Raw genomic sequence first — 288358 nt, 5'->3', positions numbered from 1 at the left:
GTATCAATATTACTCAAGCACTCCAGCACTCCCTGTGGGAGTGACTTCAACATTCTTACTGTTTTCCAGGTGACAACCATTCTTCTGAATTCCTTATTGGATTTCTTGGGGACTATCTTGCTTTCATACAGTCACAGCATGGAAACAGACCCTTCACTCCAACTCATCCGTGCCAACCAGATATCCCGACCCAATCTAGTCCCATTTGCCAGCACTTGGCCCATGTCCCTCCAAACCCTTCCTGTGCATATGCCCATCCAGATGCCTTTTAAATGTTGTAATTGTACCAGCCTCCACCACTTCCTCTGGCAGCTTGTTCCATACACGCACCACCCTCTGCATGAAAAAGTTGCCCCTTAGGTCCCTTTTATATCTTTCCCCTCTCACCCTAAACCTATGCACTCTAGTTCTGGACTCGCCCACCCCAGTGTAAATACTTTGTCTATTCACCCTATCCATGCCCCTCATCATTTTACAAACCTCTATAACGTCACCCCTCAGCCTCCAATGCTCCAGGGAAAACAGCCCCAGCCTATTCAATCTCTCCCTATAGCTCAAACCCTCCAAACATGGCAACACCCTCGTGAATCTTTTCTGAACCCTTTCAAGTTTCACAACATCTTTCCTGTAGATTGGCACACAATATTTCAAAAGTGCCTAACCAATGTTCTGTACAGCTGCAACATGACCTCCCAACTCCTATACTCAATGCTCTGGCCAATAAAGGAAAGTATACCAAACGCCTTATTCACTATCCTATCTACCTGAGACACCCTTTCAAAGAACCTGTACTCCAAGGTCTCTTTGTTAAGCAACACACCCCAGGACCTTACCATTAAGTATGTCAGTCCTGCCCTGATACTCCTTTCCAAAATGCAGGACCTCCATCTGCTACTCCTCGGCCCATTGGCCCATCTGATCATGATGAGGTGGACGTCCTCTAGTTTAGCTCTCCCCTACAATCTCTTTGTCCACTCCATCGAAACCTCTCAACATTTTAAAGAACGCAGTTAGATCACTTCTCATATTTTCTTTAAAAGGGAACAATCCATTTCTGGTGTGCAAACATACACCAACCCTGTCAACCTTCTCTGTACCCTCTCCAGTAACTCAATATCCATTTCATAATTTGGTCAGCAGAGCCACAGGGCATGTATGGTTCTTTCCTATAGCTTTGCTAAGCTGTGATTGCTGAAGTTATTCTTAAGTGATTGACGTATTTTTCCTCTGAGAAGCCTTTACTCCTCCCATGTTCTTTCCTGAAGAAGGGCCTGTGCCCGAAACGTCGAATCTCCTGTTCCCTGGATGCTGCCTGACCTGCTGTGCTGTTCCAGCAATAAAGTTTCAACTTTGATCTCCAGCATCTGCAGACCTCACTTTCTCCTCCCATGTTCAGCCACACCTTCCAAGTCATTAATGCTCTCTCTGTTATTCCTCTCAGGCACTGCAGTACAGTCTTTGTGCAGAATATAGTCGGCAGGTTGGTATGTGTTTAAAGCTGATAGCCTTTGGGCTTTTGATTATCATCTGTTTTACATCATTATTTATTTCCATTTACCCCTTATCAGATATCGCTGGGATAGTGCATTGGAAATCAAGCCCACGATTCCCAGAGTCATCACAAATGTGTGAAGATTTGGTCAAACTATCCAAAGACTGCAATTGACCTGACTGATAATCACCAGGCGTCTGCACTTAGCAAGAAAATGGTGTTTATTACAAACAAACTATCTTTAATCAATGGCAAAGTGGAAATATGAATTGCTAATGTACAACTCTACAACTTAAACTCTATCACTTCTTAAATGCCCCCCTTCACATGCAGACAGATAAGACAGAGATACTAACGGTGGAAAAACAAGAAAGATCAGAGAAGAAGAACATAGGATTGGATGTAGGCCATTCAGCCCCTCAAGCCTGTTCCACATTCACTGAGATCATGATTCCACTGTGTACTAACTTTGGCCCATTTCCATTAATACCTTTACTTAACAAAACTTCATCTATCTCAGATGTTAACTTAACAACTGATCCAGCATCCACTGCTGTTTGTGGAAGAGAATTCCAATCATCTACCACCCTTGTGTAGAGAGGTGCCTTTCAACACTTGTCCTGAACGGTCTGGCCTTGATTGTCAAACTCTGCCCCCTGAATCTAGAATCCCCAACTAGTGGAAATCATTTCTTGACCTACCCTGTCTTATTCTGTTAATATCTTGAAGGTATCTTATATCAGATCACCCCTTAACTGTCTAAATTCTAGAGTAAAAGGGCCTAATTTGTCTAATCCCTTCTCGTAATTAACACCTGAAGTATCATTCTAGTCAACCTAATTTGAACTCCCTATGAGGCCACTGTATCCATCCTAAGGAGTGGTGCCCAGATCTGCACACAGTAGTCCAAATGTGGTCTAACCTGGGCTTTAGAGATTGCAACATTACTTTTATACGCTCCCACTCCAGAGCTTTGGATAGAAAGGCCAAGATTCCATTAGCTTTTTGATCATTTTTTTGCACTTGTTTGTGATATTTTAAAGATCTGTGCACCTGAACCTCAAAGTCTCTTTGGACACCCACTGTATTTAACTTCATACCATCGAGACAGTACCCTGACCTGTCCTTTCTCAGTCCAAAGTTGACTTGCTCACATTGAACTCCATCTGCCACAATTTTGCCTCCTCACTTAACCTATCAATATCCCAGTAAAATATTCACTAGTGTGGTCCGCAGGATTTAATGAACTGTACTTGGTCCCTTCAGCTTTTTGCTGTTTGCATAAAGTTGTTTGCACACCGAAGCCATCTTTCACTCATTGGTGAAGAACTGATCCTTTCACTGAATTTACAGCATTTAGTTCTTGCTTCAAGGGATTTGCAGAGAAAGGTCAGTGGAAAATAGCTACCTATTACTCTCCAGTCTATCCACATGAGACAGAGAGCGCGAGACTCTTCTGATGCTTTCTCTTTGCAGGCTGGATGCTACACTGACTCACATGAAACCATGGTCACCACATCAGGAGCCAATCAGAACATTGCTAGAACAAAGAATAAAGAACAGGCCCTCCAAGCCAGCACTGATCCAGATCCTCTATCTATACTGGTCGCCTATTTTATAAGGGTCTGTATCCCTCTGCTCCCTGCCCATTCATGTACCTATCTAGATACATCTTAAATGATGCTATTGTTCCGGCCTCTACCACCTCCTCTAGCAACGCATTCCAGGCACCCACCACGCTCTGTGTGAAGAATTTTCCATGTATACCTCCCCTAAACTTTTCCCCTCTCACCTTGAACTCGTGACCCAAGTAATTGAGTCCCCCACTCTGGGAAAAAGCTTCTTGCTATCCACCCTGTCTATACCTCTCATGATTTTGTAGACCTCAATCAGGTCCCCCTCAACCTCCGTCTTTCTAATGAAAATAATCCTAATCTACTCAACCTCTCCTCATAGCTAGTGCCCTCCATACCAGGCAACATCCTGGTGAACCTCCTCTGCACTCTCTCCAAATCCTTTTGGTAATGTGGTGACCAGAACTGTACACAGTATTCCAAATGTGGCCAAACCAAAATCCTATACAACTGTAACATGATCTGCCAACTCTTGTACTCAATACCCCGTCTGATGAAGGAAAGCATGCCATATGCCATACTTGACCACCCTGCATTGCCACCTTCAGGGAATAATGGACCCAGATCCCTCTGTACATCAATTTTCCCTTTCCATTTACCGTGTAGTTTGCTCTTGAATTGGATCTTCCAAAATGCATCACCTCACATTTGCCTGGATTGAACTCCATCTGCCATTTCTTTGCCCAGTCTATCTATATTCTGCTGTATTCTCTAATAGTCCCCTTCACTATCTGCTACTCCACCTATCGTAGTCTTATCGGCAAACTTGTTAATCAGACCACCTATACCTTTCTACAAATCATTTATGAAAATCTCAAACTACAGTTGGTCCCAAATGGATCCCTGTGGAACATCACTGGTCACAGGTCTCCATTTTGAGAAACTCCCTTCCACTACTACTCTCTGTCTCCTGTTGCCCAGCCAGTTCTCTATCAATCTAGCTAGAACACCCTGGACCCCATGTGACTTCACTTTCTCCATCAGCCTACCATGGGGAACCTTATCAAATGCCTTAATGAAGTCCATGTATATGACATCTACAGCCTTTCCCTCATCAATCAACTTTGCCACTTCCTCAAAGAATTCTATTAAGTTGGTAAGACATGACCTTCCCTGGACAAAGTCATGTTGCCTATCACTGATAAGCCCATTTTATTCCAAATGTAAATAGATCCTATCCATCAGTATCTTCTCCAGCAGCTTCCTATCACTGACGACAGGCGCACCGGTCTATAATTACCAGGATTTTCCCTGCTCCCTTTTTTTAAAAAGGTGACAACATTAGCAATTCTCCAGTCATCTGGAACCTCCCCCCCTGTTCAAGGATGCTGCAAAGATATCTGTTAAAGCGCCAGCTATTTCCTCTCTTGTTTCCCTCAGTACTTAAAAATGTGTTGCTGGAAAAGCACAGCAGGTCACGCAGCATCAAAGGAGCAGGAAAATCGACGTTTCGGGCATAAGCCCTTCTTCAGGAATTCTTGAAGAAGGGCTTATGCCCGAAACGTCGATTCTTCTGCTCCTTTGATGCTGCCTGACCTGCTGCGCTTTTCCAGCAGCACATTTTTAAGCTCTGATCTCCAGCATCTGCAGTCCTTACTTTCTCCCTGTTTCCCTCAGTAACCTGGGATAGATCCCATCCAGACCTGGGGACTTGTCCAACTTAATGCCTTTTAGAAAACCCAACACTTCTTCCCTCTTTATGTCGACTTGATCAAGAATAATCAATCATCTATCCCTAACCGCAACATCCGCCATGTCCTTCTCCTCGGGATTGAACATCTTCTGCCATTTCTCTGCCCAACTCTCCAATCTATCTATATTCTGCTGTATTCCCTGACAGTCCCCTTCACTATCTGCTACTCCACCAATCTTAGTGTCATCAGCACTACTGATGCAAAATACTCACTCATTTTCTCTGACTCCACACATAACTTTCCTTCTTTGTCCTTGAGTGGGCCAACCCTTTCTCCAGTTACCCTCTTGCTCCTTATATATGAATAAAAGGCTTTGGGATTTTCCTTGACCCTGTTTACTAAAGATATCTCATGATCCCTTTTAGCCCTCTTAATTCCTCATTTCTGATTGGTCCTACATTCCCAATATTCTTCCATAGCTTCAAAAATCTTCAGTTACCTAGACGTTATGTATGCTTCCTTTTTCCTCTTAGATAGTCTCACAATTTCACCTGTCATCCATGGTTCCCTAATCTTTCCATTTCAATCCCTCATTTTCACAGGGACATGTCTGTCCTGTACTCTAATCAACCTCTCTTTAAAAACCTCCCACATATCAAATGTGGATTTCCCTTCAAACAGCTGCTCCCAATCGACATTCCCCAGCATCTGCCGAATTTTGCTACAATTGGCCTTCCCCCAGTTTAGCTCTTCCTTAAGGACCACTCTTGTCTTTGTCAATGAGTATTTTAAAACTTATGGAATTGTGATCACTATTCCCAAAGTAATCCCCTCCTGAAACTTCACCCACCTGGCCGGGCTCATTCCCCAACACCAGGTCCAGTATGGTCCCTTCCCGAGTTGGACTATTTAGATACAGCTCTGTAAAACCTCCTGGATGCTCCTTACAAATTCTGCTCCATCTAGACCTCTAACATTAAGTGATCCCAGGCAATGTTGGGAAAATTAAAATCTCCCATCAGCACCATCCTGTTGCTCCTTCATCTTTCCATAATCTGTTTACGTATTTGTACCTCTACCTCACGCTCACTGTTGGGAGGCCTGTAGTACAGCCCCAACATTGTTACCACACCCTTCCTGCTTGCGTCCTCCGTAGTGCCCTCCTTCAGCACAGCTGTGATATCCTCTCTGACCAGTGATGTAACTCCTCCACCCCTTTTACCTCTCCCTCTAACCCGCCTGAAGCATCGATAGCCTGGAATATTTAGTTGCCACTCATGCCCTTCCCTCAACCAAGTCTCAATAATAGCAATAACATCATACTCCCAGGTTCCAATCCAAACCCTAAGTACCCACGACACTTCTCACATTAAAACAAATGCACCTCAGACCACCTGTCCCTTTGCGTTCATCATCTGCGTCCTGCCTGCTCTTCCCCTTAGTCACGCTGACTTCATTATCTAGTTCCTTACTGGCTGCCACATTAGTTTAAACCCACCCCAACAGCGTTAGCAAAAGCCCCTGCTAGAACATTGGTTCCAGTCTGACCCAGGTGTAGACCATTCAATTTGTAATAATCCCACCTCCACCAGAACCGGTCCCAATGTCCCAAATATCTGAATCCCTCCCTCCTGCACCAGTTCTCAAGCCACTCATTGATCCTGCCTATTCTTTCATTTCTACTCTGACTAGCGCGTGGCACTGGTAGCAACCCTGAGATCACTACCTCTGAGGTGCTACTTTTTAACTTGGCTCCTAACTCCCTAAATTCTGCTTGTAGGACCTCATCCTGTTTGTTACCCACATCATTGGTGCCTGTATGCACCACGACAGCTGACTGTTCACTCTCCCCCTTCAGAATGTCCTGCAGCCAATCTGAGACATCCCTGACTCATGCACCTGGGAGACAACATACCATTCAGGAGTCTTGTTTTCGACCACAGAACAGCCTACCTACTTCCCTTACAATTGAACCCCTTATGACTATAGCCCTTCCACTCTTTTTCCCGCCCTTCTGTACAGCCATGAACTTGGCTACAGCTGCCTTCCCCTGGTGAGCCACCGTCCCCCAACAGTATCCAAAACGGTATACCTGTTTTGGAGGGAGATGACTGCAGGGGACACCTGCAATGCCTTCCTGCTCTTCCTCTGCCTTTCGGTCACCCAGTCCCTTTCTCCCTCAGCAATCCTAATCTGTGGTGTGACCAGTTCACTAAACGTGCTATCCACGACCTCCTCAGCATCGCGAATGCTCCAAAGTGTGTCCAGCCGCAGCTCCAGATCCATCATGCGGTCTAACAAGAGCTGCAGCTGGACACACTTCCTGCAGGTGAGGGAGTCAGGGACATCAGCCCAGTCCCTGAGCTCCCACATTGAGCAAGAGGAGATATCACAGGTCTGAGATCTCCTGCCAGTTTTACTCTTGAGCTTTACTTAGTCTTAACATGGAAGAAAGGTTTTGACCAATCACACGATTAAAAAAATAGAAAAACCTGACCTTGTCAACCCTTTATGTTTTTGTGCTTTGTTTTGGTTAGAGGAGGGCTCATGGGAGACATCACACGGTTTAGCTACAGCCCAAATATATCAGTTCATTCACCTCGCAGAGCACGATCCGAACGCTCCCACTCAGCCCCTCACTCTCCCACTCAGCCCCTCACTCTCCCACTCAGCCCCTCACTCTCCCCCCTCCCACTCAGCCCCTCACTCTCCCCGCTCCCACTCAGCCCCTCACTCTCCCAGCTCCCACTCAGCCCCTCACTCTCCCCTCTCCCACTCAGCCCCTCACTCTCCCAGCTCCCACTCAGCCCCTCACTCTCCCTGCTCCCACTCAGCCCCTCACTCTCCCACTCAGCCCCTCACTCTCCCTGCTCCCACTCAGCCCCTCACTCTCCCACTCAGCCCCTCACTCTCCCCGCTCCCACTCAGCCCCTCACTCTCCCAGCTCCCACTCAGCCCCTCACTCTCCCCTCTCCCACTCAGCCCCTCACTCTCCCTGCTCCCACTCAGCCCCTCACTCTCCCACTCAGCCCCTCACTCTCCCTGCTCCCACTCAGCCCCTCACTCTCCCACTCAGCCCCTCACTCTCCCCGCTCTCACTCAGCCCCTCACTCTCCCAGCTCCCACTCAGCTCCTCACTCTTCCCTCTCCCACTCAGCCCCTCACTCTCCCCTCTCCCACTCAGCCCCTCACTCTCACAGCTTCCGCTCAGCCCCTCACGCTCCCACTCAGCCCCTCACTCTCCCCTCTCCCACTCAGCCCCTCACTCTCCCTGCTCCCACTCAGCCCCTCACTCTCCCACTCAGCCCCTCACTCTCCCTGCTCCCACTCAGCCCCTCACTCTCCCACTCAGCCCCTCACTCTCCCCGCTCTCACTCAGCCCCTCACTCTCCCAGCTCCCACTCAGCCCCTCACTCTCCCCTCTCCCACTCAGCCCCTCACTCTCCCACTCAGCCCCTCACTCTCCCCGCTCCCACTCAGCCCCTCACGCTCCCACTCAGCCCCTCACTCTCGCCGCTCCCACTCAGCCCCTCACTCTCCCCGCTCTCACTCAGCCCCTCACTCTCCCAGCTCTCACTCAGCCCCTCACTCTCCCCTCTCCCACTCAGCCCCTCACTCTCCCCTCTCCCACTCAGCCCCTCACTCTCACAGCTTCCACTCAGCCCCTCACGCTCCCACTCAGCCCCTCACTCTCCCCTCTCCCACTCAGCCCCTCACTCTCGCCGCTCCCACTCAGCCCCTCACTCTCCCAGCTCCCACTCAGCCCCTCACGCTCCCACTCAGCCCCTCACTCTCCCCTCTCCCACTCAGGTCCTCACTCTCCCACTAAGCCCCTCACGCTCCCACTCAGCCCCTCATTCTCCCCACTCCCACTCAGCCCCTCACTCTCCCCGCTCCCACTCAACCCCTCACTCTCCCCGCTCCCACTCAGGTCCTCACTCTCCCCGCTCCCACTCAGCCCCTCACTCTCCCCTCTTCCACTCAGCTCCTCACTCTCCCACTAAGCCCCTCACGCTCCCACTAAGCCCCTCACTCTCCCCGCTCCCACTCAACCCCTCACTCTCGCCGCTCCCACTCAGCCCCTCACTCTCCCTGCTCCCACTCAGGTCCTCACTCTCCCCGATCCCACTCAGCTCCTCACTCTCCCAGCTCCCACTCAACACCTCACTCTCCCAGCTCCCACTCAACCCCTCATTCTCCCCTCTCCCACTCAGCCCCTCACTCTCCCCTCTCCCACTCAGCCCCTCACTCTCCCCTCTCCCACTCAGCTCCTCACTCTCCCACTAAGCCCCTCACTCTCCCCGCTCCCACTCAACCCCTCACTCTCCCCGCTCCCACTCAGCCCCTCACTCTCTCCGCTGCCACTCAGGTCCTCACTCTCCCCGCTCCCACTCAGCCCCTCACTCTCCCCTCTCCCACTCAGCCCCTCACTCTGCCCGATCCCACTCAGCTCCTCACTCTCCCCGCTCCCACTCAACTCCATACTCACCCCGCTCCCACTCAGCTCCACAGTCTCCCCACTCCTATTTAACTCCTCACTCTCCGCCCTCCCACTCAGCCCCTGACTCTCCAAGATCCCACTCGGCTCCTCATACTCCCCGCTCCCACTCAACCCCTCACTCTCCCCGCTCCCACTCAGCTCCTCACTCTCCCAGCTCCCACTCAGCTCCTCACTCTCCCCGCTCCCACTCAGCTCCTCACTCTCCCCACTCCCACTCAGCTCCTCACTCTTCCCGCTCCCACTCAGCTCCTCACTCTCCTCGCTCCCACTCAGCCCCTCACTCTCCCCTCTCCCACTCAGCTCCTCACTCTCCCACTCAGCTCCTCACTCTCCCACTAAGCCCCTCACTCTCCCACTCAGCTCCTCGCACTCCCTGCTCCCACTCTGCTCCTCACTCTCCCCTCTCCCACTCAGCTCCTCACTCTCCCAGCTCCGACTCAAAACCTCACTCACCCAGCTCCCACTCAACCCATCACTCTCCCCACTCCCACTCAGCCCCTCACTCTCCCACTCAGCCCCTCACTCTCCCACTCAGCCCCTCACTCTCCCACTCAGCTCCTCACTCTCCCACTCAGCTCCTCACCCTCCCTGCTCCCACTCAGCTCCTCATTCTCCCTGCTCCCACTCAGCTCCTCACTCTTCCCACTCAGCCCCTCACTCTCCCCGCTCCCACTCAGCTCCTCACTCTCCCACTCAGCTCCTCACTCTCCCCGCTCCCACTCAGCCCCTCACTCTCCCCGCTCCCACTCAGCTCCTCTCTCTCCCCGCTCCCACTCAGCCCCTCACTCTCCCCGCTCCCACTCAGCCCCTCACTCTCCCCGATCCCACTCAGCCCCTCACTCTCCCCTCTCCCACTCAGCCCCTCACTCTCCCCGCTCCCACTCAACTCCATACTCACCCCGCTCCCACTCAGTTCCACAGTCTCCCCGCTCCCACTCAACCCCTCACTCTCCCCGCTCCCACTCAGCCCCTCACTCTCCCCTCTCCCACTCAGCCCCTCACTCTCCCTGATCCCACTCAGCTCCTCACTCTCCCCGCTCCCACTCAACTCCATACTCACCCCGCTCCCACTCAGCTCCTCACTCTCCCCGCTCCCACTCAACCCCTCACTCTCCCCGCTCCCACTCAACCCCTCACTCTCCCCGCTCCCACTCAGCTCCTCACTCTCCCAGCTCCCACTCAGCTCCTCACTCTCCCAGCTCCCACTCAGCTCCTCACTCTCCCCGCTCCCATCAGCCCCTCACTCTCCCCTCTCCCACTCAGCTCCTCACTCTGCCACTCAGCTCCTCACTCTCCCACTAAGCCCCTCACTCTCCCACTCAGCTCCTCGCACTCCCTGCTCCCACTCAGCTCCTCACTCTCCCCTCTCCCACTCAGCTCCTCACTCTCCCAGCTCCGACTCAAAACCTCACTCACCCAGCTCCCACTCAACCCCTCACTCTCCCTGCTCCCACTCAGCTCCTCATTCTCCCTGCTCCCACTCAGCTCCTCACTCTCCCACTTAGCTCCTCACTCTTCCCACTCCCACTCAGCTCCTCACTCTCCCTGCTCCCACTCAGCTCCTCACTCTCCCACTCAGCTCCTCACTCTCCCCGCTCCCACTCAACCCCTCAATCTCCCACTCAGCTCCTCACTCTCCCACTCAGCTCCTCACTCTCCCTGCTCCCACTCAGCTCCTCACTCTCCCACTCAGCTCCTCACTCTCCCTGCTCACACTCAGCTCCTCACTCTCCCTGCTCCCACTCAGCTTCTCTCTCTACACACTCCCACTCAGCTCCTCACTCTCCCACTCAGCTCCTCACTCTCCCTGCTCCCACTCAGCTCCTCACTCTCCCATTCAGCTCCTCACTCTCCCCGCTCCCACTCAGCCCCTCACTCTCCCCGATCCCACTCAGCCCCTCACTCTCCCCTCTCCCACTCAGCCCCTCACTCTCCCCGCTCCCACTCAACTCCATACTCACCCCGCTCCCACTCAGCTCCACAGTCTCCCCGCTCCCACTCAACCCCTCACTCTCCCCGCTCCCACTCAGCCCCTCACTCTCCCCTCTCCCACTCAGCCCCTCACTCTCCCTGATCCCAGTCAGCTCCTCACTCTCCCCGCTCCCACTCAACTCCATACTCACCCCGCTCCCACTCAGCTCCTCACTCTCCCCGCTCCCACTCAACCCCTCACTCTCCCCGCTCCCACTCAACCCCTCACTCTCCCCGCTCCCACTCAGCTCCTCACTCTCCCAGCTCCCACTCAGCTCCTCACTCTCCCAGCTCCCACTCAGCTCCTCACTCTCCCCGCTCCCATCAGCCCCTCACTCTCCCCTCTCCCACTCAGCTCCTCACTCTGCCACTCAGCTCCTCACTCTCCCACTAAGCCCCTCACTCTCCCACTCAGCTCCTCGCACTCCCTGCTCCCACTCTGCTCCTCACTCTCCCCTCTCCCACTCAGCTCCTCACTCTCCCAGCTCCGACTCAAAACCTCACTCACCCAGCTCCCACTCAACCCCTCACTCTCCCTGCTCCCACTCAGCTCCTCATTCTCCCTGCTCCCACTCAGCTCCTCACTCTCCCACTTAGCTCCTCACTCTTCCCACTCCCACTCAGCTCCTCACTCTCCCTGCTCCCACTCAGCTCCTCACTCTCCCACTCAGCTCCTCACTCTCCCCGCTCCCACTCAACCCCTCAATCTCCCACTCAGCTCCTCACTCTCCCACTCAGCTCCTCACTCTCCCTGCTCCCACTCAGCTCCTCACTCTCCCACTCAGCTCCTCACTCTCCCTGCTCACACTCAGCTCCTCACTCTCCCTGCTCCCACTCAGCTTCTCTCTCTACACACTCCCACTCAGCTCCTCACTCTCCCCGCTCCCATCAACCCCTCACTCTCCCCGCTCCCACTCAGCTCCTCACTCTCCCAGCTCCCACTCAGCTCCTCACTCTCCCAGCTCCCACTCAGCTCCTCACTCTCCCCGCTCCCATCAGCCCCTCACTCTCCCCTCTCCCACTCAGCTCCTCACTCTGCCACTCAGCTCCTCACTCTCCCACTAAGCCCCTCACTCTCCCACTCAGCTCCTCGCACTCCCTGCTCCCACTCAGCTCCTCACTCTCCCCTCTCCCACTCAGCTCCTCACTCTCCCAGCTCCGACTCAAAACCTCACTCACCCAGCTCCCACTCAACCCCTCACTCTCCCTGCTCCCACTCAGCTCCTCATTCTCCCTGCTCCCACTCAGCTCCTCACTCTCCCACTTAGCTCCTCACTCTTCCCACTCCCACTCAGCTCCTCACTCTCCCTGCTCCCACTCAGCTCCTCACTCTCCCACTCAGCTCCTCACTCTCCCCGCTCCCACTCAACCCCTCAATCTCCCACTCAGCTCCTCACTCTCCCACTCAGCTCCTCACTCTCCCTGCTCCCACTCAGCTCCTCACTCTCCCACTCAGCTCCTCACTCTCCCTGCTCACACTCAGCTCCTCACTCTCCCTGCTCCCACTCAGCTTCTCTCTCTACACACTCCCACTCAGCTCCTCACTCTCCCACTCAGCTCCTCACTCTCCCTGCTCCCACTCAGCTCCTCACTCTCCCATTCAGCTCCTCACTCTCCCCGCTCCCACTCAGCCCCTCACTCTCCCCGATCCCACTCAGCCCCTCACTCTCCCCTCTCCCACTCAGCCCCTCACTCTCCCCGCTCCCACTCAACTCCATACTCACCCCGCTCCCACTCAGCTCCACAGTCTCCCCGCTCCCACTCAACCCCTCACTCTCCCCGCTCCCACTCAGCCCCTCACTCTCCCCTCTCCCACTCAGCCCCTCACTCTCCCTGATCCCACTCAGCTCCTCACTCTCCCCGCTCCCACTCAACTCCATACTCACCCCGCTCCCACTCAGCTCCTCACTCTCCCCGCTCCCACTCAACCCCTCACTCTCCCCGCTCCCACTCAACCCCTCACTCTCCCCGCTCCCACTCAGCTCCTCACTCTCCCAGCTCCCACTCAGCTCCTCACTCTCCCAGCTCCCACTCAGCTCCTCACTCTCCCCGCTCCCATCAGCCCCTCACTCTCCCCTCTCCCACTCAGCTCCTCACTCTGCCACTCAGCTCCTCACTCTCCCACTAAGCCCCTCACTCTCCCACTCAGCTCCTCGCACTCCCTGCTCCCACTCAGCTCCTCACTCTCCCCTCTCCCACTCAGCTCCTCACTCTCCCAGCTCCAACTCAAAACCTCACTCACCCAGCTCCCACTCAACCCCTCACTCTCCCTGCTCCCACTCAGCTCCTCATTCTCCCTGCTCCCACTCAGCTCCTCACTCTCCCACTTAGCTCCTCACTCTTCCCACTCCCACTCAGCTCCTCACTCTCCCTGCTCCCACTCAGCTCCTCACTCTCCCACTCAGCTCCTCACTCTCCCCGCTCCCACTCAACCCCTCAATCTCCCACTCAGCTCCTCACTCTCCCACTCAGCTCCTCACTCTCCCTGCTCCCACTCAGCTCCTCACTCTCCCACTCAGCTCCTCACTCTCCCTGCTCACACTCAGCTCCTCACTCTCCCTGCTCCCACTCAGCTTCTCTCTCTACACACTCCCACTCAGCTCCTCACTCTCCCACTCAGCTCCTCACTCTCCCTGCTCCCACTCAGCTCCTCACTCTCCCATGCAGCTCCTCACTCTCCCAGCTCCCACTCATCTCCTCACTCTCCCCACCTCCGCTTCTGCTGTAAATGATCCTAAACTAATCTCATCCTATTTGCCAGCACTTGACCCATAAACCTCTAAACCCTTCCTATTCCCAGAGCCGTCCAAATGCCTTTTAAATTCGTGGATGGTACTGTCACATCCAGAACACCAGGTGGCACCAGACTTACAGTGAGATTATGGAAGCACTGTTTTGTGGTTGGCATCCTCAGAGAGAGTGACCAGACTGGTGGCTGGGAGGGTGACCACATCGTTGACCAGCAGAGTGTCTGGGAGAGTGACCATGTCCGTGACATGGAGAGTGACCACATCAGTGACCAGGACAGTGACGGTGGGAGAGTGACCACGTCAGTGATTAGGACAGTGACTGGGAGAGTGACCTTGTCAGTGGCCAGGACAGTGACTGGGGGAGTGACCACGTCAGTGACCAGGACAGAGACTGAGGGAGTGACCACGTCAGTGACCAGGACAGAGACTGAGGGAGTGACAATGTCAGTGACTGGGGGAGTGACTGGGGGAGTGACCAAGTCAGTGACCAGGACAGTTACTGGGGGTGTAACCATGTCAGTGACCAGGATAGTGACTGGGTGAGTGACCACATCAGTGACCAGGATAGTCACTGTGGGAGAGTGACCACGTCAGTGACCAGGATAGTTACTGGGTGAGTGACCACATCAGTGACCAGGATAGTCACTGTGGGAGAGTGACCACGTCAGTGACCAGGATAGTCACTGTGGGAGAGTGACCACGTCAGTGACCAGGACAGTGACTGAGGGAGTGACAATGTCAGTGACCAGGACAGTGACGGGGCGAGTAACCCAGTCAGTGACCAGGGGAGTGACCATATCAGTGACTAGGACTGTGATTGGGGTGTGACCACGTCAGTGATCAGGATAGTGACTGGGAAAGTGACCACTTCAGTGACCACGTCAGGGACCGGGGAGTGACCATGTCAGTGACCAGGACAGTGACTGGGAGAGTGACCACGTCATTGACCAGGACAGTGACTGTGGGAGAGTGACCACGTCAGTGACCAGGACAGTGACAGGGGGTGTGACCATGTCAGTGACCAGGACAGTGACTGGGAGAGTGACCATGTCAGTGACCAGGACAGTGACTGTGGGAGAGTGACCACGTCAGTGACCAGGACAGTGACAGGGGGTGTGACCATGTCAGTGACCAGGACATTGACTGGGAGAGTGACCACACCCGTGACCAGGACAGTGACTGGGGGAGTGTCCATGTCAGTGACCAGGACAGTGACTGGGAGAGTGACCATGTCAGTGACCAGGATAGTGACTGAGGGAGTGTCCATGTCAGTGACCAGGACAGTGACAGGGGGTGTGACCATGTCAGTGACCAGGACAGTGACTGGGGGAGTGACCATGTCAGTGACCAGGACAGTGACTGAGGGAGAGTGACCACGTCAGTGACCAATTCAGTGACTGGGGGAGTGACCATGTCAGTGACCAGGACAGTGACTGGGAGAGTGACCACGTCAGTGACCAGGACAATGACTGGGAGAGTGACCACATCAGTGACCAGGACAGTGACTGGGAGAGTGACCACGTCAGTGACCAGGACAATGACTGGGAGAGTGACCACGTCAGTGACCAGGACAGTGACTTGGAGAGTGACCACGTCAGTGACCAGTACAGTGACTGGGAGAGTGACCATGTCAGTGACCAGGACAGTGACTGTGGGAGTGTCCATGTCAGTGACCAGGACAGTGACTGGGAGAGTGACCATGTCAGTGACCAGGACAGTGACTGGGGGAGTGACCATGTCAGTGACCAGGACAGTGACTGGGAGAGTGACCATGTCAGTGACCAGGACAGTAACTGGGAGAGTGACCACGTCAGTGACCAGGACAGTGACTTGGAGAGTGACCACATCAGTGACCAGGACAGTGACTGGGAGAGTGACCATGTCAGTGACCAGGACAGTGACTGGGAGAGTGACCACGTCAGTGACCAGGACAGTGACTGTGGGAGTGTCCATGTCAGTGACCAGGACAGTGACTGGGAGAGTGACCATGTCAGTGACCAGGACAGTGACTGGGAGAGTGACCATGTCAGTGACCAGGACAGTGACTGGGGGAGTGACCACATCAGTGACCAGGACAGTGACTGGGAGAGTGACCATGTCAGTGACCAGGACAGTGACTGGGGGAGTGACCATGTCAGTGACCAGGACAGTGTGACCACATCAGTGACCAGTACAGTGACTGGGAGAGTGACCATGTCAGTGACCAGGACAGTGACTGGGAGAGTGACCATGTCAGTGACCAGGACTGTGGCTGGGAGAGTGACCACGTCAGTGACCAGGACAGTGACTGGGAGAGTGACCATGTCAGTGACCAGGACAGTGACTGGGGGAGTGACCATGTCAGTGACCAGGACAGTGACTGGGGGAGTGACCATGTCAGTGACCAGGACTGTGGCTGGGAGAGTGACCACGTCAGTGACCAGGACAGTGACTTGCGGAGTGACCACGACAGTGACCAGGACAGTGACTGGGAGAGTGACCACGTCAGTGACCAGGACTGTGACTGGGAGAGTGACCACGTCAGTGACCAGGACAGTGACTGGGGGAGTGACCACGACAGTGACCAGGACAGTGACTGGGAGAGTGACCACGACAGTGACCAGGACAGTGACTGGGAGAGTGACCACGTCAGTGACCAGGACAGTGACTTGCGGAGTGACCACGACAGTGACCAGGACTGTGACTGGGAGAGTGACCCTGTCAGTGACCAGGACTGTGACAGGGAGAGTGACCACGTCAGTGACCAGGACTGTGGCTGGGAGAGTGACCACGTCAGTGACCAGGACAGTGACTGGGAGAGTTACTTTTCTCCACAACATTACCCTTTTCTCTGTATTACTGTATCAGTGGCAATACCACAAGGTGTTGGAAGATTGGTCGTCATGGCTAATTTCCTTCCAAATTTTGCAAGTAACGACAGGCAGGCAGATTATATGTCAGTACACCATCAATTACATATATTTGCCCATGTGCAAGGGGGCATCATGCTGGGCTGGGCACTCAGTATCTTGATCAGAGCTCAGCAACCGCTATCCCTGATCTTGGCTCAGTGACCCCACCCCTGACCTGGGCAACTGTAACCCCCATCCCCTGACCCAGGCACAGTGACCCTGCCCCCTGATCCAGGAAGAGCGACCCTGCCCCCTGACCCAGGCACAATGACCCTGCCCCCTGACCCAGGCATAGTGACCCTGGCCCCTGACCCCGGCACAGTGACCCTGCCCCTGACCTAGTCACAGCGACCTCACCCCTTGATCTCGGCACAGTGACCTAATCCCTTGACCTAGGTACAGTGACCCCACCAAACAGTGTCGTGCTGGAAAAGCACAGCAGGTCAGACAGCGTCCGAGGAGCAGGAAAGTCGAAGTTTCGGGCAAAAGTCAGTCATCAGGAATGAGGTTTGTCGGCCAAGGGGGCTGAGAGATAAATGGAAGGGGGGTGGTGCTGGGGGGGGGGATGGTAGCTAGGAATGTGATAGGTAGATGGAGGTGGGAGTGAAGGTGATAGGTCAGAGCGGAGGGTGGAGCAGATAGATGGGAAAGAAGATGGACACGTAGGGCAGTTCAAGAGGGCGGTGCCGAGTTGGAAGGTTAGATCTGGGATAAGGTGGGGGGGGGTAGGGACATGGGGAAACTGGTGAAATCCACATTAATCCCGTGTAGTTGGAGGGTCCCAATGCGGAAGGTGAGACGTTCTTCCTCCAGGCGTCAAGTAGTTAGGGTTTGGGGGTGGAGGAGGCCCAGGACCTGCTTGTCCTTGGCGGAGTGGGAGGGGGAGTTGAAGTGTTCAGCCACAGGGCGATGGAGTTGATGGGTGCGGGTGTCCCAGAGATGTTCTCGGAAACGATCCTCAAGTTGACATCCAGTTGCCCCAGTGTAGAGGAGACCACATCGAGAGCAACAGATACAATAGATGAGGTGTGTGGAGGTGGAGGAAAATCTCTGTCTAATGTGGAAGGCTCCATCGGGGCCTTGGATGGAGGTGAGGGGGGAGGTGTGGGTACAAGTTTTGCACTTCCTGCAGTGGTAGGGGAAAATGCTGGGAGTGGGGTGAGGGCTGGTGGGGTGGTGCGGATCTGACAAGGGAGTCATGGAGGGAATGGTCTGTCTCTGAGGGAATGCAGGTAGGGGTGGGGGTGGAAATATATCTCTGGTGATGGTGTCTATTTGTAGGTGGCAGAGGATGATAAGGTATATCTGTAGGTTGATGGGGTGGAAGGTGAGGACTGAGGGTTCTGTCCTTGTTGTGATTGGAGGGGCGGAAGTGCAGGAATGTGGAGCAGATTCACTGCAGGGCATTGTCAAATACATGAGAGGGGTAATTGCAGTCTTTGAAGAAGGAGGCCATCTGGGACAATCAATGGTGGAACTGGTCCTCCTGGGAGCAGATACGGTGGAGACGGAGGAATTGGGAATACGGGATGCAATTGGGAATATGGGATGGCATTTTTACAGGAGGCAGAGTGGGTCGAGATGTGGTCCAGGTGGCTGTGGGGGTTGGCGGGCCTGTAGTAGATGTCTGTGTTGAGTTGGTCGCCAGAGACGGTGATAGAGAGGACCAGGAAGGGGGGGGTGGGGGGGAGGTGTCTGAGGTGGTCCAGGTGAACCTGAGGTCAGGGTGGGAGGTGTTGGTGAAGTTTTGAACTGTTCAACCTCCTCGTGGGAGCACAAGGTGATGCCGTTACAGTCATCAATGTTGTGGAGGGAAAGGTGGGGAAAAGGACTGTATCGACCCTTCACCCCACCCCCTGACCCAGGCACAGTGACCCTGCCCCCTGACCCAGGCATAGTGACCCTGTCCCCTGACCCAGGCACAGTGACCCCACTCCCTGACACAGGCACAGTGACCCTGCCCCCCGACCCAGGCACAGTGACCCTGACCCAGGCACAGTGACCCTGCCCCCTGACCCAGGCACAGTGATCCCGTCCCCTGACCCAGGCACAGTGACCCTGCCCCCCGACCCAGGTACAGTGACCCTGCCCCTGACACAGGCACAGTGACCCTGCCCCCTGACCCAGGCACAGTGACCCCGCCCCCCGACCCAGGCACAGTGACCCTGACCCAGGCACAGTGACCCTGCCCCCTGACCCAGGCACAGTGACCCCGTCCCCTGACCCAGGCACAGTGACCCTGCCCCCCGACCCAGGCACAGTGACCCCGTCCCCTGACACAGGCACAGTGACCCTGCCCCCTGACCCAGGCACAGTGACCCCGCCCCCTGACCCAGGGACAGTGACCCTGCCCCTGACACAGGCACAGTGACCCCGCCCCCTGACCCAGGGACAGTGACCCTGCCCCTGACACAGGCACAGTGACCCCACCCCCTGACACAGACACAGTGACCCTGCCCCGTCACCCAGGCACAGTGACCCTGTCCCCTGACCCAGGCACAGTGACCCCACCCCCTGACCCAGGCACAGTGACCCTGCCCCCCGACCCAGGTACAGTGACCCTGCCCCTGACACAGGCACAGTGACCCTGCCCCCTGACCCAGGCACAGTGACCCTGCCCCCTGACCCAGGCACAGTGACCCCGTCCCCTGACCCAGGCACAGTGACCCTGCCCCCCGACCCAGGCACAGTGACCCCGTCCCCTGACACAGGCACAGTGACCCTGCCCCCTGACCCAGGCACAGTGACCCTGCCCCCCGGCCCAGGTACAGTGACCCTGCCCCCTGACCCAGGCACAGTGACCCTGCCCCCTGACCCAGGGACAGTGACCCTGCCCCTGACACAGGCACAGTGACCCCACCCCCTGACACAGACACAGTGACCCTGCCCCGTCACCCAGGCACAGTGACCCTGTCCCCTGACCCAGGCACAGTGACCCCACCCCCTGACCCAGGCACAGTGACACCGCCCCCTGACCCAGGCACAGTGACCCTGCCCCGTCACCCAGGCACAGTGACCCCGCCCCCTGACCCAGGCACAGTGACCCCGCCCCCTGACCCAGGCACAGTGACACTGCCCCCTGACCCAGGCACAGTGACCCCACCCCCTGACCCAGGCATTGTGATACTGCCCCCTGACCCAGGCACATAGACACCGCCACCCGACTCAGGCACAGTGACCCTGCCCCTGACCCAGGAACAGTGACCCTGCCTCTGATGCGAGCACAGTTACCCCGACCCCTGACCCATATATAGTTATGCCAATCCTGACCTGTCACGGTGACCCCTTCCCCTGACCCAGGTGCTGTGACCCCGCCTCCTGGCCCAGGCACAGTGATCCCACCCCATGACCCAAGCACATTGACCCCACCTCCTGACCCGGGCACTGTGACCCTGCCCCGTGAACTAGGCACAGTGACCCCACCCCCTGCCCTGGGGACATGAACTCATCCCCTGACCAGGGGACAGTTACCCTACCCCCTGATCCAGGCTCAGTGATCCATCCCCAACCTGGGCACAGTGACCCTGCCCCCTGACCTGGGCACAGTGATCTCATCCCCCGACCCAGCCACAGTGACCCATCCCCAACCTGGGCACAGTGACCCCACCCCCGCTAATCTGGGCACATTGGCTCTGCCCCCTGACCTGGGCACAGTGACCCTGCCCACTGACCTGGACACAGTATCATATGAACAACAGCATGTGTGGACTAACTGTCGAGCGGTTCCTCAGTGGTTGGAAAGGCAGCTGAAAATTGAGTCGGTTGTCACTCATTCTCGATTTCCTTGCGGTCTGGAACAAGCAGATCTGCTTTCCTGGAATCCACAAAGAAAGCCAAGATATTCCCTACTTGGAATTCTCTCCATTTAAAGGTCTTGTGACAGCCTTGTTTCTGTAATTACAGAAAGTGAGAAGTGTGTTACACATCAGATTTCAGAATTTAGTTAATCTGTGTAAATCCGTGCGTGTGAATGTGTGTGCGGGTGCATTTGTGTGTGTTAGTGTAAATGTGTGAATGTGAGTGTGTGTGCATTTGTGTATATGTGTGGAAGTGTGTGTGAGTGAGACTGGAGAGCAAAATAACTGCTGATCTTCAACCGAGCTAAATATAAATTCCAAGACATTCCAACTGACCGATCACCAGGTTGGGATTTTTATGGTCAGCACCTGTTGAGATATGTATAGAGTGCTCTGCAGAAACATAACAATTTAGCAACGTAGCAGGGCCAAAATGAATGAGTATTATGATGAGTGAGTGAGACCCGATACATCTGCAAACAAACCTAACTCTGATTGCAAGTCTCTTCTCCCCACATCAATCAATTGCAGAGTAAATCACAAGGCATTTTTAAAATGCTGTCATTTCAAAAGATATAATTTATTCTTTTACATCCAGAACTGTTTCCTTTGGTGTGGTATTTTAATACAAGAGGATGTCAAATTGAAATTACAGATTCTGATGTTGAAACAGGAAATAATTCTCCTTGCAAAGTTCAGGGGAAATGTGCCACTGGCTGCTGCCAGACATGCAGTGGGCATCAATTTACACGAAGGGATTGCCAGCAAAGGTCTCAGGAGTCCGTATCTCAGGCACAATTTTAAAATTTAAAGTGCTGCAGAAACTCAGCAGGTCTGTCTGCTCTAAGGAAAAGTCATTCTGGACTTGAATCATGAACACTGTTTCAATAGATCATTGTAAGCAGTATTTACGCATGTATAGCCTCTCACATTAATTATTCAAGTCTCTCTGAAATGTCCAGTTGATCCACTAACTCGCCTTAATTTGGTAACAACGAGACTTTGGTCTGGTCTGATTGTCAGCTCCTTTCTCTTGCCCCTTGACTGCAATTATCTTGTCTTTGGGTGCTGTGTGTGTCTGATTTCCCTTAATTTCACTCTTAGAATTTGGCTGTTGATGATGCGACAGGAGCATCAGGTCTGATCATTGTTGGAAATGCTCTCAGCAGGGATTTCTTCCTGCTCAGCATTGCTGCATTCAGCTTGGCTATTTCAAAAGACTGAATTTGTTAAACGTCTGCAAGGATTGAATCACCAAACTCCCTACAGAGCAGAAAGAGGCCATTCAGCCCATCTAATCTGCACTAACCCCCTTCCCCCAAAAGTAACTCATCCACATCCAACACCACATGGGGTTTTTAACCAGAGCCATTCCACCCTAACCTGCACATCTTTGGATTGTGGGAGGAAACCAGAGCATCCAGAGGAAAGCCACGCAGACATGGGGAAAATGTGCAAACTCCACACAGGTAGTCACCCGAGGCTAGAGTCGAACACTGGTCCCTGGTACTGTGAGGCAGCAATGCTGACCACTGAGTCACCAAGCTGCAGGTGGATCACCTGGAACTTCTGCCCTACTTACAGAGCAGGAAACTCCACACCTACAGTTAGTCTTGTGGGATTTCCACTTCCTCTTGTCTAGTTACTCATGTTTCTTTGACTAATGACCATTCCAATCATATGAAGACTTAGAGTCATAGAGATGTGCAGCACGGAAACAGACCCCTCGGTCAAACTCATCCATGCTGACTAGATATCCCAACCCAATCTAGTCCGACTTGCCAGCACCCAGCCCATATCCCTCCAAACCCTTCCTATTCATATACCCATCCAGATGCCTCTTAAATGTTGCAATTGTACCAGCCTCCACCACTTCCTCTGGCAGTTCATTCCATACACGTACCACCCTCTGCGTGAAAAAATTGCCCCTTAGGTCTCTTTTATATCTTTCCCCTCTCACCCTAAATTTATGCCCTCTAATTCTGGACTCCCCCAGCCCAGAGAAAAAACTTTGTCTATTTATCCTATCCATGCTCCTCATAATTTTGTAAACAGCTACAAGGTCACCCCTCAGCCTCCAACGCTCCAGGGAAAACAGCCTGTTCAGCCTCTCCCTATAGCTCAAATCCTCCAACCCTGGCAACATCCTTGTAAGTTTTTTCTGAACCCTTTCAAGTTTCACAACATCTTTCCGATAGGAAGGAGACCAGAATTGCACGCAGTATTCCAACAGTGGCCCAACCAATGTCCTATACAGCCACAACATGGCCTCCCAACTCCTGTACTCAATACTCTGACTATCTACCTGTGACTCCACTTTCAAGGAGCTATGAACCTGCACTCCAAGGTCTCTTTGTTCAGCAACATTCCCTCAGACCTTACCGTTAAGTGTATATGTCCTGCTAAGATTTGCTTTCCCAAAATGCAGCACCTCACATTTATCTGAATTAAACTCCATCTGCCACTTCTCAGCCCATTGGCCCATCAGGTCAAGATCCTGTTGTAATCTGAGGTAACCCTCTTCGCTGTCCACTACACCTCCAATTTTGGTGTCATCTGCAAACTTACTAACTGTACCTCTTATGCTCTCATCCAAATCATTTATATAAATGACAAAATGTAGAGGACCCAGCACCAATTATTGTGGCACTCCACTGGTCACAGGCCTCCAGTCTGAAAAACAACCCTCCACCAACACCCTTTGTCTTCTACCTTTGAGCCAGTTCTGTATCCAAATGGCTAGTTCCCCCTGTATTTCGTGAGATCTAACCTTGCTAATCAGTCTCCCATGGGGAACCTTGGCGAACGCCTTACTGAAGTCCATATAGATCACATCCAGCACTCTGCCCTCCTCATTCCTCTTTGCTACTTCTTCAAAAAACTCAATCAAGTTTGTGAGACATGATTTCCCATGCACAAAGCCATGTTGACTATCCCTAATCACTCTTTGCCTTTCCAAATACATGTACATCCTGTCCCTCAGGGTTCCCTCCAACAACTTGTCCACCACTGCCGTCAGGCTCACTGGTCTATAGTTCCCTGGCTAGTCCTTATCACCCTTCTTAAACAGTGGCACCAACCTCCAGTCTTCTGGCACCTCACCTGTGACTATCGATTGTACAAATATCTCAGCAAGAGGCCCAGCAATCACTTCCCTAGCTTCCCACAGAGTTCTAGGGTATGCCTGATCAGGTCCTGGGGATTTATCCACTTTTATGCATTTCAAGGCATCCAGCACTATGGACGTTTTTCAAGATGTCACTATCTATTTCTCTACATTCTACATCTTCCTTTGCCTGAATTTAACCCGTGCTGGGCTGCTGATCCCGTACCTAGTGATATTGCTCATGGGTGCGACATTGTTGATGCTGCTAACTTAACTGGTTTCTTTGCTGCTGGGAATCAGCAAACCACACTCTCCGTTCTGTGGCCACAAACTGTGCCAGTGCCCCGTCCAGACAGAGTGAGTGGCTGCAACAAGGAAGCACCTTGACCAAAAGCAGCAGTTGGGATAAAAGGGGGAATTAGCAGCCAGGGCTCATGCACACCCACTGAGTTGCCATAATGGAAGCAGAGCTCTGGGACTGGGAGTGATCCACTCCATGTGCTGGCCGCATGATTTCCATATCAAGAACTCTCAGTATCCAGTTTACTCCTATCCAATGGTGAGACAGAAAGCTGCTGTTAGTGAGGTGATTGGGCATTCAAGAGAGCTTTGGATGATTATTTGGATAAAAATAATGTACCCGGTTGTCGGTTGATGGTCTGAATGACCTCCTTCTGTGCCATAATACTTCAGTGGTTGACGCCAATAATTCCCTTCATGAGGCAACTTGCCATGACCTAGTGAGAATCTCACCTTGACACCTGCCCCCAGTGTCAAGATAGGCCTCGATGGACTACTCGCCCAACTCGGCCACCTTTCTTACCATGGACCGTGTCCCTCCAGCCATGACCAGATCTTGCCCTCTGTTTTTTGGTATCGGCTTCTTTTCCTTATTCCTAGTTTAAACAGTGACAGATTTGTGTTGGTATTTGTGCCAAAAAAAAGTGACACCAGGCATACGTTGTTTAAATTGTTGAGTCGGTTCTCAAAAGTAAGATGGCAGAATTGACTAGTATCTAGACATGGATTAGGCTTCATTAATATAGACAATTATTTTTTAACATAGAAAATTATATTTAAATATAGAAAATTATATTTTCAGTGTCCTTCCTATATTTTCCTCATAGATTGAAGCTATCTTTCATTAATTGCAAAACGACATTGCTGTTATCAGTGTTTAGTACCAACTAGCTGACAGTATCTAGCTAACACTATCTCACTGTCACCACTAGCTTCAAAGCCTCTTGCTGGGTCTACTACTAACTAGTTGCCACAATGAAATGTGCTCTTGCTTCAAAAGCACGATGGAATTGGCCATGATGACGTAATAGTTAGCCATCTCCTGAAAAATGCTGTGCCATGATGTGCTCTCACCTCCACAACACAACTCGGCAAAAAAATCAAACCCTTGGAGTCTGAGATTGATCCCTTTGTCTTTTTTTGTTGAGTTACACTGTTGAGGAAGATTACAGCAAAGATAAATAATGGAATTGAGATGTGGGAGTACCATGACCTGATTGAATGTCAGAAAAAACCCGAGGGGGTGGAGTGGTTTGTTCCTGATCCTACGATTGGATAAATTCTCTTGCTGCGCTTTCAGCTCATCCACAAGGGAATGTGATGATTTTATGGGGCCCTCAGTCTAACAGTCAGAATGAACAATCTGACAGGGAAAGTCTGCCCCTTCAACCTGCTTGGGAATGTGGTTATAAGAAACCACGAGAGAGAGGAAGCGGGAGGGATGGAGTGAGTGAGGTATCTGTGTGTGTACGTGTGGATGTAATTGTAGTATGTGTGTATCACTCTGGTGTTTTTTATTCATTGTGGGTGTCACTGATTAGGTCAGCATTTGTGCAACCATGATTATTCAAAGCTAACCACATTGCTGTGGTTCTGGAGTCACATGTAGGTCAGACTAGTTAAGGATGGCAGATTTACTTCCATAACAGGAATTAGTGAACGTGGTAGGTTTTTACAACAATCAGAAGTGTTTAAATATTTTCAAGAGGCCAACTATATATTCCAGAATATTTTTTTTATTGATTTTGCATTTCAACAGGTTCCTGTGTTGTTAGACTGAGAGCTCCATAAATTAATAACATTTCTCTGTGGATATGAACTTATAACCGTAGATCATTAGCCTGGGGTTCTGGGATATTAGTCCAGTGACCTTATCACTATGCCACTGCCTCACCATGGGGTGGAGTGTGTGTGGGTGGGTGAGTGTGCATTTGTGTGCACGTGTGTGATTGCGTGTGTGTGTAATTGTGTGTATGAGAGAGTGTTGCTATCTGTGTCTGTGAATGTGCGTGCGTGTAAATCTGTGCTTGTATGTGTGAGTATGGATGCTTTTGTGTATTAGTGAGTCTTTTGTGTCTGTGTATCTATGTGTGTGATTATGTGTGTGTTTTTCTTTGTCCATTGTCTGGGTGTATTTAGTCCAGCTTCATTCAAACATTGCAACCATAAGTTTTATCTACTGAGTTCCATAGGAACATGACTTGAGTTGGATTCTGTTTTAGCTGATTATCAGAAACAAAGAAGAAAGGACTTGCATTTATAAAGTGTATTACGTGACATCCTGACTCCGCAAAGCTCTAAATTTAGCCATGAAGTTGAAAACGCAGCAGCCAATGGAGCACAGTGGAACTGCTGTTCTGATTGAGATCAGTGAAGCCTCCACACAAAAACATCTGCTTCCTCGTAGCCCTCACCATCTGAAGTTAAACATTACTCAGGGAGGCCTTATGCTAAAAGTACGGGTAATGTCTGAGGAGAAAGCCCTCCTAAAGAGAAGCCAAACACTAGCAGGTGGGTAGGAGCTACAAGCAAAACAAAAATGGGACAAAAATACTGAAAAATCTAAATAAAGGGAAAAAACTCAGAGAAGGATGAGTGAGGTTGGAGAGTGAGGGAGAGTGATATTCTGAGGGAGATCAGAACTACAGAGTTACAGAAATGCTGTAACCTGGACTGGAGGTGTGGTTGGTGGAATATAGCAGAATGAGAGGTGACTTCACTGAAACATACAAGATAGGGTCCACTGCTGTTTGTCATTTATATAAATGATTTGGATATGATTGTAGGAGATATGATTAGTAAGTTTGATGACAGATGACAGCAAAATAAATGTTGTATTGGACAGTGAAGGCAGTTTTCTCAGAGTTCAAGAGGACCTTCATAAGATGGGCAAATGGGCTGAGGAGTGGCAGAAGGAGTTTAACTTAGATAAAGTGTTGCATTTTGGAAAAGAAAACCAGGGCAGGGCTTACACAGTTGACCCATTGTACTCTTTGCTATCTTCCCCCACCCTCCTCTCTGACCTATCACCTCCATCCCCACCCCCATTCACCCACTGTACTCTTTGCTATCTTCCCCCACCCTCCTCTCTGACCTATCACCTCCATCCCCACCCCCATTCACCCACTGTACTCTTTGCTACCTTTCCCCACCCTCCTCTCTGACCTATTACCTCCATCCCCAACCCCATTCACCTATTGTACTCTATGCTAATTTCTCCCCACCCCCACCCCCATCTCATTTATCTCTCCACTCTGCAGGCACCCTGCCTCTATTCCTGATGAAGGGCTTTTGCCCGAAACGTCGATTTTCCTGCTCCTCTGATGCTGCCTGACCTGCTGTGCTTTTCCAGCACCACTCTAACCCCGACAGTTAAAATAGGGCCTTGGAGAGTGTTGCCAAACAAAAAAACCATGAGATGTCGGTGCATAATTGCGTGAAAGAGGAGTCGCAGGTAGACAGGATGGCGAAGAAGGTGGTTGGCATGCTTGCCTTCATTCGTCATAATATTGACTATAGGAGTTGGGGGGGTCATGTTACAGTTGTACAGAACATTGGCGAGGCCACTTTGGGAAACTACATACAATTCTGGCCACCCTTCTATAGGAAGGATGTTGTTAAACTTGGGAGGCTGCAGAAAAGATTTACAAGGATTTTGACAGGGTTGGAGGATTTGAGCTATAGGGAGAGGCTGAATAGGCTGGGGATGTTTTCCCTGGAGCGTTGGAGGCTGAGGGGTGACCTTACAGATGTTCATAAAATCATGAGGGGCATGGATAGGGTAAATAGATGAGATCTTTTCTCTGGGGTGGGGCAGTCCAGAACTAGAGGGCATAGGTTCAGGGTGAGATGGGAAAGATATATAAAGAACCTCAGGGGCAACTTTTTTCATGCAGAGGGTGATGCGTGTATGGAGTGAGCTACCAGAGGAAATGGTGGAGGCTGGTACAGTTACAGCATTTAATAGGCATCTGGATGGGTATATGAGTAAGAAGGGTTTAGAGGGATATGGGCCAGGTGCTGGCACATAGGAGTAGGTCAGATCAGGATGTCTGATTGTCATGCATGAGATGGAGCGAAGGGTCTGTTACCATGCTATATGACTAGATGACTCAACAGGATAAATACAGAAAGGTCATTTTCCTTTCTGGGAGAATCTATGACCAAAGGAATAATCTCAGAATTATGGGTTGCACATCTAAGATAGGGATGAGGAGGAATTTCCTCTCTGATGAGAGTGAATGTGTGGAATAAAAATAATATGCAAGGGTATGGGGGAAAAGCAGGAGATTGGCCCGAGGTAATGGTCCAATGGGCCTGAGGTTATGGGCGGCACGGTGGCACAGTGGTTAGCACTGCTGCCTCACAGCGCCAGAGACCTGGGTTCAATTCCCGCCTCAGGCGACTCTCTGTTTGGAGTTTGCACATTCTCCCTGTGACTGTCCCTCCGGATGCTCCGGTTTCCTCCCACAGTCCAAAAATGTGTAGGTTAGGTGGATTGGCCACGCTAAATTGCCCGTAGTGTTAGGTGTAGGGGAATGGGTCTGGGTGGGTTGCGTGTCGGTGTGGACTTGTTGGGCCGAACGGCCTGTTTCCACACTGTAAGTAATCTAAAGCCACACATTTGAAGACCTGGTGGAGCATGAATGGGCCAAATGGTCTCCTTCTGCACTGTAAGACGATAGACATTGTAGGTAAAGAAGGCCATTCAGCCCATTGTGTCTACTCTGCCATCCAATGAGATCATAGCTGATCTGATCATTCTCTTTCTATTTTCACCCCAGAATCCTTAATTCACTTACCGATTAAAACATTGTTTATCTCAGCCTGGAAAAGATTTAATGATCCAACCTCAAAGCCCTCTGTGGTGAAGCATTCCACAGATACACTACCCTCGAGGGAAGAAATTCCTCCTCCTCTCTCACTTAGCTGGGCAATTCATTATTCTGAGATTATTCCAAGACTCTACCACAAGTGGAAACTACTTTTCTGCGTCTCCTGAGTCAAGTCCCCTCAGAATCATGTACGCTTCAATAATATTGCCTGTCATTTTTCTAAACTCCAATGAGTACAGGCATAACCTACTCAACTTCGCCTCATAAGACACTCTCCATACCCAAGAAATGGCAGAGAAACTGAGTAGTACTTTGCATCAGTTTTCACAGTGGATGGCACCAGTGGCATAACAGAATTTCAAGAGAGTTAGGTGCAGATGTAGGTTCATTGGCCATCACTAAGGAGAAGGTGCAGGGGAAGCTGAAAGGTCTGAAAGTGGATAAATCACCAGACGAGGTGGACTAGACTCCAGGGTTCTGAAGGAGAGAGCTGAGGAGATTGTAGAGGCATTGGTGGCGGTCTTTCAGAAATCAGAGAAGTCAAGAAGGGTCACAGACAATTGGAAAGTGGCTAATGTAACACCTCTGTTTAAGAAAGGAGGGAGGTAGAGGACTGGAAGTTCTACTTAGCCTGACCTCAGTCATTGGTAAGATTCTAATGTCAATTATTAAGGATGAGATTATGGAGTACTTGAAACTGTATGGGAAAATAGAGCTGAGTCAGCACGGCTTCAGCAAGGGGACGTCATACCTCACAAATCGGTTAGACATTTTTGAGGAGGAACTGAGAAAGTTAAACCAAAGAGAGCCAATGGACATGATGTCTTTGGATTTTCAGAAAATCTTTAACAAGGTGCTGCACAGGAGGCTGCTAAATGAGATAAGAGCCCACAGTGTTAGGGGGAAGGTATGGATAGGGGCATGGATAGAGGATTGGCTGACTGGCATGAGGCAGACAATGGGGATAAAGGGGTCTTTTTCAGGATGGCAGCCAGTGACAAGTGGAGATCTACAGGGGTCAGTGTTGAGACCACAAGTGTTCATTTTATATTTCTGGATGAAGGAACTGAGAGCATTGTTGCTAAGTTTGCAGGTGATACAAAGGCAGGTGGAGGGACAGGTCGTGTTGAGGAGGTGGGGAGGCTGCAGAAGGAGTTGGACATGCTGGGCAAGTGGGCAAGAAGATGCAGATGGAATACAATGTAGCAAAGTGTAAGGTCGAAATAATAGAGACATAGACTATTTCCTAAATGGAGAAAGGCTCTGGAAATAGGAGTCCAAATTCAGGATTCAGCTGGCAGTTAGGAAGGCAAATGCAATGTTCGCAGTCGTTTCAAGAGCGTTAGAATACAAGAGCAGAGATGTACTGCTGAGGTTATATAAGGCTGTGGTCAGACTGTATTTGGAACAATGTGAGCAGTTTGGGTCCCTGTAGCTAAATAAGAATGTGCTGGCATCAGAGGGACCCCAGAGGAAGTTTACAACAATGATCCCGGGATGAAAGGCTTGTCATATGAGGAACAGCTGAGGACCCTGGGTCTGTACTCAATAGTGTTTCAAAGGATGAGGGGGGGAATCTGATTCAAGCTTACAGAATACTGAGAGATCTGGATAGAGTGGATGTGGAGACGATGTTTCCATTAGTAGGACAGACTAGGACCCAAGGGCACAGCCTCAGAGTGAAAGGTCAATCCTTTAGAACTGAGATGAGGAGGAAATTCTTCAGCCAGAAAGTGGTGAATCTGGGGAACCCATTGCTGCAGAAGGCTGTTAGAGACCAAGTTATTAAGATCAGGGAGAAAGTGAGGACTGCCAATGCTGGAGATCAGAGTCAAAGAATGTGCTGCTGGAAAAGCACAGCCAGTCAGGCATTGAGTTTATTTAAGACAGGAATAGATAGGTTCTTGATTAATTACAGGGACAAGGCAGGGGAAAATGGGGTTGAAAAATGTATCAACTATGATCAGTGGGCTAAATGGCTTAATTCTGATCCTATATTTTATGGTTTTATGGTCTCTGCACTGCCTCCAATGCCAATATATCTTTCCAGAGCTCAGGGGCCCAGAACCTTTCACAGTATTCCAGGTGTGGATCGTGCCTGGTATGCTTTTAGTAAGACTTCTCTATTTTCAGACTTCATGCTGTTTGAAATAAAGATCAACATTTTCCTTCCCTATCACCTGCTGAACTTGGATGCTAGATTTTTGTGATTAATGCATGAGGCTATAGGAAGGATGTTGTGAAACTTGAAAGGGTTCAGAAAAGATTTACAAGGATGTTGCCAGGGTTGGAGGATTTGAGCTATAAGGAGAGGCTGAACAGGCTGGGGCTGTTTTCCCTGGGACATCAGAGGCTGAGGGTGACCTTATAGAGGTTTATAAAATCATGACGGGTATGGATAGGGTAAATAGACAAGGTCTTTTCCCTGGGGTGGGGAGTCCAGAACTAGAGGGCATAGCTTTAGGGTGAGGGGTAAAGATAGAATAGGGACCTCAGGGGCAACTTTTTCACACAGAGGAATGAGCTGCCAGAGGAAATAGTGGAGGCTAGTACATTTGCAACATTTAAAAGGAATAGGAACAGTTTAGAGGGATATGAGCCAAGTGCTGGCAAAGCGACAAGGTTAACTTAGGATATGTAGTCGGCATGGACGAGTTGGACTAAAGGGTCTGTTTCCATGCCATACAGATTTAAGACTCCGTGACTCACAAATCCTTCTCTGCTGTAGCTTTCTGCAATCTTACTTCATTTAAATAATATTCAGCTCTTCTATACTTTCTGCTAATGTCCAGAACCGCACATTTTCCCACATTATTGTCCACCTGGAAAGTTTTTGTCCACTTGTTTAACATGTCTATATCCCTCTGTAGACTTTTTGTGTTATTGCAATCACTTGACTTTCCACCCAGATTTGTGTCAGCCTCAGACATGGTGGTAGCACATTCACTTTTCCCATCCAACTCATTAATAGCAATTGTGGCCCTAGCACTGATTTCTGTGGCATCCTGAAAGTGTCCCTTTATCTCCTTTCTCTGTCTCCTATTGGTTAGCTAATTCTCTATCCACGCTAATGCGCTACCCCGACCATGGGTTGGCCAATTCGCAATATCCATTTGCAGAGTGACACATTGAGGGAGAGTGTGGTACACTGTTAGAAGGTATGATATGATCAGGAAGAAAGTGAGGCACTTGGGAGAGAGTGACTTACATTGAGAAGTATGGGACATGTTGAGGAAGAGTGTGGCATACTGAGGGAGAGAAAAAGAGAAAGTAAAGGAGATAGTGACATGGCAAGGACAAAGTTAAAAATCACACAACACCAGGTTACAGAATTTACAGTAAAAGATCAAAGTGTCGTACAACTGATGTGATGTATTGAACAACCCAGATTGCTGTTAAGTCTTTAATCATTTAGAACGGGGATGCAGGTTTCAATTAATATGTAAATCCCAGAACTCCTTTCAAGTCACAGTCTGAGCTGAAATGACATTTTTTTTAATATACTGATAAACCTTAAGTTATCTTGTGACTGAGACTGTTGGGACTATAACTTGGTGTTGTGTGATTTTTAACTTTGTCCACCCCAGTCCAACAGCAGCACCTCCACATCGTGGTGAGGATAAGTATTACACGCAGTGAGACTGAATAACACACTGAGGGAGAGAGTGACACACTGAGCAAGAGGGTGACAAACTGATGGTAAGACTGACAGTTTGAGGCAGAGCCCAGCACACAGAAGGAGAGAATGAAATGCTAAGGAGGAACGTGATGTGCTGAGGAGAGCATTTTACTCTGAGGGGGAGAGTTACACACTGAGAGAGGGAGTGACACACTGAGGGAGAGAGTGTTACACTGAGGGGGAGAGTTACACACTGAGGGAGGGAGTGACACACTGAGGGACAGAGTGTTACACTGAGGGGGAGAGTTACACACTGAGGGAGAGAGTGACACACTGAGGGAGAGAGTGTTACACTGAGGAGAGAGTGACACAGTAAAGGAGAGCATGTTACACTGAGGGAGAGAGTTACACGCTGAGGGAGAGAATGGCACAGTGAGGGAGAGAATGTTACACTGAGGGAAACAGTGACATGCTGTAGGAGAGAGTGACACAGTGAGGAGAGTAACTGACATGGGATCAAAGAGGGGGAAAGACAAACACTATTACACATGAGGTTGACAGGGAGAGAACATGTTATTTACAGTACTATCTGGTCTCTGAGTGACCTGCCAGGATAAAGGTCCTACTTTGCTGTGGGAAACCTGCTGGGTGAGGCTTCACACTCCCTCAGGACCACTGACCTCTAGTAGCCCTGGCCAAATTACTCTTGAAACACATTGAAACAGTTTCCTGTCATGTATACCTCCATGGTATCACACCATTGACAGTCACCCTTTCCCAAGATCCAGATCCAAAGTGAAGATGTTAGGCTTCTAGGCTGGTGTTTTCTGAAGCAATTCTAACTCCTTCAATACCTCCCTAATTGCACTGATGTGGCACAGTGACAGTGGCATAAAGTGGTGTAAGATTATGTGACAGTGTAGAGACAGAGAGGCCTACAGCACGGAGACATGCCCTTTGGCCCAAACTAGTCCATGCTGACCAAAATGTCCATCCACACTGACCCCATTTCCCTGCACTTGGCCCATATCCTTCTAATCCTTTCCTAGCCATGTATTTCTCCAAATGCCTTTTAAATCTTGTTAATGTACCCACCTCAACCACTTCCACTGGCAGCTCATTCCAACTCTCTGTGTAAAAACGTTGGCCCTCAGGTTCCCTTTTATTCTTTACCCTCTAACCTTAAACTGATGTCCTCTAGTCTTCGATTCCCCAACCCTGGGAAAAAGAATGACCCTATCTATGCCTCTCATGATCTTATACACCTCTCTAAGATCCCTCCTCAGTCTCCTACACTCTGAAGAAAAAAAATCCTAGCTTGTCCAACCTCTCCGTTTAACTCAGACCATTGAGTTCTGAGAACATCCTTGTAAATTTCTTCTGCATTCGTGTAGCAAGGAACATCCTTCCTATAGCAAGGTGACCAAAACTGAACACAATACTCCAAGGGTGGCCTCACCAACGTCCTGTACAACTGCAACATAACTTCCCAATTTTTATACTCAATGCCCTGACTGACAAAGGCCAATGTGCCAAAGGCCTTCTTCACTGCCCTGTCTGTGATCCATGTAAAGTGAGTGTTGTTTCCCCATTGAAACCGGTGGAAATTAAACAGGGGAGAGGTCAGCTTGCTTACTCATTCCACACACTCACATAAGGTTCAGATCTAACCCAGGAAGTGAAATGTGCAGAGACTGATCAGCTGCCATTGGATTTCAGTGAGTCTGTCAGCAATGGTTATGACTGTGTTACTATAATTACAGCACCTTCTCTGTAATCTACTCACAAACAAACCTTAAATGCAGCAGAATCTAAACTTAAACCGACTGTCATGCCGCTAAACCTCAACATGTTATATTTGCTGGCCTTATATTTAATAAAGTTCAGACAGAAAGAACTAATTAAAGAATTGTATGTGTTTAATTAAGAATATTGATTTCCTCTGTGAACATGTGTCATGGTTCTCTTCAATGAAATTTTATCAAACTTTATTCAGAAATGTGAAAGACATTTGAAAAATGGACTAATAGTATTAAAGGAGCAGGCTGCAGAGCATCAAGTCACTCTCCAGGAAATATTAGATCAGGACAGTTATCAGTGACAGAGTGAGTTAATGACAGTAATAATCCACCTATTCCCACAGTTCAACATTTTCATTCACCTTCCCACCAAAACCTCACCCTTCAATGATGCCAAGAAAAGATTATGTGAACCTGAGGCCAGCGTAATTTGGAGGGGAATTAGATGCTCTCATGATGTTCATGTCATTGTCTTTGTCAGGGATAGAGCTCACTGGGGCTGGGAGCTGCCTCTGTTACTAGTTTGTGATGTACCACAGTCGCAATGTCTCAGTGTTGCTGGGGATGGATGCTAAGTTTAGTGTCAAAAAGGTGTGGCACTGGAAAAGTACAGCCAGTCAGGCAGCATCCGAGGAGCAGGAGAATCGACATTTTAAGCATAAGCTCTTCGTCAGGAATGCTGATCAGGAATCAGCTTATGCTTGAACCATTGACTCCCCTGCTCCTTGGATGCTGCCTGACCGGCTGTGCTCTTCCAGCACCACTAATCCAAAATCTGGTTTCCAGCATCTGCAGTCATTGTTTTTACCTCTTTTTTTTTATTATTTTTTTTACCTCTTTATAAATCAGCCAGGGCTCCCTAATTGGACCAGATTAACAGTCCCAATCAGGGAAATGGCTGAACTCATTACAGAGAGACAAACTTGTGTTTAGCTAGAAGGAGCAGTTTGGAGAAACCTGGATGATTTCAGCTCGAGTGTCCAACATTGACGGGTGACCTAATAGAAGTCTATAAAGGCATGAATAGAGTGGACAGGCTTTTTCCCAGGGTGGAAATGTCACTAGGGACTGTGAGAGGAGAAAAGTTTAAAGAAGATGTACAAGGAAAGTTTCTTACACAGAGGTACCTGGAATGTGCTGAAAAGGGAGGTGCTAGAAGCAGAGACGATAACAATGTTTAAGAAACATTTCGATAGATATGTGAACAGGCAGGAAGTAGAGGGACATGGCCATGTGCAGGCTGATGGGATTAGTTTAGAATGGCATCATGGTTAGCACAGACACGGTGGGCTGAAGGGCCTGCTCCCCTGTTGCACTGTTCTATGTTCTATTATAGACTTTAAATTTAAAAGGTAAGTACAAACAGCAGTGGCTGTAAACCAGGGCTATGGTTGTGTTGCTTCCTCTGGGGCCAGATGGTGTGTGTTCACGTTCCACCTGGCCTGGCGATGTGACATAAAATGTCTGAGCAGACTGATTAAAACAAAATCCATAACTACAAACCAGTCTATTGATGCATCATTTGATGCGTCCGCTCTGATTGCTGTCACAGTGCTGGGCTGGATCAGGTGAAGAACTGCTCAAGGCCATAATACCCAACATGCACATCTTCTAACTTAGCCTGCCTGACTCCCTCCAAAATCTTGTCCTGAGTCTCTCTGCTTCCTGGAATGTGTATTTTAACTTGTCTGCAAACAGTAAAATAGTCATTACTAAATCACTGATTAAAGGAGAGGGAACTTCAGGCACCATTAATCATTTCGAATTTGCAGGACGTTTGAATGTAATGATTAATATAGCATTATGGGCTTCAAGGGATGCCACATTAACCTCTGACCCCCAAACATCAGGCTCCCTTCCCAAGCCAATCAGAATGTTACCAGTCAGCAAGACACCGACAAAAAAAAACACAACCCACACCAAAGACAGATGTTTAGATTCTCTCTCCTTTGATATGCATTTTTCCAAATGAACTGATCCTGTTCGCAAACTCCAATTACTCCCCGAAGTACATTGAGTTGGTGGGAAAGCTTAGTCCTTAGAGTGATGTTAGAGGGAGTCAATTCATAGTCAGACGGCGAAAATAGTACCCATATTTATTTGAGAAAGGATTAAGCTCCATGGCAGGAGTTAATGGTCAGGGATGAATTCCTGCAAGAGCAGGTTCCCAAGTGTCCCTGGGATTGGGTTTGAATCACGGAGAGCGAGAGGATTCCACAAGATAGCTGCAGCTCAGGATTATGGAGGATAGGCAGGGGGGTTGGGATTGTGTTTGTGGAAGGGTAGGAATTGTGTTTGTGAGGGTGTTAGGGATTGTATTTGTGAGGGGGTTAGGGATTGTGTTTGTGAGGGGATTAGGGATTGTGTTTGTGAGGGGTAGGGATTGTGTTTGTGAGGAGGTTAGAGATTGTGTTTGTGAGGGGGTTAGGGATTGTGATTGTGGAGGGTTAGGAATTGTGTTTGTGAGGGGGTTAGGGATTGTGTTGGTGAGGGTTAGGGATTGTGTTAGTGTAGGGTTAGGGATTGTGTTTGTGAGGGGTAGGGATTGTGTTTGTGGAGGGTTAGGGATTGTATTTGTGAGGGGGTTAGGCATTGAGTTTGTGAGGGTTAGGGATTGTGTTTGTGGAGGGTTAGGGACTGTGTTTGTGAGGGGTAGGGATTGTGTTTGTGAGGGGGTTAGGGATTGTGTTTGTGGAGGGTTAGGGATTGTTTGTGAGGGGGTTAGGGATTGTGTTTGTGAGGGGGTTAGGGATTATGTTTGTGGAGGGTTAGGGAATGTGTTTGTGGAGGGGGTAGGGATTGTGTTTGTGAGGGGGTTAGGGATTGTGTTTGTGAGGGGGTAGGGATTGTGTTTGTGGAGGTTTAGGGATTGTGTTTGTGAGGGTTAGGGATTGTGTTTGTGAGGGGGTTAGGGATTGTGTTTGTGGAGGGTTAGGGATTGTTTGTGAGGGGGTTAGGGATTGTGTTTGTGAGGGGGTTAGGGATTCTGTTTGTGGAGGGTTAGGGAATGTGTTTGTGGAGGGGGTAGGGATTGTGTTTGTGAGGGGGTTAGGGATTGTGTTTGTGAGGGGGTAGGGATTGTGTTTGTGGAGGTTTAGGGATTGTGTTTGTGAGGGTTAGGGATTGTGTTTGTGAGGGGGTAGGGATTGTGTTTGTGGAGGGTTAGGGATTGTGTTTCTGGAATGGTAGGGATTGTGTTTGTGGAGGGGTAGGGATTGTGTTTGTGAGGGGGTTAGGGATTGTGTTTGTGAGGGTGGGGGATTGTGTTTGTGGAGGGTTCGGGATTGTGTTTATGGAGGGGTAGGGATTGTGTTTGTGAGGGGGTTAGGGATTGTGTTTGTGAGGGGGTTAGGGATTTTGTTTGTGGAGGGTTAGGGATTGTGTTTGTGAGGGGGGTAGGGATTGTGATTGTGGAGGGTTAGGGATTGTGATTGTGGAGGGGGGTAGGGATTGCGTTTGTGAGGGTTAGGGATTGTGTTTGTGAGGGGGTTAGGGATTGTGTTTGTGGAGGGTTAGGGATTGTGTTTGTGAGGGGGTTAGGGATTGTGTTTGTGGAGGGTTAGGGATTGTGTTTGTGGAGGTTTAGGGATTGTGTTTGTGAGAGTTAGGGATTGTGTTTGTGAGGGGGTTAGAGATTGTGTTTGTGAGGGTTAGGGATTGTGTTTGTGGAGGGTTAGGGATTGTGTTTGTGAGGGGGTTACGGATTGAGTTTGTGAGCGGGTTAGAGATTGTGTTTGTGAGGGGGTTATGGATTGTGTTTGTGGATGGTTAGGGATTGTGTTTGTGACGGGATAGGGATTGTGTTTGTGGAGGGTTAGGGATTGTGTTTCTGGAAGGGTAGGGATTGTGTTTGTGGAGGGGTAGGGATTGTGTTTGTGAGGGGGTTAGGGATTGCATTTGTGGAGGGTTAGGGATTGTGTTTGTGAGGGGTTCAGGGATTGTGTTTGTGAGGGCTTAGGGATTGTGTTTATGGAGGGGTCGGGATTGTGTTTGTGAGGAGGTTAGGGATTGTGTTTGTGAGGGGGTTAGGGATTGTGTTTGTGAGGGGGTTAGGGATTGTGTTTGTGAGGGTTTGGGATTGTGTTTGGGAGGGGGTAGGGATTGTAATTGTGGAGGGTTAGGGATTGTGTTTGTGAGGGGGTTAGGGATTGTGTTTGTGAGGGGGTTAGGGATTGTGATTATGAGGGGTTTGGGGATTGTGTTTATGAGGGTTAGGGATTGTGTTTGTGGAGGGTTAGGGATTGTGTTTGTGAGGGGGTTATGGATTGTGTTTGTGAGGGGGTTAGGGATTGTGTTTGTGGAGGGTTAGGGATTGTGTTTGTGAGGGTTAGGGATTGTGTTTGTGGAGGGTTAGGGATTGTGTTTATGAGGGGGTTAGGGATTGTGTTTGTGAGGGTTAGGGATTGTGTTTGTGTAGGGTTAGGGATTGTGTTTGTGAGGGGGATAGGGATTGTGTTTGTGAGGGTTAGGGATTGTGTTTGTGAGGGGGTTAGGGATTGTGTTTGTGGAGGGTTAGGGATTGTGTTTGTGAGGGGTAGGGATTGTGTTTGTGGAGTGGTAGAGATTGTGTTTGTGAGGGGTAGGGATTGTGTTTGTGGAGTGGTAGAGATTGTGTTTGTGAGGGGGTAGGGATTGTGTTTGTGAGGGGTAGTGATTGTGTTTGTGGAGGGGGTAGGGATTGTGTTTGTGAGGGGGTTAGGGATTGTGTTTGTGGAGGGTTAGGGATTGTGTTTGTGAGGGTTAGGGATTTTGCTTGTGAGGGGGTTAGGAATTGTGTTTGTGGAGGGTTAGGGATTGTGTTTGTGAGGGGATTAGGGATTGTGTTTGTGATGGTTAGGGATTGTGTTTGTGAGGGGGATAGGCATTGTGTTTATGAGGGGGTTAGGGATTGTGTTTGTAGAAGGGTAGGGATTGCGTTTGTGGAAGCGTAGAGATTGTGTTTATGGAGGGTTAGGGATTGTGTTTGTGAGGGGGTGAGTGATTGTGTTTGGGAGGGGGTTCGGGATTGTGTTTGTGAGGGTTTGGGATTGTGTTTGGGAGGGGGTAGGGATTGTGATTGTGGAGGGTTAGGGATTGTGTTTGTGAGGGGGTTAGGGATTGTGATTATGAGGGGTTTGGGGATTGTGTTTATGAGGGTTAGGGATTGTGTTTGTGGAGGGTTAGGGATTGTGTTTGTGAGGGGGTTAGGGATTGTGTTTGTGAGGGGGTTAGGGATTGTGTTTGTGGAGGGTTAGGGATTGTGTTTGTGAGGGTTAGGGATTGTGTTTGTGGAGGGTTAGGGATTGTGTTTATGAGGGGGTTAGGGATTGTGTTTGTGAGGGTTAGGGATTGTGTTTGTGTAGGGTTAGGGATTGTGTTAGTGAGGGGGATAGGGATTGTGTTTGTGAGGGTTAGGGATTGTGTTTGTGAGGGGGTTAGGGATTGTGTTTGTGGAGGGTTAGGGATTGTGTTTGTGAGGGGTAGGGATTGTGTTTGTGGAGTGGTAGAGATTGTGTTTGTGAGGGGGTAGGGATTGTGTTTGTGAGGGGTAGTGATTGTGTTTGTGGAGGGGGTAGGGATTGTGTTTGTGAGGGGGTTAGGGATTGTGTTTGTGGAGGGTTAGGGATTGTGTTTGTGAGGGTTAGGGATTTTGCTTGTGAGGGGGTTAGGAATTGTGTTTGTGGAGGGTTAGGGATTGTGTTTGTGAGGGGATTAGGGATTGTGTTTGTGAGGGTTAGGGATTGTGTTTGTGAGGGGGATAGGGATTGTGTTTATGAGGGGGTTAGGGATTGTATTTGTGGAAGGGTAGGGATTGCGTTTGTGGAAGTGTAGAGATTGTGTTTATGGAGGGTTAGGGATTGTGCTTGTGAGGGGGTGAGGGATTGTGTTTGGGAGGGGGTTCGGGATTGTGTTTGCGAGGGGTAGGGATTGTGTTTGTGGAAGGGTAGGGATTGCGTTGGGATAGATTGATGAATGAAGGATGTGGTAAAGGATGGTTGAGAGACTTGAGGTTGATCATACTGAGGCAGACTGGGAAGAGCCATAAGGTTGGAGAAGATGTCAGAGTTCATGATAGAGAAAGACAGAGTAATGGATGGGCGGGGTTAGCTGGTTTATGTATTTCTGGGTAGAGTCCAGAGAAAGGATTGTGGAGTGGGAGGGGTTACAGTGATCATGGGAGGTCAATGATTGGGGAGTGCAGACTTGAGAACAAAAAAAAGAAAAACTTGTTTTAAACAGAAATTTATCAATCTCGTTATTGCTGATTAGTCACCCAATTTGTGACCAATTTCCATTACAACTAAAATGGAAGGGTGAAATAAGTAGCTTTGTTGTTGTAAATGTTAATTCTCCATTTCCGAGAGTCTCATAGCTTCAGGGAACTTAAAATATTCTGTCTCACGGTCCATACAACAATGTACTTGTAAGAGAAATGCTCATGTTATTATCCTTAATATGATAGCGTGTGACCTGACAGTTTCAAGGTCTCATACTCCATCTTACTTCAGGCCACTTAAAGCATGTCCTCTTCCTGGAAGAATGCCAGACCATTCAGAGGAGATGCTAGGAAGAGCTTCTACAACTTCCACAAACAGCAGTTAATGCTAAATCAGTTAAAAGTCTAATTTTAAATCTGAGATAAATACGTTTTCATTAAGTGAAGGTATTAAGGAATTTGGATCAAAGGCAGGTATATGGAGTTAGGCCACAGGCCAGCCTTGATCTCATGGAAAGGCTGAATGGCCTACTCCTGTTCCCATGTTCCTTTGCACTGCTCTGTTGTAACTAATATATTCACATTAGCCCAGACACTTCGCTGCTTACGGAATGTAAAATTTGTTCATAATAATTAAATGTTATAGCTGGGGGCAGGGAAATTATGATGCGGTAAGGCACGACTTAGGATGTGTGGCTTGGAAAAGTAGGCTTTAAGGCAAGGGCACAATTGATATGTGGAGCTTGTTCAAGGAGCAACTATTGAGTGTCCTTGATAAGTATGTACCCGTCAGGCAGGGAGGAAAGGGTCGTGTGAGGGAGCCGTGGTTTAATAAGGAATTGGAATCCCTTGTTAAAGGGAAGAGGGCGGCCTATGTAAAGATGAGACGTGAAAGTTCAATTGGGGCGATTGAGACTTATAAGGTAGCCAGGAAGGATCTGAAGAGAGAGCTAAGAGCAGCAAGGTGGGGACATGAAAGGTCCTTAGTTGGTAGGATTAGCGAAAACCCAAAGGCTTTCTATAGGTATGTCAGGAATAAAAGAATGACTAGGGTAGGAATAGGTCCAGTCAAGGATAGTAGTGGAAAGTTGCGTGTGGAGGCTGAAGAGATTGGGGAGACACTGAATGAATACTTTTCGTCAGTATTCACTCAGGAGCAGGACATTGTTGCCGATATGAATACTGAGTCACAATTAGTTAGAATGGACGGCTTTGAGGTATGTAGGGAAGAGGTGTTGGAAATTCTGGAAAGGGTGAAAATACACAAGTCCCTTGGGCCTGATGGCATTTATCCTAGGATTCTCTGGGAAGCAAGGGAGGAGATTGCAGAGCCATTGGCCTTGATTTTTATGTCTTCGTTGTCTACAGGAATAGTGCCAGAAGACTGGAGGATAGCAAATATGGTTCAAGAAGGGGAGTAGGGATAACCCTAGTAACTATAGGCCGGTGAGTCTCACTTCTGTTGTGGGCAAAGTCTTAGAGAGAATTGTAAGGGGTAGGATTTATGAACAACTGGATAGGAATAATGTGATCAAGGATAGTCAGCATGGTTTTGTGAATGGCAGGTCGTGTCTCACAAACCTTATTGAATTCTTTAAGGAGGTGACTAAGGAGGTGGACGAGGGTAAAGCGGTAGATGTGTTGTATATGGATTTTACTAAGGCGTTTGATAAGGTTCCCCATGGTAGGCTACAGCAAAAAATACGGAGGTATGGCATTGAGGGTGAGTTGGAGGTTTGGATTAGGAATTGGCTGGCTGGAAGAAGACAGAGGGTAGTAGTTTATGGTAAAGGTTCATCTTGGAGTGCCGTTACTAGCGGTGTTCCGCAAGGATCTGTTTTGGGACCATTGCTGTTTGTCATTTTTATAAATGACCTGGAGGAGGGGCTAGAAGGTTGGGTGAGCAAGTTTGCGGATGATACGAAAGTCGGTGGAGTTGTTGACAGTGAGGAAGGATGTGTCAGGTTACAGCGGGATATAGGTAAGCTGCAGAGCTGTGCAGAAAGGTGGCAAATGGAGTTCAATGTAGGTAAGTGAGGTGATTCACTTTGGTAAGAGTAATAAAAAGATGGGGTACTGGGCTAATGGTCGGATACTTGGTAGTGTGGATGAGCAGAGGGATCTTGGTGTCCATGTACACAGATCTCTGAAAGTTGCCACCCAGGTAAATAGTGCGGTGAAGAAGGCATATGGCGTACTGGCTTTTATTGGTAGAGGAATTGAGTTCCAGAGTACTGAGGTCATGTTGCAGTTGTATAAGACTCTGGTGCGGCCGATCTGGAGTATTGTGTGCAGTTTTGCTCGCCATACTATAGGAAGGATGTGGAGGCACTGGAACGGGTGCAGAGGAGGTTTACTAGAATGTTGCCTGGTATGGTAGGAAGATCGTATGAGGAAAGGCTGAGGCACTTGGGGCTGTTTTCATTGGAGAAAAGAAGGTTTAGGGGTGACTTGATAGAGGTGTACAAGATGATTAGGGGTTTAAATAGGGTTGACCATGAGAACCTTTTTCCACGTATGGAGTCAGCTATTATGAGGGGGAATAGCTTTAAATTAAGGGGTGGTAGGTATAGGACTGATGTTAAGGGTAGATTCTTTACTCGGCAAGTCGTGAGTTCATGGAATGCCCTGCCAGTAGCAGTGGTGGACTCTCCCTCTTTATGGGCATTTAAACGGGCATTGGATAGGCATATGGAGGATAGTGGGCTAGTGTAGGTTAGGTGGGCTTGGATCGGCGCAACATCGAGGGCCAAAGGGCCTGTACTGCGCTGTATTTTTCTATGTTCTATGTTCTATGTAATAAATGTTTGTTGAATTTATCTTACAAGGGATAAAAAACGCTCGCCACATCAGGGAAAATACCTTGGAGACAAACTCATACCAAGTGAGGCCTTAACTTGATTCTGAATAGCAAAAAGGATCATGACTGGTGCCTGGAAAATACAATCCTATCCCTGAGCATCACATCAGAAATGACTTTGCCAAGTCAGACTAACCCTTCACTGCCATGCAGTGACCCTACAACCTCCAAAGTGGAAAGAATTTATGTCTCCCTTAACAGAGTCACAATGTTGTGAAGACTTATCCTCCTACAGACTCAAGTAACAGCTTAGCTTGACAGTGTAGCACTCCCTCAGTATGGCCTCGACTGTTAAAAGGTACCCTCCCTCAGATAGCAATCCAATCCGAGGCTCCATCCATCCAGAGTGAATCCAAAAGATCCCAGGTCACTAGTTATAGGACATGGAGTGTCTTCGGATGTCTTTGGACAACATTTCACCTTCTACCAAAATGATCAAACTGATAATTCATTTATCCGTAATAGGACATATGCCCCTTGCTTGGGGACAGGTAGGAAATCTCACCTGGGAGAAGTTGTTGCGATATGTCTTGCAGCAGTTATGTGATACACCTTTAATGGATATGGTCAGGATTTGATCAAAATATTATGCCTGTGACATGATGATTTCAAGGTCTCAATCTGCACCTTCCTCAGCTCTGTCTCTATGCAGCACAGTGTGCCAAGCAATGAGTGCTTTGGTAAAATCTGAAATGCTTATCCTGAACCCAGCCACACAAGTTCCTGTTATTGTGGACCAGGCCAGACCCCCTCAAAAGGTAGCCCAGAGCCTAATCTTTCTAGTTGTTTCAGGCAGGTGTAAGGTGGATATCCCAGGAGTGATGCAGCTGGTCAAATACTTAGCTTCAAATAAAACAGAATGTGTTTACACACCACCAAAGGAAACACCAACAAAAGAAAACAGAACTTAGAATAACAACAATCTGAAAACCCGACTGACACGATATCCCCCGCAGCTTAACTAAGAGCGATTCCGATTTCCTGCAAAATCCCATAAACACACCCCTTGGCAAAAAGGCAAATTGAACCCCAGGTTCTTACAGGAGAGAGAAAGATGGCAAAGAGGATCAGGCAGGGATCACTGCCAGGGACACATGGAACCCCGTCTCACTCCAGCAGCTTCCCCAACTAAAACAAAACCAAACTAGAAAAATCCCTGGAGAAAGTGAGGACTGCAGATGCTAGAGATCAGAGTCGAGAGTGTGGTGCTGGAAAAACACATCAGGTCAGTCAGCATCCAAGGAGCAGGAGAATCAACATTTCGGGCCCAAAATGTCGACTCTCCTGTTCCTTGGATGCTGCCTGACCTGCTGTGCTTTTCCAGCACCACACTCTTAACTAGAAAATTCCCTGAACTAGGAAAACTAGCTATTCCCCTTTTGTTGTATAAGTGCTATTAAAAAAAACCCAAAAGCCCTTTTTCCAAATTGTTGCCTTAGGCAGTATCTGTTTACCATAATCAAAGTGGAGAAAGTGAGGACTGCAGATGCTGGAGATCAGAGCTGAAAATGTGTTGCTGGAAAAGCGCAGCAGGTCAGGCAGCATCCAGGGAACAGGAGAATTGACGTTTCGGGCATGTCCTGAAGAAGGGCTCATGCCCGAAATATCGATTCTCCTGCTCCTTGGATGCTGCCTGACCTGCTGCGCTTTTCCAGCAACACATTTTCAGCTCATAATCAAAGTGGCCTGACACCAGACAAATGGGAACCTCTACCTTTCACAACCCCTTTCGAAAGGACAATCTGTTAAAGGCGCAGCATCATCACACTGTGATTCTCCTGCACTTATTTAAATACCAGGAGCAAATGTTAAAATTCTTCAGTACTATCTGACCCATTTGTATGTTCTGGGAGCTAACACAATTCTTGCGTCATAATGTAAGAGCAAATTACTGCAGATGCTGGAATCTGAAAAACATGGATGCTGCCTGACCAGCTGTGATCCCCAGCATTTGTTGTTTTCAGTCTTGCATTACAGTAGCTGAAGACCAATCCACGGAGGTGCGAGTTAGGTGGACAGACCATGCTAAATTCCCCATAGTGTTCAGGGATGCACAGGTTAGGTGCATTAGCCATGGGAAATGAGAGGGTTACAGGGAAAGGGTAGGGCTCTGGGTGAGATGGTCTTTGGAGGGTTGATGTGGACTTGTTGGGCTGAATGGCCTGTCTCCACACTGTAAGAATTCTATAAATCAGTTGTCATGTTCTTCCAGCTCAGAGAAGTGAATAGCTAACCTGCTCGATGACACAGCTCTCTGGGTCCCAGCTGCATCGTTGATAGGTGTGGTCAGGCCGGGGACAACTGGAGGTGTGTGAAAACTGGTCAAGCAGTCAGGGAGTGGTAAGGGTCTTGATGGAGAAGCTTGAAGTGAAGAGAGGAGATGAAGCTTGTTACTGGGGTTGGTGCATAACAGAAAGGACTCGGTGTTGAAATGAGTCCATGGAGGTAGACAGTTCCTCAGCCCAGCCTGAGGCCTAAGCTGGGCATGCCCACTCCCCTGAACTCCTCATGCCTCTTTCAAATATCAGACTGACATGAAACAGCCCAAAGTAATCATTAACGTCCCACTGAGGGGTCTCAGTGCGGACACGGGCAGGGGGAGCACCCTTAGCCTTGTAAAAGGGGGACATGAGAGTAGTGGGAAGACTGTTTGGGGAATTTTGAAAGGCCCCTCTCCTGAAAGCCCACCAGCCGAGGGTGCTATTAGTACCAGTGATTCTAGTTCATGCTGGATGATGGTTCAATATTGTAACTACAGACAGATGACAGTGAAACACCAGAGTAATTGTTGGCAGCTCGTTCACCATGAGATTCACCACAAGCTGCCCTGTTAGTGGGGAAGGGGTTTGCCCTGCCTCTTACTGCTGTCATAGACAAAGGCAGAGTGTGGGTGAATTTGCTACTGTGGAGTATTCATGCAACTGTTACGATGCAAAAGGAAGTGATTCACTCCTTTCCCTTTTGACTCCCGTCTCTTACTGAGGTGGATCAAGGGGTGTTCTCCAAAACCCTGCTTTTAGAATTCTGAAATAAACCTGCATCAGGACATTCCGGGATGTACACCCACTCCCTGCATCAGGACATTCCGAGATGTACACCTGCTCCTGCAGCAGGACATTCCGAGATGTACAGGCACCCCTGCATCAGGACATTCCGAGATGTGCACCCACTCCCTGCATCAGGACATTCCGAGATGTACACCCACTCCCTGCATCAGGACATTCCGAGATGTACACCCACTCATGCATCAGGACATTCCGAGATGTACACCAACTCCTGCAGCAGGACATTCTGAGATGTGCAGCCACTCCTGCAGCAGGACATTCTGAGATGTACACCCACTCCTGCAGCAGGACATTCCGAGATGTACAAGCACTCCTGCAGCAGGACATTCTGAGATGTACACCCACTCCTGCAGCAGGACATTCTGAGATGTGCAGCCACTCCTGCAGCAGGACATTCCGAGATGTACACCCACTCCTGCAGCAGGACATTCTGAGATGTGCAGCCACTCCTGCAGCAGGACATTCTGAGATGTGCAGCCACTCCTGCAGCAGGACATTCTGAGATGTGCAGCCACTCCACCTCACACTTTTGCCTGTGATCCATAAAGCTGCAGCAATTCAAGTTCAAGGATGGAGACCCTGCAGGTGGGCAGGATACTGTGTGTCCCTTGCTCGAGAATGTTGGAAAAGCCATAAGAAATTAAGATATAGGAGCAAGATTAGGCCATTTGGTCCATCTAGTCTGCTCCACCATTTGATATATTTCTGACCCCTGTTCTCCTGACTTCTCCCCATAACCATTGATTCCCCTTACTAATCAATCTATTTCTGTTTTAAAATCACTCAATGACTTGATCTCCACAGCCATCTATGGCAAGCATTCCACAGATCCACCACCCTCTGGCTAAAATTATTCCTCCTCAGCTCAAGTCCTAAAGGGTTGTCCTTTCAATCTGAGGCTGTGCCCTCCTATCCTCGTCTCTCCAGCTAACAGAAACGTCTTCTCCACATCCACATTAGGCAGATACAGGTGAGTACTATTGTACATTCGAGCTGTGGCAGCTCCTGGGAGATCTCAAGCAGACCCTCCAGAATCTAGCATTGATGGTCACTGAATCCTGAAATCCTTCCCTACCTCACAACCATCACAGATTGGTGATAGGGTGCTCGTAAAGCAACAATGGTGCAGCTGGGGGAAGCGTGGAATGGGGAGGAATCTCCATGCTGAGATGATGACTGTCATTGTCAATGGGGCAAGAAGACGCAGGAACAATCACAGAGAATGCTGGAGAAACTCAGTAGGTGTTGCAGCATCTGTGGAAACAGAAAAAGAGTTAACGTTTCAAGTTCAGTTTGACTCGTCTTCAGAATTGAGACATGTTAAAAAATAGATTCCCTTTTATACTCTTGAGAGAGGAATGTAAAGAACATAAGATTTATTAACGGTGAAGGAAGAAAAATGTAAATTGGGTGTAGATTAAGGTGTGAAAAATGTGTTGCTGGAAAAGCGCAGCAGGTCAGGCAGCATCAAAGGAGCAGGAGAATCGACATTTCGGGCATGAGCCCTTCTTCAGGGTTTATGCCCGAAACGTCGATTCTCCTGTTCCTTGGATGCTGCCTGACCTGCTGCGCTTTTCCAGCAACACATTTTTCAGCTCTGATCCCCAGCATCTGCAGACCTCACTTTCTCCTTTTAGATTAAGGTGCGTAAGGGAGACAATCAGTTCTCTCTAGAAGCATCTGGGTACTGGAGAAATTACTTCAGTAACAACTCAATTGCAGTTAGAACCAAAGATTAGGAAGTGCCACACGGCTCCACAGTTGTTTGCTGAAATGGCATAAAATCTCAGGACCCTGGATGGCTACGGGATGGGCACTGTTTGTACAAATCCCTCTACTGCATAATCTGAAATGCTTAACATTCATCTTCACCTTAAATATTTACTGACCCACACATCCACTGCATTCTTCAGCAGATATTTCCAAAGTCACACAACACTCAGAGAGAACAAAATATTCTCCTCATCTCTGTCAGAAAAAAGTGACCATTAATTTTAAGACAATGCCCCCTCGTTCTAGACTGACTCAAGAGGAAACATCCTTTCCTCATCGACCCGTCAAGACCATTCAAGATCTTGTATATTTCAATCAGGTCACCCTTCACTGTTGCGTGGCTCGCTGCTGCCTCACAGCACCAGGGATCTGGGTTCGATTCCAGCCTCAGATGACTGCCTGTGTGGAGTTTGCACCTTCTCCCTGTGGCTGTGTGGGTTTCCTCTAGATGCTCTGGTTTCCTCCCCTAGTCCAAAGACATGCAGGTTAGGTGGATTAGTCAAGTTAATTTATCCAGGGGTGTGTAGGCTAGTTAGATTGACCATGGGAAATGCAGGGTTATGGGGATGCAGTGGGTCTGGATGGGATGGTCTTTGGAGGATAAGTGCAGACTCGATGGGCCAAATGGCCTGTTTCCACACTGTAGTGATTTTATGATTCTAAACTCCAGTAGAACCTATCCTCATTAGACAATCCACCGATTTCAGGAATCAGTCTAGGAAACCTCTTCAGATTCATTTGAAATGCATTCACATCCTTTTTTTAAAATAAGGAGACCAAAACTGCACACTGTATTTAAGTTATGGTGTCACTAATGCCCTGTATAACAAAGCAGAACATCCATACCAGATAGAGTCATAGAGATTTACCGCACAGAAACAGACCCTGTGGTCCAACCCGTCCATGCCGACCAGACATCCTAACTTAATCTAGTCCCATTTGCCAGCACATGGCCCATATTCCTCAAAACCCTTCCTACTCCTATAGCCATCCACATGCCTTTTAAATGCTGTAATTGTCCCAGCCTCCACCACTTCCTCTGGCAGCTTATTCCATACACGTACCACCCTCTGTGTGAAAAGGTTGTCCCTGAGGTCCATTTTATATCCTTCCCCTCTCACCCTACACCTATGCCCTATAGTTCTGGACTCATCCACACCAGGGAAAAGACCTTGTCTTTATACCCTATTTGTGCCCCTCATGATTTTATAAACCTCTATAAAGTCATCCCTCAGCCTCCAACGCTCCAGGGAGAATAGCCCCAGCCTATTCAGCCTGTCCCTATAGCTCAAACCCTCCAACCCTGGCAACATCCTTGTAAATCTTTTCCGAACATATTCAAGTTTCACAACATCTTCCCGATAAGAAGGAGACCAGAACTGCACACAATATTCCAAAAGTGGCCTAACCAATGTCCTGTACAGCCACAACATGACCTCCCAACCCCTGTACTCAATACTCTGACCATTAAAGGAAAGCATACCAAATGCCTTCTTCACTATCCTATCTACCTGCGACTCTACTTTCAAGGAACTAAGAGCCTGCTCTCCAAGGTCTCCTGTCCAGCAATACTCCCTAGGACCTTACCATTAAGTGTATAAGTCCTGCTAAGATTTGCTTTTCCAAAATGCAGCACCTCACATTTATCTGAATTAAACTCCATCTGCCACTCTTCAGCCCATTGGCCCATTTGATCAAGTTGTTCAATTCCTCTCGTAATAAAGAATAGCATCTCATTAGCCTTCTTGATAACTTGTTGTTCCTACAATGAATATTTTTTGACTCATGCAAATCTCTCTAAATCCCTCCTTACCTTGGAATTCTGTAGTCATTCACCATTAAGTAATATTTGACATTTTCATTCATCCTGCCAAAGTAGAGGGATAGGGCCTTCTTCACTGCCCTGTCTACCTGGGACTCCACTTTCAGAGAATCATGTACCTGAACGCCAAGGTCCCTCTGTTCTACTACACTCCTTAAGGCCCGACCATTCACCATGAAACTCATATCTCAATTAAGGATTGTATTTGGGGAAGGGTAGGGATTGTGTTTGTGAAGGATAGAGATTGGGTTTGTGAAGGGGGACAGGGATTGTGTTTGAGAGGGGGATAGGGATTGTGAACAATTTTACATTCTCCCACATTACACATCATCTGTTAGACTTTTGTTGACTCACCCAACCCTTCTACAATAAAACAAACACCTGTGGATGTTTGAAATTTGAAACAACAACAGAAATTGCTGGAGAAACTCAGCAGGTCTAGCAGAGTTTGTGGAGAGAAAGCAGAGTTAATGCTTCAGTTTTGGAACTGTTCTGGAGAAGGGTCACAACTCAAAATGTTAAACTCTGCTCTATCTCCACAGATCCAGCCAGAACTGTTGAGTTTCTCCAGCAATTGGTGTTTTTGTTACAAACTCCATGTTTTGGTCACAACATATTTTCCTATGTATAGAGTCATAGAGTCACAAAGTCCTCCAGCGTGAAGACAGGCCCTTTAGCCCAAGTTGGTCCACACCAACCAAAAGGTGCATCTACCCTAACCCCATTTCCCTGCACTTGGCCCATATCCTTCTAAATCTTTCCTATCCATGTATTTGTCCAAATGCCTTTTAAATGTTGTTAATGTACCCACCTCAACCACTTCCACTGGCAGCTCATTCCAAATGTGTACCACCTTCTGTGTAAAAAAATTGCTTCCCACGTTCCCTTTTATTCTTTCCCCTCTAACCTTAAATGGATGCCCTCTAGTCCTCGATTCCCTAACCCTGGGAAAAAGAATGAGTGCATTCACCCTGTCCGTGCGTCTCATGATCATATACACTTCTATAAGATCTCCCCTTGGTCTCCTACACTCTAAAGAAAAAAACGTCCTATCTTGTCGAACCTCTCCCTGTAACTCAGACCATTGAGTCCTGTCAACATCCTTGTAAATTTCTTCTGCACTCCTTCCAGTTTAACAACATCCTTCCCATAACAAGGTGACCAAAACTGAACACAATTCTCCAAGGATGGCCTCACCAACGTCCTGTACAACTGCAACATAACTTCCCAACTTCTATACTCAATGCCCTGACTGATGAAGGCCAGTGTGCCAAAGCCTTCTTCACTGCCCTGTCTACATGGGACTCCACTTTCAGAGAACCATGTACCTGAACGCCAAGGTCCCTCTGTTCTACTACACTCCTTAAGGCCCTACCATTCACCATGAAACTCATATCTCGATTAGACTTTCCAAAATGCAAGACCTCACACTTATCTATATTAAACTCCATTTGCCATTTCTCAGTAATCTTAGTGACATTTATCTAGATGCTATACCTTCATTCTCCTCTAAGTCATTGATAGAAGCCAGAAATGTTGAGGCCCAGCAGAGACCCCGGTCAGTCAAAAGCTTAGAATTCACTCCTATGCAGCATTTTTGGTCTACATTCAGCACCTGGAATTGTGCAAGAAGGCAGGTCACTGTCACTTTCCCGAGGGCAAATAGGGACAAACAATAAATACTAGCCCAGCCAGCGACAATCATGTCCTACAAATATATCTTTGGAAAAGATTCCATCCTGTCAATTAGATACATTTATGTATTCTTTCTGCTTCCTGCCAGCTAGCCAATCTTCCACCCATGCTAATACACCATCCTACTCCATGAGCTTTTCGTTCCCACAATAACCTTTGATGTTGCGCCTTGACAAATGCCATCTAGAAATTCAATTGCAGTCCAACGATGCAATCCCCTTTATTTACTGTGCATGTTACTCTTTCAAAGAACTTCAATAAAATGGTTAAACAACATTTGCATCATTTGCACATTCTCCCTGTGTCTGCGTGGGTTTCCTCCAGGTGCTCTGGTTTCCTCCCACAGTCCAAAATTGTGCAGGTTGGGTGAACTGGCCATGCTAAATTGCCCATAATGTTAGGTGAAGGGGTAAATGTAGGGGAATGGGTCTGGGTCTGGATAGGTTGTGCTTCGGCGGGTCGGTGTGGACTTGTTGGGCCGAAAGGCCTGTTTCCACACTGTAAGTAATCTAATCTAATCATTACTCTTTAACACAACCATGCAAGATTGGCTTGAGCTTTTCTAAGCATACAGCGATAATCTCTTTAATGACCAATTTAAAAACTCTCCCAAGACCAACGTGAATCTAACCTATTGCTCCCTGTTTTCTGGCTTATATTTCCTCCTTTCCACTTTGGTGGAACCATTCCTGAATAAAGCGAATTTTCAAACATTAACACCAACCCTTCAACTTCCTCATTTGCCACCTCTGTAAAGGTGCTACCATGAAGTCTATCTGGACCCAGGCATTTGTTAGCCACAGATCCATTTGTTTGCTTAGTACCCCTTCCCTCGTTATTGTAATTTCACAAATTCCTCTCTTCTTTCCACCTCCTGATTTCTAGCTATTGCTGGAAAGTATTTTGTATCCTCCGTTGGGAAGACAGAAACAAAATATTTGTTAATTTCATTCACCATTTCATTATTATGTACTTTTAACTCTCCATTCTCACCCACGAGAGGACCAACACTCACTTCACCTACTTATTTTTTTTACTCATCTGTAGAATTTTTTGCAACTCACTTACATTTCTAGCTAGCTTCCTCTCATCCTCTTCCTGATTCACCTCTTAGTCATTCCCTGTCGTTCTTAATATTCCTGAGACCCTGATGAGCTGTTAGCTCATCCTGTTATTGTTGAACCCCTTTACCTCACCATTAATGTCTGCTCTTTGCCTCCAGAGGCAATGGTCTTGGAAATTCCTTTGGGCTTGTTGACCCTATAGCCTCCCCCATAGAAGCAAGAGTTACTGTGACCTCTTTGAAAACCACTATGAGGTCCCACCCCACAAACTGCAATTGCCTCCTATTACAGTGACCATTCCATCCCCAGACTTGAGTTATCTACTCCCTGAGCATCATTGAACAACTACCCATAATTAATGTAAGAGATCACTTCTTTTTGCTTTTTTTGGACTGTGGAATGAAAATGAGAAAAAAAGGACATTGCTTTAAAAAGGAGAGACCGCACAAGTCATTGTTTGCAATTTTGGGAGAACAAGTGATGCTAATTGGTCAAACAAGACAATATAACGCCAGGAGACACAATGTCCAGACTACTCGGCAGCACCTTGGTGTGATTCAGGCCAGTTTTCCCCAGAGACATTCTTTGAAATAATTTTTAAAATGGCACCAGCTGTGTGTTCAGGAGAGCTCTGATCTGTCAGGTGTAGTTTTAACAAACTCTGAAAGGGACGACAGACAGGTAAGTGAGAAGACTTCAGGAAGCTAGTTGTATCAATCGCTCTTCCTCCTTTTTCTCTGTGAAGCTGCTCTCTCCAAATTTCTGTGAAAGGGCAGGATAAAGTACATTCGGAAATACTTGAAAGAAATAGATCTAAAACCCAAAAGACGACCAGGAAAGCTCCAATCAAACAGAATTACAGACCATCATCACTGTACCGTTAATGTTAACACATCATTGAAGAAATGAGTAAGATTGTGGAATCAATATGTTTGATTTTGTGATTTTGGGCTAAAGTTATGGAACTGTCATAGAAGTCACAGAGATCTACAGGAGAAAGTGAGGACTGCAGATGCTGGAGAGTCAGAGTCAAGAGTGTGGTGCTGGAAAAGCACTGCTGGTCAGACAGCATCCGTGGAGCAGGACAATCGACGTTTCAGTCATAAGCCTTTCATCAGGAATGAAGGGCTTTGCATCTCATCAGGTCTGTGCCAGTCAAAACCAAGCATCTTGGTCAAAACCCAAAACCAATTGTAATCCCATTTTCCAGCACTTGGCCCCTTGCCTCCTGTGCTTCGGCATTGCAAGTGCACATTTAAATTTATTATGAGGTTTCTGCCTTTACCATCCTTACAGGCAGTGACTTCCAGAGTGCCACCTGGATGAAAAATCTTTTCCTCAAGTCTTCTTTAAACCTTCTGTCCTTTACCTTAACTCCATCTCCCTGTTGCTGATCCCTCCATCGATGGGAAAAGTTCCTTCCTGTCTACCCAGTCTATGCCCACCTTAATGTTATCCATCTAAATTGTAATCCCCCTCAGTTTCCTCTGCTTGAAGGAAAACAATCCCAATCTCCAATGATCACTGAAATTAATTGCAGCCCAGGCAACATGCTGGTAAATTTCCTCTGCACTCTCTCCAGCGCAATCACATCCCTTCTATAATGAGGATTCCAGAACTGCTCTCAATACTCCAAGCTCTGGCCAAACCAATGTTTTATACAGTTCCAGCATCACCTCCCTTCCCTTAAAGTATGAGTCTGAGCTAACATAGACGAGTATCCCACATGCCATCTTAACCATTGTATCCACCTTCATATTACCTGAAGGGACTGATGAATATCAAAGTCCTTCTGACCCTTGGTGCTTCCCAAGATCTTACTGTTCATCATGTATTCCCTTGCTTGGTCTGTCCTGCCCAAGTGTATCATATCATACTTCTCCAGATTGAATTCCATTTGCCACTGATCAGCCCATCTGACCAGCTTGTGTATATCCTAGACATAGGACCAGCAGCAGGCCATTCAGCTATGTGAGCCCATTCCACCATTCAGTGAGATCATGGCTGCTCTGTGGCCTAACTCCACATACCTATCTTTAGCCCAATTCCCTTAATACTTTTACAAACAGAAATTTATATATGTCAGATTTAAAGTTAACATCCACTGCCACTTGTGGAAGAGAATTCTGATCATCTACTACCCTTGTCTACAGAAATGTTCCCTTATATCTCTCCTGAACGGTCTGGCCCTAATTCTCAAACTATCTCTTAAATTTAGAATCTCCAACCATTGGAAACAGTTTAACTTTATATCTTTTCCAGCTAATATCTCGAAGACTTGTGCATTCTTCTGTAATCTATGGGTATCTCCCTCTCTACCTACAACCCTAACAATTTTGTATCATCTGTGACAAAGAACAATGAATGTTACAGCACAGGAACAGGCCCTTCGGCCCTCCAAGCCTGCGCCGATCCAGATCCTCCATCTAAACCTGTCGCCTATTTTCTAAGAATCTGTATCCCTCTGCTTCCTGCTCATTCATGTATCTGTCTAGATACGTCTTAAATGACGCTTTTGTTCCCACCCCTACCACTTCCGCTGGCAACGCGTTCCAGGCCCCCACCACCCCCTGTGTGAAGAACTTTCCATACATATCTCCCCTAAACTTTTCCCCTCTCACATTGAACTGGTGACCCCTAGTAATTGAGTCCCTAACTCCGTGGAAAAGTTTCTTGCTATCCACCCTGTCTATCCCTCTCATGATTTTGTAGATATTAATCAGATCCCCCTCAATCTCCTTCTTTATAATGAAAATAATTCTCATCTACTCAACGTCTCCTCATAACTAGCGCCCTCTGTACCAGACAACATCCTGGTGAGCTTCGTCTGCACTGTCTCTAAAGGATCCACATCATTTCGGTAATGTGGCGACTAGAACTGTATGCAGTATTCCAAATGTGGCTGAACCAAAGTCCTATACAACTGTAACATAACCTGCCAACTCTTGTACTCAATACCCTGTCTGATGAAGGAAAGCATGCCATATGCCTATTTGACCACTCTACTGACCTGCATTGCCACCTTCAGGGAACAATGGACTTGAACACCCTTGTCTCTCTGTAACTTTACTGATCAACCCTCTTACGTTTAAGTCTAACTTGTTGATATATCCAGTATACCACAAACAGCATGGGCCCCAACGTTGATCCCTGCAGACAATAAAAAATAGCAACAGGACGAGACTGTTCACCCCTTGAGTCTGCACCGCCATTCAATAGGTTTGTGGCTGATCCATACACTGTTCAGTGTCCCCACCATTACAAGATGCCTCTCCCTCTGTGCGAGGAAGCAGTTTACCTTGCACGGGCTAGTAGTCTGTAACTCAGCACTTAAGAAGGCTTTAAGGAAGCAAATATACAGCCATAATATGCAGATTTGCATATCAGCGCAAACACATCCTGAGTAAGTGGCGCGGCTATTGCACAACTTTCTTATAACGCAAGATCACACGAGGACAGAACTATCACGTTATATAAGAACTGACCAGACACGAGATTTCTTATGGATAAAATGCTTTAACAAAAGGACAAATACCAACCTAAAATGCCCATTCTGATTACCTGACAAGAGATTTGCCCCTGTGATATTCCCATTTTCTCCAGTCATTGAAATCAGGCAGCATCAAGAAATTCACATCACCTGTTTTAATTTACATTTGTGTGGCCATTTCACATTAACAGACAAAAGGCATATTTGCCAGTTAGCCAGCTTCAAAAGGCAACAAAACCAGACTTGGGAATATTCAATGAACTATATTTCAGTGGCAGTTTAATACGAAATTACCAAAAATACTAATTTGTAACAAGACCTGAAATCCACTCTCTCTCCTACTCACTTTCTGGCTTTGAACATTTCAAACAGTTTATATATTAAAAACACTTTATCCAAAGGTTCAGAAAAGATGTACAAGGATATAGCCAGAGTTGGAGAGATTGAGCTATTTTCCCTGGAGCGTCAGAAGCTGAGGGGTGACCTTATAGAAGTTTATAAAATCATGATGGGCGTGGATAAGGTGAATAGCCAAGGGTGGGGAGTTGAAAATTAAATGACGTAGGTTTAAAGTGTGAGGACCTGAGGGGCAACCTTTTTCACGCAGAGGGTGGGGAATGAGCTGCCAGAGGAAGTGGTGGAGGCTGGTACAATTACAACATTTAAAAGACATCCAGATGGGTATATGAATAGGAAAGGTTTAGAAGGATATGGGCCAAGTGCTGGCAAATGGGACGAGATTAATTTAGGATATCTGGTCAGCATGGACGAGTTGGACTGAAGGGTCTGTTTCCATGCTGTACATCTCTGTGACTCTTAATGCTCTTGTCGTGGAGGCAGACAAAGGGACACAAAATAAGTTTGAAGTTCAACTCAATTTTATTAACAAACTATCTCTTATTAAAAATGCTATGTCAGCATTTCCCAGCTTCTCACAATATTTACTATATAGCTTTATCACTTTGAGAAAGGATATTCCCCGCAACAATCCTTATGTTTGAGATGGGCCGTTGGAATCTATCTCTCTGATGTGGGCCTTACTCTCTTCCATGAAAGTGGGTCTCACTGGTCAGGGCAGATCCGATCCTGATTTGGAGATGCCGGTGTTGGACTGGGGTGTACAAAGTTAAAAATCACACAACATCAGGTTATATTCCAACAAGGTTAACTGGAAGCACTAGCTTTTGGAGTCCTATCCTGGGTCTTCTTGGGCTGTCTGGTCTTCTGACACGGGTCTTCGCTGATGGTGTTTTTATCTCTTCTCACCCTGGACCTTCCTGAATGTTTAGTGGCCTTTGCCCATTGGGGTCATGAGCAGGTTTCTGAGCATCCAATGGGGTCACACCAATATCTTTAACTGTTGTCATTGTCGGGGGATATAAAGTGCATGGCCTCAGGCACTGACTAGAAGTTAAGGTGCCACAAAGTCTGATTGGTACTTCTCCAAGACACAACCCTCAGCTGGTTAGAAGAGGTTCCCTCTGAACTTTTGTGACCTCTTTGTTCTTGATTTCCCCTGCTCTCTGTAGCTGCTAGCTGCTGGCTGCTGTTTAATTTAGTTCAGCCAATTGCCAGTCAGACCTGATTTCTCTGGCTGTGGATCAATTCAGAATGTCAATTCAGATTTGGAGCCATGGTAGCTTGACCACCCACTTCCTCTCAGCTTCCCAACAACTACACCTGGTGAAAAAGCAAAATCAGGAAACAGCCATTCACTGAGAACTCAAAGATATCCTCGCTACTGCTGAGGATACAAGTCCACAATTAAATAACATTAGTCTCAGGTTAAAAATAAGGACTTTTAAACTGCACAATCTCTATTCTTCCTCTCTGCACCAAATAGTCTTCTTAAAACTTATTACCTGTGCTAGTGTGTACATTTGAGATTGTATTTTATTATTTTTTGGGACAGAATATATTTCACTCAAGAAAACCTTGTAATTCATGCTGATCTAGTTAACTGTTTGTTTAAAACATTTAATGGTTTGATAGTTGCCTGCTAAACAGAATCTAAACGATTCATATTTTTATAAATATTTATATAGTGTGAATTTATATTAAAGTGTAAGTGCTGAACAGAAATTGACTCAATTCTATAGTTATGGCCTTATCAAGGCATTAGAAAGGTTTGTTGCAACTTTCCTGCTTTTGTATGTAGTCTCTGCATTCGTGAAGCTCAGCATCGTACACACTTTACTAATTGTTCTCTCAATATATTCTGCCACCTTCAAAGATTTATGCAAACAAACTCCCAAGTCACTTTCTTCCTGTATACTCTTGAGAATTGTGTCATTAAATCTATGCCTCATTCCTTTTGTGAGAGTGCATCAACTCACATTGCTCTCTATTAAATTTCACGTGCTGGGGGGATTCAAGATGGCGGCGACCCAGCAAGGCTGAGTCTGTAGTGCTCTGCTTAAGATTCAGGCAAAGTGCGGCACCCGTCTTCACCACACCCTTTAAATCATTTTAGATAGCTTTTTCCCAGTGTAGTCAGTCATTTTACAGCAAACTTGGACAGTTGGTATTGTTTCTAAAATGATTAAGGGCAAAGATTCCCGCAGTTCGCAACAGGCAGGGAGCCCTCCCCCACCCCCCTCCCGCGGCCGCCTCAGGGGGACTTACCTGCAGAGGCGAGCCTGATCTCCGGAATCAACAAACTTCAGGAGAAGATCGACGCCTTTATTGAAGAGTCCAGGGCCAGGTGGGAGTCGATCTCAGTCATGCTGCAGAAGCACGACCGAAAAATCGAAAAACTTGAGCCGCGCGTCGGGGACGCGGAGCAACGGCCCATGGCCTCAGAAATGGCTGCTGAGTCGTCTGTGGGTCAGGTCTGGGCTCTAGAGCAACAAGTCCGGACCCTGGAGGAGCGTATCAATGACCTCGATAATCGGGGGTGTCAAAAAAAAATTTGGTTGCTGGGCCTTCCCGAACGGGAAGAGGAAGGTCAGCTCACAGACTTTTTGGAGTGATGGCTCTCACAATTATTGAAGTTGGATTGGGACCAGGCCAGGGTGTGGGTGGATTGGGCCCACCGGGTTGCTGTACACAGGCCCGGGTCGGACCAGCGCCCCACCCGGTTATAATCCAACTCCAATGCTATAAAGAAAAACAAATGCTCCTGGGGAAGGATCCTCAGGCCATGATGCAGAAGGATAATGTTATTTCAGGATTTCTCTCCAGCTGTGGTCCACAAGAGGAGGGCGTTCGATGAGGCGAAGAAGCGTCTAAGAGACCTAAATATTCCATACTCCATGCGTTACCTGGCAACACTGCGCTTCAGCCACGTAGGATCCGTATATAACTTTGGATCACCGGAAAAAGCTAAAGAATTCTTTGACTCTCTTAAATAGACTGCTGGACTTAAACCGTATGGATAGCGGCTTTATTTTGTCTCCCCCTGTCTACCCTTCTTTCCTTCTTTATCTCTTTTCCTTTTTTTGCTTCCAGGGGGAGGGCTTGTTTCGTTTTATTTGTCTTTAGCGCGGGGTTTTCTTCTTTTGTTATTTCACTCAGTCACCTAACACTTGTGGGGATTGTAACTTTGTAGTTTTATATAGTTATATTTTGCATTACGCTTGTTAATTGCACCTAGATGTTGGTGGGGGGGGGAGGTAAATGGGTCACTCACTTTTAACTTTGGTTTTATAGAACACTTGAATTTGTCTGCTCCATTCTATAGCACCTGGGCCGAGGGCAGGGCCCTAGTTAGGAGAGGTTATGGTGAGGTTATTGACAGGTAGTCACGCCCCCCTGGGAACAAGGGGGAATGTCTCCCTTCAAATATGTTTTGTGTTGTTATTTTTACTTAGGAATAGCTTTTAATTGTGTTGGTGTAAATGTTTTAAAGAATTATTTCATTTGTGAATTTCCTACGGTTTTTATTCAAGGTATCTTGAGTGGGGTTCTTCCTCCTGGGGGGGTCTCGGGCCTGTCTGGACAATCATGGCTAGCCATTCGCTTAGGTGGTGCACCTGGAATGTCAAGGGGAGTAATTCACCAATCAAAAGGAAAAAGATATTATCAAGTCTCAAAAAAGAAAGGGTCCATGTAGCTCTCTTACAGGAGACACATCTACCTGACAAAGAACACTTAAAGCTACAACAGGATGGATTTGATCAGGCTTTTTTCTCATCTTTCAGTTCAAAAAGTAGGGGAGTAGTTATTCTCATTTGGAAGAATCTTCCTTTCCAAATGTTAAGCCAGATAAAAGATGAGTCTGGACGGTATATACTGATCAAAGCCCTAATATGTGGAGAAGAATATGGAATTTTGAATCTTTATTGCCCCCCAGCGTACCCCTTTAAATTTGTCACAGAAGCGTTTTCTAAGTTGATGGCTTTTGGGGCCTGCCATACAATTATAGGAAGAGATTTTAACTGTATTATGGACCCAGAGACAGATAAGGATACCTAAGAGCACTATGGTATATCTCTGAGATCTAGACAGCTGGTGGATCTGAATAAGGAGCTAGGGCTAGTAGATGTGTGGAGGTGTCTTCACCCCCAGGGTAGAGACTTTACTTTCTACTCTAAACCACACAAGTGGCATACCAGAATTGATATGTTTTTTGCCCCCTCGACCCTTTTGAATTCCATAGTGTCCTGTAAAATAGGTAATATAACTATTTCCGATCATGCCGCAGTTTACGTGGAAGTCAAGACTAGGAACATTGGGGTAGGCCCCTGACATTGACGTATAGATCCCTTCTTATTGAAGGATAGCAAATCTATAAAGTATTTTTCACAGGAGTTCAAAACCATCTGGGAAATTAATTCAGGTGCAGCCAGTAACCTGTCGATCCTGTGGGAGACCTTAAAGCTTACGTGCGAAATTTGATCATCTCATATTCTGCGACCCAGAAAAGACAAAAGGAAGAGCATCAGTGCCTGCTCGAGGCTCACTTGAAGGCAGCTGAGACAGCGAATGTTGATAGGCCCTCTATTACTAAGCTATAAAGGATCACAACCCTTAGGGCAGCCTTGAATACCTCACTTACCCAAACAGCAAAGAGGGAAATATTATTCGCAAAGCAGAGACTATATGAATATGGCCATATGCCTGGTAGATACCTAGCATACCTTGCTAGAAAAAAAAAGGCTCCTCAAGCTACTATGTCCATTAGAGAAAGTGCTGGTACCCTGACTTGTGTTCATAAAAAGATCAATACAACCTTTAGAAAATTCTAGTTTGAACTGTATAAATCACAGGACTGTGAGGATAGAACTGAGAAGATGGAGTCCTTCTTTAAAAACTTGGCCTTTCCAGGTCTAACCTTGGAGCAGGTATCGATCTTAAATGCCCCCCTGACTACCCAGGAAGTTCTTGACACAACTAGATGGCTCCAGAGTGGCAAAGTGCCTGGACCAGACGGACTCCAGGTTGAGTTTTATAAAGAATTTATAGGGGCCACTTATAAATATGTACAATTACTCACATAGTCAGGGCCGCCTCCCGCCTTCGCTGAGAAAAGCAAATATATCTCTTATTCTTAAAAAAGGAAAGGCCCCAGAAGATTGCTCATCATATAGACCAATATCTTTGCTAAATGTGGATTTCAAAATTCTCTCGAAAATGTTAGCATTAAGATTGGAGAGGGTCGTACCACACATCATAAAAGAGGACCAGACGGGGTTTATAAAGGGCTGCAGATCAACTAATAATATTAGAATGGTCTTAAATATGATACCAGCCTGCCAACGGAAGAATACCGGGTCTAGCTGTCTCCTTGGACGCGGAGAAGGCATTTGATCGGGTATAATGGTCATATCGTTTTTATACACTGGAGAGGTTTGGTGTCAGAGAGGTATTTTCTAAATGGGTCTCAGTATTATACACTGACCCCAAAGCTGCTGTGATCACCAATGGTCGATGTTTGGATAGCTTCAATGTTGGTAGGGGCTGCCGTCAGGGATGTCCTCTCTCACCATTATTATTCACGCTAGTAATTAAACCACTAGTGGAAGCTATACAAACTGACCCTAACATAACGGCCCCGAGGGTTGGTTCGGGTAAACAAAAAAAATTCTCTATGCAGATGATGTCCTCCTTTAATTAAGTGATCCTTTGATATCCGTGCCCCGCCTAATCCAAGTGGTCAGTCTATTTAGTATGTTCTCAGGCTACAAAATTAATTTTATGAAATCAGAGGCCGTGTTGTTGGGTGGTCTCGCGAGTATATCCACCTTACCGGACAGATCTTGCTTTCCCTTTCGGTGGTCACTGGAGGGTTTTCTATACTTAGTTATTTTTATTACCCCAGTATTTGGTCAGCTGTATAAAGCCAATTTTGTGCACCTATTAGAGAAAATAAGGCAAGACCTTCAACACTGGGGAGATCTTCCAATATCCTGGTTAGGCAGAGAAGCCTTAGTTAAAATGAATATTCTAACTCATCTTCTATATCCCATGAGAATGCTCCCTCTGATATTGCCGAGACTGGCATTCCGTAAGCTCCACGGCTGGCTTGGTTCCTTTATCTGGAATCATAGACGGCCCCTTATCAAATTAGAAAAGCTGCAGCTTCCACAAGCAAGGGGAGGACTGGACTTTCCTGACTTCAGGAGGTATCCGTTGAGCTCTTTATTATCTTATGTGGCTGATTGAGTCTCTTCTGACCAACAATCAATTTGGTTAGATACGGAGACCTCCCAAGCAAAGTGTCCCCGCATCAATCTTTTATTTATGGATAAGGTGAGAGCTATCATGGACTATTGTAAAAATCTTATTGTACTTAACACAATTAAAGCCTGGAGAATAATGCGACAAGATGAGGGTAACCTGCAAAAAACCTCCCCTTACACCCCCATAGTGGGAGCATCGGGATTCCAGCCAGGGCTGACAGATGCTACATTTAAAACTTGGAGGTCCAGAGGTATCTCCTGCTTGGGGGACCTGTTTGAAGGGAAGGTTATGATGTCTTTTGAGCAGTTGCACCAAAAGTTTGGACTGCCTAAAGTTTGGACCTTTTTCTGTATTTCCAGATATGAGATTACATACAGAAGAACACTACACTGATAGTCAATCCTTACAAATCCATCAGGGAAAGGAGAGTGCTATGGCCGATGGGGCCATCCTCGATCAGTACTCTTTATCACTCATTATATAATGGGGTATCGAAAGGCATGGAACGACTATTCAAAACAAGGAACCAAGAATTGGGGTTAGAAATCTCTTCAGAAATGTGGGAGCACATCTGGGAAAATGCCAGAAAGATCTCTGTTTGTAATAGAGCTCAAGCTACTCAATTAAAGATACTCCACAGGGTACATATAGCACCTGAACGACTCACAAAATTTAAGGTAGGAGCATCCCCAATGTGTCCTAAATACAAAATAGATTTTGGCACTCTCATGCATTGTCTATGGACATGCCATAAGATCTGTAGGTATTGGGATAGAGTAGTGAATACCTTGACAGAGATCTTGGGTACGGAGATTAGACTGGATCCAGTGTCTCTACTTTTGGGCTTTTCAGACTTGCCCTCCCTGAACGTGCATGGTAGGAAATTATTTGCCATTCTCTCCTTTAGTGCAAGGAAGAATATTCTAGTGAATTGGGCAGCTGAAGGCCCTCCAGGACTTTCGAACTGGCACAGGTTAATCATGGAATATATCCCCCTTGACTTCCTCACAAATATGGTGCATCAAAAAACTGAATTATTCTATAAAACATGGCAGCCCTATTTGAACTATATCGACACAGATATTTTGGCCATATTGTCCAGGGCTTTTGTGTAGCTGTGATAATGGTTCTGGCTGGTTCAGGGACTCCCTGGGAGAAGGAATCCCGTATAAATACGGGTTTTATTATGACTTGATGTAAATCTATTTTGAGCATGTACTTAGTTATTTAATTATTCTGTTGTTTATCGCTATCCTATTTTATGTTTTGATTGTTTGTAGGATAGATTAGTAGTTAGTTGGGTTTTTCACTTTTTTTGTTTGTCGTCTCGGTTATTATTTAATTTTTAATCTCAGATTGGTGTTTATACTTGCTTGTATTACTTTTGTATTTTGTAAAAAAAAACTTTTTAAAACTTTTCTTTTTTCAATAAAAATATCTATGAAAAAAAACTTCACATGCCACATGTCTGCCCATTATTACAGTTTATTTATTTCCTATTGTGGTCATTTGATGTCATCCTCACTGTCACTATCTCCAAGTTTGGTATCATTGGTAATTTTTTGAAATGTAGCTTTGTGTTGCAAGACTTGAGTCATTTACAAACATACATATCATGCTTTGGATCACCAGACATAACTGTTAGTGGCACCAGTCTCAAGCTGGTTGGAAAATTTTCATCACTTGGCTATGTGTTCTCTAGGTGTGCCACTATTAATGGAAATATTTGTGTTTCCATTAGAAAGCACAATGTGTCCACGGCTGAGTCCCTGCAGCATGGCAATACACTGAATATTAACTCTGCCAACTCATCAGCCTTACCACCCTGTCTTTTGTCACAGAATCTTGAGTCTGGCTCTACAGGAACACTTTGTAATGTTATCATCTTTGCAGAGTAATTTTTGTCCACAATAAATAACTTATTTATTTAAGGAATTTGGCTGACTTGATTTTAACACAGAGATACACACACAAAAACAGGAATTGCTGGGAAAATTCAGCAGGTCTGCCAGTATTTGTGGAGAGAAGACAGAGTTAACATTCTGCCTTCTCTCCACAGATGCTGCCAGACCTGCAGAGTTTTCCCAGCAATTCATAGTCCGAAACAGACCCTTTGGTTCAACGCATCCATGCCGACCACATTTCCTAAATAAATCTAGTCCCATTTGCCAGCATTTGGACCATATCCCTCTAAACGCATCCTATTCATATACCCATCCAGATGCCTTTTAACTGTTGCAGTTGTACTCGCCTCCACCACTTCCTCTGGGAGCTCATTCCATACACTCACCACCTTAGGTCCCTTTTATATCTTTCCCCTCTCACCCTAAACCTATGCCCTCGAGATCTGGACTCACCCACCCCAGGGAAAAAACCTTGTCTGTTTACCCTATCCATGGCCCTCATGATTTTATAAACCTTTATGAGGTAACTCCTCTATCTCCGACGCTCCAGGGAAAACAGCCCCAATCTACTCAGCCTCAAACCCTCCAACCCTGGCAACATCCTTGTAAATCTTTTCTGAACCCTTTCAAGTTTCACAACATCTTTCTGATAGGAAGATCAGAATTGCACGCAATATTCCAACAGTGGCCTATCCAATGTCCTGTACAGCCGCAACATGACCTCCCAACTCCTATACTCAATACTTTGACCAATAAAGGAAAGCATACCAAACACCTTCTTCACTATCCTGTCTACCTGCAACTCCACTTTCAAGGAGCTATAAACCTATACTTCAAGGTCTCTTTGTTCAGCAACACTCCCAGGGACCTTACCATTAAGTGTATACTATTAATTCCTGTTTTTATTTCTGATTTCCTGCGTGCGCAGTTATTTATTTGCTTTGCTTGCTGAGTTACACACAGTCTGAAATTGTCAGGATGACCTTCCACGTTAAAATTTAACTTTGTTGTAACCAGTGGGGTAAGAAAGCACGGGCCACGGAGAGAAATCCGTCACTGCTTGACTAAAACTACTTCCTCACACCCATCAGCCTTACCACCCTGTCCACAGAATCCTGGGGCTGGCTCTACAGGAACACTTTGCAATGTTAGAATCTTTGCAGAGTAATTTTTGTCCACAATAAACAGCTTCTTTATTTAAAGAATTTGGCTGACTTGATCCCAACACACACTAAAAACAGGAATTCCCTCACACATTGAAGGAAAGCTGCAGTGGTAGAAGATAGCGACAGAACTGTGTTATTACAAATATTTGGTTGCTTGTACTGGTCTGTGTAATGGGAAATCTCTTGTGCAGAGGCAGTGTTTTGGGTCCTAAGGACAGAAGTCGATGACATGAGTGGGCTGATCTTGCATTCGGTTTCTATAAAGCAACAGTCCCAGCCCTGACAGTGCAGCCTGGCCAGCGGGGAAGCGAATGAACTTTCCCCTTCCAATTTTACCTCGCGTGGCGACGACCCCTTTTTCCTTATATAGAGGCAGAAAGTCACATGAGTTGAATTCCTGGATTATAAGTGAAGGGTCGGAGAGGAGAAGCTTCTGGTTAGCAGGATCCAGCCTCCAGCCTGAGGGAAGAAGGTGAAGGGGGAGGGCAGGGGAACTGAGAGCAGCTGGGGATTGAGCAGAGAGCAACACCTCAAGCTGCAGGGAGTGAGGAGAGAGGCACAGGCAGAGACAGAGAGAGAGAGAGAGAGCAGCCCGGCACAGGCCGGCTCTGTGTCCCAGGCTCGGAGCTCAGGAAGCCCCCACCACCCCCGGGAGCGAGCAGACAGCGCGGCCGGGACAAAGCAACACCATGATCGGTACCAGATCCAGGGGCTCGCAGCTGCCGGAGTCGGATGCCAACAAACTCGCTCTGAAAGCCTTCAGGAAAGTCGGTAAGGATGGGATGGGATGGGATGGGATGTGCATTGCTGAGGGAAGGTCTGGGAGGAATGTGTCCCGGCCAGGAATAACCGGGACACGGAGTAAACATGGATCGCGGAGAGCTGCGGGGCTGCAGTCCACCCTCTGACTAAATAAGGAGCATTCCTGAAAAGTTTCTCCTTTTGGGAAAAAAAAATCTGGAGTTTCCAGCGGCTCTCCCTCGCTGCTGGAGAAGGGAGGCACCTCCCTTTGCACAGTGTGGAATATTTCTGGGATTTGTTTTACTGGAGGCTGCAGATTTGGGATGAATTCTGTGTGTGTGTCTCTGATCAGAGGGGGGGGGGGGGGGGGGAGATTCAGCACATTTCACAAAACAGCGGATTGAAGGGGCGTCGTGTCTTAAACAGGCAGCTGTCGTGTTTTCTCCACACTGGCGATATTCCTCACCCAAAGCCAAAGGCAATTAAAGCCCCAGTTTGGATGTTTGTGCCGAGTTCTGGTAGCCCCACACCCAGAAAGATGACACGCTGGGTTCACAGAATATTTCCAGGGATTTTTACTCCAGTTAAATTTGAAAGGCTGGTGTGCTTGAAGGTTTGACAGAACCGGGAAAATATATTGATAGCATTAGCTGATTGTACAAGGACAACACTGATTTTCAAATCTTAGCAAGAGAGACAGTGGGGAGTATGAGGAAGCTCACACCAGAGTGAGTGCTAATTGTTGTAGAAACAGTTTGTACCTTAAAGCATTAAGTACATCATAAGAGTCGTGGAGATGTACAGCATAGAAAGAAACCCATTGGTCCAACTTGTCCATGCCAACCAGATATCCTAACCTAATCTTGGCCTATTTTCCAGCACTTGGCCCATATCCCTCTAAACCCTTCCATTCCTGATGAAGGGCTTTTGCCCAAAATGTCAATTTCGAAGCTCCTTAGATGCTGCCTGAACTGCTGTGCTCTTCCAGCACCACTAATCCAGAATCTGGTTTCCAGCATCTGCAGTCATTGTTTTTACCTTCTTATTCATATACCTATCCAGATGTCTTTTAAATGTTGTAACTGTACCAGCCTCCACCACTTCCTCTGGCAGCTCATTCTATACACACACCATCGTTTGTGTGAAAATGTTGCCCCTTAGGTCCCTTTTAAATCTTTCCCCTCTCACCCTAAACCTATGCCCTCTAGGTCTGGACTCCCCCACCCCAGGGAAAATACCTTTTCTATTTATCCTATCCATGCCCCTCATGATTTTATAAACCTCTATAATGGAAGCCTTCAAAAATGATATAACGAGAGAGAGAGACAATATAGTCCTATAAGGGTGAAAGTCATGTATAGTAGGTGTAGGGAATGCTGGATGGCTGGAGAAATTGAGGTTTTGGTTAAGAAAAAGAAGAAAGTGTATGTTAGGTACAGACAGCAAGGATTGAGTGAATCCTGACAAGGTTATAAAGGTAGGAGGAGTATACTTAAGAGGGATAGCAGGAGGGCAAAACGGGGACATGAGATAGCTTTGGCAAATAGAGTTAAGGAGAATCCAAAGAGTTTTTACAAATACATTAAGGACAAAAGGGTAACTAGGGAGAGAATAAGGCTCCTCAAAGATCAGCAAGGCGGCCTTTGTGTGGAATCACAAGAGATAGGGGAGATACTAAAGGAGTATTTTGTATCAGTATTTACTGTGAAGAAGGACATGGAAGATATTGACTGTAGGGAAATAGATGGTGTCATCTTGAACAACGTCCATATTACAGAGGAGGAAGTGCTGGATGTCTTAAAATGCATAACGGTGGATAAATCCCCAGGACCTGACCAGGTGTACCCGAGAACTCTATGGGAAGCTAGAGAAGTGATTGCTGGGCCTCTTTCTGAGATATGTGTATCATCGATAGTCACAGGTGAGGTGCCAGAAGACTAGAGGTTGGCTAATGTGGTGCCACTGTTTAAGAAGGGTGGTAAGGACAAGCCAGGGAACTATAGATCGGTGAGCCTGACATTAGTGATGGGCAAGTTGTTGTAGAGAATCCTGAGGGACAAGATTTACAAGTATTTGGAAAGGCAAAGACTGATTAGGGATAGTCAACATGACTTTGTACGTGGGAAATCATGTCTCACAAACTTGATTGAGTTTTTGAAGAAGTAACAAAGAGGAATGATGAGGGCAGAGCTGTGGATGTGATCTATATGGACTTCAGTAAGGTGTTCAACAAGGTTCCCCATGGGAGTCTGGTTAACAAGGTTAGATCTCACGGAATACAGGGAGAACTAGCCATTTGGATACAGAACTGACTCAAAGGTAGAAGACAGAGGGTGGTGGTGGAGGGTTGTTTTTCAGACTGGAGGCCTGTGACCAGTGGAGTGCCACAAGGATTGGTGCTGGGTCCACTGCTTTTTGTCATTTATTTAAATAATTTCGATGTGAACATAAGAGGTACAGTTGGTAAGTTTGCAGATGACACCAATATTGGAGGTGTAAAGGACAACAAGGAAGGTTGTACTCCAGAGTACAACAGAATCGTGATCAAATGGGCCAATGGGCTGAGGGAGGGTCATTGGAGTTCAGATAAATTTGAAGTGCTGCATTTTGGAAAGGCTAATCAGGGCAAGACTTATAACCTTAATAGGAAGTGTTGCTGAACAAAGAGACCTTGGAGTGCAGGTTCATAGCTCCTTGAAAGTGGATTCTCAGGTAGATAGGATAGTGAAGAAGGCGTTTGGTATGTTTTCCTTTATTGGTCAGCGCATTGAGTATAGGAGTTGGGAGGTGATGTTATAACTGTACAGGACGTTGGTTAGGCCACTTTTGGAATATTGAGTGCAATTCTGGTTTCCCTACTATAGGAGGGACGTTATGAAGCTTGAAAGGGTTCAGAGAAGATTTACAAAGATGTTGCCAAGATTGGAGGTTTTGAGCTTTAGGGAGAGGCTGGAGAGGCTGGATAGGCCAGGGCTGTTTTCCCTGGAAATCAGAGGCTGAAGGATCACCCTTAAAGAAGCTTATGAAATCATGAGGGGCATGGATTGGTAAGTTCTTAGAATTAGAATCCCTACAGTTTGGAAAGAAGCCCTTTGGCCCAACAAGTCCACACCGACCCTCAGAAGAATAACCCACCACCCATTCCCCGACATTTACCCCTGATTAATGCACCTAAGCTGCAGATCCCTGGACACTATGGGCAATTTAGCATGACCAATCCACCTGACCTGCACATCTTTGGACTGTGGGAGAAAACCAGAGCACCCGGAGGAAACCCACACAAATAGAGGGAGAATGTGCACACTCCAAACAGACACTCCCCCGAGGCTGGAATTGAACCCAGGTCACTGGTGCTGTGAGGCAGCAGTGCTAACCACTGAGCTATTGTGCCACCCTCAATGGCTCACGGGTGACAAGGTCTTTTCCCTGAAGTCGGGGAGTCCAGAACTAGAGGGCATAGGTTTAGGGTGAGAGAAGAAAAAAACTACAAGGGACAACTTTTTCATGTAGCGGGTGTTGCGTGTAGGGAATGAGCTGCCAGAGGAGTTGGTGGAGGCTGGTACAATGACAACATTTAAGAGACATCTGGATGGGCATATGAACAGGGAGGGTTTAGAGGGATATGGGTCAAGTGCTGGCAACTGGGACTAGACTAGGTTAGGATATCTGGTGTGCATGGACGAGTTGGACTGAAAGGTCTGTTTCTGTGCAGTACATCTCAATGACTCTATAAGGTCACCCCTCAGCCTCCGATGCTCCAGGGAAAACACCCCCAGCTGACTCAGCCTCTCCCGATAGCTCATAGCTCCAGCCATCAGAATATTTTAAAAAACTGTTCCTGAGAGGAGCTAATGAAATTTTGGGTACCTGTTTGGGTACACACCGACAGTACGTACTGACAGTAATGTGAACTTATTCTAAAACAAATGCAGAGAGTACTGAAGAAACTCAGCAGGTCTGGCAGCATCTCTGGAGAAAAGAACAGAGTTAACATTTTGGGTCCGGTCTGAGGTTCTAAAGAAGAGAGTCATAGCAGACTCAAAACATTAACTCTGTTTCTCTCTGTACTGATGCTGCCTGACCTGCTGAGTTTCTTTAGATTTAACTCTGTTAACTTTGTTTTTCTCTCCAGACATTCCCTGTTTGTGCCCTGCATGTTCTGTACATACAGCTCATCGAATCCATTTTGTAACCTTGATTCCTGGAAAGTGGAGCCCCAGTCTCCCCAGCCTCGTCAAAACCGTGCAATTCCAGTACCAGCCTTGTAAATCTAAAGAAACTCAGCAGGTCTGGCAGCATCAGTACAGAGAGAAACAGAGTTAATGTTTCGAGTCTGCTATGACTCTCTCCTCTTCAGAACTTCAAACCGGACCCAAAATGTTAACTCTGTTTTTTCTCTCCAGACATTTCCTGTTTGTGCCCTGCATGTTCTTAGAGAGTTGCACTGACATCTGACCTCTGCTTCTTGTTGGCTGAATGATGACCAGCAGGTCAGCAAGGGACTATGGAAGCTGAATGTGAAACCTTTGACTCCAAAAACCATTGAAGAGCTCAAAAAGCAATACCACGGTTGAACTGTGAAACCCCTCTCTGAGCCTCTAGTGGATGGTGGGAAACAGTCAAGGGAAACATCAAGAGGGTATGTATCCTCAAAGGTGTTCAGAGAAAACTGTCCAGAAACTTACCCAAACCTGCTCCTGCGACCAAGTGGGGTCAGTGTCAAGGAGGTTCTCCAGGATGAGGAAGGGCCAGCAAGCCTCGCTCCGAAGCCTCCAAGATGATCCTGTGGTCCAGGGTCCACATCGTGGAATGGGCTGAGATGTGCTGGCATTCCTTCTTTCAGAAGGTACAGAAGGAGAGCTCCGGGCTCAGCAACCTGAAGCAAGAAGATGGCTCGGTAACACCATCTCAGTCTGACATCCTGAGGATCAGCAAACTCTCTTCTGTTGGACTGTATGTCACACAGCACAGCCTCCTGGTCATTCCTGTCCTCTGTCATAGACCACAGCACGTGATAACAGCTGTCATCTCTGGATGAGTGAACCTAGGCTCCCGAGTCCTTGGGAAGAACAAAACTCCCGAAAGTGACAGCTTACCGGCTGAATTGTACTGAGCTCTGTGTGATGTGATAGGCCAGGAGCAGCTGGAGGAGTATACTTCTGGCAGGTGGCATGTGAGAATCCATGGGTAAAAGTACCATCACCCTCATCAACATGCGGAAGGGGCAGAGGGAGAAAGTCAGAAATTGCCGACCAAACGTAGGACTGAGTGCAGTTTATAAAAAATTAGAATGGTGCTGGAAAAGCACAGCAGGTCAGGCATCATCCAAGGATCAGGAAAATCGAAAATCATTCCTGACGATTTTCCTGCTCTTCGGATGCTGCCTGACCTGCTGTGCTTTTCCAGCACCACAGTCTTGACTCTAATCTCCAGGATCTGTCGTCCTCACTTTCGCTTGCAGGTTATAAAATTCTATCTAAGGTCATCACTAACCAGGTCAGATCTGCTGTGGGATCGGTGATCCACCCTGACCAAATCTGTGCTGCACCGGGCAGGATGATCTCAGAGAGCCTCGTGTTCTTCAGGGGTGTCACCACCTATGTACAGGATAGTGGGGGTGGATGCCTGCCTCATCAGCCTGGACCAGGAGAAGGCCTTTGACAGGATATCACATTCCTACATGTGGGACCTGCTCTCCAACATGGCCTTTGGGGGGGTGGAATCTGCAATTGGATCTGACTGCTCTACACAAATCTCATTAGCGCAGTCTGAGTCAACGGGTGGGAATCTGAAAGCTTTCTGATCAGATCTGGAGTCAGGCAGGGCTTCCCTCTCTCTTTCTCCTGCCTTGTTTGTGTCTGGTACAGAGCCTTTTGCTGAGTCCATCAGGACAGGTGGGAGCCTGAGAGGGGTAACTGTTCCATGCAGCGGGGACCAGCAGGTCAAAGCCTCCCTGTACATGGATGGCACTGCTGTTTCTGTTCAGATCAACTGTCAGTGCAGAGACTCACAAGCAGCTGCGACCAGTTCAAATTGGCCTTGGGAGCCAAGGGAAATCGAGGAAAGAGTGAGGCCATGTTCTTTGGGAACTGGGCTGATGATCCTTTCTCCCCTTCACTATCATGGTAAGATTATCTGAAAGTGCTGGGTATGTAGGTCGGAGGGGCTAGGGGGTGTGCCTGAACTTGGAAGCAGAGTATCATCAAGGGGAGGCAGAAACTGAGCAGATAGGAGCATTACTTCCCCCTCCTTTGCAGGTAAAAACCTAGTCATCAGGCATGAGGTACTCTTGGTGTTGCTTCATCGGCACAGATCTGGCCCATTCCCCAAATCTGTGCCATTGCAGTCACCAGAACCATCTCCCAGTTCAGCTGGAGGTCAAAGATGGACAATGTCTGCAGAGACACCATGTACAAAACTCTGGACAAGGAGGGGTGAAGAACATACCCAATGCCGTCCTCATCCTAATGGCCACCTTTGTGTGTGGCTGCATCAGGTTGTGCGGAGACCCTCGGTACGTAAACACCCAAATTTAACTACTTGCTGAGGTTCTACCTGTCCCTGGTGTTGTGAAGGTTGGGGTTGACCTTTTACCGTGGAATGCTCCAACTAGTTGGTCTGTTCTGTATCACCTGGCCCTCCTGCAAAAGCTTGCCAAGATTTGAATACCAGTCCCATCAGGAAGTGGTCAGCATTTACTGTTCTGGAGACCCTGCAGGAAAAGGAGAGTGTGGATCTTGTCAAAGTTCCCTGAAGAGAAATGTCAAAGTCCTTTTGGCAGAATGTCTCATCATCAGAACTGTCCAACAAGCACCAAGATGTAGCTTGGGTGGTGGTGAGAAGGGCACTGCCCATCAGATCCTTCTCACATACCCAGTCTCGTCTGTGCCACCGCATGCTGCTCTCAACACGGCTGTGCTGATATTTGCAAAGGTGCATTCTTGTGTCTGTGAGACAAAGTCTTGAGAGAAACGCAACAGTTTTAATTGAGGTTCGTCCTGAGCAACTCCGTGACGCAGGACTGCATGCGCTACAGGCTGTTCCCCAGGATGCACACCAAGACAAACATTGAGTGCACCTGGAGGACCATTAACCTGGTGAAAGATGCTCTTGATCTGCCTGAAACTTGTTGGTCTTCCAGTATATAGAGTTGACCCTGACCCAAGTGTTGCAGACTGGCACATTCCAAAAGTCCAGGACTACATGCTGAGGGTGGCACTAAGCTTGGGGCAACTGCTGCCAAGGTGCAGTGGGTAAAGACCACTGTGTAAGGTCCTTCTGCCAACATATAACGAGCGTTGTTCAGTTGTCAGACTGTCTTGCTGCTTCACAATGAATGGAAGTAGAAAATGCCTTTGCTTTTGCAACTATAGAAGCAAGGACTGAGACAGAAAGAGACACAAAGTAATGCCCTGAAGCTGCATCTGACAGTGCAGTTCAATTGATTTTAGTTTTAAAAATATACTTTATTTATAAAAAAGTCAAAAGTACATAGAAATGTCAAAATTCCAATGTTTTGTTTGTTTGTTTTCTCTGCAAAGACTAAGGAATTTAGAACATTTCTATGTACTTTTGATTTTTTTAGGAATAAAGTATATTTTTAAAATTAAAACGATTGGACATCACTGTCAGATACAGCCTCGGCATTATTTTGTGTGTCTCTTTCTGTCACAGCCCTTGCTTCTCTTCAGTGTAGGGAAGGCTCCAGAATTCAGGGAGTGGAGGTCAAGATTGATAGGTCAAGCCACATCCGACTTTCAGAATGGGTTAACCTGACTGAAAGTTGCCACGGTCATGGCAAATGGCATTAGTTGATGTGAGATGGAACAAGCATGATAGCAAAAAGTGACCTTGGATTGAAAGATGTAGAATCCACGTGGGTGAAGATAAGAAGACGACACGAGTGCAATAGTGTGTAAGCAGCCCCTAACCGTAGCTGTTGTGTAGGACAAAGACTAAGTCAGGAGGTCATGAGGGCATGAGAAAAGGGCTGTCCATTGACTATGGGCAAATTTTAAAACCAACAAAAGATTATCAAAAAGATAGAAGAGGGAGAAAATAAACTCCTGAGAGTAAACAAGCAAGTCATATTAAAAAAATGCCTTATTTAAAAATTTTTTATAAAGGAAGGCCAATGTGCCCCTGAGAAAATGAGGCTGGGGAGACAATAATGGAAAACCAGGAAAAGGCTGAAGGATTGAATAAATACTTTGCATTTGTCTTTATGATCTAGGTCACTGATAGCATTCCAAAAGGATCAAAAAGTCAAGAGGCAAAAACGGTTGGAAGGAAATAAATACAATAACTATCGCCAGAGAATACATGCTAAGGAAACTAAGGGGGCTAAAAGCTGATAAGTTCCCTGGATCTGATGGGAAGCAACCGAGGATATTAGAGGAAGTACAGTCGCTTCTGTTAAACAAGCACTTCTTCAATGCAAATTGGCTTTCATGTGATTGAAGTATAAAGACCGTTATTTGTAGAAAGCGAACTTTCCTTATCTTTATTGGCTATAACGTGCTTTCAGTCCCATTAGTTTAGGTGGCGTGGCTATTGCGTGATTTTCTTGTAACGTGAGATCGCCCGAGAACTGACCTATTGCGTTACATCAGAACCGACTGTAGCTGCAAAGATAGTGGGTACACTGGTGGTAATCTTCGAAGAATCCTTCCAGGATTCTGGAAGAGTCTCGGAGGATTGGAAAACTGCAACTGCAACAGCTTTGTTGAAAAAGGGAGGGAGACAAAAGGCCAGGGTACGTTATAAAAACAGAAAGAACTGCAGATGGTGGGAAGCGGAAACAAAAACAGAAATTGCTGGAAGGCTGAGCAAGTCTGGCAGCATCTGTGAGGAGAAGTCAGAGTTAATGACCCTTCCTCAGAACTGATGGTTGTTTGGAAAAAGTTGTTTATGCAGAAAATAGAGTAGGGGGAAGGGGTAAGGAGGAAAGAATAGATGGAGATCTATCTCAAGAATTAAGAACAGTTGGACAGACAAAGAAGTGAAAAACAATTAGTGTAAGAGAATGAATAGCTACTAATGAGCTGTATTAGCGCATGACAATGGGTTGTGTATAGTAGCAGACCCTGTGATAACAAGGCGAAAGTGAGGACTGCAGATGCTGGAGATTAGAGTCAAGATCAGAGTGGTGCTGGAAAAGCACAGCAGGTCAGGCAGTATCTGAGGAGCAGGAAAATCGATGTTTCGGGAAAAAGCCTTTCATCAGGAATGATTTTCGATTTTCCTGAGCCTCGGATGCTGCCTGACCTGCTGTGCTTTTCCAGCACCACTCTAACTTGTGATAACAAGGCCTGGTGTATGGCTGCCATAATTCCTAAAATCGTTGAACTCAGTATTGAATCCAAAAGGCTGTAGAGTTGCCAAGTGGAAAGTGAGATGCTGTTCTTCCAACTTAGATTCACAGAGTCATAGAGATGTACAGCACGGAAACAGACCCTTCGGTCCAACCCGTCCATGCTGACCAGATATCCCAACCCAACCTAGTCCCACCTGCCAGCACCGGCCCATATCCCTCTAAACCCTTTTATATTCATATACCCATCCAGATGACTTTTAAATGTTGCAATTATTCCAGCCTCCATCACTTCCTCTGGCAGCTCATTCCAAACACGTACCACCCTCTGTGTGAAAATATTGCCCCTAAGGTCCCTTTTATATCTTTTCCCTCTCACTCTAAGCCCATGCCCTCTCGTTCTGGACTCCCCGACTCCCCGATAAATAGACAGTCTATTTATCCTATCCATGCCCCTCATAATTTTGTAAACCTCTATAACGTCACCCCTCAGCCTCTGACACTCCAGGGAAAACATCCCCAGCCTGTCCAGCCTCTCCCCATAGCTCAAGTCCTCCAACCCTGGCAACATCTTTGTAAATCTTTTCTGAACCATGTCAAGTTTCACAACACCTTTCTGATAGGAAGGAGACCAGAATTACACACAATATTCCAACAGTGGCCTAACCAATGTCCTGTACAGCTGCAACATGACCTTCCAACTCCTGTACTCAATACTCTGACCAATAAAAGAAAGCATACCAAATGCCTTCTTCACTATCCTACCCCCCTATGACTCCACTTTCAAGGAGCTATGAACCTGCACTCCAAGGTCTCTTTATTCAGCGACACTCCCTAAGACCTTACCATTAAGTGTATAAGTCCTGCTAAGATTTGCTTTCCCAAAATGCAACACCTCACATTTATCTGAATTAAACTCCATCTGCCACTTCTCAGCTCATTGGCCCATCTGGTCAAGATAGAAAACATAGAAAAAAATACAGCGCAGTACAGGCCCTTTGGCCCTCGATGTTGCGCCGATCCAAGCCCACCTAACCTACACTAGCCCACTATCCTCCATATGCCTATCCAATGCCCGTTTAAATGCCCATAAAGAGGGAGAGTCCACCACTGCTACAGGCAGGGCATTCCATGAACTCACGACTCGCTGAGTAAAGAACCTACCCCTAACATCAGTCCTATACCTACCACCCCTTAATTTAAAGCTATGCCCCCTCGTAATAGCTGACTCCATACGTGGAAAAAGGTTCTCATGGTCAACCCTATCTAAACCCCTAATCATCTTGTACACCTCTATCAAGTCACCCCTAAACCTTCTTTTCTCCAATGAAAACAGCCCCAAGTGCCTCAGCCTTTCCTCATACGATCTTCCTACCATACCAGGCAACATCCTGGTAAACCTCCTCTGCACCCGTTCCAGTGCCTCCACATCCTTCCTATAATATGGCGACCAAAACTGCACACAATACTCCAGATGCAGCCGCACCAGAGACTTATACAACTGCAACATGACCTCAGGACTCCGGAACTCAATTCCTCTCCCAATAAAAGCCAGTACGCCATATGCTTTCTTCACAGCACTATTTACCTGGGTGGCAACTTTCAGAGATCTGTGTACATGGAAACCAAGATCCCTCTGCTCATCCACACGACCAAGTATCCAACCATTAGCCCAGTACCCCATCTTTTTGTTACTCTTACCAAAGTGAATCAACTCACACTTACCTACCTTGACCTCCATTTGCCACCTTTCTGCCCAGCTCTGCAGCTTATCTATATCCCGCTGTAACCTGACACATCCTTCCTCACTGTCAACAACTCCACCGACTTTCATATCATCCGCAAACTTGCTCACCCAACCTTCTAGCCCGTCCTCCAGGTCATTTATAAAAATGACAAACAGCAATGGTCCCAAAACAGATCCTTGCGGAACACCGCTAGTAACTGCACTCCAAGATGAACCTTTACCATCAACTACTACCCTCTGTCTTCTTCCAGCCAGCCAGTTCCTAATCCAAACCTCCAACTCACCCTCAATGCCATACCTCCGTATTTTTTGCAGTAGCCTAACATGGGGAACCTTATCAAACGCCTTACTAAAATCCATATACACCACACCTACCGCTTTCCCCTCGTCCACCTCCTTAGTCACCTTCTCAAAGAATTCAATAAGGTTTGTGAGGCACGACCTGCCCTTCACAAAACCATGCTGACTATCCTTGATCACATTATTCCTATCCAGATGATCATAAATCCTATCCCTTACAATTCTCTCTAAGACTTTGCCCACAACAGAAGTGAGACTCACCGGCCTATAGTTACTAGGGTTATCCCTACTCCCCTTCTTGAACAAGGGAACCACATTTGCTAGCCTCCAATCTTCTGGCACTATTCCTGTAGACAACGAGGACATAAAAATCAAGGCCAATGGGTCTGCAATCTCCTCCCTTGCTTCCCAGAGAATCCTAGGATAAATGCCATCAGGCCCAGGGGACTTATCTATTTTCACCCTTTCCAGAATTTCCAACACCTCTTCCCTACATACCTGAAAGCCGTCCATTCTAATTAATTGTGACTCAGTATTCACATCGGCAACAATGTCCTGTTCCAGAGTGAATACTGACGAAAAGTATTCATTCAGTGTCTCCCCAATCTCTTCAGCCTCCACACGCAACTTCCCACTACTATCCTTGACTGGACCTATTCCTACCTTAGTCATTCTTTTATTCCTGACATACCTATAGAAAGCCTTTGCGTTTTCCCTAATCCTACCAACTAAGGACTTTTCATGTCCCCTCCTTGCTGCTCTTAGCTCTCTCTTCAGATCCTTCCTGGCTACCTTATAAGTCTCAATCGCCCCAATTGAACCTTCACGCCTCATCTTTACATAGGCCGCCCTCTTCCCTTTAACAAGGGATTACAATTCCTTATTAAACCACGGCTCCCTCACACGACCCTTTTCTCCCTGCCTGACGGGTACATACTTATCAAGGACACTCAATAGATGCTCCTTGAACAAGCTCCACATATCAATTGTGCCCTTCCCACTGCAACTCCCAGGTCCAGATTTGTCCTACCTGCCTATCTCCTTTTCCACCTATCCACTCCACCCTCTCCTCCCTGACCTATCACCTTCATCTTCCCCCCCCCCCACTCACCCATTGTACTCTATGCTACTTTCTCCCCACCCCCACCCTCCTCTAGCTTATCTCTCCACGCTCCAGGCTCACTGCCTTTATTCCTGATGAAGGGCTTTTGCCCGAAACGTCGATTTCGAAGCTCCTTGGATGCTGCCTGAACTGCTGTGCTCTTCCAGCATCACTAATCCAGAATCCCTTCTCTTGAAGCCTACTTTTCCAAGCCACGCATCCTAAGTTGTGCCTCACCGCATCATAATTTCCCTGCCCCCAGCTATAACTCTTCCCCTGCAGTGCACACTTATCCCTCTACATCACTAGAGTAAAAGTCACCGAATTGTGGTCACTGTCCCCAAGGTGCTAACCTACCTCCAATTCTAACACCTGGCCTGGTTCGTTACCCAGAACCAAATCCAGTATGGCCTCACCTCTTGTTGGCCTATCTACATATTGTGTCAGGAAACCCTCCTGCACACATTGGACAAACACCGACCCATCTAACGAACTCGAGCTATAGCTTTCCCAGTCAATATCTGGAAAGTTAAAGTCCCCCATAACAACCATCCTATTACTTTCACTCTTCTCCTGAATCAACCTCGCAATCCTTTCTTCTACGTCTCTAGGACTATTAGGAGGCCTGTAGAAAACTCCGAACAGGGTGACCTCACCTTTTTTCCTATTCCTAACCTCAGCCCAAACTACCTCAGATGGCGCGTCTTCATCCATCGTCCTTTCCACCACCGAAATACTATCTTTGACAAGCAATGCCACACCTCCCCCTCTTTTACCCCCACCTCTGACCCTACTAAAACATTTAAACCCTGGAACCTGCAACAGCCAATCCTGTCCCTGTTCTACCCATGTCTCCGTAATAGCCACAACATCGAAATCCCAGGTACCAACCTGCTGTAATCCTGTTGTAATCTGAGGTAACCCTCTTTGCTGTCCACTACACCTCCAATTTTGGTGTCATCTGCAAACTTACTAACTGTACCTCTTTTGCTCGCATTCAACTCATTTATGTAAATGACAAAAAGTAGAGGATCCAGCACTGATCCTTGTGGCACTCCACTGGTCACAGGCCTCCATTCTGAAAAACAACTGTCCTCCACCACCTCTGTCTTCCACCTTTTGAGCCAGTTCTGTATCCAAATGGCTAGTTCTCCCTGTATTCCGAGATCTAACCTTGCTAATCAGTCTCCCATGGGGAACCTTTTCGAATGCCTTACTGAAGTCCATATAGATCACATCTACTGCTCTGCCCTCATCAATCCTCTTTGTTACTTCTTCAAAAAACTCAATCAAGTTTATGAGACATGATTTCCCACAAGCTGACGCACAAATCCATGTTGATTATTCCTAATTAGTCCTGGCCTTTCCAAATACATGCACATACTGTCCCTCAGGAATCCCTCCAAACCTGTGCTAAGCTTCACTGGAGCTGTGCAGCAAACCTGAGACAGATGTTGACCAAGGAACAGGATGCTAGAACACAGGCACTCGTCAGAACACAGATGGAATACTGTGAATGGTTTTGGTCCCCTTATCTAAAGTAAAATAAACTGGCATTGGACACAATTAGGAGAAGGTTTTAATAAGGTGTGGAGGAACTGTCTTATAAGGGGAGGTTGAATAATTTGGCTCTGTACTCTGAGTTCAGAAGAATGAGAGAAGACCTTATTGAAACATATCAGACTGTTTGTTTGGGGGGTTGACCGGGTAGGTGTAGAAAGGCTCCCTTGTCGGAGAGCCTTGGACTGGGGGCATAAATGCAGAGCGAAGGAGTCACCCTTTTAAGACAGAGATGAAGAGGAATTTCTTTTGAGGGTATCGAATCTGTGAATTTTTTTACCCTGGAGGCTGGGATGTTATAGATTTAAAGCTGAGTGGGATTTTTAATCAGTAAGGGATTCAAGGGCTAGGGGATAAACAAAACGTAAATTTTGAGGATTATCAGATCAACCAAGATCTCCTTGAATAGTGGGACAGAGCTGATGAAGGAAATGGTCCACTTCAGCACCTACATCTAAAAGATTCGATTAAAGTTATCCCCAATATTTATGTTTAAAAATGTGTTTATATATTTAACCCTCAATCAGCATCACAAATAGCAGATGATCTGGTTATTGTCATGTTGCTGTTTGTGGGAATTTGTCGTGTGCGTAAGTTAGCTGCTGGGTTTCCTGCAGTACACATTTCAAAAGTATTTTAATATCTGTGAAGTGGTTTGACATGCCTGGTGGTTGTGATAAGTGCTATGTAAATGTAATTATCATTTATTGTTCATTTCATGAACTCAGGCTGTTGCCAAAGCTGATTAAAAAAATACAGTGAGACAAAAATAGAAACTGCTGGAAAAGCTCAGCAGGTCTGGCAGTATCTATGCAGCGAAATCAGAGTTACTGTTTCTGAGGAAGGGTCACCCAACCTGAAACATTAACTCTGATTTCTCTCCACAGATGCTGCGAGACCAGCAATTTCCATGTTCGTCTCTGATTTACTGCATCTGCAGTTCTTTCAGTTTTTATTAAATAAGAACATTGAGACACTTTGTGAAGAGCAGTCCCTGCTGCATTCTCAGAGACACAGCATTTGTTTATACACATCTGTTTTTAGCTCTTGGATAGTGAGATCTTTTGCCCAAAGGAAGGGTTGATAAGGTCTCAATTTACTTTCTTTCTGATAGATGGTGCCTTTGACAATGCACCATTCTGTTGATACCACACTGGAAGATTAACTGGGGTTATGTGCTCAATTCTCTGGGTGGGACTTGAAGCTTTGAACTATTTGATGGGTGGGAGAAATGCCTCTGAACAGAGACTCATTCTGACACATCGGAATTCAACTTTAATTTGGCTATTATTCTTAACAGATAAGTCCAACAGCTTAGACTGTAGGTTGTGTTGAAGTGCCAAGTGAAATGTGAGACCACCAGTACATTACAGATCACTGCTGGGTCCTTCAATTCAGACCAAACCTCAGCTTTTTTTATTGAGTCTGTGGAATGAGGTTGGGCCAACGTTTAATGGTTTATTTTGCATCATCCTGAAGAAGATGATAGTGAGCTTGAACCACTGCAGTCCTTGGGAGTGTAGTTATATCCATAATGTTATTAGGAAGGAGGTTTCAGGATTTTGACCTCGCGACGGTGAGGGAATGGTGAGTCTGTAATAGGGTGCCAGAATTGGAAATACTACACAGGTCTACAGCATCAGAGAGGAGAACTGTGGGCATTGGTTCTGTGAAGGATCGCAGCTGCTCTGTTCTTTTCCTGCCTATCCATTATTCCAAAGTTATTCCATTTCACTCCCTCACCTTCCCACCCCCTCAACCCTACTATTACACGGAGGGATGGAGTCCTGGTTGGGATGTACTTTATGGTAATGGCTTTCTGAAGCATCCTCCTCCCACAGTGAGTAACCCGGAGTATGATAACTGGCAGTGCCAGGCAGTTTCTGTTAATGAGCTGCAGTTTGAATGTTCAGTGTCAGAATTTTATCTGGATTATTAGCCTTGAGCACGCCTCTGGACCCCCCCCCCCCCCCCCCAGCCAATATCCCACCCCACCCTACTTCTCTAGGTTGGCTGGGCAGGAAAAGCAAATTTAAAGAAAAATGGCACCAACTTGCTGTGGCTACCCAGGATCTGAGAGTGAAGGCAGGCTGTTGGCAGGAAAGTAAATGTTTTTCACCAACTTCTTAGCTTCCTTCTTGACCGGTTAAATGGTGGGTGATTGGTATATCTCTGATCTCACTAAATTCATCACTTTCTCTCCAAATGTGCATGGATTAAAATCGCCTAATGTGTGGCCATTATTATCTCAACAAAGTTCATTAAAACATACAGGTGGTAGTGATAGGGATCTAGTAAACTGACGGCCCAAGTTACCAAAGACTGAAAGAACTGTGGATCCTGTAAATCAGAAACAAAATGGAAGTTGCTGGAAAAGCTTAGCAGGTCTGGCAGCATCTGTGAAGAGAAATCAGAGTTTAGATTAGATTCCCTACAGTGTGGAAACAGGCCCTTTGGCCCAACGAGTCCACACCGACCCTCCGGAGAGTAACCCACCCAGACCCATTTCCCATTGACCAATGCACCTAACACTCTGGGCAATTTAGAATGGCCAATTCACCTGGCCTGCACATCTTTGGACTGTGGGAGGAAACCGGAGCACCCGGAGGAAACCCACAGCTTCCTCAGAACTGATGGTAGCTAGGAAAAAGTTGTTTTTTAATGCAGTGGGTAAAGAATAAACAATAGGAGGAAATCTATCTCGAGGACAGAGAAAACCAGTTGAACAAAGAAGTGGATAACAATTTGCCAAAGAGAATGATTAGCTATAACTGGCCCAGCGAGATGGCTATCCACTCCTTTGTCTGCCCAATTGTTACTCTCTGTCTTTGGGCTCTATCTCCACCTATCATTTACTCCTTACACCCCTCCCACCACCCTGTCTTCTCCATACAAACCAACATTTTCCTAGCTACCATTGGTTCTGTGGAAAGGTCACCAGACCTGAAACATTAACTCTGATTTCTCTTTACAGATGCTGAGCTTTACCTTCTGAGCTTTTCCAGCAACTTCTGTTTTGTGGCCCAAATTAGTAAATTGGGTTAAAATCCCAGCATGTTAATAATTCTTTTTTATTTACTTGTGAGACACGGGTGTCTCTGGCTGGCCAGTATTTATTGCCCATCCCAAGTTGCCCTTAAGAAGGTGGTGGTGAACTGCTTCTTGAATTACTGCCGTCTGTATACGGTGGGTACACCTATAATACCATCAGGGACTCCCTCGTCAGGTCCACACCCCCCACCAACCCAACCTCCACTCCCGGCACTTTCCCCTGCAACCGCAAGAAATGCAAAACTTGTGCCCACACCTCCCCACTTATTTCCCTCCAAGGCCCCAAGGGATCCTTCCATGTCCGCTACAAATTCACCTGCACCTCCACACACATCATTTACTGCATCCGCTGCACCCAATGTGGCCTCCTCTATATTGGGGAGACAGGCCGCTTACTTGCGGAACGTTTCAGAGAACACCTCTGGGACACCCGGACCAACCAACCCAACCACCCCGTGGCTCAACACTTCAACTCCCCCTCCCACTCCACCAAGGACATACAGGTCCTTGGACTCCTCCATCGCCAGACCATAGCAACACGACGGCTGGAGGAAGAGCGCCTCATCTTCCGCCTAGGAACCCTCCAACCACAAGGGATGAACTCAGACTTCTCCAGTTTCCTCATTTCCCCTCCCCCCACCTTGTCTCAATCCCAACCCTCGAACTCAGCACCGCCCTCCTAACCTGCATTCTTCTTCCTGACCTCTCCGCCCCCACCCCCACTCCGGCCTATCACCCTCACCTTGACATCCTTCCACCTATCGCATTTCCAACGCCCCTCCCCCAAGTCCCTCCTCCCTACCTTTTATCTTAGCCTGCTTGGCACACTTTCCTCATTCCTGAAGAAGGGCACATGCCCGAAACGTCGATTCTCCTGCTCCTTGGATGCTGCCTGACCTGCTGCGCTTTTCCAGCAATACATTTTCAGTTCTGATCTCCAGCATCTGCAGTCCTCACTTTCTCCTCGTAAATTGCCCAAGGTGTTTAGGGATGTGTTGATTAGGTGCATTAGTCAGGGGTAAATGTAGAGTAATAGGGTAGGGAAGTGGGTCTCGGGTGGTTTACTCTTGGGAAGGTTGGTGTGGACCTGTTGGGCCAAATGGCCTGTTTCCACATTGTAGGGATATTATGAAAACTACTTCTGAGATGTCGCTATGTATAGATTGGCTGCTGCATTTCTCTGCAATACAAGAGAGGATAATGGATAAGAGACAAGGGTTTTTGTATTAATTGCAAAAGTATATTTCATCCACAAAAATATCTTTTATATCCATACAAAGTCACTAAAGCAGGGGCAAAGGTAGGTAAATAGAATTGGGTCATAGCCATGATTAAACAGTGAATGGTTGAACAGGTTCAAGGGGCAAAGCAATCTCCTATTCCTAATGGTGACTGCATTGCTAAAGCATGCACAATGTGGCGAGGAAAATTAGTTAAATCGGTAACACTTGGAAATTAACGTACAGGGTGTAGTAGACCTCCACTTTGAAGTGTACGGGGAGAGTCACACCAGTATGTCTCCTTTGCGAGTTTTACCCTGTGGGTTTCATTGGGTGTAAAGTGGTTTGCAATGTCTGGAGGTGATTACTGCTATAAAAATATCGTCTTCCTCAAGATTGGATGTTTTAATCTCTGGATTTGCCACTGCTCAGCAACTGAGGAGACATTGATACTCAAAGACTTTAGATTTAGATTACTTAGTGTGGAAACAGGCCCTTCGGCCCAACAAGTCCACACCGACCCGCCAAAGCGCACCTACCCAGACCCATTCCCCTACATTTACCCATGCACTTAACACTACGGGCAATTTAGCATGGCCAATTCACCTGACCTGCACATTTTTGGATTGTAGGAGGAAACCGGAGCACCCGGAGGAAACCCACGCAGACATGGGGGGGAATGTGCAAACTCCACACAGCGAGTCGCCTGAGGCGAGAGTTGAACCCGGGTCTCTGGCGCTGTGAGGCAGCAGTGCTAACCACTGTGCCACCGTGCCACCCACTGCCACCGTGCCGCCCACTGCCACCGTGCCACTCACTTTAAGTTACACTTGGCACTTCTCCAGCTCAATCAGAATGACAGACTAACTCTCTGATTAGAGTGCACAAAGGAGGTAGTACTTCACTTGTGGCTGAGGGTCTGGCTACTCAGAGCTGGCAAGTTATGAAAATCCGTGAATACCTTTTGAGTGCTATGTGCTGTCAGCTGGTGCTGTTAGAGTGCATGCCAGCAGACTCCTGACACACCTTGCACATGGTGTGACTGTGCAGCTGCTTTCTCAAAGGTCCTGGAGGCCCTAGGCCGTGTTCTGGAACATTGCTAATCTGGAACTATCACAGTTATTGATAAGGATATAAGAACTAGGAGCAGGAGTAGGCCATCTGGCCTTTCAAGCCAGCTCCACCATTCACTAAGGTCATGGCTGATCTTTACATGGACTCAGCTCCACTCACCCGCCTTCTCACTGTAACCCTTAATTCCTTTTATTTTCAAAAGGTTATCAATCCCCGCTTTAAAAACATTTACTGAGGAAACCTCACCTACTACGCTGAGCAGGGAATTCCACAGATTCACAACCCTCTGGGTGAAGATGTTCCTTCTCAATTCTGTCCTAAATTTGCTCCTCCTAATCTTGAGGCCATACCCTCTTGTCCTAGCTTCACCTACCAGTGGAAACATCCTCTCTACTTCTATCTTACCTATTCCCTACATAATTTTACATGTTTCTATAAAATCCCCCCTCATTCTTCTAAATTCCAATGAATATATTCCCAATCTGCTCAGTCTCTCCTTATAAGCCATTCCCCTCAACTCTAGAATCAACCTAGTGAACCTCCTCTGCACCTCCTCCAGTGCCAGTACATCTTTTCACAAGTAAGGAGACCAAACCTGCACACAATGCTCCAGGTGTGGCCTCACCAGCACCCTGTACAGCTGCAACATAACCTCCCTGCTTTTAAACTCAACCCCTTTAGCAATGAAGGACGGGTGGCACGGTGGCACAGTGGTTAGCACTGCTGCCTCACAGTGCCAGAGACCCGGGTTCAATTCCCACCTTGGGTGACTCTCTGTGTGGAGTTTGCACATTCTCCCCGTGTCTGCGTGGGTTTCCTCCGGGTGCTCCGGTTTCCTCCCATAGTCCAAAAGATGTGCAGGTCAGGTGAATTGGCCGTGCTAAATTGCCCCTAGTGTTAGGTGTAGGGGAGTGGGTCTGGGTGGGTTGCTCTTCGGAGGGTCGGTGTGGACTTGTTGGGCTGAAGGGCCTGTTTCCACACTGTAAGTAATCTAATCTAAAAATAAATCTAATCTGAAAAACTCCATTTACCTTTTTAATTACCTGGTGCACCTGCAGACCAACCTTCTGTGTCTAAGCCGTGCTTCCTACTCTAAGTAATGCGGGAAGTAATGCACAAGAAATGGGAAATTTCTGCTCTCCAACTCTTACCCTTAGCTACTCCTCGGAAACTGCCCACTGATTCATGGCACTTTGCACACTCTCCTGTTAGCAGTCCAGTTACTGGAATTACAGTTGTTTTCCCCTGTACTCAGTATTCTGTGAGGAAATGCATGCAACTGGCTATACAGAATTGCTTTTGGCATGAACACACCATTAAGGGGAGAAGGAGCCGATATTGAAGTCAGCTGCTTGTTTACTAGAATTTGGAACTGAGACTAAATTGAATTTTGTGATTGTTGGAAACGGTTGAACTGGGGCAGCTCAGTATCATCTTTGGCCTGCTTGTATGGTGTTAGTGCAATGATAGACTGACACAAGACGGTTCTGAGAATTCCAGACGAGTCTTGGCATCAGCAGACATTTATCCAGCAGAGTGGGAGTGGTCAGTGAGCAACAGAGGCCAATTCTTCACAGTCAGCTGCTGAAGTCTGGAGACCGAGAAGAAATTACAGTATCTAAATTCAGGATGCGCCTCTCACTCTGCCGAATCACAATCGTCAAATGTTTGGCAGAGATCTAGAATACGACACAAGCTAAAATGTAGCCCAGGCACTGCTATATGGGTAGGAGACTGATACATATCAATGTCCCATGGGGTGTAGTAGTGACAGGTACAAGACAGTATTCTCCAGGGAGATAGGGGCAGTTAGAAATCAGTGATCCCAGGAAGTTAGGACTGGTACACAAGAATGTACTGTACAGAGGTAGGGATCAGTACACAGGAGGTACTGCACAGGTAGGATTGGTACAGTGGGGAGGATATGTATACAGTAGTGTATCCGGGGATATAGGGATTGGTATTGTGCCGTGTACCCGTGGATATAGGAATAGGTATTGCGCTGTGTACCCAGGGATATAGGGTTAGGTATTGTACTGTGTACCCAGGGATAATAGGTATAGGTATTGCGCCATGTACCCAGGGATAATGGGGATAGGTATTGTGCCGTATACCCGGGGATATAGGGATACGTATTGCGCCGTGTACCCAGGGATAATAGGGATAGGTATTGTGCTGTGTACCCGAGAATATAGGGTTAGGTATTGTACTGTGTACCCGGGGATTTAGGGATAGGTATTGTGCTATGTACCCGAGAATATAGGGTTAGGTATTGTGCTAAGTACCCGAGAATATAGGGTGAGTGAGTGTACCCGGGGATATAGGGTTAGGTATTGTGCTGTGTACCCGGGGATATAGGATTAGGTATTGTGCAGTGTACCCGGGGATATAGGATTAGGTATTGTGCAGTGTACCAGGGGATATAGGATTAGGTATTGTGCAGTGTACCCGGGGATATAGGGAAGGCATCCGGGGATAGTGGAATTAGTATTGTGCCGTGTACCCGGGGATATAGGGGTAGGTATTGTGCCGTGTATCCGAGGATATAGGGATTGGTATTGTGCCGTGTATCTGGGGATATAGGGATTGGTATTGTGCTGTGTACCCGGGGATATAGGGATTGGTATTGCGCTGTGTATCTGGGGATATAGGGATTGGTATTGTGCTGTGTACCCGGGGATATAGGGATTGGTATTGCGCTGTGTATCTGGGGATATAGGGATTGGTATTGTGCTGTGTACCCGGGGATATAGGGATTGGTATTGCGCTGTGTATCTGGGGATATAGGGATTGGTATTGTGCCATGTATCCGGGGATATAGGGATTGGTATTGTGCCGTGTATCTGGGGATATAGGGATTGGTATTGTGCTGTGTACCCGGGGATATAGGGATTGGTATTGCGCTGTGTACCCGGGGATATAGGGATTGGTATTGCGCTGTGTACCCGGGGATATAGGGATTGGTATTGTGCTGTGTACCCGGGGATATAGGGATTGGTATTGCGCTGTGTACCCGGGGATATAGGGATTGGTATTGCGCTGTGTTCCCGGGGATATAGGGATTGGTATTGTGCCATGTATCCGGGGATATAGGGATTGGTATTGTGCCGTATATCCGGGGTTATAGGGATTGGTATTGTGCCATGTACCCGGGGATATAGGGATTGGTATTGTGCCGTATATCCGGGGTTATAGGGATTGGTATTGTGCCATGTATCTGGGGATATAGGGATTGGTATTGTGCCATGTATCCGGGGATATAGGGATTGGTATTGTGCCGTGTACCCGGGGATATAGGGATTGGTATTGTGCCGTGTACCCGGGGATATAGGGATTGGTATTGTGCCGTGTATCCGGGGATATAGGGATTGGTATTGTGTTGTGTATCTGGGGATATAGGGATTGGTATTGTGCCGTGTATCCGGGGATATAGGGATTGGTATTGTGTTGTGTACCCGGGGATATAGGGATTGGTATTGTGCCGTGTACCCGGGGATATAGGGATTGGTATTGTGCCGTGTGTCTGGGGATATAGGGATTGGTATTGTGCCGTGTATCCGGGGATATAGGGATTGGTATTGTGCCGTGTACCCGGGGATATAGGGATTGGTATTGTGTTGTGTACCCGGGGATATAGGGATTGGTATTGTGTTGTGTACCCGGGGATATAGGGATTGGTATTGCGCTGTGTACCCGGGGATATAGGGATTGGTATTGTGTTGTGTATCTGGGGATATAGGGATTGGTATTGTGCTGTGTACCCGGGGATATAGGGATTGGTATTGTGCCGTGTATCTGGGGATATAGGGATTGGTATTGTGCCGTGTATCTGGGGATATAGGGATTGGTATTGTGTTGTGTACCCGGGGATATAGGGATTGGTATTGCGCTGTGTACCCGGGGATATAGGGATTGGTATTGTGTTGTGTACCCGGGGATATAGGGATTGGTATTGTGTTGTGTACCCGGGGATATAGGGATTGGTATTGTGCCGTGTATCCGGGGATATAGGGATTGGTATTGTGTTGTGTACCCGGGGGTATAGGGATTGGTATTGTGCCGTGTATCTGGGGATATAGGGATTGGTATTGTGTTGTGTACCCGGGGATATAGGGATTGGTATTGTGTTGTGTACCCGGGGATATAGGGATTGGTATTGCGCTGTGTACCCGGGGATATAGGGATTGGTATTGCGCTGTGTACCCGGGGATATAGGGCTTGGTATTGCGCTGTGTACCCGGGGATATAGGGATTGGTATTGTGCCGTGTATCTGGGGATATAGGGATTGGTATTGCGCTGTGCTCCCCAGACAGGAGAGGCTGCAAGCCCTTCGGCTTGAATTAGGATGGTCAGCTGACAGAGCAGTCTCTTTCATTGGGTCTCCATTGTCGATGCTTCTATAATAAGACAGTTACTGAAGATTGTGTAATTAAATCGTCTGGCTACTGACTATAAAGACTTTGTTTCGTACTGAGACAGTTTGATGCTGTCTTGAACTGATTCAGGAGTGGAAATGCACATGTGAAGCTATGTGAAGAATTAAGGATTAGAAACTGAGGCTGGAAGTATTTCTAGCAAACAGCTAGATGTAGACTCTGTATACAGTGGTGGCAGGTCGACCTGTGTGTGGATAGTTTGCTCTGTTAGACGTCAGAGACTGTGTGACCTTCAGTCTCCAACAGTGAGTAAGGCTGTTTGACAGGAACTCGAGATTGTGAAATTTCCCCCATGTGTGTTCTAACAACAACCATAACATTCATTCATATAGCACCTTAGTGAGCAATTAAAATTAGCCATTGAGCCACAAAAGGAGATACCAGGACAGTTGACCATAAACTTGCTTTAAATAATTGAGTTTTGACAATTGTCATGAGGAAGGACAGAGATTTTTGAGAGGTTGAAGGAGGGAATTTCAAGCTTTGGATCGTTGGCAGCGGAAAGAGTGTTTGATTACCAATGGTTGTAGGATTAAAAGTGGGTTGTGAAAGTGTTTTATAATTGGAGGAGCACAGTATCGTGAAGAGTTCCTCACTCATTCGGACCAGGTCTATAGTTGCAGTTGGGTCTGTACTTCATTAAGCTGCTATTAACCATAGGCCCATGAATTTGCTGCTGTTATTGAACGTGGTACCCTTGAGTGGGACTCATTCATGATTGTTCACTGCCTGGGGATTACTGATGGAGCAAAGGCCAGATCAGACATAGCTGCGCATGTTTAAGTAAACAGTTGGACCTTCCTCCACTGACATATGAGGAGTTGGCACTTGGTTAGGATGAGTGATTGGCTGCTTTCCTGTCTTAACATCACCTCAGGACTCTTCCTGTCATCAGGAAAAGGGGATTGGGTGTGTTAAGAGACTGAAATGATCCATACGCAAATACCTCGGAGATCCAGCTTCCATGTCGCACTCCAGTAACACCAGCAGGAGTGCCCAAGGCTCAGGGCTGATTACTTTCAGCAAGTGGGTGTATCTGGTCAGCCAATGTTCCCTTCGCTCTAATTCACTAATAAATGAAATCCTGATTTCACACGGATGTCAGTCACATGCCAACATCTCTGCACATCCCTATGAAGATATATCATTGCAACATGTGTTTGTGTGTCTTGCCACTGAGAAAACGGATTCTTCATTAGGCCTACTTCACAGAACCACAAGCCGGTTAACAGCAAGAATCAGAGACCATTCATCCCATCCTGTCTGAGGCAGCTCTCTGCGTGAGCCATTCGTCACCTCTCTCCCTGTAACCTTGCACGGGTATTTACTCACAGTAGTAGGAGCGTGGAACGCACTGCCTGCAACAGTAGTAGACCCGCTAACCTTCAGGGCATTTAATTGTCATTGGATAGACATATGAATGAAAATAGAATAGGTTGGATGGATGGGCTTCAGATTGGTTCCACAGCTTAGTGCAATGTCGAGGGCCGAAGGGCCTGTACTGCACTGTAATGTTCTATTCCTGAAATGCCGATTTCTCCACCTCCTGATGCTGCCTGGCTTGCTGTGTTCTTCCAGCCTCCTGCTGGTCCACTTTGGATTCCAGCATCTGCAGTTTTGTTGTCTCTTAACTTAGATAACTTGCAGCTGTTGAGCAGACCCCTGGTGTTCAAGGGCGTGGTGCCTGCTGTGTGTGAGGGTGCTCCTCCGAGCTGTCCACACTCCCTCCTGCTCCCTCACTCAATACAAAGACAGGTCACTGGCTGTACTGCCCAGCAACCAGTGCCAAATTATCACCTGTTGCCCCAAACTCCAAGCAATTGGCCCCAACCCCCCGACCCCTGCCCATTGACCCTGCCCCCGACCCCTGCCCATTGACCCTGCCCCAGTCTCCTGGCCACAGACCCTGCCCTCGATTCCTGGCTATTGACCCTGCCCCTGACACCTGCCCACTGACCCTGCCCCAGCCTCCTCCCCATTGACCCTGCCACTGTATCTGCCAATTGGCTCCACATGCCTGTTGACCCCGCTGCAGACTTCTGACCATTGACCCCACTCCTGACATCTGGCCATTGACCCCACCCTAGATTCCTGCCCATGGATCCTGACCCTGATACCTGCTCATTGGCCCTGATCCAGATACCTGGCCCTTGACCCAAACCCAAGATACCTGCCCATTGATGCCCCCCCACACCCAGAGACTCCATTTTCAATTACCATCTCTGATGACCCCGATTTCACCCACTGCTTTCTCCAGCAGCACCATCCAGATCATCACCGTGGGCGGCACGGTGGCACAGTGGTTAGGACTGCTGCCTCACAGCGCCTGAGACCCGGGTTCAATTCCCGCCTCAGGCGACTGACTGTGTGGAGTTTGCACGTTCTCCCCGTGTCTGCGTGGGTTTCCTCCGGGTGCTCCGGTTTCCTCCCACAGTCGCAAAGATGTGCAGGGCCAGGTGAATTGACCATACTAAATTGCCCGTAGTGTTAGGTAAGGGGTCAATGTAGGGGTATGGGTGGGTTGCGCTTCGGCGGGTCGGTGTGGACTTGTTGGGCCGAAGGGCCTGTTTCCACACTGTAATCTAATCTAATCTCTGTTAAACACACCATGATGGTCCAAACACTTCCCCACTGGACAATGGACAGAGCGTGCGCAGGTTAGACAATAGACAATAGGTGCAGGAGTAGGCCATTCTGCCCCACCATTCAATATAGTTAGGTGGATTTACCGTGCTAAATTGCCCCTGGTGTGCAGGGTAGGTGGGTTAGGCATAGTAAGTGCAAGATTACAGGGTTAGGGTAAAGGAGTGGGTCTGGGAGGGATGCTTTTCAGAGGTTCGGTGTGGACTCGGTTGGCATGCCTCCAAACGAGGGATTGTCTGATGGTATGACACAGATGCCTTCCTCACCCCTCAAACAGACCAGCTATGTCCCATCACACCCACACATGATTTGATCACATCAAGTCTGGTCTCTTGCTGAGCCACATTGAGCTGTTTTCACGATTCTTCCCCAAGCCAATGTCAGTCATTCTTGGGCTGTGAGAACTGCCACTGCCCCCTCCCCACTGAGTGGGACATCATGGGTTCATTGACATTTCCAGCTGGAGGCCCATGTAGGCCATTGTACCTGTGCTTGGCAACAAAGATCTGATGACACTAGCCCTATCTTGCAGCTTTTAGCCCATAGCCCTGCATGCTGTGGGAATGCAGCTGAATATGTAAGACCTATGACATGTTACATTTCAGGCAGTAAGGCCCAGACTGTTTTTCTGGGTGAGAAAAATTCTCCTTACCTGTCCTCTCAGCTTTCTGACTCGCTGGCTCAGCATGCTTGTCATTGACCCCCTCAACTAATATGTATCCTATCCACTGTACCTATGCCCCTCAATCTAATACATTCTATCAGGGGCCCCCTCAACCTTCGCTGCTCCAAGAAAATCAACTCCCAATATATCAAAGCATTTCTTATAGCACAGACCCTCCTTCCAACCCAGGCAGCAGCTTAGTAAGTGCAAGGTTTGTGAAGGTTTGTAGCTCAGGTTGAGGTTTGGGTGTAGGTTTGCTCACTGAGCTGTAGGTTTGATATCCAGACGTTTCATTATCTGGACAACGGAAAACTACAAACCTGCGTATACAGAAAACCGACAAGCACTGACCAAATACTTAACTACACCAGCAACCATCCCAACACACACAAACCAAGCTGTATCAGAACACTATTCCAATGAGCCACCACACACTGCAGCACAGATGAACTTCAGGAAAAAAACAACGTATTCGAGAAGAACAGATACTCAAAAAAAATACAGTTCGCAGATTCCTCAAGAACAAACCACCACAATCAGACCAAACACAGCCAGAAACCCTCACCACCTTACCATACATCAAAGAAGTTTCAGAAATAACAGCCAGACTACTAAGACCCCTCAGAATCGTAGTAGCACACAAACCCACCAACACTGTCAAACAAAAACTAACAAACTTAAAAGACCCAGTACAACCCATGGACAAAACCAACATCGTCTACAAAATTCCATGCAAGGACTGCCACAAACACTACGTAGGACAAACAGGAAGAAAGTTAGCCACCAGGATACACGAACACCAGCTAGCCACAAAAAGACACGACCCTCTCTCTCTCGTAGCCCTACACACGGAGGGAGAAAAGAACACCATTTCGACTGGGACAACACATCTATCCTGGGACAGGCTAAGCAAAGACATGCCAGAGAATTCCTAGAGGCCTGGCACTCCAACCACAACGCCATAAACAAACACATAGATCTAGATACCATCTATCAACCCCTCAGAAAACGAACAGGAAATGACATCACCACAAACCCCAGGAACCCCATCCAGGACAAACATATAAATAGAAAGCAGGAGACAACAGCTTCGCTTCACTTGGAGGTCGCCACTGATGATGTTACCTCGCCAGGTAATGAAACGTTTGGATATCAAACCTACAGCTCAGCGAGCAAACCTACACCCTAAAGCTTAGTAAGTCTCCTTTGTTATCAAACCTGCCAAGAAAGCTGGTGCCGTTATAGTCTGGTACACTGATGCCAATCTCAGACACTTCATCCTACCGAACCCCGGACCATGACCCCATATCTGAATGTCAAGCCATTGTTGCCAAGACTGTCACTTGTTTATTTTTTGATATTTGTTCATGGAATGTTGGTGTCACTGGCTAAGGCAACATATTTTGCCCATTCCTGATTGCCCAGAGGGTCGTTAAGTGTCAGTCACATTGCTGTGGGCCTAGAGTCACATGTAATTCAACTAAGGGCAACAGATAGAGTCAAACAGCATGGAAATAGACCCTTCAGTCCAATACTCTATGCTGACCATGTTCCCAAACTAGACCAGTCCCACCTGCCTGTGTTTGGCCCATATCTCTCCAAGCCTTTCCTATTCATGAATTTATCCAAATGTTTTTTAAATGTTGTAACTGTACCTGTATCTACCACTTCCTCTGGAAGCTCATTCCACACACGAACCATCTCTGGGTAAAAAGATTGCCCTCATGTCCTTTTACAATCTTTCTCCTTTCACCTTAAAACATGACCCTTGCTTTGAACTTACCCACCTTAAGGAAAAGACCTTTGCTATTCACCTTATCTATGCCCTTCATGATTTTTATAAACCTCCATAAGATCAGCCCTGAACCAGCTGTACTTCAGAGAAAATGTCCCAGACTATCAGCCTCTCCTTATTACTCAAACCCTCCATTCCTGGTAACATCCTGATAAATCTTTTCTGAATCCTCTCCTGTTTAATAATATCCTTCCTATAACAGGGCGACTAGAACTGCACAGTACTCCAGAAGAGACCTTACCAATGTCCTGTACATCCGCACCATGACGTCCCAACTCTTACACTGAAAGGTCTGAGCAATGAAGACAAGTGTGCTAAGCACCTTTTTCCCCACCCTGTCTACCTATGATACAAATTTCAAAGAACCATGTACCTGAGCCAGTAGGTCTCTGTTCTACAACACTACCCAAGGCCCATCCATTAATTGTAGAAGTCTTCCCTTTGTTTGTTTTACCAAAATGTAATACCTCACACTTATCCAAATTAATCTCCATCTACCATTCCTTAACTCATTGATCCAGTTGATTAAGATCTCTTTGCAATCTTAGAGAACATAGAACATTACAGCGCAGTACAGGCCCTTCGGCCCTCGATGTTGTGCCAACCTGTGAAACCAATTTGAAGCCCATCTAACCTACACTATTCCATTATCATCCATATGTTTATCCATTTAAATGCTTTTAAAGTTGGCAAATCTACTACTGTTGCAAACAGAGCATTCCACGCCCATACCACTCTCTGAGTAAAGAACCTACCTCAGACCTCTGTCCTATATCCATTCTTCCCCAATAAAAAAAACTATGTCCCCTCATGCTTGCCATCACCATCCTCAGAAAAAGGATCTCACTGTCCACTCTATCTAATCCTCTGATCATCTTGTTGGTCTCTAAGTCACCTCTCAACCTTCTCTCCAACAAAAACAGCATCAAGTCCCTCAGCCTTTCCTCATAAGACTTTCCCTCCAGACAGAACGAGGACATGCCGCAATCCAAAGGACTAGCCACACTACCATACATCAAGAGCATTTCCGAACTGACAGCCAGACCACTACGACCACTAGGACTCATAACAGCACACAAACCAACAGCCACTCTCAGACAACTCACCAGAACGAAGGACCCGATACCCAGCATGAGCAAAACCAATGTAGTGTACAAAATCCCATGCAAGGACTGCACAAAACATTACATAGGACAAACAGGAAGACAGCTAACAATCCGCATCCATGAACACCAACTAGCCACAAAACAACAGGACCAGCTATCCTTAGTAGCTACACACGCAGATGACAAGCAACATGAGTTCGACTGGGACAACACTACTATTATAGGACAAGCTAAACAGAGAACAGCCAGGGAATTCCTAGAGGCATGGCACTCATCCACAGATTCAATCAATAAGCACATCAACCTGGACCCAATATACTGACCACTGCAACTGACAGCTGGAACTGGCAACCGGAAGCGGCAGAGACAAACCACTATAAATGCCGGAGGAAACATCACAGAAGCGCTTCACAGGAGGCTCCAGGCACTGAGTATGTCACCTAGACAGGGGACGAAACATCTGCAACACCAATTCCCAGCTCGGCGAACACAATCACAACATCCTTCGGCACTTTCCACAACTCCAACTTTAGTGTCATCCGCAAATTTACTAACCCATCCTTCTAAGCCTTCATCCAGGTCGTTTATAAAAATGACAAACAGCAGTGGTCCCAAAACAAATCCTTGCGGTACATCACTAGTAACTGAACTCCAGGATGAACATTTCCCATCAACCATCATCCTCTGTCTTCTTTCAGCTAGCCAATTTCTGATCCAAACTGCTAAATCACCCTCAATCCCATGTCTCTGTATTTTATGCAATAGCCTACTGTGGGGATCCTTATCAAAAGTTTTACTGAAATCCATATACACCTCACCAACTGCTTTACACTCATCCACCTGTTTGGTCACCTTCTCAAAGAACTCAATAAGGTTTGTCAGGCATGTCCTATCCTTCACAAAACTGTTGACTATCCCTAAATCAACTTATTCCTTTCTGGATGATTATAAATCCTCTCTCTTATAATCCTTTCCAATACTTTACCAATAACCAAAGTAAGGTTCACTAGTCCATATAATTACCAGGACTGTCTCTACTCCCCTTCTTGAACAAAGACATAACATTTGCTATCCTCCTCTCTTCTGGCACTATTCCTGTAGACAATGACGACATAAAGATCAAGGCCAAAGGCTCGGCAATCTCCTCCCTGGCTTCCCAGAGAATTCTAGGATAAATCCCCTCTGGCCCAGGAGACTTATCTATTTTCACACTTTCCAGAATTACTAACACCTCCTCCTTATAAACCTTAATCCTGTCTTGTCTAATAGCCTGGATCTCAGTATTTTCCTCGACAAGATTTTCATTAATATTCACACAGGAGAAAGACAAGTATTCATTTAGCACCTCTCCTATCTCTTCAGACTCCGTGCACAACTTCCCACTACTGTCCTTGATTGGCCCTAATCTTACTCTAGTCATTCTTTTATTCCTGTCGTACCTACCGAAAGATTTAGAGTTTTCCTTGATCCTACCTGAATAAGGCTTTTCATGTCTCCTCCCGGCTCTTCTTCACACTCTCTTTAGGTCCTTCCTGGCTAATTTGTAACTCTCAAGCTCCTAGCTGAGCCTTCATGCCTCAGCTTCATATGAGCCTCTTGACAAGAGATTCAACCTCATTAGTAAACTACGGTTCCCTCCCTTGACCACTTCCTCCCTGCTTTACAGGTACATACTTAGCAGGGACACGCAGTAGCTGTTCCTTGAACATGCTCCACATTTCAGTTGTGCCCGTCCCCTGCAGTTTCCTTTCCCATCCTATGCATCCTAAACCTTGCCTAATCGCATCATCATTGCCTTTTCCCCCAGCAACTTTTGCCGTCTGGTATATACCTATCGCTTTCCATTGCGAAAGTGAACGTAACCGAATTGTGGTCACTATCACCAAAGTGCTCACCTACCTCCAAATCTAACACCTGGCCAGGTTCATTACCCAGTACCAAATCCAATATGGCCTTGCTTCTTGTTGGTCTGTCTACATTCTGTATCAGGAAACCTTCTTGCACGCAATGCACAAAAACTGACCCATCTAAAGTACTCAAACTATAGTGTTTCCAGTCAATATTTGCCAAGTTAAAGGCCCCCATAACAACTACCCTGTCACTCTCATTCCTATCAGAATCATCTTTGCAATCCTTTTCTCTACATCTCTGGAACTTTTCAGAGGCCTATAGAAAACTCTCAAAAGGATAACCTCTCCTTTCCTGTTTCGAGGCTCAGCCCATTCTACCTCAGTAGACCAGTCCTCATCAAATGTCCTTTCTGCCACGGTAATACTGTCCTTGACTCATAATGCAACACCTCCCCTCTTTTCCTTCCCTGATTGTACTGAAACATTTAAATTCTGGAACCTGCAACAACCATTCCCGTCCCTGCTCTAACCAGGTCTCCAAAATGGCCACAACAAAGTCCCAAGTTCCAACCCATGCTACAAGTTCACCCACCGTATTCTGGAGGCTCTTGCCGTTGAAGTAGACACTCTACAAACCATCTTCCTGTCTCTGGTACACTCTTGCGACCTTGAAACCTTCTTCATGACCTCACTACTCTCCACCTCCTGTACATTGGAGCTACAATTCAGACTCCCATCGCCCTGCTACAAGAGAGACGGTTTGCACCTTAATAGGTTAGGGACCAGCATTCTGGCAGGCAGGTTTTCTACTGCAACACCGCTACATTTAAACTAAGTAGCGGGGGGGAGGGGACAAACTGGATGTTTAAAAAGGAAATTGAAGGGAAAATTAGAACAAGAGAAGTCAAGAAAGACAACTGTATCAATGAGGCAGAAAACTCGGAAAGGGATCATGCTGTAAGGCTGAGTGAAATAGGGGTTGATGGGAAGGGTGAGAGCAGTAACAAATTAAAAATACTATACATGAATGCACGAAGCATTAGACATAAGATGGATGAGCTTGAGGCTCTTTTGGAAATTGGCAGATACGATATTGTTGGGATAACTGAGACGTGGCTTCAAGTGGACAGGGCCTGGGAAATGAATATTCAAGGCTACACGTGCTACCGTAAGGACAGACTGGCGGGCAGAGGGGGTGGGGTGGCCATGTTGGTAAGGGAGGTTATTCAGTCCCTTGCGCGGGGGGACCTAGAGTCAGGGGATGTAGAGTCAGTGTGGATAGAGCTGCAAAATACTAAGGGTAAAAAGACCCTCTTGGGAGTCATCTACAGGCCCCCAAACAGTAGTCTGGATGTCGGATGTAAGTTGAATCAGGAGCTGAAATTGGCCTGTCGTAAAAATGTTACTACAGTTGTTATGGGGGATTTTAACGTGCAGGTAGACTGGGAGAATCAGGATGGTATTGGACCTCAAGAAAGAGACTTTGTGGAGTGCCTCAGAGATGGATTCTTAGAGCAGCTGGTGCTGGAGCCGACCAGGGAGAAGGCAATTCTGGATCTGGTATTGTGTAACGAACCAGAATTGGTCAGAGACCTCGAAGTGAAGGAGCCATTGGGAAGTAGTGACCATAATACAATAAGCTTCAATCTGCAATTTGAGAGGGAGAGGGTACAGTCAGAAGTGACAATATTTCTGTTGAATAAAGGGAACTATGGAGCTATGAGGGAGGAGCTGGCCTAAGTTCAATGGTGCAATACCTTAGCAGGAATGACCGTGGAGGAACAATGGCGGATATTTCTGTGTATAATGCAGAAGTTGCAGGATCAGTTCATTCCTAAAAGGAAGAAAGATCCCAGGAGGAGGCATGGGCGGCCATGGCTGACGAGGGAAGTTAAGAAACATATAAAGTTAAAAGAGAAAAAGTATAACATAGCTAAGATAATCGGGAAAACTGAGGACTGGGAAGCTTTTAAAGAGCAACAGAGGATTACTAAGAAGGAAATACGCAGAGAAAAAATGAGGTACGAAGGTAAATTGGCCAATAATATAAAGGAGGATAGTAAAAGCTTTTTTAGGTATGTGCAAGGCAAAAAAATGGTTAGGACTAAAATTGGGCCCTTGAAGACAGAAACAGGGGAATATATTATTGGGGACAAAGAAATGGCAGAGGAATTAAATGGGTACTTCAGATCTGTGTTCACTGGGGAAGACACAAGCAATCTCCCTGAGGTAACATTGGCTGAAGGACCTGAACTTAAGGGAATTTATATTTGCCAGGATTTGGTGTTGGAGAGACTGTTCGGTCTGAAAGTTGATAAGTCTCCGGGGCCTGATGGTCTGCATCCCAGGGTACTGAAGGAGGTGGCTCGGGAAATCGTGGATGTGTTGGTGATTATTTTCCAGAGTTCGATAGATTTGGGGTCGGTTCCTGAGGATTGGAGGGTGGCTAATGTTATACCACTTTTTAAGAAAGGTGGGAGAGAGAAAGCAGGAAATTATAGACCAGTTAGTCTGACTTCAGTGGTGGGAAAGATGCTGGAGTCTATTATAAAGGATGACATTACGGCACATCTGGATAGTAGTAACAGGATAGGACAGAGTCAGCATGGATTTATGAAGGAGAAATCATGCTTGACTAATCTTCTTGAATTTTTTGAGGATGTAACTCTGAAGATGGACGAGGGAGATCCAGTAGATGTAGTGTACCTGGACTTTCAGAAAGCTTTTGATAAAGTCCCACACAGGAGGTTAGTGAGTAAAATTAGGGTGCATGATATTAGGGGCAAAGTACTAGATTGGATTGAAAATTGGTTGGCTGATAGGAAACAAAGGGTAGTGATAAACGACTCTATTTCGGAATGGCAGGCAGTGACCAGTGGGGTACCGCAGGGATCCGTGCTGGGACCGCAGCTTTTTACAATATATGTTAATGATATAGAAGATGGTATCAGCAATAACGTTAGCAAATTTGTTGATGATACAAAGATGGGTGGCAGGGTGAAATGTGATGAGGATGTTAGGAGATTACAGGGTGACCTGGACAAGTTAGGTGAGTGGGCAGATGCATGGCAGATGCAGTTTAATGTGGATAAATATATGGTTATCCACTTTGGTGGCAAGAATAGGAAGGCAGATTACTACCTCAATGGAATCAATTTAAGTAAAGGGACAGTACAGAGAGATCTGGGTGTTCTTGTACACCAGTCAATGAAGGCAAGCATGCAGGTACAGCAGGTAGTGAAGAAAGCTAATAGCATGCTGGCCTTCATAACAAGAGGAATTGAGTATAGAAGCAAAGAGGTTCTTCTGCAGCTGTACAGGGCCCTGGTGAGACCACACCTGGAGTACTGTGTGCAGTTCTGGTCTCCAAATTTGAGGAAAGACATTCTGGCTATTGAGGGAGTGCAACGTAGGTTCACGAGGTCAATTCCTGGAATGGCGGGATTACCTTACACTGAAAGACTGAAGTGACTGGGCTTGTATACCCTTGAGAAGACTGAGAGGGGATCTGATTGAGACGTATAAGATTATGAAAGGATTGGACACTCTGGCAGCAGGAAACATGTTTCCACTGATGGGTGAGTGCCGAACCAGAGGACACAGCTTTAAAATACGGGGTAGACCATTTAGGACAGAGATGAGGAGAAACTTCTTCACCCAGAGAGTGGTGGCTGTGTGGAATGCTCTGCCCCAGAGGGCAGTGGAGGCCCAGTCTCTGGATTCATTTAAGAAAGAGTTGGATAGAGCTCTCAAGGATAGTGGAATCAAGGGTTATGGAGATAAGGCAGGAACGGGATACTGATTAGGAATGATCAGGCATGATCATATTGAATGGTGGTGCAGGCTCGAAGGGCTGAATGGCCTACTCCTGCACCTATTGTCTATTGTCTGTTGCTGAATTAGTTTAAACCACACCCCCACCTCCCCCCACCCTGAAAATCATTAGCAAACATCCCCTCCCCTAGGATACTGGTATCCTTCTGGTTCAGGTATGGACCATCCTGTTTATAGAGAATGAGCCCCAGTTATCCAGATATCTGAATCCCTCACTTCTGCACCATCCCTGGAGCCATGTGTTCAACTGCTCTCTCTCCCTATTCCTCACCTCACTAGCACGTGGCACGGGTGGCAAACTAGAGGTAATGACTCTGTTTGTTGCAGCTCTAACCTTCAACCCCAGCTCCTTGAATTTCTGCCTTCTATCCCCATCCCTTTGGATAGGTACCTTTGTTGTTGATGCCTATGTGGACCATGACTTGAGGCTGCTCCCCCTTTCTTTTAGAAAAAACGATCTGAGAAATCATCGACCCTGACACCTGGGAAGCAACACACCCACGGCGAGTATCTTTCGATCCCATAGAATCTCCTATCTTTCTCCCTAACTGTGGAGTCCCCAGTGACTAATGCTCTCCTCCTCTCCTCTCTTCTCTTCTGAGCACCACCAGGGAGAGACTCTGTGCCAGAGTCTACCCCATGCTTACCCTTGGTCAGTCATCCTGCCCAGCAGTATCCAAAACAATATACTTGTTATTGAGGGGAACGGCCATAGGTGATCTCTGCCCTGTCTGCCGGTTCCCTTTCCGTCCCTGACTGTAACCCATTGGCCTTTTTCATGTACCTGAGGTGTGACTACCTCTCTGTAACTCCTCTTAATTACCCCCTCAGCCTTCTGAATGATCCAAAGTTCATCCAGCTCCAGCTCCCTAATGTTGTTTCTGAGGAGCCTGAGCTGGGTGCGCTTCCCACAGATGAACTAGGCGAAAGTGAGGACTTTCCATTATACTGCCAATTTTGGTGTCATCTGCAAATTTAATAACCATGCCTCCTATATTGTCATCCAAATCATTTTTTAAAGACAAACAAAAGTGGACTCAGGACTGAACCCTGTTGAACGCCACTAGTCACAGGCTTCCAGTCTGAGAAAACAATCCTCCACCACCCTCTGTCTCTGACTGTAAAGCCAATTGAAGTAGTCTACCATGCGGAACCTCACCAAAGGCCTTACTAAGGTCCAAATAAACAATATCTACGACTCGGCCCTCTATCTTTTTAATCAAGATTAGATTTTAGATTACATTACAGTGTGGAAACAGGCCCTTCGGCCCAACAAGTCCACACCGACCCGCCGAAGCGCAACCCACCCATACCCCTACATTTACCCCTTACCTAACACTACGGGCAATTTAGCATGGCCAATTCACCTGACCTGCACATCTTTGGATTGTGGGAGGAAACCGGAGCACCCGGAGGAAACCCATGCAGACACGGGGAGAATATGCAAACTCCACACAGTCAGTCGCCTGAGGCGGGAATTGAACCCGGGTCTCTGGCGCTGTGAGGCAGCAATGCTAGCCACCGTGCCGCCCACAATCAACTGGGAGAAAGCTTCCTCAAAAAACTCAATCAAGTTTGTGAGGCATGATTCCCCCTAATCAGTCCTTGCCTCTCCAAATGCATGTAAATCCTATCTTTCAGAATCACCTCCAACAACCTACCCTCCTCCAATGTCAGACTCAGGAGTTTGTAGATCCCAGGTTTGTCTTTAAGTGAAGGTACAACATTATCCACCCTCCAGTCATCTGGCACCTCGCCGGTCATTAAAGGTGATACAAATACCTCTGCTAGGGGCTCCACAATTTCCCCGCTAACTTCCCACAATGTTCTGGGGTAGACTTGATCAGGCCCTGGAGATTTATCCACCTTTATATTCTGTATGACGCCCAGCACTTCCTCTTCTCCAATGTGAATTGTTTTGAAAACTTCAATACTTATTTCACTGAGACCATATTCTCCATTTCTTTCTCCATGTAAAAACTGTCACAAATCATTCATTTAATATCTCTCCCATCTCCTGAGGTTCAAACAAACACAACCTCACTAATCTTTAAGGGGTAATACTCTCTCTCTAGTTGCTATTTTGCTCTTAATGTACTGGTGGAACATCTTTGGATTATCCTCAATCTGACCTGCCAAGGCTATCTAGTATCCCCTCTCTACCTTTTACTGATTTCCCTCTTAAGAATGCCCCAACACACTTTATTCTCTTTAAAAGATTCATTCTATCCCAGTTGTCTATATCTAATATGAATCTTTTTTCATTTTTGACTAGAACCTCAATATCTTTATTCATCCATTGTTCCTTAATCTTACCAGCTTTACCCTTCAGTCTAACAGAAACATAATGTCTCTGAACTCTTGTTATCACACTTTTGAAAGCATTGTACTTGTTAGTCATTCCTTTCCCTGTGACCAGTCTACTCCATTGTATGTAAGAATGATACTGGCTTCATGAGCTATGTGTTATCTTACTATTAAATAGCCACACTCTGCAGTGGTAGTTCAAAAGCAAATGGCACTATCATCACTGGTAGTCTCTCACAGATGAGGGATGAGTCAGGATGAGTCTGTAGGTGGCTCTACAGGCCGATATGGTTACCGCAGGCTCTGTTACGTGTGGGCCAGGGGGTGGTCATGGGAAGGGATGGGTGGGCCATTGGTGTGGCAGTGCATTCCTTTTACCCAGCTTCCATTTTTATCCCAACAGCAGGTCTCGAGGTGCTCGATGTCCTCCCAGATACTCCTCCTCCCCTTTGGACGGTCTGGGGCCATTGATTCCCAGGTGTCCGTGGGAATGCTACACTTCAGCCAGTGAGGCCTTCAGGGTATCCCTGAAGCATTTCATCTGAGGCATACTGGGGCTCGCCTGCCGTTTCAGAGCTGGGAATAGAGTATCTGCTTGGGGAGTCTTATCTCATACGGACAATGTACCCAGCCCATTGTTGCCAATATAAAGGTGAGGCGGTGGTAGTGCCTCAATGCTGGGGATGTTGGCCTGGTCGAGGATGTGGATGTTAGTGTGTCTGACTGCCCAGCTGATTGGCAGGATCTTGCAAAGGCAGCGTTGGTGGAACTGTAGACTGTCACAGAAAACACATTAGGTCAGGCATGCACCTTCAGGGCTGTCTGTGTATGATCAGCTGGGTATTTAATGGAGTCCCTTTCAGCTGCAGTAAGATTCAGAGTAAGTCAGTCCCCGTGTTTGGAGGTGGGGGTGGATAAAGGGTATGAAAGGGTTAATACTGAGGCATACCTTAAACACTGCCTACTATGATAATTTGTGAGCAGAACAGTTTAAGATTTCAAAGGGCGAGACCCAGCGCTCCTCAAAGGCTTTGCAACACTGTCTGTCCTGTCAACATGACCTGTAACTGATTGTTAACCGACAACAACACAAGGACCTTCTCTCTTGTGAGACAGGGAAGTGGTTTCCCTTTTCCAAGCTAGCCATGTAGGTTCCCAGTCTGAGAGCATGGTGGCAGTAATCATATTACATGCTGAGGTTTAGACTTGCTTTGAGCGCCTGTGTAATGCCAGGGATTTAGCGAGGTTTTACAAATCAACTGAGGTGTTAATATCAATGGAATGTGTTCAGAAATTGAGGAAAAATAGAGTCCTGGGAGTGAACAGAGGAATGAGATTAGACCAAACTCTTCTGGCTGAAGAGCAGTGTTTGCGATGTGCAGATTGTAAGAGCTGGGCTGATAGGTTGCAAAGAAAAGGCCATTCATCTGGTCAAATGACCACGACCTGAAGTTAAGCATTAAACATGAGCCAAAAGGGTTAACTAACAACTTTTCTTTAACATGTTCATTTTGGTGCTCACCTTTGAAAGAGAGATTCCCTACAAGCGAATAAAACAGGATCTTTCTGGATGTTGTGTTCATTGAGTCGCTATCTTCTCTGACCATTTGCCTTCCTGCCTCTTGCAGCACTTCGTGAGGATGAAGATGTGAAATTTATGATGGTAGGCAGCAACTTACAAAAAATCAAATCGAGATTCTGGAAGAAAAATCGACGGATGAAACTGCAGGAGGACGGCTTGTCTGTCTGGTGTGAGTCCAAATCCGGGAAAAAGCCATCCATTTGTGAGTATCTGCCTGTGAGCACAACATGCACATCACTGCTTCCCTCGGCACAGGTCTGCCTTGAGCATTGGTCATAGAAACATTATTTCTGAAATATTCTTTTACTGCTAAAGGTGCTATAAAAGTGGGTAGCACAGTGGTTAGCACTGCTGCCTCACAGCGCCAGAGACCCAGGTTCAATTCCAGCCTCAGGACTGTCTGTGTGGAGTTTGCACATTCTCCCAGTGTCTGCGTGGGTTTCCTCCGGATGCTCCAGTTTCCTCCCACAGTCCAAAGATGTGCAGGTTAGGTGAATTGGCCATGCTAAATTGCCCGTCGTGTTAGGTAAGGGGTAAATGTAGGGGAATGGGTCGGGGTGGGTTGCGCTTCGGCGGGTTGGGCCGAAGGGCCTGTTTCCACTGTAAGTAATCTAAAAAGTGCAGACCTTTCCCCCAATCTACTGCAGAACAACAGTTAACACATAACTGTTCAGACTTGCTGAAGCAGGAATCCTAGACCAGACATCTGAATAAAGAGTGAGACTATCAAATCTCCTTTGCTTTAAAGGCTGATAAAGAGAAGGCTCTTTGTCAGAGATTTAAATGACCTGCTATTTGACTGTGATAGAGGTAAACTATCCCCCCTTGTCTATCTGTTGCCTCTATGGTTAACCACACCGTCCTGTCCCAGTGCCTCTCCTGCATCACTTAGCTGATGCACCATCATCCATTCTTATCCATTAAATCCTTGCCAGTGAGTCTCTTGCAGTGATTTCTTTTCCTGTTCCTGCACCATAATCTCTGGCTCATCTCCCCTCCCCATGCAGAATTTAATTAAACCGCCTCCTTTTTCCTCAGTTGAAATATTGCAGCTCCATGACATTATATCATAGAATCCCTACAGTGCAGAGAGAGAACATTTGATCCATTGAGTCTTCACTGGTCTGTTGAAGAGCATCCCACCCAAATCCACTCCCTATCCCCGTAACCCCACATTTCCCATGGCTAATCCACTTAGCCTACACATCACTGAACTCTATGGGCAATTTGGCATAGCCTGTTCACCTAACCTGCACATCTTTGGACTGTGGGAGGAAACTGAAGGACCCGGAGGAAACCCACGCAGACACAGGGAGAAGGTGCAAACTCCACACAGACAGTTGCTCGAGGGTGGATTCGAACTTGGGTCCCTGACGCTGTGAGGCAGCACTGCTAACCACCAAACTACAGTGGCGTCCCTTAGTCTAAACCTATCCCTGCCTCTCATCCACCATCTCTTGACTTCTGCACTCTTGTTAAATGAGGTAAAAACAATGACTGCAGATGCTGGAAACCAGATTCTGGATTAGTGGTGCTGGAAGAGCACAGCAGTTCAGGCAGCATCCAATGAGCTGATTGATTACTCATCCAATATCCAGAATTTTATGTGCAGAACTTTTCTCCAATTCAGTATTGGGAAGATTAAAATCAATGTCTTTAGTCCCCAGTTCAAACTGGGAACTGCCAAATGCAGCCCTCTTTCATAGCAACAGTCTGTAATTAAACCAGATGGTTGATAGCCTCTAATACTGTATTTGAGCCAAGCTGTGTTTTGAACCACATATCCCCTCTCACAAAGGTTTCTTACTGCCACCTTTGGCTCCATCTCTGCTTCATCCCCTCTGAAACTTTGCTTGTTCCTTGTACCGTTATTCATCTGGGATGTGGCCATCGATGGCTGGGCCAGCATTTAGTGCCCATTTCCCCTTACCCTTGGGAAGGTGATGATAAGCTGGTGACTTGAACTGCTGCAGTCCATTTGCCTAGGCAAACTCAGTGCTGTCAAGGAGGGAATTTCAGGATTTTGATCCAGCAACATTGAAGGAACAACAATATGTTTCCAAGTCAGAAGGATGAGTGATTGGAAGGGAACTTGTAGGTGGTGGTGTTCCATATATCTGCTGCCCTTGTCTTTCTAGACAGGAGTGGTCATGTGTTTGGAAGGTGCTGTTGCAGGAGTCTTGATGAATTTAACAAGCGCATCTTTGAGATAATACACACTGCCCTGATGTTGGTGGAGGGAGTGGTCATTTGTGGATATGGTGCCAGTCAAGCAAGCCTCTTTTGTCCTGAATGGTGTCAATCTTCTTGAGTGTTGTTGGAGCTGCACTCATTCAGGCAAGTGGTGTGTATTCCATCACTCTCCCAACTTGTGGTTTGTCGATGGTGGACAGTCAATGGGAGTCAGTTACTCAGTGCAGGATTCCTAGCATCTGACCTGCTGTTATAGTTGCAGTCTTTACATGGCTAGAGCACTTCCGTTTCTGGTCAATGATAAGCCCAGGATACTGATAGAGGGGGTTCAGTGATGGTAATGCTATTGAACACCAAGGTGCGGTGGTTAGATTCTCTCTGGTTGGAGGTTGGCATTGCCTGGCATATGTGTGCTGTGAATGTTACTTGCCACTTGTCAGCCTAAAATGGGAATATTGCCCAGATCTTGTTGCATTTGGACATGGACTGCTTCAGTATCTGAAATGTCACAGATGGTGCTGAACACTGTGCAATCATCAGTGAACATCCCCACTTCTAACCTTATGATGGAGAGAAGGCCATTGATGAAGCAGTAGAGTATGGTTGGGCCTAGGACACGACTCTGAGGAACTCCTGGAGATGATGGATCTCCAACCACAACCATCTTCCGACATGCTAAGTAGTCTGCAGCCTCTAGTCATGAGTATTCTAATGTACCCCGAGCTGGTTTCCCACACATTACCCGCTTTGAACTGAGGTTATCTGAAACTCTGCTGCCCATATCCTTATTCGCATCAAGTTCTTTCTTCTTTCTCCCCCACAATGGCTCAGTTTTAAAATTATCGTTCATGTTTTTAAATCCCACATAGCCTCACTTTTCCCTATCCCTGTTACCTCTTCTAATCTCACAACGTTTGCGATCTCTAAGCTCCTGCAGTTCCTATAAGTCCCAGATGGTCATGGCCCAGCAGGAGGCGACTATACCAGCACTGGCTCTTCAACCAGGTCTCATGACCTACTGCCATTCTCCTGCTTAACACCCACCCCCATCCTTACACAAATTATTTCTGTTTAAATAATGCCCTTTTGAATGGCTCAGCTATCTCTCCCTCCTTTCCAGGCAGTGAATTCCATACCCTAACTACCCTAACTACTCATTATGTGAAGAATTTGTTCTGACACCACCCTTGCTTCTTTTGCACACCAGTTTAAATCTGTGCTTAAAAATGTGTTGCTGGAAAAGCGCAGCAGGTCAGGCAGCATCAAAGGAGAAGGAGAATCGACATTTCGGGCATAAGCCCTTCTTTAGGAATCCTTCCTGAAGAAGGGCTTATGCCCGAAACGTCGATTCTCCTTCTCCTTTGATGCTGCCTGACCAGCTGCGCTTTTCCAGCAACACATTTTTAAGCTCTGATCTCCAGCATCTGCAGTCCTCACTTTCTCCTAGTTTAAATCTGTGTCCTGTTGTTGTTCCTTCCTGGACAGGGAGAGCTTCTCCCCATCTGCTGTAATCATCCCACTGATAATTTTGAAAATCTCTATTAAACCTCCTCGTCACCTTCACTGGGATATCATAGCTATTCCAGATACATGGCTGAGGGGAGGGACAGGACTCAGTGTTCCATGGTATAGATGCTCTAGGAAGGATAGAAGGGGAGGCAAGAGAGGAGAGGGAGTGGTGTTTTTGATTGGGGATAACATCACGGCAATACTTAGGATGTTCCCGGGGGATCATCCAGTGATGTTAGATGGGTACAACTGAGAAATAAGAGGGGAATGATCACTTTGATGGGATTGTACTACAGGCCCCACAATAGTGAGTGGGAAATTGAGGGACAAATTTGCAGGGAGATCACAGATAGATAGCTGTAAGAATAATAAGGTTGTAATGGCAGGGGATTAAAACTTTCCAAACATAGACTGAGACTGCCATAGTGTTAAGGGCTTCAATGGGAGGAATTTAAGTGTGCTCAAGAAAACTTGCTCAATCAGTACGTAGATGGCTGTATTAGAGAAGAGGCAAAACTCCACTTCCTCAAATAACCATCTCCAATCTCCATTCCCCAGTTGTTGCCTAACAACGTGGTAGTTACCTTTCCCCCTAACTTTCACCTGAAGACCACACTTATCCTTATCCATAAGTATCTTAAAACTTACAAAATTATGATCATTGTTCCTGAAATGCTCCCCCACTGAAACTAAAATCACCTGGCTGGGCTCATTTCCCAATTCCAGGTCGAGCATGACCCCTTCCCAATTTGGACTATTTGCATACTGTTTCAAAAACCATCCCTAACAATATCCCTCATTCAATTCCCTGCGACTAAGTAAGTCTTAATCAATATAAAACCACCCACTGTAATGATCCTGTCACCCACTGCCCATTGAGAGGCCTGTAGTACGATCTCCTCAAAGTGATTGCATCCTTCCTATTCCTGAGCTCTACAAAATTTTGTGCTTTATTAACCGCCCTCTCCTCCTGACCTTCCACCTTTAAGGACTTACCCTGAGGTCCCTTGATGCCTGTACCTCTGTTTGAATCTGTACCCCCTATTTTGTATTGTCTTCCAATGGTTTTCTGAGCAAAGTGTATCACCTCACTCCCCTCTACATTGAACTTCATCTGCTAACTATCTGCCCTTCCATCAACTCGACAATTACCTTTTGAAGGGCCACAATGCCCTCCTTACAATTAATAATTCCTCCAAGTTCCGCATCATTAGTAAGCTTTGAAATTATGTTTTGCATGCAAAGAACTAGATCATTAATGTATAACAGGAAAAGTAAGGGTCCCATTGTGGACCCCTGCGGAGCTCCTTCCAAACCCCAAAACATCCATTGAGCTCTATTCTTTCCCAGCACTCCGCCAATTTTGCATCCATGTTGCTGCTGTCCCTTTTATACCATGACCTACAACTTTCCTGACAAATCCACTGTGCTGTATAAAGTTCATTCTGGAAATTCCACCTGCACAGCATCAACAGTTTTATCCTCTTCGAGCCTTTCTGTTCCCTCTTCAAAATAAAATTGTGGCAAGTTAGTTCAACACTTTGAAAATCCATACTGACTCTTCCTAATCAACCCACTTTCATCCATTTAATTCCAAATCTTTAATTCTGAATAATTGTTTCTCGACATTTCTCCACCACTGAAGTTAAATTGTCATCGCTGGGATTATGTTCACAACCTTTCTTGACTGAGGTGTGCAAGCCCAATCTTCTGACACCTTTGCCCAGTTCAGGGAAAACCGAGAGATTATGGCCAGTGCTCCCACAATTTCTACTCTCACTTCCTTCAAAATCCTGAACATTTGCAATTTTAATTGCTGCAACATTGGTGTCTGTTCCTTCAGCTGCCTGGCGCCCTGATTTACAATTCCCCCCCAACAAACCCTATCTCTCTTTCCTCCTCATTTAAAACTGGTCTGTTTGACCAAGGTTTTGGTCATCTGACCTTGAGCTTTGATGTCAAATCCTGTTTAACACCTTGTTGCTGCTGTTGAACACCTTGGGATGCTTTGTTGTGTTAAAGGTTCTGTGTAAATACAGATTGTTGTTAATAATTAGGGTAATAAAGAAGTGTGAGAGTTGTGTACTGGAAAGTTTCTGCAGTATTTGAGGTCTCGAGACTGAAGCACTGTAACAGATACAGCTATCCGAATATCCATTACAGTAATCTCTCCTAGAATGCAAAATATCCATGTGGCTGCCATGTTTAAATTGTACCTGCCAATGGATGAATGTCATGAGAATATTATGTGTGTCGAGATTGGAGGCTTTGGTTTGTATCTTGAACTCTGATTTCCCCCCAGAGTCTGGGTGTTCACTTCAACCACACGCAGTGAGCTTTTCGTAATCAGCTTCAAGTCAATAGAAATCCAACTGCTGTAGGGAAGGCAGTGAGCAGGCGTGGATTTGATCATGTGTGTTTGAGCGTGGCTGTAATATGTTCACTTTTGTATTTGACTGAGTGAGAACCAGTGTGTGTCAGAGGGCAGTGGTGACTGGGGAGATCCAGAGCAGATCACATCAGGTTGATGCTGCATTCAGGCCCTGTCATTGGGTCGAGTTCAGTTTAGCTGGCACAGAGAATTCCCATTGGACTCAGTGGGAAATATGTATAGGGAATGATACTGAAATTAATGGCACACGTTTCAGGTCTTTTACAATCTATTGCTCACACTCTGTGTGGGTCTTATTTGTCTGCCACCTCCTCTCTGACTGAAGGAATATGATAAATCATCCTCTCAAGCAGCTAAGATTTTCTTTATCCCCAAAAAACTTTATTTGAAAGTATATTCCAAACTTTTATTTTTACAGAAAGTTCAGTAAAATTCGACATTTTACCACACAGCATGTCACACCTGGAGGTATATAGCTCAATATAATGTCAGCATCCTTTCTGGGTGGCTGAGATGTTTTGAATAGGGAATAGTAGATAAGAGCAGGGACCTGCTCCACCATTCAATATAGTCATGGCTGATCATTGAGCCCAATATCCCAATCCTGCCCTCCACCCATATCTCTTGATCCTTTGAGCCTCAAAAACTACATCTACCTCCTTGAAAACACAATCTTTTGACCTCGGCCACCTGCAGCAGTAGTGAACCCCACAAAGAATACAAAGAACAAAGAAAACTTACAGCCCAGGAACAGGCCTTTTGGCCCTCCAAGCCTGAGCCGATCCAAATCCACTGTCTAAACCTGCCTGTCAATTCCTAAGCATCTGTATCCCTCTGCTCCCCACCTACTCATGCACCTGTCCAGATGCATCTTAAATGAATCTACCGTGCCTGCCTCTACCACCTCTTTTGGCAACACGTTCCAGACGCCCACCACCCTCTGTGTGAAGTACTTGCCACGTGTATCCCCCTTACACTTTCCACCTCTCACCTTGAAAGTGTGACCTCTCGTTATTGAATCCTTCACCCTGGGAAAAAGCTTGTCTCTATTCACCCTGACTATGCCCTTCATGATTTTGTAAATCTCAATCAGGTCCCCACTCAATCTCCTTTTCTCAAATGAAAATAAATGTAACCTACTCAACCTCTCTTCACAGCTAGCACCTTCTATACCAGTCTACATCCTCCTAAACCGTCTCTGCCCCCTCTCCAAAGCATCCACATCCTTTTGGTAATGTGGCGACCAGAACTGTACACAGTATTCTAAATGCGGCCGAACCAATGTCTTGTACAATCTTAACATGATTTGCCAGCTCTTAAACTCAATACCCTGTCCAATGAAGGCAAGCAGACTATATGTCTTCTTGACCACTCTATCCAGCTGTGCAGCAACCTTCAGGGTACAATGGATCTTCACCCCCAGATCTCTCTACCCATCAACTTTTCCCAAGGCTCTTCTGTTCATTGTATAATTTGCTCTAGAATTAGACTTGCCTAAATGCATCACCTCACATTTGTGTGGATTGAAAACCATCTGCCACATTTCTGCCCAACTCTCCAGTCTATCTATACTCTCCTGTATTCCCTGACAGTTCCTTATGGTTTCTGCTACTCCACCAGTCTTTGTCATCTGCAAACTTGCTGATCATACCAACAGTGCCCTCTTCCAGATCATTTATGTATATTACAAACAACAGTGGCCCCAGCACTGACCCCTGTGGAACATCGCTGGTCACCTTTCTCCATTTCGAGAAACTCCCTGCAACTACTACTCTCTGTCTCCTGTTGCTCAACCAGTTCTTTATCCACCTAGCAAGAACACCCTGCACACCATGTGACTTCACTTTCTCCATTAGTCTACTATGGGGAAACTTATCAAATGCCTTACTAAAGTCCATGTATATGACATCAACAGCCATTCCTTCATCTAACAACTTGGTCACTTCCTCGAAGAACTCTATTAAGTTGGTAAGGCACGATCGCCCCCGCACAAAACCATGTTGCCTATCACTGATAAGCCCATTCTTTTCTAAATATAAATAGATCTTATCCCTCAGTACCTTCTCCAGCAACTTTCCCACCACCGACGTCAGGCTCACTGGTCTGTAGTTACCTGGAATATCCCTACTTCCCTTCTTATACAAGGGGACAACATGAACAACCCTCCAGTCCTCCGGCACCTCACCTGTATTTAAGGATGCGACAAAGATATCTGTCATGGCCCCAGCTATTTCCTCTCTCGCCTCCCTTAGCAACCTGGGATAGATCCCATCCGGTCCTGGGGATTTGTCCACCTTAATAACCTCTAGCCTACCCAACACATCTGCCCTACTTATGTCAACGTGATCCAGATTAATCAAGCGTCTATCCCTAATCTCAACATTCATCATGTTCTTCTCCTCAGTGAACACTGATGCAAAGTAATCATTCAGAATCTCACCCATTCTCTCAGGTTCAACACACAGCCTTCCTTCATTATCCTTTAGTGGACCAATCCTTTCTCTAGTTACCCGCTTGCTTCTTATGTAAGAATAAAATGCTTTGAGATTCTCCTTAATTCTGCTCGCTAAAGCTATTTCATTAGTCTTTTAGTCTGCTTGATTCCTTGTTTAAGACTTGTCCTACTCTTCCGATTATCTTCCAGGGCCTGTTCTGTTCTTATCTGCCTAGACCTTATGTACACTTCCCTTTTCCTCTTGGCTAGTCGTACAATTTCTCCTGTCATCCACGGTTCACGAATCTTGCCCTTTCTATCCTTTGCCTTCAATGGGACATGCCTATCCTGCACTGCCGGTAACCTATCTTTGAAAGCCTCCCACATTTCAAATATGGACTTCCCTTCAAATAGCTGTGTCCAATCCACATTTCCCAGCTCCTGCCTAATTTTGATATAATTGGCCTTGGCCCAGTTTAGTACTCTTCCCTTAGGACCACTCTCATCTTTATCTGCAAGTATTCTAAAACTTATAGAATTGTGGTCACTGTTCCCAAAGAAATCCCCCATCACAACTTCTACCACCTGTCCTGGCTCATTCCCCAGTACCAGGTCCAAAATGGCCCCTTCCCTCATTGGACTAGTGACATACTTTCTCTAGAAAACTCTCCTGGACGCTTCTTACAAATTCTACCCCATCCAGAGCTCTGAAGCAAAGTGTATCCCAGTTAATATGTGTGTGTGTGCACATGTGTGTGTGTGTGTGCGTGTGTGTGTGCGTGTGTGTGTGCGTGTGTGTGTGCACGTGTGTGTGTGTGCACGTGTGTGTGTGTGCACGTGTGTGTGTGTGCACGTGTGTGTGTGTGGGCACGTGTGTGTGTGGGCACGTGTGTGTGGGCACGTGTGTGTGGGCGCACGTGTGTGGGCGCACGTGTGAGTGTGCGCACGTGTGTGTGGGTGCACGTGTGTGGGTGCACGTGTGTGTGTGCACGTGTGTGTGTGCACGTGTGTGTGTGCATGTGTGTGTGTGCACGTGTGTGCACGTATGTGTGTGCATGTGTGTGTGTGTGCACGTGTGTGTGTGCACATGTGTGTGCACGTGTGTGTGTGCACGCACATGTGTGTGTGGGCACGTGTGTGTGCGCACGTGTGTGTGTGTGTGTGCATGTGTGTGTGTGTGCACATGTGTGTGTGCACGTGTGTGCGTGCCCGTGTGTGCATATTTGTGTGTGTCCAGACGTGTGTGTGTGTGCATGTTGTGTACGTGTGTGTGTGCACGTATGTGTGTGCACGTGTGTGTGTGCACATGTGTGTGCACATGTGTGCGCGCACGTGAATGCACGTGTGTGCGCACGCATCTGAATGCACGTGTGAGTGCGTGCATGTGAATGCACGTGTGTGCGCGCAAGTGTATGCACGTGTGTGTGTGCGTGCACGTGTGCGCACGTGTGCGCGCGCACGTGTATGCACATGGGTGTGCGCGCACGTGTGTGTGCGTGCACGTGAATACACATGTGTGCGCGCGCATGTGAATGCACGTTTATGTGCGCGCACGTGAATGCACGTGTGTGTGTGCGCGCGCACGTGAATGCACGTGTGTGTGTGCGCGCGCACGTGAATGCACGTGTGTGTGTGTGCGCGCACGTGTATGCACACGTGTGTGTGCGTACACGTGTATGCATACGTGTGTGTGCGTACGTGTGTGTGCACGTGTGTGTGCGCCTGTGTGCGCATGTGTGTGTGCACTTGTGTGTGTGTGCGCACTTGTGTGCGCGCACGTGTGTGTGTGTGCATGTGTGTGTGTGCATGTGTGTGTGCACGTGTGTGTGCGCATGTGTACTTGTGTGTGCACGTGTGTGTGTGTGCACGTGTGTGTGTGCACGTTTGTGTGCACGTGTGTGTGTGCGTGTACGTATGTGTGTGTGCACGTGTGTGTGTGCGTGTACGTATGTGTGTGTGCACGTATGTGTGTGTGAGTGTGCACGTGTGTGTGCACGTGTGTGTGTGTGTGTGTGTGTGTACACGTGTGTGCATGCCTGTGTGTGCGTATCTGTGTGTGTGCATGTGTGCATGCGTGGCTGTCTGTGTGTAGTGTTGATAGTCATTCCACTGTTTGTGCTGGTGGCCTTGTTTCATTCTCGATTTTGGTGAGGGTGTGATATGGAGGTTCTCCGAGTGATGGAAGGGAGTGATCTCATGATGTGTGAGCTGCTGAGTTCTATTGGTCCCTTTCTGATATGGGTACCTTGGCAGATGACAGAAGCAGTATGTTGGTGTCGCTCTTGATGGACATCAATACAATGCAGTGAGGGACTGATAAGGCATTTGATAGAGATGGCCATCATCCAAGACGGTGTGTGATGGCCCTGTTATGGGGACAGCAGTTCAAGGATCATGAAGGATTTGGTAGACAATGATACTTAGCCCTGCCAGACTGCGCAAGATCATTCAACTGTTAGAACATAGAACAGTATTGCACAGTACAGGCCCTTTGGCCCATGATGTTGTGCCAACCTATTATCCTCATCTAAGATCAGACTAAGCTACATACCCTTCATTTTACTATCATCCATGTGTCTATCCAAGAGCTGCTTAAATGTTTTAAATGTCTCTGACTCTACTACCATTGCTGGCAGTGCACTCCAAGCATCCACCACTCTCTGTGTAAAGAACCAACCTCTGAAATCTCCCTTTAACCTTCCTCCAATCACCTTACAAGTATGCCTTCTCATGATAGCCATTTCTGCCATTTCATGCCATAGTCTCTGGCTATCCACTCTATCTATGCCTCTCATCATCTTGTACACCTCTATCAAGTCACCTCTCATCCTTCTTTGCTCCAATGAGAAAAAACCCTAGCTCCCTCAACCTTTCTTCATAAGGCATGCCTTCCAGTCCAGGCTTTTGCATCCTTCCAATAATGTGGCAACCAGAACTGAATACAATATTTTAAGTGCTCTGACCAGGGCTTTACAGAAATGCAGCAATACCTTGCAGCCCTTAAACTCAATCCCCCTGTTAATGAAAACCAACACACCATATGTCTATCAACCCTATCAACTTGGGTAGCAACTTTAAGGGATCTATGGGGGTATAAGACTGGGGGAAATTGAACAGTTGAGAGGAGAACTGCCAAGCAGTAAACAAACTGCTTGAAAAATAGTTGTCTTGAAAGCACCTTTTCGATCAGTAACCTATGTCGAAGAAATTCATAATTAAAGAAGGCACAGGAAGATCCAAATAGAAGAATGAAAGGTGCCTAGTTTTGAGATAAAAGTCTTGTTTTGTAAATCTTAATTGGGAGTTTTATTGGAATAGTATTCTCAGTTATACTTTAAGAAATAAAATTGTTAGTTTTTACTTTAAATATTCCTTGGCTACTCAATTTTTTAATAGATTACTGCATGGGCTAAATCTTTGCTGGTTTTACATTAAGCAGGAGTTTTACCCCGTGTCGTAACAGATGTCACTACTTCTTTAGGTTTCACCTGCATGCAACCTTCCTGAACTTTACAGTTAAAAGAATATAATAACAACAGCACGTTGTCATTAATCCTGTTGAAATCCTCTAAAGCTGTTCATTAAAATTATAGCTCATAGTGACTCAGCTGTGTTTATCCACCACTGTCTCAATATCCCTGAATATCTTTGGTTTGATAAGAACAATCAAACTCCTTATTAACATTTAACAATTAGTCCCTTCTGAATTGTTGTTTCTAGAGGATAGTTCCAAACTCTCTCTATCCTTCGTGTAGAGAACTGATTCCTGATTACAATCCTGAAAGGTCTGCTTTGAATTCTTATAGTAAAGGGATGAATTTTACTAGCACCTGGAAATTGGGCTAGGAGGCACAGAAGGCCAGTCAGATGATTGGGTACCAGGTTGGTTCTGTTGCCTCATGTTATCCTACCGTTGGGCAGTGAATATGGTCTTGGTAAGGTCAGTGTTACGGCCTTGGTAAGGTCATTTTATGCTGCCATTAGCATCTGGCTGTCCCACCCACCAAGTGGGGAGGTCGCCAACTAAATGCAGAGGTGGTTGGAGTTTGGGGCTGTATTGCCAAAGAGAGACTCCTGGGCATGGAAGACAACATCTGAGGCCCCAACTGGTTCTGTGGAATGGTTTGACCTCCGACCTTCCGCCCTGATCATTTTCTACCCTATTTTTCTTCCTTATTGAGCACACGGCTGAGTTCTCCTGTGATCCACATTAGTGGGCACTTCTTCTCGTGGCACTGCTGAGGTTTCAGTACAGGTGGGTCGTCTATAACTCAATGACTGCATTCTTGTGCAATCCCACATTATAGAAGAATGGCACTTTAGAAACAGTGCCGAACGTGTTGGTGATATAGTCACATTGCAAGGCAACACATAGTTTAAAAGTTTGCGCTTCAGAAACAATGTCCCCAATTGTGCCTGGTTGGCACAACATTGTAGTCTGAAGGATCTGTTCTGTGCTGTACTGTTCTATGTTCTATGTTCTAATTCAGCAAGCACGTCACAGCCAATTTGAGCTAATGAAATGCATTTTATAGCAGAATAACCTGTATTCCCAACCCTGTGATTGGGATAACACCTGCGATAACCCATTCACCATTAGTCATTGGACAGTGGTTTCAGAGAGAGCCAGTTAGGTGGCTTTCTGAGGTAAAGTTGTTGACAGATCCCTTACCATGGCAAGAGACCCCATCTCTCAGGTCTTAAAGCAAAGGGACCTGTTATGAGCTCTCAAGGCCATAGTTGGATCTGCATTGTGACTAAAACTGGCTGCAAGATGGATGCTGGCAGTCAGTTCCTCACGGTCAAGATCACATAACTATGGCAAGTGGAGAGGCACATTGGTACAATATTGTACTTTATCCAAGAAGGAGCTAGCAAGTGTTTAACAACAGATTGAAGACAGACTCACAGAACTGAGTTGTTTGTAAAATGGACCAACAATTTCATATCTTCCTCTCAATATTCAGCAGAATCACTAAGAACATCCATCAACAACCTGACTAATGTGCTGTGATCCAGGATTGAAAGGGGCTATGTTGCCAGGACAAATTCTGTGACAGGCCATGATTGATAATCCCATCATTGTGGGATCGCAAAACTTGTTTCTTACAATATATACAGAACTCTTGCAAAACAGACTAGGCTGAAACTCCCTTGCTTTGCTTTATAAGCACCAAGGAAATTCCCTCCCCATGTTCTCTGGAAGTAATACACAGTATAGATTGTCCATTAGGTTGAAAGGGCCTGCATTAGAGACTTGTTTCACTTCAGTGGTTCAGAGCAAAATGCACATGTAAGAAACCTGTTCTCATGCTGAATTAATTCCTCCTTGCATGTATCCTTGTTGTACTTGTCTTCCATTGCAAGTTTGTTTTCTAGTTCCTTATCTTGTCCCAAATCTGTAGCAAATACAGTGATAGGGCAGCAAAAAAATGACTGGAACAGCTTTATGAATTGGCTGTTGGATACTCATCAGGAGTGATGTTTGGCAGTTTGGAGGTTAATATGTAAACTTGAACCTCAAGCTTTTAAGTCATAACACACAACAAATTAATCTAATTTAAATATAGGTGCCTTGTGCTTCCTTATCTCTCTGAGTCATGATTAGGTTACTTAGTGTGGAAACAGGCCCTTCGGCCCAACAGGCCCACACTGACCCTCCGAAGAGCAACCCACCCAGACCCTCTCCCCTACATTTACCCCTTCACCTAACACTACAGGCAATTTAGCATGGCCAATTCACCTAACCTGCACATCTTTGTGACTGTGGGAGGAAACCGGAGCACCCGGAGGAAACCCACACAGACACGGGGAGAATGTGCAAACTCCACACAGTCAGTCGCCTGAGGCGGGGATCGAACCTGGGACCCTGGTGCTGTGAGGCAGCAGTGCCACCGTGACTTTGACAACAAAGAATTATGTCAGCAGAAGGAAAGCAGTGTGCTGTAGCGAAGTTGTTTGATGCCCAGTTCTGAGAAAGTGCTCACACTTACTTTTGGCCAACTTCCAGCTTTGTTTTAGAGGCATTGCTTGTTCTGTGATAGTATGTTATGCAGATGGTTCTGGAGTGTTTTGTATAAACCATGTTTTCAAAAAAACATTTTCTTCCTTAAATTGAAAACATTTGTGAACCACTGGTTACACTGTGCCAAATGTTACAAGTTACAGCTTAAAAGGCTATGGTGCTCTGGGAAAAAGGTATGGTGTGGGTGGAAGTGACCCTGGTTATCATTTTGGAGGGGTTTGTTCAGTAGGTGCAAGATAGCTTTTGGAACTTTGTAATAAAATGGCAAGAGTGTCAGTATCAAACTAAACAAAGAGGTTAAAACGGAATTTTGTCTTCTAACCAAATGAGATGTTTTAAGAGTTTGTTCATGGGCTGTGGGCATTATTAGTTCGATAAGCATTTATTACTCATTCCTCATTGCCCAGAGGCCAGTGAACATTCAACTGCATTGCTCGGTGGGTCTGGAGTCACATGCAGGCCAAACCAGGCAGGGACAGCAGCTTCCTTCTCCTAAGGACATTAGTGAACCTGATGGGTCTTTGTGATTATTGACCATAAACATGCAACTAGTATAGACAAGGCAGAACAGTGGATGTGGTGTATTTGGATTTACAGAAAGCTTCTGACAAGGTTCCTCATAAGAGGGTTGTGGGCAAAGTTAAAGCACATGGGATAGGGGCAATATATTGCCATGGATTGAGAGTTGGTCGTCAGACAGGAACAGAATGGAAATGAATGGCTCTTTTTCTTGTGGGGTAGGCAGTGACTAATGCAAGGCCCACTGCTTGGGCCCCACTTATTCATGATATGTATAAATGACCGTGAATGAGGAAACCAAGTGCAACATTTGGAAGTTTGCTGAGGATATGAAACTGGATAAGATTGTGAGTTGTGAGGGAAGGAGGCATCAAGATAATTTAGACAAGTTGAATGAATGGGCAGTTTTAGTATGATACCAATAAATATGAAGTTATACACTTTAGTGTGAAAGCAGTATAATTGAAATGGTATTACATTGAGAGTGCTTAGTATAAAGGGTTCTGCTGGGTGTCCTTGTGCACCAGTCAATGAAAGCAGTCAGACAGATGCAGTTAGGAAAGCAAATGGTATGTTGGCTATCATTGCAAGAACATTTGAGTTCAAAAGTAAGGGATATTTTACTGCACTTAACGCAGAGCCTTGGTGAGATCACATCATTGCTTGCTGTTTTATTCTTCCAAACTAAGAAAGAATTTACCTGCAATAACAGGTGTGCAATGGAGGTTTACTAACTGACACTGGGGATGGCAGGATAGTCCATGGGGAGAGGCCTGAATTCACTGGGCTTTAACAGGCTAAGACAAGATCTGATTAAAATGTTTAAAATTCCAACAGAACTGACAGACAAGATGCAGTGCAGGTATATTCCCTGGTTGGTGACACTAGAACTAGGGCACACAGTCTCAAGGTATGAGATAGACAACTTATGACCGAGATGAGAAAATATTTCTTCACTCAAACGGTGGTGAGCCTGTGGAATTCTCTTCCATTGAGGGCTGTGGAAATCAAGTCACTGATTTTTTTTCAAGAAAGAAAATGATCCATTTCTAGTTTTAAAAGGCATTAAGATAGAGGATTGGACATGACTATGTTGAATGGTGGGGCAGGCTCAAAGGGCCGAATGGCCTACTCCTGCTTGTAGTCTCTGTTACTTGATCACTATTCAGTCAGCTGACTATCCAGATTTTCAGTGAATGTGAATTTCATCATCTGCCAGGGTGGGATTTGGACCCATGCTCCCAGAACTTTGTCCAAGGTTTGTGGATTACTAGTCTAGTGGCATGACCACTACCCCACCAAACTGGAATGTAAAGAAGAGAATATTAGGTTTAGACCCCTATCCAGACAAAGCTGTGACACTGCATTCAGCCAGGGAAGAATTATTCCTCAACTTTGAGGGTTAAATGATATTGCAGAAACCAGCCTTGTACTCCCTCAAGCTCAAAAAATTGAAGCTGCTCTGATCAGGAACTTTAAGTGAAGAAAGGATTTGTTGGGTAAATGCTGAGAAAACTCTGTTGGGACATTCAAGTTCAAAGAGGCATTTTGTTAAAATTTGGATAAAATTTGATATTTCTCATAAAAGGCTACAGCAGCAGTGTGACTGCATCAGAATGGGATCAATATGTTTCTCTTGGATACAACTGTTGAAAGCTATGAGGGGAAATGGTATGGATTGAACATTGAATCAAATGATAGACAATAATAAATCATCTACCTCTTTAACTAAACTGAGTCACATGACCTATGATGTATAGCACAGAGAGACCATGTGCCTAATGTGTCATTTTAACATTAAATTCACGAACCCTGAGTGTCACTGACAAAGTCAGTATTCATCACCCATCTCTCATTTCCCTGGAGAAGATGATGATGGGCTGCTGACTTGAACTGCTACAGTTTTTGGGATATAATAGTTTACAATGTCATTAAGGATGGATTTCCAGGATTTGATCCAGCCACCCTGAAGGAACAGCGATCTATTTCCAAGTCAGGATGGTGAATGGCTTGGAGGGGAACCTGCAGCTGATTGTCCATGTTCCCATGCATCTTCTGTAATTATTCTCCTTTCCGCATCAGTGAGTCTTCCATCACACATTTTACCATTATCTCACCTTACACCTGGGTTTCTTTTTTTTAACTCAAATTTATACTTAACTTTGACATGCGAATTACAGGGGAATAAATTGTTAATTCATTCAAAAGCTTGTTTTGCTTCTTAAAGGGTCTGTTTATTTGTAACATAACTTAAAACGGCATAAACTTAAAATGGTTATAGAAAATGATCAGAAATGTAATAAATTTGACAAAGAAAATAATATTTTTTCTAAAAAATACAGCAGCAGTGCTTCATTCCTTAACTCCCAGTATGCAATCTATACCGAGCTCTATAGAATCTATAAAATGCTCAACTATATCACCATCTAGTTGCACAATCCTCTGCAGTGACCTGATCCTGTTGACTGCAGACTCTATTTCCTGATTTTCTAGATGGGTTGCTGCTTCTATCTATCACAGCTGTGGCTTCTTGTGCCTGCAGCAGAGATCCGGAGTCTGGTATATGTCTGTTCAGGGTTTGAGGCTGGGTTGCTGAATGTTTACGCTGCTACATCCTATGAAGCTTCTCTCAAAAGTTAAAAATCACACAACACCAGGTTATCGTCCAACAGGTTTAATTGGAAGCACACTAGCTTTCGGAGCGACGCTCCTTCATCAGGTGATTTCATCGCTCCGAAAGCTAGTGTGCTTCCAGTTAAACCTGTTGGACAATAACCTGGTGTTGTGTGATTTTTAACTTTGTACACCCCAGTCCAACACCGGCATCTCCAAATCATCTCTCAAAAGTGTAATTCCCAAGGTGCCCCCCCCCATCTCCTCACCCAGAAAGATGCCCATCTCCCTTTTGCTCTCTCCAATACTTTTCCGCTATGTAGAACCTATTGCAGTCAACTCAGTCCTCCAGGAAGATGCATTGTCTTTTCAAGGCCAATCTTCATGAATTCCAAATATCAGTATATCTAATTTGCCTACACTATCCCTGTGTTGTTTCTCATTATCAAGTTAAAAATCACATAACACCAGCTTATAGTATAATAGGTTTCTTTGGAATTACAAGCTGCTCCTTTGTCAGGTAGCTAGTGGGGCAGCATCATAGGACAAGGAATTTATAGCAACAGACCATAGTGTTATACAACTCTCTCTGAGGTGCACACACACACCCCACACTCAAACCCATGTGCGCACCCTCTCCTGGGCATATACTCCATCACACTCAGCGCACACACTATCAAGCACGCACACATATTCATATTCTCTCCCTCTCTCTCTTTTGCTCACACACACATTCTCCTCTCTCTCTCCCTCACATATATATACATACACAACACGCACACACAAAGTCTATAAGGTGCATTTGCAGAATTGTATTTGCACATACATTCTATTTGTTCAAAAAGCGCATGTTCTATAGGCAGTCAATCCATATAACATTTTATAAATTCCTACTTGGGAAATAGAATCAGTCTGACTCAAAATTGGGATACAGACAGACTCTAACCTCACACGTTTAATGCATTGTCTGAACTTAGATGTCACCTTTTATTTATAAAACCTTATGTTATCTGGGAATGTGACTTGAAAGAATTTCTGGGATTTACATATTAATGAATCGAAACCTGCACCTTATTCCATCACACGCATGCACTCTATCAAGCACGCACACATATTCATACTCTCTCCCTCTCTCTCACACACACACACACCGCCACACTCAGACCCACACTCGAAACCTGCACCTTATTCTAAAAGATGAAAGATTTAACAACAATCAAGGTTTGCTCAGTACATCGCATCAGTTGTAGGACACTTTGATCTTTTGCTATAAATTCTGTGTCTTATGGTCCTGCTCCACAGGTGAATTGGCCATGCTAAATTGCCCGTAGTGTTAGGTGAAGGGGTAAATGTAGGAGTATGGGTCTGGGTGGTATACGCTTTGGCGGGTCGGTGTGGACTTGTTGGGCCGAAGGGCCTGTTTCCACACTGTAAGTAATCTAATCTAATCCACAGCTACCTGATGAAGGAGCAGTGCTCTGAAAGCTCGTACTTCCAAATAAACCTGTTGGACTATAACCTGGTGATTTTTAACTTGGTCCACCCTGTCCATTACCGGCACCTCCACATCATGTTTCTCATAATGGCACTTGCTTTAGTCTCAAATCTCAGCAAGTTTAACAGATTAATTATAGTAAGGTTCTATTTTCAGCCCTGATCAGGTAATTCAAGGCAGGGCAAAGAATGTTTTTTTGCCATTGATTCTTTTCAGATTTTATTTTCCCTATGTTCCTGCCGAAAGTATGTACTGTGAGGTGATTTCTATTTCTGTTTGGCTTTTCCCATCTCAATGCTGTTATAGAATATAGAACATAGGTCATAGAAAAGTACAGCACAGAACAGACCCTTAGACCCATGATGCTGTGCCAAAATTTAATCCAAATGTCAAATAAAGTAACTTAATCTACGCACCCCTCAACTCACTGCTATCCATGTGCATGTCCAGCAGTCACTTAAATGTCCCCAAGGACTCTGCTTCCACCACCACAGCTGGCAACGCATTCCATGCATTCACAACTCTCTGCGTAAAGAACCTATCTCTGATGTCTCCTTCATACCTTCCTCCTGATATCTTCAGACTATGACTTCTCGTACCAGTCAATCCTGCCCTGGGGAAAAGTCTCTGGCTATTGACTCTCTATTCCTCTCATTATTTTGTACACCTCGATCAAGTCTCCAGAGAGAAAAGTCCGAGCTTATTCAACTTTTCTTCATAAAAGGCAAGCCCTCCAGTCCAGGCAGCATCCTGGTAAACCTTCTTTGCACCCTCTCTCACGACTGTAGAAATGTTTAATGTAGATTGAATTGAGACCCTTAGAGCAGTTCAAAATATTCTAGAATTCCAGATGAAATACTATGCTGAAAAGTAACAATGTCTTTCAAAGGCATTTCTGATCAGATTAGATTCCCTACAATGTGGGAACAGGCCCTTCGGCCCAACAAGTCCACACCGACCCTTCGAAGACTAACCCACCCTTCGAAGACTAACCCACCCAGACCCAATTCCCTCTGATAATGCACCTAACACTATGGGCAATTTAGAATGGCCAGTTCACCTGACTGGCACATCTTTGGAGTGTGGGAGGAAACTAGAACATTGGGAGGAAACACACACAGACACTGGGAGAAGGTGCAAACTCCACACAGTTGCCTGAGGCCAGAATCAAACCTGGGTTCCAGGTGTTGTGCGGCAGCAGTACTAACCATTGAGCCACACTGCTGCCGATTGAAGCACTTATCCTAATAGGCAGCTGATAAGTATATTTGATTTCTCATACTTGTCCCTTACTAAGGTATCTATTTACTAAGGTAGTTATGGGCGGCACGGTGGCACAGTGGTTAGCACTGCTGCCTCGCAGCGCTAGAGACCCGGGTTCAATTCCCGCCTCAGGCGAATGACTGTGTGGAGTTTGCACGTTCTCCCCGTGTCTGCGTGGGTTTCCTCCGGGTGCTCCGGTTTCCTCCCACAGTCCAAAGATGTGCAGGTTAGGTGAATTGACCATGCTAAATTGCCCGTAGTGTTAGGTAAGGGGTAAATGTAGGGCTATGGGTGGGTTGCGCTTCGGCGGGGTGATGTGGACTTGTTGGGCCGAAGGGCCTGTTGCCACACTGTAAGTAATCTAATCTATTGTTTACAGGCCTATAGCTTGACACTCATCACCTATAAATTGGTTCTCCCAATGATGTATCAGAAATGCTACAGACATTCTATTATATATTATTGTATATTAATATTAAATATTGTTTTGATTGATGTCAAATCCTAAGCCAGCATTTACTGCCCATCCCTAAATGCCCAGAGGCAAGGCATGAATCACATGTAGGCCAGACCAGGTAATGATGACAGATACCCTTCTCTGAAAGACATTGGTAAACCAGATACATTTCTCCCTGATAATCAGAATTATGTTCTAAGGGTTGCCATCAGACTAGCTTCGTTTTTAACATTAGCCTGGGACTCTGGATTATTAGTTAGTGACATTACCATGGCAGAGTTGAAGAGTATGGTGCTGAAAAAGCACAGCAGGTGAGGCAGCATCCAAGGAGCAGGAGAGTCAACATTTTGGGCGTGAGGCCTTCACACCACTGCCTGCATCCTTCCCTGGTATAAGTATTTACAGTAGATTATCATAAAACAGAAAATGGAATACACAGTACAGGAACGTAGTTTACCACATCTTCAGTGCATAGAACATTACAGCACAGTACAGGCCCTTCAGCCTTCGATGTTGCACCATGCTGTGAAAGGAAACTGAAGCCCATCTAACCTACACTATCCCATTCTCACCTGTATGCCTGTGCAGTGACCACTTAACTGCCCTGTAAAGTTGGTGAGTCTACAACTGTTGCAGGCAGTGCATTCCACTACTCTGAGTAAAGAACACCTCTGACATGTACCACCCATCAGTTTGAAGCAATGCCCCCTCATGCTAGCCATCACCATCCGGGGAAAAAGGCTCTCCCTGTCCACCCGATCTAACCCTCTGATTATGCTGTATGTCTCAATTAAGTCACCTCTCAAATTACTTTTCAACGAAAGTAATTCTTGAACTTTTCGAATTACAGAGCAAATTGAAACATTGTGATATGTCGAAGATAATTTTGAATAATTTTCCCCCTCTTTATTTATCCTTCAACATCTTTGTAGATAGTTCTTTTTTATTAATTATTACATTTCCTGATTTATCTTGCTTTTGACGGTAATTTTACCCCTTCTGACCATTACCTCAATGTTTAATTCTGTCCTGATGGATCTTAGTCAGTTCTTCTATGGAGTAACAGTCAGTGCTTCAATGATTTCAACTGTTGCCACACTCTGTTGGTCACATTGATCATTTTGTGTTCTTCTGTAGCCAAGTAACTAAGCATATGGGTTCAAAGTTTGTGAGAAGATTTGTAGCTCGGGTGCTCGTTGCTGTGGTTCTGTTCGCCGAGCTGGAAGTTTTTGTTGCAAATGTTTCGTCCCCTGTCTAGGTGACATCCTCAGTGCTTGGGAGCCTCCTGTGAAGCACTTCTGTGGTGTTTCCTCCAGCATTTATAGTGGCCTGTCCCTGCCGCTTCCGGTTGTCAGTTTCAGCTGTCCGCTGTAGTGGCCGGTATATTGGGTCCAGGTCTATGTGTTTGTTGATGGAGTTTGTGGATGAGTGCCATGCCTCTAGGAATTCCCTGGCTGTTCTTTGTTTCGCTTGCCCTATAATGGTAGTGTTGTCCCAGTCAAATTCATGTTGCTTGTCGTCTGCGTGTGTGGCTACTAGGGATAGCTGGTCGTGTTGTTTCGTGGCGAGTTGATGTTCGTGGATGCGGATCGTTAGCTGTCTTCCTGTTTGTCCTATATAGTGTTTTGTGCAGTCCTTGCATGGGATTTTGTACACTACATTGGTTTTGCTCATGCTGGGTATCGGGTCCTTCGTTTTGGTGAGTTGTTGTCTGAGAGTGGCTGTTGGTTTGTGTGCTGTTATAAGTCCTAGTGGTCGCAGTAGGTGGGAATCTGGAACTCGCTGCCTGTGTGGATGGTAAAGGCAGAAACTGTCATGACATTTAAGAAGTATGTAGATGTGCATTTGTGATACTGAGCCTTTATCCAAAATCCTGAAATCTGCAAAGCTCCAAAATCCGAAGGTTTTTTTTGTGAAGCTTTTTTCTCATTAACAAGGTTGTTTGGCATGCAAACAGTTAACCCAACTCCATACCCACTCGATGCATGTCACTCAGATGCGACATGGGTGGGTGTGGCCCAGCCCTGGGCAGGCCTCTGTTCTGTCTCAGGGCCCGGAGTAGTCACTGTGAGTCTGCTGTTAGATAAGATTTTAAAAAATTTCACCATCAAACTGTCACTTATTCTGAAATTCGAAAATTTCTGAATTCCGAAAATGAGCTGGTCCCAAGCATTTCAGATAAAGGATTGTGCACCTGTATTGTGCTGCTTTCCTTTATTAACAATCGTGTCAGCCAGATTTAAAATGGCAGGAAGTGCATTGTGACACATATCAGAAGACAATATCATTCCAATTGAAGCCGCCAGGAATTGATTTAGCTTTGTGTGTTAAGTGAACTGTGTGCACCATAGGGTTGATTTTATCCACAGATCAATGTGCTTCCCTGTCCAGGCTCTCAAACACACACACACACCCTGATATACATTTGTACCTGTACCCCAACCTGCCAACTCTGGCATATTGGGACAACCTGTGCTTGGTCCCAGGTTGTTTTTTTTCCCAATTCCTGTTAAATGGTGTGATTTTCCTGTCTCTACATTCTATCTTAGGTGGACCTTACATAATTAACATTCTACACAGTACTGGAAGAAATTTACCGTCCAGTACAATTTTCTCATAAAACCCTTAAAACAAGGCTCAGGCATTTCCCAATAAGCCACATTTGTTAACACATTTGATAAGGTGACACATCAATGGAATGTATTATGGGAAATAAAAGCTCATGGTATGGAGGGTAGACATAGAAATTAATAAAACGTCTCTGCTTCCTGTTCGCCAACCAATAGGAACAGGTGATAGATAGTTTTGAGAAGATTTGTAACTCAGGTTGAGGTTCTGGATGTAGGTTTGCTCGCTGAGCTGGAAGGTTCATTTCCAGATGTTTCGTCACCCTACTAGGTAACATCTTCAGTGGGCCACTGCTGAAAACTCGTGCTTTCTATTTATATGTTTGGATTTCTTTGGAGTGGTGATGTCATTTCCTGTAGTGAAGTTACTTCCTGTTCCTTTTCTCAGGGGGTGGTAGATGAGGTCTAACTCAATGTGTTGTTGATGGAGTTCTGGTTGGAATGCCATGCTTCTAGGAATTCTTGTGCATGTCTTTGTTTGGCTTGTCCTAGGATGGATGTGTTGTCCCAGTTGAAGTGATGTCCTTCCTCATCCGTATGTGAGGATACTAGTGAGAGAGGGTCATGTTCTTTTGTGGCTAGTTGGTATTCATGTATCCTGGCGGCTAGTTTTCTGCCTGTTTGTCCAATGTAGTGTTTGTTAAAGTTATTGCACAGTATTTTGTAAATGACATTAGTTTTGTTTGTTGTCTGTATAGGGTCTTTTAAGTTCATTAGCTGCTGTTTTAGTGTGTTGGTGGGCTACCATGATGCCAAGGGGTCCTAGGAGCATGGAATTCCAACCGGAACTCTATCAATAAACACATCGAGTTAGACCCCATCTACCACCCCCTGAGAAAAGAAACAGGAAGTGATTTCACCACAGGAAATGACATCACCAACCCAAAGAAACCCAAACATATAAATAGAAAGCAGGAGTTATCAACAGTGCTTCACCTGAAGGCTCACTGAAGATGTTACCTAGTAGGGTGACGAAGCATCTGGAAATGAACCTTCAAGCTCAGTGAGCAAACCTACACCCAGGAACAGATGAGTCTATTTGAGACTGGCAATACGTCATGAGTGGTCAGTGCTGAGGTCCCAACTCTTTACAATTTATATCAATGATTTGGATAACGGGACTAAAGCTATGGTATGGTGACACAAAAGTAATTATAAATGTAAGTTATGAAGTGGACATAAGGAGCTGCAAAAGGATATAATTAGGTTACATGAGTGGATCAAAATCTAGCAAATGGAATACAATGTGGAAAACTGAAATTGTCCATTTTGGCAAGAAGCGTGAATAAGAGGTATATAATCTAAACTAAAGGGAATACATGACAAACGGGTGGGACCCTAATCAGCACAGGATCAGAGGGACCTGGGTGTGCATGTACACCAGTCCCTAAATGTACCAGGACAGGTTAATAAAGAGAGTTGCAGAGCTAAGATACAGAGAGATCTGTTTGGCCTCTTTCAGGAATTGCAGATGATTCGTATGCAGGAACAGCAAGTAATCAGGAAAGCTGATAAAATGTTATGGCATATTGCAATGGAAATTGAATGCAAGCTTTTCATAATTTATACAAATGAAATGAATGTAAACATTGGTTAGTAAGTTTGCAGATGACACCAAAATTGGAGATTAGTGGATAGTGAAGAAGACTACTTCAGAGTACAAAGGGATCTTAATACGATGGGCCAATGAGATGAGGAGTGGCAGATGGAGTTTAATTTAGATAAGTGTGAGGTGCTGCATTTTGGAAAGGCAAATCAGGACAGGGCTTATACACCTAATAGTAAGGTCCTGGGGAGTGTTGCTGAACAGAGACCTTGGAGTGCAGGTTCCTAGTTCCTTGAAATTGGAGTCGCAGGTAGATAGGATAGTGAAGAAGGCGTTTGGAATGCTCACATTTATTGGTCAGTGCATTGAGTACAGGAGTTGGGAGGTCATGTTGCGGCTGTACAGGACATTGGTTAGACCACTTTCGGTTTATTGCATGCAATTCTGGTCTCCCTGCTATAGGAAGTATGTTGTGAAACTTGAAAGGTTTCAGAAAGATTTACAAGAATGTAAAAAATCACACAACACTAGGTTATAGTCCAACAGGTTTAATTGGAAGCACACTAGCTTTCGGAGCATCACTTCTTCATCAGGTGGTAGTGGAGAGCTCAATCCTAACACAGAATTTATAGCAAACGTTTACAGTGTGATGTAACTGGAATTATACATTGAAGAATTGATTGTCTGTTAAGCTGTTCATCTGTTAGAATACAGTCATAGTTTCACTTCTTGCAGTGTAAATCACAAAATCTTTTTTTAAAAAGTTGCATTCTCGGGTTAGCTGTTAACAATGGGTGATAGCTAGCTAACCCCAGAATGGAACTTTTTAAAAAAAGGTTTTGTGATTTACACATGAAAGAAGTGAAACTATGACTGTATTCTAACAGATGAACGGCTTAACAGACAATCAATTTTTCAATGTATAATTCCAGTTACATCACACTGTAAATTTTTGCTATAAATTCTGTGTGTTAGGATTGAGCCCTCCACTACCACCTGATGAAGGAGCGATGCTCCGAAAGCTAGTGTGCTTCCAATTAAACCTGTTGGACTATAACCTGGTGTTGCGTGATTTTTAACTTTGTACACCCCAGTCCAACACCAACATCTCCAAAAAATACAAGAATGTTGCCAGGGTTAGAGGATTTGAGCTATAGGGAGAGGTTGAATAGGCTGGGGCTGTTTTCCCTGGAGTGTTAGAAGCTGAGGGATGACTTTATAGAGGTTTATAAAATCACAAGGGGCATGGATAGGGTAAATGGACAAGTTCTTTTCCCTGAGGTGGGGGGGGTCCAGAACTAGAGGGCATAGGTTTAGGCTGAGAGGGGAAAGATTTAAAAGAGAACTAAGGGGCAGCGTTTTCATGCAGAGGGTGGTGTGTGTATGGAATGAGCTGCCAGAGGAGGTGGTGGAGGGTGGTACAATTACAACATTTAAAAGGCATTTGGATGGGTCTCTTAAGAGGAAGGGTTTAGGGGTATATGGGCCAAGTGCTGATAAATGGGACTAGATTAGGTTAGGATATTTGGTCAGCACAGATGAGTTGGACTGAAGGGTCTTTTTCCGTGCTTTACGTCTCTATGACTCTACTGATTGTAAACCCAGGCTGTGAATTCGTTAATCTCATCTTGTATTTAGTCAAAATCTTGCTCAATGCAGCACAACAACAGGTACAGACTAGTACAAATGGAGGTGATGGGGTGGAGAAAGAAGGGAGCTGGAAAAAGCAGGTCAAGCAGCATCAGAGGAGAACAGGAGTCGACATCCTGATGAGAGGTTGTGACCTGAAGCTTTGACTCTCCTGCTCCTCTGATGCTGCTTGACCTGTTGTGCTTTTCCAGCACCACTGTCCTCACTATCTCCAAGAAATGGAGGTGGTGCATGTGTGCATTGTAATGTGAGCTCAGCACCAGCTTTGCAAATATGTCAACAATTCTGTTGACTGCATGAAGGAGACAGTGAAGTCCTACTGCGATTATGTCATCGTCATGAGTCTCTGAAAGCTTCATGATTGTGGTACGCAACAGATCATACAAACGTGTTGATACAGAGCATGGAAACGGAGTTCATTGTTCAGGCAACAGTTCTTGGCAATGCTATCTTTATTCTCTGTATGATTTGTTCAAGCACAGGAAGTACCACCACTCACTACGTAATTTAAAACAATTGCAACAAATGCTTTTTCCCTTTGTCTTTTGCTTGCATTTCTGTGGGAATGTGCTGACGGAGTTCATGATTTTGGAAGGGATTGGCAAGTATATTAAGGAGTCCTTGGCTTGCACCTGGCACAAAACACAAAGTTGAACATTTCCTGCCCACGCTTGTTTTCAGAGTAACTGTGCTACATAAAACAGAGATAAGTTTGAATCAGGAACAGGCTATATGGTCATGATCCACATTCCCTGCCCTACCCCCCACAACCTTTCAGAACCTTGCTCTGCAAGACCTCTGTCTTACATTCAGATTCTGAATATTATATAAAACATTCAGACTTTGCTTCCATGACTTTGTGAGCAAGAATTCCAGGACTCACCATGTTCTGAGGGAAAATAATTCTCAGCTGCAGTCAGTGTCATAGACTCAAGGTTTGAAAGAATTTGCAACAACCTGTTGGATTGATATTTTTGAATCAATTTGTTCAGAGATGTTATTGCATGGCTCTGACGCATGTAGGACTTGATTCAGAGGTAGGAGCACTTGCCACTATGCCACAAGATTCCCCTTGAGCAATCTCAGGATGTTCCGTAGCACTTTGCAACCAGTTAAATACTGTGCGGATGCACATCTTTTTAATTGGTGAGAGGGCAGAAACTCCCAAGATGGGATATGTGCATCCTGATCCTCTACAAGCTTCTGGCGTATAGGTGGAAGGCATGAGGAGATGAGGCTGTGGATTAATTCTGAGATCTCCTTGTTAACCCCATGTAGGTTGGGAACATTAATGCCTGGAAGGTCACAGTGGTGTGGAGGTTGCAAGCAGTGATATGGAAGTTGTGTGTAGTAGTCACCTCCAATTGTATTGTCATTTGTCAATACTGCTTGGTTCCAAGAGATGACCCAGAATATTGATTGTCTCTCTTGACCTACTGAAGCTCATTGAAGTCCAAGTGTCTTGGCAGATGAGAGCTATTGGGGAGGATTGTGGAAGCCATTATTCAAGGGGCGCAGACATTTCAGTGGATTATGGGACTCATGGATTTGGATTTGGGGCTGGGAGGCTTGGGGTATGGTGAAATTTATAAGACTGGGAATCAAAATCAAAAAGTGTTCTACTATTGCTGATCCATGATGATCTCTACCTGTCAGTTCCGTCCTTGAACTTTTTCTGCAATTATTACTCCAATCAAAACAATGACGGTTTTCTTTCTGCCTTGAAGTTAATTCTCAGCAAATTTATGGCATTTTTCTATGAATTATATATTGAACAGGATGTCGCTATAAAGGATTAGGTGATGTAAGAACGAGATGTCAATATTGTTATAAAATCATGAACAGTCTTGACAGGGTGACTGTTGACAGGAAATGTTCGAATGTATGCTGAGTCCAAAACTAGGGGACAATACTTGAACATTAAGGATCATCTTTTTAGGGCAGAGATGAGAAGACATTTTACTTTTCTGAGGGTTGTGTGCTTTGAAACTCTGCCGCATAAGGTGGTGAAGGCAGAGTGATTGAATATTTTTAAGGTAGAGCAAAATAGAATCTTGTTTTTTAAATTGGGACAAAATTCAGAAGTCTAAAGTGCAAAGAGACTCAGGAGTTCTGGTCCAGTTCCCTGAAGGTAAACTTGCAGATTGAGTCAGTAGTTAGGAAGGCAAATTAAATGTTGCCATGTATTTGGAGAAGACTTGAATATAAAGGCGGGGATGTACTTCTGAAGCTCAATAAGGCTCTAAGTGGACCACATTTGGAGTGTTGTGCACAGTTTTGGGCCCCATATCTCAGGAAGGATGTACTGACCCTGAAGCGTGTTCAGAGGATGTTCATGAGAATGGTCCCAGGAATGAAAAGCAGAATGTATGAGGAACGTTTGAGGACTGTGGGTTTATACTCTGTGGAGTTTAGAAGGATGTGGGGGGATATAATTGAAAATTACAGAATATGGAACAGAAAATGTTTCCATTGGTAAGAGAGATAGGTCCGGAGGGCACAGCCTTTGAGTAAAGGGAAGACCTTTTTTAGAACGGAGATAAGGAGAAACATATTCAGTCAGAGAGTGGTGAATCTATGGAACTCATTGTCACAGAAGGCTGTGGAGGCCAGGTCATTGAATAGATTTAAGATGGAGATAGATAGGTTCTTGATTGTAAAGGGCAACAAGGATCATGGGGAGAAAGCTGGAGAATGGGGTTGAGAAAATTATCAGCCTTGATTGAATGGTGGAGCAGACTCAATGGGCTGAATGGCCTAACTTCTTGCTCCCGAGTCTTATGGTCATAGTAGAAGCTCATCAGGAAGGTTATATGAGAAGGTGGAATTCAAAAGAAACAAGTCAACCACAATCTTACAAAAGGCAAAGCAGTCTCAAGGGATAAAATGGCCAAGGACAGGGATGTAGGAGAGATACGGAGGAAGGATGCTTTCAGAATTTTTGGCTGTGCATTGGGGGCACACCCAAAGTTGTATTTGTGCCATTCTGCCCCAAGTAGATCAGATCTCCTCCCACAAAGGCCATGAGCTTTACTGGGATCTGAACTGAAAACAGTCATCTGTAAGAAAATCAGTGTCAGAGCACTGGGAGGCATGCAAAGTGAAGGTACAGGAGATTTGAAAGGTTATGTTCCCAGAAAGAAAACAGTTGGGAAACCCAAGTTTATAACAGAAGTTAATAATTTATTATTAATATTGTAACTTTAGAATAGCATGGTTAAACAACAATTAAGGTCTATGATTCAAACTCACGCCTCCTTGACCAGAACCCACCATTTCTTACAGAGTGTGTTTTATTTTATATCAGAACAATCAGACTGACAAGTGCGGTGAAGACCAAAGCAGAAAGAGAGCCAAGCACAGCAGCATTGCCCAGCAGTGCTCTGCTTCAGAACCGCACTCAGAACTGGTTCCATCTGTCCCCCTCTCTTTTACTATCCTTCTCTGTGATTGGCAGATCAGTATCGACCTGCCCTTGATTGACCAATTCCACATCCAAGCAATTGCCAGTCCTGATCCGAGAACATCTTCAGTACTAAAACATCCACTGTGTTCTTCAGGTGATGACTAACCTACATGCTGGCTCACTTAAACATCACTTTGATTGCTGTCTCTTCACTTCACAGTACCAAACCAAAAATGAGAAAAACTAAAAATAGAGGTCTCAACAGAAGTGATCTTACTGAAAGGTACAATTTGCGAAAGACTTTCATTTTACACAGTTTTATACAGGCATCAATATTGATTGTGCAGAGTGTTAGAGAGTTTTCCATGGCTTTGGAAATAGTCCAGCCTTCTGGCAATTCCATGAGGATGCAACTTGTCCTGGATGATTTTTCAGATGTTTGTCCGGTGCTAATCTCTCTTGTCCATTTTTTCAGTCTCGGTGATGGATATCTGGGACATCCAAGAGGGCCATCGCTCAGAGGTGATGAAGAAACATGGCAGCAGCTTCTCAGAGAAACGGTGCTTCACCATCACGTTCACTGGCAATCGTACTGACCTGGACCTGGTGGCTGACTCGGAGGAAGAAGGAAGGAGATGGGTTCAAGGCTTTAAGAAGCTGAGAAAAAAAGCAGAAACCATGAGCCAACGAGAGAAAATTCACCAATATCCTTTCTAAACTGTGCTCTGTGGTCAGGTAAGCAATGGGTCCTTTAACAAGCCCACATTGCTGAAAGACCATGAGCAATGATCATCTGAATTCCCTAAATACAGTATATTGCCAGAAATGGAAATTGGAAGATCTTTTCAGAAGAAAGTCATGTTTAGACAGGATAGCATAGTCTTTTGTGGCACTGTGTGTGTCTGTGAGAAAGTGTGTGTGTTTGTTTGTTTGTGTGTGTCTGTGTGTATATGTATACATGTGTGTGACTCTCTGCGTTTCTGTATGCGTCTGTGTGTGTGAAAGAGAGAGTTCGTGTGTGTGTGTGTTTTTGCAAAAGAGACCACTCCCAGAATTGTCAGGGAACCAGTGCGAGGGCGGAATTGAAGGAAATCAGTATTAGTAAGATAATGGCATTGAGGAAATTAACAGATAAAAGCTGACAAATCTCCAAGATCTGTAATCTATATCCCAGACTATTAAAGGGAGTGTCCATGGGAATATTTAGTGGTCATCTTACAGAATTCTATAGAATCTGGAGCAAATCTTACAGGTTGGAGGGTAGCAAATGTAATTCTACTTTTTTTTAAGAAAAGAGTGAGACAAAGCAAAATTACAGACCAGTTAGCCCCACATCATTAGTGGGAAACTGCTGGTGTCTATTAAAGTAGATGTGATTGCAGGACATGTAGAAAGCATTAATCGGATTGGACTAAGAGATCGGTTTTCTGAAAGATAAACCATGCCTAACAAATATGAAGAAGACAAGACCTCGGGATCGAGTAGGCAATTCAGCCTCTTGGATCTGCTGCAGCATTTGATGTGAACATGGCTGATCGCCTCAACTCCACTTTCCTGCCCACTCCTCCCAGCCCTGAAAGCTGTTACTAATTAAAAATCTATCTCTATCCTCCTTAAATTTACTCGCTGTCACAGAGTCCACCGCACTCTGGGGTATGCATTCCAGATTTATGACCCTTAGAGGGAAGTAATTTCTTTGTGTCTGGTTTAAATTCTGCCACCACTTATCCAAAAGCTATGACCTCTCATTCTAGATTGTTCCACATGAGTAAACACTCTTTCTGTGTCTGCTTTCACATGACACCAGGTTATAGTCCAACAGTCTTATTTGAAATCACAAGCCTTTGGGACACTGCGCTTTCATCAGGTGAATTACATCTTCCTCACTTCACCTGAAGAAGGGGCAGCATTCCAAAAGCCTGTGATAAACCTGTTGGACTGTAACCTGGTGTCATGAGACTTATGACTTTCTCCACCCCAGTCCAACACCAGCATCTCCACATTATGTCTTCTATGTCAATCCACTATAGCAGCTTGTGTACAGGTCATTCTGCGATAACGCACGTTTCATCAACACAAATTGAATATAATGCAATTGACAAATTGTGGACGTTATTTGGATAATATGAACTTTCTACTGAACAGGTGTAGTGATTTTCTATTATTGATCTTCTACAGCGTGATTTTCTATAGCAGAAGATTGCAAAGGAACACTACTATTGTGTTATAACAGAACACCCTGTACCTCAATTAGATCTCCTCTCATTAGACTCTTGCAACATGGAAACAGATCCTTCAGTCTTATTCATCCACACGGACCACGTTTCCAAACTAAACTAGACCCACTTGCCTGCATTTAGGCCCTTTCCCTCCAAACCTTTCTTATTCATGTACTGCCCTAAGATCTTTTAAATGTCATCACTGTACCTGCACCTATCACTTAATCTGGGAGTTCATTCCACATACAAACCACCCTGTGTGTGAAATACGTGCTCTTTGGGTCCCTTTTTAAATCTTTATCCTTTAAAACCAGTACGCCTAACATTATAGACAAGTAAGCCTAACATCTGTGGTGGGTATGTTACTTCAGAAGATTCTGAGAGATAAGATATATATGTATTTGGAAAGACAGGGTTTGATTAGGCGTAGTCAGCATGGCTTTGAGTATGGGAGATAATGCCCCACAAAATTTGTTGAAGTGACCAGGAAGATTGACGAGGGCAGGATTTCAGTCAGGCCTTTGATGGGAGGCTACTCTGGAAGGTTAGATCGCATGGAATCCAGTGAGAGCTGGCAAATTGGATACACAATTGGCTTTATGGTAGGAAGTAGAGGGTAATAGTGGAAGGAGTGGAGGTCTGGAGGTCTGTGACTAGTGGAGTGCCTCAGGGGTCAGTGTTGGGCCCGTTGCTGTTTGTTAACTATATCAATGATTTGGATGAGAATGTACAAGGCATGATTAGTAAGTTTGCAGATGACACTGAAATAGGCAGTATCATGGACAGTGAGGAAAATTATCAGAAATTGCAGGAGGACCTTGATCAGCTGGGGAAGTGGGCCGTGAAATAGCAAATAGAGTTCAATAAGTGTGAGGTCTTGCAACTTGGAAAATCAAGTCAAATTAGGAGTTTCATGGTGAATGGTCGGGCCTTAAGGAGTGTAGTAGAACAGAGGGATCTTGGAGTTCAGGTACTTGGTTCTCTGAAAGTGGAGTCCCAGGTAGACAGGGCAGTGAAGAAGGCTTTTGGCACACTGGCCTTCGTCAGTCAGGGCAGTGAGCATAGAAGTTGGGAAGTTATGTTGTAGTTCTGCAGGACATTAGTGAGGCCACACTTGGAGTATTGTGTTCAGTTTTGATCACCTTGCTGTAGGAAGGATGTTATTAAACTGGAAAGAGTGCAGAAGAAATTTACAAGAATGCTACCAGGTCTCAAGGGTCTGAGTTATAAACAGAGTTTGGACAAGCTGGGACTATTTTCTTTAGAGTGTAGCAGACCGAGGGGGGATCTTATAGAAGTGTATAAGATCATGAGAGGCATGGATGGGGTGAATGCACTCAGTCTTTTCTCAGGGTGAGGCAATTACGGACTACAGGGCATCACTTTAAGGTTAGAGGGGAAAGAATAGAAGAGAACCTGAGGGGCAACTTCTTTTACACAGCGTGGTATGATATGGAATGAGCTGCCAGTGGAAGTGGCTGAGGTGGGTACATTAACAACATTTAAAAAACATTTGGACAAATACATGGATAGGAAAGGTTGAGAAGGATATGGGCCAAGTGCAGGGAAATGGGGTCAGCGTGGATGGACGTTTTGGTCGGCATGGACCAGTTTGAGCCAAAGGGCCTGTCTCCATGCTGTAGGCCTCTATGACTCAATAACTTTCCCCCGCCCCCCCCCCAAGTTTTGAATTCCCCCACCCTGGAGAAAAGTCCCATGCTATTCATCTTATTTATGCTTCTCATGATTTTATAAACCTCTTCCCCATTTACATGCTTTATTTCTTTAGTGATAAATAACAAAATTCCATTCACGAGGCCTATGAGGAATCACTAATTAATCTCCCTGTGGAGCTCTATGAGGATGGGTTTGCTGGGTAACAGGCAATGACCCTTCATAAAGCAGACCCTGAAGCTAGGTGATGGCCCCGTGGTCTTGTCAGTGGTTTATTAATCCAGTGACCCAGATAAGATTCTGAAAACCCAGGCTCGAATCCTGCGAAAGCAGGTGGTGGAATTTGAATCCAATAAAAGTTTGGAGTTGAGTCTAATTATGACCATGAAAGGATTGTTGGAAAAACCGAATCTAATTCACTAGTGCCCTTGTCCCTTCCCGTTCTCGCGACTTCTCCCTCACTTTCGATGGTTTGCATTGCCTTTAACAGGCTTTGCATATAAATATCCAGTTGGCTCCTCAGGTGATTTACTGGGGGTGGGTCATAGAATCTTTGGACCCAACAGCATGAAAGCAGACCACTCAGCCAATCAAATAGTTAAAAGCAAAAAAGAAAATGTCGTGGTGGTTTGGTGATGAGGAAGAACGCTTCTGGGAATAACAAAAAAAAACAGACCCTTGAATGGGTGTGTGGAACTGTCTGTCCTGGGCTGGGACTAGGTTATTACACAATGTGTTGTGGCTTTGTTTTGGTGTTCAATAATAAATGATACTTTCCACAGGACATAGAACAGTACAGCACAGAAACGGGCCCTTCAGCCCACGATGTTGTGCCGAACAATATGCCAAATGAAACAAATCCCTTCCGCCTGCCCTTGGTCCATATCCCTCCACCCCTTTCATATTGGTGAGCTTATCTAAAAGCCCCTTAAATGCCCCATCGTATCTGCCTCCACCACCATCCCTGGCAGTGTGTTTTCGATTCCTACCACTCTCTGTATAAAACACCTTCCCCTCACATCTCCTTTGAACTTTCCCCTCTCACCTTAAATGCATGCCCCCTAGTATTAACTCTGGGAAAAAGATTCTGACCATCAACCCTATCTATGCATCACATAACTTAATAGATTTCTATCAAGTCTCCTCTCAGCCTCCGCCACTTAAGAGAAAACAACCCAAAGTTTTCCATCCTCTCCGTATAGCTCATACCCTCTAATCCAGGCAGCATCCTGGTTAACCTCTTCTGCAAAGCCTCCACATCCTTCCTGTAATGTGGCCTAACCAAAGTCTTATAAAGCTGCAACATGACATCCTGACTCTTGTACTCAACTCCCTGACCAATAAAGGCAAGCATGCCATACACTTTCTTTACCACCCTGTCTATATTCGTGGCCACTTTCAGGGAGCTACGGACTTAGAATCATAGAATATTACAGCGTGGAAACAGGCCCTTCAGCTCAAACTGGTCCTTGCTGATCATGGTGCTCACTCAGTTAGTTCCAATTGCGCACGTTTGGTCCATATCTAAACCCTTCCCATCCATGTCCCTATCCAAATTTTTTTTTAAATGTTGCTGTTGTACCCTGCCTCAACCACTTTCTCTGGCAGCCCATTCCATATATGCACCACTCTCTGGGTGAAGAGGTTGCCCCTCAGGTCCTTCTTAAATCTTTCCCTTCTCACCTTAAACCCATGCCCTCTAGTTTTCAATTCTCCATCCGTGGGAAAAAGACTACATGCATTCATCCTGTCTATACCCCTCATGATTTTATGCACATCAATAAGGTCACCCCTCACTCTCCTATGTTCTGAGGAATAAAGTCCTATCCTGGCCAATCTTTCCCTATAACTCAGGCCTACTCGTGCTGGCAACGTCGTCCTAAATCTTCTTTGCATTCTTTCCAGTTTAACTGTGTCTTTCCTATAACAGAGTGACCAAAACTGTACACAATACTCCAAGTGCGGCCTACCCAATGACTTAAACAGCTGTAACATAATGTTCCAACTCCTACACTCAATGCCTCAGCTGATGAAGGCCAGCATGCTCAATGCCTTCTTCACCACCCTGTCAACCTGTGACGCTTTCAACGAACTATGTATTGTGCTCCTAAGTCCTTCTGTTCCACAACACTCCTCAGGACCTTACCATGTACTGTAGAAGTCCTGCCTTGGTTTGACTTTCCAAAGTGTAACACCTCACACTTATCTGTATTGAATTACATTTGCTCATCCTCAGCCCACCTGATCAAGATCCCTCAGTAATTTTGGATAACCTTCCTCACTATCAATGATACCTCCTAATTTTATATAATCTGCAAATTTACTAATTATGCCTTGTACGTTCACATCCAGATCATTTCTGTAAATAACAAATATAAAAGGTCCCAGCACTGACCCCTGTGTCATGCCACAGGCCGAGAAACAACCTTCAACCATCACCATCAACCATCTGCTTCCTACCATCGAGCCAAGATCTTGAAGCCCAAGATCCCTCTGTACATCAGTGCTGTTCAGGGCATGCCATTAACTGTAAACATTTCTCTAACATTTGATCTCCCAAAGTGCAGCACCTCACACTTACCTGGATTAAACTCCATTTGCCATTTCTCCATCTATATCTGCAACTGATCTATATCCCACCGTATCCTTTGACAACTACACTATCCATCCAATCTTTGCATTGTCTGCAAACTTACTAACCCAGCCATCTACATTTTCATCCAAGTCATTTATGTATATTACAAATAGCAGAGGTCCCAATACGGATCCCTGCGGAACACCACTAGTCATGGACCTCCAGCCTGAAAAACCAGCCTTCCACCACTACCTTCTATGAGCAAGCCAATTCTGAACCCGCACGGCTAAGTCACCGTGGATCCCATACATCTTAATCTTTTGATGGGGGCCTACCATGAGACACCTTGTTGAAAGCCTTACTAACATCTATGTAAACATTCACTGCTCCACCCTCATCAATCACCTATGTCACCTCCTCGAAAAATTCAATCAAGTTATGATACGGAGGTGCCGGTGTTGGACTGGGATGGTCAAAGTTAAAGATCACACAACACCAGGTTTTAGTCCAACAGATTTATTTGGAGGCACTAGCATTCAGAGCGCTGCTCCTTTGTTAGATAGCTACCTGAGCAGCACTCTGAAAACTTGTATTTCCAAATAAACCTGTTAAGTTATAACCTGGTGTGTGTTTTTTTAACTCAATCAAGTTAATAAGACATGCTGACATGCTGACTGTCCCTAATTTGGCCATGCTTTTCCAAATGTGTATAAATTCAATTCCTAAGTATTCTGTCCAATAGCTTCCCAACCACTGATGTGAGACTCACTGGTCTATGGTTTCCTGCATTATCCCTATTTCCCTTCCTGAACAGAGGAACACCATTAACTACTCGCCAGTCCTCTGGGACTTCTCCAGTATCTGGCGAGGATACTAAAGATCTTGGTCAAGGGCTCAGTCTTACCTCTTGCAATAACTTGGGGTAGATACCATTGGGCCCTTGGGACTTACCACCTTAATACTATTCAAGAGACCCAACACCACTTTCTTCTTGATCTGAAAATGCCCTAGCATATTAGCATACTCCACACAAATCTCACTATCCTCCATATACTTCTCCTGGGTGAATACTGATGCAAAGTATTCATTCAGGATCTCACCCACATCCTCTGCCTCCCTCCTTCATCCTTGAGTGGCTCTAACTTCTCCATGGTCATCCTCTTGTTTTTAATGTATTGATAGATTGCCTTGGGAATCTCTTCACTGACTTTTCAGTCAGGCTTTCTGAGATCTTCCTTAAAACTTGCTGTACCTACTAGAGCTTTTTGAAGCTGTAACTAGTAGAGTAGATGAGGGAGAACCAATGGATGTGGTAAATGTGGATATTCAGAAGTCTTCAGATGATGCCCCTCAGAAGAGTTTATTGGACAAAATTAAAGCATGTAGGATTAGATTAGACTAGATTAGACTACCTACAGTGTGGAAACAGGCCCTTCGGCCCAACAAGTCCACACCGACCCGCCGAAGCGCAACCCACCCATACCCCTACCTTTACCCCTTTAACCTAACACTACGGGCAATTTAGCATGGCCAATTCACCTGACCCGCACATCTTTGGACTGTGGGAGGAAACCGGAGCACCCGGAGGAAACCCACGCAGACACGGGGAGAATGTGCAAACTCCACACAGTCAGTCGCCTGAGTCGGGAATTGAACCCGGGTCTACAGGCGCTGTGAGGCAGCAGTGCTAACCACTGGGCCACCGTGCCGCCCACTATATATTGGCATGGATCAAAATTGGTAGAGACACAGGATAGAGTGGGAAGAAATTGATCTTTTTCCGAGTGGCAGACAGTGATTTGTGGTATCCTGCAAGGACCAATGCTTGGGACCCATATATAATCCCATACATTAAATGGCCTGGGTGACGGAACCAAATCCAACTATTTACAAAAGAGGGTATGCAGCAGAGATTCACTGGGCTGATACTGTTCCGGGAGGAGAGATTGGATTGACTGGGCCTGTATTTAGAAGGGTGAGAGGGGATCTAATTGAAACATATAAAATTCGAATACCATTGAACAGACTGGATGTAGGGAGGATATCTTCTCTGGTATGGGAGTCTACATCCAGGGGCCAGAGTCTCAAGAAATGGGGTAGACCATTTCGGACTGAGATGAGAAAAGATTTCTTCATCTGAAGAGTAGTGAACCTGTTGAATTTTCGACTTCAGAAGGCTGTGCGGGCCAAGCCACTGAACATAGATATGTTTTCAGATTTTAAAGGCATTAAGGAAAATGCTGAGAATGTAGGAATATAGCATTGAGGTGGTCATGGTGATATGGAATGGTAGAGCAAGTCTGATTGGCTGAATAGCCTGGTCCCGCTCCTTGTTTCTGTGTTTTGTGTTTGTGTGTGCAAGTGCAGCGTGTGTCCATGTCTCGGTCTCTCTCTTTCTCTCTCTCTCTCTCTCTTCCCCCACCATGTATCACTATCTATTTGTGTCTCTGTCTGTGCCTCTCTTGCACTATCTCTCTCGCTTTCTTTCTCTCTCCCCCAACCCCCTTGCTTTCTGTCTCTCCTGCTTTCTCTCGTCCCTGTCTGTTCTCACCCTCTTGCTGATCTCTATGTGTGCATGTCTCTCCTTCCTGTCCCCCACCATCCTCACACCCTCCCAGCCACAACCCCACAATTGCCATCTCTGTCTGCCTCTCTCATGCTGTCCATCTCTCCCTCTCATTTTTGAGTGATCTCCTTGACATGAATCTATCTGGATCCATGAATACCTCCGGAAGGCTGACAAAAACAAGGACAACAAAATGAGTTTCAAAGAGATTAAGAACCTGCTGAAGATGATCAACATTGAAGCTGATGATGAATATGCTTACCAGCTCTTCAAGGTAGGGAGCTGTGTGACTGCGTGGAGAGACTGACTGATTGTGCAAGTCACTTCTATCATGTCTGCAGGGTTTGCTCTGCAATTTGCTCATTGAAGCTGATTGTTTTCACAGACTGAGCCAAGTAAAAATTACCATGCAGGTTGCAGCTAGTGATTGGGACACAGATGGTTTCCTTGGTCTTTATCGTGAGCTGTATTAAAGGTTTTCATCTTGCACTCATCAGGACAATTCACAAAAGTCCCAAATTACGGAAAAAAAACCCAACACTCACACTGTATGAGAGGAGAATGTTGACTGGTTGGCAAGTGGACCTTCACAGAGGTTGTCCCAAAGAACAAAGAAGAACAAAGAAACTTTACAGCCCAGCAACAGGCCCTTTGGCCCTCCAAGCCTGAGCCGATCCAAATCCTCTGTCTAAACCTGTCGACCAATTCCTAAGCATTTGTATCCCTCTTCTCACCACCTACTCATGCATCTGTCCAGATGCATCTTAAATGAATCTACCGTGCCTGCCTCTACTACCTCTGCTGGCAACGCGTTCCAGGCACCTACCAACCTCTGTGTAAAGTACTTGCCACGTGTATCCCTCTCACCTTGAAAGCGTGACCTCTCGTTATTGATTCCTTCACCCTGGGAAAAAGCTTGTCTCTATCCACCCTGTCTATACCCTTCATGATTTTGTAGACCTCAATTAGGTCCTCCCTCAATCTCCTTCTTTCTAATGAAAACAAACCTAATCTATTCAACCTCTCTTCATAGCTAGTATCTTCCATACCAGGCAGCATCTTCGTAAACCTTCTCTGCACCCTCTCCAAAGCGTCCACATCCTTTTGATAATGTGGCAACCAGACTGTACACAATATTCTAAATGCGGCTGAACCAATGTTGTATAGACCTGCCAGCACTTATACTCAATACCCTGTCCGATGAAGGCATGCCTTCCTGACCACTGTATCCACCTGTGCAGCATCCTTCAGGGTACAATGGACTTGAACTCCCAGATCGCTCTGCTCATCAACATTTCCCATTTACCATATAATTCACTCTAGAATTAAACTTCCCAAAATGCATCACCTCACATTTGCCTGGATTGAACTCCATCAACCACTTCTCCGCCCAACTCTCCAGTCTATCTATATCCTCCTGTATTCTTTGACAGTCCCTTATGCTTTCTGCTACTCCACCAGTCTTCGTGTCATCTGCAAACTTGCTGATCATACCAACAGTGCCCTCTTCTAGATCATTTATGTACATCACAAACAACAGTGGTCCCAGCAGTGACCCCTGTGGAACATACTGGTCACCTTTCTCCATTTCGAGAAACTCCCTTCAACTACTACTCTCTGTCTCCTGTTGCTCAACCAATTCTTTATCCACCGAGCTAGAACACCCTGCACACCATGTAACTTCACTTTCTCTATTAGGGGAACCTTATCAAATGCCTTACTAAAGTCCATGTTTATGACATCAACAGCCCTTCCTTCATCCATCAACTTGATCACTTCCTCGAAGAAATCTATTAAGTTGGTAAGGCACCATCTCCCCCGCACAAAACCATGTTGCTTATCGCTGATAAGCCCATTCTTTTCCAAATATAAATACATTTTATCCCTCAGTACCTTCTTTATCAACTTCCTCACCACTGATGTCAGGCTTACTGGTCTGTAGTTATCCGTAATATCCCTACTACCCTTCTTGTACAGGGGGACAACATGAGCAACTCTCCAGTCCTCCGGCACCTCACCTGTATTTAAGGATGCTACAAAGATATCTGTCAGGGCCCCAGCTATTTCCTCTCTCACCTCCCTCAGCAACCTGGGATAGATCCCATCCGGTCCTGGGGATTTGTCCACCTTAATATCCTCCAGCCTACCCAACACATCTTCTATGGAGAATCGCCCAACTCGATGATGGCTGACAATTCACTGCAAAGTTTGGTTTAAATTTTAAAACAAGCAAATTTAAAGTCAACTTAAAACAAACAGAGTGCATACGTATTTTATCTATCTGCAAAGAACACAGTAATACAAAGTATTAATATATGGAGCTTCAAGTCATTTTGAGACCCAGTTCACAATACTAAATTGGTTTTTAAGCATGAATCTAATCCTGGTTCTAAAGTTTCTCTGGAAGGACAACATCTCATCCTCTGCTTGGGAATCTTCATGGACTTTAGAATTCAGGATCAGAATTCATGGATGCCTTCTTCTGTGTTTTTTACTCGCCTCCGTATCCCCGTCCTGTCATAACATGGGTTGCTTTCAGCAGAGCTAACCAACTCTCACCCACTCAGAATCCCACCCACCTCTCCCTTGACAGTGGCTTGACAGCAGCATCCCGTTGGTGTTGACCACCACTCACGTTGCTACTGCATGGGTAGCAGCATTCAACAGCGAGCTTCACTGGAGCTCAAGTCTTTCTGGACGCTTTTTAAGAGTGAAAGGTGGTGGGCATATGCAATGCATAGCAGGAACCTATTCCATCAGGGTTTAAAATCTCCAGTTTTAAAGAGGTGAGAGAACATTGAGATGTTGAAATAACTCATCTAACAGAGGCATAGAACATAGAACATAGAACAATACAGCACAGAACAGGCCCTTCGGCCCACGATGTTGTGCTGAACATTTATCCTAGCTTAAGCACCCATCCATGTACCTATCCAATTGCCGCTTAAAGGTCACCAATGATTCTGACTCTGCCACTCCCACAGGCAGCGCATTCCATGCCCCCACCACTCTCTGGGTAAAGAACCCACCCCTGACATCTCCCCTATACCTTCCACCCTTCACCTTAAATTTATGTCCCCTTGTAACACTCTGTTGTACCCGGTGAAAAAGTCTCTGACTGTCTACTCTATCTATTCCTCTGATCATCTTATAAACTTTTATCAAGTCACCCCTCATCCTTCGCCATTCCAATGAGAAAAGGCCTAGCACTCTCAACCTATCCTGGTACGACCTATTCTCCATTCCAGGCAACATCCTGGTAAATCTTCTCTGCACCCTCTCCAAAGCTTCCACATCTTTCCTAAAGTGAGGCGACCAGAACTGCACACAGTACTCCAAATGTGGCCTAACCAAAGTCCCTCTGCTAATGAACGCTAATACACCATAGGCCTTCTTACAAGCTCTATCCACCTGAGTGGCAACTTTTAAAGATCTATGAACATAGACCCCAAGATCCCTCTGCTCCTCCACCTTACTAAGAACCCTACCACTAACCCTGTATTCAGCATTTTTATTTGTCCTTCCAAAATGGACAACCTCACACTTGACAGGGTTGACCTCCATCTGCCACTTCTCAGCCCAGCTCTGCATCATATCTAAGTCTCTTTGCAGCCGACAACAGCCCTCCTCACTATCCACAACTCCACCAATCTTCGTATCATCTGCAAATTTACTGACCCACCCTTCGACTCCCTCATCCAAGTCATTAATAAAAATTACAAACAGCAGAGGACCCAGAACTGATCCCTGCGGAACTCCACTTGTAACTGGGCGCCAGGCTGAATATTTGCCATCTACCACCACTCTCTGACTTCGACCAGTTAGCCAGTTTTCTATCCAATTGGCCAAATTTCCCTCTATCCCATGCCACCTGACTTTCCGCATAAGCCTACCATGGGGAACCTTATTAAATGCCTTACTAAAATCCATGTATACTACATCCACTGCTCTACCCTCATCCACATGCTTGGTCACCTCCTCAAAGAATTCAATAAGACTTGTAAGGCAAGACCTACCCTCACTCAGTTTGCACCTTCACTGCTTATTCTGCAGAGGCTACCCCCATCACCTTGATTTAATAGCACCCACAGAGGCAGCTGTCAAGGGAATTTTCCATGTTTCTTGAATATATCTCATTGGCGTCTCTCTTATCTCCTTAGCAATGTGACAAGTCCAATACTAACAAATTGGAAGAGCATGAGATCGAGGAGTTCTGCAAGTTTCTGATGCAGCGACCAGAATTGGAAGAGATCTTTAACTACTACTCAGGAGAGGACCAGATCTTGACCATCACTGAGATCAAGAACTTCTTAAAAGAGCAGAAAGAAATTGCCACAGACGAAAATGCAAACGCAATTATACACAAATATGAGCTGAACGAAACAGGTAGAGAATATGCCCACCTTTCTGTTGCCTATGCCACATATACAGCTGTTAATAACAGTGTTGCAATTTAACAGTGAATATTTTTCAAGTCAGTGACTGTTCCCAAGTTGAAATATATAATGGTCATTTTGCAACACAAACATCCCACCAACAGCTTGGGGAGGGATGTCCTTCTTTAAGTGCCCACTTTAAGGGTGACTGTTGACTATGTGGACTTCTGCTCATCTTCACTGTAATCTGAACCACCACAACAATGTTGTTTGACATTGCAGTGCTCCCTCAGTATTACCCCATCCTGTCATTGTGCACCACATCACCAAATGCTATTATAGAACCTCCTACTCAGACCCTTCTTACTTGGTGCCAAGGAGGTTGCAGACTGAAGCCAGTCGATGTGCTGGCCAGCAAGTCATGGTCCAAATAAAAAGGTAGCTGAAGTGTAAAGGTGCCCCCACTCCCCACCCCAGTTTCTGCTGCTTTTGGGTTGTCTACAGTTCAGAAGCAGGGCTATTGTCAGGTGACCATCCCACAGGACATTGCTGATGCTGTCATTGTATGGTTATTGCTGTCAGTATTTTTCTTCTGCTAGCTTCATCCCCTGATGTCACCAATAATCTAGGACCTAGCATCTAATGACTCAAACGGAGAATACATTAAATCCATCAGAACTGTGATGTGGAGAGCATTGCATCATGCAGTCTAAGCTGGCAAGGCCTATGTGGAAGGAATAATGATACCTCTAGGCACAGCAGTGTCCATTTGAAAGTCAGTACTAGCTCCAAGCAGTTATTCCTGGCATTTTACCACATCAGTGGAGGCCATTTAGTCCATCTTGTTTTGTACTGGCGTTCTGATCTAATCCCTGGCCTTATCCCATTACCTTTGCCATTTCTATAAATGACATGTTTAGCTGCATCTCTCTTGCAAGAACCTTTTTTGAATTTTGCTTTCTTCACTACTGCAGTCTGGTGGTTAAAGTATCACATTTCTGTCATGTTTCTCTGGTACTGTGCAAGTCCTGACTTTCTCCAAATCCATTCCATGTCGGGTGGGGTTGTTAGGATTGCCTCAGCTCCTTTGAATACCTTCCATCTCTCTACCCAGACATGACCTCACCCCTAGCTCAATGTATTTTAGTAAATAATAACTGCATTAATATAGCACAGTATCACATTTAAACAATTAAAACTGCCTGGCACACAGTGTAAAACAATAAAACTGCCTGGCATTCTGAGTGTTAAAAGTGTAGCAATTTGCTATGCCAACAAATGATATGAGAATAATTTTAATTTGTTCATCAGTAAATTGACTGGATTGGATGCAATATCACAGTATCTCCAATGAAGTCAATAAACCATACTATTTAGATACGGTAAAACTAGCATCCCACACCACATTTCATTTATTAAGAGTACAGCATTTATAAGATTGTCACATTTTCAAATTGTCTGTTTAATTGGCTCATTACTCACACCCTGCCCTGCACCAGGCAAGATGATCAAAAATTAGCTGATTAGCCTGACATCTTCTGTTGGAAAAATATTGGAATCGATTATTAAAGAATAAAAACAGAAGATTTGGGAAATCATAATCTAATCTAATCTGACTAATTTATTAGAGTTTCTCCAGGAAGTCTCACCCAGAGTGGATAGAGGGGAACCAGTAGATGTGTTGTATTTGGACTATGATAAGGTGTTCAATAAGGTACCTCACAAAAGGTTAGTCATAGTCAAGAGCCCACAGTGTTGGAGGTAGTATATTGGCATGGATAGAGAATTGGCTCATTGCTCAGGAAACAGCAAGTGGGGATTAGCCGGTTGTTTTTCAAGTTATCAATCGGTAATGACAGGGAATAGTGCGGGGACCACAACTGTTTCCAATATATATTAATGACTTGGAGAAAGGAAACAAATATACTGCAGCCAAGTTTGCAGATGACCCAAAAGTAGGTGGGAAGGTAGATTATGAGAGGGATACAAACAGTTTACAGAGATATTGCTAGGATAATTAAGTGGGAACTTAAAGTTGGCAAGTGGAGTATAATGTGGGAAAATATGAAGTTGTTCATTCTGGAAGGGAGAACAAAAGAACAGAATATTATTTAATGGAAAAATACTGCAGAAAGCTGCAACACAAAGGGATTTGGGAGGAACGTGTATACGAAACACAGAAAGCTAGAGTACAGGGGCAGCAGGGAATCAGGAAGGCTGATGGGATGATGGGGGTTGGAGTATTAGAGTAGGGAAGACTTACTGCATCTGTACAAGGCGATGGGGAGACCACATCTAGAGTAATGTGAGCAGTTTTGGTCCCCTTATTTAAAGAAATATATTATTTCATTGGAAGCAGTTCAGAAAAGCGGTACTAGGATGAAACCCAGTATGGGGAAGGGGGTGTAGGGGGAGAGCTGTCTTTTGAGCAAAGGTTAAATAAGTTGGGACTCTAAACATTAGAAATAAGAAGAATAAGAAATAGTTTCATTGAGATACACAGGGTTCTTAAAAGACAAAAATAGAAATTGCTGGAAAAGCTCAGCAAGTCTGGCAGCATCTGTGGAGAGAAATCACAGTTAAGATTTCAAGCTGTGGGGGCAGAGTCCTTGTGTACATTTAAGACTGAAGTAGATAGGTTCTTGAAGAGTTGGGGAATCAAGGCCTGTGGTGAAGGACAAGAAAGAGGGTGTGAGGTGTGTTGGATCAGCCATAATCCTATTGCATGGTGAAACAGGCTCAAGAGGCCAAATGGCCTACTCCTGTTCCTACTTCTTATGGTCTCAGTGTCTAAATGTGAATGGGGGTGGGAATGGCAGGATCAGACTCCATCTGCCATATAGCCCCTTCCACAACCACCGCACTATTGAATCCTCTCAACTTGTTCAGACTCCACAAAAATATCCGGGCTACTGACAAATTCACTTCAGAGTTAGAAGATTCACAATCGTAACCTGAACATATAATCCAGACTGATACTCATTGGTGTGAAGTCAGAGGTGTGTGTATCTGAGACCTTGCTTGCTCCCTCAGGTGGACTTGAAGGACTCTATGCTGTTTGTCAAATTAGAGGACAGGAGAGGAGTCCTCCATAATGTCCAGGCCAATAATTAGCACTTGGCCAACATCGTCAATCTTCCTGTGGGATCTTCCTGTCAGAATGGTTGCTGAACTTCCTAAATTACAATAATGACTACAAAAGTGTTGCCCCTGAGATATCCGGTCCCTTTTAGGAGTAAAGGTCAAGATTAAATATTCCACATTTGTCACAGGTGAAAACACATGGTGTGGGGAGTGAATGGATGAGATTTTTAGATTACTTACAGTGTGGAAACAGGCCCTTCGGCCCAAACCGACTCTCCAAAGAGCAACCCACCCAGACCCATTCCCCTACACTTAACACTACGGGCAATTTAGCATGGCCAATTCACCTAGCCTGCACATTTTTGGACTGTGGGAGGAAACTGGAGCACCCGGAGGAAACCCACGCAGAGAATGTGCAAACTCCACACAGACAGATGCCTGAGGTGAGAATTGAACCCAGGTCTCTGGAGCTGTGAGGCAGCCGTGCTAACCACTGTGCCACCGTTCCAAGATGTTAAGCAACTGGTACCCCCATGGAGATGGGGTCCTGGGTGATTCCTCAGTAGAGCTGGGACATGAGATTGAGAAAGGGTAATAACTGAGGTACAGTCCAGTTTCCAGCATGGTTTGCTGTTTGCTATTAGTATTGGCTCACATTACATTTCTGCTTCATGTAGACTGTCAGAGTTTCATGTGAGTAGTAATATTGTTGATTTTACTAAGATAGTTGTGTATGGGTATGTTTTACTGGGACAGCATTCTGATGTATGACGGGTATTGATTCATTTCTTAGAGGTTCTATAATATTGAATTCAAAGAGCCTATGCTTAACAAATCAAGGAGGTGTAAAAGTACCAGACTACAAGTAAAATCTAAAAGGAGTTTAGCTAATCTGGCAGCAACTGTGGAGAGAGAAACATACATTTGTGAGTCAGATATGACTCCTTCATATACCACTAGGTAATGGTTTGGTAAGGAGATTTGCATAAATCCCAGTTTTGAGATATAATGGAACTATTGATGCTAACACAGTCATGTCTGTGGTCACTCACTAACCCTGGAACTGGAAGCCCTGTATTCTACCTGAATCCAATCCTGTGTAAACTGCCTGTATTTCAACGTTATCTCAGAGTCGCTCTCTGTAATTCCATTCCATTTCTCAAAATTGTTATGAAAAGACCAGAGATGGGTCTGAAATCAAAGTTCTCAATTGGGGAAAGGCTGATTTTCATAACTGAAAATGTATTGCTGGAAAAGCGCAGCAGGTCAGGCAGCATCCGAGGAGCAGGAGAATAGACGTTTCGGGCATGAGCCCTTCTTCAGGAATGAGGAAAGTGTGCCAAGCAGGTTAAGATAAAAGGTAGGGAGGAGGGACTTGGGGGAGGGGTGTTGGAAATGCGATAGGTGGAAAGGTGATAAGGTGAGGGTGATAGGCCGGAGTGGGGGTGGGGGCGGAGAGGTCAGGAAGAAGATTGCAGGTTAGGAAGGTGGTGCTGAGTTCGAGGGTTGGGACTGAGACAAGGTGGGGGGAGGGGAAATGAGGAAACTGGAGAAATCTGAGTTCATCCCTTGTGGTTGGAGGGTTCCTAGGCGGAAGATGAGGCGCTCTTCCTCCAGCCGTCGTGTTGCTACGGTCTGGCGATGGAGGAGTCCAAGGACCTGCATGTTCTTGGTGGAGTGGAAGGGGGAGTTGAAGTGTTGAGCCACGGGGTGGTTGGGTTGGTTGGTCCGGGTTTCCCAGAGGTGTTCTCTGAAACATTCTGCGAGTAGGCGGCCTGTCTCCCCAATATAGAGGAGGCCACATCGGGTGCAGCGGATGCAATAGATGATGTGTGTGGAAGTGCAGGTGAATTTGTGGCGGATATGGAAGTATCCCTTGGGGCCTTGGAGGGAAGTAAGGGGGGAGGTGTGGGCGCAAGTTTTGCATTTCTTGCAGTTGCAGGGGAAGGTGCCGGGAGTGGAGGTTGGGTTGGTGGGGGGTGTGGACCTGACGAGGGAGTCACGGAGGGAGTGGTCTTTTCGGAACGCTGATAGGGGAGGGGAGGGAAATATATCCCTGGTGGTGGGGTCCGTTTGGAGGTGGCGGAAATGACGGCGGATGATACGCTGTATATGGAGGTTGGTGGGGTGGTAGGTGAGGACCAGTGGGGTTCTGTCCTGGTGGCGGTTGGAGGGGCGGGGCTCAAGGGCGGAGGAGCGGGAAGTGGAGGAGATGCGGTGGAGGGCATCGTCAACCATGTCTGAGGGGAAATTGTGGTCTTTGAAGAAGGAGGCCATCTGAGTTGTTCGGATTGGAACTGGTCCTCCTGGGAGCAGATGCGGCGGAGACGAAGGAATTGGGAATATGGGATGGCGTTTTTACAGGGGGCAGGGTGGGAGGAGGTGTAATCTCGGTAGCTCTGGGAGTCGGTCGGTTTATAGTAAATGTCCGTGTTGATTCCGTCGCCCGAGATAGAAATGGAGAGGTCTAGGAAGGGGAGGGAGGAGTCTGAGACGGTCCAGGTGAATTTGAGGTCGGGGTGGAAGGTGTTGGTAAAGTGGATGAACTGTTCAACCTCCTCGTGGGAGCACGAGGCAGCGCCGATACAGTCATCGATGTAGCGGAGGAAAAGGTGGGGGGGTGGTGCCAGTGTAGCTGCGGAAGATGGACTGTTCCACATATCCTACGAAGAGGCAGGCATAGCTGGGGCCCATGCGGGTGCCCATGGCTACTCCTTTGGTTTGGAGGAAGTGGGAGGATTGGAAAGAGAAGTTGTTCAGAGTGAGGACCAGTTCAGTCAGTCGAAGGAGGGTGTCAGTGGAAGGGTACTGTTGGTACGGCGGGAAAGAAAGAAGCGGAGGGCTTTGAGTCCTTCATGATGGGGGATGGAGGTGTACAGGGACTGGATGTCCATGGTGAAGATAAGGCGTTGGGGACCGGGGAAGCGAAAATCATGAAGGGGCTGGAGGGTGTGGGTGGTGTCCCAAACGTAGGTGGGGAGTTCTTGGACTAAGGGGGACAGGACCGTGTCGAGGTATGCAGAGATGAGTTCGGTGGGGCAGGAGCAGGCGGAGACAATGGGTCGGCCGGGGCAGTCAGGTTTGTGGATTTTGGGGAGGAGGTAGAAGCGGGCGGTGCGGGGTTGTGGGACTATGAGGTTGGAGGCGGTGGATGAGAGATCCCCTGAGGTGATGAGGTTATGGATGGTCTGGGAGATGATGGTTTGGTGGTGAGAGGTGGGGTCATGGTCAAGGGGGCAGTAGGAGGAGGTGTCCGCGAGCTGGCGTTTAGCCTCAGCGGTGTAAAGGTCGGTGCGCCAAACTACCACCCCGTCTCCCTTGTCTGCTGGTTTGATAGTGAGGTTGGGGTTAGAACAGAGGGAGTGGAGGGCTGCACGTTCCGAGGGTGAGAGGTTGGAGTGGGTGAGAGGGGTGGAGAGGTTGAGACAGTTAATGTCGCGGCGGCAGTTGGCTATGAAGAGATTGAGGGCGGGTAAGAGGCCAGCACGGGGTGTCCAGGTGGATGGGGTGTGGTGGAGGCGGGAGAAGGGGTCGTCAGAGGGTGGGCGAGAGTCCTGGTTGAAGAAGTAGGCGCGGAGGCGAAGGCGGCGGAAGAATTGGTCGATGTCTCGCCGCGTGTTGAACTCGTTAATCCGAGAGCGTAGGAAAATGTGCGCTTTTCCAGCAACACATTTTCAGCTCTGATCTCCAGCATCTGCAGTCCTCACTTTCTCCTAGTTGATTTTCATAACATCAGATATGATTTGGCCACAGTGGACTGGAAGTAGATACCTTCAAATACTTTTTTTTATTCACTCACTTGCATCATGCAGATGTTTCTGGCTGGGTCAGCAGACGGTGGTGGTGAACTGCCTTCATAAAATTCCTGCAGTCCATGTGCTGTTGACCCACAATGCCACTGTGGAGGGAGCTCCAGAACTCTGACCCAGCGACTGGGTCCACATTGGCACCAACGACATAGGTAGGAGTGCTGAGGATGTTAGACAGGCTTTCAGGGAGCTAGGTTGGAAGCTTGGAGTTAGAACAAACAGAGTTGTTGTCTCTGGTTTGTTACCCGTGCCACGTGATAGAGATTCGAGGAATAGGGAGAGAGAACAATTAAATGCGTGGCTTCAGGGATGGTGCAGGAGGGAGGGGTTCCAGTTTTTGGATAACTGGGGTTCTTTCTGGGGACGGTGGGACCTCTATAAACAGGATGGTCTACACCTGAACCTGAGGGGAACCAGTATCCTTGGGGGGAGGTTTGCTAGTGCTCTTGGGGGGGGTTTAAACTAACTCGGCAGGGGCATGGGAACCCAGATTGTAGCTTCAGGGTGCAGGGCCTGGAGTGTAGGGAGGTGAGGAACATGGCATCAATTTCCAAGGAGGGTGCCTGTAAACAGGGAAGTGGCTTGAAGTGTGTATACTTCAATGCAAGAAGTATACGAAATAAGGTAGGTGAACTTGCAGCGTTGGTTGGTACCTGGGACTTCGATGTTGTGGCTATTACGGAGACATGGCTAGAACAGGGACAGGATTGGCTGTTGCAGGTTCCGGGATTTAAATGTTTTAGTAGGGTCAGAGGTGGGGGTAAAAGAGGGGGAGGTGTGGCATTGCTTGTCAAAGATAGTATTACAGCGGTGGAAAGGACGATGGATGAGGACTTGCCATCTGAGGTAGTTTGGGCTGAGGTTAGGAATAGGAAAGGTGAGGTCACCCTGTTAGGAGTCTTTTACAGGCCTCCTAATAGTCCTAGAATCATTGAAGAAAGGATTGGGAAGGTGATTCAGGAGATGAGTGACAGTAATAGGGTGGTTGTTATGGGGGACTTTAACTTTCCTGATATTGATTGGGAAAGCTATAGCTCAAGTTCGTTAGATGGGTCAGTGTTTGTTCAATGTGTGCAGGAGAGTTTCCTGACACAATATGTAGACAGGCCAACAAGAGGTGAGGCCATACTGGATTTGGTTCTGGGTAACGAACCAGGCCAGGTGTTAGAATTAGAGGTAGGTGAGCACTTTGGGGATAGTGACCATAATTCGGTGATTTTTACACTCGTGATGGAGAGGGATAAGTGTGTACTACAGGGCAAGAATTATAGCTGGGGTAAGGGAAATTATGATGCGGTGAGGCATGACTTAGGATGTGTGGCTTGGAAAAGTAGACTCCAAGGCAAGAGTGTAAATGATATGTGGAACTTGTTCAAGGGGCAACTATTGAGTGTCCTTGATAATTATGTACCTGTCAGGCAGGAAGGAAAGGGTCGTGCGAGGGAGCCGTGGTTTAATAAGGAATTGGAATCCCTTGTTAAATGGAAGAGGGCGGCCTATCTCAAGATGAGACGTGAAGGTTCAATTGGGGCGATTGAGAGTTATAGGGTAGCCAGGAAGGACCTGAAGAGAGAGCTAAAAGCAGCAAGGAGGGGACATGAAAGGTCCTTAGTAGATAGGATTAGGGAAAACCCTAAGGCTTTCTATAGGTACGTTAGGAATAAAAGAATGACTAGGGTAGGAATAGGTCCAGTCAAGGATAGTAGGGGGAAGTTGCGTGTGGAGGCGGAAGAGATTGGGGAGACACTGAATGAATACTTTTCTTCAGTATTCACTCAGGAACAGGGCATTGTTGTCGATGAGAATACTGAGGCACAAATAAGTAGAATGGATGGCTTTGAGGTATGTAGAGAAGAGGTGTTGGAAATCCTGGAAAAGGTGAAAATAGATAAGTCCCCTGGGCCTGATGGCATTTATCCTAGGATTCTCTGGGAAGCAAGGGAGGAGATTGCAGAGCCATTGGCCTTGATTTTTATGTCCTCTTTGTCTACAGGAGTAGTCCCAGAAGACTGGAGGATAGCAAATGTGGTTCCCTTGTTCAAAAAGGGGAGTAGGGATAGCCCTAGTAACTATAGGCCGGTGAGTCTCACTTCTGTTGTGGGCAAAGTCTTAGAGATAATTGTAAGGGATAGGATTTATGCACATCTAGATAGGAATAATGTGATCAAGGATAGTCAGCATGGTTTTGTGAAGGGCAAGTCGTGCCTCACAAACCTTATTGAATTCTTTGAAAAGGTGACGAAGGAGGTTGATGAGGGGAAAGCGGTAGATGTGGTATATATGGATTTTAGTAAGGCGTTTGATAAGGTTCCCCATGGTAGGCTACTGCAGAAAATACGGAGATATGGCATTGAGGGTGAGTTGGAGGTTTGGATTAGGAATTGGCTGGATGGAAGAAGACAGAGGGTAGTAGTTGATGGCAAAGTTTCTTCATGGAGTGCCGTCACTAGCGGTGTTCCGCAAGGATCTGTTTTGGGACCATTGCTGTTTGTCATTTTTATAAATGACCTGGAAGAGGGGTTAGAAGGTTGGGTGAGCAAGTTTGCGGATGATACGAAAGTCGGAGGAGTTGTTGACAGTGAGGAAGGATGTGGCAGGTTACAGCAGGATATAGAGAAGCTGCAGAGCTGGGCAGAAAGGTGGCAGATGGAATTCAATGTAGCTAAGTGCGAGGTGATTCACTTTGGGAAGAATAACAAAAAGATGGGGTACTGGGCTAATGGTCGGATACTTGGTAGTGTGGATGAGCAGAGGGATCTTGGTGTCCATGTACACAGATCTCTGAAAGTTGCCACCCAGGTAAATAGTGCGGTGAGGAAGGCATATGGCGTACTGGCTTTTATTGGTAGAGGAATTGAGTTCCGGAGTCCTGAGGTCATGATGCAGTTGTATAAGACTCTGGTACGGCCGCATCTGGAATATTGTGTGCAGTTTTGGTCGCCATACTATAGGAAGGATGTGGAGGCATTGGAACGGGTGCAGAGGAGGTTTACCAGGATGTTGCCTGGTATGGAAGGAAAATCGTATGAGGAAAGACTGAGGCACTTGGGGCTGTTTTCACTAGAGAAAAGAAGGTTTAGGGGTGACTTGATTGAGGTGTACAAGATGATTAGGGGGTTAGATAGGGTCGACAGTATGAACCTTTTCCCGCGTATTGAGTCGGGTATTACAAGGGGGCATAGCTTTAAATTAAGGGGGGGTAGATATAGGACTGATGTTAGGGGTAGGTTCTTCACTCAGCGAGTCGTTAGTTCATGGAATGCCCTGCCAGTAACAGTGGTGGACTCTCCCTCTTTATGGGCATTTAAGAGGGCATTGGATAGGTATATGGAGGATAGTGGGTTAGTGTAGTTTAGGTGGGCTTGGATCGGCGCAACATCGAGGGCCCAAGGGCCTGTACTGCGCTGTATTCTTCTATGTTCTATGTTCTATGTTCTATGACTCTGAAGGAATGCTGAGACGTTTCCAAGTCAGGATGGTGAGTGGTTTGGAAGGGAATTTCCCAGCAGTAATGTTCCCATTTACTGAGCTACTGTTGTCCCTCTAGATAGAAGTGGCCATGGGTTTTGAAGGTTCTGTCGAAGGAGTCTTGTTGAGTCATTGCAGTCCCTCACTGCTGCCACTGTGAGTCGTTGGTGGGGAGACTATAAATTGGACGTGTTGTCAATAAGACAAGTCTGAAACCCTTGTGGGAAACATGTATAAGTGCAGAGTCATCCTTCGAATCTGAAGAACAGACCCTCTGTACACATCAAAGTTTTAGTGCAGTTAGGTTTCAGGTGCCGTAATTCTCCTTTCCATAATGCAACTAAACAATTTTTTTCATCTTGGAATTGTGAAATAGAAAATGAAAAATGTTAACAGTCGATGCTTCTGTCGAGGAGGAAATGATCGAGTATTAAAGGTGTTTCTCAACACGTGATTTACTTTGTGGAGCGGTAACACGGTGGAAGGCAGCATGGGAATGACCCAAATGTGGCCCCTGCAGTAAAAGAGCCTGATCAGATTCCAACCTCATTGTTCGGGAATTCCAAGTTTGAGTTATGTCAGGCACGGGAACAGTACAGAGGGAAACATTCACAGTTACCCATTTACAGCAGGAGAAGCTGAGGAGTTGTGGGCAATTGTTGCTGGATTTTGAAACAAGAGATGCAGAAATTTTGTGATGATCAGTGAAAGTGTCGTCCAGTTGGATACTTGTCTTGGGTGACAACAGAGTGCAGTATCTGATTGGCCATCAGTTCTGCAGCTCTCTGTTACTCCAGCAGAACCTTTCTGGCATGTCTCAGGTCCCAGTGGCAGCACAGGAAGACTCCAGCAATCCCTCTCAGAGTGGGAGCAGCAAACTGATTGCAACCAGACAGCAACCAGCCGGTTAGATACACCAACAGTGACGCCCTCAGCTGCTCCCAACATTGTCTCCCTGGTAAATAAAAGATACCACTGACAGTGGAGCAATCACATGTAATGCTTGTCGTCTGACTGGCCTCTGACAGCACCTTGAGTGGCCTGACCCTCTACCACTGCCCCTTGGCGATCAGGCCATTGTTGTGCCTGGTCCTGTGTCAACATCTCCTGGCTCTTCTCCAGCTGTGACAAAAAGCAATAGCTACTCCTGACCCTTTGTAGCTTCATGTGGTGACCAAAGGTCAGGCAAAAATCTAGTCAACATAACTTTTAAGACCTGACCAGTGAGAGACCCTACACCTTGTGGGCGGCACGGTGGCACAATGGTTAGCACTGCTGCCTCACAGCGCCAGAGACCCGGGTTCAGTTCCCGCCTCAGGCGACTGACTGTGTGGAGTTTGCACGTTCTCCCCGTGTCTGCGTGGGTTTCCTCTGGGTGCTCCGGTTTCCTCCCACAGTCACAAAGCTGTGCAGCTCAGGTGAATTGGCCATGCTAAATTGCCCGTAGTGTTAGGTAAGGGGTATGGGTGGGTTGCGCTTCGGCGGGTCGGTGTGGACTTGTTGGGCCAAAGGGCCTGTCTCCACACTGTAATGTAATCTAATCTAACCTTCGGTCTGTACGCAGTCAGGTCCCGGACCTTCCCGTGGCTTGCCACTTCAACACACAATCCTGCTCCCATGCCCACATGTCTGTCCTCGGCCTGCTGCAATGTTCCAGTGAAGCTCAACGCAAACTGGAGGAACAGCATCTCATCTTCCGACTAGGCACGGTACAGCCTGCCGGTCTCAACACTGAATTCAACAACTTCAGATGATTGTCCCATCTCGACCCCTCTGTTTTCATTCTGCTCCGTAATTTTATTTCATTGATTTTATTTAATATATTTTTTTCACTGTTCTGTACCTCTTATTTCTTGATTGTCCCTCTTTTTCTCACTCCCCACTCTCTCATCACCTTTTTCCTCTTCTCTTCCCCCTTTGCTACTCTTCTCCCCTGTTTTCCACTTTGCCTCTGCTTCACCCATCTCCCACATATTTGTCACATAGGCTTCAGCCTTGGTCATTCACAGTTCCTAATCTCCCTATCATCTCTCTATGCGCTGTCATTATCACCTCTTTATTGCTACCTTTGCTTCAGGAGCCATGACTCCCCTTCTCTCAGCCCAGTATAAATACCTCCCTATTTCTCCCTTTTTTTTGCTTTGACAAAGGGTCAGTTAGACTTGAAACATCAGCTCTTTTCTTTCCTTACAGATGCTGCCAGACCTGCTGAGATTTTCCAGCATTTTCTCTTTTGGTTTCAGAGACCCTACACTTTGTCTCAGCCACACTCTGGTCTTCATCTGCTGAGGGTGGACAACTCCGTCCTTGATGGAGGACAACTCTCCTGCTCCTCGGATGCTGCCTGACCGGCTGTGCTTTTCCAGCGCCAACTCTCAACTCTGATCTCCAGCATCTGTAGTCTTCACTTTCTCCTAACTCCATCCTTGAGGTTAACTCCAAAGAACTCTTCATGCGGACCCAGTCATGTCCGTGGACACTCACTCACTTCAAAACTGGAAGCCATAGCTCTGTATGCTTCCTGAGTCAGCTTTGACCTCTATATCTATCCACCCTCCTCATCCTTAACCAAGCTTCTGTACAAGGTGCTGGTGAGACTACATCTGGAGTACTGTCTGCAGCTTTGGCCCCCTTATTTAAGGGAAGATTATCATTTAATTGGAGGCAGCTCATGAATGGTTCACTGGGATGCTTCCTGGTCTGGAGGGACTATCTTATAAGCAAAAGTTAAACAGGTTGGGACTCCAGACATTGGAATTGAAAAGGACGAGTGGTGGTCTCATTCAAACATACCGGATTGTTAGAAGGCTTGACAGGGTAAATGCTGAGAGAATTTTTTTTCTCATGGGAGAGCCTAGGACCAGAGAGTGTAGTCTCAGAATAAATGGGTGTCAATGATGAGGAGCATTGTGGGGACTGACTCCTTGTGCATATTTAAGGCTGAGATAGATTCTTGATCAGTAGGAAAAACAAGGGTTATGGGGAAAGGGCAAGGACAGTGAAAGTGAGGAGTGTATCATCAGCCAGGATCCAAATCAATGATGGAGCAGGATCAAGGGGCCGAGTGGTCTATTCCTGCTCCTGTTTCTTATGGTCTCCCCTATTTCATTATCCTCCTGTATTCCCACTGCCACAAACTGGAACTACTCCCATTAGCCTGAAACATGACTATTGGCCATCCTTGACCTTCCCTCTAACAGCTTTGACTTGCCCTCCTGCTGTTTGTTACCCTTGACTCTCAGTTGTGTGCAGCTGACCTTCCTCTGTTCAATCTTGGACCTCACCACGCTCATGCCTGACCCTCTATGTGTATGTATTTCAACTTCCACCCTCTGTTCTCCAGGAGCCTTCGGAAGGCTGCCTCCTCAGTCAGGCTCCTTTCACAGTTGCCGCCTGGCTTTAATTATCAAAGCCTCCTCCCCTGATTCGATAAACTATCCCACACAGTAACTACAGCTTGTTTCTAATCTATATCCAACATATAGACCATCTCACCTACTGCGCACTATCTCGAACCAGTCCTGAAACTGTAGGGGCATGTTTCTAGTTTGCTGCATACTTCATTCCCAATGCACAAAGTAATCTAGCAGAGTTATGTTTGAATGACATCCTAATCATCCTTTTGCTGACTCTGCCTCACTACTTACATGTCCCTTTCTCTGTCTGTCTGTCTCTCTGTTATTGTACATCTTAGTATATCTTTTACTGTGCATTAATGTATTAAAAAGAGATTTCCAACACTTAAAACCAAAAATAGAAAGTGTTAGAGAAACTCAACAGGATCAGGCAGCATCTGTGGAGAGAGAAACAGTTAACATTTTGAGTCCAACTTCACTGCTCCTCTGAACACCTGCTGCCAGAAAGTGTAATTTGCCTTCAATCTGCTGCCCATTGGTTCATCTCATTGTCGGGAAATTGGTATTGACCTCCCACACAAAGAGTGTCCCCATTCACTTCGATTCCCATGCAGGTTTACTTCATGTGAGTCCACCTTCTGTTTCATGACTCAATAGAACTGCATTTGGTGCTGGCATAAAGCAGACAGCTCAGTCATTGCCCTATTCCAAATCACCCATTTGATTTTTTTTTAAAAACTAATTAATTACAATCACTGCCCCTCAGGGACAGTGCAACAGTCACAAAAAGTAAATGCAGAGACAAGGGAGGGGTAAAATCGAAAGGGAATTGGCAAGTGAAATCACACATCCAGAAGCTGCTTTAATGATCAAGGTGATTTCGGGGATTATCACTTGGCTATTAATCCAGAAACCCAGGAAATGTTGTGGGGATCTGGGTTTGAATCCAGCCATGGCAAATGGTGGAATTTAAATTCAGTTTAAAAATCTGGAATTAAGAGTCTAGTAATGAATATGAAACCATTGTCAATTGTTAGAAACATCCATCTGGTTCAGTAATGTCGTTTATGGATAGAAACAGCCATCCTTACCTGGTCTCCACCTCCTGATGCTGCCTGGCTTGCTGTGTTCTTCCAACTTCCAGCATCTGCAGTTTTTTGTCTCATCCTTACCTGGTCTGGCCTACATGTGACTTCAGACCCAAAGCAATGCGATTGACTCTTAACTGGCCCTCTGTGATCAGGTTAAAGATGATCAATAAACGCTGGCCTTGTCAGCGATGCCTCATTCTGTGAATTAACCAAAACAAAGGTGGACTTTACCCAACTGACACGTCCAGCAATAAAGAAAGTGTAACTGAGGTCTCACTGCACTGTCTGTTCTCCAAGATGGATGTTTGCTTTCAAGGCTGAGTTTTTGTTGTTTCATTTGAGCCTATGCTTAACTGTTGTTAAAGTTCAGATCTCACAGAATCTTGCTGTGTCGAGCATGGACAGTTGACAGGACTATGATATTTTATAGGCAACCATTTCCTTTTTGGCGCAAGTCATTGCCAAGAAAGAGCAGCCAGATGTAGGCGATATTGGCAAAAAGTGCCTCCTAAAAATGATTCATCATTTGAAAACAAATCCACCAGTTTATGATTAAGACAATGGAAAGAGTTAACATTCAAGTCCCGGCAAACAGGGAAACTGACGCAATCAGGCCAAGTGATGGAGAAAGACAGAAATTAACTAAAGACCAAAGAGGGGAGTAAATCAGATCACTATAAAATGGTCAATAAGCTATCAAGTAAATCTTACAAAGAAACATCTTTGCAGAGAGTCTAGTGAAACTAAGTGAAATGCACTGCCCTTACAGACGAAGGTGAGAGTAATATATTAAGTAAGAGTAGAATGCTGGAAATTTGAAACAAATCCAAAGAATTCTGAAGAAACTCAGCAGGTCCTGGCAGCTGTGGAGAGAGAAACCAATGTTTTGATGCCAATGCAGCCTGTCTCCCGAATACACTTGATGTGTACTCCAGAGAGAAAGGAGTGGACAGGAATGAAAACAGAACATGCTATAAATGCTCAGTCAGCACGTATGGGGAGAGAAACTGAGTCAATGGGCTAGATATGACCTGCCCTGACTAGTTAGTTAACGGGCTGGATATGATCCACCCTGAATAGTTAGTTAACCGGCTGGGTATGACCCACCGTGACTAGTTAGTTAACTGATTAGATATTGCCCACCCTGACTAGTTGGATAAAGGGCTGGATATGACCTACCCTGACTAGTTAGTTAACGGGTTGATATTACCCGCCCTGACTAGATAGTTACGAACTGGATAATACCCACCCTGAAGAGTTAGTTAACGGGATGGATATGAACCGCCCTGACTAGTTGGTTAAGAGGTTGATATTACCCGCCCTGACTAGATAGCTAACAAGCTGGATAAGACCCGCCCTGATTAGTTAGTTAACGGGCTGGATATTTCACACTCTGACTAGTTAGTTAACGAGCTGGATATGATCTGCCCTGACTAGTTAGTTAATGGGCTGGATATGACCCACCCTGACTAGTTAGTCAATGGGCTGGATATGATCCATTTTGACTAGTTAGTTAACAGGCTGGATATGACACACTCTGACTAGTTAGTTAATGGGCTGGATATAACCCACCCTAACTAGTTAGTTAATGAGCTGGATATTACCTGCCCTGACTAGTTAGTTAACGGGCTGGATATGATCCACTCTGACTAGTTAGTTAACAGGCTGGATGTTACCCACTCTGACTAGTTGGTTAATGGGCTGGATATGACCTGCCCTGACTAGTTAGGGATGTGAATGAAATAGAGGAAATAGAGAGCCCATCACCTACTCAGCCAGTCCCATGCTCAGCCACATAATACAGAGAGGGAAAGGAATGGAAAATGCAGCATGCCCACCACCTGTAAATAAATAATGAAGGATCATTGGAGTTTGCTACGAGTTGGAGATGGAGGGAGGTGTGTAATGGGAGCCGTGGTGTTAATGAAACAGGCTTAAAGCAGCTGGAAGGAAATGGCTGTGATCATTGGAGGATGGCCCTGCCATTGCGAGCTCCATTCCCCTTGCCCTGCTCCAAGAAGATTACCCTGACTTTCTTCTCACTCATCTATCTGATCCATTTTTAAAACCCCTGTGTCACCCCGCTCCCTGTCGGGTAAAAGAGAAAGCCCAGCCCAGGAGGCCTCTGGCTTACCAGGACCCAGGATCCAAGGGGATGCCCAGGAGGGCCAGCCTGCAGCTCTTGGCACTGTGGTCGCTGCCACCCCATTCTTTCCAAACAACGTTTTGTTTTATTTCATGGGATGAGGGCATCACTGGTGGGGCCAGCATTTGTTACCCGTCCCCTATTGTACTTGACTCAGTGGCTTGCTAGGCCAAGTCAGAGGGCAGTTCAGAGCAAGCCACACTGATGTGGGTGTGGAGCCACATGTCGGCCAGTCCAGGAAAAGGTGACAGGTTTCCTTTCCGAAAGTGAGGCAGGTTGTGTACTTTTGTCAGGTGGATTATCTGCTCAAGTCCTCAGGACTGGGATTTGGAAACATGAGCCTCTGAGTGCAGTTCAGTGAGCCACAGGTGACATGACCTTAACTCACCTTCTCTAATCCACCTCACAGAATGTTTGACAGGGATCACGAAACAGAGTAATGAACAACTTTCTGTAATTTGGAAAGGTCCTGAGTGGTGGGAGAGCACCAAGCTTCTTATAAATGTGTACTGCCCTCAAAATCTCATTTCGAACAAATAAAATAAGATTTCAGTGAAACCATCATTCTGCTCATTGCAAATCAGAAATTCAGTTTGGCAAGACAGCCATGTTCCAAAAGGGGGGAGCTAAACACAGTGTGGGCATGTTAAAATAAAAATGTTCAAATGACGTGTTTGCAGGGTGTGACCAAAGCTTTGTTCAGCTTTGTTGGAAGGGTGTACAACTTGGCATTCTGTTAGCAATTACAGTATATTTATATTTTTAGAAACATTGAACAATTATTGACTGCCACAGCCCAACAGTGCCTGAACTCCACAGCATCGCCCAGTTCCTTTAGCTTCGGTATATCAGAGAATGTTAGAGGGAGGGGGCTGGAATATATCGGAGAGTTACAGTGAGAGTTGGAGTGTAACATAGGGAACTATAATGAGTATATTTGGTACATCAGACAGTTTTACATTGAGGCTATGAATTATCTCACTGTTACGATTGAGGGAATGTGGGATATATCACAAGGATTTGTCAGAATGAGGGGAGTGGGGTATAAGAGAATGTTACAGCAAATGGAATAAGATGTGTCAGAGTTACAGCGAGGGGTGCAGGGTAGATCAGTGTGTTACAGTGAAGAGTGTGGAATATGTTAGAATGTTACAGCAAGGCAGGAAGATTTATCAGGAGAAAGTGAGGTCTGCAGATGCTGGAGATCAAAGTTGAAACTTTATTGCTGGAACAGCACAGCAGGTCAGGCAGCATCCAGGGAACAGGAGATTCGACGTTTCGGGCACAGGCCCTTCTTCAGGAATTCCTGAAGAAGGGCCTGTGCCCGAAACGTCGAATCTCCTGTTCCCTGGATGCTGCCTGACCTGCTGTGCTGTTCCAGCAACAAAGTTTCATCAAGGAAGATTTATCAGTTTAACAGGCAAGGGTGCAGGATATATCACAGTGATGAGTGTGGGGTACATTAGGGTGTGGGTTTCATCAGTGTGTTACAGTGAGGGGTGTGGGGTACATCAGTGTGTTACAGTGAGGGGTGTGAGGTATAACAGAGTGTTAGAGTGAGGGGTGTGGGTTACATCAGTGTGTTACATTAAGGGATGTGGGTATATCAGTGTATTACAGTGAAGGTGTAGGGTATATCAGAGTGTTACAGTGAGAGGTGTGAGGTATAACAGAGTGTTACAGCGAGGGGTGCGGGTTACATCAGTGTGTTACATTGAGGGATGTGGGGTACATCACTGTTACAATGAGGGGTGTGGGTATATTAGTGTGTTACAGTGAAGGTGTAGGGTATATCAGAGTGTTACAGTGAGAGGTGTGAGGTATAACAGAGTGTTACAGCGAGGGGTGTGGGTTACACCAGTGTGTTACATTGAGGGATGTGGGGTACATCACTGTTACAATGAGGGGTGTGGGTATATTAGTGTGTTACAGTGAAGGTGTAGGGTATATCAGAGTGTTACAGTGAGGGGTGTGGGATATAAAAGAGTATCACACCAAGGGGTGTGGGGTACATCAGAATGTTACAGTGAGGAATGTGGGGTATATCAAGTGTTACAGTGAGAGGTGTGGGATATATCAGAGTGTTACAGTGAGGGGTGTGAGGTATACCAGTGTGCTACAGTGAGTGGTGTCGGGTATATCAGAGTGTTACAGTGAGTGTTGTTGGATATATTAGAGTGTTACAGTGAATGGTGTGGGGTATATCAGAGTGTTACAGTGAGGGATGTGGAGTATATCAAGTGTGTTACAGTGTGGGGTATATCAGTGTGTACCAGTGAGTGGTATTGGATATATCAGAGTGTTACAGTGAGAGATGTGGGGTATATCAGAGTGTTACAGTGAAGGGTGTGGGGTATATCAGAGTGTTACAGTGAGGGGTGTGGGGTATGTCAGAGTGTTACAGTGAGATGTGTAGGGTACATCAGTGTGTTACAGTGAGGGGTGTGGGGTATATCAGTGTTACAGTGAAGGGTATGGAGTATATCAGAGTGTTACAGTGAGGGATGTGGGGTATATCAAATGTGTTACAGTGTGAGGTATATCAGTGTATTACAGTGAGAGGTGTTGGATATATCAGAGTGTTACAGTGAGGAGTGTGGTGTATATCAGTGTGTTACAGTGAGGGGTGGTGGGTATGTCAGAGTGTTACAGTGAGAGACGTAGGTGTTAAAGGGAGGGTGTGGAGTACATCAGAGTGTTACAGTGAGGGGTGTGGGGTACATCAGTGTGTTACAGTGAGGGGTGGTGGGTATGTCAGAGTGTTACAGTGAGAGACGTAGGTGTTAAAGGGAGGGTGTGGAGTACATCAGAGTGTTACAGTGAGGGGTGTGGGGTACATCAGAGTGTTACAGTGAGGCGTGTGGGGTATGTCACAGTGTTACAGTGAGGGGTGTGGGGTACATCAGTGTGTTACAGAAAGGGGTGTGGGGTATGTCAGAGTGTTACAGTGAGGGGTGTGGGGTACATCAGTGTGTTACAGAAAGGGGTGTGGGGTATGTCAGAGTGTTACAGTGAGGGGTGTGGGGTACATCAGTGTGTTACAGTGAGGGGTGTGGGGTATATCAGAGTGTTACAGTGAGGGGTATTGGGTACATCAGTGTGTTACAGTGAAGGGTGTGGGGTATATCAGAGTGTTACAGTGAGGGGTGTGGGGTACATCAGTGTGTTACAGTGAGGGGTGTGGGGTATATCAGAGTGTTACAGTGAGGGGTGTGGGGTACATCAGTGTGTTACAGTGAAGGGTGTGGGGTATATCAGAGTGTTACAGTGAGGGGTGTGAGGTACATCAGTGTGTTACAGTGAGGGGTGTGGGGTATATCAGAGTGTTACAGTGAGGGGTGTGGGGTACATCTGTGTGTTACAGTGAGGGGTGTGGGGTATTTCAGGGTGTTACAGTGAGGGGTGTGGGGTATATCAGAATGTTACAGTGAGGGGTGTGGGGTATATCAGAGTGTTACCGTGAGGGGTGTGGGGTATATCAGTGTGTTACAGTGAGGGGTGTGGGGTATATCAGAGTGTTACCGTGAGGGGTGTGGGGTATATCAGTGTGTTACAGTGAGGGGTGTGGGGTACCTCACAGGGTTTTACTGAGGGGTGTGAGGTGTATCAGAGTGCTACAATGAGGGGTATGGGGTATATTAGAGTGTTACAGTGAGGGGTGTGTGGTATATCAGACTGTTAAAGGGAGAGTTTGGGGTATATCGGAGTGTTAACGGAAGGGTCTGTGGTATATCAGAGTGTTACAGTGAGGGGTGTGGGTGTATCAGAGTGTTACAGTGAGGGGTGTGGGTGTATCAGAGTGTTACAGTGTGGGGTATACCAGAGTGTTACAGTGAGGTGTGTGGGGTATGTCAGAGTGTTAAAGGGAGGGATGTGAGGTATATCAGAGTGTTACAGTGAGATGTGTCGGGTATGTCAGAGTGTTAAAGGGAGAGTTTGGGGTATGTCAGAGTGTTACAGTGAGGGGTGTGAGGTATATCAGAGTGTTACAATGAAGGGTGTGGAGTACATCAGCGTGTTACAGTGAGGGGTGTGGGGTATATCAATGTGTTACAGTGAGGGGTGTGGGGTGTTTCAGAGTGTTACAGTGAGGGGTGTGGGGTATATCAGCGTGTTACAGTGAGGGGTGTGGGGTATATCAATGTGTTACAGTGAGGGGTGTGGGGTATATCAATGTTTTACAGTGAGGGGTGTGGGGTATATCAGCGTGTTACAGTGAGGGGTGTGGGGTATATCAATGTGTTACAGTGAGGAGTGTGGGGTGTTTCAGAATGTTACAGTGAGGGATGTGGAGTACATCAGTGTGTTACAGTGAGTGGTGTGGGGTATATCAATGTGTTACAGTGAGGGGTGTGGGGTGTTTCAGAGTGTTACAGTGAGGGGTGTGGGGTATATCAGCGTGTTACAGTGAGGGGTGTGGGGTATATCAATGTGTTACAGTGAGGGGTGTGGGGTATTTCGGACGGGTGTGGGGTACCTCCGAGTGTTACAGTGAGTGATACATACAGACACTTGAGCTAGAGCAGCATTTGTCCATTCGACATGATCACGGTGATCTGATTTTAACCTTCAAACTGCAATGTTGCCGACCCTAATAGTCTTTCACCCAGTCACATGACAAGAATCTATCCATGTATGCCTTGACAATATTCAGGACCCCCCTGATTATAAATATAAATATCATTTTCACATTACCATATCAAGACCCCTGGATCATTTAAAAGTTTTTTATAAAATCACCTCTTAACTTTTCTAAGCCTAGCCTTTCCTTGTAAGACTTATTCCTGAATAAGTCCTTTTGTGAACTGCTTTCAACATTGAATCCCTCCAGTGCAGAAATAGATTGTTTGACCTCGCGAGGCTACACTGATCCTCTGCAGGGCATCCCACTCAAACCTAGACTCATACGTTATTCTGGTTATCCAATATTTACTATGGCTATTCACCTAATTTGCACATCCCTGGACTGTGGGTGGAAGCCAGAGCACCCAGAGGAAACCCATGCAGACACGGGGCGAATGTGCAAACTCCACACAGTCACCCAAGAATAGAATCGAACCTGGGTCCCTGGCATGTGTGGCAGCAGTGCTAACCGCTGAGCACCGTGCCACCCATATTTACATCCTCCTTTGAGTAAGGTGATAATGTAATCTCACCAGTGCTCTGTATAACTAAAGCATAACCTCCCTGCTCTTGTATTTAATTCTCCTTACAATGAATAATAACATTCCATTAGATTTACTAATTCTGAGTTCTGCAATCTCTCACTTTATTGATAATATGCATTTTGTGCCTCCTGCCAAAACAGACAATTTTACATTTTCCCACATTGTACTCCATTTGCCAGATCTTTGTCTGCTTACAAAAAGGTATAGATTGATTACAATCCAGCTGTGAAAGTGTGCTGATTCTCAAGTCCCACTCCTCCCAGGGTCCTCACAAATGTTTATCAAAGACGTGTTTATTGGGCGGCACGGTGGCACAGTGGTTAGCACTGCTCCTTCACAGCGCCAGAGACCTGGGTTCAATTCCTGCCTCAGGCAACTGTCTGTGCACATTCTCCCCGTGTCTGTGCAGGTTTGCTCCGGTTTCCTCCCACAATCCAAAAATGTGCAGATTAGGTGAATTGGCCAGGCTAAATTGCCCGTAGTGTTAGGTGTAGGGGAATGGGTCTGGGTGGGTTGCTCTTCTGAGGGTCGGTGTGAACTTGTTGGGCTGAAGGGCCTGTTTCTACACTGTAAATAATCTAAAACCACATAAACTGAAAACACTGCTCCGGTTCCTGTACGTAGAACTACTGGTTATTGTAAATTATAATCACAAGTAAACAGTTATGAACAATCAAAAATTGTTTCACTAGTTAAAATTATAATCCTCTTTTAAAACTTTACACACACAAAGACAAACAAAAAACATTTGTTAAATAGTGGAGGGGAAATAATAGGAACGACAGTTCAATAGTATCAGGATTAGTGGTGCTGGAAGAGCACAGCAGTTCAGGCAGCATCCAAGGAGCTTCGAAATCGACGTTTCGGGCAAAAGCCCTTCATCAGGAAGGGGTCCTTTGCAATTCTGAGAGAGTGGGCCCTCAGCTGAGGCAGGGCTGACTGTAGAGAGGTTAGGTGCCGGCGCATTGCTGCAAGCGTGGAGCGGAGGACCTTGAAGGAGAACTGTTGCTGGTGTTTTTGAATCTGTAGTCTGTACTGTTTGTCCTGTTCGGGTCCGAACTCTGCTGGTTTAAAGGTGGTCCGGAGTCCGTGTGGGATGAGTTGGTTACGGAGGCATGCACTGAGGAAGCAAATGTGGCTGTGGTAGCGAGTTTGTTTCACGACTTGGTTGAATAGCTTCAGGGCAGAGGAAATGACCTGGGAGTTGCAATGGGAGAGGGACTCCCTGAGATTCTTGTAGAGAGAGGAGGAAATCTTCAAGGCAGGCATCCTTGCAAGAGGATTCGCAGTAGGGTTAAAATCAACGAGGTAAAAACAATAACTGCAGTTGCTGGAAACCAGATTCTGGATTAGTGGTGCTGGAAGAGCACAGCAGTTCAGGCAGCATCCAAGGAGCTTCGAAATCGACGTTTCGGGCAAAAGCCCTTCATCAGGGTTTCCAGCATCTGCAGTCATTGTTTTTACCTCAGTTCAATAGTATCAGTCCACAGGGTTCACTGAGATGATCTTTTTGCTTGTCAGACTTTATGTTAGTCCATCTCTTTTCATAGAACATAGAACAATACAGCGCAGAACAGGCCCTTCGGCCCACAATGTTGTGCCGAACATTTGTCCTAGCTTAAAAACCTATCCATGTACCTATCCAATTGCCGCTTAAAGGTCACCAAGGATTCTGACTTTGGCACTCCCACAGGCCCCCACCACTCTCTGGGTAAAGAACCTACCCCTGACATCCCCCCTATACCTTCCACCCTTCACCTTAAATTTATGTCCCTTTGGAACACTCTGTTGTACCCAGGGAAAAAGTCTCTGACTGACTACTCTATCTATTCCCCTGATCATCTTATAAACCTCTATCAAGTCACCCCTTCGCCATTCCAATGAGAAAAGGCCTAGCACTCAACCTATCCTCGTACGACCTATTCTCCATTCCAGGCAACATCCTGGTAAATCTCCTCTACACCCTCTCCAAAGCTTCCACATCTTTCCTAAAGTGAGGCGACCAGAACTGCACACAGTACTCCAAATGTGGCCTTACCAAAGTCCTGTACAGCTGCAACGTCACCCCTCGACTCTTGAATTCAATCCCTCTGCTAATGAACGCTAATACACCATAGGCCTTCTTACAAGCTCTATCCACCTGAGTGGCAACTTTTAAAGATCTATGAACATAGACCCCAAGATCCCTCTGCTCCTCCACCTTACTAAGAACCCTACTGTTAACCCTGTATTCCGCATTCTTATTTGTCCTTCCAAAATGGACAACCTCACACTTGACAGGGTTGAACTCCATCTGCCACTCCTCAGCCCAGCTCTGCATCATATCTAAGTCCCTTTGCAGCTGACAACAGCCCTCCTCACTATCCACAACTCCACCAATCTTCGTATCGTCTGCAAATTTACTGACCCACCCTTCGACTCCCTCTTCCAAGTCATTAATAAAAATTACAAACAGCAGAGGACCCAGAACTGATCTCTGCGGAACTCCACTTGTAACTGGGCTCCAGGCTAAATATTTACCATCTACCACCACTCTCTGACTTCGACCGGCTAGCCAGTTCTCTATCCAACTGGCCAAACTTCCCACTATCCCATGCCTCCTGACTTTCCACATAAGCCTACCATGGGGAACCTTATCAAATGCCTTACTAAAATCCATGTATACTACATCCACTGCGCTACCCTCATCCACATGCTTGGTCACCTCCTCAAAGAATTCAATAAGACTTGTAAGGCAAGATCTACCCCTCACAAATCCGTGCTGGCTGTCCCTAATCAAGCAGTGTCTTTCCAGATACTCATAAATCCTATCCCTCAGTACCCTTTCCATTACTTTGCCTACCACCGAAGTAAGACTAACTGGCCTGTAATTCCCGGGGTTATCCCTATTCCCTTTTTTGAACAGGGGCACAACATTCGCCACTCTCCAGTCCCCTGGCACCACCCCCATTGACACTGAAGACGAAAAGATCATTGCCAACGGTTCTGCAATTTCCTCTCTTGCTTCCCACATAATCCTAGGATATATCCCATCAGGCCCAGGGGACTTGTCTATCCTCAAGTTTTTCAAAATGCCCAACACATCTTCCTTCCTAACAAGTATCTCCTCTAGCTTACTAGTCCGTTTCATACTCTCCTCTTCAACAATACGGTCCCTCTCATTTGTAAATACTGAAGAAAAGTACTCATTCAAGACCTCTCCTATCTCTTCCGACTCAATACACAGTCTCCCACTACTGTCCTTGATCGGACCTACCCTCGTTCTCGTCATTCTCATGTTTCTCACATACACATAAAAGGCCTTGGGGTTATCCTTGATCCTTGATTCATCAGGTTTCTTCACATCCTAGCATGAGGCACAGAGCAATTGGTACAGTAATTGCAAAGTCTGTTAGTTACTAGTTTACAGTAACACCTCTCAGCAACTGATTGGAGAAAATGTTTTCTTGAGTCTTCAGGTATTTCACTGCAGAGCTGAAGACAGTACCGCACTTCTCGATTATCCAAAGACTGCTCACAGTATCATTCACGCCCACAAGCTGCTCAGCTGCCTTGGAATCAATCAGAGTATTGTCAGGATGATGATACTGACCATCCAAGTTGCAACTGCAAAACCAGTCAGCTACTTGTTGCTAGCCAAATTGCACTCTGCCTACATTCCTCTGGCTGCCAGGCCATTTCCCTCATTGCTTAAACAGTCAGAAATACAGAAAATAAAATGATACAGTTTTTACAGTAACCTACTTTTGTCTACATAATAATTTATTTTTCTACCAGCTGTGAGTAATTAGCAAATTTACCAATTCTACCTTTAATCCCTTCATCCAAATCATTCGTATAAATTGTAAAAAGGCAAGATTCCATCACAGATATAATAGCACTTCATGTGTTATATTTTGCCAACATGAAAAAGATTTATTTATTCCGACTTTTAACATTGTTAACCAGCTAATCTTCTACCCACTTCACAAGGAGCAATAAAGCATTTTGTCAAGTGTATCTGGAAATACAATAAGTACAGTACATTTACCAGTTCCTCATTTTTTTCCTTTTTTTTTGGTCATTCTTTATTGGTTTTTCTTTTCCAATTTTCTGACCTAACACCTGCCTTTGCACAATTTTCTTTCAGGTCGATATTATCTTTAACAGTTTTAGTTAACCACTTGATGGTGGGACCATTTCTTACAATTTTTCTAACAGTCCTTTGCTTTTTTAAAAGAATGTCATGTTCTATTCATAATAGTAATCTGAATCTGTTTCTAATTTTCAGCTAAACAGAACCAGCTCTTGACCCAGGATGGCTTCATGATGTACCTGCTTTCTCCTGATGGGGACGTGTTTAACTCGGACCATGACAAAGTTTACCAGGACATGACCCAACCACTCAGTCACTACTTCATCTCCTCTTCCCATAACACCTATTTGATGGAGGACCAGCTGGGAGGACCAAGCAGTACTGAGGCGTACATTAGGTAGCTATAATTAGGTAGCTTCTCATGTGAAATACTTATTCTTTGGCTCGTTCCCAGCTTAACAGAGCTGGACCCAAAATATAAAGTCAGGAATGTGATGGAGTACTCTTCACTTGCCTGTATGAATTCATCTGCAATAACACTCAAGTAGTTCAATACCATCCAAAACAAACCAGCTGCTTGATCAGTACCTGATCCTCTGCCACCTACCAAAGCTTAGTTGCAGCGTGTGTACAATTACTAGAGCCAAGGCTTCTTCAACAACATCTTGCAAACTTGTGACCATCTTAAAGGCAGCAGATACATAGAGCACCATTACCTGCAAGTTCCTGTCCAAGCCACTCACCATCCTGACTTGGAAATAAATCACCATTCCTTTAGTGGTGCCAATGTTATTAGCCACTTACCAGCCCAAACTGTTCTGGAATGTTGTCCAGGTCCTGCTGCAAATTGACAAAGACATTGTGAGTTGAGAGATTATGTATGAATACAGCATTATTGTTTCAATGTTTTAAGGAGACCAACAAAGTTTTTAATTACTAGATTAGATTAGATTACTTACAGTGTGGAAATAGGCCCTTCGGCCCAACAAGTCCACACCGACCCGCAGAAGCGCAACCCACCCATACCCCTACATTTACCCCTTACTTTACACTACGGGCAATTTAGCCTGGCCAGTTCACCTGACCTGCACATCTTTTGGACTGTGGGAGGAAACCGGAGCACCCGGAGGAAACCCACGCAGACACGGGGAGAACGTGCAAACTCCACACAGTCAGTCGCCTGAGGTGGGAATTGAACCCAGATCTCTGGCGCTGTGAGGCAGCAGTGCTAACCACTGTGCCACCATGCCGCCCACTGCCACCGTGCCGCCCACAAACATGAAATTATGAAGGGAACAGATAGGATGGACGTAGAGAGGATGTTTTCACTGGCCAGTGAAACTAGAACAAGAGGGCAGAGCCTCAAAATTAGGGGGATCCGATTTAGGATTGAATTGAGAAGGGTTGTGAATCTGTGGAATTTCCTGCCCAGTGAAATGGTTGAGACTTCCTCATTGAAAATTTTTAAAGCTAAGGTAGGTAACATTTTGAACAGTAATGAAGGGTTAGGGTTAAGTGGACGGGTAAGTGGAACTGAGGCCACGAAAAGATCAGCCATGATCTTATTAAATGGTAAAGCAGGCACAAGGGGCCAGGCGGCCTACTCCTGTTCCTCATTTTTATGTTCTTACATTAGCAAGAAATGATCTTGGATTGCATAATGTACAACCCATTTAGGTGGACTTAAGACAAAACAAAGAGGAGAAGACATTGGTGAGATTAGCCTATAGGCCCCCTACCAGTTGCTGTTCGAAAGGACATAGAATAACCAGGAGATAATGAGGGAATGTAAAATGGCAGTGCATTAGTCTTGGGCAATGAAGATTGGGAAATCAAATTGGCAAGAGTAGGTATTCTTGGAGGTATTTGGAGCAGTTCCCTTGAACAATATGTGTGGATCCAACAAGGCATCAAGCCATTTTGGACCTGGCCATGTGTAATGTGCCAGGTTTAATAAATGATTTGAAAATAAAAGATATTTCTAGGGACCAGTGATCATGACATGGTAGAAATTTAGTATTCAATTTTAGAAGTGGAAACTCGCATCAGAAACAACTGTGATCAACTTAAACAAGGGAACAAGGGCAGAGCTTACAACAAATATATACCCCGGTGAGGAAGAAGGATTGTAGGAGGGTGACAAACTAACAATGGATACCCATCCTGGGATATTGTGGGCAGTATCAAATTGAATGAAAAAATATACTATGTGGAAAGATTAATCTAACAATTGGGAAAAATCAGGGTTTTAAAAATCCACAGAAGATAACCAAAAGAAAATGAGGAGAAAATAAACCGGGGAGGCAAGTAACATAAAAACAGACAGTGGGGTCTCCTTTAAATATGTGAAAGGGAAGATATGTGCAACAGTGAACAGAAGCAACCTGAGGGAACAAGGCAGGGCAAATAATAATGGGAAGCCAGAAAATGACAGAAGACTTGTACACACATTTTGCATCTTCAATACGAATAGTATTCCAAAAAAACAAAATAATCATAACGCTAAAGTGTTTGGGGCTCAGGGTGGGCGGTGTGCAGCAGGGGGGGAGAGAGAGAGAGAGAGAAGAAATAAATACTGGAACTATCACTAGAGAAAAACTATAAGGGGAACAAATGGGGCAAAGGACTGATGAGGTGCGTCCTGGGATTTTAAAGGAATTAGCTGCAGAGACAGTCGCTACACAAGTAATTATCTTTCAAGAGCCTTTGATTCGGGAAAAGTCCCAGACGACCAGAAAATTGTCAATGTAACACCCTTAATCAAAAAGGGAAGAAAACAATAAACAGGTAACTAGAAGCGAGTTAGCCCAATATTGAGACGATGTGAGAGTCGATTATAAAGGATGTAATAACAGCATTTAGAACCATATAATAGAATCAACAGAGTCAGCATGGTTTCATGAAGGGGAAGTCATTGGCAAATTTATTACAGTTCTTTGAGGAGGGAACAAGTGGGGTACATAATGGGGGACTAGTAGATGTAATATATTACACTTTCAGAAGGCGTTTAATAAGGTACCACACATTAGGTTATTTAACAAAATAAGAGTCCAATGTGTTAAGGGTAGTATATTAGCATGTGTAGGGGATTGATTTACTAATCTGTGATGGAGAGTTAGGAATAAAGGTGGCATTTTCAGACTGGCAACCTATAACCAAGAGTGTGCCACAGTGCTGAGACCATAGTTATTTACCATATATATTAATTACTAGGATGAGGATGGTAAATGTACTTGAGCCAAATTTGCAGATGACATAAAAATAGGTGGGTAAGTAATTATTGAGGATGGCACTAGGAGTCTGCAGAAGGACCAAAACAGGTGAAGTGTGTGGGGAAAAACTTCTCCCTATATCCCTATATGGGAGAATCTGGGACCAGAGGACATAATCTCAAAACTAAGGAATCACCCAATTAAGATAGACATGAAGAGGAATTTCTTCACTCAGAAGGAGATGAATCTGTAGAATTCTTTAGCACAGAGAGCTGTGAACCTCAACTCCAAGGTCCCTCTGTTCCACTACACTCCTTAAGGCCCTAACATTCACCATGAAACTCCCACCTTGATTTGACTTTCCAAAATGCAAGGCCTCACACTTATCTATGTTAAACTCCATTTGCCATTTCTCGGCCCACTTCCCCAGCTGATCAAGGTCCTGCTGCAATTTCTGATAACCTTCCTCACTGTCCATGATACTGCCTATTTTAGGCCACTGGGAAGAAAACAGAGTAAAAGAACAGGTGGGGTTCTCCCAGGTAACATGGACCCGAGCAGGCCTGAGCCAGGGACCTGTCCCTCAGCCCCAGGCTGGAGAGCTGTCCCTCAGCCTCAGGCCAGAGTGTTGTCCCTCAGCCTCAGGCCAGAGCGCTGTCGCTCAGGCCGGAGAGCTGTCCCTCAGCCCCACACTAGAGAGCTGTCCCTCAGCCCCAGGCCGGAGCGCTGTCCCTCAGCCCCAGGCCGGAGAGCTGTCCCTCAGCCCCAGGCCGGAGAGCTGTCCCTCCGCCTCAGGCCAGAGCATTGTCCCTCAGCCTCAGGCTGGAGAGCTTCCCCTCAGGCTGGAGAGCTGTCCCTAAACTCCAGGCCAGAGAGCTGTCCCTCAGCCTCAGACCGGAGAGCTGTCCCTCAGGCCCAGGCCAGAGAGCTGTCTCTCAGCCCCAGGCCAGAGAGTTGTCCCTCAGCCTCAGGCCGGAGTGCTGTCCCTCAGGCCCAGGCCGGAGAGCTGTCCCTCAGCCTCAGGCCAGAGCGCTGTCCCTCAGGCCTGAGCCGGAGAACTGTCCCTCAGGCCGGAGAGCTGTCCCTCAGCCCCAGGCCAGAAAACTATCCCTCAGGCCCAGGCCGGAGAGCTGGCTCTCAGCCTCAGGCCGGAGTGCTGTCCCTCAGGCCTGAGCCGGAGAACTGTCCCTCAGGCCGGAGAGCTGTCCCTCAGCCCCAGGCCAGAAAACTATCCCTCAGGCCCAGGCCGGAGAGCTGGCCCTCAACCCCAGGCCAGAAAACTGTCCCTCAGCCCCAGGCCGGAGCACTGTCCCTCAGGCTCGAGCCGGAGAGCTGTCCCTCAGGCTCGAGCCGGAGAGCTGTCCCACAGCCCCAGGCCAGAGAGCTGTCCCTCAGGCTGGAGCCGAAGAGCTGTCCCTCAGACCCAGGCCGGAACATGTCCCTCAGCCCCAGGCCGGAGCACTGTCCCTCAGGCTCGAGCCGGAGAGCTGTCCCTCAGGCTCGAGCCGGAGAGCTGTCCCACAGCCCCAGGCCAGAGAGCTGTCCCTCAGGCCCGAGCCGGAGAGCTGTCCTTCAGGCCCGAGCCGGAGAGCTGTCCCTCAGCCCCAGGCCGGAGAGATATCCCTCAGCCCCAGGCCGGAGAGATGTCCCTCAGCCTCAGGCTGGGCTGTGGTGCATATCAGTAACACAGGATTCTTCCAGAAAACTGGAACTTTGTTTCTGGTGGCTGTAAATCCTCGTGAGTGAGGAGAGTGAGGGTGTCTGAGGTGAGAGGGCAGAGTCCAAGCAGATACAAGTGAATGGAATCCATCCCCTCCCCTCCTCCTCTCTCTCTCTCCCTTCCTTCAGCAACTCCCCAACAACAAAACAATGCAAGTTGCTACGTGGAGATGGTGTTTCTTTTGTACACGGTGATTCTGAATAAATTGTGCGTTCGGTCACTACTGACTCTGCATTGTCAGGATTCTGTGATGATTCTATGGGGCCAAAATGTTGAAGGCCAAACTTAAATGGTCTTTTTGCAATCTGTGTTGCAAATATTGAATTTTTCCCCAAAATATGTATTTCCTGTCATTGTGTACAGTGAAATGTGCAGAACCCGGTAATCAGGTAGTCTCTTAAATCTGTGGGATTGTCTGCTCAGAGATATTACCTCATTAAATTAAAAGAACTACATAATGCTGTTTAAATAACATTGCAATCTCTAGTTTGTTTAATGGCTGGAGTGAGGTCACCTATCGTGACTAATGCATGTGCTGCAGAACTGACCACTACCAGCAATTTCTGTTTCTGTTTCTACCGGCTATTGGTTATGGTACAGAGTTGTCACCCTTACTACACTTTAAAGCATTTTCCTATCATTGTCTGCAGCTCTGATTTTAATCAATCTGTCCAGATATAACAGACCAGGCAGGACTTGAATCCTGGCTCAGAGGCAGAGACACTGACAGTGTTCTACAAGAACCCATTGCTACCTTTCAATGTTGGGTCTAAGGTTTTGTTTGGTTGACGTCGGTGGACGATGATCTACTAGTCAGTCTTAATGAGAAAAATAACGTGTCTTAACTGCAAGATGCAGTTTATTACATGATACAATGGGCGCAAATTACATTGGCTAGTTAGGAGTGAAAGATGCAGTGGCATTAGAGGCTGTTCAGCGGGTGTTCACAAGATCGATGCCAGAGATGAGGGGTTTGTTATGTGAAGAGAGATTGAACAGTTTAGGCCTATATTCTCTGGAATTTAGAAGGATGAGGCGCGATCAAATTGAGGTATTTAAGATTATAAAAGGTGTGGATTAAATAGATGTGGAGTGGATGTTTCCTCTTGTGGGGTGTTCTAGGACAAGAGCTCATTGTCTTATGATAAGGGGCAGCAAATTTAAAACAGAGTTGAGGAGAAACTACATCTCCCAAAGGATTGTGAATCTGTGGAATTCTCTACCCCAAAGTGCGGTGGATGCTGGGACAGTGAGTAAATTTAAGGAGGAGTTGGACAGATTTTTAATTGGTAATGCACTAAAGGGATATGGGGAGAAGTCAGGAAAATGGGGGTGATGAGCATGATCGAATGGTGGGGCAGATTCGATGGGCCAAATGGCCTAATTCGGCTCCAGTATCGTATGAACTTATAAAGAAATAATTACTACGACTGCCAGGAGCCAGGAATGTCCGGATCTTGACTTGGACTCCCTATTCCCCTCCCAAGTCTATCAGATCAACACATTAACCCATTCAAAACCATCACCTTATATAGCAGGAGGGCACACATATGAAAGCTGTTGATTCTATTAATATGAATGACCCATGCTGTGTGTATATATCAGACAATAGCTGTAACTAGATGCCAACAATGAGTGTTTTTCAAAAAAATATTTCTCCCCCACACTACCACCTAACTACGGTAGTGCTTATTTGCTTCCTGTGTTTTTTTTCCTTATCCCCACACTACTGCCTAACTGAGGTAGTGCTTGTTTTTTCCCCAGCACCCATGTTGTGTGTGCAGGTGTGACACACAGTGAGAGACACAAGGTGCATGAATCTTTATTCAGTTTCCACCACCAGGAAGAAAGGAAACACCCGAGTGGCCAGTGACGAGCAGTGCCCTTCACATCAAAGGGCAATGCTGTGTGATCAAACAGTGAAGGGGGAGGGCAGGGATTAAATCAAAATAGAGTTGGAGGGGGTATTAATGCACTCCATTCCCTGCGACGCCCACCTCTCTCTGAACAACTCCAGGGTGTTGGTGATAATGAGTGTTATTATTTGAGGAGAATCTTTCTGTGATTGTTTGGTGAATTGATCGGTAATTTGCGTTATAACAGTTTTATTGGAGCCTGGACGTAGTTGAGTAAATCAGTAGCTCCTGAAGTTTTGTGCCAAACAGAGGGCCAAGAGCTAGATCCAGTAGTGGGGATTTTGAAAATGCAGTTGTGTGTGAATTAAGCAATCGTTTTTTTCCCTGTGAAATGGAGACAAAAGGAGATTAGTTTGGGGACTGCGAGGGAATGTGGCTGGAGAGCGATTTCTCAAAAACTGCTTGTGAAGTAAGTGATCAGAAATAACCTGATCTGTGATTGAAGCTGTGGGAGCAGTGAAACCATGTGAAATGGTAAGGTCGGAGGTGGGGGAAGTGAATGTGGGTTGAAGCATTTTCATGGAGAGAGAGAGAGATTTCAGGATGGTCAGAGGGCAGTGAAGTGAGAGGAGGGAGAGTTGGATGAGTTGAGGTGGAGGTTCAGATCACTGAGGATATAAAGTCGTTTGGGGTAGGGGCTGAAGAAGGAACACAGAAGGAATCTCAGTGGGAACATGTTCTGTTGCATTTGGGAAAGTGAGAGAGAATGAGGACTCTCATTGGAGCTGAGCACGAAGGTGAGATGCTTCAAGGGAAAGGAGATGCCGGGGGAGCAGAGGTCAACCCCAGGTTCAAGCTGTTGAGAAACCTCGCTGAGATAGGCTTAAAGGGATGGAGGGTGGAGCCATGGGGAAGGTGTCATGCCCCCTCAGCCAGGTTTCTGTTAATCATCCTCAGTAAGCGTGTGGATGGCAAGGACCTTGTTGACAAATGAATGGACCGTTCAGAGGGAGGTCTGTCGAGGGGAAGTGAGTGTTGATCCACTGGTAGAGGGCCAGCTGTGGGAGGGATGGGTTAGATGGGAAGCAGGTTGGCAGGATTAGCCCCCAGGGGGTAGATTGGAAGCAGCAGGCAGGAAGGCAAGAGAGTGGATTGGACTATTTGGATTTGTTGGAGACAGTGAGGACTGCAGATGCTGGAGATCAGAGTTGAGAGTGTGGTGCTAGAAAAGCACAGCAGGTCAGGCAGCAGCTGAGGAGCAGGAGAATCGACATTTTGGTCATAAGCCCATCATCAGGATTCTCCTGCTCCTCGGATGCTGCCGGAGCTGCTGTGCTTTTCCAGCACTACACTATTTGGAGTTGTTGCCCATAATGAACATGTGCTGAATACCTCAATGAATGCCTCAGACGATCTCAAAAGAGGCAGAGGGAAAGCTGTTATTCTAATAGAATGATGCAGCTGTGGATCCTGAAGGGAAGTTGGTACTACATTGTGGTACTGTCATTGGACTAATAATCCAGAGTGCCAGGTTAATGCTGTGGAGACATGGATATGAATCCCACCTTGGCAGATGGTGAAATGTGAATTGAGTGAATAAATCTGAAATTACAGGCTCGTCAATGGGACCACCAAGCCATTAAAGTTCACCCCCCCTCCCAGAGTACATTCTGTGTCTTTACCACCCTCAGTGCATCCTCCAAACATTACTCAATATGGAGGATGCTGACTCATCAGCTGAAGGGGACAGGACAGTAGATGGTGATCAGTCGGAGGTTTCCTTGTCCATATTTGACTTGATGGCATGAGACTTCATGTAGTTTGGAGTCAGAGCCAAATATGCCACCATGTCAGGTGAGCCTGACGTATTGGTTGGGTGGTGGTATTTTATAGATTGCCTGGAAGGTATGATTCCATGAGATTGACTACTTCAGACTGTTGCTTGACTAATCTGTGGGACAGGCCCCAGGCGATAATAAGGAAGCCTGATAGATTGGTGCTTCCTAGTGTTGTGGTCAATGCTAGTCATATGTCTAGTTTCATTCCTTTTCTCAGACGCAGTAATAGCTTGATACAACTGAGCCTATGAGTGCCATTTCAGAGCATATTTAAGAGTTTAGGGATGCGAGTAAGTTCGACTTGGTGAGAATGGTGGAATTTCCTTCCCTAAAGGGAATTAGCATGGGTTTTACAACAATTATCAATAGACTTGGCATCATCCAGGGAAAAAAACAGTCAGCTAATTTGGCTCTGCATTCGCCACCTACAACACTCACTCCCTCCAGAGTCAAAAGACTGAAACAGCTGTGTGTACTATCTACAAGACACACTGCAGAAATTCACCAATGCATCTTCCTAACCGACAATCACTTTCACCCAGGAGGGCATGGGACAGTAGATAATGGGGCCATCAGCCTCCGCAAGTTCCCTACCAAACCACACACCATCCTGACTTGGGAATATGTCATCGTTCCTCCAGCACCGCTGGAACTAAATCCTGGAACTCCTTCCTTAATGGCATGGTTCATCTACCGACAGCAGATGAACTGTAGCAATTCAGGGGGACAGCTCACCACCACTTTTCCAAGAGTATTTAGGGATAAGTAATAAGTGCTGACCCAGCCAATGATGCCCACATGCTGTGAATGAACAATGAACAGAAAAATTGCTGAAATGTTTGAAAGGTCAGCAGTTTGTTTTTTTTTCTTGAATCTTTCACAAACAGTCAACAACTGATCCTAAACTTCATAAAATGAGTAACACCTCAAAATGGGCAGATGGTAATGAGTGTGAGAGAGCTGACCCCATTTCATGTCTTACCTGTGTCCCTGGGTGTTTTCAGAGCGCTCCTGAGAGGCTGCCGCTGTGTGGAGCTGGATTGCTGGGAAGGACCAAATGGGGAACCAATCATCTACCACGGATACACACTCACCTCAAAGATCCTCTTCAAAGACGTCATCCGAACCATCCGGGATTATGCCTTCACGGTGAGTGCACAGGAATTAATCCTAGTGTCTGACGATTGGGATCATTCCCAGTCACTGGAATAATCCCGTTTTGTTGATTTGACAGAAACCATTTCTGTTAATGGGGAATCAAAAACGGGGTTTAACCTCAAACTAGATCAACCTGAGAAAGATGAGGAAACACATCTGCACAGAAAGTGTACTGCTTGGGAACACTCTATTCCAAAAGTCTGTAGATGTTTTTTGATTAGATTAGATTAGATTAGATTAGATTACTTACAGTGTGGAAACAGGCCCTTCGGCCCAACAAGTCCACACCGACCCTCCGAAGCGCAACCCACCCATACCCCTACATTTACCCCTTTAACCTAACACTACGGGCAATTTAGCATGGCCAATTCACCTAACCTGCACATTTTTGGACTGTGGGAGGAAACCGGAGCACCCGGAGGAAACCCACGCAGACACGGGGAGAATGTGCAAACTCCACACAGTCAGTCGCCTGAGTCGGGAATTGAACCCGGGTCTCTGGCGCTGTGAGGCAGCAGTGCTAACCACTGTGCCACCGTGCCGCCCACGAGTGTTCTGAGTGACTGAGGCTTTCAAGACAGTGTTAGACATATTAGGTGAGAGAAAAGAAGCTCAGGAGAGTTCATACAACCGTGGAGTTTACACCATCCCCTGCCACTGGGTTTGAAGAGTGGGGCTGGGGAACAGGTAAAATCCAGAGACTGGAGAATCCATCACTAACCTGCCCCTCCCCAGTTTGAAATTTTGTGGTTGATGGGAAAGGCCCTGTTTTGAGTCCACTGAGGGCCTGGTCCAGTGTTTAGCTGATCCTTTACTGCAGGGGCAAACGTGAGGTCTCTGCTTTGTGAGAAGGCCAGAAGCTGTAATTGCTCAGGTTGGGGTTGAACAGGGACAAGTTGAGGTAGAATCTGTTCTTGAGGGCCCCCTTGGCCCATCAGGGGCTTCTCCATCCCCATCACCGTTATCAAGGTTACGCTCTCCGAGACTCTAAAAGTCTGTTCCTGCCCCCTCACTGACAAACTCATCCCCTGGCTGCGACCCCCTCGCTAGCCCCAGGCATAACGATCAGTCCAGGCCCCTCCACACTGCGGAGTGGTGCAAGTGCCAGCCACCAGCACTAGTGGGAGTTTGGGACAGCGAGCTGCTGGACAATCCAATTGTGTAGCAGTGCTCCTGGGTGGGACCTTCTCCGGAGAAAAGGAGTAAATGTCTCACCTTGAAGTGTCATCGAAATCAGGGGCAGACTTTACCGTGGTGTATCAGAGAAGGGTGTGGAACCAAACTGACCTGTAAACTGTCCCCCTGTCACTGACCCAGGTCCCCGGATCCCCCTGTCCCTGACCCAGATCCCCGGATCCCCCTGTCCCTGACCCAGATCCCCGGGATCCCCCTGTCACTGACCCAGATCCCTGGGATACCTCAGGCCCCTGACGCTGTCCCTGCCTCTGTCCTCGCCATTCTGCTGGACTGGGGCCCGTGACCTCCCACGCTATGAGCGGGAGGATTGCAATCTCAGTCACCTGCTCAAAGGGAAGGAAACGATGGGGTGTTGGATCTGAATAAAAGCTATTTCCTGCATCAAAAAACTGTCGTGTAACTGCTGCCAGACAATTTAAACATTGCTTTTACTAAAAATAAAATTGGCTGCTGGCTATTTAAAATCTAAAATGCAGCCAGATATCTGTCACCTCCCCTTATAGGGGTAAGATGACCAAGCACTGCAGTCAGCCCAGCCAGTTCCCTAAGATATTAAATTATATTCTTGGATCCCAGTATCTATGTAACTGGGCCTGACTCTGAAACAGGGAGGATTTGGGGACCCAGTCACATTATTGATGTTGACAGATGGTGAGCTTATCAGCCTCCTGCTGAAACCATTGCCATTCTGTTAACACCAGACAGAGGGGTCTGTGTTGGGCACAGTGTGCACTGCACAGTCACAGACCATTGTACAGTCATACACTCCCACTCTATAGTCATACCCCCAATGTACAGTCATGCACTCCCACTCTACAGTCAGCCTCCCACTATACAGTCACAACACTCCCACCCCACAATCACACCCAATGTATAGTGACACCTGCCACACAGTCACACCCTCTGTACAGCCACACACCCACTATACAGTTACACACCACTGAACAGTCTCACACTACTGTATTATCATGCACCAGTGTACTGTCACACCCACTGTACTATCACACACATTTGTACAGTCACACAGCACTGTACTGTCACACCCATTATACAGTCACACACCACTGTACTGTCACACCCATTATACAGTCACACACCACTGTACAGTCAAACACATCTTTCAATTACACTCTCAAAGTAAACACCTATGATACAAACTCACTGTATGATCATATCTACTGTACACACTCATTGTACAATCACACACCCATAAAGGCATACAGCATGGAAACTGACCCTTTACCCCACTTTTCCATGCTGACCGTGTTTCCAAACCTGAACTAAACCCACTGTAAATACCTACTGTTTGCACTCACTCTACAATCATGTGCCCAAAGTACACCCGACTGTACACACACACAGTACACACAAACTGTGCAACCACATGTACGTATCCACTGCACAGTCAGACCCATTGTAGAACTACACATCCACTGTACAATCAGATGTTTATTGTACTGAATAATTGGAAGATCCAATTATACCAATTAAGCAAAGTTGCTAAAGGCAGAAATGAAATGCAAAAAAAAATTTGTTTATCACAGAGAATGAGAATCAACAGCTTTTAATGGAGCCATTTCCTGTCCTGGAGTATAACCAAATTTCTGATGTCTCTTGTTAAATTTATTTGCCGAATAAACATTCAGAGTTTGTGGGCCTCAGGAATCAGGTAATTCCTAAACATTCAGTGTTTTGCAGAGTTGCCTATGGTTGGGTGATGTCTGGGATCCTCTTGAATTATCTCCCCAGGTCTCTCTGTATCCCGTCATACTGTCCCTGGAGAATCACTGTGGAGTGGAACAGCAAACCGTCATGGCCCGGCATTTAAAGGAAATTCTCGGGGAAATGCTGATCACTGCCCCACTCGATGGCAAGGTCCTGAGTGAACTTCCGTCACCCGAGGTAACTGTGTGACCTTTCACTTTGGCATTGCTCTCTGTGTAATGGCCTTGAAAGGGGAAAGTGAAAGCTGAGCGGAACTGTTACTGAGCTAATAATCTAGGGAGAGAGTGAACACTGCAGATGCTGGAGATCAGAGTCGAGAGTGTGGTGCTGGAAAAGCACAGCAGCTCAGCCAGCATCCCAGGAGCAGGAGAATCAATGCCCGATGAAGGGCTTATGCCCGAAACGTGGATTCTCCTGCTCCTCGGAGACTAGTAATTTAGGGACCCAGGTTCAAATCTGTATCCAAAACATTTGGAATGAATGGTGTTGATTGACGTAAAAACCCATCTGGTTCACTAACACCTTTTGGGGAAGGAAATTTATTGTCCTTATCTATCTCACCTGTGATCCAGACAACAATGTAGAGTTTTAACCGCTACTTTGTCATACAACAAGGAAACAGACCCTTCGGTCCATGCTGACCATCATCCCAATCTAAACTAGTCTCACCTGCTTGGTCCTGGCCTATATCCCTCCAAACCTTGCCTATTATTGTATCCATCCAAATATCTTTTAAACATTGTAATTGTACCCGCATCCACCACTTCCTCAGGAAGTTCATTCCAAACTTTAACCACCCCCTGTGTAAAATTTTTGCCTCTTATGTCTTTTTTAAATCTCTCTCCTTACAAATGTGCCCCTATTCTTGAAATTCCCCATCTTAGGGAAAAGGTAACTCCCATCAACGCTATGTATACCTCTCATTATTTTATAAACTTCTGTCACGTCACCTTTCAACCTCCTATGCTCCAGTGAAAAAGTCCCAGCCTATCCAGCCTTTCTTTATAACTCAAACTTTCCATACCCAGCAACAACCTGGTAAATCTCTTCTGAACCCTTTCCAGCTTAATAATATTCTTCCTATAACTGGGCGACCAGAAGTGGACACAGTAATCCAGATGAGGCCTCACCAATGTTCTGTACAACCTCAACATAATGTCCCAACTCCTATACTCAAAGGACCGAGCAATGAAGGCAAGCGTGCGAAACACTGTGTTAACCATCCTGTCTATATCCTGATTTTGAAGGAGAGTAAATTCACAGTTTACTCCAGTTACAATTCGTGGCATTGGAGAACCACAGGCTGGAGTGAACACTTCAGATGGGACTGCAGCTCAACAAAGCATGCAAGGTCACTTGGTACATGCTGCACAAATTTATCAGTTGGAAAGAGGAATCCATTTCCACAGCACGTGGTCTGCAGAGGTTCAAGAAGGCAACTCAACACCCCTTTTTCCTCCAGGGTATGCAATAGTAGCTGGTCCAGCCAGAAACGCACAGAGCTGGTGAGTGAATGAAAAAAGAAACAATTGGACATCTCTTTCAATGAACCAGCACAGACAGAAGCCGGTTTCTGTGCTCCTTTGAATTCTGAGATTCCTGAATCTGCTTCCTGGTTGACACACTGTCAGTCACAGATATATAGCCTTGATGAGAATAATTCAGACGCGGTGCAGCAGACAATGGGTGGCACGGTGGCTCAGTGGTTAGCACTGCTGCCTCACAGCACCAGGGACCTGGGTTTGATTCCAGCCTCAGGCGACTGTCTGTGTGGAGTTTGCATGTTCTCCCCGTGTCTATGTGGGTTTCCTCCGGGTGCTCTGGTTTCCTCCCAGAGTCCAAAGATGTGCAGGCCAGGTGAATTGACCATGTTAAATTGCCCATAATGTTAGGTGCATTAGTCAGAAGGAAAATGGGTCTGGGTGGGTTGCTCTTCGGAGGGTCGGTGTGGACTGGTTGGGCCAAAGGGCCTGTTTCCACACTGTAGGGAATCTAACCAATCAGACAGATCAAACAGTGCACAGGAACTGATTGGTTCACTCAATGCCTACGATTTGTGGGAACCACATTGCGATTGCTGGGCTATTTAACGAAAATATTTCAGACAGCTAACTCTGCAAATTCCATCATGATGACTCTAACCTGAACTTCTATTCAAGTGGCAATAGCGTGCACAGGAATGAAACATTATATTTCCACCATTCCACTCTCAGCTAGAATATGACTAAGTTTCAGCTTACACACTGCATAGCACCTCTGAAATGGGTGAAATATTAAACCAGTGACTTGTACCAGATTTCCATTAAAAGACTTCAGTCAGTTCACTCTTCCCTCATATCTCAAGGCATACAAGGACCACAGAGTCTTAGACCCTTCAGTCCAACTCGTCCATGCCGACCAGATATCCGAACCTAATCTAGCCCCATTTGCCAGCACTTGGCCCATAAATCCTTCCTATTCATGTCTCCATCCAGATGCCTTTTAAATGTTGTAATTGTACCAGCCTCTACCACTTCCTCTGGCAGTTTGTTCTGTACACGCACCACCCTCTGTGTGAAAAATTTGCCCCTAGGTCCCTTTTAAATCTTTCCCCTCTCACCCTAAACCTATGCCCTCTAGTTCTGGACTCCCCCCACCCCAGGGAAAAGGCTTTGTTTATTTACTCCTCATGGTTTCATAAATGGAGAAAGTGAGGTCTGCAGATGCTGGAGATCAGAGCTGAAAATGTGTTGCTGGAAAAGCGCAGCAGGTCAGGCAGCATCCAGGGAACAGGAGAATCGACGTTTCGGGCATAAGCCTTTCTTCAGGAATGAGCCTCATTCCTGAAGAAGGGCTTATGCCCGAAACGTCGATTCTCCTGTTCCCTGGATGCTGCCTGACCTGCTGCGCTTTTCCAGCAACACATTTTCAGCTATGGTTTCATAAATCCCTATTAAGGTCACCGGATTGTGCACTGGTGTTCTTCAGGGCAGTAATAGGATGGTCACTGGTGTCACGCAGTTACCCAAGAGAGGGCATAGTAAGGTCAGTGTTCCTGCTCCTTGCTGGGCTGCAGTTCCATTGGTGCCCTCCCTGACACTCAGACCTTGGCCAGTCCTAATGTGAGGCTCAAGACCAGACTCTTTAGTAAAGCCAAAAGAAAAAATGTTGGAAAATCTCAGCAGGTCTGGCAGTATCTGTAAGGAGAGAAAAGAGCTGATGTTTCGAGTCTAACTGACCCTTTGTCCGCTTTGACAAAGGGTCAGTTAGGCTCGAAACATCAACTCTTTTCTCTCCTTACAGATGCTGCCAGACCTGCTGAGATTTCCCAGCATTTTCTCTTTTGGTTTCAGATTCCAGCATCCGCAGTAATTTGCTTTTATTTTTAAGTAAAGCCCCTCCTTATTTTAATAGATTGTTTGACTGATTATCCAAATGGGTAATAAAGGGCTTGTTTGGCCTGGATGGGTGATGGGATGTATGTTGGTGAGGAGTGAAGTGGAGTAGTGGGGGGGGTGCTGGAGGAGGAGGAGGTGGCGAATATGATGGGTCATTTAGAACTGAAGGGTTCATGTGCTGTGGGGCTGTACGTGTCCGATAGAAACATGGTACTGCAAATGTTTCATTAACCAGGTAGATCAAATATTCGGGATGATCAAGAGGGATACATAAATGCAGCAAACCCTGACCAAGTGAAGGTTTCAGACATCAACATCCCTCCAAAAGCCTCCATAAAAACATCAGCACACCTCCTAAAATCAATATAAAAACACACAGTAAGTAATAGAATCCTAATGCAGGGGGTATACAAAAACTGTTTATTTCCAGCAATACTTGGACATTACTGCAGATTGAGGTAATTATTATTTTTGCCAGTTTATCCAGCGTGCTGGTTAATAAGGTTAATAAAGTTTGCTGTAAAAGGAAATGGGAACAGGCCATTCACCCCTTCGAGTCTGTTGTGTCACTCAATCTGGACCCTGTTCCACTTTCCTTTTATCCCTTTGGCTGTAAGAACGATCCCTAATTCCTTGAAATCATTCAATGTTCTGGCCTCACTCACTTTCTGTTGCAAAGAATTCCATAGGCTCACCACTCTGGGTGAAGAAATTTCTCCTCACTCTGGGTGAAGAAATTAATCCTAAACAGTCTACAGATTTTGGACTTCCCAGTGATTGGGAACATCCTTCCTGTGTTTAACCTGTCTAATCCTGATAGAGCTTTATAGGTTCCTATGAAACCCTGTCTCATTTTTCCAAACCAGTGAAGGTAGTCCTACCCAATCCAGTCTGGTCTATGTATGTCAGTCCTGCCAACCATAGGTATCAGTCTGGTCAGCCTTCGCTGCACTCCCTCCATAGCCAAAACATTCTTCCTCAGATGAGTGGTCCAAAACTGCACATAATACTCCAGCCGTGGTCTCACCAAAGCCCTAGGAGAAAGTGAGGACTGCAGATGCAGGAGATCAGAGTCGAGAGTGTGTTACTGGAAAAGCACAGCAGGTCAGGCAGCAGCTGAGGAACAGGAGAATCAACGTTTTGGGCATAAGCCTGATGATTCCTGATGAAGGGCTTATGTCTGAAATGTCGATTCTCCTGCTCCTCGGTTGCTGCCTGACCAGCTGTGCTTTTCCAGCAGCACACTCTCGACTGTCAGCAAGGCCCTGTATAGTTGCAGTGAGGAGTCTCACAGGCTGGACCACTTGATTTGAATGTCAGGAGAGGGTTCCTAGACTACACAGTATCTCATGGGGTCCATTCTGAAAGTATTTCCGTGCAATGATCCAGGCTTCAACAAAGGGTCAACTGTGTAGAAAAGAAAGTAATTAATCCTTTTGAAGGCTAACTACCATATCCTCTGTGAAAGTGTGAAATAATTTTCCTTGTATTTCCTTTGGCCCTGTCAGTGTGTTGGTGAATGAAGTTTTAGGAGAATTGACTGTAAGACATGGCATGGTTTAAGTCTGGCAGGGTGTCTCCGCTGATCTCCACTGGTATGGGCACCAACCCAAGTATTTAAATAACATCACTGCCCACGTTCACTTACAACTCTAGGAAACATCCTGGGAAGGTGGATAAAATGGCTAAGGAGGCATATGGTATACTTGACCAAGGTGTATACTCTAAGTGCAGGGAGGTTATGCTGGGACTGTGTAAAATGTTGGATAGGTCACAGTTAGAGTGTTGTGTGCTGTTCTGGAATCCTCGTTATAGGAGGGTGCAGAGGAGATTCACTGGATGTTGCCTGGGCTGGAGAGTTTCAGTGATAAAGAGAGATAGGACAGACTGGGATTGTTTTCCTTGGAGCAGAGGAGATTGAGAGGGAATGTATTAGAGATGTGTAAAATAATGAGGGGCAGAGATAAGGCAGACAGGAAAACTCCTTGATGGAGGACTCATTGACCGGGCAAAGGGCAGGACATTTAGAGAAAATGTGAGGAAAAACTTTTTCATCCAGAGGATGGGAATGTGGAATTCAACAGGTGGTCGAGGCAGTAACACTCATATCATTTAAAAAATATTTTTAATGGGCATTTACAATGGCAAGGCATACAAGGCAATGACACAAGTGTTGGAAAATGGAATTAGAATAGTTAGGTGGTTGTTCTTGATCGATGCCAATGTGACGGGCCGAAGGGCCTTTCTCTGTGCTGTCTCTGATTGGAAGACCACTGTCACAGGAGCACAGGAAGCTCGAGAACAAAGAGGGCCAAGGTGAGGAGTGGCAGCTCCTGCTAAATCCTCCCCCCTTCGCATCTGATGCCATAATTGTACTGGGGCCAGACCTACCTATGCCACATGGGGCCGTGATGCTGAGGAGGAGGGTCTGTTGGTCTGAGGGTCAATCAATAGTAAAAAGCACCCAAGCTGTTTAACGTTGGAACACAGTCCATTTAATCGTGATGACCAAGCCATTTCATCGTGGGGCAAAGAGTCTGATAGGTTCTCCCAGGAACCCATTAAAAAAAATCTTTTGTCACTGCTCCAGATAAGAACAGGTAGTTATTTCCAGTGTCCCAGCTAGCATCACTAATCCAAGTTCTACCTGCATAAAGACATTTTATCAACATTTTGAGCCTTCCACCCACCAGGACAATTCACAAGAAATCCCACAGTAAAGGGAAACAACACCTTATACTTTGCGAGACATGCTGATTAGTAGAGGCATTGCCATGGAAATATTTCAGGTCATCTGGCTTTACCTCATTGCTAGTTGTGGGATCCTGCTGTGCTGAACTTATTGTTGTATTTCCCATATTATAACAGAGACAGCAATTCTAAGGCACAATAGAAATGTAAAGATGTCTGGTCATTAATCAGTTAAGCTAAATTGTTTAATTGTGAAAACTCATTGAATTGAGACTAGTGATCAAACTAGACTAGCATTTCCCAATTGACTCACAAAACTGATGTTAAGACCCACTTTAAGGCCCGATACATAGAACATAGAACAGTACAGCACAGCAGAGGCCCTTCGGCCCTTAATGTTGTGCTGACCTTCTATCCTATTCTAAAATCAGACTAACCTACATACTCTTCATTGTACTATCTTCCATGTGCCAACCCAAAAGTCGCTTTAATGTCTCTGACTCTACTACCACTGCTGGCAGTGCATTCCACACACCTACCACTCTCTGAGTAAAGGACATACCTCTGACATCTTCCCTAAACCTTCCTCTAATCACCTTAAAATTATGGCCTCTTGTGAATGCCAAATAAAGTTGAACTGGAATAGAATTATTATCCCATTAATCCTGTGTAAATGAATTTGGTGAAATAGAGTCATAGAGATGTACAGCATGGAAACAGACCCTTCGGTCCAACCCGTCCATGCCGACCAGATATCCCAACCCAATCTAGTCCCATAATTTCTTTGCAGTAGGCATCAACTGTTGCCTACAGCATAGTATTCTGTTCTCAACTTTCATAACACCTATCCGAGCGTGCAGTTTGAACACACCTGCAACTTTCAATAGCTACAATCCTCTGACTTTCTTTTGCAGAAACTCAAAGGCAAAATACTGATAAAAGGGAAAAGGTTTGATATCTCTGGTCCCGCGGTGGATCAGGAGGAAACAGCAGAGGATGAAGAGGATGAGAGTATGAACAATGGAGAAAAAACCAAAAAGGTAACAAGATCTTTGGGCAGGACCACAGCTGGAGAGACAACGGATAATGATTACAGCTCCAAATAAGATGAGTTTAACTCTCACTCACCCTCTCATCAGTTATTTTGTAGTTTCTATAATAGTTAAATGGAATAGATATCCAGTTGGGTGTACCAGGTAACGATACAAAAGATCCGAATGTGGCATGTCCCCATAAGTGAAAAGCTCATTATTTTCCCAGTCAAGACAAAACATTGGTTTGGGCAGATTTAGGGGAGGCAGTATGTAATGGTGTTGTCAGTGAATTAATAATCAAGAGGCATAATCTAATGCTTTGGGAAACATGGGTTCAAATCCTATCATGTCAGAATTTGAATTAGATAAAATATTTGAAATAAAAAGAAGTTGTTTGTCTAAAGCATCCATTTAGTTCATCAATATTCTTTAGGGAAGCAAACGTGCCGTGCTTACCTGGTCTGGTGTACATATGACTCCAGACCCACAGCAATATAACTGATTTTTAATCTCCATCTGAAATAGCATGCAGAGCCAATCAAATAGCAGCTTTTGGCAGCAATACTCTCTTCCTGCAGAAGAATCACAAAACATGGTTATTTGTCATGTGCGACCCTATCTACATTTACCTCAGTGGTAAGAGGGGCTTGGATACAGAAAATAACAGATGGTAGCTACTTGATAATCAGTGTGGAATGGTCCTACCATCACTGGTCAATTAATAGTTACAATCACAGCATATATGTGCTTCTGTGAGTGTGCATGTTTGAGTAAGAGTTCATGTATGTTGCATGTGAGGTGTATGTACATGTTTATGTGTTACAGGTGTTTGTGTGTGTGTGTGTGTGTATACATGCTTGTGAGCAGGAACATACTTTAGTAAGGATCTGAAGAGTTTGGGAAGAGTTCGGTGAAGATCTGTTTCCAGGGATGAAGATGTCACAGTTATGTGGCACGGCTGGGGAAGAGGGGATTGTTCTTATTAGAGAAGAAGCTCAAGAGGAGATTGGAGCAAGGTATTCAAAATCATGAAGAATCTGGACAAAGTAGAGAGGGAGAAACTGTTCCCATTGATGAGAAGACTGGGAACCAGAAGACACCAATATGATATGAAGGCAAAATAAAAGATGATGTGAGGACAAGGGTTTTTACACAATAAGTAGTAAGGATCACAAATGTAGAAAGCAACATAATCAAATTTACTGAATGCCCCCAAATATCTGACCTAATTACCATTATAAATTTCCAATTTTTATGGCATTTACCTTTAACACTGATCAGAACCACTCAAAAAATAAACATCAATAAACATGCAAGTGATTCTGCAAATTAGAAAGTAAACTTAACGATAAATATTTAATGCACCAAGAACAGCCATGTCCCTAGGCACCCCACAATTACACAATGTGCTCTCTGTTATTCACAGGGTATGTCAGGAAGATTGTAGGATTGCATTTATTTTTCATTAATGCAGCAAATTGAACTACATATGGTTCAACAGATTTCACTCTCAAGGTGAAATCTCGCAGGTATGTGGTTAACATCTATAAATCACACTTCTACAACCCCTCTCTCCCTCAGATCACAGCAGCGCTGGTGGTACAGCCAGATCCCAGTTTGTACTTTGATCATTCCTGGTAAAACACCTGACTTTAAAGTGTCTCTAAGCTATTCACAACGTCCCAGGTCTTGCCATTTTAGCTAGCTCACAAAGTGGCTTTTCGCCTCCTTTTTGCCAAACAGAAAACCTGACCTCTTTCCTGAGAGAGATTTGCACCCTCGCTCACAAAACATTCAATGGGTTTCTGTCCTTTCTTTAACTTTGTCTGCATTTGTGTGTGCTGATTTCCTTCTGCTACCAGCTGCTTCTTCTTTATGACAGTAGTTTCTTTGTCTCTTCTCTGAGTATAGCCACGTGCTGTTTCAGCTGTGGTACCACCTTCAGTTTAGGTCAAGGGTCACCATACCACATAGACCATTATTTCTTATTGTTGAAGAAAAAGAATCAACTTTTATAATTGATGCAGATTCTTAAGTAATTTCTTTCAAACATTTTCTGAAACAGTTACAGATTCCATGGGCATTTTAAATAAGAGAAAGTATTCTAGAGCTGCTGAAGGAAGGCGGAGACGTGGGACTCACTAGTTGCTCCTGCAGAGAGCTGTAACAGATACGAGAGGCCGAGTGGCCTCTCATGTTGAAACTATTCAACTATTCTGATGTATGGTGCAAAGTATATGCATTTATATACCACCGTTCACAACCTAAGGGAAGTCCAGTTTTTTTACACCAATGAAATAGTTTTGAAATGTGGTCATTCTTAACAAAGTGGACTTAAAACAACCCGAGAGAGCAGTGAGTTAAACACCCTTCCACCTATCTTTAGTGAGGCTAAGGGACAATTATGCGTCAGGACATCAGGGAGAATTTCCCTGCTCTTAGTTGAAGTGACACCCTAAAGATATTTAACACCATTCTGAGAAAGTAGACTGGGTCTCAGATAAGTTACTCATCCGAACTTTGAACCATAATCATTTGACGCCAAGCTGAAAGTGCCTCCCTTGAGCAGCAGCCAACACTGTAAAATGTCAGGGGAGGTGTGAGAAGTTGTCAGTAAGAGAAAAAAAAAATCCAGTAATCAATTATTACAGCTTGAGTTGAATTTCTGCATCTTTTCAGATATTTCCGTCAATTGACGAGGGACCCAGCCTAAGCCCTGTTCTTTTTAACATTGGCCTGGTATACATTTAGGAGCCTGGGTTATTTCTGTATCTGAGAAAGTGCTCTGAAACATCCTCTGGAAATTGTTCTAGTCAGTAACCCTGCTGTGAATTATCTGCCCAAACTGGGAATGGTGTTTTTTTTGTGTGTGTGTGTGTGGAATGTTGATAATGAATAAGGTGTTGACCTTTAGTGATTCATGTGTTGTGTTTCTAAAAGCGTTTACTTTATTCCTGTTCTGGTTCCCCTCTGCAGAGTCTGCTTTCCCCGGAATAGGTCTGGCTTGTCTGATGTTCCCGTGAGATCCTAGTTCTGCCTGCCAGTCACTTGGGGACGAATAAATCTGCACAAATGTCAGTCTGAAAAGCTTAGTTGTCCCTCTCTCGTAAACCTCCAGCAAAGCTAAGGGGAAAAGGGCAGGAGATTGTCACTAATTTAAACTGTTCCAAGAGCTACAAGGGACATGTGGGCTGGATGTCTTCTGTCTGTGACACCAAGGCTCTTGGTTCTGTGATTGTTCTCCCATCAGAGCATGGCTGCAAACAGACTGCCCCCTGGTGGATGGCACCATTCATTATTTTAAAGTATATGGGTGTCGCTGCTTGGGTCAGCATTTATCGACCATTCCTAATTACCGTGAAGAAGGTGATGGTAATGATCACCTTGAATCCTTAAGGTGCAGGCACACCCACACTGCTATTAGGAACATAGTTCCAAGATTTCAACAAGATTTCAGAAAAGAAACAGCATTTTATTTTTCTTATAGAATCACCTGCAGTGTGGTAACAGGCCATTCGGCCCAACAAGTCCACACAGACTCTCTGAAGAGCATCCCACCCAGATTCCCCCCTTCTCCCACCCTTTCCCTGTAACCCTGCATTTCCCATAGCTAATCCACCTAACTTACACATCCCTGGACACTGCAGGCAATTTAGAACAGCCAATCCACCTAACCTGCACATATTTGGACTGTGGGAGGAAACTGGAGCACCCAGAGGAAACCCTTACAGGAGCTGGAGTTGTACTTGGCATGTAGGAACATGGTTGTGATTTCTGGAGTTAAGTCATCTCTGCTCCAGGACCTTTCTGCAGGGTTTCTTTACGGGAGAATGTGCAAACTCCACATATTTCCAAATCCAGATGGTGTGTGTTTTTGGGGAGAATTTGTAGGCAAATATGTTCCCATTTATCTGCTGCCCTTGTTCTTCCAGGTGGTAGAGATTGTGAATTTAGAAGGGGTCTCGGTGAATATCTGCCATGTAACTTGAACTGCACTTATCCAGGCAAATGGGAAATATTCCATCAAACTCCCAGCTCGTACTTTGTAGATGTTACTAAGGAGATGGGAGATAAGTTACTCACCACAGGATTCCTTGAGTCTGACCTGCTCTTGCAGCCACTGTATTTATGTGGCCAGTCCAGTTCAGTTTTTGCTCAGTGGATTCAGTGACAGCAATGCTATTAAATGTCCAGTGGAGATATTTGGATTCTCTTGTTGGAGATGGTCATTGCTTGGCATTTGTGTAGCACAAATGTTACTTGCCACTTGTCAGTCCAGGCTTGGATATTGTCCAGGTCTTGTTGCATTTGAACATGGACTGCTTCAGTATCTGAGGAGTCGCAAATGCTGATGGACATTGTGCAATCATCAGTGCCCGCTTTGACCTAATTCTGGAGGGAAGGTCATTGATGAAGCAGCTGAACATGGTTGGGTCTAGGATGCTTCTCTGAGGAACTCTTGCAGTCCTGGGGCTGAAATGACTTATCGCCAGAAATCACAACCATGTCCCTACATGCCAAGTACAACTCCAACTCCTGGAGAGTCTTCCCCAATTTCAATTGATTCCAGTTTTGTTAGGGCTCCTTGATGCCACACTCATCAAATGGAGCTTTGATGTCAAGGATTGTCACTCTCCCTTCCCCTCTGGAACTCAGCTCGTTTGTCCATGTTTGAACCAAGGCTGTAAGAAGGTCAGGAGCTGAGTGACCCTGGTGGAACCCACTCTGAGCAGGTTATTGCTGAGCAGGTGCTGCTCAATAGCACTGTTAATGACACCTTCCACCACTATACTCATAATCGAAAGCAGACTGATGGAGCAGTAATTGGCTGGGTTGGATTTCTTCTGCTTTTTGTGTGCAGAACATACCTGGGCACCTTCCACATCCAGCTTGGAACAGCTTGATTAGGGGAGTGGCAATTACTGGAGCACAAGTCTCACGCCCGACCCCTGACTCCAGACCTGATCCAACTATCCCAGGCCTGACAGCCACCAGAGCCAATTTCTCCCATTCATCTTGACCTGCCCTAAATCACTTACCTTGCCACCTTGGCACCCAACACACTTGGCATCCAAACCTCTTCCCACTTGGTGGCCGACCCACATGGCACCCAATGCTGTACCCACCTGGTATCCTATCCCTTGCACACTACCCCTTCTTCAACAGGCACCCTTCCCAGCAGGGACCTACTTACCTTACTCCCTGATATCCCACCCATCTGGCACTCTACCCTTCCAGCAGCCTAACAGCACTCTTACCACCCATACATGCAGTTTGACAGCAGCTGCCCAAGTGGCTGTGAGTCTGTACCTTTAGATTGCAGAAGGTGGCAGCTGAGTGCTGTGAAAAGGGAGTTTGGTTTGCCTTCCTCTTCCTCTGTGCAAGAGAAGAACTGTCAGATCGGAACCATTTCGACAGGAATGTGGAGCTCTCTGCTTGTGTAAAAATTGGCCAAGATTGACACTTCTCAGAAAATCCAGCCCCCATGTCAGGGGAGGGGCCAGGCAGATCTGGGTGTGAAAGTTTATTTAAACAATACCAAAGCCCCAGCCTCAGTGTCCAGTCTCTGATTACTGTTAATCTATCTTCTCCCTTAAACTGGTGACTTGAAGGATTTAGGTGTCTGACCATCAACCAGTTTCTGGTTGAGATTATGCCGTTAAATGATCATCATTGTTTAAGATCCATCATTCCTTTATCAGAGACAGTCAGCTCCTTACTCTGAGTTGATTCAGAAGGAACCTATATTTATTTTGTGTCTTACTCCATCTAGGAAATCCTGAACTGTTTCACCAAAACAAGTTACTCTGAAGCATAGTTGCTAAACAGGTCCAAATAAAGACAGTCTGCACTGTTGTACAAGGTTGTAAAAGGGTTAATGTTGGAGACTGAATACCTCAACTTGATCTCCCCTCATTCTTCTAAATTCCAGAGAATATAGGCCTAAACTGTTCAATCTCTCTTCATTCTACAAACCCCTCGTCTCTGGGATCAATCTGGTGAACCCCCCCTGGACAACCTCCAATGCCATTACATCTTCCCTCAAATAGATCTTCTGCCTTGGGACCTCCAACTACACGGGATCAATGTGGATTTCACCAGTTTCCTCATTTCCCCTCTCGCCCGCCTTATCCCAGATCCAACCCTCCAACTCAGCACCACCCTCTTGAATTGTCCTACCTGTCAACCTTCCTTCCCACCTATCTGCTCCACCCTCCGCTCCTATCACCATCACCCCCCCCCCCCCCCCAATCTATTTATCGCATTCCCAGCTACCTTCCCCCCACCCCAACTCCCTCCCATTTATCTCCCAGCCCCTTTGGGCTACCCCCCTCATTCCCGATGAAGGTTTATGCTCAAAATATCGACTCTCCTGCTCCTCAGATGCTGCCTGACCGACTGTGCTTTTCCAGCACCCCACTGTTCAACTTTAAATCGTGTTCTAAAAGGTTCAAAGTGTGGCTGTCATTAACATTTGCAAATTCTACACTCCCGACTCTCAGTTGCAAACAAATAAAACTTTTCTTATCCCAGTCAAAATGGAGTGTGAAAACAAAGAGAGTCCAATGAAATACTTTGAGGAGTAAACATTGATCCTGGGCTGCAGTGTAATGAGATTATAAACCTCACTTTTCACTGTTACCCACTCAGTGTGTGAGTGTGTAGCCTTGTTTGACTCTGAGCAAGGAGGTCAAAGGCCCCAGATTCTCCCCTTCCTTTGTGCTAGCTAATCTCAAACTGGACACTGCTGTACATCTTTGGGTCCCTGCACTATGCAGGATTCCTAAACAGCTTGACAGGGTAAATACTGAGAGGATCCAGGGCATAGCCTCAACATAAAGGGGGCACCAATTTAAGACTGAGATGAGGAGAAATTTCTTCTCTCAGAGGGTTGTGAGTCTTAGGAACTCCTTGCCTCAGGGAGCTGTGGGGGCAGCGTCTGCGTGTATACTTAAGACTGAAATAACTCTTGATCAGTCGGGGAATCAGGATTATGGGGAAAGGACGGCAAAGTAAAAGTGAGGAGTCTTGGATCGGCTATGATCCTATTGAATGCCAGAACAGGCTTGAGGGGCCGAACGGCCTACTTCCACTCCTATTTCTTATGGTCTTCCCTGAATCATTATCCCCCTCTATTCCCACAGCAAGGTGATGTTCATGGTCACTCACTGTGAGCTAATTGGTCATTCACTCTGAGCTGATTGGTCACGCACTCTGGGCTGATTGGATCTTCGTACAGTCACACTAGACATCCCATCAGATGTGATTTAAACTGGAAATTATTGGATCAGGTTCATTTTGATTTCATTTCCCCACATGCCATGTTTTCTGTCTCTGGGATTAGGCAACAATGGATATCAGGGATCTACTGGATGTTGATGATCTACTGGTGTAAGACACCTGGGTGACCAGGGTCCACTTGGTCCACTGAATGCTAGGGGTGTAGTAATCACCTGGGTGTCTGCAATCCACTGGTGTAAAGGATCTCCTGAGTGCCAGGGTTCTGCTGAGTTTCAGGGATCTGCTTGGTTTTGGGATCTGCTGGGTGTCAGGGATCTGTTTGGTATTGGGAATCTGCTGGGTGTCAGGGATCTGCTGAGTATTAGGGATCTGCTGAGTATTGGGGAACTGCTGGGTGTCAGGGATCTGTTTGGTATTGGGAATCTGCTGGGTGTCAGGGATCTGCTGAGTATTAGGGATCTGCTGGGTGTCAGGGATCTGCTGAGTATTGGGGAACTGCTGGGTGTCAGGGATCTGTTTGGTATTGGGAATCTGCTGGGTGTCAGGGATCTGCTGAGTATTGAGGATGTGCTGGGTGTCAAGGATTTGCTGAGTATTGAGGATGTGCTGGGTGTGGGGATCTGCTGGGTGAGAGGGATCTATTTTGTGTTGGGGATCTGGTGGGTGTCGGGTATCTGCTGGGTATGAGGGATCTGCTGGGTGCTCACTGCTCAATCTTTCTAACTAACTGTGGTGATTTTCAGGAGCTGGTGACGGAGCTGTCGAAGGAGCTGTCTGAGCTTGTGGTTTATTGTAAGGCTGTACGTTTCCACAGCTTCCAGTATGCAAGGGAGAAGGCATGTCCCTGTGAACTCTCATCCTTCTCTGAGAATAAGGCAAAGAAGCTGATCTGTGAGTTAGGTAAGATGAGACCACATGATTATCACGACAAAGCAGACCAAAAGCTGCAAATTTACAATAAACACTGAAGATAAAGAAATAGCAGTCTCGGCATCACTTGGAGAGAGAAGGAGAGTTATCAGTTCAGATCAATAACTCTGATTCAATTCAGAACAATGATAGACCTGGGAAGAGTTAGAAATATCAATGGTTTTAAGCAAGTGAAAGCAGGTAGAGTGAGAAGGAATAAAAGCCGGGGAGGTGAACTCACAGAACAAAGAAATTGCTGGTGTTGGACCAAAAGGAATGGCAGCTTGGAGGAGGTGTGAATGTCAACATGACAAACAGCTGCCATCATTGGGCCCCTTGCTGAGATATTTGTATTATCGATAGTCACAGGTGAAGTGCTGGAAGGTGCTGGAGGTTGGCCAATGTGGTGCCACTGTTTAAGAAGGGTGGTAAGGACAAGCCAGCGAACTACAGACCCGTGAGCCTGACCTCGGTGGTGGACAAGTTGTTGGTGGGAATCCTGAGGGACAGGATGTACATGTATTTGGAAAGGCAAGGACTGATTAGGGATAGTCAACCTGGCTTTGTGCGTGGGAAATCATGTCTCACAAACTTGATTGAGTTTTGTGAAGAAGTAACAAAGTGGATTGGTGAGGGCAGAGCAGTGGAGATGATCCATATGGACTTCAGTAAGGTGTTCGACAAAGTTCCCCACGGGAGACTGGTTAGCAAGGTTAAATCACATGGAGTATGGGGGAACTAGCCATTTGGATACAGAACTGGCTCAAAGGTGGAAGACAGAGGGTGGTGGTGGAGGGTTGTTTTTCGGACTGGAAGCCTGTGACCAGTGGAGTGCCACAAGGATTGGTGCTGGGTCCACTACTTTTCGTCATTTATATAAATGATTTGGATGTTAACATAGGAGAAATAGTTAGAAAGTTTGCGGATGACACTAAAAGTGGAGGTGTAGTGGACAGTGAAGAAGGTTACCTCAGAGTACATCGGGATCTTGATCAGAGGGGCCAATGGGCTGAGGAGTGGCAGATGGAATTTAAATTGGATAATTGTGAGATGCTGCATTTTGGAAAGGCAAATCAGGGCAGGACTTATATTCTTAATGATAAGGTCCTAGGGAGTGTTGGTGAACAAAGAGACCTTGGAGTGCAGGTTCATAGTTTCTTGAAAGTAGAGTCACAGGTTGGTGGGATAGTGAAGAAGGTGTTCGGTATGCTTTCCTTTATTGTTCAGTGCAGGAGGAGGCCATTCGGCCCTTCAAGCCTGCTCTGCCATTGATCATGATCATGGCTGATTGTTCAACTCAATAGCCTCATCCTGCTTTCTGCCCATAACTTTTGATCCCATTCACCCCAAGTGCTATATCTATCCACCTCTTGAATACATTCAATGTTTTGGCATCAACTACTTCCTGCGATAATGAATCCCACAGGCCAACCCACAGGAGATGTCTCCTCATCTCTGACCTAAACAGTCCACCCGAATCCTCAGACTGTGACCACTGGTTCTACACACACCCACCATCAGGAACATCCTCCCTCCATCTACCCTGTCTTGTCCTGTTGGAATTTTATAAGTCTCTATGAAGTCCCCTCTCACTCGTCTGAAGTCCAGTGAAAACAATGCTAACCTCATCAATCTCTGCTTGTACATCAGTCCCACCATCCCCGGAATCAGCCTGGGAAACCTTCACTGCACTCCCTCGAGAGCAAGAGCATCCTTCCTCAGAAATGGAGACCAAAACTGCTGATAATATTCTAGATGTGGCCTCACCAAGGCCCTGTATAACTGCAACAACACATCCCTGCGCCTGTATTCGAAACCTCTCACAATGAAAGACAACCTACCATTTGCCTTCTTTACTGTCTGCTGCACCTGCATGCTTACCTTCAGCAACTGGTGCACCCAGGTCCTTGAGATGTATTTGCAGGCGGTGGTGCTTCTATGTATCTGCTACAATTGTCCTTCCAGAGGGAAACAATCATGGGTTTGGTAGTTGCTGTCTAAGGACCTTTGATGAATTTCTGTAGTTCATCTTGTAGATAGTACACACTGCTGCTACTGAGCATCGGTTTTGGAGGGAGTGGATGCTTGTGGATGTGGTGCCAATCAAGTGGCTGCTTTGCCCTGGATGGTTGTGGAGTGTTATTGGAGCTGTCCAGGTACATGGGTTTCCAACCACCAATGCTCATTTCTGTGTCTTCTGAGGAATAAAGATCAAATCTGTTTTATAACAGAGAGGTGAGAGACCTGTATTGGTCAGAACAATGAAGATGAGATCAGGGAAGGTCAGGTGTGGTGATACAGAAAATTTCCTCCTGTTACTGATTATTCCTGCTATAATTGGGCTCAACAAACCAAATAATGAACCTGAAAGGAGGAAGAAAATCAATCATCAAATTCCTGATATTCTGAGATGGTTAGATTACAATATATTTCATGTTTCACTGGAGATTGGCATTGTACCTCATTATCCATGGGCCCCTACCCTCCCTCTCTGTCCAATGGACTCTCACCCTCACTATCCAATGTGCTCTCATTCTCCCTCTCTATCCAATGAGATCTCATCCTCCCTCTCTACTGAGGGTGGCACGGTGGCTCAGTGGTTAGCATTGCAGTCTCACAGGACCAGGGACCCAGGTTCGATTCCAGCCTCAGGCAACTGTCTATCTGGCGTTTGCATGTTGTCCTTGTTGTTACCTGGTTTCCTCCGGGTGCTCCAGTTTCCTCCCACAGTCCAAAGATGTGCAGGTTAGGTGAATTGGCCATGCTAAATTGCTCATAGTGTTAGGTGCATTAGTCAGAGGGAAATGGGTCTGGGAGGGTTACTTTGTGGAGGTTCGGTGTGGACTAGTGGGACCCAATAATCTGTTTCCACACTGTAGGGAATCTAATGCAATCTCTCTATCCAATGGACTCTCACTCTCTCTCTCTATCCAATGAGCTGTCAGCCTGCATCTCTATCCAATCGACTCTCATCCACCTCTCTGTCCAGTCTGATCTCACTCTCCCTCTCTATCCAATCGACTGTCACCCTCCCTCTCTATCAATGGGATCTCACCCTCCCTCTCTACCTAATGGGCTGTCACTCTCCCCCTCTATCCAATAGGATCTCACTCTCCCCCTCTATCCAATGAGCTTTCACTCTCCCCCTCTATCCAATGAGCTTTCACTCTCCCTCTCTATCCAATGAGCTTTCACTCTCCCCCCTATCCAATGAGCTTTCACTCTCCCTCTCTATCCAATGAGCTTTCACTCTCTCCCTCTATCAAATGAGCTTTCACGCTCCCTCTCTATCCGATGGGGGTCTGACGCTCCCTCTCTATCCAATGGGATCTCACTCTTCCTCTCTATCCAATGGGATCTCACGCTCCCTGTCAATCCAATGGGATCTCACTCTCCCTTTCTATCCAATGAGCTTTCACTCTCCCTCTCTATCCAATGAGCTTTCACTCTCCCTCTCTATCCAATGAGCTTTCACTCTCCCTCTCTATCCAATGGGCTTTCACTCTCCCTCTCTATCCAATGAGCTTTCACTCTCCCCCTCTATCCAATGGGCTTTCACGCTCCCTCTCTATCCGATGGGGTCTGACGCTCCCTCTCTGTCCGATGGGGTCTGACGCTCCCTCTCTATCCAATGGGATCTCACTCTTCCTCTCTATCCAATGGGATCTCACTCTTCCTCTCTATCCAATGGGATCTCACGCTCCCTGTCTGTCCAATGGGATCTCACGCTCCCTGTCTGTCCAATGGGATCTCACTCTCCCTCTCTATCCAATGAGCTTTCACTCTCCCTCTCTATCCAATGGGATCTCACGCTCCCTCTCTATCCAATGGGATCTCACTCTCCCCCCTCTATCCAATGGGATCTCACTCTTCCTCTCTATCCAATGAGCTTTCACGCTCCCTGTCTATCCAATGGGATCTCACGCTCCCTCTCTATCCAATGGGATCTCACTCTCCCCCCTCTATCCAATGGGATCTCACTCTTCCTCTCTATCCAATGAGCTTTTACTCTCCCTCTCTATCCAGTCGGTTTTGACCCTTCCTCTCTATCCGATGGGTTCTCACCCTCCCTCTCTATCCAATGGAATCTGACCCTCTCTATCTAATGGGCTGTCACCCTTCCTGTCTATCCAATGGGCTCTTAGCCATCCCTGTCTATCCAATGAGCTCTCACTCTCCCTCTCTATCCAATGGGATCTCAACTTCTCTATCTAATGGGCTGTCACCCTTCCTGTCTAGGTAAAAGTCTAGATTAGTGTGGTGCTGGAAAAGCACAGCCAGTCAGGCAGCATCCAAGAAGCAGGAAAATCGACCTTTTGGGCAGAAGCCCTTCATCAGGACTGACCTAATGGGCTGTCACCCTCCTTGTCTATACAATGGGCTTTTGCTCTCCTCTGTCCAGTGGGCTCTCACCTTCTCTATCCAATGGGCTCGCAGGCTGTCCTCTCAACACACTGTACTTTCTAGGCCATTCAGCCTTTACCAGCCCACCTCCAACCTGTTTGCATACAGTTAGCTGTTCAGCCTTCCCTGGCTGGTGAACACTGTCTGCTACACACTTTACTTAACCCAGTAATGGGCTCTTCAGCCTCTGTTCCCTGATGCAGTGGTTAACCTGTTCTTACCAATTCTCTGTTTGTTCTCCTTCCCCAGCGAGCAACTCAGTGCCTCAAAGAAATTTGAGAAACCAGAGATACCTACAATACAGGAAATGAGCAAGGGGAGAGGGCTGGGTGGTAGGAATGACAGCAGTGGGGAATGATACTCACACTGTCTTACTGGCAAGTTTCCAGAGACATAACTACACAGTGAGAACTGATTCTTTGTTATTGTGTTCCTCTGCAGAAATGATTAAATGTCTTTATTTTTCAGGAGCCTCCTTTGTTTGTTACAACACACTGCAGCTGTCCAGGATCTATCCCACGGGCTCTCGTTTTGACTCATCCAACTACAACCCTCAGGAGATGTGGAACGCAGGATGTCAGCTGGGTGAGTCCCTCTCAGACCTGACTCACTCCTACACAATAACAGAGGATTCACCCAAACAAAAACAAAGATCTAGGTTTTAATCAATTTAATTATTAGAAAATAAGGGAAATCCGCTTACTGAATGAGCATTAAACTGTATCAGCAAACCCGAATTTGCCAGATGTAGGTTAACTCAAAAAGCTTAGTGTTTCAAAATAATAAAGATTTGCATCACATAGGACTTTTCATGACCACGGAACATCTTAAATTGTCTTCAATCCAGTTAAGAGAGCACAGGTTTAGGGTGAGAGGGGAAAGATTTAAAAGGAACCCAAATGGCAACTTTTTCACACACCGGGTGGTGCGTGTATGGAATGAGCTGCCAGAGGATGTGGTGGAGTCTGGGACAATTATAGCATTTAAAAGGCATCTGGGTGGGTATATGAATAGGGAGGGTTTAGAGGGATATGGGCCAAGTGCTGGAAAATGGGACTAGATTAGTTTAGGATATCTGGTCGGCATGGACAAGTTGGACTGAAGGGTCTGCTTCTGTGCTGTATATCTCGATGACTCTATGTCTCTATGTATTTTAAAGTGTAGTCATTGTTGTGATATAGGAAATGGATCAGTTCACACACAGCAAGCTCCCACAGTCCCATGATAATTAACAGATAATCTGTTTCTGCGATGTTAATTCAGAGTTACATATTGGCCAGGGTGGTAAATGAGGTCCAAGTCAATGTGTTTGTTGATAGAATTCCGGTTGGAATGCCATGATTCGAAGTATTCTCGTGCATGTCTCTGTTTGGCTTGTCCTAGGATGGATGCGTTGTCCCAGTCAAAGTGGTGTCCTTCTTCATCTGTACGTAAGGATGGGACAACACATCCATCCTAGGACAAGCCAAACAGAGACATGCGAGAATTCCTCGAAGCATGGCATTCCAACCGGAAATCTATCTACAAACACATCGACTTGCACCCCATTTATCACCCTCAGAAAAAGAACAGGAACTGACATCACCACAGGAATTGACATCACCAACCCAAGGAAACCTCAAAACATAAATGGAAGGCAGGTCACTAACACCAGTGCTTCACCGGAGGCTCACTGATGATGTTACCTAGTATAGTGATGAAACATCTGAAAAATTAACTTGCCAGCTCAGCGAACAAACCTATATACAGAACCTCAGCCTGAGCTACAAATCTCCCCTAAACTCTTTAATACGACCTCCACCTCGAACATGCTCAAGGATTGTCTCTCCACAGCCCAATGGGAAAGAGAGTTCCAGGGAGTCACTGCCCTCTGAGAGGAGAGGATCCCCTTCACCTCAATCCTAAATGGCCTGCTCCTTATTTGGAGACCGTGGCTGGTTCAATGCCCTGCTGTTCCTGGCCAAGGAAGCATTCTTCCTTCATCTGTGCTGTTGAGACATGGATATGCTTCGAAGGAATGAATCAGATGTTTGGCTGTTTTAATTGGTTGTGTTATTGGGTATGAGTCAGATAGAATGGAGGAGGCCACTCAACCCCTCAGGTATCTTCAGTCAGATCATGACTAATCTGTATCCTAACTTTTCCACTCACTTTCGCTTCATATCCCTTAACATCCTTGCTTAGTATTAAAATCCCAATTGATGGTCAAGTTAGATCCCAGAGTAAACATAGATCATGTGTTTATGTATTTAGTTGTGTTTAGTTAGATAAACTGGCAGTTAATCACTGAGATCTTTGCCAGGTTTGGAGGATTTGAGCTACAGGGAGAGACTGAACAGGCTGGGGCTGTTTCCCTGGAGCGTTGGAGGCTGAGGGGTGACCTTATAGAGGTTTACAAAATCATAGAACAATACAGCGCAGAACAGGCCCTTCGGCCCTCGATGTTGCGCCGACCTGTGAACTATTCTCAGCTCATCCCCCTATACTATCCCAAAATCATCCATGTGCTTATCTAAGGATTGTTTAAATCTCCCTAATGTGACTGAGTTAACTACCTTAGCAGGTAGAGCATTCCATGCCCTTACCACTCTCTGCACAAAGAATTTGCCTCTGACATCTGTCTACAATCTATCACCCCTCAATTTGTAGTTATGCCCTCTCGTACAAGCTGACGGCATCATCCTAGCAAAAAGTCTTTCACTGTCAATCCTATCTAATCCTCTGATCATCTCGCATGTCTCTATTAAATCCCCCCTTAGCCTTCTTCTTTCCAATGAGAACAGACCCAAGTCTCTCAGCCTTTCCTCATAAGACCTTCCCTCCAGACCAGGCAACATCCTGGTAAATCTCTTCTGTACCCTTTCCAATACTTCCACATCCTTCCTGTAGTGAGGCGACCAGAACTGTACATAATATTCCAAGTGTGCTGCACCAGCATTTTGTATAGTTGCAGCATGATATTGCAGTTCCAGAACTCAATCCTACCAATGAAACCTAACACACCATATGCCGCCTTAACAGCAATGTCCACCTGGGAGGCAAGTTTCAGGGATCTATGTACATTGACTCCAAGATCCCTCTGCACATCCACACTACCAAGAATCTTTCCATTGACCCAGTACTCTGCCTTCCTGTTATTCTTCCCAAAGTGCATCACCTCACATTTAGCTGCATTGAACTCCATTTGCCACCTCTCAGCCCAATTCTGCAGTTTATCCAAGTCCCCCTACAACCTGTAACATTCTTCCAAACTGTCCACTACTCCACCGACTTTAGTGTCATCTGCAAATTTACTAATCCATCCACCTATGCCTGCGTCCTAAGTCATTTATAAAAATGACAAACAGCAGTGGTCCCAAAACAAATCCTGTGGCACACCACTAGTAACTGGACTCCAGGCTAAATATTTTCCATCAACCACCACTCGCTGCCTTCTTTCAGAAAGCCAGTTTCTAATCCAAACTGCTAAATCACCCTCAATCCCATGCCTCTACATTTTCTCCATCAGCCTACCATGTGTAACCTTATCAAAGGCTTTACTGAAGTCCAAGTATACCACGTCAACTGCCCTACCCTCGTCTACATGCTTGGTCACCTTCTCAAAAAACTCAATGAGGTTTGTGCGACACGACCTGCCCTTGACGAAACCATGACGAAATCAAATTATTGCTTGCTAGATGATTATAAATCTTATCTCTTATAATCCCTTCCAAAACCTTTCCAACAACAGAGGTAAGGCTTACTGGTCTATAATTACCTGTGTCATCTCTACTGCCCTCCTTGAACAAGGGCACAACATTTGCAATCCTCCAGTCCTCTGGTACTAAACCTGTAGACAATGACGACTCAAATATCAAAGCTAAAGGCTCTGCTATCTCCTCCCCAGATTCCCAGAGAATCCTCGGATAAATCCCATCTGGCCCAGGGAACTTGTCTACTTTCAGTCCTTCTAGAATTGATAACACCTGTTCATAACTAACCTCGATCCTTTCTAGTCTAATATCTCGTATCTCATTCTTCTCCTCTACAATATTCTCCTTTTCCTGAGTGAAAACTGATGAGAAATGTTCGTTTAGCACCTCTCCGATCTCCACAGGGTCCACACTTAACTTCCCACTTCTTTCTTTGACTGGCCTTATTCCTACCCTAATCATCTTTTTATTCCTCACATACCTATAGAAAGCTTTAGGGTTCTCCTTTATTCTATTTGCTAAAGACTGCTCGTGTCCTCTCTTTGCTCTTCTTAACTCTCTCTTTAAATCCTTCCTAGCAGATCTGTAACTCTCCATAGCCTTATCTGTACCATCTTGTCTCATCGTCACATAAGCCTCCTCCTTCCGCTTAACAAAGGATGCAATTTCTATAGTAAACCACTGTTCTCTCACCTCATCACTTCCTCCCCGCCTGACAGGAACATACCTATCAAGGATACGCAATATCTGTTCCTTAAACCAGCTCCACATTTCCATTGTCTGCATCCCCTGCATTTTGCTACCACTCTATGCATCCTAATTCCTGCCTAATCGCATTATAATTGCCCTTGCCCCATCGATAACTCTTGACCTATAGCATGTACCTATCCCTTTCCATCACTAAACTAAATGTAACTGAATTATGGTCACTCTCTCCAAAGTGCTCACCTACCACTAAATCAAACACCTGGCCTGGTTCACTACCAAGCACCAGATCCAGTGTGGCCTTCCATCTTGTCGGCCCTTTGACATACTGTGTCAGGAAACCCTCCTGTACACATTGGACAAAAACTGATCCATCCAACATACTAGAGTTATAGCATTTCCAGTCAATGTTAGGGAAGTTAAAGTCCCCCATAATGACTACTCTATTCCTTTCACTCCTACCCAGAATAATTTTGCTAATCCTCTCTTCCACCTCCCTGGAACTCTGCGGAGCCTATAAAAAAACTCCAAGCAGTGTGACCTCTCCTCTCCTGTTTCTAACCACAGCCCATACTACCTTAGTAGACGAGTCCTTGTCAAAAGTTCTCTCAGCCACCGTTATGCTATCCTTGACTAACAAGGCCATACCTCCTCCTCTTTTACTGCCTTGCCTGTTCTTAGTGAAACATCTAAACCCTGGAACCTGCAACATCCATTCCTCACCCTGTCTCTGAAATGGCCACAACATCGAAGTCCCAGGTACCTATCCATGCTGCAAGCTCACCTACCTTATTTCAAATACTTCTGGCATAGACACACTTCAAACCACTTCGCCGTCTGCCAGCACATTCCTGTGACCCTGAAATCCTGTCCCTGTCCTTCCTACTCTCATCCTCCTGTGCACTGTAACTACACCTCCGGTTTCCTATTCCCCTGCTGAGCTAGTTTAAACCCACCTGAATAGCACCAGCAAATTTCCCACCCAGGATATTAGTACCCCTCTGGTTCAAGTGAAGACCGTCCTGTTTGTACAGGTCCCACCTTGCCCAGAATGAGCCCCAATTATCCAAGAATCTGAAACCCTCCCTCCTGCACCATCCTTGCAGCCACGTGTTCAGCTGATATCTCTCCCTGTTCCTTGCCTCGCTATCACGTGTCACGGGTAACAAACCAGAGATAACAACACTGTTTGTTTTAGGTCTCAGCTTTCACCCTAGCTCCCTGAAATCCTGCCTTACATACCTATCCCTCTTTCTACCTATGTCGTTGGTACCTATATGGACAACGACTTGAGGCTGGTCACCCTCTCCCTTCAGGACCCCAAAGATACGATCCGAGACACCACGGACACTGGCACCTGGGAGGCAACACACCAACCGTGAGTCTCGCTCGTTCCCAACAAACCTTCTATCTGAGCCTCTAATATTGAGTCCCCAGTGACTAACACTCTCCTCCTTTCCCTCCTTCCCTTCTGTGCAACAGGGACAGGCTCTGTGCCAGAGACCTGGGCCCCACTGCATACCCCTGGTAAGTCGTTCCCCTCAACAGTATCCAAAACGGTATACATGTTTTTCAGGGGAACGACCACAGGGGATCCCTCTGTTGTTTCCCCTTTTGAACAGTCACCCAGCTTTCTTCTTGCCTAGGAGTAACTAGTTCCCTGAAACTCTTACCTATCACAGCCTCTGCCTCCCGAATGATCCGAAGTTCATCCAGCTCCCGCTCCAGTTCCCTAACACGGTCTTGGAGGAACGCGAGTTAGGTGCACTTCCTGCAGATGTACTTGGATGGGACACTATTGGCATCCCTGGCCTCAAACATCATGCAGGAGGAACATTGCTTTCCCTGCATGAGGAGCATGGATAAGATAAATAGACAAAGTCTTTTCCCTGGGGTCAGGGAGTCCAGAACTAGAGGGCATAGGTTTAGGGTGAGAGGGGAAAGATATAAAAGGGACCTAAGGGGCAACCTTTTCACACAGAGGGTGGTACGTGTATGGAATTAGCTGCCAGAGGAAGTGGTGGAGGCTGGTACAATTGCAACATTTAAAAGGCATTTGGATGGGTATATGAATAGGAAGGGTTTGGAGGAATATGGACCGGGTGCTGGCAGGTGAGACTAGATTGGGGTTGGAGTATCTGGTCAGCATGGATGGGTTGGGTTGAAGGGTCTGTTTCCATGCTGTACATCGCAATGACTCTATGACTATGACAGGAGATTTTTCTTTCACGGAATAACAAACGTTTGTTACACAAAAGAAATTAAACAGAAACTAGATAAACAGAGACAAATAGAATGATCCCCCAACCTGCAGCAAAAGAACACTGTGCATTCCAGAGACTCAAGCTCAGAGAAATTACACCCTCTATCTCAGCTCTTTAGGATTCTACTTAACAAACTCCAAACAGTTTCTTGGCATAGACTCCGGAGACAACAAATCCTTTCCAAATCTACTGACGTGAACATATTGTAAACACAAGAACCTGAACTTTCTCAACTCTAACAATCTGCAGATTTCCACCCAGACTCTCCTCATTTGAAACGTTTCACACACTTGTAACTTGTTGCTTGAAATGCTCTGAATCCTTATAGGAGAGAAACTAAATTTGCTTCTGAACACAACACTGGCCAAATTGAAAAGAAAACTTGCTCTTCTGAGATTCTTCTGAACGGAAAACAAAGCTCATAACCTTACATGTTTACCCATCATAAATCCAACATTATCAATATCTTTGCATTAACACCACAGGATCCAGTCACCTGCTTTTTCATAAAACATTGAATTTATATCTCTGTTTCAGAAGGAGCTTATTTTTCTTAAAAAAAAAAGAAAACCCCTTACAGAAATAATCAATTTCCATCTGCATCTATTTTGAAATCCCATTTCCAAAAATGATGTTAATATATAAATTATACATCCTTCATCATATAAGCAATAATCTATTGACCTTAGATTAAAAGTTATTAAATTGAGCCCCAGTACGTAGCCCTTTTTGTGGGAAAGAGTTCCACATGAATACTAAGCTTTGCATAAAGGAGTGTCTCCTAACTTCTACTCACATTAGTCTGGTTTTAATTTGAATGTTCTATCGTATTTGACTTAGACACACCAGTAGAAATGATTTCTGTCTCAAAGCACCACCAATCCTTTTGATCATTCAAAAGTCCTTATAAGATTAGATCACCCCTTAACTACTTATATTCTCGGGAAAACAAATTCAGTTTATGTGACCTCTCTTTGATCATTGATCAATTGTTTTCTTTTCTGTTAAATGGTATATTTTTTGACTTTATCTAGTGGCCCTGAATTTCCAGAAACCCGGGACAGAGATGGACCTAAACAAAGGGAAGTTTCGACAGAATGGTCGGTCTGGATACATCCTGAAGCCCAGTTTCATGAGGAATAGTTCCAATCCGTTTGATCCTGCCAGGGCGAAACCAGGGGCAGGTCTCAAAGAGACACAGCTAATTATTGATGTAAACATCCTTCCATTCTTTTTCCTTTAACACTGAAACTGTGTACATTTGGGGTGAGCAAAAGACCTGGATAAAATTAGAGTTGGATCAGCCCTGCTTAGCCTGTCTGGGGGGAGCAAGTGACTTTGGTCGGGTTGGAATGCTGTGACTAATCAGTAACTCCATTATCCATGGGATATTGTAATGGCCAGATAGTTGGTCGTTCATTGTGTCCAGCTTTTTCCATGTTTCTGTGTAAGAACAATGCCTGGGATTCCAAGACCCTGCCCCAGGACATTCTGTCAGCAACAAGTCAGGAGAGTTGTTTATCGAGGGGCTGACCCATAATGACCTGAAATTGCCTCGTTAATTCTACTTTGCATCTTGTCGTACAGTCCTTACCTGTCAGCCAGAAGCTGTACGTTCAAGTCCCACTTGCCCCGGAGATGTTTATAACACATCTGAACAGGCTGTTTAAAAAGACAGCGGGAAATGATCATGTCCTATAGTACAGGATCTATCTGTAGCACTAGCCTTCCAACGTCACTTCAATATAATACAGCAATGAGACTGTAAAGATACAGTACAGTAGAGGATTGTCTCTCACATCAATTAATAAAGTCTACAAAGATGTTCTGAGAGTGATACGTTGGGTATCTCTAACCATTTTCTCTGTTCCCAGTGTCTTGGACAGGGGCAGCACAGTGGCTCAGTGGTTAGCACTGCTGCCTCACAGTGCCAGAAACCTGGATTCAATTCCAGCCTTGGGCGACTGACTGTGTGGAGTTTGCACATTCTCCCCATGTCTGTGTGGGTTTCCTCCCACAGTCCGAAGATGTGCAGGTCAGGTGAATTAGCTATGGGAAATTGTCCACAGTGTTCAGCGATGTGTAGGTTAGCTGCCTTAATCAGGAGTCCTTCAGGATTACAGCGATAGGGCAGGGGAATGGGTCTGGGTGGGATGCTCTTCACAGGGTCAGTGTGGACTTGTTGGGCCGAATGGCAAGTTTCCACAACGTGGGCCATCTATGATTCTATGAGTTGTTCAATGATTACCGTCTCACACTCACTCAAAGTGATATTGGCAGACTAAGAGAATGCATGAAACTGGATTTCAACTCAGATAATTTGCAACTTTGGATTTTCAAAGGATACTTTCTCAGGGTTGTATTGTTAGAACCAGAAGAGAACATTCAAGACTTGAACAGGCCTTTGACTGAGGGAATCCCTGGGGAATGTAACTGGGTTTACTTCTGCTGACCTCCCCATGCTTCATAGCCAGTGGCAGCAGTAGAGTGAGGTATTCATCACCCACTTCAGGGCCTTAATTCAGGTTGGGGCAAAATGGGTGTCCATTAGCTACCCATCCCAGACTTAATCGAGGTTGACGTGGAAATGTGGCAGAGTCTCCCAACCTTGTTTCCTCTTCCACCCCGCCCCAACTTCTAATACACCTCGGTTACATTTCACCCTGTGATTGTATTGCCAGTAATTTACAGGGTTATGGGACAGTTTGATGGAGGTTTTCAAGTTGTTCAGGGGAACAAAAGGTCAAGGGGAGTTAAGATGCAGACTTTGAGATCTGGACATCTTTCTTATCTTTTGGTTCTCTTTTATTTCTGCTGTTGCTTTTATTTTGAGATTCTGATTTTGTGCTGGAGTATAGCAAATTTGTAGACTTTTCACAGTACTCCTGTATTCCTATACGTGGCGATAAAATCTTATTCTAAATTCTAAAAGGATAAAGGGAAATTATTTCCAGTGCTTTCAGAATCTAGACCCAGAGTGAGTGGTGTAGAGATGAGAACCAGACACTTTCAAAGTGAAATTAGCAGACATTTTTGTACACAATGAAACAGCCTCCCACAAGATTCTGGGTAAGTTGTAAATTTTAAACCTGTGATTGAGATATTTTGTAATTATCCAAAGATATGAAAGTATATGGTCAAACAAGGGTCAGTCCTGATGCCATTGAGTGACAGAACAGACTGAAGGGGTGAATGGCCCTGTTTCAACTTTCTTGTTCTCTCTTAGCTTTTGCTTGTTTGATGTGCACCAGAATATTCTTGCTCTCTTTGTTTCCTGGGAAAGCCTCTGCTGTTTAACATCTGGAGATAAATCCTTGGCTCTTCTCCTTTCATTGTTAAAGTTGTATCCTGTTCATGTCCCAGGATGTCTCTTACCCTTCATCACCAACGAAGCTTCTGTTTCCTCTCCCAAGTATCTTTCCTCATAATCTCCTGCTGTCTGCACTGAATCCCAAATCGCTGATTGTCTCCCTCTCCCCATCTCTCTCGGTCTGCTTCCAACTGCTGATGAATTATAGTCATTCTCATGTAGAACCCCATGTTCTCACACTGAGGTCTCTTTTTCAGATTATTACAGCCCAGCAGCTCCCCAAAGTCAATAAGGATAAAAAGAATTCCATCGTGGATCCCCTGGTGCGTGTGGAGGTACACGGAGTTCCTGAAGACAACAGCACCCAAAAGACCCGCCATATTGAAAATAACGGTAAGCTGTTGTCTGAGGAAGTTATACTGTCAAGAGTCTTTCCAAAAATCTTGACAATGTTACAGTTAATGACTCCTGAGGATGGCATAGTGACCATACTGTTGCAGAGATTGGAGGGTCTCCAAGTGGAAAATGAAGTGCTGTTCTTCCAGCTTGCACTGAGCTTCACTGGAGCACTGCAGTAAGCCTTGGGACAGAGATGTTGGCCAGGGGACACGGTGGTCTGTTAAAGTGGCAGGCAACTGGACACTACATAGGTACATCACAAAACAGTCATCCAGTTTGCATTCCATCTTCTCAATAAACAGGGGACCACATTGTGAATGGTGAATTGGCTCATAGTTTGGAAGTGGTCCACTAGGTAACTGCTATGCTTCATTTGCATATCAGTATATTTAAATGAGGTGGGGTGGGGGAGTGTGTCACTTATCAATGATGCGATAAAGTAGACACGAACTGCAAGGCCTCCACGGACCTGCAGCTGATGACATGTTTCTGCTGGATCAGAGATATTGGAGGGGGAGGTCTTCTGGTGGACTCCGAGACCACTCACCGTAGTGGGATTTGGGAAAACCATTCAGGGAAAGAGAGGAGGGGTACACCATCTTCACAAATGATTCTCTCTGTGGGACACAAGAAGATGCCAGTCACAACGGAAGGACACCAAACTGGGCAATGAGCGGCCTCCCCTACCAGTCCTCACCAGCAGGCCCCCGGCTGTCATGGCAACAGAGAGGAAATCTCCCTGTTCTCAGCTAGGCCAAGATTCCCAAAACTATTCCAGTCTCACCCACTCTGCAGACAATGGGGCCATTCCCTTTGAGACTACATGCATCCCAGTGACATGGAGGGAAGCCCCAGTCAGATGGTTCACAGTGTCTCTCTGATTTTACTGGATTGCAGGATTTAATCCAGTCTGGAATGAAGTGCTCCGGTTCACCATCAACGTTCCCGAGCTCGCGCTCATCCGATTCATTGTTGAAGATTATGACTCAACCACCAGCAATGATTTCATTGGACAGTTCACGCTCCCATTCACCAGTATGAGAGAAGGTAATCATCACTTTAACCCCTCATCCCGACACTGCCCCACTCCCCCGGACACTGCCCCTGTCCTCACGAACGGCGAGAGGGGTAGTGTCACGGCGAGATGGGCAGTGTCACGGGGAGAGGGGCACTGTCTGGGGGAGAGGGGCAGTGTCACGGGGAGAGGGGCAGTGTCACGGGGAGAGGGGCATTGTCACGGGGAGAGGGGCATTGTCACGGGGAGAGGGGCAGTGTAACGAGGAGAGGGGCAGTGTAACGAGGAGAGGGGAAGTGTCACGGGGAGAGGGGAAGTGTCACGGGGAGAGGGGAAGTGTCACGGGGAGAGGGGAAGTGTCACGGGGAGAGGGGAAGTGTCACGGGGAGAGGGGAAGTGTAACGAGGAGAGGGGAAGTGTAACGAGGAGAGGGGAAGTGTCACGGGGAGAGGGGAAGTGTCACGGGGAGAGGGGAAGTGTCACGGGGAGAGGGGAAGTGTCACGGGGAGAGGGGCAGTGTCACGGGGAGAGGGGCAGTGTCACGGGGAGAGGGGCAGTGTCACGGGGAGAGGTGCAGTGTTGGGGGGAGAGGGGCAGTATCGGGTGGAGAGGGGCAGTATCGGGTGGAGAGGGGCAGTGTCACGGGGAGGGGGACAGTGTCACGGGGAGAGGGGCAGTGTTGGGGGGAGAGGGGCAGTATCGGGTGGAGAGGGGCAGTGTCACGGGGAGAGTGGCAGTGTCACGGGGAGAGTGGCAGTGTCGGGGGGAGGGGGCAGTGTCACTGGGAGAGGGGCAGTGTCGGGGGGAGGGGGCAGTGTCACTGGGAGAGGGGCAATGTCGGGGTGGAGAGGGGCAGTATCAGGTGGAGAGGGACAGTGTCTGAGGGAGAGGAGCAGTGTCACGGGGAGAGGGGGCAGTGTCACGGGGAGAGGGGGCGGTGTCACGGGGAGAGGGGGCGGTGTCACGGGGAGAGGGGGTGGTGTCACGGGGAGAGGGGGTGGTGTCACGGGGAGAGGGGGTGGTGTCATGGGGAGAGGGACAGTATCACAGGGAGAGGGGGCAGTGCCACAGGGAGAGGGGGCAGTGTCACGGGAGAGGGGCAGTGTCACGGGGGGAGAGGGACAGTGTCACTCTTTGGGGCGAGGGAGGGGTAGTTGATGTGGTACCCCCTGTCCCACCAGACTATCAGCTCCTCACGGACCTGTATCTCTCTGCAGTCCCATCCTGACTCCTTTCCGATCTGGTGTTACTGGGATATAACCTGTTAACGTGGCTCATGCTTTCACCTCGTCCCTGATTGTGCAGCCTGTCCCTCGGCTGCAATGGAATCACTTGCCTAAGGCTTTGATTCTGGATGTGATCCCTATTCCCACCCCTGTCCCTGTGACAGTATCTTGCTGCTACATATCCCTTGTTCAAATTATTTCTTGCTGTATCAGTGTCTCTCCCTTCCCCATTTTAACTTGTTTTTCTGTTTGTACCCACAGGTTATCGCCACATCCACCTGTTGTCCAAAGACTCTGCCTCTCTGTCACCAGCCACTCTCTTTGTCCGGATCAGGATTAAGAGTTTATAGTGTGGAGCGAGCAACCCTCTCACAGTCCGCCTGTGTGGCATGAACTCTTACTGTGACCCACTCTGCCCCTCCTTGCCCAGTGCCAACCACAGCGAGTCCAGGGGGTAACAGTACATGAATGAAGAGACTCCTTATCCCACACAACTGCATTTTAAACAGCATGATATAGATATAACTCACTGAAACTGCTCAGAAACCAGCTTTACCCTCGATCATTTCTAACCTGGCAAAGGGCTGACCTCAAACTATTAATCAAATCATAGATCATGTGCAATCGAGACCCTGCCAGAACATTTCAAAACACAAGCTCAAAAGGCTTTTAATGTGGACTCATGAATTAGTACCAGCACGTATCTGAGACAGTTCCTCCACAGTCTAAAACCAGGAACACTGAGTATGCAGAGCAGACAATTCTAATCTTGCAGCTTAATTAAATTCTAACCTCATGTACTTGCATCATGCAATCATTTGTGTTTTATCAGTGTGTGTAAATATATATATAAAGGCAGTTGTTTACTTTACAGTGTAGTCTGCAGTTGTTCTGTGAAAACTCCCACATTCATCATGACTTCAACCTACAGCCCCCAGCAATAAACCTCAATAAGGAGGGATAATGGTTTGACAGCTGCACAAATCATTTCAAAAGGCAATGTTTATGCACTCAGGAGCCCATTTTCTGTCCTTATACACAGCTTTCTACTTCAGCCTTTCACAGCAACACGAGTTTTTACTTAAATAAAGATGGAGGGAGGAGGCACCAAAGTGCTGGGTTCATAACATCCAGCAATGCCATTGTGACCAACACCAGACAGTATTCCACACGAGGACCAGGGTGTTCCGCTTGGAAAAGTCCCTGCAGAATATTGACAAAGGAGGAGAGTTTGTGTCTGGTGGTGGCATCCAACTGGAGGTGGCAGAAATGGCAGCTGTGATCCTTTGGATGTGGATGCTGGTCAGGCAGGAAATATGGACAAGGAGGTTTCTGGGAGGGGAGGGAAGGGCTGAGGGCTGGAGTGTGGGTGTTGGGTCAGACAAGGCTGAGAGTCCTGTCAACCACAGGAACAGAAAATTCTTGGTGAAGGAAAAAAGGGAGAACATGTCTGCACCCCCTCCCCCACCCGTGGAAGGTGGGATCATCAGGTAACGACAGGAAAACTGGGAGAACGGAATGGAGTTTTTACAGGAAACAAAGTGTGAGAATGGATAGTTGAAGTATCTCGGTTTTTTTATAACTTTTTTCTAAATGTTTTATAAAGGCTTTATAAATGACTTGGATGAGGAAGTGGAAGGGTGGGTTAGTAAGTTTGCCGATGACACATGGGTCGATAGTGTTGTAGACAGTGCAGGCTACAACAAGACATTGACAGGATTCAGAGCTGGGCTGAGAAGTGGCAGATGGAGTTCAACCTGGATAAATGCGAAGTGATTCATTTTGGAAGGTTGAATTTGAATGCTTGGCAGTGTGGAGGAACAGCGGGATCTTGGGGTCCATGTCTATAGATCCCTCAAAGTTGCCACCCAAGTTGAGATGGTTGTTAAGAAGGAGTGTGATATTTTGGCTTTCATTAACAGGTGATTGAGTTTAAGAGCCATGAGGTTTTGCTGCAGCTCTATAAAACCCTGGTTAGACCACACTTGGAATATTGTGTCCAGTTCTGGTTGCTGCATTATAGGAAGGATGTAGATGCTTTAGAGAGGGTACAGAGGAGATTTACCAGGATGCTGCCCGGATTGGAAGGCATGCCTTATGAAGAGAGGTTGAGTGAGCTAGGGCTTTTCACTCTGGAGAGAAGAAGGAAGAGAGGTGATGTGATAGAGGTGTACAAGGTAATGAGAGGCAGAGATGGAGTAGATAGCCAGAGACTTTTCCCCAGGTCAGAAATGGCTGTCACAAGGGGTCATAATTTTAAGGCGATTGGATGAAGGTATCGAGGAGTTGTCAGAGGCAGGTTCTTTACACAGAGAGTGGTGGGTGCGTGGAATGCACTGCCAGCGGTGGTAGTCGGGTCAGAGACATTAGGGACATTTAAGCGACTGCTGGACACGCACATGGATGGCGGTAAATTGAGGGGTGTGTGGGTTAGGTTGATCTTAGATTAAGATAAATGCTCGACACAACATCATGGGCCAAAGGGCCTGTATTGTGCTGTACTGTTCTATGTTCGATGTAATGTTGGGAATCGATGGGTTTGTAATGGGTATCTATCCCCAGAAATGGAAATAGAGATGTTGAGTCAGAGATGGACCAGGTGAAGGTGACAGCAGGGTGGAAATTGGAAACAAAATTGAAAAGAGAGGGAAGCAGCACTGAAGATATCATCAATACTGGAGAAAAAGTTGTAGGGAGGATCCCGAGTAGGACTGGAACAAGGAATATTCCACAAAGAGACCAGCATAACTGCTACCCATGGGAGCACCCACAGCCACCCCTTTGACAGGAAGAAAGTGAGAGGAGTTAAAGGAGCAGTTGGTAAATTGACACAAAATACCAGAGGTGGCTGGAAGATAGAAGACAGAGGATAGTGGTGAAGGGTTGCTTTTCAGACTGGAGGCCTGTGACCAGTGGAGTGCCACAAGGATTGGTGCTGGTTCCACTACTTTTTGTCACTTATATAAATGATTCGGATGTGAGCATAAGAGGTATAGTTAGTAAGTTGCAGATGACTCCAAAATTGGAGGTGTAGTGGACAGCGAAGAGGGTTACCTCAGATTACAACAGGATCTTGATCAGATGGGCCAATGGGCTGAGAAGTGGCAGATGGAGTTTAATTCAGATAAATGCGAAGTGCTGCATTTTGGAAAGGCAAATCAGGGCAGGACTTATACACTTAATGGTAAGGTCCATGGGAGTGTTGCCAAATAAAGAGACCTTGGAGTGCAGGTTCATAGTGGAGTCTCAGTAAATAAGATAGTGAAGAAAGCATTTGGTATGTTTTCCTTTATTGGACAGAGTATTGAGTTGGGAGGTCATGTTGCAGCTGTACAGGACATCAGTTCAACCATTATTGGAATACTGTGTGCAATTCTGGTCTCCCTGCTATAGGAAAGATGTTGTGAAACTTTAAAGGGTTCAGAAAAGATTTACAAGGATGTTGCCAGGGTTGAAGGATTTGAGCTGCAGGGAGAGGCTGAATAGATTAGATTCCCTAAAGTGTGGAAATAGGCCCTTCGGCCCTACAAGCCCACACCGACCCTCCGAAGAGAACCCACCCAGTCCCATTTCCCTCTGACTAATGCAGCTATCACTATGGGCAATTTAGCACAGCCAATTCACCTGAACTGCACATCTTTTGTACCATGGGAGGAAACCAGAGCACCCAGAGGAAACCCACGCAGACACGGGGAGAATGTGCAAACTCCACACAGACAGTCGCCCAAGGCTGGAATTGAACCTGGGACCCTGGTGCAAGCCACCGTGCCGCCCTTAGGCTTGGGCTGTTTTCCGTGGAGTGTCAGAGGCTGAGGGGTGACCTTATAGAGGTTTATAAAATCATGAAGGTCATGGATCGGGTAACTGGACAAGGTCTTTTCTGTGGGAGAGGACAGAGCAGAACTAGAGGGCGTAGGTTTAGGGTGGGAGAGGAAAGATATAAAAGAGACCCAAGAGGCAACTTTTTCACACAGAGGGTGGTGTGTGTATGGAATAAGCTGCCAGAGGAAGTGGTGGAGGCTGGTACAATTGCAACATTTAAAAGGCATCTGGATGGGTATATGAATAGGAAGGGTTTGGAGGGATATGGGCCAAGTGCTGGCAAATGGGACTAGATTAGGTTAGGATATCTGGTTGGCATAGACAAGTTGGACCGAAGGGTCTGTGTCTGTGCAGTACATCTCGCTGACTGTAAGTATCGCAGATATAAGTGGAAAGAGACTGGTCAAGGAGAGAAAATATTGAGACAAGGTAGGATGGAGTAAGTTCCTGGGGCAGGAGCAGGCAGAAACAATGGGTCTGCGGGACAGTCCTGTTTGTGAATTTTGGGAAGAAGCTGAAGTAGCAGCATCTGTCAAAAGGAAACAAAGTTAATGTTTTGAATCCAGTGACTTTTCTGCAGAACCAATAGCATTGAGGTAAAAAAGGAGAAGGTAAGGTGAATGATGATGTAGACTATGGGTGAAAATGGGTTGGCTGTGCTGAAAGCGACCCATGTCAGGACAGGGTTGGGTGTGAGTTGGGTAAAATACATAGAAGGAGGTTTTCTAACATTGTTAAGAGTGATAGTGAGTCCTGAAAGGTACATGGCCCCCAAGTAGAAGGTGAGGTACTGTTCATAGAGTTTGTACTGAACCTCACTGGAGCACTGCAGTAAGCCTGAGACAGAGATGTTGGCCAGAAAACAGGGTGGCAGTGATTGGCAGGCAGCTGGAAGCTCAAGGTCATTTTTGGGGGTAGACTGTAAGTGTTCTGCAAAGCGGTCACCCAGTCCGCATCTTATCTCCCCAGTGGGAAGGAGAGCACATTGTGAGCAGTGAATACTAGATTGAGTGAACTGTGGGTAAATGACTGCTTTGCCTGGAATGTGGCTCAGGCCTTGGATAGTGAGGAGGGAGGAGATAAATGGGCAGATGTTACACCTTCTGCGATTGCTTGGGAAGGTATCATGGAGGTAGAGGAAGGGAGTGGGCCAAAGGGAATGGTCCTTGCAGAATGCTATCAAAGGAGAGGAGGGCAATATGTGTGTGGTAACCTCATGATCCTTCAGATTCAGATGCTGATGGGGTGGAAAGTGAGGACCAGAGAGATCCAATAGGTGTGGAAGGGAAGAGAAGGGGTGAGTGCAGAAATGGGTCAGACATGGCTTGGGGCCCTGTCAACCACGGTGGACACCTCAAGAGGAAGGTGGACATTTCTGAGGCCCCCTGTGAAAAGTGGTATCATCAGAACAAACGGGACCAGTGAAACTGGGAGAATGGAATGGAGTGTGGAAGCAGGGTGTGAGGAGGTATAGTCCAGGGAACTGTGGGAGTAGGTGGGTTTGTGGTGGCCAGCCTATCCCCAGAAACGGAAACAGCTGTGGAGCAAGACAGGAGTCAGAAATGGACCAGATGAAAGTGAAATCTCTGGGGCACCTGCTCCCGCTAACCTGTGGCCAAACACTTCAACTCCCCCTTTCACCCCACCAAGGACATGCTGGTCCTGGGCCTGCTCCATCGCCAAGCCCTAACACCTGACACCTGGAGGAAGATCGCGTCATTTTCCACCTTGGGACCCTCCAACCCCAGGGCATCAATGTCGATTTCATCACTTTCCTCATTTTCCCTCCACCCACCTTACCCCAGGTCCAACCTTCCAGCTCAGCACGGCCCTCATGACCTGTCCCACCTGTCCATCTTCCTTCTTACCTATCTGCTCCACCCTCCCCTCCGACCTATCACCTTTAGCCCCACCTCCATCCACCCATCACACTCTCAGCTACCTTCCCCCAGCCCTACCCCTCCTTCCATTTATCTCTCATGAGGGCGGCATGGTGGCACAGTGGTTAGCACTGCTGCCTCACAGCGCCAGAGACCCGGGTTCAATTCCCGCCTCAGGCGACTGACTGTGTGGAGTTTGCACGTTCTCCCCGTGTCTGCGTGGGTTTCCTCCGGGTGCTCCGGTTTCCTCCCACAGTCCAAAGATGTGCAGGTCAGGTGAATTGGCCATGCTAAATTGCCCGTAGAGTTAGGTAAGGGGTAAATGTATGGGTGGGTTGCACTTCGGCGGGTCGGTGTGGGCTTGTTGGGCCGAAGGGCCTGTTTCCACACTGTAATCTAATCTAATCTAATCTCTCCACCCCGAGGTTCCCAGCCTCATTCTTGATGAAGGGCTCTTGCCTGAAATGATTTTCCTGCTCCTCGGATGCTGCCTGAGCTGCTTGGCTTTTCCAGCACCACACTCTCGGCTCTGATCTCCAGCAGTCCTCACTTTTTCCCAGGTGGAAGTGAAGTTGCACAGCGTTAGGGGACAATCAGGTCGGAGACACTGGTGGTGAGATTCTCAGGATGAAATGACCTGAGTGACCAATGACAATGCAATAGCCTGATGTTCAACGGTGTGTTCGTGGTCTAGAGGGAGATGGGAGAGCCAGCACTCAGCCTCCACAATGGAGAGTTCAGCACACCAGACAACTGCAACACCACCCTTCAACAGGCTTGGTAACAAAGTCAAAGCACTCTGCACTCAGATCAGAGGGGGAAATGAGTTAAAGTGGGTGAAGGGGCAGCGAAATTGAGGCAACTAATGTTACAAGAACAGTTCTCGATGAACAAGTCACGTGCAGCTAGAAGGCCAGAGGAAGGGCTCTACGTGAAGTGAGAGTGTGGGAGCTGGGTGAAGGGGTCTGTGAGATTGAGAGAGGACCCTTGTCCAAAGACATGGGCACGGAGGCAAAGGCAACGGAAGACGAGTTCAATACATCGGCCAGAAATTCATCCAGATGGGAACATAAACAATAGGAATCCACATGGAGAGTCTGAGCCTGAGGCAGTCACTGATGAAGCATAGAATCCCTACAGTGTGGAAGCAACCCATCAAGTCCACACCAAACAGAGTATCCCACTCAGATCCCTGTAACCCTGCATTTCCCAATGGCTAACCCACCTAGCCAACACATCCCAGGACACTATGGGACAATTTGCCATGGCCAAATCACCCTAACCTGTACATCTTGGTGCTGTGGGAGGAAACCGGAGCACCCAGAGTGGGCACACATAGTCGCCCAAGGGTGGGAGCGAAACCGGGTCCCTGGCGCTGTGATGCAGCAGTGCTAATCACTGATGAGGGATGAGATGTGACCGTGGAAGTGAGTTTTGGTAAATACCTTGTCAAACAGCAGAGGCACCATCCAAAGCAAACATGGTGAAAAACAAGAAAGATTCAAACGGAAAAGCTGTCAGAGAGAGGAGCAGAATTTCACCGAGGTGGGAATGCTTGAAAGAATGTGAACAGTAAATTAGGTTAGAAATCACATGACACCAGGTTATAGTCCAACAGGTTTATTTGGAATCTCAAGCTTTCGGAGCGCTGCTCCTTCACCAGGTGAAGTGAGAGAGAAGCACACAGAATTTATAATCAATGGGCAGAGAGATCAGAAGATCATAGAAATGGTGTGAACGGACTGTCGACCGGCTGAATAATAGTTCTGATCAGCACTGTCAGACAGTGTGAGTTAAGTGTCAACAGCTGAGTAACTATAATCAGAGTGAAGACTGAAGAAAGTATTCATTCCATACCCTTCTAATATCGTGCAGCTTTTCACATAGATTGCCCCCTTGGTCCCTTCTCTTTCTCTCATTAACTTTATCCCTTTAATGTATTTATAAAATACCTTTGGATTCTCCCTAATCCTGTTCACAAGTCCTTCTTCATGCACCCTTTTTTGCTCTCATTGCTTTAAGTTCCCTCCTGCACTTCCTATATTCCCCTGGGACCGTAACTGAATTGCTCCCTTTGGATTTGCTAAAGGCCCTGCTCTTTTTCTTTATCCAGTTCTGAATTGTCCTTGATATCCAGGGTTTCTAGACATATCACCTCGACATGTTCCTCTGAAGGGTAATGTTGGAGTAGTATTTTCCTCAGGTCCTTTTTGAACTCCTCCTCCCCCGCACCATTACTCCACTGTCGAGTTAGCCGCAAGCAGCTGTTCCCAGTTTACTACTGCTTTATTCTCATAAAATCCGCCTTTGCCCAATCAAAAGCCATCTTCTGCAGCCCATCTTACTCCTTGTTCAGAAGAAATTTGAACTATTACAGTGTTGTGATCACTATTGCCTAAACGTGCCCCCACTGCCATATTGAACACTTGTTTAGCTTCTTTCTCTGGAACCAGATCCAGCACTGCGCTGTCCCTCATTGGGCCTTCTCCATATTGATACAAAGAAATGCCCCCTGGACCCATTTCAGGATATTCATCCCCTCAAAACCCTTAACACTATAACAATCCCAATTTATTTTGGGAAAGTTGAGATCCCCGAGTATAAACACCCAATTATCATTCTTACACACCTAAACTGTCTATATATTTGCTCCTCTATTTCCCACTGATGTTTTGGGGGCCGTTAATACACCCCCAGCAAAGTAGCTGCCCCCTTCACATTCCTCAGCTCAACCCACAAAGCCTCATTTGAGGACCCTTTCAAAATATCTCTCATAATTGACTCCTTAATAGTGCCACACCACCACCCTTTTTATACCCTCTTCTGTCTCTCCTAAAGATCCAGCCCTTCCCTCAATCTGTAACCAAAGGTAAAAAAATCACACAACACCAGGTTATAGTCCAAAGCAGGTTTATTTGGAAGCACAAGGTTTTGGAGCGCTGCTCCTTTGTCAGGTAGTGAGTGGGACTGGATCATAGGACAGAGAATTTATAGTAAAAGATCAAAGTGTCCTACAACTGATGTGATGTATTGAACAAACCTAGATTGCTGTTAAGTCTTTAACCACTTAGAACAGGGATACAGGTTTCAATTGATTAATATATAAATCCCAGAACTCCTTTCAAATCATAGTTTCAAAATAACTTAAGGTTTTATTTTAAAAAGTTGCCATCTCAGATCAGGCAATGCATTAAAGGTGTGAGGTTAGAGTCTGTCTGTATTCCAACCTTGAATCAGACTGGTTCTATTTCCAAAGTAGGGATTTAGAAAATGTCACAGTGACTAACTGCCTGCATTAAAGTAAAAACCATCCAGCCATGTCTTACTCTCATGACACTCAGCACAGCTGAACTCACTGACTTGCTTCCTTTGTTGTAGTATAAATTAGATTACTTACAGTGTGGAAACAGGCCCTTCGGCCCAACAAGTCCACACCGACCCGCCGAAGCGCACCCACCCAGACCCATTCCCCTACATTTACTCCTGCACCTAACACTACAGACAATTTAGCATGGCCAATTCACCTGACTTGCACATTTTTGGATGTGGGAGGAAACCGGAGCACCTGGAGGAAACCCACGCAGACACGGGGAGAATGTGCAAACTCCACAGAGTCAGTCGCCTGAGGCGGGAACTGAACTCGGGTCTCTGGCGCTGTGAGGCAGCAGTGCTAACCACTGTGCCACCGTGCCGTCCACCATGTTCTTTGATTTGTTAATATTGTGTTCCCTCCCCTGCCAGATGAGTTTAAACTCATTCCAACAGCACTAAAAATCCTATTTGCAATGATATTGGTCCCAATGTGGTTCAGGTGCAGACCGTCCTGTTGTACGTGTCCCACCTTCCCCAGAGATGGTCCGAGTGATCCAGGAATCTAAAACCTTCACTCTTGCTCCAAGTCTTGAGCTACGCGTTCATCTGCCCTATTTTCCTATTTCTAAACTCGCTAGCAAATAGCACCGGGAGTAACCCACAGATCACAAACATTGAGGTCTTGCTTTTTCATCTGTTGCCTAGCTCCCTGACTTCTTGATGCAAGACCTCACTTTGCTCATATCATTGGTACCAACATGCACCATAACCTCTAAATCATCACCCTCCCCTTTCAGGTTGCCCTGCAGTGACATCCCTAACCCTGGCACCAGAGAGGCAACATACCATCTCGGAGTCACGGCATCGGCTGGAGAAAGGCCCGTTCGCCCCCGACTAAAGAATCTCCTATCGCTATTGCTCTTCCCTCCCTCCCTCTGCAGCCAAGGTTCCCATGGTGCCAGAAGCTTAGCTCTGACTGCATTTCTCTGAGGTACAGGCACCGTCATCAGCTTCCAGAATGGAATGTCGGTTAGTGAGTGGGACCCCCGGGTCCTCCTGCACTCTCTGCCCGTTCTTTCTGGATTGCCTGCTGGGCACTCATTCCCTCTTACCCTCGAGGTATTTAATCTGCAGTGTGACCCCCCTCACTAAATGTGGCAACAAAAATTCAATACATCTCAGAAAACCATTTGTTTGAACCCAGTCAAAACAACAAAAGAGTTCACCAGTGGTCTTAGCCCCTTCACTGGATGATTCAGAATGGATAACAGAAAAGCAAATACAGGAACAAAAACCCAATTTCTTGGTTAAAAGATCATATCAACAATTTTGGCATTCCTTACTAAGATTTATCTGCCATTAACGTCAAAAGTTAAAGAGATATCAACTTTGTTACAGCAAATGAGTCGTATCAATATTGAGACATGCCATTCAGGTATAAAATGACCCAACTACCATTCAAAAACTTATGAATTCAGTCATAGAATAGTTAAGGAGTCATGTGAGGTACTTGTCTTTATTGGTTAAGGTATCGAATACTGCAGCACAGAGCGGTCAACTTTGACTTTTTTTCCTTGGCTTTGGATGAGAGCTGTACATGACACAGCCCAGCTACTCATCTTCATACGTGGGATAACTACGGACTTTAAAATCACGGAGGAGCTGGCAGCCATGCAGTCAATGAAAGGTTAAGCTGGAGATGTATAAGATGCTGGCCAGGCCACCACTGTGTGCAAGCTGGTCATTATAGGAAGGATGTGAATCCATGAGGAAGTTGCTACCAGGATGCTGTCTCAATTGGAGAGTCTGAGCTACGAAAAAAGATTAGGTGGTCTGGAATTGGTTTCCTACAAACAGTAAGATGAACCTAACAGAGATGGACTAGATTATGAAGGAGGAGAAAGTGAGGACTGCAGATGCTGGAGATCAGAGCTGAAAAATGTGTTGCTGGAAAAGCGCAGCAGGTCAGGCAGCATCCAAGGAGCAGGAGAATCAACGTTTCGGGCATAAGCCCTTCTTCAGGATAATGAAGGGACAGACTGAGAGGAAGGCCTTATTCCATCAGTATAAGGGTCAATGCCCAGGGCAGAGTTAAGGCAAGTGACAGATAGCTAAGAGGAAAGTTGAGACCATAAGACACAAGAGCAGAAGTAGGTCATTCAACCCATCAAGTCTGCTGTGCTATTCAATGGAGTTGCATCTGATCTGATAATCCTCAATGCCATTTTCCTGCCTCACTAATTAACAATCTAAACCAGACCTGGGCATTTTACGGCCCGCGGGCCATATCTGGCCCTTTGGTCGTTCCTGTCCGTCCCACATGAGGTCAATCTTAAATTAGAACATAAATGAAAAAGTATTTACAGCAAGCACGCAATACAACTGTATTGTTTTTGTTTTGAAAAGGATGCTGTTTTTATTTACGTATGGATGCACATGCGATGTATGTGTGTGCATGCATGAACAGCTAAAAGTAATGCTTGCTGGCTAGTCCTCAAAATGTCAGCTCACGCCAAGACATGTCATATCTCACAAAATCGCCAGAAACAGTAAACCATTTTCTGATGGGGAGTTTATTAAGAAGTGCTTGTTGGACTCTGCAGAACTAATATGCCTGGAGCAAAAGGAGGCTTTTGAGAACGTGCCCCTCTCCCGACGCACTGTAACAAGAAGGATTGGGGACATCGCGAGAAATCTGGAGCTTCAGCTGCAGCACAAAGCGGTCAACTTTGACTTTTTTTGCTTGGATTTGGTGAGAGCTGCGATGTACATGACACAGCCCAGCTACTCATCTTCATACGTGGGATAACTACAGACTTTAAAATCACGGAGGAGCTGGCAGCCATGCAGTCAATGAAAGGAACAACAACTGGTAATGATTTGTTCACGGAGGTAAATGCATGTTTGGACACGTTGGGACTAAAATGGGACAAGCTGGCGGGTGTGACAACAGATAGTTGTCCAAATCTACCAGGAAAAAATGTTGGACTCTTCAAGAGAATGCAGGATAAAGTGACAGAAATTGGTATTTTTGCACTGTATTATACATCAGGAAGTGTTGTGTAAGTTAGTGTTAAAAATTAACCATGTGGTTGATGTTGTAACGAAAATAGTTAACTTCATCAGGGCAAGAGCTTTGAATCACAGGCAGTTTGTTGCACTTTTGGAGGAAAATGAGACTGAACGTCGTGACATAGGCTACCACACAGCTGTCAGGTGGCTTAGCCAGGGCAAAATGCTGAAAAGTGTACGGGACCTGAGAGAAGGGATTCAAGATTTCTGTGTGAAGAAAGGGAATGGCATTGCACAGCTTTCAGATGCAGACTGGATTGCAGACCTTGGTTTTACTGTTGATGTGACTGCACTTATGAATGAACTAAATGTGAAACTGCAGTGCAAGGGCCTTTTTGTGCATGAAATGTACAACTTGGTGAAGGCTTTTATGAGAAAGTTGCAGCTTCTCTCAAGCCAAATGGAGGATAACATTCTCACCCACTTGCCAACACTGAAGGAAGCCGCACCTTCAGCTGATCACCTCCACAGGTACTCATCTATGTTAGAAGCACTGCATGGTGAATTTTCAAGGCGATTTCAAGACTTTAAAATGGTTGAGAATGAAATGCACTTGATTTTTTTTCCCCATTTACATGCAATGTGGAGAATGCACCTAGTGATGTTCAGCCTGAACTCACTGACCTGCAGTCTGACATACTTCTGGCAGAGTACTTTAGGTCAGTCTCACTGCTTGATGTTTACTCTTCCCTCAAAGAGGAGAACTTTCCACACATGAGGAGGCATGCTCAGAAGACTCTAGTCCTCTTTGGATCTACCTATATATGTGAACAGACAATCTCAGTGATATGAATTTCAACAAATCCAAATCCCGATCCTCTATCACTGATGATCACCTCTCAGCTATCCTTCGCATATCCACCTCAGACATTTAACCAGGTTTCAGTGCACTTGTTCAAGCCCAAAACTGACTGGATTTTTCTCACTAAACAAGTGAACTGAAAAACATCAAAAGCACTCATCGCTTTTTGTATAGAGTTGTTTGTTGTTTGTAATACTGAACAGTAATGAAACAACTTTTCATTATTGGCTTGTGAGATTAACATGTTAAAAATAAAATGAAATACTGAAATTATCGTTTTTACTGTTTATTTCTTCTATATTTGACCTACTCCACAATTTCATATCTTTATTGTAACAGAATATCCTTATTCTTTTGATTATAATTTAGTACTTTTTACAATGGGAGAAAACTAATACTGAGCAGAATTATGTTCAACTTATTGTTGGTTCAGCCCTCCAACACAACTCAGGTTTCTCATGTGGCCCCTTGGAAGAATTAATTGCCCACCCCTGATCTAAACAGTGAACCAGCTGTAAATGATGCTAATAATTGCACCATCTGCTGTAGTAGGATTAGAACCCGTATCTCTGGATCCACTGATAATATCATGAGGCCAATGCCTCCCATATTCACTGAGATTCTCTCTTCCTTTTTATATATTTTTAAGTGTTTGTTGTTCATTTTGATATTACTTGCATGTTTACCCTCAGTTTATCTTCTTCCTTTTTGCTATCTCTTGCTGGTTTTTAAAGCCCTGATTGAATTACGGATGGGCTGAATGGCCTGATTTCTGCTCCTATGTCTTATGGTCTAAAACTTTTCCGATCCTCTGACTGAATGCTAATTTTTGCCAGATTGTGTATATTTTTCTTTCATGGATTGGAACTTCTTTCACTCATTGACTGAAAAGGTGGATGAGACTGAAATTCTCGTAATATTTAAGCAGGAAGACCCTCACTAATGGTGTTGTGGATCAATCTACAGCACATAGAGCGGTACAAGAAGGCAAATTACCCCCATCTTCTCAAGGGCAACTAGGGACAGGCAATAAATGTTGGCCCAGCCAGTGTCCCATGGAGTTTTTTTAGTTACAGATTGGGGTCTAAATGTATGTCCCAAAGACAGCAACTTCAACTTGGCATTCAAGAGAGTTTTAGAATTTAAGTTTAAACAATGAATATGGCGAAAAGGCAGGAGGTTGGCACTGGATAAAAATACTCAATGGGTCCAGTGGCTCCCTTTCTGAACAATAACTATCCAATCATTCCATTTACAGTACTCTATGAAAGGCAGAAAGCAGCGCCTGCAGTCCCGCTCCGAGCCGCCAGGGCCCCCCCCCGTGTGCAGTTCCACTCCGAGCCGCCTGGTGCCGCCGTCCCACTCGGGGGAATGTGGTCCCGCTTGGCCCCGATGTTGTGTCGTTGTTAAGATGGCGGAACCCGGGCAGCCTGAGGCGGAGGCCCCGGTCTGTACTTTCCTTTTTAAAAAATCCAGCAGGAAGTTTAAAGGAAGGAAGCGGAGAGCGAGCGGCAGTGAGAAAGGTATCGGCGGGGCCGCGGGGGTTAACGTGAAGCGCAGTTCCCGCCAGGCGCCATTACAGCGCGGAGACAGGCCTTTCGGCCCATCGAGCCCATACTGACCATCATCCCAAACTAAACCAGCCCATATCCCTGCAAACTTCTCCCATTCATGAATCTGTCCAAATGTTGTAACTGTATCCACATCCTCCCCTTTCTCTGGAAGTTCATCCCGCGCACGGGCCACTCTCTTTGGAGATAAATTGCCCCGTTTATATCTATCCCCTCTCACCCTAAACCTATGCAATCCAAAGATGTGCAGGTCAGGTGGATTGGCCGTGCTAAATTGCCCACAGTGTTAGGTGTATTAGTCAGAGATAAATACAGGGTAGAGAGGAGTGGCTCTTTGGAGGGTCAGTATGGACTTGTTGGGCCAAAGGGCCTGTTTCCATCCTGTAGGGAATCTAATGTAATGTGGTGATGTGAAATTCAGCAAACTGCTCGTCATCTTGGGTTTATTTGCAAGCCTTCACCTCATGAGGAAGATTGAGTTGATAAAAAGATCTTTGACGAAGGAAAAGGTGTTTGCATTTAACTTTGTACACCCCAGTCCAACACCGGCATCTCCAAATCATGTTTGCATTTAAGATCACCTTGCACAACCGCAGCCGTTCTCCTTGAGCTTCAAGGCCAATAAATTACTTGCAGTCACTGTTGTAGGATAGGAAATATGGGGCAGTGGGGAAGAGGAAGGCGGCATGTGCACAGGAAGATACAACAAACAGCTTTTTGAAATTACCAGATAAACTGTTTCGTTAGAGAATCACAGAGTCCTACAGCAAGGAGACAGGCCCTTTGGCCTAAATTGGTCCATGCTGACCAAAATGTCCATCCACACTGACCCCATTTCCCTGCACTTGGCCCATGTTCTTCTAAAATGTTTCTATCCATGTATTTGTCCAAATGCTTTTTAAATGTTGTTAATGTACCTGTCTCAACTACTTCTGCTGGCAGCTCATTCCACTTACTTATATTGAACTCAGTTTGCCATTTCTTAGCCCACTTCCCCAGCTGATCAAGGTCATCCTGCAATTTCTGACAACCTTCCTCACTGTCCATGATACCACCTGTTTTAGTGTCATCTGCAAACTTACTAACCATGCCTTGAACATTCTCATCCAAATCATTGATGTAGATAACAACCAGCAACGGGCCCAGCACCGACCCCTGAGGCACTCAGACTGGAGGTCTGTGACTGCATTCTTCCATGATTACCCTCTGCTTCCTACCATTAAGCCAATTTTGTATCCAGTTTGCCAGCTCTCCCTGGATTCCATGCGATCTAACCTTCCAGAGCAACCTACCGTGTGGAACCTTATTAAAGGCCTTACTGAAATCCATATAGACTGTGTCTACTGCTCTGCCCTCGTCAACCTTCTTGGTTACTTCATCAAAGAACTCTAACAAATTTGTGAGGCATGATCTGTCACTCACAAAGCCATGCTGACTACTCCTAATCAAACCCTGTCTTTCCAAATGTATGCATGTCTCATCCCTCAGAATCTTCTCAAGTAATTTATACACCACAGATGTTAGCTTACAGATCTATAGTTCCCATGCTTTTGTTCGATTGTCTGAGGGATACATGTTGGTCAGGAGCCTGAGGAATAATAAATTTCACTTCTCTTCTCATAGTGCAAAGGAATCTATTGCATTTCTCTGACAGCGTCGATACCTTGAATTTATTTCTCGTCAGAAAGACAAAACAACAAAATAAATATGTTTTTTTTGGGATACACTGACATTGACAGTGGCACATATTCCAGTTTTTCATGTTATAAAAGTTATATTTCATCTCTAGTGAGACATTCACTGCTGCTTTAATTTAGAGTAGGTGTTCACATCCGGTGTGGTCAGAATCCTTGGAGCTTTTGCTCAGCACTGACAATACTTTAGTGCAAGATGGAGACAGCAACAAGAGAAATGAAATCTTCTCTGAGTATCGGCTGTGTATCATCCTTAGTGTTCAGCCAGCAGCAGGTCATTTTGGAATCGGTGTGTAGTGTAAAAATAGAAGATACTGGAGAAACTCAACAGGTCTGGCAGCATCTGAGGAGAGAGAAACACCATTAACTGTTCCAGTTCTGTGCAATGTTTTGGAATGCGAAGAAGAGTCATAATTGACTAAAAATACTAATTATTTTTTTCTCCAGACTTGCTGGGTTTGTCAAGCACTTTCTATTTTTATTTCTGATCTTCAGAATCCGCAGTATCTTACTCTTCTATAAATGTATTGTTAGCAATTTAGAGAGATTTACCAGATTAATATCTGGAATTGAGGAGGTTCTCTTATGAGGAAAGGTTTTCTGGAGGTAACTTGATTGAAATGCACAAGATTGTGAGCATCTTGAGGATGTGGAATGGATGTTGCCTCTTATGGAAGAAACTGGAATTAAGAGAGATGAAGTCAAACTTGTTTTGAGGGTTGAGTATGTTTGGAACTCTACTCCCACATCTTTTCAGGAAGAAACTTTTTAATACTTTTAAAGCAAAATTAGACAGATTCTTGGAAAGCTGGGAAAGGTTATCAAGGTAGGTGAGAGTGCGAATTTGTGGTTTTGTGCTACTGTCAGTCAATGTAGCCCAAAAAAAGATGAGCTGTGATTTTTTTCATGTTCAAGAGCCCACATGGCCTCCTCCTGCTCCTTGTTCATATGTTAATGTTGGAGGCTTGCTATTCAAGCGTGAAACCAGTGAATCATGCAAGCAGGTGTAGGCCATTCGGCCCCTTCAATGTACATCACCGTTGTACAAGGCTGGTCTGATGTGTCTGCAACTTCACATTCTTGTTCTTACCTTGACTCTCTTGTAGTTCAAGAATTTATTGAAGGTTGTATCAAGAGTCCTCAAATATTCCTCACATGTTAAGCTTTTCATTCCTGGGACCATTCTCGTGAACCTCCTCTGAACACAATCCAGGGCCAGTACATACTTCCTGATATATGGGGTCCAAAACTGCACACAATGCTCCAAATATGGTCTGATCAGAGCCTGATAGAGCCTCAGAAATACATTGCTGCTTTTTATATTCAAGTTCTCTCAAAATAAATGGGGTGGCACAGTGGTTAGCATTACTGTCTGACAGCACCAGGATCTATATTCGATTCCAGCCTCAGGCAACTGTCTGTGTGGAGTTTGCATATTTTCCCCCTGTCTGTGTGTGTTTCCTCCGGGTGCTCTGGTTTCTTCCACAGTCCAAAGATGAGTTAGCCAAGCTGAATTGCCCATACTGTTCAGGGATGTGAAGGTGAGGTGCATTAGTCAGGGGTAATTGTAGAGTAATAGGGTAGTGGAAAGGGTCTGGGTGGGATACTTTTTGGAGGGTTGGGCCAAATGGCCTTTTTTCACACTGTAGGGATTCTATGATAAATGCCATCATTGCATTTCAACAGGTTTATTTGGAAGTTTCAGAGTGCTCTGAAAACTTGTACTTCCAAATAAACCTGTTGGACTATCGTCCCATTTCCATATCCCCGCTTCAGTCAAAGCAAACACCCAGAGACACAGTATAGCTCGACCTTCTTTTCCTTTATTCCAAGCGATGGAGAGACAGCGATCGCCCATGTACACAAAGACATGAGTTCTTGGTCCTCTCGAACAGGAGATTTTTAAGGAGCTATATAGTCACTTACAGGGAACAGCATCCAAATAAGGCAACATCTAAATTGTTGGATAACCGTGACAATCAGCGAGCGTCAACAGTAAATATTAAACCATCTGGCATTATGTAATAGATTTGATTTTGATTTTGATTCCCTACAGTTGGCCCTTCAGCCCAACCAGTCCACACTGACCCTCCGAAGAGTAACCCACCCAGACCCATAAGTGGCATTACACAATGGATGGTCTTCACCTCGTTAAACTCCTTTGCTTGGCTCCAGTACCTCATTATTTACTGCAAGTTCTTGTCTGATCAAAGTCATGCTGGCTGAGCCTTTGTCAAGCAACCCCAAACTTAACTCTTTCCCTACCTGCTTGTACCTTATACACTTTCTCGAAACTATAACCTGGTGTTGTGTGATCTTTAATTTTGTCCACCCCAGTCGAACATTGGCACCTCCACATCATCATTGCATTTGCCTTCCTAACTACTGACTCAACCTGCAAGTTTACCTTGAGAGAATCCCGGACTAGAACTCCCAAGTCTCTTTGCACTTCACTCTTCTGAATTTTCTCCCCATCTAGAAAATAGTCCATGCCTTTATTCTTCCTACGAAAGTGCATGACCTCACACTTACCACATTGTACTCCATCTGCCCACTCTCCTAAACTGTCCAAATCCCTCTACAGCCTCCCCGCCTCCTCAATCTACCTGTCCCTCTACCTATCTTTGTATCGTCCCCAAACTTAGCCAGAATGCCCTCAGTTCCTTTATCTAGATCATTAATGTATAAAGTGAAAGGTTCTCCCGATACTAAGCCTTGCGGAACACCACTTGTCACCGGCTGCCATCCTGAGAAGGACCATTTTACCCCCGCTGTCTGTTTTCTGTCAGACAGCCAGGCTTCTATCCACGGTAGCACCTTGACTCGAGCACCATGGGCCCTTATCTTACTCAGTAGCCTCCTCTGCGGCGTCTTATCAAAGGTCTTCTTGAAGTCCAGGTAGATAACATCCATTGGCTGTCCTTGGTCTAACCTGCTTGTTACTTCCTCAAAGAATTCTCACAGATTTGTCAGGCATGACCTCCCCTTGATGAACCCATGCTGACTTTGCCCTATTTTACCATCCACTTCCAAGTATTCAGAAATCTCATCCGTCACAATGGATTCCAGTATCTTACCCGTGACCGAAAGTAGGCTAATCATCTGTAATTTTCCATCTTTTGCCTTACTCCCGTTTTAAACAGGGGTGTCACGTTAGTGATTTTCCAACCCTCTGGGACCCTCCCTGACTCTAGCGACTCCTGAAAGATCACCACCAACGCCTCCACTATCTCTTCAGCTAGCTCCCTTAGTCCATCTGGTCCAGATGATTTATCCACCTCCAGGCCATTCAGTTTTTCTAGCACTTCTCATTGGTGATAGCCACCATACTCAGCTCTGCCTCCTCACTCTCTTGAATGTTTGGGATATTACTCGTGTTTTCCACCATGAAAACTGACACAAAGTAATTATTCAGTTCCTCAGCCATTTCCTTGTCTCTCCAGTGTCATTTTCCAGCGGTCCAATGTCCACTTTTGCTTCTCTTTTTCCCTTTAGATATCTAAAGAAACTCTTACAGTCTTCCTTTATATTACTGGCTAGCTTATCCTCCTTTTTAATCTTCTCCCTCCTTGTTTTTTTTGTTGCCCTCTGTTGGTCTTTGTGAGCTTCCCAATCCTCTGGTTTCCCACTGCCCTTCACCACGTTATGTGCTTTCTCTTTTGCTTTTATGCTATCCCTGACTTCCCTGGTCAGCCATGGTTGTCTCATCCTCCCTGTATCGTGCTGTTTTTTCCACAGGATGAATCTCTGCTGTGTCTCCTGAGTAACTCCCAGAAACTCCAAACAGACCCCACCACCAGGGATATATTTCCCTCCCCTTCCCTATCAGCGTTCCGGAAAGACCACTCCCTCCGCGACTCCCTCGTCAGGTCCACACCCCTCACCAATCCAACCTCCACTCCCGGCACCTTCCCCTGCAACCACAAGAAATGCAAAACTTGCGCCCACACCTCCCCCCTCACTTCCCTCCAAGGCCCCAAGGGATCCCTCCATATCCATCACAAATTCACCTGCACCTCCACACACATCATTTACTGCATCCGCTGCACCCGATGTGGCCTCCTCTACATTGGGGAGACAGGCCGCCTACTTGCGGAACGTTTCAGAGAACACCTCTGGGACACCCACACCAACCGCCCCGTGGCTGAACACTTCAACTCTCCCTCCACTCCACCAAGGACATGCAGGTCCTTGGCCTCCTCCATCGCCAGACTATGGCAACACGACGCCTGGAGGAAGAGCGCCTCATCTTCCGACTAAGAACCCTCCAAGGGATGAATGCAAATTTCTCCAGCTTCCTCATTTCCCCTCCCCCCACCTTATCTCAGTCCCAACCCTCGGACTCAGCACCGCCTTCCTAACCTGCAATCTTCTTCCCGACCTCTCCGCCCCCACTCCAGCCTATCACCCTCACCTTAACCTCCTTCCACCTATCGCATTTCCAACGCCCCTCCCCCAAGTCCCTCCTCCCTACCTTTTATCTTGGCCTGCTTGGCACACCTTTCTCATTCCTGAAGAAAGGCTTATGCCCGAAACATCGATTCTCCTGCTCCTTGGATGCTGCCTGACCTGCTGCGCTTTTCCAGCAACACATTTTTCAGCTCTGATCTCCAGCATCTGCAGTCCTCACTTTCTCCCAGAAAGTCCTGCCAATGCTGTTCCACTGTTTCTCCTGCTAGGCTCCTCTCCCAGTCAATTCTACACAGCTCCTCCCTCATTCCTCAGTCATTGCCTTTTTCAGCTGTAATGCTGTTACCTCTGATTCTATCTTCTCCCTCAAATTGCAGAGTAAATTCAATCATATTCTGATCACTGCCTCGAAAGGGTCCCTTCACTTTATGCTCCCTTATTAAGCCTGCCCCCTTGCACAACTCTAAATCAGTATTGCCTGTTCCCTAGTGGGCTCCAGTGCAAGCTACTCCAACAAGCCATCTTGTAGACATTCCACCAATTCCTTTTCACTACCAAGCTGATTTTCCCAGCCCACCTGCATATTGAATGCCCCATGGTCACTATAACTTTGCCTTTCCTACGCAGCCTTTCTATCTCCTGGTGTATTTTGCCCCCCAGCTCCTGACTACTGTTTGGAGGCCTGTACATAATTCCAGCTGTGGTTTTTCGACCTTTGCGGTTCCTCGATTCTATCCATTCAGATTCTTCACCGTCTGACTCTACTTTGTTTCTTATTCTTGATTTAATTTCCGTTCTTATAACAAAACAACCCCACCCCTTCTGCCCACCTGCCTATGTTTCTGATAGGATGGATATTAATCCTATCAATGGGTTGTATGTGCAATTCTGATCCCGTTGCAGCCACGTTTCCGTGATGCCCGCCACGTCATACCTGCTCATTTTAATCTGTGCCACAAGCTCATTTATCTTCTTCCTTATACTGAGTACTTTCAGATATAACACCTTCAGTCCTGTATTAACCGACCCTGTTCTCATTGTCATTTGTTTGTCAACTGTGCTTGAAGTTTAATTGCTAACCCTTTTCAAACAGTTTTCCTATTTGTGACTGTGCTGGAGACTTTAATCACCTCTCCTGAGTTCTGCACTTTTACCTCCTTCAATTCATGCTTTCAAATTTCCCCTATAACTGACCTTAAGACCTTAGGATGTAGGGCATCCGATCCAGGGACTTGAGAGCCTTTTGGTGCTGTCACATGTATAAATACGTGCAGTGCTGGAGAAATTTGGCAAGTCTGGCAGCATTTGTAAAGAGAAAAAGAGTTAATGGTTTGTGTCAAACTCTTCATACACTTTCTCACTATTTTTTTCTCTCGTGATCGCAATTACTTTTAGTTCTTCCCTTTTGCCTTTCGGTTTTCTGCAGTTGTTGAAATGCTTTCTGTATCTTCTACTGTGAAAACAGGGAATACTTTTCAGAGTCTTTGCTGTGTCTTTGTTTCCTATTAATTTCCCGTCTCATCATCACTTTAGCTGCTTTTTTTTATGTACTCATGGAAACATTTACAGTCTGTTTTCGTGTTTCTTGCTAATTTTCTCTTTTTCTCTCCTACTCTAATTCATTTTTTTATGATCCTTTGCTTGTTTCTAACAGTTCACAATCTTCTGACTTGCCACCAGCCTTTACAACAAGGCACAACTTTCCTTTCAATTTACACAGCTTTTATATTTCTTAGTTAGTCACAAAAGCTATACCTTCTCATGGTCTTCTTTTCTGAATGAAATATGTTTGTGTTGAAAATTCAGTTTGGCTTAAATGTGTCCCACTGCTTCTCTACTGTCATAATCTTTTAACCAGACCATTTGTGCCTGCTTTGAATTCATATCCTTGTAGTTGTATTTTATTTACTTCTAAGACTCGATCCTACATTTCTCATCCTCAAATTAAATACAAATTTCTGTGACATTATGATCACTTTTTATGATAGTTTACAATGATGTCATTCATTAATCCTCTCATTGTGCTTTACCAGGTCTGAAATAACCTGTTCTCTCCAGTCTCAGAACATGTTATTCTTACAAATTGACCTGAATATACCCTATGAGCATAACTTTGACTGCCTTGCCAGTTCAACTCCTCCAATCTGTAAATGTTAGAATCTCTCATGATCATTCTTATCAATCCCCTTTGTTTTGTTTACTGTCCATCCAAACTGATTCTATGATTGATCTTCTGAGCCAAGAACATTTCTCATTTCTGTACTGATCTTTTATTAACCACCCCACTTTCCTTCCTTACTCTCCTTAATACCTGTGAAATTCCATTGAATATTTGTGTCTCGGTCATTTTAACCTTGTGATCAGAACTCTTCAATTGCCCTCATAATATAATCATTTATTTCCATTTTTGTTATCAGTTTAACCATGTTATGAATGCCCTATGAATATTAACAAGCTTTTTGATTTGTTTTGCGATGTTACCCTACTCTGAACTTATCTCATGTCACCTTGTGTCTGTGTGTTCTATCCTTTTATTCATATTGCTACCCTGCACTATTGTCCTTTCTTTCTACCTTCTGTGGTCTCCCTTCACATGAACTCTCACCTCATTATTGAGTTTAATGCCCTCTGAAGGGCCTGGTTATAAAGTTGGCTAGGATAATGATTGTTCAGGGGGAGGCAGTCTCAATCTCCCTCTTTTCCCCACACTGTGCCACTGTTTATACAAAATGTGGTAGAAATTTGACCTCGTTCCCTAGGAAGCTGTAAATGCTGGGCACTAATTGAACCTTTTAGGTCTGAGATAATTAATTGTGTTCACTAAGGGTGTGGGAAGAGATAGACAATAGGTGCAGGAGTAGGCCATTCTGCCCTTCGAGCCTGCACCACCATTCAATATGATCATGGCTGATCATCCTTAATCAGTATCCTATTCCTGCCTTATCTCCATAACCCTTGATTCCACTATCCTTGAGAGCTCTATCCAACTCTTTCTTAAATGAATCCAGAGACTGGGTCTCCACTGCCCTCTGGGGAAGAGCATTCCACACAGCCACCACTCTCTGGGTGAAGAAGTTTCTCCTCATCTCTGTCCTAAATGGTCTACCCCATATTTTTAAGCTGTGTCCTCTGGTTCAGCACTCAGCCGTCAGCGGAAACATGTTTCCTGCCTCCAGAGTGTCCAATCCTTTAATAATCTTATATGTCTTAAACAGATCCCCTCTCAGTCTTCTAAACATCTCCAAGATGGAGAAAAGGGTAAATGACACCAAGGTTCACGTCAGCAATGATCTAGTTAAAAGGCTAAGCAGGCTCAAGGAGCTTAATGGCCTCCTATTCCTACGGCACAGTAACTGCATTTAAAGAATTGCTTTTAAAATGTCGGGATATCGTAATGGTATGAGAAATGCTATAAATGTGAGTTCTTTACCCAATATTTATTATACCGCTATAAAACTGGGTATGATCAGAGGCTAGAGACGTTTCCCTCTGGGTTGAAACATGTTCTTGTTCCTGATAATATATCACTTTATAATGGTTCCCATAATGAGGCAGTCTCTTACTAACACGTTAATATAATAAAGGGACTCTGGGCACGTCTCGATGAGGGTGATGCTGTACATACTTACTGGGTTTTCCCTTCTGCTGCACAGACAGCAGTGGAGACGATGATGGGAACACTGCAGTGCGGAGAGAAAAGAGAACGACTGTGTCGAACCCCATGATACAGAAGGTGGGTGAGATAGTACATGGCCAAACTGTGGTTTAACAGTGCAGAATCAGGAACAGGAGACCATTTGGCATGTCAGGCCTATAGGGATCTTTTGTAAGGCAGTTGAGTTACTCTTGTTGCATAGAAACATAGAAAATAGAAATAGGCATATATTATTTACCCTGAAGAGTCTGCTTCCATTCAGTATGGCCATGGCTGATCATCCAAGTCAGTGCCTTGTGTCCACTTTCGCTTCTGTACCCTTTGATCCCTCTAGCTTTAAGCACTATAACAATCTACCTCTTTGAAACTTTCCATTACAACTATATCACAACTGAGTCCAGGCAAGAAGCCCATTCGACCCGAAATTGCTAACTGTTTTGAAAAGCAATTGAATTAATCTTTCTTCATATCCATGTGAGTTTTCTATCTCCAAATATTTACTTGTTAGATTAGATTTGATTCCCTACAGTGTGGAAACAGGCCCTTTGGCCCAACCTGTCCACACCAACCCTCCGGAAGTAATCTACCCAGACCCATTTCCCTCTGACTAATGTACCTAATACTATGGACAATTTAACATGGCCAGTTCACCTGACCTGCACATCTTTGGACTGTGGGAGGAAACCGGAGCACCCGGAGGAAACCCACGCTGACACGGGGAGAATGAGCAAACTCCACACAGATAGTAACCTGAGGGTGGAATCGAATCCAGTTCCCTGGTGCTGTGAGGCAGCAATGCTTAACCACTGAGGCACCGTGTCGCCCACTAAGTCTCTTTTGAAACCTACTTCTGAACCTGTCTGCTATGCTATTTTAGGCATATTTCTGCCAGTGAATTCAGAATTCTACCAGTCATTGCTTAAAAATGTTTATCTCATTTCTTTTTCATTTTTTTAATCATCAAATTTGTGCCGAATGGTTATTGATTTTTAAGACAATGGAAATTTTCTTTTATTCTTTTGTTTTCGATGCTTCTAGTGTAGACCCAGAGTCTTTTAGAAAGTTGTTATTGAACCTGCTTCCATCATCCTTTCAGGCAATGTGTTCCAGATCATTACTAATTGCTTGAAATAATGTTACCTTAACTCCCTTTGGTTTTCTGTTACATTCATCAGCATAGGAACTGTGTTTCTCAGTCAAAACACCTGACCGTTTTGAACACCTCAGTTAATTTTTCCTGCATCCTTCTCTGCTGTACGAGGAATAGGCTTTACTGAACTCCTCACCCTGCTACTAATTTGGCACATTTCAATGTTCTTGTAAACCCTACGGCCTACCTCAGAATTCTTCCAGCTGGGGCTGAGCCATGATTTTATAAAGATTCAGTAAAATGTCCTGTCCTTCATATTTATTCCTCACTTTCAGATCATGTGTGCTTCTGTAACCTGGCTTGCCAACTTCATTTACCAACAGGCCTCAGATTACCTCTTAATAAACATTTATTGCACATGCTGGAAGCTGCCAGTGAAGGCTGCTTTCCTGCCCAGAGACAGGTTAACATACTCAATCTTGGGTTGGCACGGTGGCTCAGTTCTCACAGCACCAGAGAACTGGATTCGATTCCACCCTCCGGCAACTGTCTGTGTGGAGTTTGCACATTCTCCCCGTGTCTGTGTGGGTTTCTTCCGGGTGCTCCGGTTTCCTCCCACAGTCCAAAGATGTGCAGGTTGGGTGAATTGGTCAAGGGAAATTGCCCATAGTGTGCAGGAATGTGTAGGTTAGGTGCATTGGTCAACGGTAAATATAGCACAAGATGTTGGGGGAATGGGTGTGGGTGGGTTCTCTTTGGAGGATCGGTATGGACTTGTTGGGCCAAAGCGCCTGTTTCCACATTGTAGAATTTCTGTGATTCAAGTCCAGGGGAATTTGTGTTATTTCTTAGACCCATCTAAGAAAAAATATCTTAGATTTGTAGTGATCCTACCCCCCCCAACCACCCCCAATTGAATAGTCTGCTGGTACTCAGTAATCTGTATGAACCGTGAAGAGCAGTAGCTTGGGTGAGATGGTCAAGGATCGGTACCCTGCTACTAATCTGATAAGAGGAATGATCAGGCCCTGCAGCAATTGCTGAACTGTAATATTAATAAACAACATGTGTGTCTGATTCTCAGGCCAAGGCTGCTGTTTACTAACTGTTTATCTGATTGTTCCCAGACTGCAAGATCAACAAGAGTGAAAGAGCAATGCAGTAACAGTGATAGTGATGGAGCTGAGAAAATCACTGTGTCGTACAAATCCACCCGATCAGCGGTAAGCAGCAAGAAACAAAGAAGCTCCCCCAAACGGGAGCCATGAGGCCCATTCCATCTCAATTACACGGTGGCTCCCCGCAGATGAGGGAAGTGGGAGAGCTCTAACCATGCAGATGAGGGAAGGGGGAGAGCTCTGACCCTGCAGATGAGGGAAGTGGGAGAGCTCTATCCCTGCAGATGAGGGAAGGAGGAGAGCTCTGACCCTGCAGGTGAGGGAAGGGGGAGAGCTCTGACTCTGCAGATGTGGAAAGGGGGAGAGCTCTGATCCTGTAGATGTGGAACGGGGGAGAGCTCTGACCTTGCAGATGAGGGAAGGGGGAGAGCTCTGACCCTGCAGATGTGGAAAGGGGGAGAGCTCTGACCCTGCAGATGAGAGAAGGGGGCGAGCTCTGACCCTGCAGGTGAGGGAAGGGGGAGAGCTCTGACCCTGCAGGTGAGGGAAGGGGGAGAGCTCTGACCCTGCAGATATGGAAAGGGGGAGAGCTCTGACCCTGCAGATGAGGGAAGGGGGAGAGCTCTGACCCTGCAGATGAGGGAAGGGGGAGAGCTCTGACCCTGCAGATGAGGGAAGGGGGAGAGCTCTGACCCTGCAGATGAGAGAAGGGGGAGAGCTCTGATCCTGTAGATGTGGAACGGGGGAGAGCTCTGATCCTGTAGATGTGGAAAGGGGGAGAGCTCTGACCCTGCAGGTGAGAGAAGGGGGAGAGCTCTGACCCTGCAGGTGAGGGAAGGAGGAGAGCTCTGACCCTGCAGGTGAGAGAAGGGGGAGAGCTCTGACCCTGCAGGTGAGAGAAGGGGGAGAGCTCTGACCCTGCAGATGAGAGAAGGGGGAGAGCTCTGACCCTGCAGGTGAGAGAAGGGGGAGAGCTCTGATCCTGCAGGTGAGGGAAGGGGGAGAGCTCTGATCCTGTAGATGAGGGAAGGGGGAGAGCTCTGATCCTGCAGATGAGGGAAGGGGGAGAGCTCTGACCCTATATGGGCTGGGGGCTGCCTGTCCTCCTTGGGAAGGAGTTAATATATGTCCCCACATGGAATGAAATATCAGGAAAGACATGTGAAATTCACACCTGTGTAAAATAACTGTCTTTATGAACAAAGTAGTTTGAGGATATGCGTTAATGAGGGGATGATGTGGAGGAACGAGAGTCTGAGAGAGACACACATGACATTGCTTGGTGTCATGAAAGGGCAGTGTTGTAAATGCCGTATGGAGTTTTTGCCTTTCTGTCCTTCACAGAAACCTGTTGGCCCAGAGGACATGGGAGCAACAGCTGTATATCAACTGGACACTGAGAAAGATAAAGACATGCAAGCCATCTTCGAACGAAGTCAGAAGATCCAAGAGGTGAGGGGGTTTGCTGATCCCATATTGGGGTTATGTGATTTGATGGTATTTGTAACCTGCCCTGTTTCACTACATCTGCTGTGTTCCAGGAATAGTGACAGAAGCTGTTTCAGGTAAAGATAACCGGTTCTAGTGGTAGGTCTCACACCTGAAATGTTAACCTGCATTCACAGATGATGCCTTAGTCACTGAGTATTTCCAGCATTTCCTGGTTTTTATGCCTTGTCTGCATTTGGTCATGAGATTACCCAGTGAGGAGTAGGGAGTGGAAGACATAAGATGTATTTGTGAAATACAGACCATGTCACAGAAGAACCATTTTAGAAATACAGAGAGCTTATTGAGATGTCCAAACCCCAGTCTTTCTCACAGATGAGCTCAGTTTGACACGAACGCCCTCACCTAGCTGTCAACCCTAACTTTCTCTGCTTAGCCAACCTACATAGTTCCAAATTATCTCCAGGTAGCCATATTACTTGACATTGTCACTTCAATCACTTTCCCAGCTAATTTGATTCCTCGTTAGGTGATAATTTTTCATTTATGTCGCCTAGTTGACCCATCATCACGATGAGCCGTCGACCTCGGTTAATTTTGTTAGGATTCTTGATAATCTTAAAAGTTGAATTGGGTGGAAGTTTGAGATTTGGGGTTATACGGTAAGTTTTCAGTTGGTCTACAAATCCCTTCATTTGACAAAAGTGAGTGAACAAACTTCTCCAGCAGCAAAACCAAAACACTGAATTCTGGGCATCTGCGATCAAAACAGAAACTGTCAAAGAAACTCAGCATGAGCAGAAGAAGAGATACACTGGGCTGAAAGCATTAACTCTGTTTTTCTCTCCACATGTGCTATCAGACCTACTAAGCTTCTATTTATATTTGAGTTCTGCTCCTGTTGACATCAGAATCAAGGGGATGGTGCGTTAGGGTGAGGGAGAGAAAGAGACTGAATCACTGAGATCCACTGGGATGATTGTTGGAAGGATTGTTATTGAAAGTAGTCAGTCTCACAAGCACAGAGAATGAAACCGGGTAAAATGAACAATACTTACTGGGATACAGTGGCAAAAGCAGTGGGGAGATAGAACACAAGCATAGGGATTGAGAGGAACATAGTTTGCATACAACACTGCAATGGTGAAGAAATGAGATTAGATTAGATTACATTACATTACTGTGTGGAAACAGGCCCTTCGGCCCAACAAGTCCACACCGACCCGCCGAAGTGCAACCCACCCATACCCCTACATTTACCCCTTACCTAACACTACGGGAAATTTAGCATGGCCAATTCACCTAACCTGCACATCTTTGGACTGTGGGAGGAAACCCATGCACCCGGAGGAAACCCATGCAGACACAGGGAGAATGTGCAAACTCCACACAGTCAGTCGCCTGAGGCGGGAATTGAACCCGGGTCTCTGGCGCTGTGAGGCAGCAGTGCTAACCACTGTGCCACCGTGCCGCCCACTACTAACGAGGAAACAGATGTAAAAACGTGTAGTTACAATAATATAAATAAATCCTAACCATAAAGCTGTTTAACCACAATTAGTATGGGACTTTCAAATACTTTGCCACATCAACAAACAGTTCCTGCTTTCACTGTGGCTGACTCTTCAATGTCCAAAATGAGGACTATCATAATCTTGTAGTTATCCTCTTTGTAACTAACAGGAATTGAAAGGGAAAGATGATGAAAAAATCTACCGAGGTATCAACAATTACATCAAATACGTCACACCCAAAGACACGTCCATGGGAAATGCAGCTTCTGGAATGGTGAGGTGAGTGAAACATTCAGCAACGCCTCTCGATCTCCCTCCTGGATCCTTCAGGCTCGGACTCCACATTGTCTAAGGTTAGCTAGTGGAGTCCTATTCCCCGTCCCTCAGTAATGAGTGACATTACTGCCCCCAGTCCCTCAGCAGTGAGTGACATCACTGTCCCCAGTCCCTCAGCAGTGAGTGACATTACTGTCCCCAGTCCGTCAGCAGTGAGTGACATTACTGCCCCCAGTCCCTCAGCAATGAGTGATGTTACTGTCCCCAGTCCCTCAGTAGTGAGTGACATTACTGCCCCCAGTCCCTCAGCAGTAAGTGACGTTACTGCCCCCAGTCCCTCAGCAGTGAGGGACATTACTGCCCCCAGTCCCTCAGCAGTGAGTGACATCACAGCCCCCAGCAGTGAGTGGCGTTACTGTCCCCAGTCCCTCAGCAGTGCGTGACATTACTGTCCCCAGTCCCTCAGCAGTGCATGACGTTACTGTCCCCAGTCCCTCAGCAGTGAGTGACATCACTGCCCCCAGCCCCCAGCAGTGAGTGACGTTACGGACCCCAGCCCCTCAGCAGTGAGCGACGTTACTGCCCCCAGTCCCTCAGAAACAAGTGACGTTACTGCCCCCAGTCGCTCAGCAGTGAGTGACGTTACTGCCCCCAGTCGCTCAGCAGTGAGTGACGTTACTGCCCCCAGTCGCTCAGCAGTGAGTGACGTTACTGCCCCCAGTCGCTCAGCAGTGAGTGACGTTACTGCCCCCAGTCGCTCAGCAGTGAGTGACGTTACTGCCCCCAGTCGCTCAGCAGTGAGTGACGTTACTGCCCCCAGTCGCTCAGCAGTGAGTGACGTTACTGCCCCCAGTCGCTCAGCAGTGAGTGACGTTACTGCCCCCAGTCGCTCAGCAGTGAGTGACGTTACTGCCCCCAGTCGCTCAGCAGTGAGTGACGTTACTGCCCCCAGTCGCTCAGCAGTGAGTGACGTTACTGCCCCCACTCGCTCAGCAGTGAGTGACGTTACTGCCCCCACTCGCTCAGCAGTGAGTGACGTTACTGCCCCCACTCGCTCAGCAGTGAGTGACGTTACTGCCCCCACTCGCTCAGCAGTGAGTGACGTTACTGCCCCCACTCGCTCAGCAGTGAGTGACGTTACTGCCCCCACTCGCTCAGCAGTGAGTGACGTTACTGCCCCCACTCGCTCAGCAGTGAGTGACGTTACTGCCCCCACTCGCTCAGCAGTGAGTGACGTTACTGCCCCCACTCGCTCAGCAGTGAGTGACGTTACTGCCCCCACTCGCTCAGCAGTGAGTGACGTTACTGCCCCCACTCGCTCAGCAGTGAGTGACGTTACTGCCCCCACTCGCTCAGCAGTGAGTGACGTTACTGCCCCCACTCGCTCAGCAGTGAGTGACGTTACTGCCCCCACTCGCTCAGCAGTGAGTGACGTTACTGCCCCCACTCGCTCAGCAGTGAGTGACGTTACTGCCCCCAGTCGCTCAGCAGTGAGTGACGTTACTGCCCCCAGTCGCTCAGCAGTGAGTGACGTTACTGCCCCCAGTCGCTCAGCAGTGAGTGACGTTACTGCCCCCAGTCGCTCAGCAGTGAGTGACGTTACTGCCCCCAGTCGCTCAGCAGTGAGTGACGTTACTGCCCCCAGTCGCTCAGCAGTGAGTGACGTTACTGCCCCCAGTCGCTCAGCAGTGAGTGACGTTACTGCCCCCAGTCGCTCAGCAGTGAGTGACGTTACTGCCCCCAGTCGCTCAGCAGTGAGTGACGTTACTGCCCCCACTCGCTCAGCAGGGAGTGACGTTACTGCCCCCAGTCCCTCAGCAGGGAGTGATGTTACTGCACTGAGGTAGAGGTCAGTGATTTTTTTTTTAATAAGCTATGAAAAAGGCCTGGTGGATAGTGTGAGCCTTGACCTTCATTCTCTCAAGGAAAAAGTGAGGTCTGCAGATGCTGGAGATCAGAGCTGAAAATGTGTTGCTGGAAAAGCGCAGCAGGTCAGGCAGCATCCAGGGAACAGGAGAATCGACGTTTCGGGCATAAGCCCTTCTTCAGGAATGAAGCTCTTCCTGAAGAAGGGCTTATGCCCGAAACGTCGATTCTCCTGTTCCCTGGATGCTGCCTGACCTGCTGCGCTTTTCCAGCAACACATTTTCAGCTCTTCATTCTCTCAACCCCCACACAGTTTCTCTCTGGCAACCCGTCTCTCATTGGCTGTCACTGTTTTGTGTAATGCGCTGGCAGTTATTGTTAGTTTGGACACTGATTATTGTGTTTCAGGAAAGGACCTATCCGAGCTCCTGAGCACCTTCGAGCAACAGTGCGGTGGGACTATCAACCTGACATCTGTAAAGATTACAAAGAGACCGGCTTCTGTGGGTTTGGAGGCAAGTTCCTCTTGTTGTCTTCCAAGAGAAATCTCGTTGCCTTTTTCTTCTTGGTCGTCGAGATTCGAGGTTTGGAAGGTGGTTTGGCCAACTGCTTTGTCCTGGATAGTGTTGTGTTGTTGAGGTGGCACTCATTCAGGCAAATGGGCACTGTTCTATCACACTCCTGACTTATTCATTGTCGATGGCGGACAAGCTTTTGGAAGTCTGGAGCTGATTACTCACAACAGTTCTAACCTGTCCTAGTATTTATATAGCTTGTCTGGTTCAGTGTCTTAAAAACTTGACGAGTAATTTGAGAGAGGAGGTGTCCCTGGCCTCCTTCCCTATTAAAAGAGTGGCAGTGAGCTTTCATGGTGTGTGGTCTTCCTCTGCGCTCTGCTGACCAGGAGTATTTTTTTCTGTCTCTCTCCCTCATAGACAGCTGTAAGTTTCTACACGACCGATCAGACTACAAACATGGCTGGCAGATCGAACGGGAGCTAGATGAAGGCCGTTATGGTGTAAATGGTGAGTGTTATAGTTACAAATGTAATGTTACCTTAATCTTCCTTAAATGTAATGGGGTTATCACAGACAGCAATTTTAAATAAGTATTGTGGCTACTGCCAAGGCGCTGGCATCACCTGACTGCATTAAAGTACAACATGATATGTTTAGGAATTGTGATTGGTTTTAATTCCTGCTTTAGCTGAGTGAGATGCTGTTCACAAGGACAGCAGTTGTTTCAACTGATCTCATTGTCCCTGTGTGAGCAGAGGAAAGTGGGGTCATGTGTTAAGAATCCCAGTCATTATTGTAATGCGTAGACAGGAGTTGTCATGTGAGAATATAAGGTGAAGACAGGACACTCAGTTGTGAGTTTCTCTTTGGTTGAGGTGGTTAAGTCCAAATACTACCTTCCCGTGGAGCCGTTTCAAAGTAAGAGTGTGTCTTTGAGTGGGTGGGAAAGAATGAAAGAAAGATGTTCTCTTGTGTCAAGTGACTGAATGACAAAACATGCAAAAGCAAAGCTTGCCACTTTGGTAACATCCAGGATTAACTTGGGGTTGTTCTTTAAACTAAACTAGTCAAAACTATCACTTGTCACTCCGATCTAGAGTTGCTAACAACTTTACCATCACTTCAACCATCTCTTGATCTTTCTCACAAATGTAGGAAGGCTGTAGATGCTTCAGAGAGGGTGTAGAGCAGATTTCCTGGATTGGAGGGCTTGTCTTATGAAGAGAGATTGAGTGAGCCAGGGCTTTTCACACTGGAGAGAAGGGGGAAGAGAGGTGACCTGATAGAGTGGATAGCCAGAGACTTTTCTCCAGGGCAGAAATAGCTGTCATGAGGGGGTCATAATTTTAAGGTGATTGGAGGAAGGTATAGGGGAGATGTCAGAGGTAGGTTCTTTATGCAGAGAGAGGTGGATGGTGGAATGCACTGTCAGCGGTGGTAATAGAGTCAGAGGCATTAGGGATGTTTAAGCGACTGCTGGTCTAGCACATAGGTGGCAATAAATTGAGGGGTGTGTAGGTTAGCTGATCTTAGATTAAGCTAATTAATGGGTACATCGTGGGCCAAAGGGTCTGTACTGTGCTATACTGTTTTATGTTCTAAATGGAAGAAAAAGAAAAACAAATCTCTTAATGTTATTTTTGCCAAAACTCAGATCCAAAAATGTGTCATGTAGTGAGACCAGCTCACAGTATGCCACATAGACTACCCCAGTAGTTTGCAAAGGATTAACTGGACCAGCAGGAGGCTGGGAGAACACAGCAAAGCAGGCAGCATTAGGAGGGAGAGGAACACAGCAAGGCAGGCAGCATCAGGAGGTAGAGGAACACAGCAAGGCAGGCAACATCAGGAGGGAGAGGGACACAGCAAGGCAGGTAGCATCAGGAGGCTTGGAAAACACAGCAAGGTAGGCAGCATCAGGAGGTAGAGGAACACAGCAAGGCAGGCAGCATCAGGAGGGAAAGGGACACAGCAAGGCAGGTAGCATCAGGAGGCTTGGAAAACACAGCAAGGTAGGCAGCATCAGGAGGGAGAGGAACACAGCAAGGCAGGCAGCATCAGGAGGGAGAGGAACACAGCAAGGCAGGCAGCATCAGGAGGGAGAGGGACACAGCAAGGTAGGCAGCATCAGGAGGGAGAGGAACACAGCAAGGCAGGCAGCATCAGGAGGGAGAGGGAACACAGCAAGGCAGGCAGCATCAGAACGGAGAGGGACACAGCAAGGCAGGCAGCGTCAGAACGGAGAGGGACACAGCAAGGCAGGCAGTATCAGGAGGGAGAGGGACACAGCAAGGCAGGCAGCATCAGGAGGGAGAGGGACACAGCAAGGCAGGCAGCATCAGGAGGGAGAGGGACACAGCAAGGTAGGCAGCATCAGGAGGGAGAGGAACACAGCAAGGCAGGCAGCATCAGGAGGGAGAGGGAACACAGCAAGGCAGGCAGCATCAGAACGGAGAGGGACACAGCAAGGCAGGCAGCGTCAGAACGGAGAGGGACACAGCAAGGCAGGCAGTATCAGGAGGGAGAGGGACACAGCAAGGCAGGCAGCATCAGAAGGGAGAGGGACACAGCAAGGCAGGCAGCATCAGGAGGGAGAGGGACACAGCAAGGCAGGCAGCATCAGGAGGGAGAGGAACACAGCAAGGCAGGCAGCATCAGAGGGAGAGGGACACAGCAAGGCAGGCAGCATCAGGAGGGAGAGGGAACACAGCAAGGCAGGCAGCATCAGAACGGAGAGGGACACAGCAAGGCAGGCAGCATCAGAAGGGAGAGGGACACAGCAAGGCAGGCAGCATCAGGAGGGAGAGGAACACAGCAAGGCAGGCAGCATCAGAGGGAGAGGGACACAGCAAGGCAGGCAGCATCAGGAGGGAGAGGAACACAGCAGGGCAGGCAGCATCAGGAGAGAGAGGGGACACAGCAAGGCAGGCAGCATCTGTAGCGAGAGGGACACAGCAAGGCAGGCAGCATCAGGAGCCTTGGAAAACACAGCAAGGCAGGCAGCATCAGGAGGGAGAGGAACACAGCAAGGCAGGCAGCATCAGGAGGCTGGGAAAACACAGCAAGGCAGGCAGCATCAGGAGGGAGAGGAACACAGCAAGGCAGGCAGCATCAGAAGGGAGAGGGACACAGCAAGACAGGCAGCATCAGGAGGGAGAGGGACACAGCAAGGCAGGCGGCATCAGGAGGGAGAGGGACACAGCAAGGCAGGCAGCATCAGGAGAGAGAGGGACACAGCAAGGCAGGCAGCATCAGGAGCGAGAGGAACACAGCAAGGCAGGCAGCATCAGGAGGCTGGGAAAACACAGCAAGGCAGGCAGCATCTGGAGGGAGAGGGACACAGCAAGGCAGGCAGCATCAGGAGACTGGGAAAACACAGCAAGGCAGGCAGCATCAGGAGGGAGAGGAACACAGCAAGGCAGGCAGCATCAGGAGGGAGAGGGACACAGCAAGGCAGGCAGCATCAGGAGGGTGGGGGAACACAGCAAGGCAGGCAGCATCAGGAGGGAGGGGGAACACAGCAAGGCAGGCAGCATCAGGAGGCTGGGAAAACACAGCAAGGCAGGCAGCATCAGGAGGGAGAGGAACACAGCAAGGCAGGCAGCATCTGGAGGGAGAGGGAACACAGCAAGGCAGGCAGCATCTGGAGGGAGAGGGACACAGCAAGGCAGGCAGCACCAGGAGGGAGATGGACAAAGCAAGACAGGCAGCATCAGGAGGGAGAGGGACACAGCAAGGCAGGCAGCATCAGGAGGCTGGGAAAACACAGCAAGGCAGGCAGCATCAGGAGGGAGAGGAACACAGCAAGGCAGGCAGTATCAGGAGGGAGAGGGAACACAGCAAGGTAGGCAGCATGAGGAGGGAGAGGGACACAGCAAGGCAGGCAGCATCAGGAGGGAGGGGGATCACAGCAAGGCAGGCAGCATCAGGAGGGAGAGGGGACACAGCAAGGCAGGCAGCATCAGGAGGGAGAGGATGCTACCAACCAGGTCGTACCCTCTGCCTGTCTTCACTTCTGCATCCTGTCCCCACCACCCCTTTATCGACAACTCTCCCCACACCTATCCCCAGTCCTGAAGAAGGGTTGCACCCTTTTTTAAACCAGGTTTGGCCCACGACCAGTGGCCTGTTACCCAGTTTAGCTTCTAATGCATCCCAATGTTGTTTTCAGAATTTGTATTAATTTTTGTTAAACGTACGCAATTTTATTGGGCTCCACCTTTTACCCAAATCTAATTGTAAACCCAGTAATTTATTTGCAATATGAATTGATATCAATGGTCTTTTGCACTTGATGTTGAATTCTTTGTTGAACAGCTTACTTTGTACAGTTGAAGAAACAAATTGGATTTGCACATGTTCACACACACTGTCTCTCACACTTCGAGCATTCCAAACTGGTCCACAGTCCAATATTTATTAAGTGTGGTCACTATCTGTTTTCAAGGCAGTTGGGAAATAGCCTGTTATTGGCTGTTAATTTATTGGGTGTTGAAAAGTCGATCAAAATGAAATTGGGCGGCACGGGGCTCAGTGGTTAGCACTGCTGCCTCACAGCGCCAGGGACCCGGGTTCATTTCCCACCTCGGGCAACTGACTGTGTGGAGTTTGCACATTCTCCCCGTGTCTGCGTGGGTTTCCTCCGGGTGCTCCAGTTTCCTCCCCCAATCCAAAAATGTGCAGGTCAGGTGAATTGGCCATGCTAAATTACCCGCAGTGTTAGGTGCATTAGTCAGAGGTAAATGTAGGAGAATGGATTTGGGTGGGTTTCCCTTCGGAGAGTCGGTGTGGACTTGTTGGGCTGAAGAGCATGTTTCCACACTGTAGAGAATCTAAACCAATTAAACTAAACAACTTGTCTAACTAAGCTGTTCTGTGCTGGTGTGCATTTAACTTTGTTGGGGTGCTGTTCCTCTCTGAGATATATTAGTGCAGCATGTGATATTCCTAGAGATTTCAGCTTTTCAGGGATTGCACAGTAAAATGGTTCTTCGCCTGCCTTTTATTTGCAGATGATGAGAACTACGAAGTGAGCAGTGATGAAGATGATCTTCCCTTTAAGTGTTTCATCTGCAGAAAATCCTTTACCAGTCCTGTAATCACCAAGTAAGTTGGTTTGTCATGGAAAGGACATGGTATTTTTGTAAATTTAGCCAGTAGACTGATTACTGTTACATAATAATTTGTTTCCTATTGGATGACTGATATGTAATGATCTGCCAGTTCATTGGGTGATGTCCATGTCACTTAACAAGCTGCCTGTTCTTTCTCAGATGTAAACACTATTTCTGTGAAAGCTGTGCTCTGCAGCATTACCACAAATCCAAGCGTTGTTATGTGTGTAATCAACAGACCAATGGAGTCTTCAACCCCGCCAAAGGTGCGTGTTCTTGCCTTTACTTCCTGCAGTGCGGTGAGGTAGCATTTTGTGGCAACTGCTCAGTATTTGTTTATTGGAGTGTGTTTCTGTTCAAGTGTCACATTCCCTTCTGAGCATCATTCCTCAGGGACAGTCTGTGAACACATACACAGACACACACACGCAGACACAGTGTCAGACTGTGGCTGTCATTGGAGAACCTAGTATATATTTCCCAGTGTTGTACTGGGTGTGATGGTGGGCTTTCTTCTTCGTAGCAGTTTGTTACAACTGTATTTTGCTGAGTGACTTCAAAAAGGGCATTTAGGAACCAACCACATTGATGTGGATCTGGAGTCAGCTCTAGACTCAGCTTGGGTAAGGACAGCAGTTTTTTTTATTTGTTCATGAGATGTGGGCATAGCTGGACATAAGCATTTATTGCCCTGCCCTAATTACCCTTGAGAAGGTGGTGGTGAGCTGTTCCTGAAGGACATTGGTAAACTAGCTGGGTTTTTACATTAATCAAGCAGTTTCATGATCACTTCTCCTGATACTAGCATTATTTCCTGATTTAAAAAATTCAAATTTTCAAATTGTTTTTGGTGTGATTTCAACTCATTCTCTGAATAATTCATCCACGCTGTCTTGTTACTTGTTCAGTCATGAAACACAACCTTTCCATACGTCTGTGTTCATTGAGGCATTGAGCAGAGCGCCAATAATAAAACGAAGGGCTCATGCCCTAAACGTCGATTCTCCTGCTCCTTGGATGCTGCCTGACCTGCTGCGGTTTTCCAGCAACACATTTTCAGCCAATAATAGAAACCCAGGATAAGACAGAGTTTACAAAGCTGCAGCAGGTTTCTAATCCAGACTGATGATCCATCTGAGGGTTGGCTAAGATAGCAGACATTCTGCAGTGACTACAAAGCCACTTGCCCCAGTTCTGTCAGGTAGGAGGAAGAGGCATAGAAATGGGATTGGAAGAAGTAGCTGTGTGATAAGGCATAAGACTCAGGAGCAGAAGTAGGTCACTTGGCCCATCGAATCTATTCAATAACAGCATGCTTGATTACATAATCTTCACCTTCACTTGTTTTGCCTTATCGCCATAATCATTAATCCCCTTACTGATCAAGAATCAGTCAATTTCAACGTTGAATTTACAGAACAACCCAGCTTTTCCAGCTCTGTCAGATAAAGAATCTCACTATTCCCTGAGGGAAGAAAGTCTTCCTCATCTCTGCCCTCAATGGGCAAGCCCTATTCTTAAGTTACTTCCCATGACCATAGACTCTTCCATAGGTGCCAACATGGACGATGCAAACTAGATCCATTCCCTCTCCATCCCGAGGTGGTGCCCCTATCCCCGAGGTGGTGCCCTTATCCCCAAAAACAAAGAAAGAGAACAAAGAACATTACAGAGGAACAGGCCCTTCGGCCCTCCAAGCCTGTGTTGATCGAGATCCTCTATCTAAACCTACCGCCTATTTTGAAAGGATCTGTAGACCGTTGTTCCCTGCCCATTCATGTGTCTGTCTAGATACATCTTAGCTGTCGCTATTGTTCTGGCCTCTACCACCTACGCTGGCAACATGTTCAAGACATACACCACCCTCTGTGTAAAGAACTTTCCCTGTATATCTCCCCAAACCTTTCCCCTCTCACTTTGAACTTGTGACCCCTAGTAATTGAGTCCACCACTCTGGGAGAAAGCTGCTTGCTATCCAGCCTATCTATACCTCTCATGATTTTGTAGATATTAATCAGGTCCTCCTCAACCTCTTTCTTTCCGATGAAATTAATCCTAATCTACTCAACTTCTCCTCAGAGCTAGCACCCTCCGTACCAGGCAACGTCCTGGTGAACCTCCTCTCACCCTCTCCTGGTAATGTGGCAACTAGAACTGTACGCTGTATTTCAAATGTGGCCAAACCAAAGTCTTATACAACTGTAACATGACCAGCCAACTCTTGTACTCAATACCCTGTCCGATGAAGGAAAGCATGGTATGCCTTCTTGACCACTCTACTGACCTGTGTTGCCACCTTCAAGGAACAATGGACCTGAAGAGCCTCTGGACATCAATTTTCCCCAGGACTTTTCCATTTACCGAATAGTTCGCTCTTGAATTGGATCACCTCGCATTTGTCCAGATTGAACTCCATCTGCCATTTCTTCACCCAACTCTCCAATCTATCTATATTCTGCTGTATTTTCTGACAGTCCCCTTCACTATCTGCTACTCCACCAATTTTAGTGTCATCTGCAAACTTGCTAATGAGGCAACCTACACCTTCCTCCAAATCATTTATGTATATCACAAACAACAGTGGTCCCAGCGCAGATCCCGTGGAACATCACTGGTCACAGGTCTCCATTTTGAGAAACTCCCTTCCACTACTACTCTCTGTCTTCTGTTGCCCACCCAGTTCTCTATCCATCTAGCTAGTACACCCTGGACCCCAGGCGACTTCAGCTTCTTTGTCAGCCTACCATGGGGAACCTTGTCAAACACCTTACTGTATATAACATCTATATCCCTTCCCTCATCAATCAGCTTTGTCACCTCTTCGAAGAACTCTATTAAGTTTGTAAGACATGACGTTCCCTGCACGCAACCATGTTTCCTTTCATTGATAAGCCCATTTTCTTTCCCTTAGTATCTTCTCCAGTAGCTTCCCTATCACTGATGTCAGGCTCTCTGGTCTGTAATTACCTGGATTATCCCTGCTACCCTTCTTAAACATCAGCAATTAATCAGTCCTCTGGGACCTCACCCATGTTCAAGGATGCTGCAAAGATACTGTTAAAGCCCCAGCTATTTCCTCTCTCGCTCCCTTCAGTAACCTAGGATACATCCTGTCCAGACCTGGAGAACTTGTCCATCTTAATGCCTTTTCGAATACGCAACACTTCTTCCCTCCTTATCCCTGAGGAGGTATCTTTAACCCTGACGTTGGGCAAGAAATTCATGCTTCAGGATGAATACTCATGGCAAAAGAGAACAAATGTATCACCTATGTTTATACCGTTCCCTGCCACTGCTACGATCCCTTACCTTGGCCTCCCCAATCCAGCAACAGACCTCCCTCTGGATCCTCCGCTCCATTCCCGAAGAAGGGCTCATGCCCGAAACGTCGATTCTCCTGCTCCTTGGATGCTGCCTGACCTGCTGCGCTTTTCCAGCAACACATTTCCAGCTCCCCAATCCATCCCAGAATTGCTCCTGAATCCAAGGTTCTGTGGTCAGTTCTCGCATCTTCTCTGGAGTATGTTCTCTCATCCACACGGTTTGCAAGAATGTGCTGGACAGTTGTAGGGGCTGAGACTCCTCGAAAGCTACCTCTAGGTCCAGTACATGCATCATCTGCAGTCACACCCTCCTGTCCCTGATCATAGAACAAATCTGAATGACGTAATCTGAGAGGGTGAGTGCCTCCTAGAGCAAACCTTCCAGGTAACCTTTCCCTCGCTGATGTGTACAATGTCTGAAATGCAAACTCCAGCTCCTCAGTGCAGATCTGAAGTTGTTCAAGCTGTGAGCACTTGCTCCAGATAGGTTCACTCTCAATCCCATTGTCCAGCAGATGCCACTTGCTGCAGCACCTGTCCTGCCATTGCCATTGTGTTTTCTTAAATTAATTACTTTGGTATCTTTGCTTTTATCACTGGAACAATCTCCTGCTTTCTACACTTTGATACATTTTTTATATAAAACATCAGTACCAACCTTACACTTAACAGGCTATTTATAAGAAAGAAATGAAATGATTAGAGACTTAAGTTCAAACTGAAGACCTTATGTCAAGGACTAGAAAGCTGCTTTGATCAGGCAAAGAAAATCTCTTTCCTTTCCTCTGCTGAACTCCCTGAGGCATTCAACTCCAGCTTTCTGTTATAAAAGTTATGGACCAGGCCAAGCCCACTCAAAACATTTTAACTTTTCTTAATATAAGGGTAGATGTGAAGTGGGTGTTCCAGGTGTGATGCAGCTGGCCCAGCCACTCTGCTTTAAGCAAAACAGAATTTATTTACACACTATAGTTGAAGCATGAACAAAAGAAAGCAGAATTTAGAATATCTCGACTATCGGTAAACGTAACCAATTTGATGCAGTAACTATTTTTAATTAACTGTTCCAATACAGTAACATCCCATGAACACCCCTTAGCAAAAAGATAAATTCAAACACAGCTTCTTACAGGCAGGAAGGAACAACGTCCAGAGAGAGATTTCAGAGAAAGTCAGAGGGATTATTTGCTGAAGCTTGCAAATCTTCTGGGCTCTCGCATCTTGTGACCGCTATAGCTAAAACAAACCAGGAAAAATCTGAACTGGGAGAACTGGCCATTGCCCTTCCATTGTTAAACTCCCGAGACTCCCTGGCACCTCTGCCTTTCTGACCTGTCTTCAAAGAAAACAAGGACAAAATAATCTTTTTAAAGTGACAGCATTGTCACATAGGTCCCATTCAAATGAATGTGTAGAATCTGTATTGACAAAGAGACCAAAGCAGGGTTCCAGTCATTGTCACATTTGTCAAGCTGTGAAAGTTCTGCCCTCAGCTCGTGACCAGTGAACAGTACTGACCAATATCCCAGGGAGATCCCACCATCTGTCCCTTACTGAGTAAAGTACTGTTACCAGGGCTGTAATTCTCCTCCCATTCCTGGCCATGGGGAGGAAGATCCTCCACATCCTGGTACTCCAAGCACATGCTCAACTTTCAGGCGGGAAGCCAAGCCTCAAATAGGCATTGTAACCGTACTTGCCCTGACATCAGTCGATGATCACTGCCCCCAACAAGAATCACAGCATAAAGACCAGAACTGAGAAATGGGACTTGGTGCTATTTCCTCGTCCTTGGCCCTGACCACTGAGGCTGCTTCTAGCACTGAACGAGGGACGTACTCGGCAGAACAAAACAACTTACACAATTTATTTTACCCTTTCTATTTCAGAACTCATGGCAAAACTGGCAAAGCATAAAGCTGAGCACCCATCAGACCATTCCAACTCTGCAGATGAAGGGGAGTCAACCGAATAACTCTTCCCCTCTGCTCTGTGCAGAATATGTACCAAGCTTCAAAATACTTTCGTAAAATAAAGAGATTTGTTTTTGAATACTTTTTTGTTGTGCACACTAGCAATCAGCTATTCTTTAAATATTGCAATTAATTCATAATCAGCCTGAGTGGTTTATTATACTAATCAGTTAAATAATGCTTCTGGAGAGACAATACTGGCAATCTGTCAGTACATGAGGCTTTCACTGGTCGTTTATTTGAGGGAGTGGTACTCTCAAATGGAATAACAGTTGTGAAGGCTGCAGGTAACCTTGTCTTACAGTTGCTGAGTTCCGTCGGGGAGTTGATAGCTTTGAGCCTTTCCGTTACAATTTTACTATGACATCTAAATGCTTTACTCTTCATCCACAGCAACCTCTGCAAGTCAGCACTTCAGAAACGAAGGTGAGTTGATGGTACAGGAGTTACTTAATCAATGGATTAGGTGATGGAGGAGGACCCTTATGGAACATACAAACTAGGAGCAGGTGTAGGCCATCTACCCGTTTGGGCCTGCTCCACCATTCAATAAGATCACGGCTGATCATTTCGTGTACTCAGCCCCACTTACCTGCCTTCTCAATATAACCCTTAATTCCTTCACTGTTCAAAATAAAATCTATCTTAGCTTTAAAAACATTTACTGAAGTAGCGTCAGCTACTCACTGGGCGGGGAATTCCATCGATTCACAACCTTCTGGGTGAAGAAGTTCCTTCTCAATTCAGTCCTAAATCTGCTCCTCCTAATTTTGAGGCTGTGCCCTCTTGTCCTAGTTTCACCTGCCAGTGGAACTATCCTCTCTGCGTCTATCTTGTCGATTCGCTGCATAATTTTATGTTTGCATAAGATTCCCCCCCCCCCCCCCCCCCCAACTTCTTCTAAATTCCAATGAGTATATTCCCAATCTACTCAGTCTCTCCTCATAAGCCAACCCCCTCAACTCCAGAACCAACCTTGTGAACCTCTCTGCACCACCTCCGGAGCCAGTACATTCTTTCTCAAGTAAGGAGACCAAAACTGCACACACTACTCCAGTTGTGGCCTCATGAGCACCCTGTACAGCTGCAACATAACCTCTCTGCTTTTAAACTTTAGCAATGGAGGACAAAATTCCATTTGCCTTCCTAATTACCTGTTGTACCTGCCGACCAACCTTCTGTGATTCGTACACAAGGGCACCCAGGTCCCTCTACACAGCAGCAATCTGCAACATTTTTATCATTTGAGTAATAATCCTTCTTACTGTTATTCCTACCAAAATGGATGACTTCACATTTATTGACGTTGTATTCCATCTGCCAGACCTTTGCCCACTCACTTAAAGTTCCTGTGTAAAGTTCACAGTCCTCTGCACACTTTGCTCTGCCACTTATCTTAGTGTCACCTGCAAACTTTGACACACTACATGTGGTGATCTACGTAAATTGTGAATAATTGAGTTCAAGCACTGACCCCGAGGCACACCACTAGTTACTGATTGCCAACCAGAATAGCACTCATTTATCCCCACTCTGTTTCCTATGTGTTAACCATTCCTCGATCCATGCTAACACTTTACCCATAATGCCATGCATCTTTATCTTATGTAGCAGCCTTCTGTGCAGCACCTTTTGGAAATCTAGACACACCATATTTCCTGGGTTCCTGCTGTCTACTGTGTTCATAATGTCTTCATTGAATTCCAGAAGGTTAGTTAAGCATGACCTGCCCTCATGAACCCTTGTTGCATCTGCCCAACGGGACAGTTTTTATCTAGATGTCTTGCTATTTCTTGCTTGATAATACACTCAAGCATCTTCACCACTACAGAAATTCAGCTAACCAGTCTGTAATTCCCCATCTTTGTCTACCATCCTTTGTAAACAATGGCATCACATTTGTTGTTTTCCAAATTGCTGGAACTGTCCCAGAATCCAGTGAATTTTGGAAAATTACCACAAGTGCACCTTCTATTTCTCCTGCCATCTCTTTTAGAATCCTGGGATGCATTCCATCAAGGCCAGGAGACTTATCTATCCTTAGCTCCATTAGCTTGGCCAACGCTACCTCTTTCATCATAATGATAAATTCCAGGTCCTCACCTATCTTCATCTCTTTGTCAATTACTGGCATGTTATTAGTGCCCTTCACTGTTAACACTGACATATAATAGCTGTTCAATGCCTCGGCCGTTTCATCATATCCCTTAACTAAATGCCCCTTCTCATCCTCTAAACGACCAATGTTTAGCCACTCTTTTTCATTTTATATATTTATAGAAACTTCTGCTATCTGTCTTTATATTCTGTGCTAGATTTTTCTCATGTTCTATTTTTTATAGCTCTTTTTTTGTGGCTTTCTATTGTCCTTTAAAGTTTTCCCAACCTTCTAGTTTCCTGCTGATCTTGGCCATTTTGTATGCCTTCTGTTTCAATTTGATAGCCTCCCTATTTCCTTAGACGCCCCATGGCAGATTACAGTCCTTCATTCTCACTGGAATATATTTTTGCTGAGCACTTTGAAAAATTGTTTTGAAAGTCTTCCACTGCTCATCAACTGTCCCACTGTAAAATCTTTGTTTCTGGTCTACTTTAGCCAGGTCCTCCTTCATCCTATTGTAGTCTCCCTTGTTTAAGTAAAATTGGATATTATCTTCACACTCTCCATCTGTTTTCTAAATTCAACCATACTGTGATCGCTCCTTCCAAGAGGATCCCTGACTATAAGGTCACTAATTATTCCTGTCTCATTACACAGGACCAGGTCTAGGATAGTTTGCTCCCTCATCGGTTCCATTACATACTGTTCAAGAAAACTATCACAGATACACTCGATGGACTCCTCCTTAAGGCTACCCTGACTGAGCTGGCTCAACCAATCAACGTGTAGATTAAAATCCCCCATGACAATTGCCATACCATTTTTACAGGCATTAGTTATTGTTTATTACCCCTCCGCAATGTGATGTTATTATTTGGTGTCCTTTAGACTGTGCCCATCAGTGAGGGTAATCTCAGCAGCTGGCTAGGGAGCCACATTGTCTCCGCTTGGGAATGTCTGCTATATCATGTGCCACTCAGGAACGTTAACAGGACAGCAGTGGGCATTCCACACAATTAGGAATGATGGTGGCTGACAGTCATACCTGCCAAGAGCTGGCAACCAAAAATGGGTGATGGTTATTGCAACTACTGAGTGAAGATTGGCATCAAGGTCATGGGTTTGGGTCTCCCCAGGTGCCTCAATCAGACAGAGTAATTGCAAGCAAACATGTCAGGGTTTTCTTCTTCCCCAGATTGAGAGTTAATCAAAGTAGCAGTGGGATGAGGTGTGCATTAATTCTTCCACTTAAGGTCTCAATTGGCATTAGGGCAGGTCGGACTTCTAGTCACCTTCTCAGCGCAAATTTAATCAGGGTGGAGGTGGGACAGTGGTCCCTGTCCATACTCTCAATCTGTTTAAATGCGCCAATGTCACAAAGCCTGCCTCAGAGAGAGGGAGGGCACAAGTCAGAGAGTCATAGCAATGTGCAGCATGGAAACAGACCCTTTGGTCCAACCCACCTATGCCATCCAAATATCCCAACCCGAATCTAGTCCCATTTGCCAGTATTTGCTCCATATCTGTCGAAACCCTTCTTATTTCATACACTGGTCCAGATGCCATTTAAACCAGCCTCCACCACTTCCTCTGGCAGCTCATTCCATACACACACCACCCTTTTCCTGAAAAAGTTGCCCCTTATATCCCTTTTAATTTTTTCCGCTCTCACCCCAAGCCTATGTCCTCCCCCACCCCAGGGTCTATTTACTTTGTCTATTTACCCTATCCACGTCCCTCATAATTTTATAAATCTCTATAAGTCACCCCTCAGCCTTTCCCTATGGCTTGTCCTTACCACCCTTCTTAAACAGTGGCACCACGTTAGCCAACCTCTAGACTTCCAACACCTCACCTGTGACTATCGATGATAGAAATATCTCAGCAAGGGGCCCAGCAATCACTTCCTTAGCTTCCCAAAGAGTTCTAGGGTACACCTGATCAGGTCCTGGGGATTTATCCACCTTTATGCTGAACAGGCTAAGGCAGTATTCCCTGGAGCACCAGAAGCTGAGGGGTGACCAGATAGAGATTTATAAAATTGTGACGGGTATCGATAGGTTAAATAGACAAGGTCTTTTCCCTGGGGTGGGGGAGCCCATACTAGTGGGCATAGAGGGGAAGGATTTAAAAGGAACCTAAGGGTGAACTTTTTCACGGGTATGGAATGAACTGCCAGAGGAAGTGGTGGAGGCTGGTACAATTACAACATTTAAAAAGGCATCTCGCTGGAAAGATGGGTCAAGTGCTGGCAAATGACCAGTTTTAAAATACTGATGGAAAAGGATAGATCAGATCTAAAAGTTGAAGTTCTAAATGGGAGGAAGGCTAATTTTGACAGTATGAGGCAAGAACTTCCAAAAGCTGATTGTGGGGCAGATGTTCGCAGGTAACAGGACAGCGAAATGGGAAGCCTTCAGAAATGAGATAATGAGAGTTCAGTGACAAATTCCTGTGAGGGTGAAAAGAAAGGCTAGTAGGTGTAGGGAATGCTGGATAACTAGAGATATTGAGGGTTTGGTTCAGAAAAAGAAGGAAGCAGATGTCAGTTAAGACAGGAGAAATGAATAAAGGCAGGAGTAAATTTCAGAGGGAAATCAGGAGGGCAAAAAGGAGACATGAGATAGCTTTGGCAAATAGAGTTAAGGAGAATCCAAAGACTTTTTACAAATACATTAAGGACAAAAGCGTAACTAGGGAGAGAATAGGGCCCCTCAAAGATCAGCAAAGCAGCCTTTGTGTGGAGCCGCAGAAAATGGGGAAGATACCAAATTAGTATTTTGCATCAGTGTTTACTGTGGAGGAGGACATGGAAGATATAGACTGTAGGGAAATAGATGTGACATCTTGAAAATTGCCCATATTACAGAAGAGGTGGTGCTGCGTGTGCTGTAGCTCAACCCCTCAAACCCTGGCAACATCCTTGTAAATCTTTTCTGAACCCTTTCACAAAATCATGTCTCACAAGCTTGAATGAGTTTTTTGAAGAAGTAACAAAGAGGATTGATGAGGGCAGAGCGGTAGATGTGATCTATATGGACTTCAGTAAGGCGTTCAACAAGGTTCCCCATGGGAGACTAGATCTCATGGAATACAGGGAGAACTAGCCATATGGATGAGAACTGGCTCAAAGGTAGAAGACAGAGGGTGGTGATGGAGGGTTGTTTTTCAGACTGGAGGCCTGTGACCAGTGGAGTTCCACAAGGATCGGTGCTGGGTCCTCTACTTTTTGTCATTTACATAAATGATTTGGATGTGAGCATAAGAGGTACAGTTAGTAAGTTTGCAGATGACACCAAAATTGGAGGTGTAGTGTACAGCGAAGAGGGTTACCTCCGATTACAACAGGATCTTGATCAGATGTGCCAGTGGGCTGAGAAGTGGAAGATGGAGCTTAATTCAGATAAATGCGAGGTGCTGCATTTTGGGAAAGCAAATCTTAGCAGGATTTACATACTTAACGGTCAGGTCCTAGGGAGTGTTGCTGAACAAAGAGACCTTGGAGTGCAGGTTCATAGCTACTTGAAAGTGGAGTCGCAGGTAGATAGGATAGTGAAGAAGGCGTTTGGTATGCTTTCCTTTATTGGTCAGAGTATTGAGTACAGGGGTTGGGAGGTGAGGTTGCCACTGGACAGGACATTGGTTAGGCCACTGTTGGAATATTGTGTGCAATTCTGATCTCCTTCCTATCAGAAAGATGTTGTGAAACTTGAAAGGGTTCAGAAAAAGTTTACAAGGATGTTGCCAGGGTTGAAGGATTTGAGCTATAGGGAGAGGCTGAACAGGCTGGGGCTGTTTTCCCTGGAGCTTCGGAGGCTGAGGGGTGATCTTATAGAGGTTTACAAAATTATGAGGGGCATGGATAGGGTAAATAGACAAAGTCTTTTCCCTGGGGTCAGGGTGTCCAGAACTAGAGGGCATAGGTTTAGGGTGAGAGGGGAAAGATATAAAAGAGACCTAAGGTTCAACTTTTTCACACAGAGGATGGTACAGGTATGGAATGAGCTGCCAGAGGAAGTGGTGGAGGTTGGTACAATTGCAACATTTAAGAGGCATTTGGATGGATATATGAATAGGAAGGGTTTGGAGGGATATGGGTCTGGTGCTGGCAGGTGGGACTAGATTGGGTTGGGATATTTGGTCGGCATGGACAGGTTGGACCGAAGGGTCTGTTTCCATGCTGTACATCTCTGTGATTCTATTTCACAACATCTTTCCGATAGGAAGGAGACCAGAATTGCAAGCAATATTCCAACAGTGGCCTAACCAATGTCCTGTACAGCCGCAACATGACCTCCCAACTCCTGTACTCAGTACTCTGACCAAGAAAGGAAAGCATACCAAACACCGCCTTCGCTGTCCTATTTACCTGCTACTCTACTTTCAAGGAACTATGAACCTGCACTCCAAGGTCTCTGTTCAGTAAAACTGTTCAGCTTAAGACTCATAGTAATAGTTTCCAAGTACAAAAATGATAAACGTCGCCAAATAGATAGATGTATCTTTTGAAAAATCAGAACTACACGTAGCTTTCTTAAAGGGTGCGAGTCAGTATATTTAGAATTTAAACAGAAGCTAGACTAAGGGATTGCAGAGAAAGAAAGCAGAGAAAAGAGCTGTTCACAGAAGCTTCTAACTTTGCTACAACTAAGCCAGAAGGCACAGCAATTCTGATGACAGCACAAAATAAATTGTACATTTTATGCTCGGAAAGTGTCTTTCAAGAAGTTGTGGGAATTTTGACAGAAAAAGAATGTAAAGCAACTAGACAAGAACGAGGTTTAGGCAACACAGAGGCTCAGTGGTTAGCACTGCTGCCTCTCAGCGCCAGGGACCCGGGTTCAATCCCCGCCCTGGGCGACTGCCTGTGTGGAATTTGCATATTCTTCCCGTGTTTGCGTGGGTGCTCCAGTTTCCTCACATAATCCAAAAGATTTGCGGGTCAGATGAATTGGCCATGCTAAATTGCCAAGGCAGGGGTAAATATAGGGTGGGGGAATGGGTCTGGGTGGATTACTGTTTAGAGGGTCGCTGTGGACTTGTTGGGCCAAAGGACCTGTTTCATACTGTGGGGAGTTTAACCAGAAGCTAGCGCCAAGTTGGTAAGTGATTACAATCAACCACCAGAATAATTCTGATTGGAAGCAGCTGGATAGAATCCAGATTCAAATAGGAATAACCAAGATTTGGAATGTAAAAAAAAGATAGGTGGGAAATGAAGTAATTCGAGACCAAATAATCTGTTACCTGTTGTTGAGAAATGACTTCAATGTATAGTAAAGGAGAATGACTGAACACCTTGGCAATGTTTAGTTTCATGTCAAAGATGACTCTACTCTTCAATTTAATATTACAGATTCTTTCAAGTTCAGTTCAGGGACTGCCTAATTCATAATACAGTACCTTTTACAGTTCAGCGTCTCCTCATTTCCACAATGGGAGTGTCAGCTTGTGTGTTTTTCTCAAATTCCTGGAGTGGGGGGCCTTATGTTCTACCCGCCGAATTATGGTTGACATCTCAACTTAGTCAATGTCCTGCGGTAGGCCCTAGGTCAACATCTCTCCCTATGTCAATTTTAAAGTTGTTGGAAGTCGAGTTTTTTTATGAAAGGCCTGGGATGCATCAGCATCAGTATCCCTTGCAGTCTAACCCCATTGGCCTTAGTCTCCTTTATGAGAGACTGCAACTGCCTGCCATAGTATAACTGGCACAGAATTATCCTGGGAAACTACTGATGGTTGGTTTTCATTTAGCAATTTTTTTCATTCATTCTTGAGATACAACTGTTGCTGTGGCCCATTGGTATAGGACCCTATACCTACAACCAGCAAATCGCATGTCATTTACAAAATACCATGCAATGACTGCAACAAACTCTACATAGGACAGATTAGCAGAACTCTACCACCAGGATACACAAACACCAACTAGCCATCAAAAGACATGATCCACTATTACTATATCCTTCCATACAGATGAAGAAGGACACCATTTCAACTGGGCCAAAATATCCATCCGAGGACAGGTAAACAGAGACATGCATGGGAATCCCTAGAGGCCTGGCATTCAAACCGAACTCCATCAATTTGGACCCCATTTACCATCCGCTGAGATAAAGAGCCGGAAATGATATCACCCACCTTAAGAGACCAAGACACACTAATAGAAAGTGGGACAGAACCCCAGTGCTGGAGGCTCACTGGTGATGTTATTTAGCATAGTGATGAAAAGTCTCACATCAAACCTACCAGCTCAGCAAGCAAACATACAACCTGAACCTCAACCTGAGCTACAAATCCTCTCAAAAATCGCAAATAACAGGTTGTCTTGGGGACATATGTCTGGGGCTTTGTGAGATTAGATTTTCAGATTCAGCACTTCCTACATAAATCAGTGTGGCTTTGTCCAACATCAAATCCCAGGATTATAAATCTGGGACTGAAAACAGCATTTTTTCGTTAGTGTGCTGCTAATTAGAGCATTTACCATTTCCATCTCACATTTAAAAGAGTTCTGTTGAGATTTTATCTGTGAACACTCATTTACTCTTTCAGGATTTATTATCTAATTCCAAACCTTTTTTCCAGCAGTGCCTGAGATAACAACAATAAAAATTGTTGCAGCAGGTAGATAACTGTATTGAGCTGCAAATATTCTGCAAATATAGGCAATGAGTCAGGAAGAAAATCCAGGATAGTGTTTAGAATGCAGCTTTCATCTTGCTGAACATATGCAGAGGAGATATTACAACAATAGAAATGGATGAAGTAGTTTAGGGGTAAAGAAAAAAATTCAAAACTCAGGTCAACAGAGGTATTACACCACTGGGTGCATTTATGTAGCACTTTTCATTACCTTAGGACATCCCAAAGTGCTTTGCAACCAATTACATACTTTCACACAGTAGTTTCTGTTACATTGTCCTTGTATGAAAAATAGCAACCAGTCTGCACACAGCAAATTCACATAAGCAGTTTTTTTTAATTCATTTGTGGGACTTGGCCATCACTGGCTGGCCAGCATTGATAGCCCATCCCTATTTGTCCTTGAGAAGGCGGTGGTGAGCTGCCTTCTTGAATCGCTGCAGTCCACTTGCTGTGCGTTGACCCACATTGCCAGTTGGGAGCGAATTCCAAGATTTTGATCCAACAACTGTGAAGGAACGGCAGTATATTTCCAAGTCAGGGGGGTGAGTGGCTTGGAGGGGAACTTGAAGGTGGTGGTGTTCCCAAGTACCTGTTGCCCTTGTCCTTCTAGGTGGAAGTGATCGTGGGTTTGGAAGGTGCTGTCTAAGGATCTTTGGTGAATTTCTGCAGTGTAACTTGTAGATAGTACACATTGCTGCGACTGAGCACCAGTGGTGGAGGGATTGAATGTTTGTGGATGTGGTGCCAATCAAGTGGGTTGCTTTGTCCTGGCTGGTGTCAAGCTTCTTGAGTGTTGTTGGGGCTGCACCCATCCAGGCAAGTGGGGAGTGTTCCATCACACTCCTGACTTGTGCCTTGTAGCTGTGGTGGATAGACTTTGGGGTGTAAGGAGGTGAGTTACTCGCCATAGTATCTCTACTCTCCAACCTCCTCTTGTAGCCACTGTGTTTATGAAGTGAGTCCAGTTGAGTTTCTGGTCAATGGTAACCGCAAGGATGTTGACAGTGGGGAATTCAGTGATGGTAATACTGTTGAATGTCAAGGGGTGGAGATTAGGGTGTCTCTTGTTGGAGATGGTCATAGTTTGGCATTTGTGTGGCATGAATGTTACTTGCCACTTGTCAGCCCAAGCCTGGATATTGTCCAGATCTTGCTGCATTTGAACACAGACTGCTTCATTATCTGAGGAGTTGCAAATGGTGCTGAACACTGTGCAATCATCAGCAAACATCCCCACTTCTGACCTTATGACAGAGGGAAGATCATCGATGAAGCAGCTGAAGATTGTTGGGTCTACCTTGAGGAACTCCTGCAGAAATGTCCTGGAGCTGAGATGACTGATCCCCATAACCACAGCCATATTCCTTTGTGCCAGGTATGACTCTAATCAGCAAACTGTTTGCCCCCTGATACTCATTGATTCCAGTTTAGCCAGGGTTCCAGGATACCATACTTGGTCAAATACAGCCTTGATGTCAAGGGCTGTCATTCTCCTCTCCCCTCTGGAACTCAGCTCTTTTGTCCATGTTTGAATCAAGGCTGTAATGAGGTCAGGAGCTGAGTGGCCCTGGGGGAACCCAAACTGGGAGTCACTGAGCAGGTTATTGCTGAGCAGGTGCTGCTCGATAGCGCTGTTGATAGCACCTCCCATCACTTTACTGATGACAGAGAGTATACTGATTGGGTGGTAATTGGCTGGGTTGGATTTGTCCTGTTGTTTGTGTACAGGGAATATCTGGGCAGTTTTCCCACATTGTTGGGTAGATGCCAGTATGGTAACTGTACTGGAAAGACCTGGCCAGGGGAGCGACAAATTCTGGAGCACATGTCTTCAGTAGTATCCAGTGACTCCAGCCCTTTCGTGATATCCCGTGAAGTAAATCAGATTGGCTGGAGACTGGTATCTGTGATGCTGGGGACCACTGGAGGAGCCCAAGATGGATCATCCATTCGGCATTCTGGCTAAAGATTGTTGTGAATGCATCAGCTTTATCTTTTGCACTGATGTGCTGGGCTCCTCCATCATTGAGGATGGGGATATTTGTGCAGCCTCCTCCTCCAGTGAGTTGTTTAATTGTCCACCACCATTAACGACTGGACGTGGAATGGACTGCAGAGCTTCGATTTGATCCGTTGGTTGTGGGATTGCTTAGCTCTGTCTATCACTTGCTGTTTATGCTGTTTGGCACACAAGTAGTCCTGTCTGTAGCTTCACCAGGTTGACACCAAATTTTTATGTATGCCTGATGCTGCTCCTGGTATTCGGGGTGGCACGGTGGCTCAGTGGTTAGCACTGCTGCCTCACAGCGCCAGGGACCCGGGTTTGAGTCCAGCCTCGGACGACTGGCTGTGTGGAGTTTGCACATTCTCCCCGCGTCTGTGAGGGTTTGCTCTGGGGTGCTCCAGTTTCCTCCCACAATCCAAAGATGTGCAAATTAGGTGGATTGGTCATTCTAAATTGCCCATAGTGCTCAGGGATGTGTAGACTAGGTGCATTAGTCAGGGATAAATGTAGGATGATGGGGAATGATTGGGTGAGGTACTCTTCGGAGGGTCCGTGTGGACCTGTTTCCACACTGTAGGGATTCTATGATTCTATGTCCTCCTGCATTCTCCACTGAACCAGTGTTGATCCCCTGGCTTGATGGGGATGGTTGAGTGGGGATGAGGTTGATGGCCCATAGCGTCTCATGGATGCCCAGTCTTGAACTGCTAGATCAGTTTGAAGTCTGTCCCATTTAGCACAGTGATAGTGCCACATAACGCAAGGAAGTTATTCTCAATGTGAAGGCGGGACATGCCTCCACAAGGACAGTGCAGCAGTCACTATTACTGATACTGTCATGGACAGATGTTTCTGCAGCTGGCAGATTGGTAAGGATGAGGTCAAGAATGTTTTTCCCTCTTGTTGGTTCTCTCACCACCTGCCGTAGACTCAGTCTAGCAGCTGTGTCCTTTAGAACCCGACCAGCTCGATCAGTAGTACTGTGCTGAGCCACCCTTGGTGGTGGGACATTGAAATCCCCCACCCAGAGGACATTTTGTGCCCTTCCACTCTCAGTGTTTCCTCCAAGTGTTATTGAACATGGAGGAGCACTGATTCATCAGCTGAAGGAGGACTGTATGTGGTAATCAGGAAGAGGTTTCCTTGCCCATGTTTAACCTGAAGCCATGAGACTTCATGGGGTCTGGAGTCGATGTCAAGGACTCCCAGGGCAACCCCATTCTGACTGTATCCCACTGCGCCACCACCTCAGCTGGGTCTGTCCTGCCGGTGGGACAGGACATATCCAGGGATGGTAACGGTGGTGTCTGGGATGTTATCTGTCAGGTTGGATTCCGTAAGAATGACTGTCAGATTGTTGCTTGACTAGTCTGTGAGACAGCTCTCCCAATTTTGGCACTAGCCCCCAGATGTTGGTAAGGAGGACTTTGCATGGTCAACAGGGCTTTTGTGTTTTTGTCGTTGTCTTTCCTGGTTCCAAAGTCGATGCCATGTGGTCTGTCCGGTTTCATTTCTTTGTTGTGACTTTCCAGCGATCAATACAACTGAGTTGCTTGCTAGGCCGTTTCAGAGGGCAGTTGGAAGTCGACCGCGTTGCTGTGGGTCTGGAGTCACAGACAGGCCAGTTAAGGATGGCAGATATCCTTCCCTAAAGGACATTAGTGAATCAGATGAGTTTTTCCAACAATTCACAATGGTTTCCTGGTCATCGGTTGACTCTTAATTCCAGATTTTTTTTATTGAACTCAAATTCTACCAATTGCTGTAGGAGGATTCGAACCCAGGTCCCTGGAACTTATTCTGGGTTTCTGGATTAATAGTCGAGCAATAATACCACTAGACCATCGCCTCCCCCTAATGTGATAACAAGTAGGTCATCTGTTTTTGTGGAGCTTGAGAGATAAGTATTGGCCAGAACTCTAGGGGGAAATCCCCTGCTTTTCCAAATTGTGCCATGGAATCTTTTGCATCCACTTAAACCACTTTATAAAGAGCAACACCTTCAACAGTGCCACACTCCTTTAATTCTGCTTTATCCTCAGATTCTTTGAGTGGGACTTAAATCGACAACATTCTAACTCCGAGATGAGTATGCTCCCGGCTTAGCCATTGTTGACACAACTCTCATAAATTACAAGGTTGTGAGAAGCTGATGGGCTCGTAAGGATTACAGAAAGAATGAAAGAATTGTAGAGTGATCTGGGGGATCTTCAATTAGCAAACTTTGACAGGGATAGTAACAATTTAAAGGGTGAAGTGAAGCAATTCCTGAACTGCTTGATCAGTGTATGTTTAGCCCAATGATGAGGAAGTGGAGGGGCTGTTCGCAGGTAAAGAGATGGCTGGAAACTGGGAGGCTTTCATAAATAAGAAAATGAAAATTCAGAGACAGTATGTTCCTGTTAGTGTGAAGGGAAAGGCTGGTAGGTGTAAGGAATTCTCAGTGACTAGAAAATTGAGGCTCTGGTCAAGAAAAAGGAGGAGGTATTTGTCAGGTATAGATAGCTGGGATCAAATAAAAACCTGAAGGAGTATAAGGATAGGAGGAGTATATTTAAGAGGGAAAGCAGGAGGGCAAAAATGGGACATGAAATATCTTTGACAAATAGGATTAAGGAGAATCCAAAGATATTCTACAAATACATTAGGGGTAAAAGAGTAACAAGAGAGAGAATAGGGCCTCTTAAAGATCAACGAGATTGTCTATGTGGGGACCTACAGGAAATAGGTAAGATCCTAAATAAATATTTCACCTCAGAATTTACCATGGAGTAAGGGCATGGAAATATAGGGAACTTGAGGTGACATCTTGAAAAGTATCCATATTACAGAAGAGGAGGTGCAAGAGGTCTTAAAATGCAGAAAAGTAGATAAATCCCTGATGCCTGATCAGGTGTATTCCAGAACATTGTGTGAAGCTTGGAAAGAGATCGCTAGGCCCCCTGCTGAGATATTTGTATATTCAAGATTCACGGTCAGGTGCTGGAAATCTGGAGGGTGGCTAATGTTGTGCCAATTATTTAAGAAAGGTGGTAAGGAAAAGCCAAAAATCACACAACACCGAGTTATAGTCCAACAGATTTAATTGGAAGCACTAGCTTTCAGAGCACTGTTCCTTCATCAGGTGGTTGTGGAGTATAAGATTGTATGACACAGAATTTATAGCAAAAGTTTACAGTGTGATGTAACTGAAATTATATATTGAAAAAGACCTGGATTGTTTGTTAAATCTCTCATCTGTTCGAATGACCATGTTAGTTTCAGTTCTTTCAAATGTAAATCACAAAACTTTTTTAAAAGTTACATTCTCTAGTGAACTTTAACAATTGGTGTCATGTTGGCCCAGATAAGGTATTGAAGGTGTGAGATTCCCTGTGAGACTGTCTGTGCCACAATGGTCAGACTGATTCTAATCTAAAAAATGGATTTACAGAATTACATTTTACTTTGCACCTGGTAAGTATGCAGTTTTTGAACAATGAAAGCAGTGTGTCCTATCCATAAGGAGCACTGCAGCAACTCAACAAATCTCCTTCAATAGTATTTTCCAAATGCATCACCTTCACCATGAATTTGTTGTCCTTGTGCCTCTACTTGGGCTTACCACCTACCGGCAAATTCCACTCACCATCTAGACTTAGAAATGTATCCATGTTCCTTCAGTGATGCTGGGTCAAGATCCTAGGACTTCCTTCACACTACCAACACTGCACCATGTGAATAGCAGCGGTGAAAAACAGAGGCTCAACATTATCTATTGAAGGACAATAAAAGATGGACAATAGATTCTGGCCTAGCCAGTGTCACCCACGTCACATGAATGAATTAAAAATAGTCTGTCCTTTGGGTTTTCCAACCTCAAAACAGAAGACTCCTCTACGTCTACCCTACTCCCCACTGACCCCCTCACCAAACCAATAATACATTTTCAACCTCAATTATCTGAGTTAAAAGTTAATATTTCCAGTTACCTAGGGAACACTAGTCTATCTTTTTTTTCCTTCCTATGGTGATGTTTCCATTCTAACATGTCAGAAGTCGTTTGAACAGAACTTTTTAAATCAAGCCCTCTGCATAGGACTTCCTCCCATTGCTCAACTATAGTTTTAGTTAAAAAGTGCAGTGCTGGAAAAGCACAGCCGGTCAGGCAGCATTAGAGGAACAGGAGAGTCGACGTTTCGCAGATAAGCCCTTCATCAGGAATGAACTTCATCAACTATACTTTCACCCACCATGCTTTGATTCCAATCCATCCTTTTCAGTTCATTCAAATTCTGACTCTTGACCTCCTGGCCATAATCTCTCAATTCTCTCTAGGCTCAGGGGAGGTGCTTAAAGATTGGAAAACTGCAAACATTACGCCTTGATCAAGAAATGTTGGGAGGATCATCCCCATAATTATAGATCAGTAAGTTTAACTTCAGTGGTGGAGAGAATTATCTGGGACAGAATTAGTGATCATATGGGAAAAAAAAAGGGAGGGTTGATTATGAGGCATCTAAATGGGGAAATCGTGCTCAACTAACTTGGAGTTTTTGTGGTGGGATAACAGGCTCAATGAGGGTAACACTATTGTGGTACACATGGATTTTCCAGAACTAATTTGATACAGTGCCACACAACAGACTTGTGAGGAATGTTATAAAAGAAACAGTAGCAATGTGGAGACAAAATTGGCTGAGTGATAGGAAACAGAGGGTCATGGTCAACGAATATTTTTTAGGCTGAAGGAAGGTTTGGAATTGGAGTCCCCCAGGGGTTGATATTGGAACCCTCAGTTTTTCTGATATATACCGATGGGCTAGACCTTGGTGTGCAGGGGACAATTTCAAAGTTGCTGGATGACACAAACTTGGAAGATTTGTAAACTGAGAGGAAGACAGTGTGGAACCCGAAAAGGATATTGACAAGTTGGAGGGATGGGTGGATTAGTGGCAGATGAAGGCCAGTGCAGAGAACTTTTAGGTGATGGAAGAACTTTGGAAGACAATATAAAACCGGGGTACAATTCTAAAGGGTTTGAGGAGGAAAATGACTTTGGTGTATGTGCACAGATCATTAGAAGTGGCAGGACAAATATAGATAGCAGTTAATAAGGTAGACAGTGATCTCGGCTTTAGTAATAGTGGCACTCAAGTAAAGAATGAGGAGATGATGTGGAACTTGTATAAGACACTTGTTAGACCATACCCACATTGTGTACATCTCATCATAGGAAAGATGTGAATGCATTTGAGAAAGTGCAGAAGTGATTTATGAGAACTGTTTCAGAAATGGAAATCTTCAGTTATGAGGATTATTTGAAGATGTTGGGACTCTGAGGAGGGCGGACCTGATAGAGGTGTATAAGATCATGAGAGGAATGGATGGGGTGAATGCATTCAGTCTTTTTTCCCCAGTGTTGGGGAATCAAGGACTAGAGGGCATCATTTTAAGGTTAGAGGGGAAAGTATAAAAGGGAACCTGAGGGGCAACTTGTTTTACACAGAGAGTGGTACGTATATGGAATAAGCTGACAGCGGAAGTGGGTGAGGTGGGTACATTAACAACATTTAAAAGGCATTTAGACAAATACATGGATAGGAAAGGATATGGGGTTAGCGTGGATGGACATTTTGGTCAGCACGGAGCAGTTTATCACTCTATGACTTGCTGTTGTATATACAGATTGGTTATTATGTCCTGAAAAACTTTAGAGACATGATCTGATTGTATTTTAATTGGTAGTCCATAATGAACTGAGGTAATTGACTCACTCATACCTTCGCTGTAATTGTGCTTAAAGGGATAGCTTCTGGAAATCAGATATATTGACAACATTTTCTTCCTCTGGACCCATAGTGAGGAGTCACTGATAAAACTACACGGTGATAGCAATGAGTTCCATCCCACCATCAAACTCACCAGGGACTACTCTCTACCATCTGTCTCATGCTTGGACACATGCATCTCCATCAAGATTGAGCACCTCAGCGCTTCACTCTACCGCAAACCCATGGATAACCTCATGATGCTACACTTCTCCAGCCGAAACATATTAAAACAGCCATCCCCTATGGACACGCCCTCTGCATGCACAGGATCTGTTTAGATGAGGAGGAACATGACAGACACCTGAAGGTGCTCAAGGATGCGCTCGAAAGAACAGGGTACAATGCTCAATTCATCGATTACCACTTCCAACATGCCACAGCGAGAAATCGTAATGACCTCCTCAGGAGACAGACACAGGCTGCAACAGACAGGGTACCCTTTGTTGTTCAGTATTTCCCAGGAGGTGAAAATCTACGCCATGTTCTTCGCAACCTGCAGCACATTATCGATGAGGATGAGCACTTTGCCAAGACCTTCCCCACGCCTCCACTTCTTGCTTTTAAACAACCACCAAACCTCAAACAGATCATGATTCGTAGCAACCTGCCCAGCCTTCAGAACAACAACACCGGATAATCCTGCCACAGCAGCCGCTGCAAGACGTGTCAGAGTATTGACACAGGTAACACCGTTACTTGTGGGGACACCTCCCACCATGTACACAGCAGGTACTCATGTGACTCGGTCTATCTCATATGCTGCGGGCAAGGAATCCCTGAGGCATGGTATGTTGGTGTGACTGAGCAGAGGCTATGACAACTGATGAATGGACACCACACAACAATCAACAGACTAGAGAGTTCCCTACCAGTCGGGGAGCACTTCATCGGTCAGGGACATTTAGCCTTGGACCTTCAGGTGACCTGACTCCAAGGTCCCTGGACATCAGGACAAGAAACAATGCAGAGTGGCTGAGCAGAAGCTGATAATAAAGTTCAGTACCCAGGGGAATGGTCTCAACTGGGACCTTGGGTTCATGTCCCACTACACGTGATCCCACCGCACTGCACTACACACACACACACACACACACTCCTACATACTAACACACCCACGCAGATCCTCTCTCTCTCATATGCACACACATGCACCCCCCGCACTCACATGCACCCTCTCATACATAACCCATCACACACACACACTTAACCAAGCTTACACACACACACTCACATGCAGTCTCCATCTGTTGCTCCTATGTGCACATATATAAGCTGATGGAGTGAACTTGTTTTTGCAGAATTGAACTTAATTTTGATCAAAAACTGTATGAATCCATGTAAAACTCTGTAAAACCATACAGAGGGTTTGTCAGTCTGACAGAGCATTGGGACTCAGACAGACTTCACACCTACTATTTAAAAAGCTGAGCTACCTTGAGAATGTAATTTAAAAGAAGTTCTGGGATTTATATATCAAAGAACAGAAACCAGCATACCCGGTTATAAAAGATGAAAGAATAAACAATCTTCGATTAAAACTATCACATCTCTATGACACTGGACTCCTTTGGCTATAAATTCTGTGAGCATGATCTTAACCTCTACAACCATCTGATGAAGGAGCAGTGCTCTGAAAGCTAGTGTTTCCAAATAAACCTGTTGGACTATAACCTTGATTCGGAGATGCCGGTGTTGGATTGGGTTGTACAAAGTTAAAAATCACACAACACCGGGTTATAGTCCAACAGGTTTAATTGGAAGCACACTAGCTTTCGGAGGGACGCTCCTTCATCAGGTGATTGTGGAGTACACAATTGTAAGACACAGAATTTATAGCAAAAATTTACAGTGTGATGTAACTGAAATTATACATTAAAAAATACCTTGATTTTTTTAAAGTCTTCTCACCTGTTAGAATAATCATGATAGTTTCACTTCTTTCATATGCAAATCGCGAAACTTTCTTTAAAAGTTACATTCTCAGGTTAACTTTAACAATTGGTGTCAGGCCAGATAATATGTTGAAGATGTTAGCCCCCTGTGTGCTGTTGTCTGTGCCATACTGTTTAGAGTGATTCTAATCTAAAAAGTGAGTTAATAGAGTCTTACATGGATTCATGCAGTTTTTGAGCAAAGTACAATACAACTCTAAGTACAAATTCACCCCACAAATGTGTACATGTATGTGTGCATGTGGGTTTGTGTGTGTGTCTGGGGTGGGGCTTTGTGAGTGTCTGTGAGAGAGTGTGTTTATGTGTGTGAGTGTAAAAGAGTCTAAGTCTGTGAGAGAGTGCATGTGTGAGTGTGGGAATGTGTGTGTGTGTAGATGTGTGTATGTGCGTGTCTGTGTCTGTGTGTTTGTGTGTGTCTGGGGTGGGGTGTTGTGAGTGTTTGTGAGAGAGTGTATATGTGTGCGCGTGAGTGTAAAGGGGTCTAGGTCTGTGAGAGGGTGCATGCATGAGTGTGGGAGTGTGTGTCTGTAGGAGTGTGTGAGAGTGTCTGTGCATGTCTGTGCAAAGGAGTGGGTGTGAGAGAGAGAGAGAGAGAGAGAGAGAGAGAGAGAGAGTGTGTGTGTGTGTGTGTGTGTGTGTAGGAGTATCTGTGTGTGTATAGTGCAATGGTGGTCACCTGTAATGTGACATGAACCCAAGGTCCCGATTGAGGCCCTCCCTATGGGTACCGAACTTAGCTATCAGCCTCTGCTCGGCCATTTTTCGCTGCTGTCTGTCCCAAAGTCCACCTTGGAGGATGGTCACCCAAAGGTCCAAGGTCAAATGTCCTGGACCGCTGAAGTGTTCCCCAACTGGGAGGGAACACTCCTGTCTGTTGATTGTTGTGTGGTGCCCATTCATCTGTTGCCGTAGCCTTTGCTTGGTTTCACTAATGTACCATGCGTTCGGGCATCCTTGCCTGCAGCGTATGAGATAGACAACATTGGCTGTGTTGTATGAGTTCCTGCCGAGTACATGGTGGGAGGTGTTTGAATTCATGTATCGCTGGACATCGGAGTGCGTCTGGGAAAATTAACAAACAGTGAAATTCACAACTGATCTTGGAGGAACTGTTTGGGTGAAGTTCACAGCACAGAATCAGATAAGTGTATTGTTTTAAATGTGACCTACAGAAAGTCTGCAGTAGTGAGTAGAGTTGGTTCTTTCTTGATTATATGTTTTTAGGGATATGTCTCTTGATTAAACTTAAAATATAAGCCTATTAATTTAACCTAGGGCAGTGTTTTGTAGAGGAATAAGATGGTGTTATTTTCTGGGTTTGTAGATTGTGAAGGAGCAAAAATGGCCTTTAGTAGAATGATATGCACTTCTTGTCAGATGTGGGAGTTTAAAGAGAGTTAAAGGGTTACTGTGGATTATATCTGCAATAAATGCTGTTGCTTGCGAATCTTATCAGATCGAATGGATCGGTTAGAGAGACAGTTAGAAGCATTGAGGAATTTGCAACAGCAACAGTATGTGATGGATGGCAGTTATAGGAAGGGGGGAAAGTCTCAGATACAGTCACATAGATGGGTTAACTCCAGGAAAGGTAAGAGAGGTAGGCAGCTAGTGCAGGAGTCTTCTGTAGCTATCCCCATTTCAAAGAAGTATGCTGATTTTGAAAATGTAGGGGGTGATGGATTCTCAGGGGAACATAGCATGAACAGCCAAGTGTCTGGTATTGAGACTGGCTCTAATGCAATGAGGAGTACATCAGGTTCCAAGAGAGCAATTTTGTTAGGGGATTCTCTAGTCCAATGTACAAACAGACATTTCTGTGGCCAGCAGTGAAAAATCAGAATGGTGTGTTGCTTCCCTGGTGCCAGGATCAAGGATGTCTCAGAGACGGTGCAGAATGTTCTCATGGGGGAAGAGGGGCCAGCAAGAAGTCATTGTCCACATTGGAACCAACGACGTAGGAAGGGGAAAGGTTGAGATTTTGAAGGGAGATTACAGAGAGTCAGGCAGGAATTTAAAAAGGAGGTCCTCGAGTGTAGCAATATCTGGATTACTCCCGGTGTTACGAGCTAGTGAGGGCAGGAATAGGAGGATAGAGCAGATGAATGCACGGCTGAGGAGCTGGTGTATGAGAGACGGATTCACATTTTTGGATCATTGGAATCTCTTTTGGGGTAGAAATGACCTGTACAAGAAGGACGGAATGCACCTAAATTGGAAGGGGACTAATATACTGGCAGGGAAATTTGCTGAAGCTGCTCGGGTGGATTTAATATAGTAAGGTTTTGGGGGGGGGGGGGGGGGGGGGGAGTGGGGGCAATGGGACCCAGACAGACAGTGAGGAAAGAGATCAATCTGAGACTGCTACAGTTGAGAACAGAAGCGAGTCAAACAGTCAGGGCAGGCAGGGACAAAATGGGACAAATAAATTAAACTGCATTTAGTTCAATGCAAGGGGCCTAACAGGAAAGGCAGATGAACTCCGGGCATGGGATATCATAGCAGGTCAGCATGGATGGGTTGGACCGAAGGGTCTGTTTCCATGCTGTACATCTCTATGACTCTACAGTTATAGAAACATGGCTCAGGGATGGACAGGACTGGCAGCTTAATGTTCCAGCATACAAGTGCTACAGGAAGGATAGGAAGGGAGGCAAGAGAGGAAGGGGAGTGATGTTTTTGATAATGGATAGCATTACAGCTGTGCTGAGGGAAGATATTCCCAGAAATACATCCAGGGAAGATATTTGGGTGGAACTGAGAAATAAGAAAGGGATGATCACCTTACTGGGATTGTATTAAAGACCCCCTAATAGTCAGAGGGAAATTGAGAAACAAACTTGTCAGGAGATCTCAGCTATCTGTAAGAATAATAGTGTGGTTATGGTCGGGATTTTAACTTTCCAAATATATACTGGGACAGCCATAATGTTAAGTGTTTAGATGGAGAGGAATTCATTAAGTGCATACAAGAAAATTTTCTGATTCAGTATGTGGATATAGCTATGAGAGAAGGTGCAAAACTTGACCTACTCCTAGGAAATAAGGCAGGACAGGTGACTGAGCTGTCAGTGGGGGAGCACTTTGTGGCCAGTGACCATAATTTGGGGCGGCACAGTGGTTAGCACTGCTGTCTCACAGCACCAGAGACCTGGGTTCAATTCCCGCCTCAGGCAACTGTCTGTGTGGAGTTTGCACATTCTCCCCATGTCTGCGTGAGTTTCCTCCGGGTGCTCCGGTTTCTCCCAAAGTCCAAAAATGTGCAGGTTAGGTGAATTGGCCACGCTAAATTGCCCGTAGTGTTAGGTGTAGGGGAATGGGTCTGGGTGGGTTGCTCTTCAGAGGGTCAGTGTGGACTTGTTGGGCCAAAGGGCCTGTTTCCACACTGTAAGTAATCTAATCTAATCATAATTACATTCATTTTAAAATAGTGATGGAAAAGGATAGACCAGATCTAAAAGTTGAAATTCTAAATTGGAGAAAAGCCAATTTTGACAGTATTAGGCAAGAACTTTCAAAAGCTGATTGGAGGCAGATGTTCGCAGGTAAAGGGATAGATGGAAAATGGGAAGCCTTCAGAAATGAGATAACGAGAATCTAGAGAAAGTATATTCCTGTTAGGGTGAAAGGGAATGCTGGTAGGTATAGGGAAAGCTGGATGACTAAAGAAATTGATGATTTGGTTAAGAAAAAGATAGAAGCATATGTAAGGTATAGACAGGATAGATCGAATGAATCCTTAAAAGAGTATAAAGTTAGTAGGAGTATACTTAAGAGGGAAATCAGGATGGCAAAAAGGGGACACGAGATAGCTTTGGCAAATAGAGTTAAGGAGAACCCAAAGAGTTTTTACAAATACATTAAGGATAAAAGGGTAACTAGGGAGATAATAGGGCCCCTCAAATATCAGCAAGGCAACCTTTGTGTGGAGCTGCAGAAAATGGGGGAGATACTAAATGAGTATTTTGCATCAGTATTTACTATGGAAAGGGATATGGAAGATATAGAATGTAGGGAAATAGATGGTGACACCTTGCAAAATGTCCCTATTACAGAGGAGCAAGTGCTGGATGTCTTGAAATACATAAAAGTGATTAAATCCCCAGGACCTGATCTAGAACTCTGTGGGAAGTGAGAGAAGTGATTGCTGGGTCTCTTGCTGAGATATTTGTATCATCGATAGTCACAGGTGAGGGACCGGAAGACTGGAGGTTGGCTGATGTGGTACCACTGTTTAAGAAGGGTGCTAAGAACAAGCCAGGGAACTATAGGCCAGTGAGCCTGACCTCGGTGGTGGGCAAGTTTTTGGAGGGAATCCTGAGGGACAGGATGTACATGTATTTGGAAAGGCAAGGACTGATTAGTCAACATGGCTTTGTGCGTGGGAAATCATTTCTTGTAAACTTGATTGAGTTTGTTGAAGAAGGAACAAAGAGGATTGATGAGGACAGAGTGGTAGATGTGATCTATATGGACTTCAGTAAGGCGTTCAACAAGGTTCTTCATGGGAGACTGATTAGCAAGGTTAGATGTCATGGAATACAGGGGGAACTAGCCATTTGGATACAGAACTGGCTCAAAGGTAGAGAACAGAGGGTGGTGGTGGAGGGTTGTTTTTTAGAATGGAGGCCTGTGACCAGTGGAGTGCCACAAGGATCAGTGCTGGGTCCTCTATTTTTGTCATTTACATAAATAATTTGGATGCGAGCATAAGAGGTACAGTTAGTAAGTTTGCAGATGACTCCAAAATTGGAGGTGTAGTGGACTGCGAAGATACTTACCTCCAATTATAACAGGATCTTGACCAGATGGGCTAATGGGCTGAGAAGTGGCAGATGGAGTTTAATTCAGATAAATGCAGGATATATACACTGGATAGTAAGGTCCTAGAGAGTGTTGCTGAACAAAAAGATCTTGGAGTGCAGGTTCGTAACTCCTTGAAAATGGAGTCCAAGTTAGATAGGATAGTGAAGGTGGTGTTTGGTCTGCTTTCTTTTATTGGTCAAAGTATTGAGTACAGGAGTTGGGAGGTCAATTTGCAGCTGTACAGGACATTGGTTAGGCCACTGTTGGAATATTGCGTGCAATTCTGATCTCCTTCCTATCGCAAAGATGTTGTGAAACTTGAAAGTGTTCAAAAAAGATTTATAAGGATGTTGCAAGGGTTGGAGGATTTGAGTTATAGGAAGAGGCTGAACAGGCTGGGGCTTTTTTCTCTAGAGCGTTGGAGGCTGAGGGGTGACCTTATAGAGGTTTACAAAATTATGAGGGGCATGGATAGGATAAATAGACAAAGTCTTTTCCCTGGGGTTGGGGAGTCCAGAACTAGAGGGCATAGGTTTAGGGTGAGAGGGGAAAGATATAAAAGAGACCTAAGGGGCAACTTTTTCACACAGAGGGTGGTACGTGTATGGAATGAGCTGCCAGAGGATGTGGTGGATGCTCGTACAATTGCAACATTTAAAAGGCATTTGGATGGGTATATGAATAGGAAGGGTTTGGAGGAATATGGGCCGGGTGCTGGCAGGTGAGATTAGATTGGGGTTGGAATATCTGGTCGGCATGCACGGGTTGGACCAAAGGGTCTGTTTCCATACAGTACATCTCTATGACTCTATGAGCCAAAACTAGAGGGCACAGGTTTAAGGTGAGAGATGAAAGATTTAAAAGAGACCTAAGGGACAAAGGTTTCACGCAGATGGTGATATATGTATGGAATAAGCTGCCAGAGGAAGTGGTGGAGGCTGGGACAATTACAACGTTTAAAAGGCATCTTGGGTATATGTATGGGAAAAGTTTAGAGGGATATTGGCTAAGTGCTGGCAAATGGAATTAGATTGATTTGGGATATCTGATCAGCATGGAGTAGTTGTACTGAAGGTTCTGTTTCCATGCTGCACATCTCTATGACTGTTTGATTCTTAATATAGTTATGGGTTTAGCTGCATCATTTAATGAAAAAGAGGCTATCTTTACTTTCGACAACAACCCTTTATAACAATCAGCTCCTTATTTACTTCTCCTGCACTTACAGCAATGTTCACGGTGGCTCATTGGTTCGCACTGCTGCCTCACAGTGCCAGGGACCCAGGTTCAATTCCAGCCTCGGGAGACCGACTGTGTGGGGTTTGCACATTCTCCCTGTGACTGCATGGGTTTCCTCCCACAGTCCAAAGATGTGCAGGTCAGGTGAATTGGCCATGCTAAGTTGCCCATAGTGTTAGGTGCATTAGTCAGAGGGAAATGGGTCTGGGTGGGTTACTCTTCGAGGGTTGGTGTGGACTCGTTGGGCTGAAGGGACTGTTTCCACACTGTAGGGAATCTAATCTTCAGTTGTGTTTAACACTGCAGTTCAA

The 288358-nt window shown here is 45.9% G+C and overlaps 2 protein-coding genes across 3 annotated transcripts; both read left to right on the top strand.

Annotated features, from left to right (window-relative positions):
• Positions 1 to 66369: 66369 nt before the first annotated feature.
• LOC122540038 (1-phosphatidylinositol 4,5-bisphosphate phosphodiesterase delta-3-like) lies at positions 66370 to 221895 on the top strand. Its single transcript, XM_043675361.2, has 15 exons — positions 66370 to 66759; positions 106361 to 106516; positions 136919 to 137147; positions 145622 to 145751; positions 149638 to 149863; positions 176246 to 176447; positions 185681 to 185825; positions 188781 to 188933; positions 195739 to 195864; positions 203844 to 204000; positions 208882 to 208998; positions 216109 to 216287; positions 218642 to 218777; positions 219681 to 219830; positions 221286 to 221895. The coding sequence occupies exons 1-15, from the start codon at positions 66678 to 66680 to the stop codon at positions 221372 to 221374; spliced, it is 2277 nt and encodes a 758-aa protein (XP_043531296.1). The 5' UTR covers positions 66370 to 66677; the 3' UTR covers positions 221375 to 221895.
• A 13388-nt stretch (positions 221896 to 235283) lies between these two features.
• rnf113a (ring finger protein 113A) lies at positions 235284 to 263567 on the top strand. Of its 2 annotated transcripts, none has more exons than XM_043675360.2 (10): positions 235284 to 235435; positions 245241 to 245320; positions 247460 to 247555; positions 248795 to 248902; positions 250583 to 250692; positions 252964 to 253070; positions 253491 to 253580; positions 258086 to 258179; positions 258347 to 258453; positions 263400 to 263567. In XM_043675360.2, the coding sequence occupies exons 1-10, from the start codon at positions 235324 to 235326 to the stop codon at positions 263483 to 263485; spliced, it is 990 nt and encodes a 329-aa protein (XP_043531295.2). In that variant the 5' UTR covers positions 235284 to 235323; the 3' UTR covers positions 263486 to 263567. The 2 variants fall into 2 exon arrangements, with proteins under 2 accessions (XP_043531295.2, XP_087834100.1); XM_087977974.1 differs by having other exon boundaries at positions 252964 to 253074; positions 253495 to 253580.
• The last annotated feature ends 24791 nt before the right edge of the window (positions 263568 to 288358 follow it).

This window comes from Chiloscyllium plagiosum, unplaced genomic scaffold, assembly GCF_037043375.1.
Source record: "Chiloscyllium plagiosum isolate Xiang-an unplaced genomic scaffold, Cpla_swu_hap1 HiC_scaffold_32, whole genome shotgun sequence".
Lineage (NCBI taxonomy): Eukaryota > Metazoa > Chordata > Chondrichthyes > Orectolobiformes > Hemiscylliidae > Chiloscyllium > Chiloscyllium plagiosum.
The sequence above is the reverse complement of the archived record's forward strand: the minus strand, read 5'-3'. Positions and strand labels throughout refer to the sequence as shown.

Excerpts from the sequence above, each read along its gene's own strand:
- LOC122540038 (XM_043675361.2), top strand. The coding sequence starts at position 66,678 with ATGATCGGTACCAGATCCAGGGGCTCGCAGCTGCCGGAGTCGGATGCC. Across the intron at positions 185,826-188,780 it reads TCCGGGATTATGCCTTCACG|GTCTCTCTGTATCCCGTCAT; the intron begins GTGAGTGCACAG and ends TTATCTCCCCAG. Across the intron at positions 204,001-208,881 it reads GAAGCTGATCTGTGAGTTAG|GAGCCTCCTTTGTTTGTTAC; the intron begins GTAAGATGAGAC and ends TTTATTTTTCAG.
- rnf113a (XM_043675360.2), top strand. The coding sequence starts at position 235,324 with ATGGCGGAACCCGGGCAGCCTGAGGCGGAGGCCCCGGTCTGTACTTTC. Across the intron at positions 235,436-245,240 it reads AGCGAGCGGCAGTGAGAAAG|ACAGCAGTGGAGACGATGAT; the intron begins GTATCGGCGGGG and ends TCTGCTGCACAG. Across the intron at positions 250,693-252,963 it reads GCAGCTTCTGGAATGGTGAG|GAAAGGACCTATCCGAGCTC; the intron begins GTGAGTGAAACA and ends ATTGTGTTTCAG.